This window comes from Bemisia tabaci, chromosome 5 (genome assembly GCF_918797505.1).
Source record: "Bemisia tabaci chromosome 5, PGI_BMITA_v3".
NCBI lineage: Eukaryota > Metazoa > Arthropoda > Insecta > Hemiptera > Aleyrodidae > Bemisia > Bemisia tabaci.
In genome coordinates this window covers 35,376,678-35,665,035 of record NC_092797.1, presented here as the reverse complement: position 1 = coordinate 35,665,035, position 288,358 = coordinate 35,376,678, and the positions used below count along the sequence as shown (strand labels likewise).

Sequence of the window (288,358 nt, the reverse complement as noted above, 5' to 3'; positions counted from 1 at the left end):
AACGCATTTGCCCCGGTAATGATTTGCGCACATTAGAGTTGACGTCGATTTTTTCCTGACAAAGCATGTCCAATTCTGAACTGATCGAATTATCACCATCTGTTGAAAATCCTTGATGAGACGTTGGTGAGAGCGGTTCTTCATCTGAAACCTGAATTTCTGAATCGGGTTCCTTGTCAATTTCAGAGTTCCTTGCTTCGTGACTCCTTTGCGACGATAATCTCCTCGCTCTTTTCAGCAAAACTCCTGTCTCCTTGATATCAACAGGAACTTCAAACTTTGAGATGGGTTTTTACCCCCGGTTGGCAGCCAATCAGGTGATAGCATTCATCTAGGAATGACCCAGGTCAGGCGGTGGGTTTTCAAGAGTCTTACGCCGGTGGTAAAGCCCGCGGGGGTAAAACCCGCCCTCGCGCTGACTTCAACGTCATGCATCGCATGCATCCTTATGCCCAGCTCCAAGTGGTATTTCAGCAGCTGAGATCTGTTAAACTGGTCCGGCGAAATGAGAGCAAATTAACTATTTTTGCAATTTCCTTAATCCCATTGAATCAATAAGGAAATTGAAAAAATAGGCTGAACTCTGCACACTTCAAGCTTTCTTTGTTGAGGAAGGTATAAAAATAGGTGATCTTTAAGGTGAACATCCGAATGTTGAAGGAAAGGGTTCGATTCATGGAGAAATCAGTTTTAACCGCGATTATACATTCATTCCCCTCCTTTATGCGCCCGATCAGTGGCTAACGGAAGGTATTCAGCCGCGCGTCGCGCTAGGGGCAAGCGTAGGCGCCGCGACGCGGCGGCGCGGCTTGCGGCGTCGCTGCTTTCTTATGATTCGTTCGCCGGTTACTCGTTTAACCACTCAGAATACGGCAAAATGCTTAAAATTTTCGCCCTAAAGGGCAGTAACTCGGGAAAATCTACTGAAAATGACCTTTTTTCGTCCTCTAAAATGCATTTTTAAAATTTACGCCTAAATCGCTAAGGCGGAGGGGTCTAGAGTTGACTTAGGCGCTTCAAATTTTGTATACGTTATTCTGACAAGGTAATACAACTTTTTTTCAACATGATTCATTTCCGGGGAAAAATTGCATTTTTGCGACCCGGCCTACCGGATGGTGTCTTCTACTTCTGAGGGACCCGGGCCCCACAACGGGGGTAGAGGGTGGGGAGCGGGGGTGGGGGTTGTGGCACCCCCAAGAGGACAAAGTCCGGGGGCTCTCCAGACTAAATTTTAAAAATTCTCAATCGTTACATGGAAACTTAGTAAACAAATTAGAGAAATGCTATTTGAAAATCATTAAGTTTTACACGGAGCCACCTTAATATTTACAAAATACACAATGTATTATCCTTTAATACATATCTTTTCCATCAATTTAAATGAGAACAGTCCATGCAGAGTGTGCAAGCATTTCAAAATCATGAGTTGAAAAACACTGACTCTGCGAGTTTAAATATTAGAGCCAAACAGAACGGAGCGGCGTGCAGCCAGCGCGAGAGGCTCACTGGTGCCTACAAACCTAAAGGGATACTTCACGCATTGCGCAATGTTTGAAGTATCTACTTAGGTTTGTAGGCGCAAATGCGCGTTTCGCGCTGGCCGCCCGCTCGCCGTACCGCGGCATGGCACCTCAAGCAACTATTTCACAACAGAGCGCAAAATTTATTTTCTATTTTCCCTTTTCCTCTTTTTTCTCCTCTGTTCCCTTTTTCTCCTTTCTTTTCTTAGTCCCCTTCTTCGTCTTGCGATTCGAGGGGCGAAAACTCGAGTCTAGAAGATCCAAATCGAACAGCTTACTATTAAAAGACTAAAAATCAGGAGAGAAAAAAGAAATAGGCCACGGTGTCGACGTAGAAAGTTAAAAGTTAGATTTCATTGATGGATTGTGCGTGCCCGTGCGGCACGCGATAAGTCGAAGAGCAGCACTACCGCGCTAAGGAAAAACGCCGTATGAACATACGAGAGTTGCCAAATTTCCTCCCATTAAGTGTTTATTTACGAGGGAAAATATGAGTGTTCCTCCTTGATATTTTCAGGAACTTTCGGAGAAATTGCGAACAAAATTATCTGAAAAATTGGAAGAGGAAACTTCAAAATTTTCCCAGGAAATTCATGTTTTATCAACACTGGAAAAAAATACATTGGATCTGGAGGCCAGACTCTTAAAAAAAATCGACAAAAAAAAGTACTCTTGATCCAATCAGAATCTAACTTAAATTAAGAACCAAGCCTCTTAATTTAAGCGGATTTCGTTTCGATTCAAGCAAAAATCCGATTGAATCAAGATTATTTTTTCTTGTCAATATTTTTAAGAGTCTGGACTCTAGATCCCAATGTGTTTTTTTTCCAGTGAAAGGAAATTTGGCAACGTCCGAGGGTTCATAAGGCGTTTTTCCTCAGCACGGCGGAGCATCTGCGAGCGCCGAAGGTGCACGAGCCAAAGCGACTGCGAGCGATTCCACCCCTGTTTGTTTACTTGCACCGCGCGGACGGCGAACCAGATGGCGGAAGTGGAAAACTAAGATGCGTCTGCGTCTGCGAGGAAATTCGCACGCGCGACTCCACGCAACGAACGCGCGTGTAGCCGGGATCCCTCGCGAGTGGCGAGTGGCGAGTGGGTTGTCCGCAGCACGACGAGTCGCGGCATCGTCTTCAATGAACGCATTTTCATTGAACGATTTTAAGGTCACGAGGAATATTATGCACGCCCTAAATACCCTATTTACATAAAGAGCGCTCATACGCGATACACGCACCTTCCACGTTGCCAGACATTTTAGATCACCGCGAGTGCTGCACGGAGAAAAAGAATCCTTCCTCTCACAATTCTCACAGTAGATTTTACAGGGTGTTCAGTTTTTTTCATTTTGGGAAATCCTGATTTTTCCTGAGTTTTGACTGCTAAATCCTCGTTTCCTAATTTTTCCAAATTCTGATCATATCCTGATTTTTTGCGGAGAAAAAGAAGCAAATGTAACTAAACAAAAATAGCTTGATGAAAAAAGCCGATCGGACGGTCGACTTTTCTCAAATCCTGATGGAATCGGGATTGAATCCTGATCGATCTCAAATCCTGATAGAACCGGGAAAATCGGGAAAATCCTGATGCTAGACACCCTGTTCTAAGTCCCACCTAGAGTATACGTATTAAGGGAGAGAACGGACAATACGAAAAACGGAACTCTTAGAGCCCGCAAGGGCAGCCCACCTAACACAAAAAAGTCGCTACCAATCTTCAGATTCCAACATCAAACCAAGATGACCAAAAATGTTAACGAAAGAGGGTTCTTCCGCAAAAATGAATAAATTTGGGCAAAAACTAAATTAAACACGTGCTTAACCAAAGATGAGGGTAAAAAAAGTAATAATAGATCATTCTGGAAAATTGGAATTCATAGATTGGCTGCCCTTTGGGGCCCTAAGAGCTCCATGACCTAAACTCAAAATTACCGGTAGTTAGTCTACTACTTACACCCTCCGCCTCTATTGCAAACACTTACTTCCACAAACAAGATAGCTCCAGTTTCCCTTCATCTCCATTGTCTATAGCTTTGTCTATCGATATAAATAATCAACCCACTGGCGATCCATCTCTTGTTGAAACCTGGACGGTCGGCAACGTCGAGGCAAATAGGTAAGAACAACAAGAAGATAAACATTACGCCGCGGCGCGTTAGTGCAGTTGCAGTTGCAGTCCGTGCGCTCGGGGCTTCAGCGCTTCCCATTCACGTTAAAACCTCCATTAAATCATGCGCGTGCGCTTACTCCTGTCTTTAATCGACTTCGACGATGATCCTCGCAAATCGTATAATTTTATTCTCGCAGCATCCATCGCCAGGTCCATTTAAACTCCACCGTACATAAGACAATGCGCCTGCTGTCCATGCCTGTCGACCGTCATCTTCTATGTTCGTTCTCACTGCTCCAGATTTTCAATTCCACCTCCTTGCTCTCGACAACTTGTTTTCCCCTGCGAGCGGACTTAAGTCTTCGGATAAACATGGTATTTCAGTGCTGATTTCCTCCTGGGACTGTACAATTTCACTCGGTGGCAATTTGAGAAAGTTGACAACACTGTTTTTCCTTCATTTTAATGTATAAGCAGGTATATATCCCCGAATATTAGGATATTTTTTCAGTATAGTACGTAGGTCACAGCAGTTAGAAAGCTTACCGTTCGCGGAAACAGTTTAAAATGACACTAGAACTTAAATTTTTCACAAAAAAGGTAAGTATGCTCACGTGAAAAATAAAATGAAATAAAAATACAACATTACTTTTCTTATAGTTTAAAGAATTTCGATATTACCTATATTGAACCGAGAAAATAGGTCAACAACGGTCTTCATTTTGAAAATGGATTTCGGGCACAAAAAATCGTAATTTTCTCCTATTTTATCCTAGATATTTTCGATAGAGAGATAGAGAGTGGTTTGAAAGAGAGCAGTGGAGGTTAGGAGTCGTAGAGCGCGAGGGAGTGCTGTAAAGCGACTTATATATATGTATTTTCGATAATCAATTAATTCGAGTTCTTATCGATGAAAATGCTTGGTGCTTCCTAATCTTGCAGATGTGTTATTGCAAGTGCATGTGTTATTGCAGATGTGATTATTGCTTGCCACCCTGAGGAGTTCAAGCTCTTTTAGGCGCTGACACATGGCGGGTGAACTGGCACAGCTCGAGAGTTAAAAATGACTAAAACAAGGACAAAAAACCTTCGCTTCGCAAAATAAAAACGAAACAAAATTACAGCCAACAATATACAAAGTTCAAGCCTGTTGCCGTATGAAAATAATCCATGATGAACTGACACACTTACGCTTACATCAACGTTCCAAAGTCGGAAGCTTAAATGATTGCTCCATCATTCACACATAAACGCATTCTTTGCAGGCGTTAATAATCACACATGCTGCACATGCAAAGGTAATAAAAAGACGGGATTCGTGAGGGAGTCTTGGGGAAAATAAACCTGTCAAGAAGTATACGCTGCGACGCCTAATTATATGCAACCCGCCCGGTCCTTATTAAAAGACGCAGCAGTGGATGCCCCGGGCCTGACCATTCTATTTTAAAAGAATCGTTGTCGTTCTTCGTTGCGAGGGAGCATCTGTCACAGTTATTAGCCCGGTCATAATCGTTGATCGCCTTTAGTTCCTCATCATGTCAGTCACCAAGCCTCACCAAGAATTGGAACTCCCGATGAATGAGAAAAGAAGCTGGGGGAGTTTCATTTTAATAATCATTATGAGTAGAGTCCACCCATATAGCTGCCAACAAGTATTATTGCTTTAGATAACCTACGAGAGACTCTGATAAAATGTAGCAGTATAGGAGTTTAAAAACATTTCGAGAAAATTATAGTCCTACTTCATTGACAAATTTCACTGGAAAAAAACTCTCTTGGATCCCACGTCCGGACTCTCAAAACAATTGGACGAGAAGAATTACTCTTGATGCAATCAGATTTTTGCTTGAATCAAAAACCGAGTCGTAAAATTAAAAAAAAAACACCCACGCATACGCCCACACACAAGATACTAGTGTTTAAAGAGATGACAGCATACGTCACATTAATATTACGCTTTTTTAAAGATTGTTTTTAACATCTTGTACTGCACTGGAAAAAAACACATTGGATCTAGAGTCCAGACTCTTAAAAACATCGACAAGAAAAAATACACTTAATTCAATCAGATTTAAGCTTAAATCAAGAACCAAGCCTCTTAATTTGAGCGGATTTCCTTTTGATTTAAGCTTAAATCTGATTGAATCAAGAGTCCTTCTTCTTTGCAATGTTTTCAAGAGTCTGGACTCTAGATCCAATGTGTTTCTTTTTCCAGTGTGCGTGCAGAAAAAGCTGGGAGGTTTTAGACAGCAACCCAGTATTAGGAATTTTACGGCATTGAATCGTCAAAATCAACAATACAGATCAGTCAAGTTAAGAAAGTATGGCAGTATTTTACTTTGTTGTTCTAATCGTATGCAAATTGGAGGGTTTGCTGTGCAAGGGATCTACGATCTGCCTTAATTCAATCATTCTGGATAGAATCAATGCTCAGCGAAGTTACTTGATGAACTACTTAATCTTCTTCCTTTAAAAGCGGCAGAGAAAGAGGTGTATAGAGGTGGACTTCACTGACATCAAAAGCGGGCCGGAACAAACGAGTAGGTATCGATATGCATCGTTTACGCGACCGAATGAGTGCGTGGGCAGCATTTTGAAGGTTAGATCAGATTACGGATGCATTAATAACTGTGATCAAACAATGGTTGCATCGTAAACTTGACACGATTACATGGGGAAACATTTCTGCCATCTGTTCTTCATGTTAATTCCGCTCGGTAAACATTATCATCCCGCGCCGCATAAAATTAGTTAAGAGGGAAACGCGCGTACTTCAAGGAACGGAATTTTAAGGAGGATTTTCACTCAGGAAACAATCATATTCGATCAGACACAATTCAGGGGACGGAATTTGGACCGCGTTCAGCAAAAAGGAATCAAGCCACATTAAGCTATTGCCAAATTTAACTAGGCAATTTAATTTTTTACGAGAGAACGTTAAGGACCACAGTACATTTTTCTTGAACAAAATTTTTGATATCACACATTGGACACGTTGGACGATGGAAATCTCTAAATTTCACTCATAAATGTAAAAAAACAGTGTTTTCTGTTCATATTAGTTCAAGGTTCACGCTTACAAAAATATCAACGTCTACACTGGAAAAAAAAACACATTGGATCTAGAGTCCAAACTCTTATAAACATCGACAAGAAAAAGTACTCTTGATTTAATCAGAATCTAGCTTAAATCAAGAACCAAGCCTCTTAATTTAAGCGGATTTCGTTTTGATTCAAACAAAAATCCGACCGAATCAAGAGTATTTTTTCTTGTCGATGTTTTCAAGAATCTGGACTCTAGATCCACTGTGTTTTTTTTCCGGTGTACTCGAGTCAAAGCATGCACCAAATTAAATTTTGTACGTTTTGAGTTTTTCTGTAGGGTGAATTTTCCTCGAGAAGTTCCGCAAATTAGGGGAGGGAACAATTTTGTTAAATTAAACACTGCTCAATTACCTGGTGCGGAGAGGGTTGTGAAATGGCCAATTTGACTCACGTTAATTTTGGTTTCTTTGGGAGTGACAAGTGTGCATCCGTAGAATATAATGTATGTAATAGACATCTGATTTTTCATTTCTGAGTTAATTTTTGAGGTTTTCGATACGTTCAACGTTTTCTCGAAATGGCTCTATGAAATGTATATACAAAAACAGGTATTGAGGAGGTGTAACTCTGATACTTTTTAATAGTCTATTCATTTCGTGCGGACAAAGAGCATTTTTACGCCTGAGACTGGGCTGTGAACTTTCGGGTCGTTTTGGGTAAGTGGAAAAAAGCAACCAAATAAGCTAATAATAAATCGAGGGGAGCTGATCCCTTCACTTTTACATTCCTTGCTCGAGCGTGCAACATCTCGGGAACAAAAAAGGCGCGCTTCACTCATCATTATAGGGCATGACCGCATGAAAAGTTGGAGCGCCTTCAAATGAATGTATATGCAACACGGACAACCATAGAGCACGAATAGTGGCATCCCAGCGCCGTGGTGCAATCGCCGGCTGGGACATTATTTATTGAGGAAGTCTTGCTTTTCGTGTTAGAGGAAGGCACTCAATGAGCAGTGTTATTTCTTAGTTTCGACGCAATTAATTAAAAAATTATTATAAACGCTTTTGAGGTTTAAAACACGCTTTGAGGTTGAACACTTATAAGGATTTTTTTATGCGTACAGGGAGTTTTTTACTCCTTTTTTCGTTTTAGGTCCTATAATCGTTTCCTTAATTTTATTTTTGTGATGCCGGTTTTCGTTCTTATAATTCTTGTCAATTGTATGCGTGCCGATTTGAATTTTTTTATTAATTTTGAGAAGAAAGTTATACTGACCCCATCCTTTCGTCGAAATCTTTTAAGTTACTTGTCATGTTGCAATTGAGCGTAGTTATCATTTAGTTGAAGAAAAAGTTCCTGGTGTCTTTTCACTTTCCCGTGAACAAATATTTTATTAAATTTAAAAAAAAAAGTATTTTTGAGGGGGCAGACTCTTGGTCCGCAATTGTGCATACAAGGTGCTTATGCGGTAAACTGTAGCGCTGAAGGAGAATGCATCTCGGAATTGTTGAAATTTTTCGCAGTTTAGCGTTATTTTTACTCGTATACTTAGGCGTACCGGTATGCGTCTTCAGAACAGTATATTGTAAGTATATGTTAGGAGTAAACGATTGATAAACAAATTGACAAAAATTATAAAACGTTCAGCAATTTGGCTTAAAAACCAGACCATGACCAGCACATTCTTTTAATCGCGCTCCGTCAGTTACTCTGTAGACCGTGGGTGACAAAGTAGGTTAAAAAATGTTCACTCCAAAAATACTTTCTCAAAAGCTAATTTGATAAATCCATGCTCAGCGCGTTCCAGCACAAGCCTAATAAATCCTGTGTAACAAGTGTCAAAGCTCCCTAAAAACATGCACAGCGTGTAAATAAACAAAAATCAGAAATTACCTCCATCAGACGAATCAAAGAAAACTATAAATCCAGTCAGCACACGCGACAAAAAAAGTCGTTACAAAAGTAAGTACACGAAAAATTTGGGAGGAAAAACTATTTCACAGATAAATTAAGTTCGCGTTAGTCACAGGGTACGAAACACTAAGCTTCGAGCGAAAAAAATTTAAGATCCATCCAACACATTTTGTAGTGGAAAAAAAATTGAAAAACTAGTGCCACAATTGAAAAAATTGTCACAGAAAATACACTAATCCTTAGCACAAGCGTGGGCATAGATCGTAATTCCAGTGAGCGCGAACTACACGCAAGTCTCAACGCGTACGGATGAACACAGGTGCGCATGGAGCGAGCGGCACAACAAAACTGAGGTTAGACCAGTTGCTGGCCGGGCTGGTCGTGCTGCAGTCGAATCAGCGGATCAGTGAAAAAGCTGGTCAACAGCAACCAACACCCATCGCTCAACGGTTAACTGTAAACCTGACGCTGCGGCTCTCCGCCACACTGGTCGCCGCTCGTTGAAGCAACTGTAACGTCGGCTGAATTACCATACCGTTGCAAGTTGCAACTGCTATAAAACTTAAGTCGGTGCAGCGTTCTTTAATGCAAGAGTGTGAGTTAACCCTATCGGATGACAGACTCAGGTGCATAGTGCTGCCGTGCTAAGGAGGAACGCCTTATGAGCCTTCAGACGTTGCCAAATTTTCTTTGATAAAACACGAATATCCTCGGAAAATTTTGAAATTTCGTCTTCCAATTTTTCAGATAATTTTGTTCGCAATTTCTCCTAAAGTTCCTGAAAATATCAAGGAGAAATGTTCATATTTCTTTAATGCAAGAGTGTGAGTTAACCCTATCGGATAACAGGATCGGGTGCACCGTACTGCCGTGCTAAGAAAGAACGGCGTATGAGTCTTCAGACGTTGCCAAATTTTCTTAAATAAATCAAGAATTTTCGGAAAAGTTTGCGAGCGTTTTTACTCCGGTTTTTCAGGGAATTTTGTTCGTAATTTGATCGAAAAATAAAAATTTGATGGAAAAATATTCATAAGTTTCTTCAAGAATAGATATTTTCTGAGAGGAACTTTGGCAACGTCTGAATGCTGATACGGAGATTTTCCCTAGCGCGGCAGGGTAAGAAAAAGTAACCAAAATCTTCTGTTAATATGAGAAGTAAAACACGAAGTAACACATTCTGTTGGTTGATTTTTCGTGCGCTAATTTTCCCTGTGTCACATCGCCCAAAAGCTTAGTGTTAAAAATCTATGACCTCATTAAAAATTAGACTCCAGCCGCCAAGACCGAACCTGGATCACGTCGGTGGTGAACCAATGCCCTAGCCACTCCCAAATCGTAACCTCTGAGCATGGGGAGGAAAACAAACTTCATAAGTTCGGCAGTCTTTTGCAATTTTTAGAATAGAGGTTAAAAGGGCATTGATCTGGAAATTTTTGACCTTCGAATTCATGATGGTACATCCGGTGGTTGGTGACAAAATGAAAAGTGCCTCAGTTTGGCGTCGCTGATGGAGAGGCGAAATGAAATTTTTTATAAAAAGTCCGCAGGAGGAAAATAATGAAACGACTCACCACCCTCTGTAGAATATGCGAGATATCAAGGCGGCTATGAAACAGTGGTGAAGCGTGAATGATCAATGATCGATATTTCCCCATTGAAGCTATGGTAAAGAATCGATTATGAACGCATTCCTTGCAAACACCCTGATTATCGATCCATTCCCATAGGTTTAAACGGCAGATTAATCGATATATCGCACTGCACCGCACCCCACTGCTGTAGAATATATACGAGGTGCGAGAGGAGAATCCGAGTGACCCATTCATTCCGGGTAATTTACCCGCGAACATGGGCAAAGCATACAATGTTGCAGTTCCAAGCGACGCACAGTTTATCGAGTCAATTAGAGTGGTCGGACATGAAATTTTTAAGTAAAACTGCAAATTTTGATGTTTACATTGTTACATTTTAAATTCCAAGGGGTGCTTCTTGAAGAAAATTTCACGAGAAAACCAATGAAACCACTTTGGAACATCCAAATCTTGTATTAACGGAGTTATAAGCGTTTAAAGTTTCCACACTTTGTCCGACCTCTCCTATTGACTCGATCCACCGTGCGACGCTTAATTTATTCGAATCAAAATGTTGGCGCATCATTCGAGCAGCGACCGCAGGGGCCTCGTCGGCGTGTATCGCACGTCCGGGAATATCGCCCAAAACCGTGACGTCCCGCTGGGAGGACTGAACCTACATCCGAAGCAAAGTTTCGGATTTAAAAAGTGATTTGCAAAGTGAATGACTAATTGATCAACCTAAGTGTCAGGCTTCCACCCACGAGCAAACATATTAATGAGAAAAAATATTTTTTTACAAATATTTAGCAAGATTAATGATGTGTGTATCAACGCTGGTCGACTTACACGACAACGGACGGGTCAGTCGCATTTAGCGATCAAAATTTCCGGGGAAAGTCAGGTAAGTGTCGAAAATTTGAAAGGAAAACTTAAGTAGAATTATTGGGAAAGTAATCCAGGGAGGTTCCCGACTGAGCTTCAAAGTGTGCTGTTACTGTTGTCGTTGTTGTTGTTTTATACATTTAAGGGGTTTTAGCAAAGCTAGGCCATTAACACCTGGAGCAGAGATCACAAAAAGAGAGGTACTAAAAATTGAAAGAAAGGACAAAGAAAAAAAAATAAATTAAATTTGGATATAAAGTCGTTTAAAAAAGGGAGGGATTTGATGAGAAAATTTTGGAAGTTTGGTATTTAGATCAGAAAGAGGAGGGTAATTAGTTTTGGATTTTAGATGCTGTAACCACCGTGTACGGACGCACATAAAGTGAATTTTTCAGTCAAAGTTTTTGGGAAAGTAGTTTTTAAGCGGGAATTCCCATGAAAGACCCCACTTAAATCTCACGTTGTTCGAAAAAAACGATGCAGGACCTCATCGCCCGCGTCAGTGCATAGTAGTATTTCCTCCAGAACTTTTGCGTATTATCGCTGCATTATTAATCGTGGCTAAGTTACCGACGAAGATCCTATTTATTTGTGCCAGCAAAAAATATTACTCCACCATAAAAAAAACGAAAAAAATGGTGGAAATTAGTGCCCTAGCAGGGCAATAACGTTTGGTCACAAAAAAACGAGAGAAAAAGAAGGGAAAAAATCAACTCATCAACTTTTGCGAATTTACTGGCAGTAATCAAAAGTTCCAGAACTCTCTTTTCTGTAAAAAAAAAAGTCTGCTCACTTTTGCTAGAGTGTTTTGGCGTGGAGAGCGAGAACGCAGAAAATAAAGAAGTTGGGGTTCAGCAGAGAATAAAGGGGGAAACGAGGAAAATAATGCGGTAAAATATGGGGAGAAGAGTTTGCGAAGGGTGGAGGGGGGAGTGTGACGAGAACAGATTAACGGTAGGCAAATGTACACGCTTTAAAAGCGTTAGCAAGTCTACTTACACTTAAAGATCCGCGTGACGTTTCGGTGCATCTGCCATCGTAAATAACTTAGAAAGATATTTGGTAAATCCGTCACGCAGCGGGCGTCGGGCGGTGAAAAATTATAAAAATAAAACAGAAAAATGGGAAAATTAGGACTAAAATGAAGACTGCGTGTTCGAGCGTCCGCGTCATTGGTCGCTCCTCTGACGTATCTCAATTTCCGTGTGAGCCCTGGAAGCTATAGAGTTATACGGAGGACAGGGCTCAAATGGAAATTGAGATACGCCCTTGTGTCAAAGGAGCTGCGATTGGTCGCTGACCGAGTTGGCTTCGACCGCCTTGTACTTATGTGCCATGCGACCATGCCTGCAACAGAGATGTTAAATCCCCAACGAACGCATTTACCGGATTTCAAACATGATTTAGTGCGATAAATTTTCGGTTGTGACGCTCGAATAAAAAATGGACAATTGATTAGCTCGACTGCTGGAAATTCCTGTAAGAGAACGTTCTTCATGGGTCAGTTGTGCTGGTCACAGAATCGTGTTTTGATGCTTGATTCTAGTAGATTACATAAAAATATTACGATATGTCCAATCCGCATCTTTTTACGTTCAATATCAACCGGGTATCGTCCCCTGAAAAGTCGAGTTTTTGACGTCATCCACCGCGGTGGTGACATCCTTGGTTTCTTCCACCTTGGTTTCATCATCAGGGAGACACACATTAGCACTGGTTACTCTACGTGAAACGGGGATGAAAGCAAGGTGGAAGGAACCAAGATTGTCACTACCGCGGTGCATGACGTCAAAAACCCAACTTTTCAAAGGGAGCTATCTCGGTTAATATTGAACTTGGGACGTTGCGGTTTGGACAGATCTTAATATTTTCAGCTAATCTACAAGAATCAAGCATCAAAACACAATTAAGCGACTAGCGCAAATGACCCGTTACTTAACGTTCTAGGGAAGGGGCTATGAGCATTGAGCATGCGTTACGCTGCTGTCGAGAGGGGTCAGTGCCAGCGTTACGTAACCCTCTCTATTGGTAAAAATAACATACACACTCCAAGATCATCCTCATTTCTTCGACGTTATGTCGCGCTATCATTAAAAATATTTCAAATTTAATTCATCTATATACTTAAAAGTTTCCTACGATTTTTGGGATCTTAAGAAGGGAGTCCGTAAAACGTTACGTACAAAAAGAAAGGTTCCATGGTTCCATACGAAGCGCTAAAACGGGGGAGAGAAGGTCAGAAATTCCGAAAAAGTACGTTGCGCAATTTATGAATGCTACTCCTAGGAGAACTTGGACAGCGTTAAGCAGAAAGGAACCAAGCCTCATCAGCTATGGCCAAATTTAACTGGGAATTTTTTTTTTTTTTTTTTTTTTTTTTTTTTTTTCTGCTGGTTTAATGGCTTCGTGTCTATTGCACCTTCAGCCAACTTTAGACAATGTTTAGTGTCCGTAGACATCAGGCTCCATGCTCCAGGCTTTTTTCTAATTTTCAGGGATTAGGGCCGAGGAGAATCTGTTTCAGCAGGTCTACTCGTCAATTCCGTGAAAATTAGACGCCACCACTGGGATTCGAACCCGGGACCTATTGACCTAGAGTCAGACGCGCTGACCACTAGGCCAACCTGGCCGGCGACTGGGAAATTTAATTTTTTACAAGAAAACATTGGTGCAGATTCACAGCAACGCAGGGCCTCGTAGAGTACTACGTCCCCGCGATAGATCGAAGAGGGGTTTGCAATTTGCGGGACGAATTAAGCGAAAAAAGTGAGGGACGGACGACAGGCGAGGAGACGAGTTGCAGTTGTTGCGATTCAGGTGAATTTGGCGCGAAGCCCCGGTCGACCGCGGCCTTTTGACCCTCATTAATTTGGCCCGGCTCAAATCTCCGATGCTCCGATGGAAACCCAACCGAACTGGACCACGCGACCTAGATTCGCCGCGGGGGTACGCGAATTTCACAAAAACAAAAGAACGTAACATTCGAAAATACGGTGTAGTAAAACTACAGCGCTGCCGCCTTTACCCTCTTGTCGATGTCTCCATCCGTGTTGGGTGAGAGACGATTATTCCTTCTTACTCGGGTTCTTCTGATACACGACTGGGGATTTTATGAGATGGTTCGATGCAACCATACTGTAATCTGTTTTTAAAAATCTTTAGAACACATATTTTTCAGCAAAAAATCTGTTCAGCAAGTCAAGGAATTGGTGAATTTCCAGAATTCAAGAATCTACAGAGAAAACTATATACTTGAGACCCTGTTCACGTAGAATTATTTGGATAAATCCATACTGTAAGATTTTCACAAAACCACTTGGAGGCTACATAAACTAAGAGAGCCTACTTTTTCTCAAAACTACGGCAAGACATTTAAAGATTAGTACCAAATCATGGCCTTACGTCTACCTACGTAACCTACGTAACCTAACCTAACGTGAACGATCTTCAACGTATGCGGATATCTGCGATGCTACTACTTGTAAAAGATATCAACATGAGCGCTGTCTTCATTTACTAAAAAATTCGTTTCTGAGACTATCACTGGGAAAAAAATCGCTTGGATCTAGAGTCGAGACTCTTAATAAAATTGACAATAAAAATACTCTTGATCCAATCCCATTTTTCCTTGAATCGAAGAGCCGAGCCTCCTGATTTAGGCGGATTTCCTTATTTTGATTCAAGCAAAAAGTCCGATTGAATCAAGAGTATTTTTTCTTGTCAATGTTTTTAAGAAACTGGACTCTAGATCCAAGCGACTTTTTTTTTTGGAATTTTATAGTTTCCAAAAATGGAAATTAATCGAGTCTTATTCGTTTCAAGCAGAAGTAGTATAGACACCGCAGTACAACTGACCAATGGAATTAGTCTTTCTAACTACGATAAGATCGAGATTGAAGAGATTACTCGTCCGGCATCGGTGTACGGGCTGAATGGATACACCTCAAAGCCGGAAAATGAGTTGACGGCTATATGACGAGGCAGACATAGACTACACGGCTCACATGCCAAAATGCCAATCGTCGAAATGTGTGAGAAATGACGGACGTATTTTTTTACGACGGAGCGCGGCGCGACGCTAGGCCTCCGTGCTCGCACTAATATTCGGATGCACCGTGCAACGAGAATGCCGATGCATGTTTTCGTCCGGGAAGGCTGCAGTAAATTGCACGTCCCGTAAGGCCAGGTCGGCGCCGCGCCATGACTCCGCTAATGCATTCTCTTTTAGAACATCACAGGGATCCGAACCGGAAAATATGAGGTTAAATAATTATGAGATGGTCTTTGCGCATCGGAAAAAAGGGAAGTAAAAAGCAGAAAGAAATCTGATGTGAGAAAATGCTATGAAAATTGTTACGACACTATTTATTTCAAAGACTTACTGTAGTCACACCAGGGCCGGATTAAAGGGGTGGCCACATGGGCCGCGGCCCATGGCGGCAAATCTATAGGGGGCGGCAAATTTTGCAATTTTTTTAAATGTAGGTATAAAAAAAAATCGGATTTAGAAAAAAAAAAATACAAACGAAAAAAGGCGACAAAATCTCTAATTTTCTGAGAGTATAGTAATTTCTCCTTGTGTCGTCTCTCAGTGATACAAGAGGCAGCACCTTTAATTAGTCGAGTTAAGAGAGAAACCAAACACGCAATTTTGCCTGGAACGGCGCGACTTACCTATAGAGAAATGATGACGAGGACTTGAGATGAAAAGGAGAAGCCCTCGGCGCGGCGATCGGCAGGTAACACATATTAGCGCCTACAAGACTGCACGAATACTTCACGCATTACAACAAACACGGTGCGGTCATTGCGGACAGCGTGAAACGGATAGCGCCTACAAGAATGCATGAATACCTCACGCATTGCGGCAAACACAGTGCGATCAGCGGGAGACGCATAGCGCCTAGAAGACTGCGTGAATACTTCACGCATTGCGTCAAACACAGTGCGGTCTGCGAGGCGCGGCGGCGGAAATTAAAATCATTAATCCACATTTATGTTTGTTCCTTCATAATTGTTTCGTTCATTTTTTATGAATGGAAGGCCTTGTCCACACAGAGATAGGTTTACGAAACTTAACTTTCGCACAAAGTTCAGTGAACTTTTGCTAGTAGTGTTGACAGGGCTTTCCCAAAAAATGTGTTCAACACTAGTAAACGCGTCTTATGCACCCCTCCCCCGCTAGCACGTTCATTTGATGGTTTTCATTGATGTTTCAAAACGAATGAGAAGAGGGCGGAAAAATACTAGCGGCCCATGGGCGGCAAGTAGGTAAATCCGGCCCTGAGTCACACTCAGCTATCTTTCTTTTATGTTGAATATTTTCTTTATTATGGAGGAATAAATTATGATCTACGTTAGAAGGTGTGTGTAAGGTGAAGTGATTGTTACGTATACATCACTAGGTAAAAAAGTCAATTTGACCTTTAGTCTAGACTTTTGCTTGCATCAAAACTTAAATTAAGAGGCGTGGCTCTCGATTTAAACATAAATCCGATTCAATCAGAAGCACTTTTTCCTGTAACATTTTTAAGATTCTTCTGCATGGTGCTAGGGAATACTCACAATTCCTTTACATTCTTTCCTATTCCTCTCGTCCACTTTCAGTGATCCTAAACAATAAATTAGGTAAAAAAAATGTTTTAAAAGGAAAGTAATTGAAAAATAAAATAAATAAATAGTACCTCTAGAAAATGCATCCCTTCTCGTCATCCCTTAACTTTTGCACGTTGTTCCAGCTTTTTATCATCCCTTCAATACTGTATATGTCGCAGGAAATTAGCAATCGCCGGCAATTTGCAAGCGGTTCACACGTTGTTTCAATAAATCGCAATGATGCGCATCGGCATAATGCAATTTTTGAGGGTTATGGTCTTCAAAAGTATGAGCTCGGCTTGAAGCGCCTTCATTTTTTGTGATACTCTACGTTTTGTCACGATGTTAGTTTAGTTGCCTGTCCGATCTCAATCCAACTAATGTCACAGAGTTTACTACACGCTCTTCTAAGTGTGCATATTCCTGCCATGTTTTTCAGGATGTAAATGTGTCTATTCACATTACAGGCAACATAATCAGCACTCTATTCTCGTTCTTTTATTTTTGAATTTTATGATTTCCTATATTTATCCACCACCAGCTTGTAAATTGCCGGCGATTGCGAATGGCCTGCGACATATACATCCCTCAAAAAATTGCGGAAATTTTGTTTTTAACTTTCCCTTGTATGATTGATTCAACATGAAAAATACATTTTATAAGCTCGGGATACAATTGAACTTATCCGCTTAAAAGCGGCAGCTCGGATCGTAAATACGTAGAGTAATTATTTAACGCTCGCAAAACTAATGGGTAACGCCGCATGCCGCACACTGTCGAGGCTCGCGAAAGACGAATACTGCCGTGCATAGGAGACGCACCGTATGAACATTCGAACGTTGCCAAATTTCTCTCGATCAAATATTTATATTCGAGAAAACTTACCGATATTTATTAAACTCGATATTTCCGGATACGCTGGAGTGAATTTCTGGTAAAATTCCCTTAAAATTCCAGCAGGCTGATTATTGAAATTGAAAGACGAAGCGATAGACTAAGGAGACATAGGGAGTATGAAGCGATCCTATTGGTTGAAATGGGTATGGTTCCTGTAGGCTAAGAGATAAAATGATGGACTAACTACAAGGCCTCTCGTGGGTTTCATTTAGTTAGTCTGTTTCCTACCTCCTTTGTCTATTGCAACCTCCGTTCCCACCTAGGATCCCTCCATATCGCTTTAGTATTCTTTGTCTATAGCTTTGTCTATCAATTTCAATAATCGGCCTGCTGGGGGTAGAGTCCCTTCATACTGACATATTGACAAGACAATGTGAATCCATGTCTGATTGGTTACCGTATTTTAAGCCTCCACAGTGTCACAAACGGGAATAAAGATTACATTTTCATCGATTGCAAAGATTATAATGTAGAATGGACCGGGGAATAACGGGTTGGACAAGGAACAAACGGAATGAGAGAAGGAACGGAGAAAGGAATTTGAGAATGAGCCGATCAAAGATTACGAAAAACTGTCAATTTGTGTAATCTTTATTCCCATTTGTGACTCCATGAGGAGGGTTGTCTTGACTCTCAGTATGAAGGGACTCTAGCTGGGGGGAAAACACACAAGTTATCGAGAAAATCCGAATTCATTCAGAAGAGATTTGGCAAGACGGGAATGCTCATACGGCGTTTTGCCTTGGCACGGCCGAACGAACGATGATCGTCGATCGCGAACGTTTCGCGGTTCATTGATAAAAACGCGCTGCGGAGCATGAATGAACTCGTGGATTCTGTTGACCCTTTCAAACCGGGCTCACAACGCTTGCGTTTCAAGTATTTACAAAGTGTTTAATTGAACTTGCTCCTTGGCCGTCCGTTTGCCCCCACTCGTCGAAACGGCCCACGGCCGAATTCCGCGGGGCCTCCGATGAAGAAAAAACCCGCCCTACACAGTGTTCGCCTACAATCAATTTTTTCCTCTTATTAGCTCGGCGTATCTACAATATCTTTGTCGTGAATGACGGGGCTGGGTATACACGCACCTCGATCGCTGACTGACGCCTTGCTTCGTTGCCAAGTTTCGTTGCGAAATCGGGTAAATTATTACCCTGCAGGCAAATCATACTTTACGGATAACTACTTTAGACTTGAGTCCCTTTACTGAGAGTTAAGACAATGCGAATCCATTTCTGATTGGTTTCCGTATTTTAGGACTTCACAGTGTCACAAACGGGAATAAAGATTACAGTTTCACCAATTGCAAAGATTATAAACTGGAATGGACCGGGAAATAAGAGGTACGGCAAGGAACAAATGAAACGAAAGTGGGAATGGAGACAGGAATTCGGAAATGGGTTGATCAAAGATTACAGCAAACGTCCGATTTGTGTAATCTTCATTTCCGTTTATGAAATCAACAAGTCGCGTTGTCTCAACTCTCAGTATAAGGGGACTCTAATTGCAAAATGGGGTAAATTTCTTTGCAAGCTAATCTTACGGAGAGCTACCTTAGACAGGCTAGACTTCCATCAACTTGGGAGAATTTGCACGGAAATTCTTCTTTGCGTCATCTTAGGGTGCTTTAAGAGCTGATTTTGCAGTATTTTTCATAACTTTGTTTTGGTGTGGAAAATAGTATAAAAATAGGTTCAAAAGTGAGAAAATGTACCGCATGGTGACGTCATCTGGCGGCATTTCCCATTTAAACGCGTACATTTTAGCAGATTAGATCATTTTATTATAGCTGCTCCAATAATTGTTCAACTTTTGAGCCAAAGGTATCCTCGTGTTCAATTCAATTACCAATAGATTTGACTTAGATATGAAATTCGTCAAATTTCAAACACCTGAAAATTCTCCAAATATTGATTCTCATCAAGATTCCGTGAGAGGCATTAGAACTGAATCTTACCTTGGTATTCGAGAGGCAAAAGTCTCATGCAGGATTTGAGGTATCATATGAAATTCAGTGTATCTTACCTGAAATCAAACAAGAAAATTTAAATTATTATTACTGAGAAAATGATCTAAATATTTCTTACATGCGTTCGCAAATTGTTGAGAGAAACACACAATAAAAGATAACTCTGTAAAATAAATAAAAATTTGATACGTAACATCAAATCGTGCCAAATCCGGTAGATCCTGCGCTCGGCAAAATAAAAAGGAGATATGTCACTTTCTTATGACTACTGAAGACAATGCGATTGAAAACAGTAGAACGGACAATGATTTAGTTGGCATGGCTGCCAATCGATTAAACTGAACGCATGAGCAGCAACGACTGAGAAAGTTAGTGTGACAACTACTAACTATGGCATACAGTATTGCCAACAGCTCGACGAAAAGAAAAGGTAGACATTTTTATGCCAGATTCGTCAAGCACGTCTTCATAATAACACGTGGATAAAATGTCTCGGTCAATTAAACATATGATGACGTGATGCGACATTGGAAAAATAATCTTCGAAAGCTGATAAATGTTCCATTCCAGACGAAAGAACGTAACTATATAGATTTCACGGTTGTGATGTTTCCCTCACAAACTCTATGCTTACCAAGAATCTGTGGGACACCTCTGACTGAAAATTGTATCGATTGTTCTTGTGATAAACGCAAAAATTAGCAAACTTTGGGACGACAGGAATTGAGATGTTGGGTGCAGAGAGGACATTTCTCGGTTGCGCGGTTAGAATTTTCACTGCTAATTTATATTTAAGAGAGGAAACTATTGGGAGAATTTTCTGGAATTTTTAGTGATCAGAATTGTAAAATAATAAAAAAAAAATCAGTAGAAGTTTGAACGGATTTCATGGATTTGCTTCAATCTTGGTGAATGAAACGTTATCGAGAATCCTGAGACACCGCAACCAAGAAATGCATCTCTGCTTTCACAAGTAATGCATCTCTGCTTTCACAAGAAATGCATCTCTGCTTTCACAAGCACTCTCATATTTTGGCCTTAAAACTGCATGTTTTGAGCAAATTTTGCTGCTTCAGAATAGAGTTCCGTTCTCTCGTTTGGAAAACGACAAGATGTGACTCTTTAGAAGCCACACCGTAAAGCAATTGCATTCATTGGCATCTCTGAGAACTCTTCGGTTAATTAAAATTCCTGCACTTGAATTGGCGGCAATTAGTACGGCAATTTGAAAGAAATCTCTGCAGAAAACGTAGGGAACGTCTTTAAGTCTAAGACGGAGGAAATAAAGAGAATAATCTGCCTCACGACACGTGGGAAACAGCGACGAAATCCGCTAGGGGGAGGAGATGGCGATACAAACTTCGCGGGGGTGCTAGAAAACAGCGAATAAATGAGGGAGGGTAAGAGTCGCGTGCAAGACACGGGTGAACGCGGAAATGACATCAACTTACGAAAAAAGAAGTTACTCGAGACATAAAAAGGAGAGAACAAAAATGCACGTCGGAGGGGGCGGGGCAGGGGGGGAAGGGGGGGCGCGGAGTTTGGAACGGAAGGTAGGCGTCGTCGTGGGGACATGGGACACTCATTGTGAAACGGTTTTATGCTCTCTTTAGAACGAGAATAGAAGCATCAAGGACTGAATTTAAGAGAACTGTAAAAATGCCGCGCAAGTCTGGCAAAGATTACCACACGTGGCTCTGGCATGCGTTCCCACGCGACACACCGGCGCGGCGCGGAGCGGCCGTCGGCCCCCTTTGAGGCCGGCGAAGCGCCTCCGCTAAAAGCGCTAGAAAGGTGAAAGTTCGCACAATTTGAGTCTAGCGCGAGCTCCCAAAGTACGTTTTCAACACCTCTCTTCATCCAAGGAACAAAGTAACCACAGGCGAGTGAGAAGTTCAAAGATGCACGGAGAGGAAGAGCCAACATCTAGCGGATGTACGGCCACAAAATGAGAATGGATCCACAAATTGGACCGAGATCGTCAGAAAGGAACCAACCCACATTTTCGGAAAAATTGAGTTAAGAATGTTTTTGAGCCCATTAGTCTCACATATTCCCCTGCCAAAAGCTCAAAGTCGAGAAAAAAAAGTAGTCTGTGTTAATAGTGGTGGAAAGTTTTTGAGTCCACTAGTCCAGGGTGTCTACTAAAACAGGCTGATCAAAAATAAGTACTTTTACAGTGCTTTTTCAGTGCCTCATCAAGAAATTCAGTACCTCCTCCGACAGAAAAATTCCGTACTTTTTCAGCACCTCCATTTGACGAAATTCGAAAAATTTCAAAAATCTGAAATTGCGACAAAAATGACAAAAAATTAAAAAAAATCCGGACCCTTTCGCGGAATTTCCGCACTTTTTCAGTACTTCCGGACCGCCCTTAAAAAATCAGTACTATTTCCGGACTTTCCGGAAATTCCGGACTTGTAGACACCCTGCTAGTCTCATATATTCCCCTGCCAAAAGCTAAAAGTCGAGAAAAAAAGTCCGTGTTAAAGTTTATTTTCTAAATTGAGCCTTATGCAGGAATAAAACTTTCAACCTCTTCTTCTCATTCAGTTTCAACTTAATGTGGGTTGGTTCCTCTCTGATGAACTCGGTCCAATTTTGGAGCCACTTACCCAAAATATCGTTGCTCTTTCCCATTTAACGTTTTAATACTTCATTCATATTTAAATAAAAAAATGTCGCAGCTAAAGGTAACAGTTGAAAACTAAATTTTTGAACAGTAATTTTCAAACTATCGTCGTAGGAAGGCTTCAAAATAAGAAAATTGAGCCAAACACGAGGTAAAAAACAAGAACATATTTTAAATTTTCATTTTAAAATATTTTTAAAAAAAAATAAAAAATTCGGTTGGGTATTAGTATTGAGAAAATCGAGACTGAGAGACAAGACGATAAATTGATTAAGAAAATAAACAATCAGTAAAATCGGGAACTTATAATACTATCACTGGCGTGGTAGTTTTTCCTTGGCACAGTCATAAATGTTTACTTGGATATGAACGCGGAAAAAAGCTGCGGCTTGGATATCTGAAATTCTACTAATTATTATCTTTTACAACATTTGGATATATTTAAGCGAAATATATCTAATTACAATGAATTCCCTGAGTTACTTGGCTTATTCTTTGTAAATGCGCACACATTTAAAACTCTTAAGAAAGAATGACCACCATTATCATTAAAAATAAGGGTGAGTCATTATCTGAATTGAGTAAGTGTCATCCAAAGGCATGGTAAAACTGTAGGATAAATTATCCTCGTTCAATTCAATATTCATTGAATATCGGTAACTTGTAAGCGTATGCATTACGATTCATCAGTCGTAATCTTTTCGCCGAAGAACTTAAGTGCGAGAATATATTAGGAAGTTCTTGACACCTTCGATAAAGCTCGTGTCTTTACCACGAGCGAACGAAACTCGAATACGCTTAATACTTTCCCAGGGATGAAATATTAGTAGATTTAAATTCTTTGACGGCTAACAAGATGAGCTCACAACTTGATTTGTATTCGTTGGAGGAAAACAGCGAACTGTATTCGAATGTGGGCTGCTGAAAATCACTTCATCTGAGTTGACTTGAAAAATTCAAATTTAGGAGGAGAAAAAAAGGTGGAAATGCGCAGATTTTACTTTTTTTCGTACGGATTACCATACACTCTCTCACTTTTCCCTTGTTATTAGATAGTGAACTATTTAACGTTATTTTTTTTCTCATTCGGAAAGTCTTCTCAGCATTCGAATCAACACCACCGACTCCTTCCTCGATCTCCACCTCTGATCGTTGATTTTAAAATATCGTCATTTTCACGGCTTCAGGGGCAAAACGACTTAAAATTAAGACTTGTCAGAGGAGAATTTCAGATTGCGGGGGCTTAAAACATGTCAACCACAGTATCTGAACACTTGATACAAATTTCTGATGCAGCGAAAGAAATAGGAACGGCCCTTGAAGCAATATTAAGGCCCTAGAGTCGCAAAAAATGAGCAAACATCGTGGAACGACAAGAAAATTCGTCGCCCGCGTTTAAAAGAATTAACATTTAGACTTGACGGTAAATGTTTTTCTCTGTTAGGAAGACGTTTTATATTTTGTAACTGGAAATTTTGGCGAAAATGAGTTGGCGACTTATAACCGCATTCTGTGCGTAAAATATAAAGTAACAAACTGACGTTTTTAGGATTTTCCAATTTCACATGGGAGCGCTGTAGTGACCCTGTAATGTATAAAAAATTGCAAACCCAACCTTCAAAATTACAAAAATTGCCATGTCTTTCCTTTGACCTGTAAAATCGTCAGTTTGCAGATGGGCGGTATTCTCCTTAGCCATCTGTAAGTAATATTACTCTGATTCAAAGTATAAACTGTAGTCAAGAAAATTCAGCATACTCACAAATCTTTCCGTCGTAAAAAAAAAAACACAGAAATAATCTATATAAGAGGTATATTTTAAGCAAGTAATTTTTAATTTCTTTGAGAGTAGGAAGAAAATAAAATGATGAATGAGAAAGTAGGATTGTTAAAGAGACAGCAACCCGATTTCTCATCAATGAATTGAATTTGAACAATTCCGACGTTTCAGCCATGCTCTGCGTAAAATTTTGATGAGGAAACCTGGGATTTTTATTACTTAATTCCCTACCTTGCATTGCGGTCCATTTTCACGTAAATTTATTCTATCCCATGCAGTAACGCGGTATAAAATAGGATACTAATTAATTAGATTATTCGACTCTAAAGCCTCCACACGATTTAAGCTGAGGTTTCTGAGCCTCGTCCTACCACAACACCAGATGGCGACCCCTCTTGCCTTAAAAACCTCTGAGAATATGGACACCAAATGCTGGTTGTTCATGTTCGAAACAGCGACGCAATGAAAAAATCGATGCGTCTCACGTACGGACAACGTTCAAATGACGTCATCGTGACGTGCAGAGAACCGGCGCCACCAATGAGTGGCTGACGGCACGATATGGGTCCTTCGAACTCCACACACGAGATCTGGTCGGAGACGGTGTACACACTGACAAGTGTATTGGGGAGGGGGAATACGTAAAGTTTGCCAGAATCCTATCGAATCAATGGTCCATATGAAGACAAGTTTTTTTTTTTTTTTTTTTTTTTTTAGAACCCGCACGCTATATTTCACGTGCCGTGAAATTCATATTCGTAAAAGTTAAAGATTCCTCTGACGGACCAATTCACCATCAAAACCTGAAGAACTTAAAGCATTGATTTGTGCATTAACCTGCCAGAAAAATAAATTTCACCGACGCATAAAAAACGTGTAAATTGAAAACCTGTTGAGCTCCGACGAGAGTTGTGAAGTTAGTGCAAGGAAATCATCGGCGCATAGAGGATCTAGAATTTCACTTCGTGGAATTATCATGGAAAGATTGTCTCAGCTTTTGGTCTTAATCATGGGGAAAAAGGCGTTATTATTTAGGCTCGAGGTTGGTGTTAAATAAGCGAAAGGCAGTTGCACAATCCTCGAATCACTTACGTGGCGCCGGGCAGATTTTAAATTTCCACTCTCAGATTGTAGGAGACGATAGAAAAAAATCATTCCGCGAATCACGTGGCGATCTTTCGCTAAGGTCAAACAGTAGGCCGTGATGTATAAATTCTAGTCTGACAGACTAGGGCCCTCTAGAGTCGAGTCTTAGTGATCCGAGTCGGAGGACAAAGATGAGGAGCAAGAGGAAGGACGACGTAGAAGAGAAGTAAAAGAGAATACATAAGAAGAAAGAAATATTTCTCCCTCTGTTTATTCTTTCTCTTCTTCTTCTTACCTTTTCCCTTTAGTTCCCTTTCTTTTCTTCCTTTTCCTTCTTCTACCCTTTTTCCCTGTCCTTCTTCCTCTCTTGTTTCTTTCGCCTCCTCTTTTCTTGCCCTTCCTCGCATTTATAATCTTATTGTGTTACTGTTCCACCAACTCTTCTCCTCCATTTACCATTGTTCCTTCTTGTTCTTCTAGTTTTTCTTGTTCCTCTATGTTTTTTATCTTCCTCAAATTTCTCTTCTTTCCTATTCATCTCCTCTTTTCAGTCTGTTCTTCACATTTTTCCTCCCGTTATTCCTCTTCTTCTTCCTTCTTCTTCTACCTTTTTCCTTACCCTCGTTTTCCTTCCTCTCCTTCAGCTCCTTTTTCTTTAAATTCTCTTTGTTCCGATTTCTGACGCGTCCTCATCTATAATGTAGGTCAATTATGATAGGGTCCCTAAATAACGTAACGCTCCAAGGGAGTTGGGGGTCTTTGCCAGCGTTAGGATGGGGGGGGGGGGGTATGAAGCGAAGCGTTACGTAACGAGTTTAAGTGATTTTCTTTTTCGATTTCCCATAGAATTTTTCGTCAGTTGTCTCTAGAAATTTTAAAAATCTCGAAAATATTCTCGGCAATACTTTCACTTTTCCTCGCTAAATATAAACGGACTTCCGTCCAAAAAATGTCACGTGATATTTAGATTATTTTTCATCGAAATGGGAGGAGGGGGGCCGGGCAAGCGTCACGTAATTTTGAGAGGGGCCTACCACGGCGTTATAGGGCGGGGGGGGGGGGGGGGTAAAAGGAGCGTGTGAAAAACCACAAATTTATCGTTACGTTATTAGTGGCGTGGGTTGCTTTCCGGTACATCGATCGATCTGCCATGTAAACCCATGGAAAAGGATCGCTAAACAGGGTGTTGGAACGAACACCTCAATAACCGACTCCTTACCATAGCTTCAAATTCGGAAAAATCGATACTCGATCATTCAAGCTCCGCTACTGTACGTAATTTAGGGACGGCCCATAGGACCCGAAGTCGGTGAAACTGGACCTACAACTTTGACCGCGCGATATCGGATTAACTTGGCATCAGGCTCTCGATTCCAGGAGCTCAAGTTTGCGTCAAGCGCGGTCTGGCATCTGGTGTCGATATGCTCAACAAATACAAATAAACGACTTCATCGCCGTTTAAAAAGCCTAACGATTGAATACTTCCTCGCTAAAAATCACTGACAAGCGGTCAAGATCGAATACAAGCTATGGAGAACAACGCTGCTTATGGACGGATTTCTTTGAAATTCGGGCGATTCAGCGCCAAAACATCGCCTCCGGTAGTCCAAATAAACTTCACGCGGGCGGCGGGTCGCGGGTGTGGGCCTCGAGCACGTCATGAAAATGGAATCTCGAAAAAAAAAACTAACTTTGGCCACACATCATGATGTTAACGTGATAAATGCACAACGATCGTGATGAAAGGAAAAACATCATGCCAAAAAAAGTTAGTTTTTTGTGATTCCCTGAAAATTGGAAAAAGTTAATTTGTGCATTTTGATTCTACATGCCTCATACAATGCACACATATATAAACGCGACAATAGTTTTAGGGACACTGAAGTCTGGTGTGTATTGTCATGAAACCTTTATAAATGATTCATACATATACTAACCTTACTTTACCGGACCAGGCCTAATCGTGTTTTTTTCGAAATATTCTAATTCCTCCTTTTCTAAGATAATCTAAAGTAACCTAACCTACTTCTTTATGGCGTTGTGGCCTCTAAACGCACTGGGAAAAAAAGCTGCTAGGATCTAGAGTCCAGACTCTTTAAAAATATGGACAAGAAAAAATATACTCTTGATTCAATTGGATTTTTGCTTACCTCGAGAACCATGCCTCTGATCTTAATTTAAGCGGATTTCCTTGTGATTCAAGCAAAAACCCGATTGAATCAAGAATATTTGTTCTTGTCGTTGTTTTCAAGAGTCTGGACTCCGCAACTTTTTTTCCAGTCCGTGCCGGGGAAGAGAGCGACATAAGCGCGATTCCATAACTCGTTTTTGGATGTGGGGTCAACAAGAATGGCCTTAAACCATAAAAAGGTCCCGGAACCTAGAACAGAGGCGTGTTCAGTAGCCCCACTAGTGCTGTTATAGGAGTCCACGATAGGCCCTAATAGCTGGGAGCAATGGCATACGAAAAAGAATCCAAGATTACATGGGCGCAATACTGCCGTGCTAAGGAAGAACGCCACAAGAACCTTCAGGCGTTGCCAAATTTCCGTTGGTAAATCACGAATCTTCGGGAAAATTTGTGAATATTTTTCTTCCAATTTTTCCGATAATTTTGTTCGCAATTTCACCTAAAGTTCCTGAAAATTTTAAAGAAAAAGCATTCATAACTTTTCTTAAAAATGAACATTTTACCGAGGGAAAGTTGGCAACTCTCGAATGTTCATACGGCGTTCTTCCTTAGCACGGCAGAATAGTTGTTAAATGGACGTATTTATGCCAAACGGAACTATGTGCATTATGACGTGAGCCCTGTTATGCATATATTCTCATGGGTCTCAGGGCTCATGTCTGAATACACATAATTTTGTTCGGCAGAAATATGTCCAAATGTCCTTGACGCGACCGAGATCCCCCGCCTGGACTGGATGCACTACAGGGAGACCCAGGATATGAGATCCGCGTGGGTGCTATCTCAATGCACTTACTTCATAGTCCAGAAATAATGAGCGAGATAGGTGTGTCAAGAGTAAATTTTGCACGTGCCACGGTCCACGGTCTAGGACAAAGTGCTCATGACACGGACTCGAGCCCACACTTCGTCAGTTTCTTCAACTAACGCCGCGGACATAACTTTGAGGATTCTTCATTCTGGTTCGGAGTCAGAGACGGTTGTCAAACTTACAAAATGATGGATCGTGCTCCGTGACCGCTGAATGGCGCATCTCGCTTAAAAATGGATGTATTTCTGCCAAACGGAACTATGTGCATTAAGACATGAGCCCTGAGACCCATGAGAATATATGCATAACAGGGCTCACGTCATGGTGTACATAGTTCCAAATGACACGCGGCAATTTTTTTGAGTCTTGCTCTTGGTTCTGAGAGTGACTAGTTGTGTTCACATGCATTGGGTGCTCGACACGTTAATAGAGCGTATTTGCAAGTTTCAGAAAATCGATTTTCACTCATAAGTTAAATCTTCGCTTGGCGAACTATAGCGATGGCCTTAGCTTAGTTATAAAATTGCGGTAATATTTATTAGTACTGGGTATGTTTGAGTGATAGACATTCGTGTGTAGATGGGAAATACCACACATTCAACGTCTTGAACGTCGCAGTTCTTAAACATTTTCCCCCCATTTCATTCCAACTTTCTACGCCAAGAAAAAAACTGTCAAGGATACACTATGAACTTGATCAAGTATAAGTATGAACTTAATTAATATTATAAGCAAAAATTATGTAATAATTAATATATATTATAATAATATTATAATATATGTGTAATAATAATAAGCAAAACTTATGTGCGATGCGATACAATTTTCCTACGAAAAGTCTAAACTCAAAACCGATCCAAAATAAAATAATAAAAAAAAATTCGTTTGATAACATTTTTATTTTTGCATGGGACATTTTCAAAATATTTGTCTAAGTAATATGTACGACCAAATCAAACTTTTTGAATAACATTGAAGATAACGTATTTTATATCAAGGTTTGTTGTTTTTTGTCGGTAAATTTTTGGAACAACAATTATGTCTATTTTTTCTCGAATAGGTTGAGCGTGAAAATTCCGAATTTTTTGAAGTCGGGCTAGATTTTCACAACAACAAACGGAGGGAAAACAAACAACAAACGGTAGGTCGATTGACTATTCAGATAGACAGGATCTATTTTACGAATCTACATTCTGTGGACCGCGCGAATTTTCAACATTTAGAAAGAACCTATTTCCTTTGACACGAGACGATGTAAATAGATGATTCATGTCTAGATGTTTACATCCTGGCCTGCGTTCATTCCAGCCGTCCCTCCTCTGTTATTAACGCGTTCCGCTATGGGAACACAAGTTATAAATAGGAAAAAAGGAAAATTAGGTGAGACCTATTTTCGTGAGTCGTGCTTTTAAATTTTGCCTGGTTCAGTTTCAAAACAATAATCGAACGGGGAGGATCGAGATGTTGGAGATTATTAATTATGAATGAACGTATGAGGAAAGTGATGAGTGATTGGCCGGAGTTAATTATTTGCCCAAATCGTACGAAATGAACCATTCAGATGTTTGGGATAGGGCTGAGAGTAAAAATAAGCTGTGACGTAATGCCCGGTTTCTGTAAGTAACGCGCCTTCCCGTTATGGAAAATCAAGTTTTTACTCCGTCATATTTTGTTTTTGTATCGCTCTGATTACACCTGATACCAAGTTGCCGCGTCACATTTCCGTTGAAATAATACTTGTATTTTCCACGCGCTATAATCATGGAAATGATCAGATATTCTCATCAAAAATAAAAAATAAATTTAAAAAATGAGGTAGGACACACGTCACCTTCCTTACACGAGAGATAATCAGTTCTCACTGGCTACCTGTTAAGGCTGCACTGCAACTGCAGCTTACCGGCCGATTAGTGAAATTTTAAATCAGCACGACAAGCAGGGTGTCTACTAAGACAGGCTGACCAAGAATCGGTACTTTTACAGTACTTTTTCGGTGCATTCCCAAGAAATTCAGTACCTTCTCAACAGAGAAATTCAGTACTTTTTCAGTACCTACAATTATTGACGAAATTCAAAAAATTTCAAAGATTAGAATTTCGCTCAAATTGAGACAAACATGACAAAAAAAATTGGAAAAATGCCGGACCTTCTTGTGCAGTTTCCGCACTTTTTCAGTACTTGTGGACCGCCCTTAAAAGAATCAGTACTATTTCCGGACTTTCCGGAAATTTCGGACTTGTAGACATCCTGGACAAGACATCGAAATTCTATGTATGCAATGTTAGGATAGGGATTTCATCTTGCCTTATCGTGTTGCCTTATAGTTCCAATAATTGGCCCGAAGCGCGTTAGATGCTGTGTGCATTTTGCACTAAAAAATCTCGCTGTCAGTACACTTTCCATTATTCCTCAATAATGTGGACTCATACTTCTGTTCTGTCTGAAATAGTTACTTTTTGAACACGCTAAACAAACTTTGAGCCATTATACTATGCGTAAAGCTATTGATAGACACCGTCCACTTCAGATTCTCCTTCAACTTCCTGCTTAGGCAACAATCTTACTGGGGAGCTCAAATAGTTATCTACCCGCCCCACGAACTTTGACTGCATATAACTTTTTCATAACTCCTTGTTTCCTTTCAAATAAGACAGAGACATTCTTAAAGAGAATAATTCTGATGTCTTAGCTAATTAAATCAGTACATTTTGATTTCACGGAAAAAAGAGGAAGCCATTTTTGGAAGATATAAGAATTTCCAAATGATTGTGGTGGTACCCCAATAATTCAGGCTACTAACCCAAAGGTTGCGGCACGACCCCAACTTCAGTTGCGCTACTACCACAATTGGACGTATTTATGATAAAAGGGACTATGAGCATAGGGTTTGAGTGTAACATAGTTCCTTTTAGCATAAATACGCCCAATTAATAGGGGTACTACCACAGTTCTACGGGATAACCCCTAAAACTTTTTCCCGTATAAATTAGTCGAATTTTGGGAGAAACTCGATTTCTAAAATTTCGGCGGTGCGGTGCTCTTTGATACAGCACTACGTCACTACGTGCGTGTCTGTCTTTTTGGCTCAAACCTAACACGTCAGGGCAAAATATTGCGGTGAAAAACACATTTGGCAACCAATTGTCATACGAACAATATGGTCCATCCCCCCGTGGCCGGGCCGGGCCGGTAGCAATAGAGTGTGCCGCTGCTGAAGTTGCATCTGATTAGCGATGGAAGGCCGACCGCCGCGTCAGAAAATGATGGCATTAAATTCGGAATGATTGATCTGTGCAAGCGGCTCCTTGGATCGTGCCCGAGCGTGAGGACCCGACTTCCATTTCGGCCAAGTTGATCACGAGCACTCAAGCACGCTCGCGGTTCTACGTGGTCGGCTCTAATATAAGGATCTCTGAGAGCACTCCGAAAGCAACAACCGCGAAACTTGAATGGAGACCCAACGTAGATACGCGGTTTGTAGCTAGGAGTAGCAGAGAATGACTGGCGCTTCCTCGGAAACTCCTATCCTATACTCCCGTGCTGAGGAGAAACGCCGTATCAGCATTTAGACATTGCCAGATTTACTTAAAACAGAATTTACTGGGAAAATGTTGAATATTTTTCTGGAAATTTTTCAGACAATTTCTATCGCAATTTGATCTTAAATATCTGGGGAAAATATCAATCATTATTATCAGAAATACATGTTTCATCCGGGGAAATTTGGTAACTCTCGAATGTCCATACGACGTTTTTCCTTGACACGGCAGTATAATGAGTCGCTTTTATGGTTTCGGAGATTGCAGGGAACCGCTCATGGATGTACGATCGAGATTTCAGGGAATAAAATAAGTGAAAAATCATTCGGTTTGAAATACTTCATAAATGGGGGATGTCGATGAAAAAAATGGTGTTGATTTTTTTGTTGATTTTAGAATAAGTACCGAAGTCGTACTATTCCTTAGGAGTTGAAAATCTGAAAACTGGAGAAAAAAATTCTCTGCCTCCACAAATCGTCGTCTCCCGGACGAGGGAACGTAACTCCATTCCAAAGTTGCCAAATTTACTTAAACAATTCATTTATTTTACAAAAATGTATCCGTGCAATTTTTATCCAAAACTTTTCTGATTTTGGCATGAGATCTTGGAGGAAATCAGTGCAATTTTTGGTTGGGAATGTCAAAAATTCTCCTTGTTAGTGTGCGATTTGCGGGAGAAAATTTGGCAACATTGAAACGGAGTTATGTCCTTTCGTGAGCGGAGACGACGAAATATAGGGCAATTTCACAATTTGGTCGCGACCCATGCAGTCAGGAACAATTTGCACCCCTGTGCAACAAAATTGAGAAAGGGAAGTGAGAGAACAGATGGCTCGACTAGAAAGAGTAACGAAAGGGATGGAGGGAGAGGGAAAGGGAGAGGGCGAAGGAGACGAGAAGTGCATGTAGAAGTCGGCAGGTGTGATGTGAGAGAGAAGCGAGAGCGAAGTAACAATCATAATGAGCTTATACATTGAAATACAGACGGAGAGATTCACCTTGAACTCATTCCTGCGTTGAAACCGGGTTGGATTCCGCATTGAAGTCGCCGCAAAGTGGCAAAGTGCAATAATAGTGCACCGTAACTCATTCGCTTTACCCAGGAGGAATCTTTTGATGAAAATATAAGGGTCCGACTAAACCGACAAAGTCAATTCATTTTTTTAGGAGAAACAAAAAGAAAAAGAAAAAAAATTCTTGTTAAATTTTTGTTTAAATTTTACAGAGACACGAGTCTTTCGACAGGCTTCGTGGTAGTTTTCCAAAAAAATTCAAGAATTTTTCAAGTTAACAAAGGCGAGGACTTCCGAAAAAAAAATTCAAGAAGTATAGGAACTGATGAAAAATTTTAAAGGTATTGAAAATACCATGAAAATGAAAATTCCATCTTCCTTTTTTAAAACTAACATCCGTTGGAGGTAAAGAATCATGGCGTATTGTGCGATTATGTTCTTATACAGCTGATCGAATGATAACAGCTGCTATGAGGAGTCATTTTATTGTACTCGAGAAGATTTTAAAGTAGTTTGTTTACAAACTTCCATGTAAACAACGCCCACATTAGCTTGACGTTACACGAAACTAACAATGGTTATTTGGGTAAGAATTCTCAATAGAGACAAGCATAACACGCTTACAGACGGGCGCTCTCGTCTAAAATGCGTGACAGAGGACAGACATTATTACAGAGAAAACCGAGGAAAGCACAAACAAAAGAGGAGGCAAATGGAAACAAAATAAGTTCATTATGAACGGTGGAAACACATATCACTAATATATTTAAACAGAAACTGAAATCGGTGATGCAACAACTCGAACACAAAATCGAGCACGCTTATGCTAATAGCCGCCTGTCTATTTATAGAGATGATTAAGAATCATTTCTCTCGACAGGATGAAGAAAAATAAATTCGCTCGGTTGCCGAATATTTGTTATTCTTCATATATTGTGGTAAAAGGTGAGAGGGGGAAAAAGTAAACAACTCATGAGGATCCGGTATTTTGGAACTAAATCTTGACAGCGAGTTCATGCCCACTCGAGAGGAAAACAAAGACACACTGATCCAATATACGAAAAAAATTCCGATGAAAAAAGGACACACCGAATACACCCACATTCTACAAGCCGGCCATTGCAATCCTACCGGTGGCGTGGCGTGCTTTGCGATGTATCGATAGATATGCCATTCAAAACTATGAAAAAATATCGATTATCAGGAAGTTCGCAACGAGACCATAATCGATTCTTTACCATAGCTTCGAATGGGATAATATCGATGGTCGATTATCATGCCTCGCCACTGAATCCTACACGAGGTATTGGGACACTCAAACTGTGAGGCGGGGCTAGAAAGGTAAAAACTCATGAATAGTCAAAAATGAACGAATAAAAAATAAATCTGAATATTAATAAAAATAACAAAAAAAACAAAATGTGTTGACATCGAATGCACACTCAGGCTAAGATTTTGAGCACCAAGATAATATGAGAGAGGAAAAAGAAAGTTATTTTCTTCCCACTTTCTTTCAAAGGATTGCGATAACTGTGCGGAATAAAGTAATAATCGATTGCCTCACCAAGTAACGATTATTTTACATACATTTAAATGGAAGAAAAAAAGTGTTACCACTATGATCATCGGATCGTCAGTACCCCATTATAGTAATCAGAAAGTGAAGAAATAGAAGAGGAAAAAGACAAAGATGAAAAGACAGAAGAAGAAGAAAACGAAAAAGAAGAGCTAGGCGTAAATAAAGAAATCCTCTTCTTAACCATCCTGCTGCTCTTCATTTCCTTCTCCCTTTTCCTCCCCATATTGTTCTCCTTTCCCATTTTCCCTGTTTTATTTCATTTTATTTCTCTTCTTTCTCTCTTCTTTCATTTCTTTTCCTCCCTCTTATCTTCTCTCCTGATCTTATTTTTATTTTCCTCTTTTTCTTTTTCTGCTCTTTCCTCCGATTTCTAGTGCGTTCTCACCTGGTATGTGTTGGAAGTCCTAGGGCCTAAAGCTAGTGTCAGTGGCGATGTCATAAAATGTCAATGCTATTCCCTCCCTCCCCCCTCCCCACTTCCATTTAATTACATTCTAAATATCGAATTTAGGTGAAAGAATCGATCGTTTTAGATACATTTAAATGGAGGGAAAACGAATATGCCAACTTTCAAGAATCGCCATTGGCTGGAGTTAGGTTCATTCGAACGGGAGGTCGTCCGATTCGTTGGGGACTGGCTACGCGAGACAAGGCGGATTGGGAGCGGTGTGGGGATGGACAGGTTGGAAGGATGGATTAAATTAATGTCGTAAATACATCCATCAATGAATCGAAGAGCGACGCGACATGACGTGACGTGAGATGACGTAGCCGACTCAAAATTAGACGACGACGCGGCGGGAACATAAGGAAAACGGCCCGGATACCGCCGCCGCCGCCACCAGTCTACTGCCGTGCTAAGGAAAAACGCCGTATGAACCTTCAGGCGTTGCCAAATTTCCTTTCATTAAACGCAAATTTCCTCGTAAATTTATGAATATTTTTCTTCCAATTTTTTAGAGAATTTTGTTCACATTTTGATCCAAAGTATCTGAAGATTTCAGGGAAAAATATTCATAATTTTCGTCAAAAATTAACATTTCATCAAAGGAAATTTGGCAACTCTCGAATGTTCATACGGCGTTCTTCCTTAGCACGGCAGTCTAGTCCACCGCCTCTCCTCCTGTTGCCAGCTCCGCCTCCTTCCCGTGAAAGCTCGCGGGAAACTTTGAACTTAGCGTCGAGCGCTGGCAGCCCCGGGATACCGCAATCGACGCGGTGACGCCAAAATCAATGCTAATACTTGCGATCCTCCTCTCCTCGGATCGAATTGAAACTAAGAAGATTAATGGCAGAACCGGTCCCATTCGCGAGGCTCTGAAAATGAGCGTGTTTAATCTCACTGGGATGGTTCGATTACAACTTCTGTGCGACCTGCGACAGTCAGGAGAACACGCCGGGAAGCAACGCAAGTTCGACAATGCGGAATACTGCCGTACTAAGGAAGAACGCCGTATGAGCATTCAAGAGTTACCAAATTTCCATCGATAAAATTGTCATTTTTTAGGAAAGTTATCAATGTTTTCCCTTGAAATTTTTAGGACTTTTCGGTGAAATTGCGAGAAAAATTATCTGAAAAATTGGAAGAAAAATATTCACAAGTTTTCTAGGAAATTCGTGTTTTATCAAAGTAAATTTGGCAAGCCTGAAGGTTCATACGACGTTCTTCCTTAGCACGGCAGAATAGAGAATGGGTCAGATACCCTAATCACAGAATCGTGTTCTGATGCTTGATTCTAGTAGATTAACGAAAAATAAACAAGCAGTTCCAACGCCAAAGCGTTGAAGGGCGCTTCTTTAACAACTTTAACACTGCGCATGCGAGGAACGTTTTCATACGGCCAAGCGAGAGTATTGCGGACGGACGATGTATAACAAATTGCCTACGTGAAGGTGGTCCGGCAGCAACATACCCGCCGCTAGTCTCTGGAAAACAATAGAAAATAGTAGTTGCGTACGTTGCCAGCGAGCGCGCTGCGAGCGCATCTGTTTCAATTACCTAGCATCGAGTCGGGCCTCTAACTTCCTATTCTCTCTGACATAACCTTAAACCTTCAACCCAGAGCCGCAAACAGCTGACGCTTGACGATGCTGCGCCGAGAAAATGAACCAATCACAAAATAGCACAGTAATACGTCACTAAAATGAAGAGATCACGTGACTGTTCGTGATTTTTTCGAATCAATCTGAAACTACAACCTCGAATATGAGGCATTTAAGCATAACGAAGCCCCAAAATAGTTTAACCAGGTAATACGTCCGTGCGAGATTGTTATGCTTAAAAGCAAAACATTTCACGAAAACTTTTACGAATACCAGATGCAGAAAAAAATAAAATTTTCCCGGGTGTACCAGAATGGCGTCATTACCCATAAGGCAAAACGGTATGTAGTATAGTACATGTTACATCGGGGGAGTCGAACGGTTGGAAAGGGCGCATCTGGTACCCAGAAGCGCCCAAAAGGTCTGCCTAAACGGTAAATTTCTACGTTCAATAATAACCGAGTAAACGTTACTGGACGTTTCGCTGCGGTGATCATTGAAAACACGAAAATTAAAATTGCGGTCGCTCGCCTTTCGATTGTTCCGCTAGACAAAAATGCGCGATACGACTATTCAACTCCTGAGTCGCTCGAATTGCATTCATCGAGATGCAAGGCTAAATTGATTTCTGACCACCGTTTTCAGTTATTCAGATGTTAGCGCGAGAGCGGTGATGAATTCTAATTTTTGCAACTTATCTTAATGAAAATATAAAAAAAAAAAATCTGCAGGGAGAATCACGTACAAGTTACTAGACATTTCGTTGCGCTTGTCACAAAAAACAAGAGGATTACAACGAAAGTCGCTCGTCCTTGGACACCATGCTTAACTAAAATGCGTGATACGACTATATCAACTCTTGAGCCGCTCAAATTGTATCCACTGAGTTGAAGGCGAACTGGATTTCTCACTCTCATTTTCAGTTATTCACACTTCAGCGTGACAGCGGGGTAACTTTTTAAGTTTTGTAACTTATCTCCAAGTCAATATCAAACTAATTTCCTACGGGGAGGATCAAGCAATTCTAATTTAGATTTGAAAAATTTCATTTCGTACACAGTATATTCTATGTAAACTTACAATGAAGAAAAGTATCTTAAAAATGCTTAATTTAGTGAACCGGTAAACTTTACGAGATTGATCGTTATCCTCTCGCTCTCTTAATATAGTATGCAGTGCCTTATACATTGTGTTGTAGATGATTGTACATATAGGCGAGAGACAAATGTTTGTCCCTGGATGTGTTGGACGAAACAGAACATTTTCTCTCCAGAAATGTTGGGACTTGAGTTTTAATAAAAAACATCATAAACTTCCGCTTGATTGATGGTTAAAAGATCGTGCGATGAAAAAGAATCTACAAAATTACGACAACAAAAAAATCCGCGACCTCTAACTGTTTAGCTAATTAAAAGATTGTGCAATGAGGACATTAAACAATTTTTAAAACAAAAATGGCAAAATTTTACGATTCAAGGCTCCTCTCAGTATAATGTACTTTTTCCGAAAATTCGTTCTCTCTCGTTACCTTCGTGTGGCATTGCGAATACTAACAAGATCATTACAAAGCTGTCCAAGATCATGACCAGTCCAAAACAGAAACGGGGGAAGCCAACTTGTCTCTGCTTCTTCGAAAAAATATCGACGCGAGACTGTAAAGTCTAAACTTAGCGATCATAAAAATGTAACGATTCAATTTAGACACATTCATTTGACGGAGAAAAGAAATTGAACGTCCTTGAGAGATGCATGCGGTGACAAATGGTCCGAGAAAAATACATACTCCAACAGAAACAGAGGATGGAGACGAGGAGGGGAGGGGCGAAAGATGAATAAAAAATGAAGCTAAAATTAGAAGCAAGACACAGTTTGGGATCCTTCTCCATGGTTGAACGGTTCATCTAGTAACAGGTAAACGAGTCCAGAGTGAGTTACGAAATGAGAGCAAAATGCGTGCTGGAGACGGGTTTCAAGGGTTTGCAAAAGACAAAATTTGCAATTTAGCAATTGCAGCCAAAACATTCGGATGGAGTTAATCAAAGAGGTCTGTGGTGCTGGTGGGGGTTTTGATAAAATACCTATATACGATCGTGTATCACTCCTGATACAGTTAGAAAGGGACCTAGCAAAACAAGATACTAGAAATAGGATTAAAAGTAAGAGGGCAAAGAGGTAAGAGAGGATTCAGATGAAAAGAAGGAAAATAAAGAGGACAGGAGGGAAAAAGAAGAGGAGGAAAAGAAAAAAGAAATGAAAAAGCAAGAATAAGAAAAGAAGAGAAGTTTTGCTGAAGGCGTTTCTTTTTCTTTTTCTCCTTCTTTATACTATCCCCCTTCTTCTTTTCCTCCTTCTTTTTACTATCTCCCTACTTCTTTTTATCTCTAATTCTTCTCTTCTATCCTTTAATTATTCTTTTCCATCTCCAATTCTTCCCTTCCATATCCTTTAATTCTTCTTTACCATCCTCCAATTTTTCTTCTTTCCTTCTTCTTCGTCTTTCCTTCTTCCTTCTCTTTTTCTTACTTTTCTCTAGCTCTCATCCCTCCTTTCTTTCTAATACGTAGTACGCTCCGTATGACATATGAAAACGAATTCTTTTCTCCAAAGTTCTCAAAGTAGATTTGACCCATTCGCTTAGCTCTATTCATTTTATGAAATACAACGCATTTAGGAGGAAAAAACTCGATAGACGGTTCGCGTTGAGATGCAATAATGTACGTCGGATTCCGCGTATGTTTTAGTGAGCTCCATTCGTCAGTTCAAGAGGGGCTTGTCAACGAGTCTCGGCGGGAAATTAATAACATTTGCCCGCTGAGTGAATCTTAATGAGGAAGCGTTCGAGCATTACTTGACTACTTTCCATTACTTTGCACATGCTTCGAGAGAGGGCGGTCCAAGCACACGTCATAATACGGGCGGAAACGGGCAAGTGGCGTAGCGTGCTTTGCAATATATCGATGGATCTACCATTTAAACCTACGGAAAAGGATCGATATACCGGGTGTTGGCGACAAACAATAATGATCGATCCTTTACCATAGAGTACCTATATTGAGAGAGTATGGCCACTGGGGTTACCACCTCTGATTGGCTCAGCCATCTTAGGCTGAATGGAGCCCTTAGGACCCAAAAATGGCGGACGCCATAAATTAATGTAATGCAAAATGACTCAAAATGTAGTTTTCTTTGCTTATCGTAACGAGAAATTTACTCAAATGCACTATTGCGACTTCTTTACATATTTTTAAGGCTAATCGTGTGCAATTTTTGAGAAAAATCATCTTAGATGTAGTAAGGTAGGCAGCAAGTGCGGTTGGTGATAACCGTCACAAGTTGGCAATGACCCCCCTCCCATCCACAAAAACCAAAACAAAGCACCGCCATTTTTGGGTCCTAAGCCTCTCCATGGGGCCCAGTGGCCATACTCTCTCAATATAGGTACTCTATACTTTACCATAGCTTCGAATGGGGGAAATATCAGTGGCGTGGCGTGAATTGCGATGGATCGATTGTTATGCCATTTAAACCTGAGGTTAAGAATCGATTATTAAAGTGTTCGCTGCGAACACCCTGTTTATCGATCCTTTTCCATAGGTTTAAGTGGCGGATCAATCGATTAATCGCAATTCACGCCACGACGCCACGCCACTGGGAGATATCGATAAATCGGTCATTCACGCCTCGCCACTGAAAGGGGCGGCGGGTTCGTTCTGTCAATCGGATTCATAGTTAGTAGATTTCTGATTATCGGTCACCAAGAATATCTGATAGCCAGAACTACAGTTCTGACGGTGCTCACCTCGTGGTTTGGTAAATGTGAAAAGACGCGTGATTAACATTGACAGAAATCTAGCCCTGGTCACTGAATTTCACGGCTACAGTCAAAGGAGTTACATTCGACTTTAACCATCATTCAGCGGGGAAGAGCTCAGTCATGTCAAAATTCGTTGCTTGGCTGACATAAGGGCGTAACTACGCATTGCGATGAGCCCGGAAAAACATTGAATTGTATGGAGGACAAAGTTCATTGCAGAGTGTAGTTACGCCCCTATGTCAGGTAGGCGACGAATTATTGATCTTTTAATGTTGATTAAGAAGCCAGTGATTAACCACTCCTATTATCAGCGCTAGCGTTACGTCACAAAATGATGCGGGGAAATCGAAAAAAGTAGGAAATTATAAAAAATCAATTCGAGCAAAACAAATTGAAAAAAAATGAAGCAATTTACATTTTTTACGTACAAAAATTGGCAATAGAGCTTGCGGGGAGTTGGGGACGGGAGTTATAAAGACAAGTTACGCCTACATTATGCGGGGTGTCCACGCGCCGCCCGCCGCTCACATCTTCTTGACTTCTTGAGGTAGAAATCTAATTATGCGTTTTTATGGTACATGTCGTCCTGCATTTAGAGTGAATAAATCCTTAGTTCTAGTTTTAAAAAAACGTGCGAGGGGACATAGAGGAGTAAATGTTCGGCCAAAAAACGCCATCTGTGAATAATGATTGGGTAACAGGCGATATTATTTCCAAATGACCGAATGATCGAATACCTACTGACGACACGCTGAGGATAGAAAGCGAAATTATGATTGGCCGCGAGCAGGGCTGCCGTGCTGAGGAAGAACACCGTATGAGCCTTCAGGCGTTGCCAAATCTCCGTCGAGAATTCTCGAATTTTCGGGAAAGTTTGTAAACTTTCATCCTCGAATTTTTGGAGGATTTTTTGTTCGTGATTTGATCTGAAGTTTCTGAAAATTTAAAGGAAAAATATACATAACTGTCTTCAGAAATTAATATCTTCTGAGAGGAAATTTGACAACATTCGAATGTTCATACGGCGTTTTTCCTTAGTAGGGCAGAGTGGCCTTCCTGCATGTCATTTTGTCAATCTATGATATGCACTTATGCAGGGTGCTTACTGGGATTTTGAAATAAAATTGTACGGAGTGTAAGTTCTATTAAAAAATTAAAAAAAAAAAAAATATAAAAATTTGACAAAAATAAAAATTTGCCTTTATGACGCCTCGCAACGCTTTCTTCGCGAAGATTACATAAATTATCCAGCCTAGCTGTCTCATCAGGATAAAAACGTTTGGCTCTTAAAGAAGCGTTGAATCAGAAAGCAGACATGTTTTTTTAGAAATTGCAGTACTTCCGGATCGTTTTTTTAAAATTCTACATTTTTCTGAATATTCCGTACGTGATAAAGTGGTACATGCTGTGGTAATATGATTCATTGATGATAAAAGCAGCTGTGCTCAATAGGATAATTATTTAAAATGTGTTTGTACAATGAACCACGCACACGATCATTGAGACAACGACATAGGTCGATTTCATGGTTTAGTCTCATCAAAAGTCATACTGCTTGTTTCAACAAAATATGTACCTAAGCCGGCAGCTAGATCATAACAGTTAGAAATTATGTATGTGTGTTATCTATCATACAATTTAAAAAGGCCTCAACTTGCAACTAATGGAAAATATTGTCATTATTTTATGAAAACCATGTCAGCGCAAAACAAAAGATTTTCCTGCAAACCAAAGGATAGGCAACAGATGCTACACGGCACGCATGTTGTTCACTGCGTGTAAGATAACACCACATCATTGTACCGCGACTATGCCTCTGCAGTGTATAGCGTGTTAGTTTGGTCCCTAAGATCTTTCGAAGAATAATGTTGGTTTTGACAAGGAATCACAAAAACGCTGCTTGTGACCACTTTCCTTACAATGTAATGTTTGAGGTGTACACAGAACTTCGCGTGCAATCGACTGGACGAAGTTTAACGGAATGGGATCAAGCTTCATCAAGATAGATCCAAGAGTAGAGGAAAAGAAAATAATAGAGGCTTGAGGTTTTATTCCGCCATTAGAATCAATGGAATGGGGAAAATGAGACAATTATTTTCATAATCAAAATATTTATCCTCGATTTTGAAATTTTGACAGAAAGAAATATCCGGCTTGGTCAAAATTACTCGTAACTCATTTTTCTCCCAAAACGTGACTTTATTCCTTTCTGTTTGACGTGGTCGAATTTTTACGTGATGCTTTTACAGGACTTGATGGAAGATAAAAACTAAAATTTTCCAGCCAATTTTGGCAAAAAGTTACCCTGATTTTTCCGGGGCTCTCAACCAAAATTGAGATTGTTCCCTTAATATTTCCGGAGAAGTATCTCAAAAACTTTGCCCTGAATTAGACGCGGCGGACACTTCTTCAATTTGCCAAGATCCATAATACTTGTCGATTAGTTTAGGGTTTATTTTATTACAGCCTAAAGTTCTAAATTTTACTCTCGGCGTAGCAGACATTCAAAAACACACAAATTGAAATATTGGAAAATCGATGTATAGTTTTTTCGATTCTCAGTATGTGTAAAATTCCCTGATTTTTCACAATTTTTACCAAAATGTTTCCGACTTCTCGGGTGTTGAACAGTTGCTTTCTTTTCCAAAAACAATGCACAATTTTTCAGACCGCTGGGCGCCTTGAGATAGTGGTTTGACAAAAAAAAAAAAACACAATACGAGATGCGCTAATGAGAAGTTGCACAATCTTAAATGAACCAGTATTGAATTGTGAATCATCGGCAGTCGATATTTTGCCTAAGAATCGATTATTGAGATATACCCTGATAATCGATCCTCGTCCACTAGTTCGATCGACCGATCAATCGGTTCATCGCAAACAGTGGCGTGGCGTGAATGATCGAGTATCGATATTCCTCGATTTGAACGTATGGTAAATAATAATCAATTATTAGGGTGTTAGCGATACTTTTCCCCTGTTCATCGATACTTTTCCATAGGTTTAAATGGCAGATCATTCGACATATCGCAAAGCTCGCCACGTCACTGATCGCAAAGCACGGCACGCTCCTGAAATGAACTTTCGAGGAGGACAAAAATGCAATGGAATTAAAAAACGTAAGATGCTCGCGGTCAATTAGACAGCTCCCGGAGTTGTTGGCTCCATTCAGGTCCGAGCAGCGGAGCGTCTGGCCCAAATCATGTGACGATAATCAAAACAAGGTAGCCCAAAATGCGTTTAAAACTAATTCAGCCAGCAAGAGCGGGAGACGAGAAACGCATTTCAATGACGCGACGGAGAGGGCGAGGGGCGCGGAAGGAGAGAAAGAGAGAGATGGGCGAAAGGCAGAAGCGGCGAGGAAAAAGAGGAGAGGAGGGGAAGGGGTGAGAAAAAGACAGGGGTATCGGGATATTTATTGGAGTAACCTACAAGCTATGCTATGCTGCTATGCGTTGCAATATCCCAACTTAAGTGGAGAACATTGAGTCCTAAAATAGCGTGGAGTTTGAGCCATCGAATGTTTTTCCGACCCGTGTTTGAGAGAGCAGCCCGCTTTGCGGCATTCTTCATACCTAGCGCGATCTGAACTTTCGCTTTCGACGACTCCACAACCCTTCGCAATGCTCGTTTCGCTCTCCGGCGAGAGCTTCGGGGAATGCGAACCACATGCGTTTGGAAGCCTTGCTTTGAATTGCGCTTAACTGGGTCGGTTGCAACTGGAGTACCTTCATAGGGAGAGTATGGACAACTCGAGTTAAGCAGCTCTTAGAGCCCAAAATGGCGTCGACGTGAAAAACGAAAATCACTAGAAAAGTGCCGCTCCCAATCTATGCATTTGAAAGATTGATTAATACGGTCGACAGCGCATTGTAAACAAGTGTCTGGAAGGATTAAGACTTTGAAACTGAGAAAATGTAAAAGAAATCAAAGTTTTCTACGTGCTTTTATAATTTTTGATCAGTGTGAATAGTTGAAAAGTGAAAATTAGTACCACTGGATAATTCGAGTTCATAGGTTGGCTCCCCTTTTGGGCCCCAAGAGCTACATGACCTGATCAAACCTAACCTCCAATTTTTCGAGTTGTCCATACTCTCCCTATAAAGGTACTCTATTTGTAAGCGTCGAAAAATCAATATTTGAGGAACAACATCGCCTAACTGACAATTTAGGCAAAAATGAGGTGGCAACTTTGCCGCATTCTTCAGTATAAAATACGGAAGTTGATGTTTTAAGTTTTTCCAATTCCACATGGAAGGGCTGTGATGACGCTATAGTGTATGAAAAAGATTGCTAACCTTATCTTAAATTACAAAAATGACGAACTTTTCTCTTCGTCTTATAAAATCATCAATTTGCAGATAGGCGGTATTGTTTCTTAGCCATCAATATGGAAATTGAGAAATTGTTGGTGATTGTTCGTCCATGTTGACCCGTGGTCGCAGGATAACGTAAATTTTAGACACAGAGACTACGCTGAACTTTTGAAAGCCTAAGCCGCCATAATCAACACAAAACACACCCATAGAGCCATTTTTTGCCATGAAACCTTAATGTCTGAACACAATCTAATTTGATTCACTACGAAAAAGTTCCAGTTAATCTCATGCAGAACTTTAATATCATACTTATAACACAGGATTTGCGGGTTGACATCTTTCCTCGTTTTCCAGAGGATGTAAAGTAACTCCATTCCAAGGTTGCAGAGCAGACTTAAATAGCTTAATTTTTCACGTAGGTATGACTGCGCAATTTCTGTCAAAAATGTTGCTGATTTCAGCGTGTAATCAGGACAAAAATTGGTGTTTCCAGTTGGAAAAGTGCGACACGGTATCTTGGTGAAAATACACTGAAAAAAAAATCTTAGTGTATTTACTAAGAAAAGGGTAAAATTACCAAGAATTCAGGGTTCTATTTAATCTCAGTTTTTTCTTGATAAAATTACCATTTATGGAATTGAAAATTTTACTGAGAAATCTCGGTAAAGTTATTGACTTTCTCGGTAATTTTACTGGACCCCGGTAAAAACGCCAATATTTTTTATCGATTGTGGTAGGATTACCGAGATAAAATGGCAAAGTTACCGGGAATTGATTACCAATAAAAGTGGTATTCTTATCTGAGAAAAACAGTAAAAATACCGGTTTATAGGTAAGCTTACCAGCCTGTCTTGGTAAAATTACCGATACTTGGTAAAAAAAGTGAGATGGTAAAGGTACCGACGGACCTTGGTAAAAACGCCGAGAAATTGTTTTCAGTGTAAACAATAGTGTATCTTTCCTTCGGAAAATACACTAAAAATTGGCGAGAGGACATTTTGGAACGTTGTAAATAAGCTGCAATGAACTGTCCAAGAAACGCCGACGACACTGCACCCATTGGCGAAAATGATTGAAATCTATAGAGTGTCAAGTTGTTACGACCAAAGAGCTATCGACAATAGGAAAACACGACTGATGATGCGAGATGCAAATTCCCAAGGAAACACCTAGATCCGTAGAAACATTTTGCCAAAACAAAACTGCACACGAAAAAATCGGAAGAAATTTGGAAGAGCTTAGTGAAACCAGAGAATTTTGAATGACACATTCCCTGTGTTGTTATGCTGATGCTTGATAATGAATTTTTCCTATCGGGTTGGGGGCCTTGAATACATTAGCAATTGCCCTAGGAACGGGTCCTAATTTAAGGAGCTCGAGAACTGTCGATTTAATCGGTAATGAAAGAAATAGTCGGTATTTTGTAATCGTTTGCTGATGTTAAACAGCATAGGGTCGCGAGTTGGACATCACAGGGGTATCATTGACCTCCTCAAATTCCTTTTCTCGTCAATTTTTCTCTAAACATTTCTGATTGTTCACCGCATCATTCACGGAAAAAAATAGGGTAGTCAACACAACCAGCGGCTAGTTAAAAATGCGCCGGCTACCGTTCGGTACTTACAATAACTACCGCGGTGGAGATCAGAACCAACCCGGTAGTTACATCAATAACCATGGATGTTGATGTAATTACCGGATTAGCTGGCCACGGTAGCTGGCGCATTTTTAACTAGCCGCTGGTTGTGTCGACTACCCTATTTTTTCCCGCGTTTCATTATCAAGACAGAGCACTCTTAGAAGGGTGGAAATCAGCGAAGAGGTCATGGGATGAGTCCAAAAATGCTGGAATTTTACTCGGCAGAGAAAAAAATATCCACCGAGAAAATTTTTCGCAGGATTTCCTGGGACGGAGCTCCTTTGAAATCAACTGGGGTTTTTTTTTTTGTGTGTGTGTTTTAAAGAAATTCGAGAATTTTTAATTTCTTTTTAAACAGACGGAAATTTTTTTGCAGGAAGTATACGAAGGAAGTTTCTTTGGATTCAAGAAGTTTTTCTCAGTGCAAGAAATGAGCCTCGTATCATAGAAATCTGGCAACAGTGAATGCAAGATAACTCTGTCGCGGCTGCGGCGCTCATTAATATTCATTACTTTCTCTCTCGGGCGTCATAGTTGCCACTTAGAGTAAAATAATAAGCGAAGACGAATTCTTTAGAAATCTTTTTAAGGGTTGAAGACACGGCTCTTCAGGAAAAACATTTTTATAGTTTCAATCTTCTTTCATTGTGTTTTTTCAGGAGAGGATAATGTTTGAAGCTTGATTTAAAGGAAGCCCTGTGCTTTTCTCAAGAATTTTAAGACCAAATTTCAGTGATTTTTGGGGTACACTCTAACTTTGCGTGGCATAAATTGATTTAATTTGGATTCTGAGGAACGCAAGTCTATAACAATAGGTTCCAACTCTTATCATAAAGTTTCAAAATTTTTGTATTCATGTTTTCAGAAAGATAAGAAGTAGAGAGGAAGAGGAGAAAAAGAAAGAAACGAAGGAAAGAGAAGAGGAGCGAAAGAAGGAGAATATTAATAATTTTAAAATAGGCAAGACAAAGAAAAAGAGGAAGAGAAAGAAGAGGAAACCAAATGGGAAGATGAGAAGGAAGAGGAGAGGGAAGAGGAGGAAGAGTAGAAGTAAGAATGAGGAGAGTAAAAAGAAGAGAGAGAAAGAAAAAAGAAGAAATAAGAAGAAAATAAAGGAGAGGAAAAAGAAGAAAAACGAGATAAGAGTGAAAAAAGAGGAGAAAGAAGATTTTCTTTTTCTCCCTCTTCCTCCGCTTCTTATTTTTCTTCTTCTTCTTCTTATTGGGGGTTTCCTTCCTCTGCTTCTCCTTCTTCTTTTTCCCCCTTTTTTTCTTCCTATGCTCCTTCTTTCTCCTCTTCTTCATTGTCTCCGCATCCAGATCCAGATCTAATTTACTGAAACTAGATTGAATATCTCTTTTCGAGGCACCATCTGACAAGCCCGGACGCATCTCACACCCACGAACCACGACCCGCGAATGCTGTGACGCTGCGAAGAGGTTCCCAAGCGCCCAACTCCGAAAGTTGGCAGCGCATATCTCCCAAAAATGGAATCCTCCTCCCGCACCCCCGCCCCCGCACATGGACCCGTGTAGAATCACAGCGCCGCCGCCGCCGCCACAGTCGCCGCCAAAGCGATCCGCGCTTGTAGTCTCGGCCCAGGTCCACGTCCAACTTAAAGCTCAAGTAAATCACACTACCTCCCAACGGTGAGACATCTCAATTTTACGCCCTTGAATTGTTGGAGGAAGAATTATTGTGGAAATTATGAGCGCTTGGAGACAAAAATATTTTCTGGATACCGGGTCCGACTCAAGGTAAGGGGGTCCGAATAAGACACTTCGTATCCAAAAAATGCCGGTGAATCTAGATAGGATGGGTTGCTATCTAAGGTAAGTGAAACCGCCCCTAAGCCTCTAAGCCGCCTCTTCCCGGCCCTTTCGGCCAGGCCAGAACTCGGCTTTCAGCCCCTGCCGCTAAAGCTGTGGCGCGAAATTTGAATTTCAACAACCTTGCAGTCTTGCCCGAAAACAAATATAATCGTCTGCTTTTTAAAAAAACGAAACATATAAACATTTATCATAACCTCATACAAAAAGTTTAGGATTTAAGTTGAAATAGCTGAAAATGAGAAAATTCCTAACAATTCAACTTTTCATTGCCATTTTGTACTCACAAGAATAAAAAATCTATCACAGAAAACCCGTTCTCTCAGATTTCTAAATTGACTTTTGAGGCTATGTTTACATGTTGAACCAATCGATAGCGATACAATCTCACCTGTTTGATGCATCGAATACGATCAATTGGGGGTGCGTCTTTCTTTTCCAGTTTTTTTCCTCTTCTAGTTTTTAGTATCGTTACGTAAAAAGAACAGATCGTTACGTAATTTATAGACGCCCCCCCCCCCCCCCGAATTATGCCGTGCTAAGGAAGAACGCCGTATGAGCTATCGGGCGTTGCCAAATTTCCTTCGACAAATCACTAAATTTTTAGGGATATTTCTGAATAGATCTCCTCCGATTTTTCATCAGATTATATTCGTGATTTAATCCAAAATATCAGAAAATTTCAAGGAAAAATACGCATACATTTCTTCAAAAATACATGTTTTATTCGCGTAAATTTGGCAACTCTCAAAGGTTCATACGGCGTTCTTCCTTAGCACGGCAGAATTGACGGTCACTATCAAATTGACCAACAAGCCTTGAACAGACAAGAAGGGAAAGATACCGGGAAGCTTTTCGTTACAAGACTTGAGGGAACATAATTGAAAATCCTATCAAGAAAACTCAATTAAAGCTCTGTCCAGGGGAAATGCGACAAGAGCTCTGTCGTTTGATCTTCTATATGACATCCCAGTTTCAGCATCGATTAAAAGAAGTAAAGTAGTTATGTATCCCTGCCTCTCCCTCCTGCCTTCATTCTTGCTCGCTGTTCGACGCTTGCACGCTTTGATTAACATGAAAAGGTGCATAGTCAGCCGTTTACATCGACAGACTTCAAAGCCAAATGAGATGATATTTTGGCGGGTTGAATGTGAAAACATGGCGATGTCTTCGTTGAGTACACACTTTTAACAGTCATTACACGGTCACGCGGAGGGAAAAAAGTCGTATGAGCATCAAAATGTTGACAAATTTCCTCCAATGAAATGCGTAATTCATGGAAAAGCTCGTGATTTTTTCCAGAGAATTTCATTCGCAATGGGCCTGTTGCAAACTTTTGCTAGAGCAAAAATAAGAGTTGTTTCTTCTAGATAATGCCTCAAAAATCACGATGAGCGCATCGGCAAAGTCTGAAATGCACTCATAACTTCACAGTCTGCGTAAGAAATTTGCGGTTTTTTGAGCTTCCCGCTTCAAAAGCGATACTACGGCACAGGTGAACATTTTGTAAAAGGAGTCGTTCCATCGTCGGCAATACTCTTCATGGCCGACGCCAATCCGCCAAAACACGTGTGATGGGACGAGATAATACCTGAACTGGATTAGATCAGATAACAATCGGCGTGTTTTAACGTTCATGTTTTCCACGCCCGAATTGATTGACCTTGAACTCTCCTCGAATTACGCGCGGAACTGCGCGCAAGCGTCGGCCATGATGAATATCGCCGACGATGGAGCGACTCCTCTAACAAAATGTTCACTTGTGCCGTAGTATCGTTTTTGAAGCGGGAAGCTTAAAAAAACGCAAATTTCTTACGCAGATTGTGAAGTTATGAGTGCATTTCAGACTTTGCCGATGCGCTCATCGTGATTTTTGAGGCATTATCTATAAGAAACAACTCTTATTTTTGCTCTAGCAAAAGTTTGCAACAGGCCCATTGAATCTAATGTATTTGAAAATCTAAAAGAAATATATTTGTATCTCCTCATCAAAATAGGCATTTTATCGGGAGGAATTTTGGAAAAATTTAAAAATTCATACAACGGTTTCCTTGTGCACATGGTAGTAAAGGTCTACGAGTGCAGAGAGAATGTGCTACACACTTGTCAAAAGAGAGAAAAAATCATTCGACTCTCAGTGGCAACGTCATTTTTTTTAAAAAAAAAACTGAAAAATTTGAAATAAAATGAGAGATAAAATAAAATTAATAAAACATCAATTATAAAAGTGGAGAGGACTTACATAAAAAGTAAGCACGCTGTACGGGCTGATCGAGGAATATAGATTGTACATACCTGCAACAGATACGATAAAAAATCATTAAAGAATCAACTGAAAATCACCGTACTTAGAATGGGAACTTAGAGCATCGAATATAAAACGAGCATTACGCTAACTATGATAAATTATTACAAAAAGTTATTAAGCTCGAAAAGACGGAAAGAAGTTTCAGGAATAAACGCTGTAAAGTTTCAAACCCGAACAAAAAAAAAAAAATGATTTCGGAACAGTAATAGCAAAAGGATCCTCTATCAACAAGCAAGATGCAGAGGAGTAAGCGCGAGCATAACATTCTCCTTCAATCAGCGATGATACGCAAAACCAACACCGGAGGTCGAATAGTTGCTTCCAACAGATTATTGAACCGAGCGCAGCTGGCTCCGTCAGTTATTTAGTTTTCCTTATGGAGAAACAGCAGAAGAAGAGACACACACTTATTTCCCCGTGTATTGGAACCGAGTTTTAGTTTAAAAAAAAAAAAAAATGCAGAGAGTTTTTTCTGTAGCATGAGGCAAATCTCCAAAAATATTCAACATGATTTGTAAAGTGAATTTCTGGTTTAAAAAAAAGAAAAAAGTAAGAAAAAAAAGAGAAGAAAAGAAAAAAAAACATTAAATGGTCTAATTGATCTTTTGATTTTCATTTCAGTAATACCACCCGTTGTTGCAAAGGCAACTTTTATATACTTTATTCTCAACGGCTTTTAGAGGAAACAAGATGTAACAGGAGGAGCTTTATTGCCGGTAGAGATGGATAGAATTTCGCATTAAGCTGACAAAAAAAAATTGTTTTCGCTTAACATTTTAATTTTAATAAAAATCTTTGTATTTTATTGGCAAAAAAAAAAAATCAACTGATTTTACAAGGAAATTCTCATTTTCGAGTGTTTTCATAGAGATCGCGGGATCCCACGATTTAGAGTCCCTTAATACTGAGAGTAAAGACAATGCTAATCCATTTCTGATTGGTCCCCTTATTTTAGGCCTTCACAGTGTCACAAACGGGAAGAAAGATTTCATTCTCACCAATTGCAAAGAGTATAAACTGGAATGGACCGGGGACTTGGGAATACGGCAAGGAAATGGAATGAGAGAGGGAACGGAGATAAGAATTCGGGAATGGGTTGATAAAAGATCACAAAAAACGTCCGATTAGTGTAATCTTTATTCTCGTTTGTGACATTTATGAGCAGCGTTGTCTCAACTCTCTCTATAAAGGGACTCTACCGCGATCCAACATTTTCAGGACCCCTGGGAAAAGAGATCCTGATGCGGGTCATCTCGATGAGAGTAAGATAATCAACTCCAAAACACAAACTTGAAAGGAGAGGGAACAAGATGGGCAAAGAAACGACGCGACGAAACGCCGGGCTTTGCCGTACCACAATCCGAGGTCCGTCAGTTTTGAAGCTGCCCAAGTATTAATAGTTTGAAAGACATTACGGTAATGGGCAATTCGTGATACAATAAAGTTTCGAGTTAATTGGAGATGATGCCGAACACTTCGTGATAATGCCTTATTTTTGCTCTTTTGATTACTTTGTTTCTTGCCAAATAAATGAAAACTAGCTCCGGCAGTTATAATTATTATCACCTCGCTCTTTGAAAATTACCGCTTCTTCTTGGGCGCTGCATGTTTGCCTGACCTCGTGGAAATACGCTGATTTTGGATCACGAGATATGCTTCGACAAGCTACAATAACCAGAGGCAGAGGCGGATCCAGCAATTTGGCAACACCGGATTTTCTCCAATTCAACCTATGCTAAATAATCGACTCTTGAGAGAGCACCTGGTCCTGGCCCCTCTAAGAATCGATACATTTCCATAGGTATATGTGGAGGAAAGGCAACGTTGCCATTTGCTGGATCCGCCAATGGCAGTCAGACAGGCAAAGAACGGTAGCGTGTCGAAGAAAAAAAGTAGTATCCGTGAATAATTATTGAAATACCGGTAGAAAAGAATCGTTCCTCTTAAGGTGATTCGTCAAGCTCAAGTGACGTGGTCGAACTGGCATGCGATATATCGCATCTTTTAGGTCAAAAATCTCGGCAGATTTTGAATTTTCAGCAAAAAAAAGGACGATAGCCCCTGCGCATGAGCCTGAAGAATCATTCTAAACCCAAAAATCGGCAAAATTCAGAGAAATGAAAACAGGATAGTGTTTGGAAAAAAACCTCGCATTCGATACCGAAATCGATACCTGAATCGAATGCGAGGTTTTTTTCCAAACACTATCCTGCTTTCATTTCTCTGAATTTTGCCGATTTTAAGGTTTAGAATGATTCTTTAGGCTCATGCGCAGGGGCTATCGTCCTTTTCTTTACTGAAAATTCAAAATCTGCCGAGATTTTTGACCTAAAAGATGCGATATATCGCATGCCAGTTCGACCACTTCTTTTGAGCTTGACGAATCACCTTAAAGTGTACCTATATTACGGGAAAAAAGGGATAAAACTATTCGCAGAAATAAATATGATGAAACTATTTGCAGAAATAAATATGATACCACTCGAACCTTCTATCACTTCGCACAAATGCGAGTCTGTGTTCCGCTATAGTTTTCTATGAAATCCAAAAGAAACGAGAGAACGTGATGAATCGAATGAAACCAGCCTAACATCGGATCGATTCCGGTGTGATTTGGCTGCGCTGCACTCAATCAATTTTCCTGGGGGACGGTAAGCTCCAATCACTGACGAAAAGCCGCCGTGAAAGAATGAGAGTTAAATTATAGTTAATGAGTGCCGAAAGAGAGCCAAGCAACGCAGCAAATCCAGGCGCAAAGTTGACATGTTTCATTTCCCTTTTTTCTCAACCATGTCAAAGGAGCCAATTTGGTGTTATTCTTTCCTTGACCGTTCTACCTGTTCAAGAATTTATGTCTCGACACCTCCTTTCTGTGAGGCCTCCTCCCCCGACCTATGAAATTTCAACGACCTCATCGAACTCTGAATATTCCGTAAAACACGTTGCTTGACACGTTGCTCAGCGACCAACAAAAAGGCAAATCAGAAGTTATATCGGGTACTTCGTCGCCGAAAGGCTTAAGAGAAACATCTGCGTTCCACTGGAAAAAAATTAGACACATTTTGCCAGGAGTAAGGAAAATTCTATTGTTAGTCTACTTGATTTTTGACACAGTGACGTAGGAGGGTATAGATGGCCGGACATCTGGTAGCGTGTACCATAATTTTGAGTGAATGTATATAAAAAACCTAATGGCAAATACGTTGTTTCTATTACTACTGACATGCCGCTCTTATAGCGCTTCCGTGCGCTCTGCGACACCCAACCGCCACTGATAGCACTCCTGCCAGAGCTCCTCCGGCAAATCGCATTTCCTCATTTCCTGCGTTAATCCATCATCTACGATTAGGCAAAGCGCCCTCTACGTTGTCTCTAAAATGAGCCGAAAATCGTAGTTCTTTATTGCTAAATGTACGGTCCACTTGTAATGTAGCCGCCACAGAGTGGATCAAGTCCGTATAAAAGTGGTCGGACATTTGAAAACTTTAAACGCTTATAACTCCGTTTATGTAAAATTTTGAGATTTCCTCGTAAGAAAAAAATTCTGAAAGCACCACTTGAAATTTAAAATGTGACGAAATAAACATCAAAATTTGCAGTTTTAGACAAAGACATGGTGTCTCATTTTCTTAGCAAAGCTTATTCCCTGATTATTCCCTGATTTTCAGGAGCTCATTCCCTGATGAGAAACCTAAGTTTTCTCCCACTTTCCCGGGATTTTCTAGGGGAAAAGAATATAATTTTCCAGAGTTTCAGATACAATTATCGATTTTAATTAATCTTACGGCCATTTCTTTGGCGCACGTAGTTGGAGAAGAGATTTCCGGTTTCTGGGAAAGATTCCCTGATTTTCCCGGTAAATTTTCATTCCCTGATGAGTCCCGGTTTTTAAAAGACTAGACACCATGACAAAAATTTCATGAAGGACTTCTCTAATTGACTCGCTCCATAGTGCGCCATGTTGTGACCGAGTGGCAACATGGAATCGAAGGCAATGCGAAATTGGCAAGGATGCAGAAGGAAAGGAAGTAAGGAGCAGGAGTTGAAGGAGCCGGGGCGCCAGGCGGGAAGAGGGGAGGAGGAAAGGAGATGAGGGCTGGAGATAGGGGATCGGGACGGCAAAGTGCAACGGAGGAGCGGGGAATGAGGAATGAAAAACCATGGATGCATATTTGTCTGGGAATTCGGAGAGGCGATATTAACTGCTATATGCGGCTTGTTAGCTAGTCCGACTCCATTCCAGAATTCTGCACTTCTCCCCAGAAATAGGCATGTGGATCCCGAGTGCAAGGCCCCCGAATTTAAGACTCCAGATTTCCAACCGCAGCCGCTCCAGGCTCCTTCCTTCCCTCCGCGGGCACTTGGAGCGCAGCTGAGAAACGGCACCAATTCGAGGGAAGGAAAAATGAGGGGCTTGGAGGACAAGGCGCATAAATCGACGGCGTAAGTCCGCAATCACATATCTCGTTTGCGGTGTCTGAAAATCTCCGCCTCTATGTTGTTTTTTGAAGGAGAACAAATTGACATCATTTCTTGTAGTTTTTACAGAATTTTCTTCCCACAAAAAACTGCCGTTGAGTAGTTTTCCGTACATAAAATAAAGTATGACAGGAAGTCTGCGACGTCGCAAACCGAGTTATGTGCTTGGCGACTTTACACCGTCGAAATGCAGTTTTTAAAAAATTGAAATGATTCCAAGTAAAACTAGTCTTAATGCATATTCTGTAACAAATTCGCTCGCAAATTCCAATTTTTAAGCATCAAAAAGTCGGTTTGAACTTTCTTTCCGTCATAAGGCTCCATGGAATCTCGAAACTTCAAACGCCTATTTCTCGAAATACCTAAAACTGCACACATCCGCCTTGTCCTACAAGCCCCTCAAATTGAATTACGTATGAAGGTAGCATCTTTTTCAGCTTTAAAAATTCTGATACATTCTGATCACATTAAAACCTCGATTATCCAACCTTCGAATATTCGACGATTATTCCCGAATTCATTACCACTTTCAAGAATTTGGTTTTGCCATCTTCATATTTGCCAAACTTTTAAAATCACGGCGGTGGGATACACATTTTCCACCTAGAAGCATCAAGTGAGCCATTAGTACTGCATCAGTACAATGAGCTCGGTGACCCCCTAAATTTTTATTTGACGCGACACTTCGTTTTACCGTTCTACTAAGCCGATTTTCATGATTTTTGGGACTCCTGGCAGGCGATCGTCTCTAAATTAGCCCACTCTTTTCATGGGTAGGAAATATATAAAAAAACAAAGCTGGTTCTTACATCAACATTTAAGGGGCACGTTAAACGTACTACTTAAGGTATTTTAGATACATTTTGACGAAATATTTTCGGAGATTACGGGGAGGGATTGAGAGCAATAACAATATTATAACTTTCCTTGAAAGTTCTTTATCTAAAAGCAATGATATTTTATGTCCAAAACAAACCAGTACAAATTTTGTGTGCAAGAAAAAATCATTTTAAATTGAAAATCCTTGCAGCTAAGGAAGGGGAAATTATAAAGACATTAATGAAGTTACAGAGGTTACGGAACATACGTGCAAGTGAAAATGAGTAGCCTAAATAGGTAGGAGCAGAAAGTGAGGGAGGGTGAAAGGAATGGGGGGCGTTAAACTCCAATGACTAAATGACTCTTCTCTCGTCAGTTCATTAGTCATAACGCCTTCCATAAAAACAAGCAGGGCGGCTGGCTGGCGGCCGGCGGGGTGAGGGGGGGGGGGGGGTCCGTAAAAATTCTGAGCCCCTAGAGGAGTGTTGGAGTCGGTGCGATGTTTCTGTGTCAAGATTCAGCGGAAAAAACTGGGATGTTAATCTTTTTGATTTCACGTTGGCGATAATCTCTCCGAAGACAAATGGTCGTGGATATTAGACACGTTCGCGGGGACACGAGCGCTTTTACAGGGTGTTCCACTGCGGGTTGGATAAAATCGAGAGCCGTTTTAAAAATAACTCTAAAAACAGGAAGAATGAGGGTATCGAGATTAAAAAAGTAACAACACCGCGATAAATCTTACTCCAACATTTATATTTGAGCGACTTCGGACAGGTTTAGTACATACCTCCGACGGAATGGAGCTCACTTAGGCTCTTATGAACGGAAAAATCCGAGTCGGGGAAACTTATAGTTTGGCAAGGGCGCTTTCTGGCGCAGCGTCCGCAATGCCAGGGCATAACTTTGGTCTACATTAGTATTACAATGAATTAATGTTCATGTGCATTAATTTCGCCATTCTTAAATCACTTGCACTTTCGTTACCTCCCAATAAGACGCTCGCTGGGACTTAGCCTTTCCACTCCATAACTTTGACTAGATTACACTCAATTCAATGCTCCTGCTTCAACAGTGCAACTAGGGGATCAAAAGCGTTGTAATATGGGCTCAAAGTGAATAGTCTATTGAGGTGGCAAAGAGGGGGTTTCACCAAACAGAGAAAACCAAGTTAGAAGATCAAACACATGGGTGTTGGAAAAACGCGACAAAAGACACTGAGATGTTTTCCTCCTTCTTTCCATTCTCCTTCTCCTTTCAAAGTATAATAAGTTGATCTTCAGTTACATACTGTTTTCTGCGGGTTTATTTCAAATTGTTCGAAAATATTTGATTGACATATTTTAAGACAATACAAGTACCACTCAAAACGATACGTAGAAAGCAAGGTGTGCAGGGCACTTGGAAAAAAAAAATCAAATTTAACGTCATAAGAAAGCTGAAGCTGGTGTTTGAAGAAGTATCCAGATAAGTTTAACTCGTTTAAAAATTGTGACAGGTACATATGTTCATTTCACGGCAAGGATATGGAGTTATCGATTCAGCATATCTGAGAATATTGAGGTATTTTTCCTGCAAGAAATCTTGAACCAAAAATGTTTCTTTACGTCAGGCTTTCTTAAGTCTTTTTTGGGGTGATCCTGACTGCCGACACTAAGAAAAATTGCCCGCAGACGAAGTAATTTGAAAGAGCGTGTTACAAACTACATACCCAGTGTGCGCGTAACGGAGAGGATTTCAAACTTTTCGTTGTGCCCAACGTGGTTTTCGTAAGCATTAACCTGCGCAAATTCTGTTCACTTGGCTGTATCTCTTGCACACAACAGAGCCATTGATCTCGACTTTAAGGTTGTGTTACAGCACATTGGAGAGCGATTGAATGATTGATAATCTCTGGATTTTTGGAATTTGTTTAACCCACCTACCCTCCCGTCATCCAATTGCGCTTAAGTCTTTCAGGTATTCGTTCACAAGATTTTGTCAAGAAACACGAAAAAATAACTCCAAGAGTACATTCGGAGTGAGAATTGCATATCAGTTAGTCTTTTGACTCCCAATGTTCACTTGAAACGTGCTCTTGAGGTTATTCAAACATTTTTCTTGGTCAAATCTTGTGGATCTACATCTAAAGGACAAGATTTCTCGGTTCCCGATTACTCATAGTGCGAAACCGAAAGTTGAGCTTTTAGCCGACTTTACAAATATATGCAATGATTGCGACTCAGGTCATGCTTTAGTAAAAAAAAAAAAACAACGTGCAAGAGGATGTTAATATATTTTCAATTTTACCCTCGCACAGTGATCACGCAAACTTTAGTATGTTACGAAAATATATTAACATCCTCTTGCACATTGTTTTTTTTATTAAAGCATGGTCAGAGTCGCAATCATTACATATATTTTTTCAAGTTGGCTAAAAGCTCGACTTTTGTTTTCGCATCTAAAGGACTATATCAATGTGTGACGTAGTGATGATTGACTCTCAAATCGACCTCCATATAACTTGAGATACACTTTAAAATGTCTTTGAAACAGTGTTCGAAACTCACCTTTGAGTTTTAGGAGCCATGTGGCGCATCAAGCCCGATTTTTAGGCGCCATTGAAGATTTTTTAGGGGCCAAATTGACTTTTTGCATATATATTACGGCGCATTTAGTGAAAAGCTAGACGCAAGATGTTTTCGTATAACAGAACTTGTAAGTAGCTGTAACTTGGGGAAGACAAAAGCACTAAGAATGAAATCGTTAAGAGTAGAAAAAGCTTTCACTTGTAGTGCTGAAAATTTTGAGTTTTTTTATTCAAATAGATTTGTTTTTCTTTCTTTATGTGACTTCCTATGAAAATCCAGATCTTAAGGGGGCAATTTTTAGGGGCCACGTTGGCGCAGAGCCTTCATTTTCTAGGCGCCATGGCCGGAGATCTCTAAGGATCACGAGAATTTCAAAAAGATCCCTCGAACCCCTCAGTATTGAAACGTGGGGTCTACATGGAGATCATCACCGGACCTCCAGAGGGTACCATCATGCGAGAGACGTCGATGTCGATCTCAGACGAGCACCAAAAGAATTTTAGTGTTGTTATTCTCGCAAACCTTTATAGAGAGCTTAGATGGACAGGTCTCCGTCCCGGAAGGGGGAGGTTAGGAGAGGAGAGGGGGCTTTTATAACTGAGAGACTAAATGAGTGATGAAGTTCTCCGACAGGAGGAAGGGGACAGGGTTTGACCTACTTGTCGTAAATAGAACGCGAGACAAAGCGTACAGAGTAAGGTGAGGTGACTGTTTGGTTACTTCAAAGTATTATTGTTCTAGACCATACTTACGCTCCCATCATAAAAGGACGTCTTTTTTATAATTATCATCAGTAGCATTAGCTATGCGCCGTATTTCTCCCTTGAGTCGTTCTCTATCTCTCTCCCTTTCTCTCTCGTCCAGCGGACTATATCTGTTCTTCTCTAACTTCGCGGTAAGTTTTCCTTTCTTCCGTTTCGCTTCGAGGTTTCTTCTCTTGATTTTTCTTCCACCTCTTTTTACGCGTCGCTGCTCTTGTTGGCAACGGAACGACTATTTACGGCTGTAGGTGGTTAATTTGAAAATGGACGTATTTTTTCCAAATCCATCATATGCGATCGACTCTATGGAAAAGTTAATGATCGTAATCGGTAACGTAGAAAGAGAAATAAGGGATTCCAAAAGAAAAATTGAAGGACTTAGAGGACAGGGCGCATTAGTGCAGTTTTTGAAAAAATTGAGATATTAATGGTTTCAAGTAAAACTAGTCTTAATGGATATTATGTGAAAAATTCGCTCCCTAATTCCGATTTTTAAGCATCAAAAAGTCAGTTTGAACTTGCTTCCCGCGATAAGGATGCACGTAATTTCGAAACTTCAAACACGTATTGCTCGGAAAAACAAAAACTGCGCTTATACGCCTTGTTCTCAAGGCCCCTCAATTAAACTCGACTAAGAGAAGTGCCTCCTCAGACTCCCAACCTCATGATCATCACTGGCTCTTCCATAGACAGAGGCAGACCTTATGAATTGAGCTGTGCTTTTTAAAGAGAAAAATGAAGTTTGGCAGAAAAATTTTGGAGCAAATAACACTAGACTTGGGTAAATACTAGTCGTGCGTAAAATTCCCGCACTTTGAAAAAATGAAATTTTCCAATAAAAATAATTTTGCCAGCTGTTTTTTTCAGTTTTTCAAAAAAAAAAATTCTGAAAATTTGGGGGTCAAGCTAGTCTTACGAAATTTAAAAGGGACGGAATAACATTTTCCAATAAAAATGATTTTTCCAGCTATTTTTAGGTTTTCTCGAGTATTCTCTGAAAATTTAGGGGTCAGGCTCAGGGGTCTTACAGAATTCAAAAGGGGTGGAGGGAAACGTTTACCTTATGGGTGCCTTACAAGGAAAGAGGGGGTCAAAAAGTCAGTCAAAATGCCATACACAATACTTGAACGACCCCTGAGTGCTACGTTCGACTGATCGAAAGGTTGTTCGTGTGAGGAATTCCAGCAAGAAAACATACTGCACCCGACTGAATCTAGAATATAGCTCCTCGCACTGCGAATACAGCAAACCGTGACCTAGAAAAGCAGAGAAAACTAGGGCCGTGATCGGGGGGAGAAATGGTAAACAAAGTCAGGGGTTCATTAAGTCATAAACCCGTTGGAGGCGCATTTCTCTGGACGTACAAAACAAATCGCGTCGTAAATAGTCCCTGGAGTCCGGAAGCGTAATCAAAACAAGCCATCACTCACCGTGTACAACAAACGGTCTCATTTACGATGCCTCAACTTACGACGTTAGATTACTATCGGAACGCAAGAGCGGCGGCTTAAAAATGCATGACACTGAGCCTAAAAAATTCTGTTACAATGAGGTAATCGTTAACATTCACAGGCCTAACTGCGTATTGCCAATTTACCTCCGAGCATCCGATGGGAACTGGGATCATCTTCAGTGGCGAGGCGTGAATGGTCGATTATCGACATTTCTCTATTTGAAGCTATGATAAAGAATCGATTATTAAGGTACTAGTTTCGAAAGCCTTGTTTACACATCCTTTTCCATAGGTTTCAATGACAGATCAATCAATATCGCAAAACACGCCATGCCACTGGCCCTCTTTACAAACTTTCTCTCCATCCCACCAAAAATCACCCTTGACACGGTTTCTGACAGCATTTGAAAAACAAAATAGAAAACTTCAGATAAGTCACGTAGCTTTGAGAAATTTCGGAAAAATTTCAAAGAATTTTACGGACGTACGGAATTTTTTTTTTTTTTTTTTTTAACACCGAGAGATGCCTCGAATATTGATTAGTCACTCCTCTGTACGATTCAAGCATTCTTCTTCACTACATTCAACATTTCAGGAGATTCCGCGTTGAAAGAAAATAAAAGAAAAAAATATTTTACACATGCTCACATGTCCAAAAGAACCGGGATATACCAAATTCAAGGACTTTCGCGTAGCCGGGAAAAACTTTCTCGGGCTGGATCATAGGATAACATTACATAGATTTTAGGTGGACATCAGCCCTAGATCTAACTTTCGTTGAAACTCAACTTGAAAGCTCAGTGGCATTAGGGTGTCTCCTGAGGTCCACAAAAATAAAATAAGTACTTTTGAAGTACTTTTTAGGTACTTAAGGAAAAATTTAAGTACCTCGCTTTGGAGAAAAATTAAGTACTTTTTAAGTACCTTTTCGCCACGTATCGCAATTCTTCGATTTTGACACTGCCGCGCGCTTTACTTCGGCTATTCCCGTGGCCTTTTTGGCTGTTTCCGTCAAATCGAGGGAAATGCCTTGTTCCGCTCCTCTACAACAACCGCGTTCTTACAGGCTGACATTGTACTAATACGCCTGAAGGCCAACGCAAAGAGGGTTGCATAACTATAAGGCGATCGAACTGAACGCGCAGCCCAAAATGTGAAAAATTACGGACCCTCCGCGAGATTTACGTACTTTTAAGGTACTTACGGACCGACCTTAGAAAATGCGTACTTTTTCCGGACTTTCCGGACTTTACGGACTGGTAGACACCCTGCACTGGCATGGATCATTTGTTGGCAATTCTCAGCTTGAAATCAGATTTCGTGAATCTCATCTCAAGGTTGCGGAAAAAGCCACCTCCATGTTTCACATACCCTAATACTCAATTTCAAAGAGAGGACTGCAAAACGATACGTTAAATGCGCCTCGTATGCTTTTACCTTACGTTTTACTTTCGATTTCAGAGATTACAACGAGCATAATTTGCAGCATCAAAAAATTCAATCACAATTAAGATGAAAAGACCGACTGATTACTGCAATGTCGGCCGAATCTCTCTTCATTACGCGTCTTTTCTATCAAGTTCCATTTTGTTCCATTCCACTCTTCACAGGAAAGAGTCGCGTCATTAAACTGCTCCTGATTGGTAGATAACACGGGCATTTATTTCAAGTTGGCAACACTATTTTCCCTCCATTTAAATCCCCGATAAAAATCGATCCGGCAGCCGCCAGCTCTACCTAGAATCGATTGTTCCGTATACATTTTTATGGATAGAAAACAAAGTTGACAACTTTCCAGACGCGCCACTGATCGTAAAGCACGGCGTTTTCGACCAATTAGAAACGCTAAAGTCGCAGGGCTAGACATACAACAGGGCAAGACGTCAAAAAAAAGGAGGAGGGAAGAAAAATGTAAATGAGCTTGAAAAAGTCTTGCACTTGGTGCGATATTTTACGACCATACTTTTACGAGATCTTGCACTATTTTTTATGGGTTTCTATAATAACTGGACGGTGATTAGCCATGATAGGAAGACGACCAGAGAGACCTAATTTTTAATTAGAGCACTTTCCCTCGTTGTTTATGAAGTAAACAAGGGAAACACTGTTATTATTTAATGCACTTCATTTTCGGTGGAGTGTTCAAACACTTTAATGCACAGTTTACTCTTTCGGTCGGCTAAACAAGTCATACCGAGAGAGGAAAATGGGAGCGAATGGACCAAGTTTTAAGTGCAAATTAACATTCCTTGAAGTTCAACAAACCCTCGGTAAGTTGGAAAAAATATTGAGCTAACCTAACCAAAAAAAGAGCCTAACAATCCTAACATAATAGACAAAAATATTGAGCCTAACCTAACCAAAAAAGAGCCTAACAATCCTACCAAAAAAGAGCCTAACAATCCTAACATAATAAGAAGTACATCCCAATTTAAAGAAAGCACATAATTTAAAGGTCTGCACAAATTTTGCGGCTTCATTTTCAAATTAATGTGTCCTGAAACAAGCGCTGCAAATGTTTTTTCAAAACATCTCAGAAACACATTGAAAAAGATTGAAGAGATTCATGATTAAATATTCTACCCTGAATTTGATTTTTGTTCACGAACAAATCATCTTGCGATTATTTTTGTGCAGTATAAACTCGTAATAATTTTATTCTTTAAAAACAATGAAATCTTAGGTTTTCTTTCGTGTGGAATGAGCTTAGATAAATTCACAGAACGCAACTGAAATCATTATTTTCCGGTTTCTGATCTTGGTTCCATATATAAATGAAGATAATTCACCTGATTGCAAACAGGCTACACGGTTTATACTTTCGATACCCAATGGACTAGAATGGACTACTGGTCGGTGTAAGAATGACAGCGCCAGAATATTCGATTTTAGTATATATTTTCCGAAGGAAATACACTATTTTTTAAACTACACTCACGATTCTATAAACTGTGGTTTTGAGATTAAATTTATTATACGAGAAATTGAAATTGATACGCATTCAATTCAAACATTAGACCTGAAGCCAGTTTTGTCACAAATTCACGTGGGTTCGATAGACTGCTAGACGAGGTAAGGAATAAAAGGCTGAGGTATTAAGTCTTCATGAAAATTTCTTGTCCAGACACGATAGATTCATCAACAATGTCAGGAATCACCTCATAAGCGAAAAATTAGCATGTTTTGTGTTCAATATTTTAAAAATAACATTTACCAAAAAACTGACGTCTACTTGGGGCACTAAACTAATTTTTGTTCGCTTTACGAGAAAATGATTTCTTCCAGTTGGAGAAAATTACCTTGTGATGCGCCTTGTAAGAAAGAAGGGGGGTTTGTTACGTTAGGTTGAACCAGTCATTTACCAAGCGCAAATATGTTTTAAAAAGTCGATTTGATCTATGTTGACTTAGGTTTTCGCAGGAAAGGTCTGCGTTGGCTGATTTTGATTGAGAGCGCGCTCATTTCTCTTTAATAAATTAATTTAGTATATTTTCGGCTCTTTCAAAACGTTTTGCGTGAATCTTGGATCAGGAAAATCATGTCCATTGGTCCATTTTTGTTAAGTTGGGTTGAAACCTTGGATTCAGAGTGCTCAGAGTGCTTGTTGGCCGCCTATGGTGTAGTGGTTGTAGCGCTGGCTCTATAATCAGGAGGTCCCGAATTCGATTCCCGGCTAGGCGACCCGAGTTTGCTGGTCTCAAACAACAGTTGCCTCAAGCTGGTACATGGTGGGGACGGAAGGGGAGGGGCCCTAACTGGAAGCGCAGAATTACCACTTGTGTGGTACTTGAAATAACTCTACAAAGGTCCTAGAGAGTCAATGATGAGATGTTCAGCAATTTTTGTGCAGATAGAGGGCGTTCGTTGAATTAGACGACAACATTGTGATATGGACAAGACAGACTAGAATTTTAGATGACATTTTCTTGAAATCACGTGTTTTTGGACTAGAAAATTGGCACAACTAAAACTCTGATTTCGTTCGAAATTTTTTGTGTGTTTCTTGCCAAAAGGTCTGCAGAATACCCACCTAGGCTCTGATATCAATAACTATACATTCTTAGTTTTTGTGGACTAAGGTTCCTTTTTCTGTAGACCGTACATGGACGCCGGCACAGAATTTCATTCCAAAATGATTAACAGTGCACTCTAATCACATGAGGTATACTGCCCTGCTGGGAAAAACGCCGTATGAACCTTCGTCAGTTGCCAAATTTCCTTTCGTTAAATGCGAATTTTCAGAAAAACTTAAGAGTATTTTCCGCGCAATTTTTCAGAAAATGTTTTTCGCAATGGAGAATTTGCACGCAAATTGTTATTGCTTCGTCTGAAAGTGCCTACAGAGCTGATTTTACATTATTTTTTTAAAAAAAAATTTTGGCTATGGGAAATAGTATAAAAATAGATTTAAAAGTGAAAAAATGCGCCGCCTAGTGACGTCATCTGGCGGCATTTCCCAATTAAACGCATGTATTTTAGCAGATTGGATAATTTCGTCATATTTCCTCCAATAATTGTTCAATTGATGAACCAAAGGGTATCCTCGTGTTTAGCTCACTCGGTAGCGTCCATTCAAACACGGAATTTATCAAATTTCAGACACCTGCAAATGCCCCACACTGGGAAAAAAACACATTGGATCTAGAGTCCAGACTCTTAAAAACATCGACAAGAAAAATTACTCTTGATTTAATTAGAATCTAGCTTAAATCAAGAACCAAAGCCTCTTAATTTACGCGGATTTTGTTTTGATTCAAGCAAAAATCCGATTGAATCAAGAGTATTTTTTCTTGTCAATGTTTTCAAGAGTCTGGACTCTAGATCCAATGTGTTTTTTTTTCCAGTGTTCGTCTAAACTATCTGAAAATTTTGAGATAAAATATTCAAAACTCTCCTCAAAAATAAACATTCCACCGGAGAAAATGTTTCCACTCTCGAAAGTTCATGCGGCGTGTTTCCTCAGCACGGCCATGGAGCAGTTCCACTAATTTCCGACGAATTTCTCGATATTTGATGGTTGATGCGGGCTTACCTTCACACTGTTTGCAGCGAAGGCGCTTTGCGCGAAGGAACTCAGAGGTGCCGACCGGCATGCTGGGGTACTAGGCTCTCCCATAACCAGCTGTCTCCTGCTCCCGGCACTTTCCTCATTCCCTGGGAAAAGACGGAGCCCACACCACTCTGCCCATTTACACCATTACCCAACTCGTAATCCTTCCACTCACACGCGGCACGTTAGCACGTTAATATCACAACCCTCCACTCCGTGGCACCTTCCGACGCTCCGACTCCAGTATCCGTAAATGCCATTTCGAAAACTCAGTTTCAGTCACTGAGAGCTCCGCCACACAATCACCCGAAAAACACGACGAATGACATTCAAATCCTTGTTCACTGGACCCGTTGAAAAGCGATGAGTAGGAACTATGTAAAAATATCGAGGGGTTTATGCACTTTCTTATCACTGAGGTGGACGTGGACACACGACGCGAAGAGCGGAGACGCTGTATCGGGAAAAACTGTTGATCGGCGCGGTGCGGTCGTGTAGCGGGACCGGAAACACGCGATAAAATTAGGCGCTGGCTGGTTGGAAGTTCAGCGGAACGATGAAGTCATATCCACACAGCTGAAACGTTGGATGGAAACCGGGAACCGGGGAGCTCACCAGACGCGCGATAAACAAACGCAACTTTCGGCGAGAAGCGAGTGTCCGGCGGATTTTGGTGCGTGCGAAAAACTGCGATGGGCCGGGCATGGAGCACAAACGACCGACTTATGAATAGGGGAAGAATAAAAAGAAGAAAATAATGAGCCAACCTTCGCGCAAAGGGGCGTCTAAATCGTAGACTAAAAAATTACGCTCGGCACTGCTCGGCAAACTCCGGCCAACCTCGAGACGCATTCCTTGGCTGCTTGCCTACAAGAGGGAGGCGTCTGAATCATCAACTTTATGTCCTTATTTTTCTATTATAAATGTTTGTGCGCGCGCGCGTACACACACACTAACACACACCTACGTTTATGTGTACACGCACATACGACACAAACACAGCGTCTTCACTCGGGTGTGAGCTTTGGTTCTTGTTCTTGACCGTTAATTAAAAGTATGTGATTAGAGCTCGTATTCACGGAGGATCGTAAAACGCCCCATTCGGAGGGAAAATGAAAGGACAAACAAGATTCTTTTTTCGCAAGTTTCGATGCGTTATGTCATACGAATATTTTTGGCCCTAAATGCCGCAACTATTTAAACTTTCGACGACGGTTTAACATTGTAGCAAATTATCGCTGTTGCCAAAACTACACATTTTCTTTCAAACGTGAAAGACGTTCCATAAGTTATGAGATCCTTGTCTGATGAAGGATCCCCCGAAAGAAAGTAATTGGGATATCAGCGAGGACAAATTTGAATATAGGTATACTGCAGGAGACCTCATGGGCTGAAAATATGTTTTAACTTCTATCATGGGACTAGTGGATGGGTTTTAATAACGCTTACATTTTTCTATGTGACGCTGTGAGACTTGTTTTACTCAGCTATCAGAATGATCAATACCTCGATTATGCCAAGATTATTAAAACGAGTATTGTGTCTCTGCAAGAAACACATTCAAATTTAAGATTAAAAAAATAATTTTGCTCTCTAATTTTCAAAAAAGATTCGCGTAAAACCTACAGCATAAAACAAGGAATTACTGGCTAGTGAAAGATACATATAATTTAGGGGTAGTTAACATTTTTGAAAGGTAGTGTGTTCGGCTTTAAAGTATTGATAGCAATGAGGCACCAAGAGCTGAATTTGGCTCAATAAAAATCAATCTCTCGTGAGACAAATAACGATAGTAATGCCGCACGTTTAAAATGTCAGAGCAGACATTTATTAAAATTCCAGAGTAAAGGGTCAAATGGTTCTCTTACATACAAGCGAGATCGTTATTCCTGCGAAAAATAGTTTTCCGTAACCCGCCATACACTTTAGTGCACCGCTATAGTGGCCACAGAATAATAGCTCTCGCACCGACTCTACATTCACGACTTATCAGTTATCAGCGATTGGGAATCCCACGTTTATTTTCTTGCTCTTTTCCTCTTTCCCCTACTTTCATCGTTGTCTCCACGGTCAGGCCAGTCGGTGATAGCTGTATGCCTTCGAGGCTTCCCTCCGATTCCATATCTTTTCCCCATTCTTCGGTGGCGAGGCGTGATTAATCGATTATCGATATTTCTCCATTTGAAGCCATGGTAAAGAATCGATTATTGAGGTGTAAACACCCTGTCTATCGATCTTTTTCCATACATTTATATGGGAGGTCAATCGATAATCATAAAGCACGTCGCGCCACTGACTGTAACGGTGTTGAGGGGTGTAGTGAGCCACAACGTGGACATATTGGATGAGAAATGGATCCCTTGAAAATAAAAGTTGGGTTCATGCTTAAGCGCCCGCAGTAGGTTATCTACAGCCAAGGCCAAGCTATCAAATATTAATAGCATATGACTAGATTTTTTTTTAGCTGTAACTCAAAATTTTCGCTCCTATTTTATTTTTTAAATAAATATTACAATGAAGGATGGGTGCCATTAAAGTCTGATTTGAAGTAACTTTAGCTGCTGAATCCGAAAATGGCCTTGATTTTAAATATTATGCACCGTTTTCCCAAAAAAATTGAATCAAAATTGAATTTCCCCACAAAAAACTCCATTTTTTTTTAGAAACCCCATTTTGTGGGAAGATAATGGGTCAACGCAAAAAAACCAAGGTCAATTTTGAACTCAGCAATACAAATTACATAGAAGCTTGTCAACTATCTAGTCTACCATAAAGTCCACCGTGTTCAGATTTTTTTCATTTTTGGAGACCGGTGTTTTTCTATGATCAGTGACTTTTAAGTGTCTACTATTCCTAAAATATGTAACTTACTGAGCTAATATGGGCGCTTCTTAATGCTTTAGTGTCTAAACTACAAGAATACTATATGGTAGAACGGTCAAATCTGTCCACCACCCCCCCCCTCCCCCAAGGGTGAGACTTACTTGTTTAAATCAAATCAAATGTTGCACGGTCTTAAAATGGTTCCATGTGCTAAAAAAACGCCGAAAGGATTTGGGAAAAAAAATTTAACGCGGCCCGCACAGCACCTACAGATCGTTATTTTTCCGATATTTTTGGCATTTTAACCGTCTTTTTTTTTTATAGTTTAGTTAGTGACAAAGATTTGACGCTAAATGTTAACGCCAAACATGGAGATGGATTAATGGAGGTGTTGCATGTGTGAGAAATTTGCGATTTGACTACTGATTCTTATGTAAAAGTCCGCGAGAAACACGATGGTCCCACTGATTTTCTCTGAAATCAACTCCCAAGCTCCAAAAACGGTCTCAAAGTTGAGGCTGTAATGATCCTGAGAGTTCACGTCTACGTAAAGACAAACTCTCCATGCAAAGATAGGGAGCAAATATATTAGCAGGGTAACTGAAAGCACGGCAACCCTAAGGGTTGCCGTGCTTTCGTTGCTGCTCGTGCTTTTAGAGTCCCCAAGTAAAGTGGCAGCCCTTGTCAATGTATTTGCTCCCTATCTTTGCAAGGAGAGTTTGTCTTTACGTAGAGGTGGACTCTCAGGATAGCATGGGATATTTATTCTGGATAATACTGTGGTTTCTTTTTTTATTCAAACTTTTGGTGAAATTCTCAAGCAGATCATTATCATTTAAGTGTTTTTTTATGAGTATGTTTGAAAACAAGCAATGAAAGAGAAATTGTATTATTCTTCTTAAATTACCGAAAACTTGGGAGAAAAATTGGAATGGTGAAATTAGACCTCTTAAGTAGAAACAGTAATAGCTCATGCCTCTATGCTCATAATTTCAATGTGACTAGCTTCATACCCTAGTATTCTATGCTGAACTTTCATTGAAAAACCTGAAAAATTTGGATAGGGTCTTCTACTACATGAATTCGTTGCTTATTTTGATCAAAACTAGCACTGAGCTTACTGCCAAAGCCTGAAATTCACTCCTGCTTGACTGACAAAACTTGTGTAACAATTACCACGATTTGAGTTTCCTACGAGCATTCCTTTCTTGCAGAGGGGTTCAGTCAAGTTTGGCAAAGCAGCACAAGTTTACGCTATTTTCAGGTTCAAAGTTTATTAATCGCACTGAGTAAAAATTGTAAAATTGAACGTATTGAAGTGACCGACAGACTTCTAAAATTTAAGAAAACGTAAAAAATTAAAGCCTTTAGAAGCATCCAAGCACCATTATTTCCATGAGAACCGCGTCAGGGCTGCGGTTTACACGAGCTTAAGACGTGGGTCTAAAAATCCATCCTAAAAAATAATCAGACAAGAACCTGAAAAAGTAAGAAATAACGAGTATCAACACAGCCGACGACAAGGAAGATGTGTTCGGGCCTCTTTTTTAACTTTTCTCCCGAATCTGAGCGACACCTCATTGGCAGCATACAGCAGAGCATTGAGCACTCACGCTTCGCGTCATCGCGCCTTCAATTTTTCAGATGCAGCACGGACGTCCATCAAGTACGAATAGTTGTATCTCTGCGCCGTTGTGAACGCGCACCTTTTCCCTCCCTCCACGTCCATATTGTGTTTGTTTCCGTTTGTCTCATTCGTAATCAGAGACAAGAGACCGTCCACTAGTATCTTGGCCATTGTGGAAGCTTTTACTTTTGGGACTTCAGCACTCAACTGTTGACTTACCTACATGGTTGATGTTCAACAACGTGTTGGCTGTTATGTTTTGTAAACAAGCCGAAAATGGCCGACGTTTCGGAAACTTGTTTGGCTCATGACGTCCTCCGAAGCTCATCATCGACCATGTAGGTAAGTCAACAGCCGAAACTAGGGTGATGACTGTTGCTCCCTAGTAATTGTCCATAAGGAATTGTTGAAACCCCGAAAGTAAAAGCTTCCCCCTGTCGCTAGGAGGCCAGTGGAGGGTCTCTTGTCTCTGTTCGTAATAGTGCTTCAGGCACTACGTGAATATAACACAGCCGAAGGTAGGAGAGATGTGTTCGGGCCACTTTTTAAACTTCCCTTCCGAATCTGAGCGACACCTCATTGGCAGCATATGGCACAGCATTGAGAACTCACGCTTCGCGTCATCGCGCCCTCGATTTTTCAGACGCAGCACGGACGTCCATCAAGCACGAATAGTTGTATCTCTGCGCCGTCGTAAACGCGCACCCTTTCCCTCCCTCCACTTCCATATTGTGTTTGTTTCCGTTTGTTTCATTCGTAATGGTGCTGCAAGCACTATGTGAATAACACAGCCGAAGGTAGGAGAGATGTGTTCGGGCCTCTTTTTTAACTTTTCTCCCGAATCTGAGCGACACCCCATTGGCAGCATATAGCACAGCATTGAGAACTCACGCTTCGCGTCATCACGCCTTCAATTTTCCAGACGCAGCACGGACGTCCTTCAAGCACGAATAGTTGTATCTCTGCGCCGTCGTTAACGTGCATCCTTTCCCTCCCTCTATTTTCATGTTGTGTTTGTTTCCGTTTGTCTTATTTGTAATGTTGCTTAAACTAGAGCGGGGCACTGCGAGTTCACGACTCACGCCATTGCGTCTTACATTTTTCATGTGCAATCCATCTTGCGAGAATAGTTGTATTGTTTTTAATTGCCAAATCTTCATTATTTTTTTAAACTGTCAGTTAATCGTGTCAGATATTTGAGTCAAATAAGCTATAGGGTACCAACCCCTATGAAGTTCCTTCCTTTTGGGTGCTTCAAATGCTCATCAAGGTCATCTTAACTCTTTCGGCAAGAGATATGCCACCCTCCTCTCAACATTCTCAGTATTACTTGGTTTTACAACATCTCGATTTTATTGTTGAATATTTGGCGTTTGGCCCACCGTTGACCCTGAAAAAAATAATTTTTTCTAGCTTTCTCATTATTTCCTCCTGGTTCCTAACAATTGGCGAGATGCTTTCTACCAAAGTTAACTAATATTGAGGATTTAGATTTCTTCAATACGTCTTCAAGGACAGGCGTGTCAAATATAGCGTAGAAGATTGTATTTATTTTTATTAAATTGTTTTACGATTAGGTCAAACGAAATATAGAAATCTCATATGGAGCCAGATTACAGCTTTGAAAGGCTTTGGGCTTCAACTTTTTTATTTTGTTGGTATTGATGTATTTTTGTTATACTTTGTTTCTACATTTCTGTTGACCTATGATTTTTTTTCAATGCTGTTTCATTTCTACTCCTCTACTGATGATATAAATTATTTTAATTTCAAAGGTATAAAACTTACATCTTTATTTAGGAGTTTTCTTCCTCCTGATTGATTTATTCTTTGAATTGATCACATTATTGGAAGGAACTCATTGCTTGAGACAGAAAATACATTTAATTTAAATTTAATAAAAATCTTCAATAGCATTATTTAGTACTATTCACGAAAGCTTTCGTAAGAGCAAAATATTTCATCCACAAACGACTGAAGCATTATTTACAGTTTCTTTATCTTATCAAGTTATGCCCTTATATCAAATATTTCTTTTTTTTTGGGGGGGGGGACGAGTATTAAATAAAAGGAAAGAAAATACTATGAAGATTAAACACGATTGAAACATAATATTTTTTTAATTTCGTATCATAATCAAGACAATACCTGATAAAAGGAAGTGATCTATAACAAACGACTTGTGTTACACAAGTTTTGAATATTTTGACTTTTTAAAAAGAAAGTAATATTATAAAGAAACAAAAAATCGAAGTAATTTTCAATTAGCTCAAACACAAAGGCTGGTTGCCCCCCCTCCCCTGCTTGCATGGCGCCTTACACTGGCGCCTAGATATCAGCAGGGCCAGGGCGCCAAGAGCGATGGATCTTCTGTCCTCTTCGAAATGAAATTAAACTAACCGACTGTTGACCCAGTGAAACAAGTCTTGTCTTCCGTATCAGTAAAAGTGGGCGACGGATTCGATCAGATATGACGTGTGATCGTATATTCCGGATAATCGCAATTTGATGCATGCTGCAGTGAGGGGAAACGAAGATGTGAGAGATACGGTCGGAGAAGGTGCGATATCAATGAGGGGAAAGGCTTTCTTCACTAACATGACTTCGAGCCCGGGTAATCTCCTGTGGTCAACTGAGTCATGTACGGCGGGTTACGGAAAACTATTTTTCGCAGGAATAACGATCCCGCTTGTACAAGCCTTTCTCTTACATAGCCAAATAAGTCGAATTTTTTCTCGTTCAATCGCACTAAAATCCTATTGAATAAATCAGAAATGTCTAAAACCCACTCCGAAATCCACTCTGTCCGCCAACCCGACGCGACGACACAGCGCAGCGGTCTCCGGCAAGCAGCCGAATGATTAGCCTTCATTTGAAAGGATAGGCAACATCGTTTCCTACGAGCTAGAATAGTGGTAGCACGCATCTGCGCAAGGCGCGGCATCGTCTCCTTGGATCGATCCTTGATCAGTTGATCACTATTGGACGGCGGTATAGCGCAGTCGCTTGCAAACGTGAGGTAAACAAATGAGAACTTGTTTGATGCGAAATCTATTAGCGTTTAGCTTCTTCGAGCTACTAAAAGGACAACGCATTGGTCTGCAACTCGAAATAACGAGTCAAGTCAAGTCTCTTCAGAGGGGATACAGGAATTTCTGCGACAAAAGTGACGCAAGAAAGTGTGTGAAAGTGACGTAAGCTCCATGGCTTCCTCTGATTTCGAAATATAAGTTATTAAATAAGTTTCACTGACTTAACACGGATTTTGAGCATAAATTATGTGGTGGTTCAATGTTCTCGAGACATTCTTACCCATAAAATTGTTTTTACGTAAAATTTTAAGTACAGATCTTTCAGAGATTGAAAAAATGCAATGATTTAGCTGGAGGAAAAATGTTCTGGGTTCTCCATTGAAATTTCCAGTCTTTTCCCTGACTTTCCAGAGTTAGTAATGTTCTCGAGACATGCTATCCCATAAAATTTTTTTTAAAGTAAAACTTTAAATACAGATCCTTCAGAAATTGAAAAAATGCAATGATATAGCTGGAGGAAAAATTTTCTGGCTTCTGCATTAACATTTCTGGACTTTTCCCTGACATTACAGGGTTAGGCACAATGCTTTAACTATTTCAGGTTTTCTCTGACTTTTTAAAGACTTCTCACTTTACAAGTTGGAATATTGGTTTATCTATTTCAACTTAAACCTTTCTTCATAAGATGCCTGATAAAGAGGTTGTCTGCTCCCGCATGAAGACAGAAATATCACGCTCTTATCCCAGAAAAACCGGTTTACTCCCTCTGAAAGGGGTCAACTAATTTCTGGGGGACCCGGCCTCCCCTGATTTCGCCAATGATCTTTTTGCGTGGTTTTAGAGTGGCAGCGAAGCACACTAACACAGCAAATCGTCGAGTTAGCCAGGAGCAATGACCTCTCTCACTCAAATACGTGACGTAGCGTGTCTGGGGCTTTGGCCTTCTCTCTCCCGCCGATGTTTCAGCCGGAAGGATTATTAAATTTTATAAGTTAATAAAAAGTGTCTGCAGGAGGAAGAAGAGGAAAAGTGGTGGAAGAAAAAAAGAAATAAAAGAGAGGGAGCATAAATACGAAAGAAAAAGAGGAGAGGAAAGAGAAAAAGAAGAAAAGACTGCAAAAAACGATGAAGTAGAAGAGCGAGAGGTTATTAGTACCAGTAGGGAAATACATATACTTTTATATCAGAGCAGTGCCTTGACGACTTTGACTATTCGCACCGCATGTTAAAAAAAAAAAAAACAGGGGAGTTTTCTAAGAGAGAGAGGGTTAAAAGAAAGTAACGAACAGGATTGAAAAAAATTGGATACATAAAAAAAGAGAAGAAATTCAGGTTTAGCAGAAAAATAGGAGGTTACAAAAGTATGAGAGAGAAACTTTGTTAAGCTACAGTTATAAAATTGGCAATCATGAGGCGGCAGTGATTATCGAAAAGGAGCCAAGAGGCATCACATGCTACCAAATTTCTTTAGAGAATTTGTGCTTTACTTTACTTGAGAACATTTGCACAGATTGTCTTGAAAATTTCGGGAATCTTTTCCCTAACATAAAGTAGTTACCTAACTCCGTCTGAAATCTTCGAGAGACTTGACATAACTGTTCTCTTGTAAAAAAATGAATAGTCCGCAGAAATTAGGCAACACTGTCGTGACAGTGAAGAGAGCCGTAAGCAAAAATGAAGATGAGAAAAATGGAGTAGCGTCTGAGCTGATTGAATTGAAAGCAGCCTCCGTTCTCTGTTAAATTGTTACCAATCATCCGCAGGACTCTAAGATAAAATTTGGATAAAATCATCGAAGAATTTTATTTCAACTACAATAAAAGATTATTTTTCATATTCATGTTAGGCCTCTCCACTTGAGAATCTTATGTAATACTTGAATGGTCCCCTACGACACACTGGAAAAAAAACACATTGGATCTAGAGTCCAGACTCTTGAAAAGGTTGACAAGAAAAAGGACTCTTGATTCAATCAGATTTAAGCTTAAATCAAGAACCAAGCCTCTGAATTTGAGCGGATCTCCTTTTGATTTAAGCTTAAATCTAATTGAATCAAGAGTGCTTTTTCTTGTCAATTTTTTCAAGAGTCTGGACTCTAGATCCAATGTGTTTTTTTTTCCAGTGTGGAAAATCTGGCGGGCCTGTTTGAATTTTGGCCGAGAGCTTGCGGACTACGACGTCGGGATGGACACGTAGGAAAAGCGGAGGGCGGCAAAACGGCTGGCGCGGCGGAGTGGACTATTTTCGACGATCCTCTCATTTCCTCATAAAGGAATACGCGAGTCAGCGATCACGTCATCCGTGACGTGAGCCTTAAAAACCGCCCAAGTTTAGAAAGCGCATAGCGACGTGATTGATAATGAGCAATTTGCGTTCTGCATCGGAAATCCCCATCTTCGCGCCGAGCGCCTCCGGCCAAGCCTCGTTTCCTTTTGGCGCCCCCCTCGAGCCCCCACTACGTCCCCCCTTCCCGCCCCCTTGAGCCCCTCTGCTTTCCGTCCCTGTTGGTCGGAGTAATTACATTCATTAATTAATTCAATATTTATAATTTTAATTGCTTAATGACGCCACGCGTTTCGGTCGCCCGATACCATGCACCTTCGGACCACATGGAAAAAAAGAGGTAGGGGTTAAGTCCCAACTGAGCGAATTTTATTTGAAGTTCCGAACCTCTTTGGGAAGTTTTGTCCCGATTTGCCTCATCAATCACCGACACCAGTGAACACCGTTGTTACCAGATTCGACCAATCAGATCCGTTGGTTTTCGATAGGTCGAACCTTTTTTAGAACCACCTCGCGAGATGGTACGCGCCAACGTTGCGACTCGCCAGTCACCGAATCGGATGTTCCGAACTCAAATAGAATGGCAGCTCGGAGGTTCGGGCACAAAAGTAGTGCCGAACCTTTAAATAAAATTCGCTTACTATTGGACGATATGAACACTTCCAGTTAACTGTGGTAGTACCTAAATTAATTTTGGTAGTGCCCTGATAAATTAGGTTACTGACCCGAATATTGCGGTGCTACCAAAATTAATTGGAAATGTACATATCATCCAACAAATTGGAGTAGTACTACAAGTTTGGGAAATAACTACAGCAAATAACCGTTATCGACTTTAAGGGATCTCCGGGATTCAACAGGAATAAAAAAGCAACGTATAAGTCATACATTGTCATGGAAGTTACACGATTTTTCAAACCGACCCGGCGCGGCGTTTGTAGATTTATCACCCTTTCATTTAATGACGTCGAACTCGTCTTCCTGATTTTGAGATGAAGAGGATGAGTGCGGAGTTCTGTATTCTGTGGGCGATCTAATATGATCCCACAATCCCGAACGTGTCAAAAATCTAAAAATGCAAATTCGCAGACGCGGCGTATAAATTTGAGAACCAGGAACAAGGAAAAGCAATCCGTGGAGTCAAAGACCCGAGAGGGATGCTCGGTGTATGTTAACGAATAACGAATGCGTACACACTATAGGAGGACGAAGGGGGCGCTGGAGGTGGGGTGGGGGAGGGGGGGGGTTCACCGAGAAAAACGAAATTAGAAGAGAACACGCTCGGAGTGGGAACAGAACAGAAACAGAACAAAACGCGAAAAATAGGCGGCTCCGACTTAAAAAATGATGACACTAATAGTAAAAATAACATTTAGTTTGGAAAGCAGAGCGACGCTGATGGAAGGAATTTTATAAATACAATTTTAGGAGCAGACAACATTTTTGTCTTACTCCTCTCTTTTTTCTATTTTCTTGTTTTCTCTATTTACTTAATTATTTTTGCGGCCGACGGCGCTGCATCGAGGATGGCCACTATCAACACAAGCGTCTGTTCATCAACATGTGTTATAACCTATTTTCTCGCGGCTTCCTCCTCCCTCCCCTTGTTTATCACCCAAGTATTTCCCTTTTGTCACTCGCTCTTGATTTATAATACTGGAATTTTCCATTTTCAAACTGGCACACAAATATTTTTCAGTAATAGCTGTGTAACCTCGTAAACCTCAAGAAAGAGGTTAATGGTCTAATAAATGAATGAACATCTCCCCCGTTGGATTTCCAATTTTTTTCTCTTTTTTTCATCCCTTCTTCCTTCAGTGTTTCGGCCCAGAGAAAAAACGGAGGAAATTCAAATTTGCAAAGAGCAAAAAAACTTCCAAAAAAGTTACGCTTTTCCCGGACACCCGAAAGTTTTATTAAAATTCGGTTAAATGATAAAATGAAACGTCATGAGAACAGCCTCCGTTCTACGTATAACTTTTAGTTTGAGTTCAAAGTTAATTTCAGTGAAACAGCTAAGCAAATGTTACCCTTTTAGCACTTAAAAGGGGCACTCTTCGGTGCTAAACAAGGTAAACTTTGAAATGCTATAACGCCAAAGCCAGCTCTGAATTTGAGCTCAAACATCTTCCCGAGTTTGGTCTGATCATTGGATTTCATTTTTGCCACGTTGATAAAAATTGCAGACGAGGGACAAAAAATGCCCTGTTTCTGGCAAACTGGTTTCTTACATTTCTCAGTCGATGAGTGAATTATCAAAGAAATTAATAAATCAAATGAATTATCAAACGTCACTTTCATCGCAGTCAGTCAAAGGGAACATCACGAGTTAGTGAGAGATACGAAACTTTTATTCGTTCGTAAAGTTAGAGTTTTTCCAGAAACTTAAAGTCTATATGGCACGTCAAAATGACGATGCTCTCATTCCCTAGCACATCCGAGAAAAAGATGGGGAGGGAATATTACAGACTTTGTGTTCATAATGAGACTATGATGAAAGCAATCGAACTCGGAAGGTACGAAATTAGTGTTTTAGCAGAGGCGATTCTTGAAAGTTGTCAACACTGTTACATTTAAATGTATGTAAAACAATCGATTCTTGGTGAGGCAGCTTGCTTCACTTAAAATCGATATTTTCAATGAATTTAAATGGAGAAAAAGCAGTGTTGCCGACTTGTAAAATTGCCACTGGTTTCGAGCGTGAGCGCGGTAGAAAGGACGGAGGACTGATAATCCCCATTGATTTTACTTTAGTTGCGATGTTCAAGAGCTCATGCTAAAATACATCTTTCGCGCCTATTTTCCATCCGCTATTATAAATTAATTTCTTACAACCTAATTCCTACATCAAATATTAATAAAGATATCGCCAATTAAAAAACTTAGCGCATGGCATCATCCACCACTATGGTTTATACTACGATGGCTCCTTCCGCTTTGTTTTCATCAATCGGTGTCACACACAATAGGACTTATTTATGCTAAAAAGAACTATGTACAACTGGAAAGATGGGGTGTGCTCATGGTGAGCTGGATAAGAAACAATGTAAAAGTGGATATAGCTCCTTTTGAGAAAATGGAAAAGTGGGATTTGACATTAAATCAAAAGGAACTGAGCGCTAATTCGTGAGCCGTGGGCATGTGACAAGAGTGTTATGGACAGGGCTCATGAGGTAAAGTCGAGCAAGAACGAGAATGGAGACAGCTTCGTAGCCGCTGACGTCACTGGCGTTTTAAAATCCCCTTTCATTCTTATGGCCCTCAACTAACGGTCACACCCCATCTTTCCACTTGCACATAGTTCCATGTGGCATAAATACGTCCAATTGCACTGGTCGCTCAACAAACACCATAGAGAAAAAAAAGGAGGTGTTTGCATTTCGGGCATCTTGGAATTTTTTTGATGACGTAGGTCGGAACGGCGATTTTTATCATCGATTTTCTTGGAAATGGTGTAGTTTATGGAAAAAATGCATTCTACATAAAGTGTTTGAAATGATATCATGAGTCGATTTAAACAAAAAAATCGGACGTTATGTTCTGTTTTTCATACTTCGAATTCCGGATTTTGCTGACCAGGTTGTACCGACCTATGTCACAGGGTACACAATCCTCGAGATGCAAACACCTCCTTTTTTTCTCTATGAACGAACACCAACTAAAACACGGGTGAATTAAAAAAGGAAAGGATGAAACCACGGTCTGCACTACCGAGGTGGACGATATCATACGCCCTGTTTTTCGATGAGCAATATCTCCGATATTATTGGTTGTAGAGACTTGGCGCTAGAACAGATTTGTTTTCTTCTTTTTTATTTTGGCTAATAAATGAGCTTCAACACCAAAGAAATACGATTCTGTGACTGGCACAACTGACCCAGTCACGTTCCCACGTTAAGAATCTTGGTGTGTTGGTTCATGAAACCCAGCATGTTGCACCTTGCAAAGATGCAAGGGATCGTAATGCACCCAACATCCTACTGAAGATTCAGTTTGTGACGGAGAATATTGATCAATTTCTTCAGCTCGAGACGTGCAAAACCACGAGGCAACATGACTGTCGAGTGCACAAAATGCGTCTCTCATAACTCTTGCTCGATGAGAGTTGTTGAAAGCGTTATTTATTGGTTTGTTTATCTAAAGCTCCCATGTTAATGTATTTTTAATCCACTCTGGAGCCCGTTCGGACATAGTCTTGTGCCGACTCCGTCCTGAAACGGTCTATCCGTTAGCATCCTAAAAATCTACGGTTCGATTGCGTCCCCCAAAAATTGCATCCAAAATTTACATAGCGACTTGGCAACGCTACGGAACTGAATCGCACCGAACAGTAAAACGGTTCTGAAAATTTCAGGGAAAAGTGTTCATGACTTTCATGAAAAATAAATAGTTTTACAGTAGAAATATGGCAACGTTCGATAAAAATCTTTCATAGGATTGCGTCCCCCAAATATTGCATCCAAAATTTACATAGCGACTTGGCAACGCTACGGAACTAAATCGCGCCGAACAGTGAAGGTTCTGAAAATTGCAGGGAAAAAGTTCATGACTTTCATGAAAAATGAATATTTTCACAGCAGAAAAATGGCAACGTTCATTCATTCAATAGTGTTCATACGGCGTTTTCCCTTTGCGCGGCAGTAAACCAGGCCACAGCATACCGGTGCGAAACGCGCGTACTGGCTCCTACAAACCTAAGGGGATACTTTACGCATTGCGCAATGATTGAAGTATCCACTTGGGTTTGCAGGCGTTGCGCGCTGGCCGGCCGTCCGCAGCGCCGCATCGCAATGAAGCAAGCGAGGACAAGAAAATCGAAAGTGCCTTCGACTTTCCGTGAATGCATTACGAACAACCGTTAAACACGAATAATTGCATCCAGCCGTTTTGTTAAATTTGCGACGTATTAATTGAAATAGCCAAAATTCTACTAAAGGGTTTTTTTAATCTACTTGTCCGTTTAAGGGATTTGTTCAATTCATCGACGAGGAAAATTTTTTAGAGGCTACTATAATAATTACTAATCCTTCGTGAGCGAGAAGAAAAATCGCAGTAATTTTCAAACACCTGAAATAACGTCACACTTCACAAGTAATTAAGTTATCCCTGATATGTCATCTGGCAATGCCGCGCCGTTAAGTTCGATGAAGACCCAATTTAAAGAAAAATCCACCTTATCAGAGAATAAAATTTTGTGCACACGGGGGTTAAGGATCGTGAGATTTCAAGATAGAATAACGTGTTCAACAAATCCTGACCAAAATTCGAATGGACGGGGATAAATAGTTCAAATTTTCTACATTTACACCCCCTTCCCCCCGAACGAATCCTTTTTCCGCCTGAGGAGAAGGGAATTCCTGCTAACCCCGGTGTTCGAGAGTAACAACACTTAAATTTCTTAAGATGCGAGGTACTTTCAATCCCAAAACGATGACTGACTTTCAACATTGTACATGCATCGTGTTTCGTCAGCAAAAAGTGGGGCAAACACAGGTAAATGAGCGTTTTTGACGAAAAAAGGAATACCTTACCTTGATCGAATGAGACGGCCACACGGCTACATGTTCCTGAAAAATAGAAACAAAAATTACTATTTGAAAAATGTTTCTTTTTATTTTTAGGTATTGACAAGCTATTCTATGCTTTATTGGCACATTATGAAACGTTTTAATACCTTGGTAAAGGTTGCTCGCAATGATGGCGGAACATACGACTCGAGAGAAATCATCATGGGTAGTTTGATCCAAGTTTATCCAAGATACTAGTTGCGTAATGCGTACCGAAGACCGGTGTTGATCCTCGAAAACCGGCAAAACTGGAATTGGCCCACTAAAACGCATGTAAAACACTCTATATCTCAAGTTCAGCGAACATTGTAAAACAATGTCTAAAAGGTAGTAGCACGGAATGTAACAGTAATAGGAGTGTAGCCGAGTGCTAGAAATAATGTAAAATTTTCTTTAAAAAAACTTACATTTTATTAACATTTTTTATTCATAAAATATAAGTTTTTTTAAAGAAAATTTTACATTATTTCTAGCATTCGGCTACACTCCTAATACTAACTCTATATCTATCGAAACAGGCTGCCTCGCTTGGAATCGATTATTGATAATAGATTTAAATGGAGAGGTAAGAGTGTTGCCACTTTGCAAGAATCGCATCCGTCCCAGAACCCATTTTCATGGACCAGCGCGCTTAGTAGCGCACAGTAGATAGAGTCGAAGGATAAGGCCGGACAAAATTTGGGAAATTTAAAAGCTTAAAACTCCGTTTATAAACAATTTTGAGGGTTTTGAAGTGTTCTATCGGTTTTCTCGTGAAATTTTCTTCTGGAGGCACTCTGTAAAATTTGACATGTTACGGAATTGACATTAAAATTTGGACTTTTAGTAAAAACTGTAATGGTCGACCTCTCTGATTGATTCGACCCACTGTGCGGCGCGGCGGAGCGCACTTACTGGCGACTTCGGACGTCAGGTTGGCCCCCTTAGGCCCAAACTTCGAATAGGAATAGAGCGGCGCGCAAGAAGAGGGGGTGATGGCAAACGCAGCAAAACAAAAGGACAATTAATCAAAAGGGAGAATATGATGAATTGAGTGGTGAAAAGAGGCGAAAGGGTGTTAAAGCGGTTGCAAGTGCGGAGGAGTAGAGGTGGCCCGGCAGCTTAGCACGGCCCGCGGGACTGCAGAGCGGGGGCCCACTTTCGAGTTTCGAGAGGGCATCGTTGTCAAATTAAAAGAATGCGTTTCATTCACGACGAGTTGAGCGTACAGGCGAAATAATCGAATGTATTTGGTCGACTTTTCCGATCAGATCGGCAGGGTTAAAAACCAAAGGAGAAAAACGCTCTGCTGAAGTCAAGGACTAAACTCAGTTGCTTGATGACTTTTTTAGCCGACGTTTGCATCAATCCACTATACTGCCATCTTAGGGAAAAACGCCGTATGAGCCTTCAGACATTGCCAAATTTCCTTCAATAAAAATGAAATTTACTGAGAAAATCGTGAATGTTTTTCCTCGAATTTTTCAGTCAAATCTGTTTACGATTTAATCTAAAAATTTCATGGAGGAATATGCATAAATTTCTTTTTGTAGATGGCCTTGATCCAGGACTTCCGTTGTCCGTGCTGTTGTCTCGAAACTCTGGGCGCCTTTCCGTCAAAAGATCTTTAAAATGATCCTCCAGTTTTTTAAGTGATATCGGAGAAACGATGTCGCGCTTCATGTCTCTACGTAAACCTTTAATTAACTTCCAGCTCTCAGCACTTCTTCTCCCCCCTAGGTAGGTGTTGATCCTAGAACAGTGTTACTTTCCCAAGCTTCATTCTTCTTGGGCCTTGTCTCCACGAGCCGTTTCGTGAGATTTGTCCCAGGGAAAAATCCCACTTACGAAGTTGGGAAAAATATTGAGTTAATCAATATTTTTCCCAGTACCAAGTATGGTACTTGTACCGGTGTACCCCTAGGACCCACTGAGAGAAGAAGAAGAAGTGAAAACGAATTGTGCGATATTTTATTCATTACAACATTGTTCATGTTTGTTTAGTTAAAATAATGTGTCTAATTGTCAATTGATTGCAATTATTATTTTAATCCCGGTTAAATACTCGACTTTAACTAATTTATCTTCCCGCGCAAACCAGTCGCAGGACTGAATGAGCCCCGTCCCGTGGAGACGGTAACTGTGAAAAATCCCAGAAGTTTCATTCCTGCGATTCGAACTTGGGAAAAATCCCATGAAAACGTCCCGTGGAGACAAGGCCTTCCGTGTTTAGACGGAGCTTCCCGCTCAAATTAAGACAAAAATGACAAAAAAATGAAAAAATTCCGGATCTTCTTACGGAATTCCGCACTTTTTCAGTACTTCCGGACCGCCCTTAAAAAATCAGGACTTTTTCCGTATTTTCCGGAAATTCCGGATTTGAAGACACCCTGACGACACATAAAGGCAACGCTGAAGAAGACTTTGGCGTATGGGAATCGGAAAGAAGGGACGAGGGACTGGGATTGGGTGTTTCCGAACACAGCGATGAGTATGAAAGCAATGTCAGTTAGAATTAAAAATAAGTATGACCCGCGCAACAGAGATTAAGATGAATTAACGTCGCCCTTAAACATTTAAACTGCGTGTGGTGTGGTGCACAGTGTTGCCAACTCATTTGCACGTTCCCCTGGGTTCGCGGTTCGAGGATTGGACGGAACCAAAATCTGTCTACCTACATCAGGCGTTGTCAAATTTTGTCTCATGTATTATTTTTTTACCATATACCTAAGCAACATTGTGACTTGAAATGTTGCAAATATATACTTCATAATCTGCGGAACATTTAGGGAAAGTTTAAGGGCGGTTTTTGATTACTCCTTAGGGGTTAAAAAAAGAGATATTAGAGGAAGTTAGGCAACGTTGAATGCAGTTAGGCTCATGCTGGTTAAATCCATTCAAAAGATCGATGTAAAAATCGAATATGTTCATAATCTGGTGAGTCCTAAAATAAAGGCTTTCTTATGCTGCCGTGCTAAGGGAGAACGTCGTATGACCATTCGAGAGTTACCAAATTTCCTTCGATAAAATGCTTATTACTGAGAAAAGTTATGAGTATTTTTCCTTAAAATTTTCAGGAACTTCAGGTGAAATTGCGAACAAAATTATCTGAAAAATTGGAAGAAAAATATTGCTAAGTTTATCAGGAAATGCGTGTTTTATCAAAGGAAATTTGGCAATGTCTAAAGGCTCACACGGCGTTTTTTCTTAGCACGGCAGTATAAGGTTCACTACTCAGGGCTCATCAGGAAATAGACTTGTTAGGTTTGGCAGAGACCGTTGTCATTTATTGATAATCATTGATTGCACTTCGGTTGGAGCCGATGGTTTTGATGGTTAACAGATTTTGTAGGAGCGATCAGCTGCTGGTTGCCACAACAATGAAGATGCGAAACGAACAGTATATCCACAGTAAATTGTACATGTGCATCTACTACCAAACCAGGATTGTAATATATACGGGCACTGCAATGAATTAGTGTGTTTCTCATAACATAAATCTCACAAGCATACCTACAGACCAAGATTGAAGTGCTTCAGATTTTGTTGATAACCGAGACCAAAAATGAGTTTCATGATTCAGGGTGTCTACTTTTTTTCCATTTTGGGAAATCCCGATGAAATCCTAATTTTTCCTGATTTTTGACTGCTAAATTCTGATTTCATAATTTTTCCAAATCCTGACCACATCCTGATTTTTGTGAATTTGAATTTTGGCGAATGTAATACTACGAAGACAGCTCGATAAAAAAATCCGATCGGACGGCGACTTTTCTCAAATCCTGATTTTACGACAAGTTTTTCCTCAAATCCTGATGAAATCGGGATCAAATACCGATTGACCTCAAATCCTGATAGAATGAAATCGGCAAAAATAAGGAAAATTCTAATGCTAGACACCTTGTTATTGATGGATATCATGAGTAGCCAATTTGTTATTTGGCTACATACCTGTCTCCTCGTTGACTAACTGTTGGTAGAATTTTTCATAATTTTTAAGGATTGATGCAATCTATTCACCAATAAGCGATGAGCAGGCGCATAATTTCAAGATACTATCCTTCTCTAATACTAACAGTTTCACTTTCAGGCAATCGATAAACAAAATACGCTCGTCGAGCCAGGTTTCCTGTCTGATACAGGGCTACATAATAGAATTCAGAACGGAAATTTTTTTAATTTTAGGAAAAAGACGAAAGCTGTTTAGGAAAATCGAGAAATACCCCGACCTTGCGTAACTACACACTTAGAGAATGAGCAAGAAATTCGAGGGCCTGAAGCCAGAAAATTGTTTAAATCAAAAGTGTTAGGACTTTTATTACTTTTCAATGATTACGGTCTGCAAATTTAAACAGAACGCGTCGCGACTTAACACGTCACTATCAGATGTACTAGTGCCAACTCATAAAATGATCTTAAAATTTTAACCGTTTCGAGAGAGCGGGAAAGCTACCTGCCAGTGGCGTGGCGTGAAGGATCGATTATCGATATATCGCCATTTGAAGCTATAGTAAAGAATCGATTACTAAGGTGTTCGCTGCGAACGCCCTGATAATCGATCTTTTTCCATAGGTTTAAATGGCATAACAATCGATAAATCGCAATTCACGCCACGCCACTGCTACCTGCTCATGAGAGAAATAAAATCGCACTTCATCCACCTACCATACACGTTTAACGATCATTCACAAACGAGGACACTGTCTGCAATATTTTAATGAAGTACTTGGCATTGACATTACAGGAGTGTACACATTTTAACTGACCAATGGGAATGTTAAAATCAACCTAAGTAGATCCAGTGCGGCGTTCATCACTATGCATTCCAAGTTATATGCATGTTTCAACTTGATGGCCACACCACTTTTAAATCTACCCACTAACTTACCAGTTACGTCATTTTTAATTGCTATTCATATACTTTCACTGTGCAAAATAATCAAACCTCGGCTAAGTCCTGCTTCAAGATTTTCAACTCAATGAACTACGATTTTACAGACTCTATACTATTAAAAAATTCCGAGTACTGTCTTGAGTGCAATCCACTGCACATTCTATTTTTCCCCCATGAAATCCGAGCAATTTTCACTCCGTAAAACGAGTGGATTCCGCTCAACATCCATAACACTCAAATTTTATAAAATAGTGCGTATAGAACTGAACTTGAAAGAGATTACTTTTATTTCCGAATTCCAGTTGAGATAATCTCAAGCGATAAAGACTGAAATTTTTGATTTTTCCCCTGTTGTTACTTTCTTGATCTTTCAGAATTTTTGAAGACAAATCCCGATGAAAATCTAGGATTCCTTCTCTTAATTTCTGAAGGCAAATCAATTGAATATTTAGAGTAGACTTAAAATATACTGGGTAATCTATCTTAGTTTGAGCCAGAGAACAAACTAACAGTACTGGTGATCAAAATTTCCATCCTACACATACTCCACATGATAAGCGAAAATTAACGAAGTTTTTAAAATATATACCGCTGATTTTTGTCACTTAAAAAAAACATGGTTGGACGGAAAAATTGCAACATCGCCTATTTACGAATTCAATCAATCTTCAAAGCTCGGAGAACTAACGAAAAGTCGTACTTATTACTAGGAGCGGTAGCGACCCCGTCAAGCCTATAGAGATCTCCAATCGAGAATGGGGAGCCGCCACTGTATCTTGAGCGATAGCAGGTATCTTAAGCTACTAGTAATTACTTAAAATGCAATAATTTTTATTACTGTAGAAGGAAATAACCGTTGATGTAGAGAAATTATTGTTTGGTTCAGAGTGTGTAAACGCCCGGAGTCAATGTCCGGGTTCTTATCCATGGTTGGAAATTCTCGAACGCAAGCGCGTACTCGCGTAGCCCGGCACATCGCACCACGGCGCAATGAGCAACTATTCGTGCTCTTGTGCGTGCGAGGTTGTATCTTCCATAATTGAAGGAGAAAATTCCCGAAGAACATTCGCAGCGTCGCGTCGCAGCTCTTTCGCCTTCACTAGTTCACTCCCGTCGTTTCGCGGTCGTTGCCCGTAATAAGACGAAATCCTTGCCTATCAAAGTTACATTGTAATCTTGCAACACAGTTAATTAAAACCACATCCCCTACTAGCAACGGCTGTTGAAATTTTTTTGTAAAAAAACTCTTTAGAAAACTGTAGACATTTACAAAGGAAACCCTTCTTGGGATTCTTATTACGTGACTTTGAAAAGAAGCACAATTTAAGTAAAAAAGTGTTTAAAAACTCTGTAAAAGACGTGATTTTTTTAAACAATTTCTTAAAATAAGATTTTTGTTAAAAAGGTGTTAAAAACCAATGTGTTGTTTTTAGAGTATTCTAAGAGTATTTAAAGAGTTTCTTTTTTTTAAAAAACAAATATTGTACTTCAATTTGACCTCTCGTAATTTTACGTAAAAAAATCCTAATAGGGGTTTCATTTTTCGTTAATTTTAACAGTTTTGTTAAGATTTTTTTGATTAAAATTTACAAGATTTTTGCGAGATTTTTAGCAGTCCCTGCTTCTAAGGACTGTCAGGCAGACGCTATTGTACATGTATTCACATGCTCCTTTGTCGTTTTCCCTTGTTTACTGAACTTTCTGTCATGCTTGATTGATTTAGAAAAGTTGCGGTGTTACAGTTTCGAGAAAAACTCAGATTTACATTAGATAAGCACAGCCCATAAATTCGTCTTTCCTTGGCTTTCGTTTTACCCCAGGCTAGAGAAAACCGAGCTGTATCGAACTGGATCGTTCATTCGCAGGATCAATTCGGGTAATGAGAGTGTTACAAGCGTTGGGACTTGGGGAATCGTCGGCGTGGTTGGCGATGCCCAACCGTATGAGAAATGACTGTTGACTGTTGCGAGCCAAAGAAAGTCGGAGTATGAGCATCTCAAAACTCGGGGTGTCCCTAGGGCTGAAGATTTTTTCGAAAAAATCGATCAATCGAATCGATTTTCTTCAAGAATCCGATTTTGTCGATCTAAAGATCTAAACCGTGACAATAAATCATTAATCCGAAAAATCAAATTTGAAAACATGGAAAAAACGAAGGTTCAAAATTTGCATTTTTCAATCCCCCTCCCCCCCCCAAAAAAAAAATTAAATGAAAATATCCGGGAAGTTAGCTGACATTTTGGTCGAAAATCAGCATGTGCCGGTTTAATACATTCGGGTGGCAAAATTTGGAATTTTCGATTGTGAGGGAAAAAGCGATTTGTGCGTATACTGGAACCCAATAAAATGGATGCGATATAATCCATTGATTCGGTTAAAAAATCGATTTTTCAAGAAAATCGAGTAAAAATTCCCAACACTACCCACGTATAGCGGGGAAAGCTGTAGAGATTCGCTTCTTGAGGCTAAAATCATTTAAAAAGTTAAAAACTCAATGAAACTTTTGGAGACCTGCGCTAGAAAATGATTGATAAAATACATAATTTATTGGAATTGCTATTGGAATTGGAATTGCTAATTTATTGGAAATATTAGATAGAAGAAAGGGAAGGAATTTAGAGTTGAAATATAATGATGCTAGGGATGTGGATAGTATGCTATTCTTTAAGGGAATGAGAGATTATACTTTATTTGGTTGTGAGAAATGGGAGGAACTGAAATTGGGAGCTTTTAGAAATAGGGTATGGAATGAATTAATGAAATTTCAGAGAGATAACTGGGGGGAGGGTGAGCTTCTACCGAGATGTTACAGGTGGAAGGAGTTTGGTCTATAGGGACTGGTAGGGGAAAGGTTAAATATAAAAATAGGTTAGGGATTGGCTCAAACTGGTTCATGAGCAGATGGGATTAGCCCTTGAGGGCTAGTTAAATAAAAAAAAAAAAAAAAAAAAAAAAAAAAAATAAAAACTCATTTCCACGTAATATTTTTACTTATTTGATTTTATTTAACAATATTGCGCGCAAGTGAGTTTTTAAGTTTTTGAGAATTTTTTTGAAGTTAAATATTTTTGAGCTGATGACAATCCCTCATGATATTTTTAAACGCTATGAACCCCCCGCCCCCCCCATAATTTTGGTTAAGCGGATGAGGAAACACAAGGTTAGGTGCTTGGAGGATAACACGCATAAATGCAGTTTTAATCATTTCCAGAAATACATGTTTTCAATTATCATCTCTTGATGGCAGGTAGGAAACATTTCCAACAACACGTTTAAGGAGCTAACTCAAAACTGTTAAAAATCGAGATACGGACTAGTTTCACCATCGATGAGGCTCGTGTTTGACAAGTGCCCTTGGTACCTACTTGCCAAATGTCAACTGCAGGATAGATTTTAACATTGTCCAGGCTGAGGAATGTGTTTATCATTATAAATCTTGGGGCAGGGGTGCAGAATGTTCTCGATCACAAGATCATGATCGTATGGCCACTGGCGTGAAAATTGGGGAAGGCTGTAAAAATTTGTAAAAATTGGGGAAGACTCCCCCCCCCCCTTGTTATGGGGGAAAAACAAGGAGGCGTATTGTTATTTGTGCTACGTGTCTATCAAGCGTGCTGCTTTTGGGGAAGGAAAATATCAAGCAAGTTAAATTATTTGCTGGAGGTCTTGCAAGTGCCCTGTTATTGGGAAAAGATACTTCTTAGCTCGCTGCTTTCAGGGAAGGAAACTTGTAAGCGCGTTGCTTTTGGGGAAAGAAGTTGCTAAGCGCGTTGCTTGATGCAGAGGTGCAATTATAGCAAGACAGAAAATTTTGGGGAATGCGAATTACAAATTGGGGAGGGCTAAGAACTTTCTGCACCCCTGTCTTTTGGCGCTAGGAAAACTTGTAAAAAGGGCAAATAATAGCACTCTAAAATCAGGGTCAAAATATTTTCAGGATACTTAATATGATCAGGGTCAAAGTTTGCACAAGGCCTCTGTCAATTACTCAATGAGCCGCACATGGCACCACCTGAATAGCAAGGTGTCCAATTCATAAACCCCACTCAGCAACACAGGCACTCCTTCATGTCTGGCCCATGAACCTGACATGCATTGCATGAAGCATGTCAGCAGGAGGCAACTCTGGGTATTGAAGGAATGCATAGACCAAATTTTTTGATATCTACAAGCTGAGAGATGCTGCAACCTTCAGTCTTTTTACACAGCCACCATTGATCACAGAAGTTAAGAATGAGAAACAGCCGACCCAAGCACAATCTTTGTCGTAAATTAGTTCAGAAGCAATCCAATTGTGCTTCCAGACCTATTATCAAGACACAACTAATCAATTTCTAAGATGACATGTACCTTCCTTTCATTCCTTACGCAGATAGCACACAAATAGTTTTACTTTGCCATTTGATGGCCACTTCAAAAAGAATCGTCAGTTAAGGAGGCAAATAATTATGTGCCAAAAGCAAGACTTGGTTCCGACTCCAATACGCCTAGAACACAGAGCACTTAAGGTCAGAAAGCCACTTACCTAGATTTTCAAAGCCTGGGAAGAGTTAATTGCAGAGGAGAGTAGTCTTCTTCTGCCAGTTAGGAAAATGGTGTAGAATTTATGTATGGATTGTTGTTGGTACATAAAATCCAGGATCAAACTTTCGTGGGTAAAACTAATGTCTGTAGATTAGTAGGCTATGATGACTGAAGGTGTTGAAATGGATTGACACTTTAGAGTCACAAAACTTGTGTACTGATTAGATCAGTAAGTTCCGAGTGTAAAAAGAGACACAGAATACCCCTCATTAGAATAAAACTTAATTTATTCTCTCAAAATGTATCTACATACTTATCTACGTGGGTGCGGCCACTTTAGAATGCTTTAGATTAACAGAAATCTATAACCTTCAATTAGTTAGTAACACCAAAAATTCTTGAAAATAATACATAACAGACACTATGAAACGAAATTGTAAAACGAAGCAAATTGAAAACGGAGACTACGTTCACTATGTACGCAAATAATTTGTCGTAAAGTCGCGTATCCTCTTGAATTTTCAGAATTTTCCTCGGAATCACAATAAAAACAAGACATTTGTACCGGGGGCAGATAAAACGCAAACCAGGTAAAACGCAAACCCCGAAAAAAACCGGCATCTGTTGGGTGTTGACAGGATAAATTGCTAACTCGGTGTTGTCGTCCATCTGTCAAACTGGTGGCTAGTCAAATCGAGTTTATGTTCCATGTTTTCGGAACGGGTAGTCTTCAGAAAGATCCGGAAACAGCATAAAATACCGAAACAGTAAATGGGTGGGGTAGGGAGGGGAGGGGGGAGGGGGAGGGGAGGGGTGGGGAGGGGAGGGGAGGGGAGGGGAGGGGAGGGGGGGAGGGGAGGGGAGGGGAGGGGAGGGGGAGGGGAGGGGAGGGGAGGGGAGGGGAGGGGGAGGGGAGGGGGAGGGGAGGGGGAGGGGGAGGGGGGGGGGGGGGAGGGGAGGGGAGGGGAGGGGGAGGGGAGGGGGAGGGGAGGGGGAGGGGGGGAGGGGAGGGGGGGAGGGGAGGGGGGAGGGGAGGGGGGGGGGAGGGGAGGGGGGGAGGGGAGGGGGGGAGGGGAGGGGGGGAGGGGAGGGGAGGGGGAGGGAGGGAGGGGGAGGGGGGAGGGGAGGGGAGGGGGAGGGAGGGAGGGGAGGGGAGGGGAGGGGAGGGGAGGGGAGGGAGGGGAGGGGAGGGGAGGGGTGGGGAGGGGAGGGGAGGGGAGGGGAGGGGAGGGGAGGGGAGGGGAGAGGGGAGGGGAGGGGAGGGGAGGGGAGGGGAGGGGGGGAGGGGGGGTGGGGGGAGGGGAGGGGAGGGGAGGGGGGGGGGGGGGGGGGGAGGGGAGGGGTTGTCAATTTTTTGAGAAGAAAAATTGACAAACAGTTTAATGGGATGTAAGATGTCAGCAATTTCAACACTTTTTTCAATTAATGAGGTTTGATTTGAACAACATAATGAGCAAGAAGTTGAATGTATTGCATAAAATGACAAATAGTTCGTGAATACTCGCATTTAGGCAATAATATTGTCAAGAGGAATATGTTGAATAAACGCCAGAAGATAGAAATAAAAATCTAATAAAATTCAACTTATCATAACTTTATTGTGGTAATCAAACATTGGTTTCACTTGTAGCGTTCATTACAATACGAGGTAAATTGGGCAAATCAGCCTTAGAATACAAGAAAAATATTCTTACCAAGTGAGAAACTAGTATTGAAAAAAGTTTGTATGTGAATGAGAACCAAGGTGTTGTGTTTATTTTTCTCTTTTACAGTAATTCATCAGTCTGTTTGACAGTTGTATTTTATATTTTATATTATATTTATGTATATTGTAAACTATGTAATAAACTTAATCAAACAATTAAAAAAAATAAATTAAAAAAAAAAAAACCCTGATCAGTTCAACCGTGTCGAAAAATTACGAATGTTTTCCCTTTTTGTCAGGATTTATTTTTTCCTATAGGTACGTCATGCTTATATTCCTCTTTCAATAATTGTGCTTTCTGATAGCACAGCTGAGAGTACGCAAAATCAAACAGCTTTAATAGTACTCAACATTGTTTTTGTAGACTGAAGTAAAATTGTTCAGCCCCTTTTGAAGATGTGAATTATTTGAAAATTTTCTAAATTAATTTTGATATTTTTAATTCAATGTGCCATGCGTATGTCGTATATCGATCGTTTGTCAAGTTTTACAATCCTTCAATTTATTTCGTGAAGTAGGTACTTATAATCAGCTCGGGAGCTTACCTCAATTCTTTGATTTCCACCTGTTAAATTCATTAATTGACTCACTATCATTTGTATATGACAAAAATCATTTGAACGCCGTTGTTTTTGATTTTGTTATACCTGAGAATCAGTTCTTAATCTGAGCGTCCATAAAACTCATAGTGTGCAGCACTCAGGACATTAATACCTAACAAGTAAATTCTTAATCTTAATTCGGTTGGTTGTTCATTAAACGACCAATTCTGCAAAGACTGATTCACTACTTTTGACAGGTACACTTTCATTTCGATGTTCCAAAAATTTGAAGTTCAGACTAGTTTTGCCCTTTGATTATGATTTTTTTAAGTTCTTGGAGAGAACCAATCTTAAATTATCCGTAGAGTTCAGTAATGTTGCATTTCTCTTAATTCGTCTTTTTCTTCGGATATCCATAGAACGTTCTATGAATAACCGTGTGCCATCTGGGCCCAATCAAATGCGTTTTTCAAGAAATGATCGATCCCCATTATTGCCTCATCTCCACATATTTATTGATGTGCAAGTGATGGCACACTCCGGTAACAAGGTTCTGTCTGTGACAAAATCATTTTTGTCTTGAGAGTCTCCTACATGTATATACATGAGGCCTTGTCTCCACGGGACGTTTTCATGGGATTTATCCCAAGTTCGAATCGCAGGAATGAAACTTCTGGGATTTTTCCCAGTTACCGTCTCCACGGGACGGGGCTCATACAGTCCTGCGACTAGTTTGCGCGGGAAGATAAATTAGTTAAGGTGATTCCAAGTGATCTAGGGACAGCTCGTATCCGCGCAGAGAGCACCACTAGTCGTTTTTCTGAAGCGACCAGTAAATCGTCTATTACTTCAAATTCCCTGCGAAGATTTCCAAAATCGGATCCATAACTTATAGCTAATTTTTTGTATTATTTTTTGATGTATTTTTCATCGAGATTGGTTCAGTTTACGAGGTGAAAGTACGGTAACAGATTTTGAGGTGAGGAAAAGCGGCCGTGAGAAAAGTGACCGCCATGATTGTTGTTGTTTTGTTTACCTAACTTTAGGTTATGTCTTCTGTTTACCTGCACAATATACAATGTTCAAATTGTTTATCTGATAAAGACTCTACCGCCTTTACGTATAAGGAATAGAATTTCCCGTTTTTTTCTTGCTTGTTATTCTAATGCCATCATTGTGGAAAAATCGCGAGTGGAACTTGTGTTTAACAAGATTTTGGGACGGAATCGAGTGCACTGGACCTGCTCACCGCACTGTAACTTAGGTAAGTTCTTACACTCTATTTACTTCTTCAAACGCAACCCCTATTATTCCAGTAGGCGCAAATACTTTAGAGGAACAAGCAAAATATACGGAGACTGGGGTGAACACTATATTTGCGCCAACAATTCTCATTAGTTGGTAAATGAAAGCGCGTATGTTCCGAGTATGTTTATGCACTCTCAGAGACGAACCAAAGACCCTGTATCTTGAATCATGAATTAAAACCAATGAGCAAAGACAGCTAGATTTCCGACCCCACACCTCAAAAGGCTGAAATCTTTTGACAAGGATTCCAGCGAAGCAATAGCGCGACACTGACTATGTTGTAAGGGGACGGTGGCTGACCCAAAAATTCAAAGGGGAAGTTTTATGCATTTTTAAAAAATATATGTGTGTTCAGTGAATTTTTCCTGTTGCTTATCTAACTTTCAGTGTCTCTGGAATATTAAGTCAATTGTAATTGGACTGCGTTAAACAGAAAGGAACCAAGCCACATCAGCTATTCCCAAATTTAATCGGGCAATTTAAATTTTTACATGAAAACGGTTGTGCGGATTTTTGTGCAAATTTCAGTGGATTTTCTCCAGAGTACGAAGCTAATTCCTTAAAAATTTCAAAGGAATCCACACAAACGTCCTCTCGTAAAAAACTAAATGGCCCGGTTAACTTTGGCAATAGCTGATGTGGCTTGGTTCCTTTCTGTTTAACGCGGTCCAATTGAAGTATGCTCTGACCGAACTTTGATTTGGTTCATTGAATGAGAGGATGGACACGATAATAGAAATTACTTTAACGGTAAGTAATTTTAGAAAGGAAATGAATGCTTGAACAGGTAAGAGGTACCTTCAATTTCTGGATAATATGAGCTTTGCAGTTGAAGGAGGGACGATCGAGTAGATTATTAAGAGTGCCTACTTAGGTACTTGGCTTATTTTACAGAAATTTTCTATACAATGTTCTGCTCTGAAAAACCATCCTTTGCCATTCATTTCATCAGGAATGCATGTTTCTTTTCCAGGAGGTGTCCAAGTGTCAAGTCAAAGGATCATACTGATGCAGCATTAATTTTAGTGAATCCTGTCACTCTCTACTGGGATTCTCTGTAAGGATATTGCCAGAACCGGACGTTTAACTCAATGAACACCAATTCTTGTGATCTGATCCAACCAGAGTGGGCACCAGTGACCTTTGGACCTTTGGAGATAGAGGGTGCTCTCCAGAAAAGGTAAGGGATTTTGCAAAATATCTACGCGATATTTTTGTATTCTGCAAAATTTTATCAACATTTTTTATGTGAAATCAAAGAATGTAGAAGATCTCTCCTTGAAGCTGTAGGTGTTCCCCACTACCCCAGGTGGGTGCCTTCCCTTGCTCACTGACCCTCCTTGATGCAAGTGCACTGCGACCCCCTACCTCCCTCAGAAAGAAAATTCATAATTCGCCTCATGCCAACTCTGAAATTGGTGAACTCTCTCCAAGGAGGTAAGGAAAGAAAAAATTAGCTAATCAGTGAATCCACGTTCATTAATCACAGAGACTATATGAGTAGCTCAGATCTAGAGGGTCGTAACACACTGTATTGAGAAATTTAGCTAAGTACACGGGTCTATTCAAAATAAGTTCAAGAAGAGTTCTGTACGGTAGAAATTGTTTGTGCACCTCCAAATGCAATGTGCTTATACCTCCGCTCATGCTTTATTAATTTTTTAAGGAATACATGAACCAACAGTTTTCCTTAAAATATTCTGTATAATTTCTAACACAATCGTAAATATTTTCATAACAATTTGAATCATATATTTTCGTCAGTTTCTTTTTCAGAAGAACAAAAAATATAATAGAAGGCTTTTGAAACGGTTCAATGGAAGGATATTTTTCGGCCTTAGCCATTGCACTCTGTTCTCTATTGTCCTTTTCTACCAAGAATTCTCATGAGAGGCGAAGAATCAGTGAATTATTGTTGGGAATCCCCTCCCTTCTCCTGGGAGGTTCCTGTGATTTTCATTCCCCTCCTCCCCTGTAACTTCCGGATGTGGCAATCAAATCGGATTGTCTTGTTGGCTACCTTCCATGTCTTTGTGCTCGTCAAATGCTACTTAACAATAATCATTTTCTAAACTGTTTAGTTTTTAATTTTGATGAAATGCCTTATGTTCTTTTGCAGAGAGACCACCCCAGTCATATGAATCAGACAATCCTGTGCTCCCATATTCCAGAACTGGAACTGGACTTAGAGTAAATGCAGGGTCTATCTTGTCGCTATCGGTGAAATTTTCCACATCTCAGTAGGGACTGACTGGCTTCAAATTTTCTTCAGACGCCACAAGGAGCATCGTTTTCCCCCTTAGTCTTACCTATCTTACTTTCTTTAGTTCTAGAAATTACTCTTTAAATTTAATCGCTAAAACTCAAACGTTACATGTAGGTATCCTAAAGGGTTAGAAATCAGAGTATCATAGTATTTGAAGTTAGAATAAATAAGTCATAGTTAGAATGGTCTGGCAGCGTCTCTCTTAATGTGTGTAAATTTTCTCTCATTATCTTAATAAATTTTTTATTTTCTTTATTAGATAAGTTTTGCTGGTTTTCATTCATTCACACTTTTAAAGATTTTGGTAAGCTTTATTGAAAACAACTATGGACCTCTGCAGTGGCAGGGCGTGCTTTGCGATATATCCATTGATCGACCCTTTAAACCTATGGAAATGAGTCAATAAACAGGGTGTTAGCAACGAATACTTTAATAAGCGATTCATTACCATAGCTTCAAATCTGGAGATATCGGTAACCGATCATTCACGCCTCGCCACTGGACCTCTGAGAATAAACAGGATAAAACCATCCAGTTTTGCGCAACTTAAAAAAGTTATATATTTTCTGAGTTCCATTCTTACAGTAACCTGTTTGCTGCGATCATCTAGTTTAACTTGAGCTTTTCTCCATAATAATTGTAAACGATTTGACAAACGTTTTCCCTCATGAGAAAAATTAAAAGCAAGAAAAATATGAATCTTAGATGGAATGAAATTTCTTCTGTTTGCAGGGATCATATGAATTTAAAAATAAAAAATGTAAATGATTAAAAATAGTTAAAAGTACTAATTTTGAAATTAAAACGTCATTACTTTCTCAAGGTTTTTTTTTTATCAATTTCAAAAATATAAATGTATGCATAAAATTTTCCTGTCAAGTCCAGAGCAAGGAGGGGGAAGTCTGGAATATGTTGGAACGTTAATATGCATTGTAGGTATGTTTTTCTTCGAGGGTTTCCTTGTATTGTTAAACCAAGTAGCCTGGAACTTATAGGTATAGGAAATTTCTTGCTTTGATCCACAATCTTCCCTGTGAGAGAAGGAAGTGAGGGAAATGCTCCCTTTTGCTTCTAGAATGTGAAGTACATCTCTGCCGTGCCAAGGAAAAACGTCCTATGAACATTCGAGAGTTACCAGATTTCCTCCTACAAAATGTTTATTTTGGAGGAAAGATATGAATATTCTCCCTTGAAATTTTCAGGGGCTTTAGGTTAAATTGTGAACAAAATTATCTGAAAAATTGGAAGGAAGATATTCATAAGTTTACCAGGAAATTTGTATTTTATCAAAGGAAATTTGGCAACGCCTGAAGGTCCATACAGCATTTTTCCTTAGCACGGCAGACCTCATCTCAAGCTTCTTATCTTCAGAATCCGCCAACTGAAATGTTAAAAGTATGTATGTTGCTTTAATTGAACGTCTGAGAACCCTTATACTTAACTTCCAAAAGAAAATTTAAGAAATTCAAGAACAGAAAGTTTGAAGCATAAAAGAGGATAAAACATTTTATGAGATTTAAAAGGAATCTAATCTGAAGCAGTTTCTAAGGTATAATTTTAATTCAAATTTTCACAGACAGGATTTATTCAGGTCTCTTGAATTGATTTATTGACCTATGATTTTGTAAAAATAGAATTTATGCAAGCCAACATCTGAAGGAAAGAAATTCAAAACTTTATAGCGCTTCTGTTGTTACTATGCTTGTGCAACTGTTCCTCTCATTCAACAGAAATTTGGTAACCTAAACGTAACAGTTCTGTAGGGAAAAGTGCCCATTACTAAGTTGACGAAACGAAGGTATTTTGAAATCTTTAAACGGAACCGGCAGGGAGAGATCGATCAAATTTAATTTGAGATTGGACCAATAACAGAACTTGTCTTGAACTAGTGACCTGCGTGATTCAAATAGTTATTGAGACAAAATTTAGTGGAAGTGAATTTACGATTGATAGTGAGGAGTAAGTACACTTAGCGACATGAATTATTTTAAGTTAAGTCAATACTGAAAAAAGTAAAATTAAATACTTACTTCGGTATTTTCAATTCTGATTGAATTTTGATGTCTTGTGATTTCTTACCTCCAGTAGCTGCTTAGCATTAAATGCTTTTTAAAAGTTATGGTTTTGATGAGTGAAAGTAATGCCAGCAGGCCTTTCCAAAATCAAGTTCTTCTCATTGAGAGGACACGAACTGACCTTTGGAAAGACCCCAAAACACTCTTGATCACATGATGTTGAGGACAGAACAGGACAGACCAATGTGTTCTTCTGAGCTTTATCATACCTAATACTAATTTCACATTGCTAGATCAGTGGATCATCCCAACACTACACTCCTATCTCTTATGGCAAGAAACATGAATTCTGTCACAGAGCTGTCTCCACTTTTCCTTTCGCGACACCTGTGATCACTAAGTGTCATCACACATACACATAAAATCCACTCCTGTCATTTCACTCTGCAATTATAAGGTCTTTCAGTTAGAATGGTAGATCAGCAGCCTGATTATTTACATTTATGTCGGCACAACAAGAATCGGGAATCGATATATTACGCAGCGCAGATGGGGCAATATCTTGTCTTATCTTGCTGACTTAGCCAGTTAAAGTTTCAACAATCGGGCTACTTGAGTAAGTTAGTTGTCAGGCATTCAACATGGGAAGGAGGATTTTCCATCCTCGTTCTTACAATTACTTTCAAGGTCTAATGGATGGAATAATTCTTCCGCACTCAATAGGTTGGCCAACTATTTGGACGTTCTACGACCATTATGAGGAAGATCACAGTCGGGATGGAAGTTTGAAGCAGGCACTCTATGAAACATTCAGAGGCTTGTAAAGGCATCTACGAAAGATAGAATTGGGGAGGAGAAAGAGGGTTGAATCAAAGACTGCGTAACTTTCTTTGTTAGGTTTTCAGTGCTGTAACGAAACCATTGGCAAAGTATCATCGATACACCTGAATTCGAAACAACAAGGTAGTGGGAGGCTGTATTACCTGACATCACAATTTTGTAATGGTTCACTGCTTTTGCAGTGTCAAACATCCGATGTAAAAAATATTGTTATGTATCTACATCAAGGGGCAAAGGAACTGTTCATTGCTAACCTCTAAACTTGTATGGAAACAAACATGAAACAAATAATGAATTTACATAATTTATGGTATTAGCACAAATCTGGTTCAAACTTGTCGCGAAAACGATAGTTGACACATTTTACGACACATCTTACACGGATGAATATTTCCACTATTGCATTTCTAATACGATAGTCAGCAGTCTAATTATTCGCAGAGTGAGAACTCAGAAAACGAAATCAAAACAATCAGGGGATCCACGGGGCAACCCAAAAGTAGGAATTGGGCAACCGCAACGGCAACCATGCAGCATGCAGCTGACATCGGCATATCGCTATCTCTCTCTTACTCATTACGATACCCTATGTAAAATCCGTTCCCGTACTTTCGGGTATATTTTTGCAATAATTCTTGACAAATTTGGTATCATTGTGCTCAGAATTTATGCGGCTACACGTTATGGATCGATTTCCTTCATAAAAATCAAAGTGGCGACGACAATTCCTTCCTGAAGACTCACTTACGTAGCAGCGCTACGTGGTGGCGGTTGCCTTCCCTAGATCACTTGGAATCACCTTAAAGTCGAGTATTTAACCGGGATTAAAATAATAAATGCACTGAATTGACAATTAGACCCATTATTTTAACTAAACAAACATTAACAATGTAGTAATGAATAAAATATCGCACAATTCGTTTTCACTTCTTCTTCTTCTCTCAGTGGGTCCGAGGAGTACAAGTACCATACTTGGTACTGGGAAAAATATTGGTTAACTCAATATTTTTCCCAACTTCGTAAGTGGGATTTTTCCCTGGGACAAATCTCGCGAAACGGCTCGTGGAGACAAGGCCTTAGTGATCAAATGTCCAACTAATCAGAGAAATGGCTCGCGTAGCGAGTGACCGGGGGTCCAGGGGGCGCAGCCCCTTGGATAGCCGCCACGGCAATCCCTATTTTTGAAAATTAGTGTCGAAACGGATGATTGGATGGACTCTCCCCCTCTTGCATCCATCCACCCTTCCCCATCATTCATTAGCCATTCCCATTCCCACACCCCTCCGCATCAATCTTCGTTCTCTTGCCTCCTCCCCGCCCTTCCTCTCCGCATCCCTTTATAATCTCTGTCCAACTTGTGACCTCCAAGGACCTCTGCTCGCCCCCTTTGTGCTACTCCTCTTACTCATCTTTAAACGTTTTCCAGCTATTCAAATTTTGGAGAACTCCAAATTGGTAGTTTCAAGTGCGAGAATGATTCCGCAACGAATTCCGCTATTCTATGCTGTTTCCGGATCTTTCTGAAGACTACCCGTTCCGAAAACATGGAACATAAACTCGATTTGACTAGCCACCAGTTTGACAGATGGACGACAACGCCGAGTTAGCAATTTATCCTGTCACCATCCAACAGTTGCCGGTTTTTTTCGGGGTTTGCGTTTTACCTGGTTTGCGTTTTATACTAACTCATTTGTACCCTTGGCTGGCAGTTGGTCACCGAACTTGAATCATTCATCGGCAAGGGCGACCCCGCACTCATCTATGCGTTTTCTTGAGCGGGAAGTTTGAATTCACGCGTCAAGAAACATCAAATATCTTATTGTTAGATGGGAGTTAATTTCAGTAATTTTCGTTGCACGAATCGTGTTCTCTATTAAAATTTGATTAAGAAACATTCATCAGAATGCTTAACTTCGTACCTTTTTCAGTGGTCCATTGTGAAGAGAAAAATTTTTAAGACTGAAAATATGGATTTTGAAAAAAGTCATGGCAAAAAGTCTTAGTACGATTAGCGACCTTCGTTCTCGCTTTTCTTCAACACTGTCGATTTCAAAGGAAAATTTCAAAACCTTATTTAAAGGACGTGCAATAGACAGATTTTTCAATCCGAAAATAAGCGTCGAACAGCGCCGAATTTAGGGGCGGCACTTTTTAAAATGACTCTACTTAGTTGAAACTTAAAAAAGGCATCGAGAAGTCTTGAATAATTTTAACTATGCCGTAGATATAAACTGTTTACATTCAAATTGTTTGCTTACATAATGAGAGGAAAAGGGAGCTGAATGTGGGGGGGGGGGGATGACCTGACTACATTCTTGCATGAAGGGGGTTGATTCTGAATCATTTTTTGCAAATCACAAAAACCATAAATAACATCAGAAACTGACTTTTCAAGATCATTTCTTCGTTTGATACCGAAAAGATTTAATTTTAAGAAAAAAGCAGTTAAAGTTTTTAGAGACCTGTTGCTCTCATGAAAAATTTTGCATCTCATTTAAAGTCCCCTTTTCCTCAGGTGCATCACATTTTTTTTTAAATAACACGTTGTCAAGTAAAAGAAGAAGAACAATGTTTAAAAATTTGGAAACTTAGTCATTTCTTGCATTGTGTCTACACAATTTTCTTTGATATTTTGATAAAATAGGACTCAATGGTTCTCTCTTATGGCAAACAGTGCATGAAGAGTTCATTCATATTTTTGAGGATGTAGGAGCAGAGAAGGACTAAAAATACCTATTTAAACATGTATTAGGGTTAAACTCAAAAATACAGAGAGATGGGAGACAATGGTGACATTATCAAACCACGGCTCTTAATATTGTCGTGTTAGAAACTTTCCGCTTTGTATTCCATATTCAACACAGGATGCTGCTGGACACTTTTGTGCAAACTTTTCAGGGAATATCATTGAAAGAACAAATCAAACAAAATTTTGTGCAAAAACGGTAATCATCAGGTTTCTTTCAAAAAGTAAAAAAAATTAGGCAATTTGCAATGTCACAAACTGAGATACAAAATTTGGTGGTTTCCCCATCAAAATATGAAAAATACACACAGTAGAACTAATACTAAAATATATTAATTTGACTGTTAAAAGCTTTTAAATCTTTTAGCAAATTTCAGTAATGTCAAATTCAAAACCCTAAAGGCAATTAACAATAGATATTGGAATGTTTACATGCTTGACTGCAACATGTTTATGATAAGAAAGGTTTTACAAAACTACAGAATTTGAAGATTTTAACTTTCAGGATACATTTTGCATAAGAAAGAAAAATGAAAGCAATTTGCAAATAAATTTGTCTTAGTTTTAGTTATAGGCCGTGAGCTAGCCTAATACTGAACTGATACAGTGTTAATAAAAAAACAAAAAAATCCTGCAGTAGGTAACAAAATGTAATGTTTGTGAAAAAATACTTTTACAATAGGTAAAATGTGATGTCATTTTGCAAATGCACCATTTAAAACATAATTACTCAAGTAGTATGATGTTTCAAAATCGATACATTTATTTCTGATAAAAGACTAAAGAATTTTCGTTTTAATTTGAGTTTGAAATTCATTTTTTTAAAAGGCACTTCAAACTATTGAAAATATCTCTTGTCATTCATTTGTTGGGCAGGATCACTTCTGTCCCTGGAATTTTACCGGAAGAAATGTTTGATCCTCAAGTTATATGTTTCCACTGAAAAAAAAACACCTACACTAGGGAAGAGAGCCATGACCACAGTACAACCACATCTTGCTCTGTTCCTTTGTACTTAATCATGACTTGCTCGGGAGCTGAGCAGAATGTAGCAATGGGTATTCTACCCAGAGTTTCTAATTAGGCACACATAGTTTATGAATGATTGAATCTTCTCAATAAAAGAATTCTAGAAAAACAATGTTGTGAGAGGAGACAAGAATTTTTTCACCAATATTTTTTTACGTTTTAGCCATCTCTAGATTTTTTGGGAATATGCTACTTTACATTCGAGAATCTTGATTGAGGAGAGTTCCGTGTGAGCAAAGAAAAAATTACCTAAAAATCTAAAAATAGCTAAAAAAAAGAAAAAATATTAGTCCAACAATATGATGCCATAAAGTAAATTTACTCTTACTAAAAAGGACTGTTCACATAATATTATGCATATTACAATTGCTTGGTGTTCAATGTCAACGATTGTAAATGCATGTTCAATCAGAATGCATGCTTTCAAATGCATGTTCAATCAGAGCCGAGACTCTCAATAAAAATTATCTGAACCTTTTTTTTAGATCGATTACGTATCCATCGTTTATGAACAGAGTTTATAACAGGTAGATTTTAATTGAAAAATACACGCCTTAAATGTAACAGTTGAATTAAAAATGTCTTTTCCAAAAAATATTTTACTATGAGCCATAAATGAGTGAGGGTACTTTTTTCCTTTAAGAGCCTGCTGAGATATTTCCTGTGGGAAAAATACGCACTAACAGACAAAAGGCGGGGAAGAAACTGTCCTCGTGAGCATTTACAGAAAATTTAAAATAGGTGTCTCAATGCCATGAGGAAAAATGTCCTTTTCTTGTATGCATGAAATGCATTTTCTACTAGCAAGAGCTGCGCCTAAATTGAAAACTACTCTTATTTGACTTGTTACAATCTTCTGGTGAATGCACTTCTGTCTTTCCTTTTATCCTACAACTTTCTGAGGATTTCATTTTATAAATACTTTTTAGTTTTAGTTTAGATAGCATGAAGACTTTTAGCTGTGCCATTACACTCATACACTATAAGAGACCTTATGGTGATTAAGCTTGTAACGGCACAAAAGCTTCAAAGGCATACTACAAGGAAATTCATGGGAGTGGGGGGAGGTCAACTTTTAAATTGGTTTCTAATTCAACCACAATTTTTATCGAGTTTTTTGGAAAATTTAACAAACTTGAACTGGCTTACATTATAAATTCAGGGAGAATTTGTATGCTAATTTGCAAGTAATGAGAGGGTATCTTTTAGTAGGCTTCAAATTTTTTGTTATAAAGACAAAGTTCCATTTTCTGCAGTACATCAACAACGCCGAAGAAAAGTTGACAACTCTATCTGAAACCAGGGTCTTTGATGGCATTTTTTGGATTACAGGTGAACGAAATGGTTGCTGCATACCTTGAACCACCTGTGACACGTTCAACATGATGAGGGTTTTCCCAGCCTGATGTAAACCCTGACAAGCGAGCTGAAAATTTTTCAAAAATTAAATTTGTGAGAGAAAATAAAGATAAATGAAATTACTGCACTCCATTTCTGATTACTTGATCAGTCAAGCCAGTCTAATCATTGTATACGAAACCATCATAAGCCGAAATCTGGTCAAATGAGGGAATTGATTGAAACCGCTTGGTCCCTACACTTACTCATAAAATTTTATTCTATTTCAAATCTATGGTTGGTTACTGGGTAAACAAGGTGAGATAAACAATTTCAGGAACAGTGCATACCTTTCTTGGGCTCAAGTATAGTTGAGTAATTAGCAAGTTCATCAAAAATAAATCGACCACCAGTAAAATCTTTCCCATAATTGTTCAAGTACAGCAGTGATGTGTAATGAAAAGATTTGTACGTTTCCTGAGGACATAAACAAAAAATTAAATTACCCTCGGAGAAGTGAAGACTATTAAAAATACTCCAAGCAATTACAAATATGTGCTAAAAATGCTCTGGCTTTGAAAGTTGTAGGAAGATTTAATACTACTGGGAGGAGACACCAAATTTTCCCATCTGTAAATATAATTTCATAAGTTGGCAACATTGGGATGATCCATTGACTTCAGGCAAGAAATGCTGACACCAAGGCTTACTGCGCCTGTGCATCAAAGAACTCGCGCATTTCAAAGCCAGGCCACTGGCTTCGATCTGCTGGAAAAATCAGTTCTGCATTCAGTCTGTCTTTTTCTTATTGTGTCAGTCTTCAATGAGTGGCTTTGGCCATAAGCTCACACATGTAGACGTAGATGTTCAAGTTTAATACCCGTCATGTCAAAGCAATGGTGCACAGTTCTTTTGACCATTTCCATAGGAGATGTCTCTACGCTAGATCAAGCGCTCTAACCCAGGGACTACTAGTGAGCGTCAGGGTTGATGCCTGCAGGATCTTGCCCACTTATCACTCATCGTCCGGATGCAACTCTGGCCATTCAAGTTGGTCAATCGAAAGTACACTCATTTAGCATATTACATTACAGTTTAAATTTGAGAAATTAATGCAGAAAAATACAAATCCACTATTGCTGAATAATAAAATGAATTTACCTTATCAACATGTGTGTGCCAGTATTCATCATGAACAGTGGCTGCATCCTTGTTGGTGAGAAATGAGAAAAATGTAGGATGGGTTAAATACAATGCCGACTCGGAGATATTAAATGCACTTGCAAGAAGGTTTTGAATTTTCCTCCGGACGGATCTGCAAACAAATTGCACACGTGTAGTCAAGGTTCTGAAAGCTATGAGCTAAAAAATGTAGCAATGATCACTCCTGGTTTATACGTTGGTTCAAAAAGCACTGTTCTCTTAGTGATTTCACTTCGTATAATAATGTCTCTTATTGAATCTAGAATAATTATAACATTGAGCGGAAGTCTTATGAAAGGTTTTATTGGGGTTACGCTGCTAAAAAAAAAAAACAAACAAAAACAGAGCCGTAAAGTACTTGGAAAAGCTTTAAAATCAAGCACATCACAATATCACACAAAAGCGTTTATAGTTTGAATGTTGAGGTAAAGAACTGAGCTCTTTCATTCACTTCTTTGACAAGTGTACTCTAAGATAAGTTTTACTTAAAATGACAAATCTAATTCTCAATCTTGTTCTCGACTTTTTAAATTCAAATGAAGAGTCTTCATGATCCATAGAAAGTTTAAGCTAGTGTTGTCAAGCTGAAAGTTGAGTTTTGTGGGTTTATTTTTTGGCAAAGGCTACTTTAAAACAAGTTCTGTTCAAAATCACCAGAGCTCAGCTTTTTCTTCAAAAAACATATCTTCAATTTCTGATTCACAAAGGGCTTTAATTTAGTTTAAACTATAACAAAAATTAAAAGGAAGTCTCAGAGTGAAATTCAAAGCAGCTCACCTGTAGGTTGTAATATCTTCCTCATGAAATAATTCGGAGGCTTTTATAAGGCTATAAATATTTACAAATTTTTTTCCTTTTGATAGAGCACCAGAATGAAAATCAAGAATAGATGCACCACCATCAGATTCACCATAGGCAAAACCGCGCTTGGCCAAATTTAGAAGTATCTCAGCTTCTGCTGAAGTTATCACATTGTCAGCAACAACCCTACCACATTGAGCGGGAATGCAACCTGTTGAATAAAACAATAATTACGATAAATTTTGAATCTTTCCTTTGGCAAAACAACATCTTCATACATTCCCCCACTTCTTTGACAAATATATATTTTCACACTTCATAATCGCACTGGAATCTGTTTCTCTTCTCAGCATTGCATATGTCTTTGGCTTGTGTCTTGAATCCTAACTAGATTCAATAGAAGAAGATTTTTACTCTCATTAGATTCGAGACAAGAATAGAGAAAACTAAGTTTGTCAGTAAGCTACGACACTCATATTCAGATGCTTTACTTGACACTTATTTTGCAGCAGAAAATAAAACTGTAACATATGTACTAAAAGGGGGAAAAAAAGGGATGCACTTCATCCCTCCCAAAAATCTTTCCAATTTTACTGGCTCAGTTGTGATGAAACTTTTCCTTTTCGTAGATTTTGATAGATTCTCTAAAGCTGAGAAAATTACTCTGAGAATTGCATAGGAGTCATACCACTAAAAGCTTGTATATCTTCTAAATAACTTGACGAACAGGGAACAACTGCCTGTTTTGTAGGGATTATATCATTCGAAGATGCCCATGTTAGATCATTATTGCTTTCTTCAAAGAGTTTGAACAACTTCAGCAGGTAAGCACATTGAAGTCCAAATACAGCCATCAAAATGAGAGTGATTTTCTGTGCTCCTTTGTGCATTTCGATGAACTTCTTCATGCGTACTAATCTACAAACAAAATTAAGGTAAGTAAGTACGTATTCGGTAAAAATGTCTAGACAAAAAATATGAACACGGTTGTATTCCTTATGATGGCAAAATTATGCTGAAATACTCATCATTTGTGTTAATATTTAAAACATATATTTAGTTAATTTCAAATTTAATATTCAATACTTGGATATTCTTCCATGGCAAAATGGTTACAAATGTTTGAAAGGTTGAAAATTAATTTCCTTTGAAATGATATTTCTCTTCTATATCCTGAAATACCAAGTACATAAAGAGAGCTTATTTAATGTTTTCGACATTTGTTACAAAATCATATAATATCTCTGAGAGGATGTGGCGGTTCTACAAGTGAACCTATTCTGCAACCCTGGCTGCAGCTATGCAATAGTTGCAGCGATAACCTTTTCTTAAAATGTTTGCAAATCTAAAAAACGCTTGTCGGATAACTTTTCAGTTCAAAGGCCATTCAATTTCCTTCCTGATAATGAAATATTGCTTCAATGGATACCTACTCCAAGAGTCACAGCTTGAATGTGTAGGATTCAGAGGTTGTAGGCCCGCTAAATAAACCGTTCAGAACTTGCTGCAATTATTCGGTGGGATCATCGATAGTGAAATGTCCAAATTTGATACTTTTGCTGTCTAGTTGCTTTCAATTTTTCATTCTCTCATTTCTTCACCCACCTTTCAATACCCAAGTAGCAGTTATCGCGATAAATAGCAATTATATCAGTTGATTATCGCGATTATATCGGTGGCAATTTATCGCAATATTATCGAATGAAAAATTGCGATTTAAGGCAATTCAATCACTATGCATTGCAATTTTCTGTTCAATGAGATTGCGGTCAATTTTCGCCGATAAAATCAAGATTAAATCGCCATATATTGCGATTCTTGTTGCGATAATATCACGATAAATTGCCGGGCGATTTTGATGCAACAAGATCGGGGATAGTCGCTCAGATGTTGATAATCTTAGCAATTTTATCAACGACAAAATCACAACAACTAGCGATTTTTCCATTGACAAATGCAACTTGGGTAAGTCTTTACTTTCAAAAGTTGAGTAAAATGGAGTGTATGCGTAAAAAATAATCTCTAGAAAAGAAAAAATTTATACTGCAAAATACTTACATTACTTAATCTTAAAAAAAGTAAACCAATTGCATCACTTGCCTGCTTGGTACTTCTACCGCATTCCTTTCCTTTTTCTTGACCTTCTTTGGATTAGTAGGTTTTGAAACACGTTGCGAAGATCGAGTGCCCATGCCTGAGGCAAGATGTTTACATACTAAAATTGGATAATTTTACTATGGTTGGTTCGAACAAACTTACTTAGTTCATCGAGTAGGGTTAAAAACTAATGCCATTTGGAATTGAAATTCTGTGAATTAAAGACATGCCTGTTCAAACCTTGCACACCTTGACGCTGCTACAAGTGAGATTTGAGGGATCAAAACAAATAAAACTTGGATTCAGAAAAGCTGTAAACCTAATGTGCAGCAGGACAATACAATCCAAATGATTACAATGATTACTTTGTGAGAGATATTTTGATTATAATCAAGTTAAAATCGTAAAACGTGCTTATCATGCGGTTAGCGGTATTATCAATCTCCGTGCGTCGTGTCTTATCACTATTGTAATCAAAACAAAGCAGACTTACGAAATCAAAGATTATACTTTTATTATCATCGCATACGTACTTTATATAATCTTTCCTCCGACATTTTTTCAAAATGGCGCAAACCCTCACGCCAACAGCCAATCAGGGTTCATTATGTGTTGTCAGTGTTGTGATAATCCTGGACTTGCGAGCTTTTTGTGATAAGTTCGTGTTGACGTTGTTGTTCCTTCCTCCCTTTAACTGAGCATGATGACTTTACCGTTTTATTTTACTGTAGTGTGTTCATTTTGTGCGTTTTTTGAGGAGGCAAACCTATTATGACTGCAATTTCACGGTGCTTCAGTTGCCGTTTCGAGGTTTAAAGTCACTTATTAGGTAAGTGTTCATTTCTCCTTCTCAATTCTATCTCCTACCCCCAGCAGTTTTAGCACCCAACTCAAGAAATTCACTCACTCTTCCTCGAGAGCCTAGCCTATCAGGTTCCTCACATCCACTTTCATTGTATTTCAACTTTTTTTTATTCACAGATATTCCTCTGCTCGGAACATTGTGCTCCTAATTTGTAGCAGCGTTGCTTCAGATAGGTAGCTTAGTTTGATAGCGTGCTCCAGAGAATGTCTCTTTGTCAAGTGCGCAGGGATGTTTCTCAGTACCACCTTAGGTCCAACAAGTTGTCTGTGCTTTCGGTCTCATGAAGTTGTTTCAGAACCTTTTGAACATATCTCCAAGTGGGTTTACACAGCGTTTCCAAGCCATCATCAAATTATCACGAATCTAGCGCTCCGAGGAATTCTCTCGATCAAGTGTTGCATCAAAGTATTCTTGAGGGATGTGAAGGTTAACATGTTCCTTTGTTATGTACTTATTGCAGAATATTGGGGCATTTCTTTATTATCACCTACAACTTGCATTACGATGCGGTGCTTTCTCTTCCTAACCCTACTCCTTGCTAATCAGTATTGGCAGGAAGTTTAAGATTCATATTTGCTAATTTCAGTGTCGAAATTGGACCTAGTTTAACCGTCCGATTGCTGTGACATCTTTGATACTTGTTTAATAATGGCACCCACTTCCATTACAAAGGTGTTATTGCTGTATGTAACACTGTAGGTTGTTCTCATAATTACTTAAGGCAGACCTATGAGAGATATTACTATGTTTCGATCCTCTAAAATCACTCAAAGGTTTGTCTTAAGCATGGAATTGATGAATGAAATGTACTTAATCAATAATATTTGTTTTCTGTCGAATCCTATGCCGAATGGTCCAGATTTTTACATCCCTCAGATTCAAACCGATCAGGGTCAAATGAACATTTTATCGTGATCAAAATCAACTAATGACATCCTAATGTTTAACTTCATTTCTCTCTGATAACTGTTTCAGCCATGGCAACTTACACTGTATCCTGCAAACATTCTACCAGTGTCAATTTGATACAATCTGATCTAGAAAAAATAAAACGCGTAAGTTCATTAACTCAAATTTAATTTTTTCAATATTTCTTTTGACTGAGGATTGCTTAACTCATTTGGTCGTAAGAAAAGTTATTTCATGTAAGGCATGATAACCAAGTGGGTCAGAAAACTTAAAGAACAGCCTGTTGTTCACTACTAGGCTCTCAGGGCACTAGGTGCCCCTACATTTTTAACATTGCTTGAAATACTCGTGAATTCACTTCATAACGAATATGCGATAGGGATGTCGATACTCAGGGAAGTATCGATACCGGTATCGATACTGGTATCGACTCTAAGCATCGATACCGGTATCGATCATCGAGCTGAAGTATCGATACTTATGAGGTATCGATACCATCGATACTATTTCTGAATTATGCCGTGATTCTGAGTGTGCATATGTCTGTCGGCCGTTAAATTCCGCCAGATTTACGCCTCTCTCGAAAAAGCCCTGTTCGCGTCCTTAGTCAACTATTTTGAGCCCTTAACTACAGTTATCGAACTGAGCTTTTACCATTTTTATTGAAGTATAATCATCTTGAGAAACTTGATTACTCCGTCGTTTGTCACAGTGCATCATGAAGATGAAATAGCGGGGAGAGAATTTTTTAAAAAAGAAAAAGAGGCCTTCTTCATGGCCAAATCAGATTAAGTATCGATACCGTCGATACTGGGGTCTTGGCATCGATACTGCATGGTATCGATATCGTGGAGTATCGATGCCGAGTATCGTTAAGTATCGATCGAAAGTATCGATACTTTGCAAGTATCGGATAAGTATCGACATCCCTAATATGCGATGTAAGAGACTTTCTGATTTAAAAAATAGAAGATGATTCTACAACAGATGAAAATGAATGAGATAGAGGAGATTCATCATGAGGTAGCAGATTGTAAACTTCCCCTAAAATTTGTTTTAAATTTCATAACGATTCTTTTTTTGACTTGTGCCCTTTTACCTGGGAAACAACCCCAAAAGATCCTCTGTTTTTTTTTTTTTTTTTTAATTAAAATAGCCTAAGACTGCATGTCAGAAGAGAATAAATTTCTGAAAGCGGGCCCAGTAAATCCTCCTTCCCCCTAGTCTATCACCTCTCTGACACTGGTGATCTAAAAGGTGTTCTTCTACCTTTTCCCTTATAATGTATTCAATAATCTTTACCCAATTTTTGCAGAGTAACCGTGCCGAATGCAGTGTTTGTGGACGATTTCCAACAGATCAGAATGCGTATTTATGGGTCTGTCTACATGATGATTGTCTGAAAACATTGTGTTGCTTTGAAGATGATGAACGCTTAGATCATGGAATTGCCCATTTTCAGGTCAGTTTAAGTAGACATTATAATTCTCTTTTTCTCTCTAAAATCTATCAATCCCAATGATTCACATTTTTAAGTTGAATAAACAGATCCCAGGTAGAATTTCTGGATTATTTGATCATAGAAAAGTGAACCCTCACTTGCAAAAATCATCCTCTTCGGGTAATACAACCGAATCTTGCGTCAGAACTGAAGTTTCATTTGAATTTAGTCAGCGAAATATTTGGTTTTATGAATTACAGAGTTTGGTCCTTGCAACAGAGGTGTCAGTCCTCTGAATTTACCAGCAGCAACTGGACTCCATCTGTCTTTTTTATTACTTGGTTTTTTCCAAGAATTATTTGTTCTATGCCAAGGAGTCTGAAGTTTTGAAGCATGGATCAGGGTGATTGCGTGCCACGGTAATAGAAAATCAGACTTCTTCCCATATTCTGTCTCTTTATTCAAGATAATTTTAAGTTCCACAAGTACAATCTTTACGTATCGCTGTAAGCCCTCTCTAAATAGAGCAGTGGCGTGTCGATAGATCGATTGATCTGCCATTTAAACATATGGGAAAGGATTAATTATCAGAGTAGTTACCACAAGCGCTTTATTAATCAACTCTCTTTCATAGCTTCAAATAGGAAAATATCAATAGTTGATTATTTACGCTTGCCTCCGGGAAAGAAAATACTAACAGGCAGATATATTATCTCAGATTGGTCATCAGCTGTGGAGTTTTTTCACACAAAAAGATTTGATTACAGAAAGACCCTTTAATTTATAGACATATGTCCTGAAGGCTAATAACGATGAGAATGATAATGGATGATCCTACCTTCCTGCCTTTGGTGCCTACGAAATAATTAACATCAAATTAATTTTTCAGGCCAACCCAGTTCATTCTGTTCATCTGCAAATGCCTCAATCTCGAGCATGGTGTTACCTTTGTAAAAGTGAGGTGTCATTGGTAACGACAGAAAGAAAAAATATCAAGCATCGTGTGTTTAGGAATAATAGCTACAATGACTTACCAGAGGATGACAGTGATGATGATGTCTATTCCTCATCTGAAGATCCCAAACCAACAGGTAAGGGAATATTAGAATATTATAGGCAAGTATGTAAGTTAAATTAGTATGTTTAATTAAAAAACACAAACTGAAATGAATTTATAAGTTGATTTTGAACTCAAGCCACTTTAAAGTTCCTATTCAATTGGTATTAATAATGGCTTCAGTAATCCAATTAATCAGATTTAAACCAAGTTTGTTCCTTTATTTTGTTCTTTAAGTATATGTTCAAGTTGTCGATCTGATTAAACCAATTAATCAGATCAACTAAAAGAATTCTCCTAGAAGTCTTATGAAAAGTGTGATTCTGTGGTCGATAAGTGACTTACAAGGAAAACTAGCTTCCTATGCTTCTTCCTGATTTTGAAGGGTCTAAGGAATGATCAGCCTTGCTGTTGACAAAATGAAATCTACCCACACTACTGGGCCAACAAAAAACCGCAAATATATAATTTTTAGGTTGCTCCCTTTTAATTATTAGTCCTTTTCTGAATGGAAAGGACGTTTTGACTCTGATTTTTATGTGATCAAATTATTTCCAGATCTTTAATCTCATCGTTTCCCTTTTTTTCAGGATTGACAGGGCTACAAAACATAGGGAATACTTGCTACATGAATGCTGCCCTTCAAGCCTTGTCCAACACACCACCTTTGACAGAGTTTTTTCTAGATTTTGCTCTTGAAGTGCTTACTGCTCAAGATCCTCCCTCCACTGAGCAAGCAACACCTCTGCTGTTATCTCGCTCTTATCATCGATTAATTCGTGATATATGGCATAAAAAACGTCCTGGCTATGTTGCACCTACTGGCATTCTCTTTGGTATTCGGAATGTGAGTAAAAAATTGATTTTATCCTGTCTTGAATAACAATGTTTATCAATCAAGCATTTCTGTCTTTGGTTTTATAGAAGGGCCATTTTGAACGTCAGATCATATATTTTTTTCTTTTTCCAAATAGCGTAGAACTGAAATTTTGTCTCGGGAAGTTGAATGTCTGCTAGCTTTTTTGACTTGAAATCGTGAGCTCTTTGCCATTTTACAAAATTTCATAAACTGTCGAAGTAAAGCTATCTGCCTAGGCGCTGGATAAATTGCCTTATTTGACTAATCGCCTGCAATATATGTAATGCCAAGTTTCCTTTCAGCACCAGTACTGAAGATTTTTATTATCATTTACTTCGACATTGAAGGGATTATTTATCTAAAATGGACTCATACAGAGACACAAGCTCATCCCTCTCAAATTTCCCAATTATGGGTATCTTTAAATTTCATTTTTTCCATCCAAACATTTTTAAATGGCACATGTTATATTTCTGCTACCTTCAATAATAGAGATTTTGTTGAATCACTCAGACAGAAATATTTCAAGTCTTGGAAAACGCCTAAAACAAGTTCAAGACCAAAGCCTAAAAATTAAATAAAAGCTGCCACCTTAAATTTCTTTTCTATCACCTCTAAATCCTCAAAAAATTGAACTATGCCGGGTCTAAAAAAGTGAATCAGCTATGCACCTATTCTTACTGGGAGGATCTTTTACTTTTTATTATTTTTGCATTTTTTTCATCAATTTCATCCATCTTATCTTTTTCTGTTCCTCTCTCATGTTTTTTTCTTGTTTTATTTAAGGTACATCCCATGTTTCGGGGATACCATCAACATGACACCCAAGAATTCCTCAGATGTTTCATGGATCAGCTGCATGAGGAGTTGAAGGTTCCTGTTTCTGAATCATCGATTGACCACAAACCAAAATCTCGTAAGTTCATAAATTTTAAAATAAATATAGCCCTTAAGCAATGATAGGTATAAATGAATAAAAACTGTGCCTTGAAAACTTAACTATCACCTAATTTTATTCACATTATAAGAAATTATTGCCAGGGTTTCTGCCCCACTCCAGTTCACCCTCATCAGTGCTGAGTTTTCTTGCGAATGAAAGTAAATAAGTTTTTTAGATGACAACGTGAATATTTTTAATTCATAAGATTGTTGTTAACTCAAAGGTGAGTACAAAAACAACAATAAAGTTCATTCAAAGAATTGCTATCTTGTCATTTCCATTTTAAAAATGAATCCATAGTTTATGATGATAGTTAAGTTCTATCGATTTGATGAACATATTGCATTTGTTTTGGACAGCTCGAAAATTTGAGGTTGATGATGATTTATCTGGCAACGATGGTGATAATGAAGAAGAAAATCCACGAGGCTTTGACGGAGCAAGCAGTATAGCAAGCTTATCCAGCCAATCGGATGGAGATGAGTATGAAACCTGTGATTCTGGTGTCAGTGAGCGCAGTTCATTGAGTGATGAAACAGATAGGAGAACTAAACCTATGTAAGTCTTAGTCCATTGGCTTTATATCCTTTATTATTTTACTCGTTAACTTGCAAATGCTCTTTTAGCCATTCATAAAGTGTTAAAGCAAATGATGGAAATTGGCCTCTTATTCATTCTATGTGATGCTCATTACATACTCAGCACAATGATTTCCAAGCCTCCAACACTCTAATTCCATTTTGGAGTAATGAAGTGAATTTACGGCCGTTTTATGCATTTTTTGGTTGAAATTTTGTATAGCTATTAAATTAATGATCAAGAAAAAATTCTCGCATTTTTTTCTGCAGGAGATAAGGCTAATGCCTCGAGCTTTTGGTTCTTAGATCTCTATCTCATGTCTTAGCATGAAAACTCATTTGAAAGTTAACAGAGCTATCTGGCCACTGTATTCAGTGATCAAATCGTGAAAAAACCACAGCATTACTGCAATACGCAGTCTGCGTTCACCTGCGGAAGATTTTCAAATGAATTGTGAAGCAAGTCACTGTAGTAAATTGCTTGTCAGTTTTATATATATATAAAGTCGCTTTACAATGCACTCTGGCGTTCTACAACACCCAAACGCCACATATGCCTGTCTTCCCAGAGGTTATCGGGCAACTGATACCGCAACGACTCTTCGTCAACGCCCTGCCGCCAACCCTTTATGGGACGTCCCTGTCGCCTCTTCCCAGGTGGTACCCAATCCAAAACTTGTTTGGGCAACCTCTCCTCCGACATTCTTTGCACATGTCCATACCAGCATAACTGCCTGGACATGACGTCGTGCACGATATCTTTCTCAACCTTCATTACCTGGCGAATTCTCTCATTACGGACACGGTCCCGTCTTGAAATGCCGGCAGATCGCCGCCAAAAATCCATTTCAGTTGCCCTCAACATTTCTTGCATTCTTTTTGTCAAAGGCCACACTTCACTACCATAGAGCACGATACTTTTAACGATGGCGTCATATATCCGGTGCTTGTTCGCCTTTGAAATGCTCTCATCCCAGAGCACCCCGATCAGCATCGCAATGGCTCTCCTGCCCTGGATGATCCTGTCCTTAATTGCTCTATCCATCCTTCCATCCTGATCAAGCCAGACACCGAGATACTTGTACTCATCACACTCTTCGATGCGCCGGCCATCCTCAAGCTCTATGCTTTGCCGTTGATGCGCTGCAAAGCATAGAGCTCGTCAGTTTTAACCATCCAAAAATTTTAGATGAACACTACTAATTAGACTCTGAACTCCTCATTGTGATAAAGTCCTATCGAAGCATCATTTTTTTTCGTAATTTTAGCATGCCAAGTTTTCATGTCATTTTTTATTGAGGGGCCAATATTTGATTAAATTAGCTCATATTATTTGTTCTTATCAGGCTCCAGAATGCTGAAGAAAGGTGCAGGTCCAAATCAATTTCATCCAGACGTCAGAACAGTAAGTATAACTTCTTCCTCTCTTTAAATTTTGTAATAAAATGAAGTATTATTCAATAAATCACCCTGCTTCTTGAAGAAATGAATCATTGTTGGATCCAGGGCCGGAGAAAGGGCATATGCAGGGCGTGCGGCGCACTCAGGCGCCAGCCCTTGGGGGCGCTATGAAAGGAGAGGAGAGAAAAAAAGAAAAAGGAAAGAGAAGTAGAAAAGTAAAAAGAGTTGAAAAGATTAAAAGGAGGAGCAGTAAAAGCAAGAAAGAAGGGGCGAAGTGGAAGAAAAAAAAAAAGGAGGAAAACAGGGGAATAGGGTTTAAAAAGGAGGAAAGGAAATTGAAAACAGAGTCCGGGGAGAAAAGGGGGGCATAAAAATACACCAATAACAAAATTTAAGAAAGAATTAAATTGCTGTCTAATAGGTAAATTTAGGACAAAACCTCCACCTGGTCCGTAGGCAGTCTGGCGCCCTCTTACCCTGCATTTGCACCTATACAGAAATACAAGAGTAGGCCTGTAGTAAAGGGTGCTGTTAACTATGCACTGTTTTATCCAGCTACTGAGTCCTCCCCCCCTCCCCCAATTGCCACGTTTTCGGTTTTCCAAGAGTTAGTGAACGCCAGCCACCTCCCCATAGGCGTCTCAGTCTCATCAGACAACTTTCCGTTACCGTCTAATGATTTTTTTCATTATATTTTTGTGTCCTTCAAAGAGTTATTGCCCTAACGTTACTTCAATATCCCCCTAGTCTGAACAATGTACGGATAGGATATGTTGTAGCAACGTTACTTACCTATGAGACATAGGACAATACTTTTGAGGGATATTGTATTAATATTGCAGGTATGTACCAGTAAATAATATCGCTCATGGTTTTTTTTTGCCTAAATATTAATTTCCCTGGTTTTCCGATCACTTGCATAGTATTTTTTTTGGTCAGTATTGTTCAGCAATATTGTATCAATATCTCTTAGAAATTGCATCTGACAATATTGATGGCAATGTTGCTACTATCTCCTATAAATATCCCATTCTATCTCATACGTAAAGCCTCAACAAAGTCTCAGTGTCAAGAGACCAACAATACCCAGCAATAACCCTTGCAATATTACATAAACCTATATATTTTCGAAATGTTCTGGAGGATATACTCCCTGCGGTCCCTCGGCGAAAGTTTGGTTAGATACCTCCGTAAAGGGTATGCCTGGTTCACACTTGCACTTGGGCGTCAAATGTCTAGCTCCGGCACTGGTTGGATCCAGATGACATTTTATTAAAATTCTTAGTGAAATTAAATTTTAAGCTCTATCAGATGGACCAAAAATAGATGTTAATTTTTTTAAAGCATCCTCTTTTTTAAATGAGATTATGACTTTGTTTATTTTCAAGGAAAATTCACTCATCTGTCAAAATTTAATTACTTTTTTTACTTTCAGGTGTCACAAGGTATCGAAATAGAAATAAGTTAGTTAAGTACAGAAGCATAATATCGGACATCTTCAATGGAAAACTTCTGAGTACAGTTCAGTGTTTAACATGTCAAAGGGTAAGAATCTTTCAACCTTTGACTTTCATTTTATTCAAAATTACAGGTTTCGTTCTCCTTCTTTAGCATTTTTAATTCCTGGATATTAGTATAAAAAAAAGTGAAGAACAATCTAGCCTTCCTTTATACGACCAGGAAGCAGACTCCCTCTGACAGAAATTGAAATGCAATGGTATTTTTACGCTCATGCAACAGGATTCGCCTTGCAGCTGAAAGGCGAACTCTAAATGTTATTCACCTCATCTTTAAGCGCCTGCTTGATTCCCTTACAGATGTGTTAAAATGAAGAAAATGTTTGCTCTCTAGGCTGTAACCAGCCAATGTCACTGAGACTTAACTTTTCACAAACTTTTAACATCTGTGATCTCTAGGCCATCTTTCCTTACAGAAAATGGTATATCTGGAAAAAAATCGAAAGGACCTCTCTTTTTCGTATTTCTAAGATTCATCGAGTGATGTATATCTGAATCAAATTGGCTGATTCCTTGATAAAACGTCCTATCCTATCCTCCACCCACCTACACAATTCTGGAACAACTCATGAATTTATCAATCAGCCCTTCAAACTTTGGGAATCACCCTAATTTGACTGAAATGAAAAATTCCTGTATCAAAAATTACAGCGTATCAAATAAACGTTCATCTAGCTTCGTGTGTCCCTAGTTGGTTGAATATTAATTAAGTAGTACACCTTATTTGTATTCGTCTTTTCGTTGATCTTAATCAGTAGTTTTATTGCCCTCAGAGATCCGACACAGTGGAAACTTTCCAAGACTTGTCATTACCAATACCAAATAGAGATCATCTAACTCTACTGCATCAAACCTCAGCAGTTGGCAATAACAGCAGCACCTTAGCCAAATGCACTAAACTTTACGCTATGGATCAGGTACCGGTCTTATTGATTTCTCTACATTTTTATCCTATATACCAATTAATAAAGTGTTTTCTAGCCCAGTGAATCCCTCCTGAGGCATTGGATCCTAATGTTTGTTGCTTAAGTACAAAAGTTTTGAATAAAATGGGTCAACCAGTTTTTTTGCACAGAAATTTAAAGTTTGTGTCTGAACCTTGTTAAAATTTCCTTTGTCATTTATAAAGTAGCAGTAAGAGTAGTAGAAGTAGTATTAGCAGAGCCGGGCTGACTGGAAAGACAGCCTCTAAAGCCCAGAAACAGGCAGTATCCTGTCGTTGTGCACTTTGCAATTGGACAAAACGAAAGTAGACGAAAAAATAACCTTTGGTATATCTTCAGGTCCGATCTTTGTGACCTCGTTTATCTTAAAAATGTACTTTCTGGACTTCGTAATCATTAAGAGTCTATGTTACCCCCCATACTTGATATCATTAAGTTGTCTAAGCGCTATCATAAAGTTTAAATCCTTCTTTGTCATTATTTTTTACAGCAGGGTTGGTTTGTGTGGTTTTGGGAGTGGCTATGTTCCTGGTTTTGGGGACCAACTGTAGGACTTCATGATTGTTTAGCTGCTTTTTTTAGTGCGGATGAGCTTAAAGGAGATAATATGTACAGGTAACTTCTTTTTCATCGTAAGCAGCTCATTATCTTAAAATAGAGAATTTTTTTTGTCAATTTAACATGTTTTTACATTAATTTAAATTTAGTTTTGAAACATTTTTTAAAATGTATTACCTGGAAAAAGAACTCTCACTGTCTTAAATATCCAGTAGGAAATCTATGCATTTACTTTTTGATGGCCCACTCGCATAAAAGATCAGAGATATCTGGACAGGCCCGCCACATCTCATCTTGGGCCCTGGTACCAATTTTCTGGCCCGGGCCCCTAGCACAGGGGGGGGGGGGGGTCCGGGGGGCCTCCCCCGGGAAATTTTTGAAATTTTAAATCTATTTGGACGCATTATGAAGCTCTTATGATGGAGATTTTCCATCAATTTCTGCAGAATAATTACGCCTTTTTGTTTACTTTCAGCACCAAAAACTTTCGAATTGTTGCATTCAAAACATCTGTAAATTTTTTTTTGAGGGGGCAGATGATAATTTTCAATTCTATGGGGAGCCGGGCCCCCCTGGACTCCCCTTTCGTACGTCTATGGCAAAGGAGTTAAGCCATTGAAGTCGAGGATGCCCAGAAAGGAGCCTCTTAGCATCCTACAACGGAAGAAAATGAAACACAGTTACTAAAAATATCATTCTACATATACTCAAAATCTTGAAAATCTCTAAAAAAGTAAGAAAAATTTTATAGTGCCCTAGCGTGTTTTTGAAACTTTATTCACCTTTTGCGGAATTTTAGGGTAATTTTTTCACTTTTCCCTACGAGACAAGGGTTACACATGAATTCGTAGTGGTTTGTCACCTGCGTCACGGGCCCCGGTACCAAGGACCCAGTATCCCCCCCCTTGTGGCGGGCCTGTATCTGGATGCAAGAATTCTCATAGGAATATTTTGCAAAGGTAGATAAATAATGAGCAGCCAGTAGTTATTTCTGAATATGCTCATATTCGCTACTAGCGTTGCCAATTTTGTCTCCAAACATCTCAGCATTTTTTTCTTTGTTACGTCACCGAGCAGTGAGTTTGCAATAGTGACCAGTCAATCAGGTGCATTTTAAGCACGCCTGCAAGGCCAGCGATCAAAGGACCTATGTTTATTTCAATCTAATACCGGTAACCATAATGAGTTTTAAACAAATATTGCCAGGGTTGTCATATTTGAAAGACTTTTTAAAAGCAGAGAAGAATCGACTTTAAAATTGCGTTCTGTTCTAAAAATGAAGTTGGCAAAATTTGAGTCATATAATCTCTAGTTGGTTGTTCACCAGCTACCTTGTGCTCTTGTGAGTTCTTTTAATTTTTTTTGTTTGTTTTTGCATGACCAGCTGAATAAATTGTCGCTTTCTTTTTATTTTAACCAGCTAACCATACTTTTTATTAATCATTCCACAAACTCAATAAAGATTCAAATTCCATCATAATCTGATTCCGCCACAATTTGAATTAATCTAATTTTTTTTCAATTTGTTTCAGTTGTGAAAAATGTAAAAAATTAAGAAATGGTATGAAATTTTCGAAAGTGTTGGAGTTACCCGAAGTTCTTTGTATTCATCTGAAAAGATTTAGGCATGAAATAATGTTTTCATCCAAAATAAGCAGTTATGTCAATTTCCCTCTTGAAGGTCTAGACATGCGACCGTTCCTTCACAAAGGTATGTCATTTATGACAGGTTTTTGTCCATTGATTTAGTTTTTGAAACTGTCACCTGCTCAAACTTCGCGCAGAAGTCTTCACTTTCTTATCAGTTTAAAATTGTTCTTACCAAAATTTTAAGCATTGTGAGGAGTTAACAATTCAAAGCCTCACAATATTCTGTTGACAAGAAAGCAAGGGAAAGAAGAATAATTTTTTCTGTCAAAATAAGTAAGGTAGGTAGAAACTCATCAATTAAGTCAAAAATCATAAAAACATCTGGAACATTTAATAGCTTAAATAATTCAATCATAGCAAGCTGCAAACACACAAGTTTTTTTATGCATTTGCATAATATGGGTAAGGAAAACCCAATCTTGCCTTCAACTTTCTCTTTTGTAGTCAGACTCTTTTTAACAAGCCATGAATTGTTTGACAAAGAATTGTTGTGCAAGAAATTGGGCAGGTGACATATTGTTCTCATCAGAAATCAGCCCCGATTAATTGTCAGGACACCATTTTTAAAGGTTTTGATGGTTTTGGTCGCTTAATTTTCCTCTTTTTGCCTTAGACAACCTTTTTGTTACTACAAACAGAAAGATAATAAAAATGAACTTCTTGTCAGAAAACATGTCCAACGATATCAATGAGTTAAACAAATTTTTAAAAAAAGGCATTGTGGGAAGCAATAGGTCATGGCCAAGCATTAATTTTAAAGGTCGTTTTCCCTGAATTTAAAGACAAGCCAGGGCCTAAAAGATGTTGAGTTAAGTTGCTTGAAGATTGGTCAATGGATGATTGCTATGGAGTAAGAACTTATTTTCTCCATAATTTTAACTATTTTATGTTCTCTATTGGAAATAATGAGAACTCATTTCACAATGTATTCATCTGTTTTCAGACTGCAAAGACGAAGTCACAAGCTTTGACCTATTTTCCGTTATTTGTCATCATGGTAATGCTGGCAGTGGAGGGCACTACATTGCATATTGTTTGCATGCTACATCAGGCGAATGGTATGAATTTGATGATCAGTGTGTCACTCGTGTCTCAGCGGAAACTGTCAACTCTTGTGAAGCCTACGTTCTCTTTTATAGGTACCTGTACTATTATTCACAAATTTGCACTCTTTGTTCAATTTCTTGCTTTTATTGTATCCTTAATTTATTTATTTACCTCTATTTTAAAAAAGGTGCTATTTAGAGTTGGGCTGAAATGAATTTTTCTCGTTACCGGATAGAGATATTGATTTTTTGTATAAGGCCGGAGCCGGATACTGGATAGTTCTTGGAAGTATCCGACCGGAACAGGATAATACCGGATCCGGATGGTACTTTTTTGCATGAGAAAATTCTCCTGATTTCGCGATGATGGTTGCTTTGCGAGTAGGAAGTTCCAATTTACTGTTCATTATTCAATCACAAGTTGCCTTTTTATGATATTGTAATTTTGAATGTCATTTAGGATATTTTGCATCCAAAGTATTGTTTATACCATTTATGCTGGAGACAGTTAGAATTTGTTTTTCTTTTTTTTTCATTTCTTTCTTAAATTTGATCCTTCTTTGTTTCAGGAAAAGCAATGCAAGAATAAATCAATTAAGATGTCAAGTGGTAGATTTCCTCAAAGAGCCTTTTTTGAGTTCGACCGACCTCTACTATATTTCAAAGCAATGGATGTTACGGTTTAATACTTTTGCAGAACCTGGTCCAATTAATAATTCAGATTTTCTTTGTAGCCATGGCTCTCTTATTCCTTCCAAAGAGCAGTATCTTAACCAGCTAGCTGAGCCCATTCCAAAGTCTCTTTGGGATTTCTTTCATTCCAAGTAAGTATGATCAAAGTCAGTTTTATCGGCAAAATTCAATTTTCGCGATCAATCACTTTGCCCTCCCCTTCCCTCTCCCTCTAAAGTAATTTAGCTGATATTAGCTTGTATCTTCTACAGTTTTTTTTTCATTCTTTTATTTAATCTGTTCAGGTTTTTATAATGTGAAATTTTGATCGGGTATTTTTAATTATTAGACACCCCTCTGAAATTCTGTTGCTTTGATGTCAAAGGCAGCACTAATAATTTCTAAGAATAATACATTAAAATCGATCATCGTGATACTTTTTTTAAAAAAAAAAAAATCAAGGTTTACACTGCAAATAATTTGATATGAGTGCTTTGGCGCACTGAAGAGACCTCCAGATCATGAATTTCCAGTGCTTTCACTGAAATTTGTGTGGGAGTCATAGTATATGTCTATCTAAGACCTCAAGTCAATATTCGAAGGTTGGTTCTGAAGCTTCCTTGACCTAACAACACATTTAACTCGCATCTTTTACAGACACGCTCTTTTGGTATGCTAATTACCATGCGTAAATTTCTTCATTTTTCCTGCCGTGACTTATATCTATTGTCAGTAGTTTTTAAATATTCTCATGCTGGGTATCCTAAGAATCAAAATCAAATTTCAAGAATAGCAACTCTAAAGAGAGATGATTTCGACTGAGTAACTTGGCATTATTCTCTTTTTCAGTTTTGGTGGCGGACCTGTTTGTAAAGTTAAGCACTTAAATGTGTGTCCATACGAGCAGAATATAGCTTTATTACAACGAGCAAAATTAGAATATAAAAACTTCTCCAGGCTAAAACCTTTACCTGTTTCAGCGGTAAGAGTCTCTCCTTTTTCCACTATTCTAATACATTTCAAAGTTGGTACTCGTAGCATTTCATTATTACACAGAAAACGGCGTTTGCTGACTTACCGAACTCAGCTTTAGGCTTCGCCTATCTACATCAATTCGACTTTCGACTTATGATCGGTTGGATTTTGAATAGCTTTTTCTCCCCTTAGAAGTGCTTTTTGGAAGTTTTTTAGGTTTTTCACAAAATTTTATGTAGGAAAAACTACACTATAAACCCTGTAAAAATTCCTTGCCACTGCCCCACTTGTAAATGGTCTTTGAAGGTGTGGGAAACCCAGCCTTTAACAATATTGAGGAAATTTTAAAGCTGGCACACATGTAGAGAATGATTGTCATGAATAATCCTAGTACCTGTGCCAATTTTTAATCCTGTGATTAAAGTGAACCAGCAGTTGGGTTTGAAGTACTCTTTGCTGCATACCTGCTATTTTCACAAAACTTTTTGTGGAAGCAATGAATGTTATTTTCATCCACATGCTTCACACCAAGCAGTGAGCATTCAGAGGGATGAGCCCCAGTTATAATATCTACATCTACTTATTTTTCAAAATTACCCTGTTCTTGCTTGAGATTAATAATTGTCAAATGATGTCAGTTGATGCTTAACTTTAAACTGCACAGTTGTAGTTTATAATATGATTCATTTATTATGTATGTTTAACTAGTGGCATAGCTTAAATGATCGATTATTGATATCTTTCCTTTTGAAACTATGTTAAATAATCGATTATTAAGGTGTTCGTCACAAACACCCTGTTTATCGATCTTTTTCCATAGGTTTAAATGGCAGATTAATCGATATATCGCAAAGCACGCCCAGCCACTGATTTTAACATCTTTTATGTGATTGCTACTGATCGCTTCATCATTTATGTGTTTTTCCAACCTGTATTTTGAATTGCACTATAATCCTAGATGAAGAAGGGTTCTTGTGAACAAAATGAAAAACTAAGTTTGAAGAATGGGAATGTACATGTGTTATCGGTATGTGTCTGTTTTATTTTTACCTTCAGGGAGGTGAATGCTTGTCTCAACCTTTATTCGCTGTATCAGCATCGTGGTTCAAACAGTGGGAACAATTCGTCAGAGGAGAGGTTTTGACTCCTCCTGGTCCAATTGATAATTCACCCTTGGTCAGCTCTGGACCTCAGAATAATCATCGTAAGTATAACAACAGTTAGAAAAATTGAACATGCTCTTCAAAAATCAATTGAATATGCCAAAACCCGTGGAAAAAACAACTAGAATGAAATGATTCTGCAGAATTAAAATAAATTTTGACAAGGCTGCTTGAAGTTGTATCATGTTGGCCTAGCCTAACCTAGCCTAGGCCTTCCTTAATTTCCTTTAAAGAGGCTTACCCTTACTTTTACTGAAGCAATCTTTGCAATACCTAATACTGAGAATTGCCTCGTGGAAATAGAATATTCTTACATTTCCAGCCCTCAAGTCTGAAACTATTCTTTTGTTATTTTATTCTACTTTATTTATTTTTTTTTTTTTTTTCAACAGGTGAGGATTCGTTTTGCCCATTATCAAGAGAACAGTGGAATTACTTGGAAAATATTTATGGAGGTGGACCAGAGATAGAAATTCTTCTTCAAGGACAGCATTCTTTGAGGGATAGTTGGTATGTGGTCTGATTTTCAGTGAAACCTTGTTATAACGACTCTTAGCAGACCAGAACTACCAGAAGGATTCGTTAACAAAGGATCTTGATCTCATGGTCTGATACCGGGCATCAGTCGATGCTCGGTTTCAGGCTAGTGGTCCGAGACTGCCAAAAATCATCGTGGGAGACCAGCACCTCGAGCTCGAGTCTGTCCGTGGCCCGCCTGCCGACCTCATTCTCCGAGACTGAGCTTGAATCTGAGTCTACAAGCTCAACTTGCGAGATCTTTAAAATCCCTGGCTCACAGGTCCTCAATCTGACAAGGATATTATTAGAGAAAAAGCTAGTAGTCTGTTCACCAAATGAAGATGGCCTAGAAAATTTTAAAACTTCATGAGCTGTTACTTTTATAAATATCATTGAAGCGGACACAAAATTCGTGCGTGAGGGCATTTCTGCCAAGCAAAATCTCCGTAGTAGGGGCAGAATAATGTCCAGGTAAACTTTGAGGTGAGGTTCAAATGGAGGTTTGGTCCTGACCCAAAATGTGCAATTCTTATGCAAGCTGCCAGAGCTGGATATTGCTCCTCTCAGTTTTGGGCTGGTACTCATTAAGCTCAAAATTTTTGACTTTAAAAGAAATTTTTGAGCTTTTTGGCCTTGTTTACCCCGCCAAATAGTGTGAACCCAGAGATATTTTACCACCTCTGGGAATTCATTCATCCTTTTAGCGGCCTCTGAGTCAACCATCCGACTTTTTCTTTGGACGACTAATAAAGCATGTGCATATATGGGCTGTTTTTTGAAGCTTAAGGTGACACTTTATTTTATTGCAGAGTAGTATCATTTCAGTCACCAAGCTTTTGTCCCAGTTAATAAGCACAACAAGCGAGTTTAAGACTCTGAGGGCAGGATAGTTCTGTCACAAGAATCTTCCCTGTGTTCTTGACTGATGACCTGTTCTTCCCATGTTTATTAGCCATAATAATGAATAAGTATTTTAGGTATCGTTAGAATTTATCCTTACCATCCCTTCTTTTGTTTCTGTTTTGATTCCAGTATAAAATCAGTCCGATCGTTGGATTTTGAACCTCACACTTTTACCAACCAATGTGAATGTATTAAACTTAATGTAAATGCTGCTAACGGTGAGTCTCAATTTTATTTTAACCTCTTCTGTACTCGCATCTGGTAACATTGATAGTGAATAGAATATTCAGATGTGACTTTATTATGATCCTTTCCTGTATATTTGGTATTCAATTGTAAATTAATTCGTTTAAGCCGACTAATTGGTGCTGTATGCCAAATATAATTAAAAATTTGCTATTGGCCCTAAAATGTGGAAGCTAATGATCTAAAGCAACTTTTAAAAAATGTTCATGATCCAAGTCAATTTTTCTAAAAAAATTTAACCTTTTCAGCCGCCTTATCTGTCGGTTGTTCATGATTAGTAACTGATATCCATTGAAGTAAATACATGATTTCAAAGGCTCTCTGCCTATATTTATCTCGGTGGTGGAGCTACTAGATATTGAAATAAGTGCGTGACTCCTCACCTTATAATTCTTGATTATAAGTTTACGCAATGGGTCAATTGCGCTAGTCACAGAATCTTGTTTTGATGCTTGATTCTTGTAGATAAGCTAAAAATATTGAGATCCGTCCGAACAGCAATTTTTTTACATTCAAGATTAACTGAGATATCAGGCTTTGAAAAACTGCGTTTTTGATGTCATTCACTGTGGTAGTGACACTCTGGGTTTCTTCTACCTCGGATTCATCAATCAGTAATAAACACATATGCACTGGTTGTTTGACTGGAAACACCAGTAAAACCAAGGTGGCAGAAATCAAGGGTGTCACTACCGTGGTGGATGACATCAGAACCCGAGTTTTTCAAAGGGCGATACCTTGTTTAATATTGGACGTAGGAAGTTGCTGTTTGGACAGATCTTATTTTTTATTTTTAGCTAATCTATAAGAATAATGCATCAAAACACGATTCTGTGACCAGCGCAACTGGCTCATTAATTTTGATTGCTCTGAAGTGTTGCTGCTCTTCTTTAATCAATTTTCCCTCTCTTTTTTTTAGAATTTGAACTGAAAAAGTTTGATGAGTCTGAAACAGACTTTGATCCATTATAAAAAACTGCTGTCCATTCAGCCCTCTTAAAATGTCTAACAGAATCAAAGACAGTACAGAGAATGCCAGAGTATGCAGTAATCACTTGGTAGCTGAAGTGCATCTGGAGCTGTATCAAACTGCACTGTATGTTTCATCTATCGGCCTCTCAAGTGTGAGTAATGATGTACCTCCATTGCAAACTTTTAAGTGATCTTGTTGATCCCTATGTAAACTACATGCTTGCTGCTACTGAACAATTAAAAGCCTTGACTGTCAGCAACATTTTATGTCAAATTGGACAACTACTTTTTAGACAGGAGTCTGACAAGGCTAATGATTTGCTTCTTCTCTGTCCAAATATGAAGTGCTGTGGAAAGTTTGTCTGTATATTTTTGACTTTGAATCCAGTCACGAGTATTCAGAACTTTAATTTCAGTTACTTTTTTTCCAAAAATATATCCTTACCATGGCTGTCTTGAAGGTTTTGAATTGACTGATTTAATATAAACTACAAATACTTGCAGATTTCTTGTCTATGCATGAGATGGTTTTGAAATTTTCCAATCGGTCGACCAGATGAAATTTTTTTTGAAAGGTTTCTTGCGCTGATTTAACTTTTACTCTGTCCAATTATCTATTGTTTAATCTAAGGTGTATTCAAGCAATCCTGTCAAAGTTTTCTGCAAGATACGCTGTATTACACGCTTTCCATATTTCCTAGATCGGGGAACTGTCCGTAAGGATTACAATTATTTTATCAAGGATCATTTAAGAATAATTAACAGTAATTCAGTGAAAAATTTTCAACTAAATAAGTACACATTGCAACAGACTCATTGCTATTCATACTTATTTTTTTCATTATTATTATTATTAAGTCAGATGTCTTGATATGAACATAAATTATAAGGGTGTTGGCATTAGTGTGTATTACCGCTCCAATATGGGTTGATTTTGGGGGAAATTCGTATCCTAGCACCAAGAACTTTTCTTTTTGGTACCTATTTTTCAGCAATGTAAGAACCTAGAGCTTTTTAATCGATTTAGATGGTCTTGTAAATCATCATTGCTTAAATCCATTGTCCTTCGCGATTTTAAATTACGTTTGTGGTCTACCAAACCCTCAAGAAGTACTTTTCTAAAACAAGGAAAAGAAACGCTTCTAGAGGTATGTCGTCATTAGCATGCATTAGGTGAACTGTCAGAGTGATTAAATCCACTAAAGAAAAGATTTTAAGGAAGAATATTTTGTCTACGAATTTGTTATTGCATTTTTTATCACTGCAGAACTTTATCATGCCTTCAATGACTTGTTTTTGTTTTTGTTTCTTTTTTTGGTTAGAAAATATATTTTTCTCTTGGAACTTTTCTTTTGTTTTTATTTTCAACAAATGTATTTAGGTATTCTTTCCCATTTCACTCTGCAAATAGTAGAAGTTGTATGCCAGTACCAATCGCAGCCAGGTTGCTTCAATGGCACCAAGTCCGCTAAGTATGTTAGGGTATTTATTCTAATTTCCTAAAATACCACATGAGTCAAGTCTATTGCTAGCCTTACTTCAACAAACTTCAATCCATTCCTGCTGGTTAAACTTTAAAACGTGGTACTGTCTTGAAGCACCTGTAACTTTTGCAGATTTTAAATTAATTAGCATTCCACTTCACAAAATATGATCTAAAGTTTTAGGACGCATATTAGTTGCTCTTAGGATGGTCACATCAAGTTGATGGAAGTTTAAGCCCCTCAAAAATTCGAAGATGTTTCTTACTTTTTGAAAAACCTCTCTTATTTCTACCCGGTTTTCATGAAAGAAGTTAATTCCTGTATTTCTTTACATCAGCATCTCTCAAGAGGGAAGACCGAAATTTTTAAACAATTCAGGGTTGTATATTCTTCTTTTTACTATCATGATTTTTTACTCGATAGCCCTCTCTTATGCTCTACTGATTTACTTAATGAAATGATTAACCTTTGCTGATCATATTTTACAAAACAATTTTTCTTACACATCGATGTGCATATTTTGACTGATTAGAGGAGGTCATAATGGCTCTGTTTTGGATTTTGGGTTAGAGAAACAACTATGAAAATGTAATACTGATATAAGATAAAAGAATTGCAAATAGGTCAAGCCAAGCATTGAACCCACGACCCTTAAAACCCCAACTCAGAGCACTAGCCACCAGACTTTTTGTCATTAATATGTGACATAGTAGCCTTTAGAGAGTTAATCAGTGTGTGGTGCATCGCACATTGATTACCGTCCAAAATACGGGACCTTTGGGGGCTTCTGCTTCCCAGAGGCTCATCGGTTAAATCACCGAAACATGCCAACTTCCGTTTTACAAAAGCTTTCATTTAAAATAAATGGAATTATTATATATTTAAATAAATTAGATTTTAATTATTTTTATCATTAAAATCCAAGGCAGAGCCACTGTGACCTCTGTATATCCCTGATTAAAAGTTAGCTTCATGCTTCATGTCATTCAATTAAAATAGTGTGTGAATGAGCCATCGAATTCATGTTGATTTTCATCATTTTATTCCCCATCCTCATCACGTATGAGCAAAGAAGAATTACCTATAAGTGAATTTTTCAGTAATTGAATTGAGCATTGAAAGTTATTTTGCAAAAAGTTTTTCCTGTTAGACAAAAAAACCAAGGTGTCCTAGAACACTAGCACTTAATGGAACATGGATGTACATGTCCTTCCATTAAGACTTTAAATTGTGTCAGCTTCTTTGTTTTCTCCATAGCTTGTCTACTCCTTTATTTTCTTGCCCAACTTCTTTGTAACCACAAATTAAAGCTCTGAAGCTTTGTTGCCCATTTTAAGTACCTTTAAGTTCTTGTGATTTTTTTAACTATGTTTCTTTGAGTAATTTTTGAATACCGTTTTTGTGCATGTTCTGATGTCTCTTTCAATTATGTTATTGGGATATTGTGGGGTAATGTTAATGTTTGCCTTTTTACATTTCTCTATTTAATATTTATTATCTTTATGTTGTTATACTTCTGTGTATTTTTGTAATTATTGTTTGATAAAGAATTTTATTGTACCAAAGATTAATAAAATCAAATTGTTATTTATTTATTTTGTTCTATTTTTAACTAAAGTGATCATGAGAGCTAAAAAAGCATTGTTCACTCACTCATCTTCATTTAGAAAGTCAGTTTCAAACCAACCTAAAGGAATTGAAATATAATACATTATTTTATTTTATTCTTTTCTTTGCGCAAGTAATATCTTTGATAACAGTGCTACAAACAATTTATTTACGGAAAAATTATCATTTACCTCTAAATTTTCCGGAACCTTATGCTGGTAAGAATTTGTGCCTGGTGGAAAAATAATTTAAGATGTAGTCAAAGATAGCTCAGCAGAATTTAGTAAATTTAAATCAGGTTGTTAATTTAAACTTAGGAGAGAAAACAACTTTGTAGTAACAAATTGAATTTATTTACAAACAAAATAACAAAAAAAGTAGTAAAAAAGTAGTTTCACAGTCAACTTATATAAAAAAGAACAAAATCTATACACTAGGAACAGTATGAGTTCTACTCAAAGCTGCAAGTAGCCTTTTAAGTTTGGTTGATCGTTTTTTTCTAGGTTTTGTTCGGAATTTAAAATACCTAAAAGCAAGAACTAGAATGACAAGAGCGACGATTATAAATACTACCCTAGATAATGAAACTATGTCATAGTCATTTGATGGTAAACTAACTTTTTCACTCCAAACATAATCATTTTCAACGTCCAGGAGCGTGTCTTCATTATGAACCCATGTTGGAAGTTGTGCATCAAGATTAATGGAAAGTAGCTTTTGAGATTTGTACAAATTCCTGAAAAAATATAAATTACAATTTTAAAAAAAAAAAACTGTTTACTCATTAGATAATTAACAGACACTACACACAGTTTAAACTAATAAAAAGCATCAATGGCTGAAAAAAGTTGGCACTTACTGTGAAAAAATAGGAACTTGAGAAAGTTAGAGAAATGTAAAATATGAAAAAAAAAATAAAAAATAGTCAAAACCAACACAGAAACTTAATTTATTCACTGAGCAACCCTTTTAGACCACTTTTTTGAGCTCTTGCTTTCTTCAAATCACTTTTGTATGTTTCTAAGATTAAAAGTATACCTGACAGGGACCATCTATGGACAGGTATGTTGCATGATACTTGATTGCACACAAGGTAAATAATCAACTATTTGTATTGTCATAAAACAGTTGTTATTGATTGCTTAAGTTTGAGTGTTTGGCTGCAGGAGTTTTATCGGCTGATGAATTGGATTAGATTTTGTTCAAGTGAATTGAAAAAAAAAAGTTCAAGCATTGGAAAACAGAAATAGAGTAGACAGAAAATTTGAATATGCTAATCATCTTGAGAAACTTACGAAGGAGCAGACTGATTAAGTGGAATTGGCTGAGACCAAACTAAATGTGGGCAAGGCGGCAGAGGTCTCGTTTGAAGTCCACTCATATGATTTTCCAAGACTTTGGAATACCTGTTCGGAAGAGAGACAACGATTAAACTGTTAATATATTACTGGAATTTTAGGCAAAGTGAAAACAAAAAGAACCACATCGTATTTTAAGTTATACTTTGCAAAAAGAGCGTTCTTTTGTAATGCTGCTACCATGGCAGTGACCCATTCAGAAAAGTTTGCCACATTTGTAAAACTAACATTGTAGAGAGAATGGGTCAGTAACTAGTCACAGAATTGAGTATTAAAGGTTTAAACTTATAGATTGGTGAAGGATAATAAGATCCAACCAGACGCATAATTTCTAATTTCAATATTAATGAAAATATTGCCCTTTGAAAAAAAGTTATACATCATCCACCACGGCAGTACATCCCATGATTTCTTCCACCTTGGATTCATGTGATACTTACATGAATTGCTTGACTTACAAACCACCAGTAAAGCTAAGATGGAACGAACCATGGTCCGCACCACCATGGTGGATGATGTCATATATTGTGTTTTTCTAATTATGGTACATATCTTCGTTGATATTAGGCGTAAAAACTTCTTATTCGGACGGATCTTAATTTTTCTGTTCATCTATGATCTTAAATCATCACGACAAGATTCTGTGAATAGCCCAACTAACCCATTCAAAGAACGGATGGGAAAATAGTAATTTCATCAGAGAGTTGAAGAGTGTATAAGACATCTACAAGAAACGAAACTAATGCTCTTTAATACTAATGCAGTCAGCAAGCTGGTTGTGGTTGGATTCGAAGGAACAATTCATTTGTTAACAATTGTTAATGGGCTGAGTTCATTTAATCGAAAATTTTCAAATTTTTGACGATTTAATTACAAGAACAGAGGCTAAGAGAGACAGTAAGAAAGATGGTTGGACAAAGAGGAGGACCAAACTGGAAAAGGTAAGAGCCGTTATGTATTTCATTGGGCTGAACTTCAATTTAATGATTGATTTTTGTTATTCTTGGGCTTTCCATCTTTGAACCTGCATAGGGAGGAAGTTGGTAAAATCCACTTCCCAGAAAAATACTGTTCGATAAGAACCTAAATCAAAATTGATCAAAAATCAATAAGATGGGTGAGGTTGCAACTCAGTATAAAACAACGAACAAAAGCTGCTTCTAGCTGCAGTAGCATAGAAGAGCAAAACTAATCAAATTTTATATCATCATAGTTGCAACACTCGACCCGAAAAAAACTAAAGACATTGGGTTCAGATGCCGCAACAAGGCAGTCTGACTAAACTTCAAAACAAGCGCGAATTTTCCTCCCCCAGACTAAGACGAAATAAGAACTCAAAATAAGTGCCAGAAACCGCAACAAGGCTATCTGGACTTTAGCTCTCTTCTTAGCAGCTCAATACAAAAAATCGGCTATAGGTGACCGCAACGTGGTTCACCTGTTAACACTCGCGAGAATTCGCGAGCATTCACAAAGGGGGGGTTTTAGCCGCACTTGAGGTGATCCCTTATAGGTTCAAGACCTTAGGCGCAACAAGCCTTTTTAGTCTTGTCTTAAGGGTCTCTCGAAGATTGACTCAACAAAAGATCACACCGAGGAGTTGGCTCATAGATTCAAAACCATAGGCTCAACATGCCTTTTTAGCTTTGGCTTGAGGACTCCAAGGTTGATCACAAAAAATCTGACGAAACACGGAGCACGTGCTCAGGCAACAGTGTCCGGTCCGGGCCTCTCTTCAAAAGAGGTGACAATAGCTAAATAGACGCAACTTGTCTGTAATCTAGCTATCGCCGGGTTGGGATTCTCGCTCTACGTAACTCGTCCCAGAGACACTGATTAGGAGGAATCAGTGGCCGGGCAACCAAAAACTAAAGCTCGCCAATTCTCGCGAATAAAATGAACAACTTAGTGCTAACAATACAATACACAATAAATCAAAGGCTACTTAATCAAAAATGCTAACAATCTATCTAGCAAGTAGCAAGGTTCAGGAAAGAGGACTTCAATTGAGCAACATCAATGAGGAAAAAGGTACAAAATTATTAGCTCTCAGGCCGGCGATCTCAACGCGATCTATCGGCTGAAAGCTAAACTACTTGCTCTCAATTTCAGCTGCAATGCTATAATCAAAAATATAGCCAATACGGAACAAATACAAGACCAATTAGTTTAAGTTTTTATAGCTTTTTGAAAAGCAGAAGATACAAGGAAAAAAGATCATTTTTCCGGTTTGGAATATTCTCATTATTATAAAGAACTGACAAGGTAACCTTCCTCTAAAAAACCCCTCATTTTATCATTAAAAAATTGAAGAGAGAAGGAGGAATCCTTTTTTTGAACATTCAAACAATCTTTTGAGGATACACCACTGGAGATGGCACTGAAATGGAAAAAAAAATCATACCTGTATAAATGATTTCCTTCCATTCTTTGAGGCAGTTCATGAGATATAGTTGAGAAAGATTTTACTTTGTTTGCACTGAATACTGATGGCATATTTCCTATTGATGAAAATTCTAATATTGCATCTAACATCCAAAAGCAGTCTGAAAGAATGACAAAATATCATTAACAAATCTTCACAAACTAGAGGCCTCATTGTAGAACCTATTATTACTCAAACAAGAGGTCAGACTTTGCCTAGCAGTCCATCCTGCCTCACAAGCAGAGAAAGTTTTTTGACAAGACTCTGACAACATCTTGCCACTGATTGCAAGATATCGAAAACCTATCATTGAATGCATTGACATGAATAGAAACTATGACACTACATGTAAAAGAAGTTTTTGAAGACAAGCGTTTCTATTTTATTTATTTGTTCTTTTTGCTAGTTCAAATTTTCACAATATGATTTGACACAGCATCAAGAAACAGGCGCAAAATTAACCCTTCGGTGGGCGCGTCACGGTATCTGGACCGCAATTTTAAATTTTCCCTCTCCATGAGTTGAAGAACTGCAAGGATTCGGAAAAGGCTTCCGTTATTCCTTAATGACACTCTGAGAGACACGAATCGCACAATTTGAGATTTTCTTCATCTCTGGAATTTCTGGAGAAAAGGCTCGAATTCGAGGGTGTCAGTATTTGCAGTCCGATTGCCACAGTGCGCCCTGTCACGTTGCCGATATCAAACTCACACATCTTATTCTTCTTTTATCACAAATTTAACCAAGAAAGTATAGCATTTCATTTTCGAAAATATTGTTTCTCAATGATTCCATAATTACATTTATTTAGAACAAAGACACATTTTGACTGGAAAAAATTTATTCTTGAAAAGGCTTCATTTAAATGATAGAAATTTTAGAAGCCAGCCTGTGATTTTTACATCATTTTAGTGGTACTCTCTTTTAAGAAATAAACTATTCATTTTTATGATTACCAACAATTCTAAAATACAAACTTAAAACATCTTGGAATAAAATACCTTTTTGTAAATGACTATTGTCAAGGCAGTTTGAGTCACCATACACTGTAATTCTCCCACTTTTGTTTACAGCTGTATTCTGCAGGAGACCAAGGATAGCTGCTGGTTCAGGTTCAGATTTCACTTGATCAAGGATCATTTTTCCTGACAAAATTAAAACAACAAAAAATTAAAAGATGAATGATATGTACGAGATTAATGAATGATGGTTTAATATTAAAAAGATAAGTAATAAGTTCTAAATTTTCTGGCAGAGGACTCGCCTACTTTACTGAGACAACTACTGTTTTTTTTTTTCTTAAAGAAAATATTCTCCAAAAAGCAGATAATACAGGGTCCTCCTCTCTAATTGTAAAGCACATTTTTTCCTTTGATATCTTGCTAAACAGACAAGACAGCTAGCAATCAAAATTGACGTTATTTGAGGGGCTAAGAAGGGCACTTAAGCCCCTCTTCAAGTATCCAGTTGGCCTTCAACTGGAAATTAATGTTTTTCTGAATACAAAATTTGGTTTATCAGTCCCCTTTAAGAAAATAAGAGGAGTCAACTGTACAAAAATTTTCTCTTATGCTGCTTTGATAAAAATCAAATTATGGTCATGAATGACAGTTTGCTGGTAATAGAGAGCGCCTAACCTTGATCTTTCAGTAAAACAGAGATAACTGTTCCCGATGCAGGAAATTGAGCAATGTGGGTTCCCGATGAATACATCATTGAGTGCTCTCCGAGATGAAATTCACCATCAAATATCTTTTCACCTAAAGCAATCCCCCATGGAGACAATAGGTCGTTCAGGGCAGGAACATTTGAGCCTCCAGTGTCCGGCATCCACCATTGTCTACATTAGAACAAAAAACAATACCAATTTGAAAAAAAAAAATCTTACCTTATTTTTTATTAAGAGGGATTTACTTTCCTTCAAATTGGGAAGACTTGGAGAGGGCTTTGATGAAACAAAGGGTCAGTCTCACATATCACAGAATTTTAATTAAATAGTAGAAAATTTTGAACAAAAAAAAAAAATGATTAAGAACCGTACAAATGCCAAGTTCCGAGATAAAAATTGAGGCCCCCGCAACACCATAGGAACTATAATTTTCTTAAAAGCATTATGGTTGGACAAAAACCAAACATGGAAGTTATTTTAAGTGAGGGTAGAGGCAAAAAATCCCAACTAAAGACAGACATATTAACCCTCATTTGGGGATTGAGAGATGGAAGGCTAGGAATATTTTAACTTAACAGCATTAACGGAAAAGTCTTACCTTGTATTTTCATCAAAAAATTTGACTTTTTTCATCACAGACACATTGTACCAATCAGCAAAAACAATGACAGATAGTCCGTTGTCAACATCTCTCTTAAGTTTAGCTATTTCCTCTGGGAAGAACTCCTCTTCAGGATCTACAACTAGTAAAGCACCATATTGTGTTGCATCAAAACATGTATAGGGAGAGCCCAAAACCTCTACATAGTATCCAGCGTTTCGTACATGTTGATACATATCCTGGAAAAAAGGTAATGATATCAAATTAGATAACTGATAACTGAACAATCATTTGTTATCTCCAACAGATTAAAATAATTTTAGAGGTTTAAAAAGCCCAAGTAATGAGATACATAATATACAAAAGACCATATTTACCTTAAAATTAGTATGTATATGATCTCCATTCCAGTCTAAGGGATCATTTTTCATTCTCAAATTGTCTCTTGGAAAATAACCGGGCGGATATCGCAAATTGTGATACTGATCCCACAACAGTCGCTTGCTGAAAAATAGCAAAAAACACTGAATAATGAATGGATCATACAAAGAAGAGGGGAAGGTGAAGAGCTCTGACAGCTAAATATTACAGAGGAGTTCAGACGTCAATACATTATAAAAACAAACAAACATAAATTTCTTTGCTTCTGAGAGTGCGAGGGTCATTCATACAGTTTGGCACATTTTAATCTAATTTGATAATTATTCAAGATATATTAAAGCTCAATCTAGAAATGGTTCAGATAGCAGCTACTTATTTCTTGTGATTGGCAATCGATATATTGAGGTAGAAACTACGTACTGTCTTGGAGGTGTTGGTATGATGCTAGCCTTCAAGGCCAGTTTCACTGTTGACCGACGAACACTAGTTTCTCCTTCCTCAGGAGGGGATTCAACCGTCACTTCAATGTGACCTTGGGCAATCCCTGTCCATGTAGCAGCACTTCTTGCGACAGACAAACTAACAGCAAGCCAGCCAGACCAAGGCCATAAAACCTCAGAATATGTCAAGCACACCTGATGAGAACACAAACACAGAAATTATTCAAAAACCATGCAAAAATTGGAAGCAAAATAAATAACTGTGAAGCAGCAGAGTCTTTGGTACTTTACCCCTGAATAGCCGCTTAAGACGAAGAAGCATTTTTGTGTGAGCTAGTAAATGGCATTATTTCTTTACTAGACAAACTACGCAGCTGCTTACACACTTGGGACAATAAGACTTAAATAAAAATAATTTAATTTACGAATATTTGAACTTGGATGAAGAAAATTGCGACTAACATAGATGAAAAATAATTAGAGAACTCAAAAGTCATTCACATGATGACTCTGAACCAATGAACTATCCATCTTAACCCCAAAATCAAAGAGACCAAGCAAATAGTTTACAGCATGAAAAAGCTAGTAATCTGATATTGATTGCATTAAATAGAGCCTGAGTCATCTAAGTTCATCGAGTGCAAGATGCAAATTTTGATTTTTAGTTTTATGTAATATTCTTGAACATCCTTCAATTATTCATACATCTTACCTCTAGTGCAAGTCCATCATGAGGCAAGTAAGGATACCAACGAGGTTTACCAACAATTTTTCCTGAAACTCCAAGTCCATTAAGTATAGTTACATTCACAATAGTTGGCATAGCTCCATAATATAGTGGCTGTGTACAATACGGCCACATGTACTGACACTCGCTCAAATCAATATAACTGGAAACAAAAACAGACAATCGTGAGAGACAAACGTAACCCTGATAAGATTATTATGAAGAAGAGGATTGTGCAACTCTGGAAATGAGAATGTCAATCATAAAAAATATCAATTGAGGTTTTTTTTCTTTTTACCACCATGAACAAAGCTGGTTAGAACTCACATTGAATAAGTTAAGTTGGCAGATTGTTTACTTTGGGCTATGATGCATGATAAAACATTTGACATATTTGTGCAATTGGGTATATAGCAGCATTATTGCATTCAGCAGTCCTAAATCACTATTGGGCGGCAGCAGCGCTGCGTCACTTACAAATAGAAATAAATAACTACCAACTTATCTGATGTGAGCTCCAGATATGCAGTCACTAAATATTGTAGACTATTTTCTCATTTCAAATTCTAACTCCTATTGATGACATATTTGATAAATAGGAGTCTAATTATTAGGGTCTTAAGTTATGGATGTTTTCTTACAATTAATTGAGGTATCACAATTCTCTGAAGTGCAACATCCTCTCACATGTGTGAGGAAGGCAGTGCCTTCACCTTAGCATTCTGTTTCTATCCCTTTCTATGCTTACTTACATGCCTAATCTTGTGTTATCTCTTCGTGCAAGAGAAATACGAAACACAGTCACCATATGGACATATTAGATTTTCAGATTTTTTTTTAGATTACTATTGTCCTGGTAATTCTTTATAAACCCACAGCATTTAAGAGCTTAAGAGAAGAAATAATTTCTTAGATCAAGAATTCATTCTATACCTTGGACTGAAACTTGCTTGAGGCTTGTAGCTATTTAATACTTGGTAGGCTTTTAAGAGATCTAATTTGCCATGACCTTGTTCGAACATATTGACTCCAGGAAGACGTCGCGCTGAAGCCATCAAAGCTTGCTTCATACTTGCAGGATTGATAGCATTGCCTCTGTGTAGGACACCACTATAAAAGTTGACAAAGTTATAAACATTTAGTAACTTCGTACATGAAAAATTTCTGAAAACACACATCTTTCAAAATAATAATTGGGCTCTAATAACAGATGCAAGACCAATCTCTACAGGTCAGTCATTGCACATCTTTTCCAAATTCACTCCCCCGCCCGACCATAACTCGGCTGCCAGATGCAAGGAATCAGCACTCAAAAACCAATTTTGTCTGTTTTCAGTGAATTTGTAAAGTATTTCAATAGTTCAGATGAGTGCTCTAAAGCTAGCGCAAAAATTGGCAAAACTCATAGAAATGTAAACAAAAGAATATCCACACCCTATGTCATAACCAGCAGCCGTTTGGAGAAAGAGGGGAAAACAAAAGAGAATGGTGTCTGTGGCAAATATGTGTGTGCAAAATCATACTCACTCTTTCTGACTGGCTTAGCTACTGTACTGAGTGCTGAATTGCTAGAACATGTCACTCCTAGATATCGTTAAGTCCCTTGTATCCACTAGACTTTTAACTTATTAGATAAGTATTTGATCTCTTTTGGGATAAAACTACAATGGGCAGTTTCAAAAATAAATATAGCTAGCACTTGATGCATCAAGCAAAGTAAATCCAAATTTCATCAATAATTGCACTTTAAACTCCATGTCTAAAAAATTCCCTAAAAATTATCCCACCTTGTATCACAAACTCATACAAATAAAGTTAAGGGGGTGGGGGAGAAGATTCCAAAGGGTCTTCAACCTAACAACCTTATTTCTACAAACCTTGCAAGGAGAGTAACCGCTCCTGCAACTACAGGCGATGCAACGCTGGTGCCGGAAAGTGTTCGACAGCTGCCTTTGATGCTAGAGCCTCGCACAGTAGAGCCATATGTTACTATGTCAGGCTTTACACGGCCGTACCTACAATATAATACAAATTAACAATGTATGATTTCCTTCAAAGTAAACAAGCAACAAAGACTGTCAACAAATACCGATGCGTGGTAATTCTTTATCTTTCTTGGATCAGGCACGCTAATTCTGCTTATGCAGAAACTTCGTGATAAAAAAGTGAAAGGGCTGCAAAATGGTAAAACAAGTGATAAAAAGTGAAAAATTTACTTCCTTCTTTAAAAAAAAAAAGAAGAAAAATGCATGTTTTTGCAAAAAAAAATTGCTTGTGGTTCTAAATGTTGTGGCACATTAGATGTGAAGAGAAAAAAAAGTAAAGAACAAAAAATAGGTCATTCGTTTAAAAGTTTTAGCAAAGAAAGGTTTTATAATGAGATGACCAATTTAGAAAGAAATGCTTGCATTCCTACTCTCCACTTTCTGACGCTGCCAACAAACTTTAGGGAGCAGAAATAGACTGGGCATTAGAATGAATAGACTGTTCAACAGAGGAATGCATAATTCACAACTTACCCTTGTGGTAGTTCCCATGTTGACATACCACGTGACGAAAATTTTGCAATTTGATCTTCAAAGTTGATTCCACCAACACCAATTACATCCATTTGATCTGCTGGGTTGTTCAAAGTTCTGCAAAACAATATTGGCTATTTAATAAGAAACTGTTTACATTGATTGATTTATTTCTGAAAAATTAAGCATTCATTATAGCACTTAATTCTAGGGAACTGATCATGAGATATATGGTGATGCCATTACAGGCAGCCATGGCCTGATTCTTGTGATGAGGCAGATGTGGTCACAATTGAAGACTTTGCTTCTGCTCGGATTCTTAAACATTCAGACACACATTGACTGCCGAGGGCCCAACACTCTGGGTTCCCGCAGCACCATGTTGCGGACGTTTGCTTGATGTTTTGGGTTTGAGTAGTTTTTGTGTTTTGTCAGTTTCCATACATCCGAGCATAAGGCCAGTGACAAATGCCACTGCGTTAGCGCAATTTTTGCAAAGCATCCATTGCTGGGTCTGTTTCGCAGGCACAGAGCTCATCTAAACTTGGGTACATGTAACGCCACAATTTCTGTGCTGCGAGAGGCTTCAAACGCTAGTCATTACAGCCGACATCTCAAGTAATATGGAGGGTGCTATGTGTTAGTGAGGACATGAACTACATTTTTCGACAACTGAACATTTTTTGACAAAACCTCTGAATTATTTTAAAACTCTTATTCTTAATCTAGCTCAACAGGTACAGACAACAAACTCTTGACTCAGTTTGACTGAAAAGGTTAGCTTCTGACCCCAAGACTTCTGCAAATTTGTATTTTTTTCCATTAAGTGTAAAATTTTCACAGATGGCAGTTTGAGGGAGGAGGGAAGGCAAGATAATTTTAAAAAACTATTTAATATTGATAATTCGATACTTTCATGTGTACATTATCATTTGAGCACACACAAATGAAAAGATTACTTACCCATACAATGGTCCATCGTTTCCAATTGCAGATATCATGATGACGCCATTAGCAGTCAGTTCCCAAACTTTATCAACAAATGGATGATCCATGAAGTCTGGTCCTCCAATACTGAGATTCAATACATTGATTTTCTTCAGTATTGCATAATTAAAGGCATCCAGGAACCAAGAGGTGTAAGAAACCTACAAAATAAAAAGAAAATAGCTTGATTTATAAATCTGAACAAAAATTAAAGAGAATCTACAGGCAAAAACACTTGTCAAGCAGATACAAGCTGTAAACTACCATACCACCGTTTTTCAGGTATAGACCTGAAGGTTTTTTTTTTCATGGGATGGAGTGTTCCCAAATTCCCTTCATCTTGTTGGAGAGTTGCTGATTAACTTTGATATAATTGTACTGTTTTTTTAAATATATTTTAACTCATCAAAACTTTGATGAAATTTCTGCCTCAGCAAACTGAAACATGTCTTTGAGGTGTCAATTGATTCCTTATTCAGCGCTCAATTCCTTCCGAAAAAATTCTTAATTCCTAGAGAAATTGTTACCCTGCTGATGATTTTGGCAAGTTCAGTATTACCTGATTATTGGTGAATACTCTGAAAACATGGAGTTCAGCATCAGGAGCGAAGCCAAGGCATTCTTTGCTTGATGCTATCACCCCAGCAACGAATGTTCCATGACCTAAGCCATCTTCCAAAGTCCGTTCGTTCGTCCAATCAGTACGCTCTTTGATTCTCTTGAAATGAGGATGGGTTTTCGACAGGCCTGTATCAAATACTGCTACCTTCACTCCCGTGCCTAGGAAAATTCAACAATTTATGGATAAATATTCAAACTGAAAATTCAACAATTTATGGATAAATATTCAAACTCAAAATTAAAAGAGGTAATCTCATACACATTAAAGAAACCAGCACAACATTATGAAGGTATTTTTTCAACTGCTCAAGTGGTGGCTGCTCGGACTCACAGAATACATACATATTCCTATTCAGTAAAATATTGATGAGTTGGTAATTCAACAGAGTTTGTTTTTCACGGGTCTCATTAATTTTTCCTCTTACATCATAGTAACTACTTTTGCAATGGATAAGAATTTTGGATTTAGCATGATTCAGAAATTTACTCCATCATTGCAATCTTCTGAAAAAAGTCAGAAAAAGGCATGTGGTTACTGAAAGTGAAACAAATTGTCAGAGTTGAGACAATCCAGCTATCCAAATTGTACTTTCATAATATCTTCAGGATACGTACCATCCTTCTTTTTACCATTTCTTATATTCAAAGGAAACGGTGGCATTCATTCTCGCAATGAATGACAACACCATCTTTTTCATGTCTGTAAATAGCGAAAATAGAAACAGGAAAGTTGGACAGAAACTTCGTATCTTTCGCTGCACTCCAATCTTAGCCTGAATTGCAACCATAAAAAGACAATTCTGGGACTATCGCAACTTACCTATTATGCCACAGTGTACATGACAACCTTTCACCAATTCATTTGACATTACTCTGACTTGGGATCAGGAAATACTTGATTAGTGATTAGCACCAACCGTTATGTACTTCTTACTCAACCTTCAAATTAAACAGGTGAAGAAACAAAATGATGACTTACCTACTATTCCCATACCCCATAATGCATCTGCTTGCATGATTGTGGTGATCTGCCTGGGAATAGCACGTAGGAGCCGACGGCTAGAATGCTTACCAGTCGCATGCCAAAACTGATTGAACTAGAATTGAAAACATAAAATTATCATTAATATCAATAACACACTGCTGACTTGTTGGGAGGAGATGAACTATTTATACCCACTGAATGACTTTCTTTCTGACATTCAAGACAACTTTCTTCTCAGAATATTTTCTAAGAGAGCAGCAGGACCCTAAACTTCTTTTTGCTGCTAAATAGTCTATTTTGTTTTTCATAAAGAGTGATCAACCAAAAGATAAAGGACCTGAATCCACAAAGGTAGAGTATTTCGTGAAACGATTTTTTTCTCGGGGAGTCCAGAAATTGGATTTTAAGATTTTGAAGAAAAGTCCTTGCCTAAGTCTTAAAGAATAAACTGCGTGAAGTCTTAATTTTGCCCTTTTAAACCAAAAGAGGGCATAAAGCAGCATCATAATCTAGCTTTTTTGCACCCTCCACATGGCATGTTGGAATTTTAAAGGTATTTTCTCGAAACTACATTTTTTAACTATTTATGCCTAGGGCTGTGCGAGCCTGGTTTTTTGGATTCGAGCCGAGTTCGAGTATTTTTTCACTAAGTCGAGCCGAGTTCGAGCTTTGAAAATGACCCTCAAGCCGAGTCGAGTTCGAGTAATTTCGAGTTTTAAAACGTGATTTAATCTGCAGCGTACATCAAAGGAACTTCGGGCGGGACAAGTGAAGGCTTTAGAGCCCATTTATGCACGCAATTCGTGTCGCCGTGTCGCCGGCGGCAGTTGTCGCCGCGACGTTTTTTGGAATCGCGCGATCCATATTTTTGTAGCCACAGCACCTTTTTTCTGCCGCCGCGACACCGTTTATCTGGAGCGCAAAAGGTCCAAAACACGTGCTCACTTTCAGTCTTCCAAGCGGCGGTCGCCGCCGCAGGTTGAAATTGGTCGCGCGCATAAATGCGCTCATATGACTCCGTGTATTTACAAACTGCGGGCGGCAGGAAATCGCCGGGCGGTAGCGTGTTGGCGCTGCGGATAATAGAAATTTGCCGACGAGACTCTGATGTTATTCAATCGTAAAATGATGGCAAAACTAACGTTAGTTGAAGTATGATTGAAATATTTGGAAGTTGGACTCTTTCGGCGTTTCTGGCTCAAAAAAACTCGAAATATACTCGAAAAAACTCGTGTTGTTGACACTGTGCACGGGATGGAAAGGATGGGATTGAGAGCTCCGACTAGGGCGCGACGAGGGCAAAGTCGAGAGCGTCTGATTTCACCAGAGAACTGGCCGAACCCCTATCTTTTCAAAACATAGAAAAAACAAGGGAACGGGCATGTAAATGAGACCCCGAACTCTGGTGGTCAGGGATGAAAAGCTGGAGGGATCCCTCTCGTCGGCGCACAGTCGGTTCCCTGCGCGGGGGCGGAGAAAGCGCGCGGTTGAGGCGTGGACGGTGGAACAAGGGAGAGCCACAGTGGGCTCGAACAGACACTCGAGCCGAGTTCGAGTACTCGCTCGAACCTAACCTAACTTTCGAGCCGAGTCGAGTACTCGATACTCGGCTCGACTCGACTCGAAATTCGAGTACTCGCACAGCCCTAATTTATGCCCATTGAATAACCATCACCACTTTGGCTTAGTTTGATATTTCTGCATGTTTCTTACCCAAAATGTATGCAGACCTCCCCTCCATGCTTCGTTACCAATTACAAATTCTGAGTTTTATTGGACTAAGGTCTCTTTTCCTATGGATAGTCACAAATGAGTAAAATATGAACAAGAATTCACTGCTCTGTTCACTCCCTTTGGCTTGATGACCTGGTGTATTCAACCCTTTTGGCAGCAGGAGCTTACCAAAGCTCTAAATAAATTTTTGACTCCAAATTCGATTATTTATCTCTACTCACATTGTAAAAAGTGTGAAGAAGACGTATCAGATAAAGGGCCACTCTTTTGTGAGTTCTGGCTGCAGGATACCGTGGAATGGTTTTTAAGTCATTTTCAGGGAGGTTTCAAGTTATCAGAGTTTAAGAGTGCCTTTAAAATGTTAAAATTGGTTCTTCCACTTATCATGTTGAAATAGATACTTGATTCTTCTTTCCTCGTTTCTTTGTTACAAAATGAAAAAAAGGGTAGGTAATGCTTGGCATTGATTCATACCATAAGCGTACCATACAATCTAGACCGCGCATTAGGAGATTTCGGCGAGACGATAGGCAACCGGATTGCAAAGGGTGCCCAGACAATAGAAATGCCAGTCTTACCTGTGCCATTGCCTGGCACCCTTCATATATCCGGTTGTATCGACTAAGCTGAAGGCGGTTCTTCACCTGCACGCCCTGGTTTTGCACCCCTAGCTGTCTTACCTCCCCCGCCTAAAGTTGGGCCTGGTGCATGGTCTAGATTGTGTTACAAGTCAATGATTCATACTTACATTTTTCCCTGTGAATTCTTTAGGCTGGTGTGACCATGTCTCATTTTTGTCTGTTATATTAACAAATTTAAGAGATCTATGAACAATATGCTGAGGAGTTACACGGCGAATGAGAGGATGCTTATTTAATGCATCAAGTCCACTGGTGCCGTTCTGCTCTTCCAACTACAAAATAAGAAAAAATATTAAGGTAAGTTATAATGAATTTTGAAGTGATAAAGGTGATGATTAAATACTGGCAGAGAAATAAGACTTGATTTATTATTAGCTCTTGAATGGATACCTTACAAACTGTCTATTTACGGAAAAAATTGAGAATTTGCTTCAGGAAATTATCTTTTAAGAGAATTTTTTGGGAACTTCTTTCAAATATCAGACATTCACATAATTATCCATTTTGATGAATCACGGGGCTCTTCGACAGTTTTCCACACTGTCTGAAAGTTATATTAGATAGTTATTACGGCTTCTGATTGTTTAGAACTTAATTGCACTGTATTTTTGGTGAGCAAAAAATTTAGGAACTAATAATAAGATTGAAAAAAAAGTGAGAAACAGGAGAAAAAAAGATTACCAAAACAACGTCAAAATCACTGGGAAAGTCTTGGGCTGGATTGTTTCTCTTTAAAATTTCCCACTTCACTACACCACAGACATTTAATGCTGCTGATATATATTTCTCTCTTGCTTTTGTTCGGTAGTATCCTTTAAATCCGACAATGTATTCTAGAAAAACAAAAAAGGCTATAAGTAATACACCTGAATAGAAAAAACTATAACTATGAAACACAATAAAAAGGGCTTGTTTATAGTATGTTAAAACTCAGGTCTCAGATGGTGAGATTATCTTCTTCCTGAAACATGTAATAATGATATCAAATATTAAAAGGGTACTTTTATGCAGATTGGTTCCCCTCCCTCCCTGCAACCAGTCCCAGGCAACCATTGCTTGAGACCATCAAACTCGAGTCGCCTGGCCGGGAATCAAACCCGGGGCCTCCCGATCATAGAGCTAGCGCTACAACCACTACACCATCGGAGGCTGACAGGAGGATTTGACCCATATGACGCCTCTCAATTTTTGTTCTCTCTAGGATTTGGCTGATACAATGTCTCTTAGTTCGTTGCCTATCTTAGTGTGGAATTTTTCACCACAGCAAGTCCATGCCTCCATGGATAAGAATGGAGTCATTATACTATCCGTGTACAACTGTGAATTTTGATTGATTAAAATTGTTCGCCGATTCAGATTTGTGTCTAGGTGCGTAAAATTTAGGATAAAGGAAATTCTCTTCGCTTAGTACTGTAGGCTTCTAAGCAAATTCTAGTGCTAAATAAGTATGTAGTTCTTGATTGACTACCAACATCCAAAAGTTACGGCTCTGCCATATGAATTTCGAACAAGTCCACTTTCTTTTTACTTGATTAGTGGTGGTGCTAAGTGTTGTAAGTTGATCGCTTAAGTATTAAATCAGTCTTTCCTAAGTAATGAAAGAAGACAAGCTAGAGCTCTTAGTCCTACTTTCTCTGACTATTAACCAAGCTTACTTTTCATACTGTATCTTGCAGTTGCAGTCCACTTTAGCACCTGATTTCTAATGTGACAAGATTTGATTTCACTGATGTTATTGAGTATTGCAGGATCCATCCAGCACCACAGGCAGAAAAACATAATTTTTCTACAACAAAGGAGCTGTCATTCTATAACATTACATATTAGAAATACCTTCGTGAGAATCTGCACAAAGCCTCTTTGACACTCTAATCATAAGGTATAGGATAAGACGGACAGAAGTGCTGATCCCTTGATATTGATAAGTGATAGTATGATCTAGAAATTCAAAAGCGAAAGAGGACTGCCGGGTCGCACATATTTTGTTTGTCTGCGTTACTTACCATTTTTTACAGTTTGGCTGTCAAATTTGATGTCAACAAATTGAGGGCCGTCACAAACACTCATGCAGCAACAAGGAGTTATAAAACTGGGATTAAAGAAAAATAAAATCAGTAGAAAAGGTGAAAAGAACTTTAAGCATAACCTAAACTTAAGTTTCATGATGATGGAGGATTGAAACCTCCTCATAAAAATTACATTTTGTAAAACTAAAAGGAAGTCATAATGTCAGCAATTGGACACTCATCACTAGTGAAAAGAAATAGATAAAATAAAACAGCAAGAAAACTGATTCATTATCAATCGTGATAGCACACAAAACACAAGATCACAGGAACACCGAGCGCCATGAAAGCTTCAAAACAAAGCAGGAAAAAGTTCAAAAACCAAAGATTATCATTGGCTAGAATCGGTGAATAATCTTTGCTTTATGGCGACGTCAGGGACGAGTTCTATAGGACGCCGTTCTGTTGTGAGCGGGTGATTGCAGCGCATTCTCGCGTAGGATCCTAGTCAACTCAGAGGATCCTTCCCCCCGAACCTCGACTCATCCATCGCCCGCTCCAAAAGTGAGGTTAAGCCGGAGATTGAAAAATAACACATAAGGCGGCTGAATTCTTGAAAAATAAATATATTTTTGGCGTTTTTCGACCCCTTTCGACAAGGAGGTGCCCGCCGCATGTTATAGTAAGACGAAAAATTCGATTTTTCGCAGTTATACGCGATCCTACGGATTTTAATGAAGTCCAACAACTGATAACAGCAGTGAGTTGCGAGGATCCTACGCGCGATAGCAGCACTAGTACCTGCTCACGAATTTTTACATTGACTCTTACGGGAGTCCAGGGTCCTATAGAACTGGTCCCTGGCGACGTAAACAATCAGCATTAGGTTATGTTATTGCTGAACATCCGACTTCTGCATACCGCTGTGGACTATAATTATTTTCGGTGCATTTTACATTCAATTTCGAGTTATAATTCTTACAGTAATTAGCTTATTCACTTTCTCAAAATGTGGTCAGCATCTGAATCAGTTTCATGTTTTTGTAGATTTAAACTGAGCGCTCTCACAGTAACATAGATCGGCCATTGGTTCGGTGTGCTTTTTAAGCGGTGATCATCTTTTGGAGTTTTATCAGTTCATTTAATCTTCAAAATGGGTCGAAGATCAATTAATACCACCAAGAGTGGTAAATACATGAACCCTACTGATCAAGCAAGTAAGTATTGCAGTACAATACAGCTTAGTTTTATTCCAACTCATTGGGCACATTGGTTTTCTCCCATGAAAATACAGCTTCGTAATATTGCACTGAAAGTAGTGACAGATTCATTTCTGCGCCAAGCTGTGTTGCTCAGACGCTGTTGTGATCATGACTTAGAGTTCTGTCAAAACCACCTACTATTTGAGGATGTGCTACCCGATGCAACATTCAGGTTTCACTGGACTCCAAATGTACAGAAAATAGACTCCAAGCCCTTTAAGGAACCCACGTCAACTATTTCAGCAGCTATTTACTTTCCAATTGGAAGCGACTGGGCTATGGTCATCCCATTGCAATCGAGTATTGACAAAACATTGTTGCACATTTATAGTATAAACCAATACGTACCTTCCTCTGAGAAGATATTGTAAAAGTTAATTACATGTGACAGAATAAAGAACTGCCAACTTATTTGATATGAGCTCTGAGAGTTTTTGTGCAGGGTCAGATTTAGAGACTTTCTTTTGTTTTTCTCTGGTTCAAATGGCAGGTTAGCAGCTAATTAGACTGTATTGACGGTAGTAGAAAGTTCTATCCTGCAACTTGAAAGTCTGTGAAGCAACAGTTGACAAAACTGATTTTTTGTAGTAATGGATATACTAAATTGGAGAGAAAGGAAAAAAATCATGTTGAAGTATTCATTCTTAACACAAGAAAACTAACATCAAAGCTCGTTTTAAAAACCAGGTAGTTTGAAGGCATCTTTAAGTCGTCGTCGTGTCTTAAATCAATGTAATCAAGCATACTTTTTCAAAAATTTCAACAAAAAAATTACAGTAACCTCATTGAATCTTTTAATTTTTAATGCATATCATGTAATGTTTGTTTCCAGGAAAAGAGGCAAGAAAGAAAGAACTTAAGAAGAACAAACGCCAGAGACAATTGGTCCGAACGGCTGTTCTGAAAGGGAAAGATCCTCTGCAACTCATCAATGAAATGGAAAAAATTGATCAAATGGGTATGTGACTAAAATGAAGAACTAAGTCGCTAACTTTATTTTACTTTTCTCAAATGCAAAATCATCAGCCCTTGTACCATGTGAATAACACAAAAGTATGCTATTAGCCATAAATAGCAGGAAGCTGACTTTCTCCTCAAAATAAATTATTTTCTTCTCAAATAATGAAATGAAACCAACCCTTCAATTTTTGTTAGATAGATAGATAAGGTTTATTGTCAAAAAATTACTATTAAAATTTTTGACGGCGTCCTAGATACAGCTGCCAAGCAAGCAACAAATATCAACAATAAATAACAACAACAATAATTATAGAAGTTCATTCCTAAGGAAACATGTCTAGAAAATTTACCGACATTATAGTTGGCCTTGCTCCTCAGGAAGTGTTTTAAGACATGTTTAAATAAAAAAAATTTCATACCAAGAAAGAGCCTCTTCCTCTTACCACATATTTGAGGATACCAAATTTCTTTGTTCTCCTTGTTTCAATCATTCAAAAAAATAAAATTGGCTCATTCTTTGGAATCTCTTGTATTTTAACATTCAAATTAACTCTATATCCTCCGATGGTAATTTTTATGCCACAAATTGTGTACTCTGCAGCAATTCTCCTATTTGGTTGCTAATTTATCAAAACTTTGCCTTTTTAAAGTGCCAAAAGTAATATTTTCTCATATTTTTTTCCCCATCAGAATTCAATGTTCTACAACCATCACCCTTAAATGAAAAAGTGCTGAAAGAAAAACGAAAAAAATTGAGAGATACCCTTGACCGAGTGATGAAGATGTATGTAAGTATCTTTTTGTGCTATCATCACAGCTATGCCAGCTGTTGCCAGCTTAATTGTCTGTCGTGTTAATCAGTCACAGCTTAATGCATAAACAATGCCCCTAATTTCTCTCCATAACATCAAGATCGTTAGATCAATTTTTTTTTTATTTCAGTTTTAAATAACAGAATGGTAAATAGTGCTAAGTCCACACTGCTAAATTTGGACCACGTTAAACAGAAGGAAACCAAGCCACATCAGCTATTGCCAAATTTAATTTGGCAATTTAATTTTTTACAAGAAAACAGTTGTGTGGATTTTCAAGCAAATTTCAGTGAATTTTCTCCATAGTATGAAGCAAATTCCTCTAAATATTCAAAAGAATCCATACACGTGTTCTCTTGTAAAAAAATTAAATTACTCGGTTAAATTTGGCAATAGCTGATGTGGCTTGGTTCCTTTCTGTTAAACGCAATCCATTTAAGCCAGAAAAAGCAACAAATCAAAAGTAAGAATTGAAATGAACTCTTTTGAGTGTAAGACTGAGGAGAGAGAGCGTTCAACATAGTCAGTTGCACTCAAGGTGCTTTGCTGAGGTCCTATTGAGAGGCAGATACCAGCTTGGCTCTCATTAGAACGTTACAGCTAGACACATCCAATCACCTTCCAGCCGAGCCTTCTTTCAAATCTGAGACAGCACTAAACGCTAGCCTGGATAAGACGCAAGGCAGAGAACCATAGTGAGATCCTCACGTCATCTTCACGATCACCCGTTTGAAGCTTTTACTGTAACATATTTGTGATATAATTTTAATTAAAAGTTATTTGCAACTTTGAGATAGCAGTTGAGACTGCTATGACTCTAATTGAAGAACGAAGAAAAATTAATCAACTCTAAGGCTTGGAGGAAAGGTAAATTAGCTCAATATTATAAACCTATTGAAGAACCAAAAATACCTAAAATGTCCAAAGTGACACAACAATTATCAGTTTGAATCTCTAATGTGACTTGCATGGAACTTTTCTGATTGTAATTTCAGATCAAGGATGACCCTGACCGGTGGGAAGAGTTGAAAAGGGCAGAACATGATTACGAAAAACGCAGGAGCACTTTGCTGGCCCATTATGATTCTGTGAAACATGCCCAACAAGTTATTGTTGATGATATTCCTCTTCCACAATTGGGGACTGATTCTTTGGCTAATTTTGCCGGAGGTATACCGTCACAAATTCCTTTACCACCTATGATGACATCACTTCCAGAAATTGGACTCCCTCCACCCCCGCCTGCTACGGGGATTCTAAGGAAGCGCTCTGTTTACAGGTTTGCATCACAAATTGTACTTTCACATCTTTTGTCTGTGTACTAATTTTCATCTTTATTTACATCTCACTGAAACCTATGCTCCTCAAACTGAATTTGATTTTATCTTTTTGTGTACATACATATACTTTGATAAAGGTGGACTAAAATTAAAACATTTGATGGTTGTAAAATTTATTCAAATCTTTCGGAATCATGCAGTTAACTCTGAAGCATGCAGTAAATTTATCTCGTAGAAAAATCTTTACTTTTGAATATTTTCGCATTGTTCAGGACCTAGAGAAAACTTCAATTACAGTGTCTGCCTTATAAATTGAACATTGTTACTCTTCTATTGTTTCACAATTTTTATCATTTATTTTCTATATCCTACAAAAAGTGTCTGCGTTCTTTTGTAAATATGTATTAATTTTTCTGCTTGCATTGTTTTCAACATAAAGTTTAATTGAAGTTTACCTTTCTTTGTCCTTCAGCCCTCCTCATCCAACGAGGTCCAAATCACCTCCAGGTGTTCCTCCTGGACCTCCACCAGATTTTAGCGATGATGAGATAATTGATGCTAGTGCACAAGATGAACCAAATCTGAATAAAGGTGAAGATAACACAATTTTTGTCTCCTGTCTTAAGTCCTCTTATTTTTGTCATTGTCTGTTTACTTGAAGATCTTACCCTCTATACACACTCTAATGTTCGTACTTCAAAAAAATTTGAAAATTGCTTTATTCTTTTTTTTAATAAACATACTTGTGTCTGCAGTAGCCTTATCTTATTAAGAGAAAATTTAAAATTTGTCGATCCATTTGAATCTGTACAACCATTCAAGATAAAATTCCTCTTAATGATGTCTAAAAGTTCAATAAAAGTTTGTATCCCATCAGTTTGAAAAAGAAAAGAGAGAAAAGTGGAATTAAAACCGGTGAAATTCTGATTATAATTATGTTAATTAATTATTTACGAATCGCCTGTTATTCTTCATTAAATTAAGACAAGTCACAACAAAGTAGAATCACTGGAAAGTAATTTTAGATTAAATTTATCAATTTAAGTTACCGAACATTTTCACTTCAACATTTTTTTTCTGATTTACTTTACAGATACCAAGAAAATCAAAATGAGACGAAAAATAAGGTTTGCAGGAAATAACGATGAATCCGACTCAGAGGATGCTGATGAGTCAGATGAAGAGAGAAATGAAAACGAAGATGATTCCAATAGATTGAGGCCCACAAGTTTGCAGCAAAAAATGTTAGCTATGGCTGGTCAAGATATTGATTCTTTTATGAAAGAGGTATGGTTCTTGTCATTGTGATATTTTCCTTTAGAGTATGTGACTGAAAAAATACGAGTACAGTGGCAGTATTGCCTCTTGAGTCATTGTTGCCCTCGCAGTTTTATTTTAAGTATGGCACTAATAAAAGGTTGTCTAAAACAGAATTTATGTAGATGAGAACCTGTTGTAGTATATTGTTCAGGAGGTATATTTCTGCTGAATTGGAAAAATAGTCCCCGAGACCTTCCCATGTTTTCAAGAAAATTAATTGTATTCCGGTGAAAAGGGAAATTGTACACAAAATGAAACAATTCAGTACTGGCCGAGTTTTGCTATTCTTTTTTTTTTTTGTATATACATACCTATATTATACATTTAATTGCCAATTTTGGCCGGCTAAGCTGTATAGAACATAGTAATTGATTAAAAAATCGAGCTACAAGCCAAAATAAACAAGTAATATTTCAGACTTCATGTAGATGAGAAAATATATAAAACTTACAAGAAACTCATCTGTATGTAGTTTGAAATATTTCCTGTTTATTTTGGTTTGTAGCTTGATTTTTTAATCAATTACTATGTTATATACTTTATGATGGTCTGAAAGACGATGGAAAATCTATCCTCCTAAGTATGTTAACTTTTTAAAACAAACTTATTATGTGCTGGTCACAAGAAAATCAGAGCTTAAAAGACAATTTTTCAGTGTTTTTAGACTGTAATTTTTTCATGGAGATGTTGCGCTGATGTTTTGTTGATTCTCAAAGAAGCCTTTGATCAAAAGTTGACAACAGGCCAAGCCAGCCACTGTTGTCACTCATGAGAATTTTGGTTCTTATCAAGCAAACTATTAGTAGAGTATAGTATTTTCTAAAGTAATCCAAAAATAAGATTTAGCATAAGTGATTGCTGAAGTTGAAAGCACCAAAAACCATATGTAATGTTAAAAAAATTAATCAGAGATCACATATTGTAAAAGCTGAATCTAACACGAAATGGTTGGCAGTGGAATTTACTCTCATCAGCGTAGACAATACGCACTTAACTTAACGCACTAAGATTGTTCTCACTTTTGAGTGAGGAGCTGATAAAGGAAATTCGAAAGAACTCAAGGCCAAGCAATGTTTTTTCTCTCTCTCTCTTTTCCTTGACCATGTATGAGCAATTTTATACGTAATATTTGATTTGCTTTGTGAGCTGTAACATTATTTTCTTTTTTCAGATTGAAGAGGTCCACAAAAGTAGATCATCTGGTAATGAAAACTCAGATCAACTAGATTCACAAGATCCATTCTTGTTCCCTCCAACTGGTCTACTGCCACCAGGATTACCTCCAGGTAAGTAACTATGGGCGAAATACGTTGAAACGACAAATTATAAGGTTGGATTTTGAAGAGGGTCTATATTTCATTCTCCAAAAACCACTAATGCTAGAAAGCAAACCAAAAGAACACTGAATCAAGGATACTCTCAGTTTTCCATAAACCACGAATTTTAAAATTGGCCCAAGAGCTGACCAGCAACAAATTACAGACTTCACAAACCCCTATCATTGTCAAATGTGCCCATAATTTTTACTGCACCAGTTTATTGTAGAGAACAGTGGTGTCAGATGGAGCTATGAAAATGAAAATCTCTACACTTATTTTTGCGATGCATTGACCAAAGTTTCAAAAATCTAGCTTGTTGAAAACTTTAAAATACATACGTTTATTTTTAAGGAGATGTAATTTACTACTCTTAAATATTTTTTAATCCGGTCTTTTATGATGCCAAGAGTGGGCGTTTTTAAAAATTCCTTTGTCAATGGAAAGTCCAGTGTATGCTTGTTTCAGTGCTTCTTTGGTCTTTCTTTTTTTACGTCTTTTAAGTCTTTTTTTACGATAGGATTATTAAAGTTTCCTGTTAAAACTTATTTATCAATTTAGTCCAAAAAATTGACTTAAGAGTGGAGTTTTTAATATGTTTTTGTCTCTTTTACTCTCAAAAATTGTTCCCGTGTTGGGTTAATACTTTATCATTGGTGAGGTGAGCATTCTCTCGACTTTCCAAAAAGCCGTAGTTTTTAAATTTTGACTAGCAGCCTGGGAATGCATCTGATGCAAACTTAAGCAACAGTAATAAAATGATCAACTCCTTCAGAATATAGCTCTTAAGTCACATTGAGTGACTCGGCAGTGTCTGAAATTGATTCATTTTTCCAAAAGACCCAAAAATTATATTTTTCTCCAGACTTTTTACCAAGATCTATGGCCAGATCCCAATCAGATATTTTGCGAAGGGAAAACTTCTCCATTTGAATCTTTTAACATGAGGATAACATGTTAATACAATCGTTGCACTATAGACGTATTTTGTTTGGCGTAACAATCGAAACTGTTTCGCATCAGTGTGTAACATTCGTATTTTGTTTGAGTGTTACCGGAAATGAGGGGGCGTGGCTTATTTAATTGGATTTTTTTTGCACAACATGGCAACGCTGTCGTAACATTTTGATGCGAAACACTTGGAACGTGCTCCGGAGCAGATTGCAGAATTGTTACGAGGTTTCTAACCTCACTTCTAGCTGCTTTGCTCTCATTGGTTGTGAAAAAGTGACGCAAATAACACAAAATCGGTAGCAGGAAACACTTGTTGCGGCAAACAAAATACGTCTTATTTAACTTTCTCTAATCTACTAATATGACTCTTCAATCTCATTTTTCAGCCCCTCCACTAGTAGTTCCACCACCTTTGATAGGTGGAATGATAAGATTACCACCAGGCCCACCGCCAGGACGGCCTCCTACCATGCCGCCAGGACCACCTCCTGGTTTACCTCCCTCCAGATTAATGAACATTCGATTACCACCTGGACCACCACCAGGTAAGTTACAACTTGGAGTCATAATTGAAAAAAAACTATTGATGAACAGCTGATTGTGCTTGTCATAATCTTCAAAGACTCCACTCCCAGTTCTGCTCTTGTAGAATCAAATCAAAGGTCTCGGAGTAAAAGAATTCTGTAGTACTCAAAAGTCTTGACCATTCAGTCGAAGTCAAGAACCAAAAACCAATTTTTTCTGCTTGATTTTCCCTCCAACACATGCACGGTCTTTTTTGTATTGGCCAGTCATTTTTCTCTCTTTTAATGGCATATGATATGAGCAATTTTCACCCTCTCGTAAATTAGCAGAAATTGAGTGCTGTTTTCAACACAATCCTCAATGTACGTATGTGTGCAAGATACCACTGGTTCTGCTGCAATCATTGATTATTCTATGCAAAGAAAAACCAGCTAATTTAGCAACAGCTGTTTTCCTGCTTTAGAAAATGAAAAAGCTAACTACATAAACTGAAAACATAATCACTCTTGTGTTTTAAATCTACCAAAATAGCTTTAAAAAATCTCTGCATCACTTAAAGTTATTGCCAGACCGTTAAATGAAGTGCAATTGCTGTTTTTTCGCAAACTTTGTTGCATCTAGATGTAGAATGGTAATTATTAGCAAAGAAAGCTCAATCAGTTATAAACCCAAATAATTGGTTGCTTTACTTGAAACAGGATTTTCATCCTCAAATTTTTACCTCCAACAATAGAGAATTTGCAGATGTCTTAAAGTTAGTGAATTTCATCTTTAAAATGATACCACAAGGATATCCTTGGTTTCAAAATTGGACAATTATTAGAGAAAATATGACAAGATAACCTAATTTGCTAAAATGCATGTGTTTAATTGGAAAATGCCGCCAAATGACATCATAAGGCAGCACATATTCTCACATTTATTCCCTTTTTTATTTTCCTCCAATTTCTCATGTCAGAGAAAAATTATGAAAAATACTGCGAACTCAGCTCATTAGGCACTCTCAGATGAAGCAATACAATTTTTGTGTGCGAATTCTCCATTTTTATTTTTATTTTCAGGAATGCCTCCAAGGATGATAAGATTTCCCACCGGTATTCCTCTGCCACCCATGGCTGGGCCTCCTCCGTTGTTCCCCATGAACTCGGTCGGATCTGCATCGACAGCAACTCCTAACGTTCTGTCAGCGGCTCCGCAGCTCATTAACAGATCCTCTGAAAGTACCGCAACAAGTAAATCTGGCACAACTATTGAAGCTAAAGCTCAAATAAGGTATGATTTCTTTATCCAAATGAACAACCATGCAAGCATATTTCTCAGAAATTATTCATGTACTGCAATTTCTTCAGAGATCTCTTTTCGGCACTCACGCAAAGTCTACATTGTTCCGTGCCATAATTTTCAATCGAACAAGACTATTGCCTATCAGAAAAGTGAGTTAATAACTAGCCTCAAGGGAGTTTGTAGCAGTTGCTCGCTGTTGCAACCTAATACCTGCCTATGTGAGAGTGCATGTAATTCCTGTCCATTTTTAGGCTATGGAAGTATGACCATACGCAAGCAGCAGAAGGCATTAAACATAAAATATTAATAAACGAAAAAAAAGGAGAGATAAGTAAAGTAAAGTAATCATAGTTTCCTTTTTCTTTATTCATAAACTGTCTAAATTTGTCGACTAGAGATAATTAGAATTACTCTCGAGTTGTTTTTTAATGCCCAAAAATTACTAATTGTCCTCTTCAAGAGGTAATCTCCCGCAGAGATTCGAGCAGATTGAAATCATTTTTAATGTACACACTGACCATAATCTGCGTCATAAAAACTAGTGGCTGAGGAGAGGAGTCAGATGAGTGACATAATCTATTTTTTAAGGATTGATTGACTTCAGGGAACAGGGCTCCTTTGAATATGCCAATATACCCGTGTTTCTACCCTTCAACAATACTTCTACCTTTAGTCTCTAATTCCGCCCCTCAGCAGGGGGGCTTTTTACGCCTTATACTTACATTGTTGAAACTGCTTGATGACCAAATTGAAAAGGGAAAGATCAAAATGTACGATATTTTGTGTGGTAACTCCTGAAAATAATTTCTTATGGTGCTTTAATTTTTACCGTCTAATGGTCCATCGCATTTTACCAAAAACATTAACAAAGTTTGAAACCACCAGCAACATTCTCAAAGCCATATCCATATCTCTGTCTTTGAGGCCTCCTGAACTATGAGCGCAGGAAGACTTATCATCAATAACTGAGGAAATTGAGTTAGGTGTGGCATTTTATTTTAAGCACCAAGGGCAACTTGCAGAATAACGGGCTGAGTGCCACCAACATTAGACTTATGCGCATAGCCTGCAAAAGGTAGTGTTAGTCGTGTGTACTAAAACTAGTGTACTAAACTCAGAACTAAAAACACCATTAACTTCAAATTATTTTTTTGGCACTTTGAGCATCATTATTGTTTTAAATTGTCATACATGGGCTTTGTCAACGTTAAGTATTGAGTATGGTCCAAGTTATCCTGTAACCTTTAAATTTTTAAGTTCTTGTGCGAACCTGAACATCATCGTTATATTTTACCCTCTAACGATTGGGACTATTGTACAACATTAACTCTCTATTTGCTTTCTTTTCAGAAATCTAAGTGCTGATGTAACAAGATTTGTACCAACTGCTTTGCGAGTGAAGAAAGATGATATCAAGTCTAATGCCAAGACCAAAACAACGGAAAAATCGAATGTTAGCAGTGTGCTCCAGTCAACAGAAGCCAAGTTTGAAAAAGCAATACCTAGTCAGAATGCAGGCAAAAACACTCAACAGACGAAGGATGATGCTTACATGCAGTTCATGAAAGAAATGCAAGGTCTATTGTAAATTATGTATCTCAGCGATTCAAACTAAAGCTCCCTCGTTTGAGTGTGTGACTCTTTAGAGAGATTTAATTCAAAAAGTGAGAATCTTGGGAAGGAGGCACTTTAGAAACATCGAAAGCATTAACAGTGGATCAATAACTCATAGATCATTCAAGATTGAGATTCTCTGCAAGGCCTTTTTGATGATTCCTTTATGTAAATGAAGAAAAGCGGTATCGTTCTTTCATAACACTGAGTTTTGACTAATCCTTGAAAAATTCATCCATTCAATAAAATGCAAATTGATGTTTTCATTATGTACACATTTTGTAAATTCACAATTCAAGGAAACTTGTTCTCGTCTTATCTTGTAAATTAATTGTAATCGATGAATTGTATTAAAGTTTTATCTTCGAGATTCTGAAGAATTAGACAAAGACGGATCAGTAGCAGGAACAGAAAAGGCATTATGATTTTTCCGAGGATTCTTGGAGGGGAATTATGATGTTGCCACTCCTTAGTCACCATTGCAAGGCTCCCACGAGACCCAAAACTCAAAAGGCTGGCCAATAAATCCTAAGATAACTCTCTGAAGACCAGAAGATGAGCGGAAAGTATTAAAAAAACATCAAGCTGTTGATAAAATTAGCTCAACTGAAGTGACTGAGCCAAACCTGCGGCTTCATTTATATTCTGTTGTACCTTTAATTCTATTCCCCACTCAACTGTTCATTTGCTGAATCTATAGCACTTTCTCTTTTGCACAAATACTACCTGCCCGTTGATCCTGTGACTCAATGGTTCAGAAATCTCACTGGTCTCCTTAAATTTTAGGTATAAACAGGAATCGTGATCTTGAAATTTTAATTTTTAATTGATTCCATCTTTTGTGAAAGGACGAATTTTTGACAAAAATCAACTGTCATTGTCCTTTTTCAATTGAAAAGTACATAAAAATGCTTAGTATATTCAGAACTAGTGCCTCCCCTAAAGATTTTATTTCATGTGATTTTCACATTGACTTAGGTACCTAAACATCCTCCTAGATAACGCGTTGTCTCATTTTTAAGAAAATAAGTAAAACATTATTTTAAAAGTTGTTCTATTGAAAATCTTATAGAATGCCTGATTCATGATTACAAATTCCTTTGTCTTTTGACTGTTCAAATCCTTGTTTGTTTTCTTTTATTTAAATGCATACAAGCCATCACACACTAGCACCATACCATGTGGTGCTGGTGTGTTGCTGAGGTCATTTTTTGTCCCACATTCTCGAGACGATTGTGCAATGAATGACATTAGCACTCCCTAGGAAGTTCGGTCTCCACTAGAAAGTACATCTGTGTTATGATTTCTAGGCCTCAGTTTATGCAATTTTCAGAAGCTCTGAAGATCTGCTTTTCAAGATCTGACTTCAGTGGTACACCAGTACTATTGTGACTGCTGTGTGTTTTATGTTGTGAACCTTCTTTAGGACCTTCTGTCCATGATGAAGACAGGGAAAACAGGACTTTTTGTAATTATCAAGGAGTTTTTAACCCAACCATACTTTCCAAAATGTTTTCAAATTTTAAGTTTTTGCAGCAGCGAACAGAGCAAAAACAGTTCCTGTAGGCTGTAAAAATATTATTATGTCAAATTCAACTGCTTCATTTCAATCCCCCTATCCCTGGCCCATCCCATTTTTACCATCTCAGCACTAGGTTAAAGAATTCAATAAAAATGATAAAAAATCCAAAAATTGGGTTTATTCTTGTACATAAATTTCACAATAAATATTTCATCCAAGAATTTTGCCAAAGATTCTTGACATGCAACTGATTTGTTGGTTTATGAACATTTTGCACCACTAAAGGAAAGCATCCTAGGTGTAGACTGACTTTCGGTGGAAGAACAAACTCACGATGAGGAAAATATTTGTTGTAGAGCATTTCGTTTTCTTCAAAAAAATGTGTGGTATTTCTGATATAAACTAACCTCAGTGAATTTTTCCGGATAAGCTTGAAACCCTTAGTCGTATAACCTTGTTCAGAAGTATTACTTGGAACAAAAGTGTAAGTTAAAGTAACTAGCGGTGTAGTCAGCTAAGTTAGCAGCTGTTTCCTTTTGGTTTGATGAATTTAAGTCTCTGCGCTCAGCGGCGATGTTGCTCGCGATCAAACCGCTGTCAATTCTCGATCACCATTAGAAAACTGTATCGCAGTTATTTGCACACAGAAAGTGAACAACTACCAAATTATCAGACAACACCCCTATTTACTTTTGTCTGATGTGACTTTAGAAAAGCCACCAGTTCTTTAATCAAGGAGGGAACAATAAACTCCTTTGAACCGAATCATCATGTTCATAAAATTATCTGTCAAGAAGGCACTATTCGGTAATCCTTTATCTCGTTCTGAAGCCACTGTTTCCAGTCCAAATCAACAGGGCGGACCATTGTAACTTCTTGAAATACTTCACTTTTTGATTCCTAAAAATTAAAAGAAAACTGATAAATTTTGTGGAATTTGCCATCTAAAAAGGTCACACAATTGGAAATGACAACCATGCACTGAAATTTAAAAAAATTATTTTTAATACAAAGAGGATGGAAATTTAGAAAGACGTAATTCTTGGTCTCAAGCCATTTAGATACTGAGACAGTGTATTATTCATCTATCATTTCATTTTTCTGGGCTTTTGTAGTCAATCAAGTGACATCAAATTGGCATTTGCGTACTTGAATAATGGGTCAGAGGCGATTATCTTTTTAAATTCATCTTCTTAAAGTAAGTACTCAATGAGTTGAGCTATCAGTAATTTCTTGAATGTTTTTGACTCGAAAAGATAGAAATAATCGATTTTGTCAGGCTGTAAGTAGGCGAAGGAGTCTACATTAGTCGATGAGTTGAAGCTCAACTAAAGACATGGCTTAGTTGAATCATCAGGACTGTCGGCAACAAGTTGGTCAGATTTTAATCCACTTTTTTTCTTCTTTTCCTCTCCACTTTTTAATGAACCTTTTGGTTTTTTCTACAATTTTACAAGGCAGTTAACTGTCAGGTATTCTGCAGAGACGTTATGCCACTGACCCATTGAAGGAAAAAAGTCTCTAAAACAGAAGCTATCATGATACAGATCATCTTACCTCTGTAAACCTCATTTTTGTAAAGAATCTGATACTGACTGAATTGGAGGTCGAAATTTTTACAATATACTTCTTTATTCCTAGAGCATCAATCCCTGAAAATGAACAAAAACTTATAAATGATCGATTCTACATAAAACGTTTTAATTATGTTTTCAAGTTCTGTCACAAAAGTAGCTGTCGATCCAACCTTCCAGAACACAACTCAAAGTTTCAGTTGAGTGAAAGGTTTTGGTAAAAGAGCCATTGGTCTCATTTAAAAATATTCCTGAGTCACCTCCCTAGAACAACCATCAAGGGAATTTTTCTCCTTTCTGATAAAAAAGAGCAAATCTGAACGTCATTTTTTTAAAGCTGCGACAGCTTTCAAATTGGACCACAGATTTAGATTTGGAAATTCTCAGCTTTATTTTGCAAAGTTTACATGCAAATTTGCGGCCCCATGGGTATGCACAACCAATTTGTTAGAAATAGGATGTGTGACTTTTAATGCCTATATATACCTAAAAATGAAACAATTTTCACTTTACATGATGAAAAAATCAGTGAGACTTGACTAACCTCCAACACTGTTTTTGCATAGGATGTATTTCTTTGAGTATTCAAAAACTCATTTAGAATGATAATAAAACTTGCTTTTTTGTCTCATTCCTCTTAACCCTATCAGAAAAATACACTCACCATGCCATTTATGGAAAACGGCATTATGGTTACATTTCCATCTATTCTATGGGTACATTTAGCTTTGTTGTTATCTCAGGTAACTTGCTATGAAAAACTGAATAACTCAATGTGGACTTTTTCGAAGCATTTAGATGTAGAGAGCTTTGAGCCCATGGTAAAATTGGAAGTTTGAAAATTATTTAAGTACATATCAAGGCTTCAAAAGCTTTCACTGGAATCAAACATCAACAAAAGTGCTCTGGTAAAACACCAAAAATTAGCGTTCAAATGAAATGCCTGTCAATTTTATTTCACTATATAAATAAGTGCATTCAAGTTATTTAAAACTAGACAAATGATTGCTCAAGAGGATATACATTACCATAGTTTAGCATTAGGAGCATTGCTTCCCAGCCGAAACCTTTACTTCGATAATTGGGATCAGCAATCATCACAGCAGCCTCTGCTGTCTTTTCTTTCAAGTCTTTCTCAATGATGTACAGATTTGTGTCTCCTATCATTGATGCTTTAAAAAAAAAAAAAAAAGAGATAAAACATTAAAAATAAAAACTTGCACTTTCCGCAGCTCGTGCGGCTTTGTCAGCTGCACAAATCATGTCAAGCATTTCTTACATACGGATGAATTCATGAGGTTCATGATTCAAATGCAATCTTTATTTCAGATTTTAATAATGTAAGCTTTACAAGTGTCGAATCATTGTCAGCGTTTTTTCATGTAAAAAATAAAGTATGACAGGAAGTCTATAGTATGGCAGACCAAGATATGCATTTCTGCAGTATTGCTGTCAACTTATCATTTATAAACAGATCCAATTAAATTTTTGAAGTGAGAGATTAATGTGAAAACGTAAAATAGTACATACTGCTGAAGTTTAGCTCAAGAAAGTAATTTTGTTATCAGGTTGTTGACTTAGACATAAATTCCACAGTACGGCGTAATCCAAACAGAGATCTGGCGTCGGGCTGAGGAATGTGGTTAATGGACATAAATTCCAAACTCGGGAATATGGCACTTCGGAGTAAAAACAGCATACGGTTTGTTATGGAATCTCAGGAATAGACATAAATTCTACAGTCAGGGCATCCGAAACCGGGAGCCTGCGGCTGGCTGAGGAGTGTTGGCGATAGAGATGAATTCCACACTTGGGAGTTCTGGCATTTCAGCGTAGAAACAGCATACAGGTTCTTACGGAAATTCGGCTTTAGACATAAATTCCACAGCAGGGCATGCGTAATCTGAACAGGGAACCTGCGTCAGGCTGAGGAATGTTTGCGATATTACTGATGCAAGAACCTAATCAGGAATTTTGATCGCCATAAAAACAGCTTGCAAAGAACTACCGAGAGTTATTTCTTCAAAAACTTGATCAACTTCTTCTCATCTTTTAATTCATTGGCTTCATTCAAAGAATCTAACCATTATTGAAGGTGACTTAGTAGCCTCACCTCGTCATTAGAACTGATACAGGCAGTTGGCATGTTAATGCATAATGCTAAACTGAGTTTTACATCCCTGCCTCTTTGCCTACTTTGGCAAATACTGTGTTAAGAACCAATACCAAAAATGATTCTCAGAGATATATTTGTAAAATATACCTATTTTAAAAGAAAGTTCAATGCAGTATGTAAAATTGGAATCTCTTGATTACTTACCAACCTCATCCTGAGATTCTTTATGTTTTGCAGAGTCCAGAACTATGAAAGTGCATTCTAAAACAATATTGAAGAAGAAAGAACGTCATGAGATCTAGATTTTGAAATGATTGAAGTTTTGGACCATGAGAGAGTGATGAAACTAAGATTCAGTAAAATATAGAGTTCGAGGAATGAATTTCACGTGAAAATATGAAGTGTCAAGCTCTTCATCCTCATCTCTATCATCAAACATTATAAGAGCAAATAAATCAAATTTAAAGAGCATTCAATTCCTAACAGAGATCCGTACTCGACTTCCGATTCTCTGATATTTTTGCATAATGTAGTGAAGAGCCCCAAGCTGTATTTATAGTTGTTCCTTGAATAGGTCCTTTCCTACTAGGTTTATGATTATGTGAATAAGAAAATTTTGAAAAGACTCTTAATATAGTATCATAAACGAGACAATTTTAACGAATCTTGAGTAAAATTCAACAAAGCAGTACCTTCATAAATATACCCTTAGAAGGGCTTATAATGATTTGATTCAACATACCTAAAATAAATAAAAAAATTGAAAAAAAATTTTTTCAGGTTTTGAAAATTTTAAGGTAGGTATCTGAAATTGTACTTAAGTACCTAGGTATCTTTAAGTTCATCAAAATTATCAAATTATTTTCCTCTGTACTTCTTATTTTTGAAAGTGGCAAATGAATGTTTCTTCCTTGCTAGGTAGGTATGGTAAATTTCCTGAGTGATTCTGTTGAATTTGACACAAAATTTGTCAACACTTTGTTTTCTATGATTCTGTGTTAAAGATTGCTCCTTAAACCTTCCTTGAACACATTGTAAACCATGTGGAGCCTCTTAAGAAAAGGAGCTGTTTATGGAATGCCTATGAAAACCATCTGTATTGTACTTTTCGAAACAGGAAAAGGATGATAGCATTGATGCGTTACCTGGTCCCTCAACCATCTTACCAGTATTGTACTTATTTTCCTACATCCATTTAGTCTTCAGCGTAATTTCAGATTTTCTTATTTAGGTATGGTCTGCAGAATCATTTGTGCTCAGACTTACAGTATATTACATAATAGATATAGGAATAAAACATTCATACTCACTATCTTCATCTTCGGCCCATGATTCCTGCATCTCGTACTCATCTTGAAGAGTGAGAGGTTCCGATGCTGTCAATTTCTGCAGCTCTGCAGACTGCATAAATTGATTGTACCTAAGAAAATTGATCAATTTACATCAATCATTCCGAATGTGACAAAGAAAGCTTTTTGATTTTTTATCCTGATAGTGTAATAAATTTTTGAATCCCTTCCTTCTGTAGTTTTCTTTTAAAAAAAAGAAACTATAGTTTCTTTTTTTTACTATAGTTTCTTTTTTTTTTCTTTTTTTAGGTACTATAGTACCTAATTAGGGGAAGCTTAGTGATGAGATATTAGGAAGTGCACGGTAGGGCACAAATCGTTGAAAAATCTTCTCTCTTCCTGATAACATTTTGTTTTTCTAATGTGGGTACCTATTGAGGTATAAGTAGGTTGAAACTCTACAGAGCTGGGAAAGATTGCTAAAATCAAGAAAAATTTTGTGGAATTCTTAGAACGCACAAGATAAAATATTAAAATTAAATTTTACCCAATTACTTAATATGACACATACTTTCACATTCAAAATATTTTTTCTAGACATCAAATTTTTTGCTGGCAAAAATGCGCTTCTAGCTAAGCGCAAAACTACTCGGATGAACCCTTTTTTCCCAAAATGTAACTCTGCTCCTTTTTGATTGGTTCAGTCCAGTTAAAACTGATCATAATATATATCATGAAGATCATGGAGTTTAAAAATTTAGGAGGGATGAAGATTGCATTAAACACCTCTCATTTCGACGGTGTAAGTCGGCAATCACATAACTCGTTTGCGGTGTCTGAAAATCTCCGCCTCTATGTTAATTTTTTAAAGGAGAACAAATTGACATCATTCCTTGAAGTTTATGCAGAATTTTCTTTGCACAGGGAAGAAAAATCCCGGCAGTTTTAAAGAATTGCCGTTGAGTAGTTTTCCGTTTAAAAAATAAAGTATGACAGGAAGTCTGCGACGTCGCAAACCGAGTTATATGATTGCCAACTTACACCGTCGATTTGCTTTTACTCATAGTATGCATGCCCTTTTGGCGTACGTATGAGAGTCTAGTTGTACACGGTCGTACATTGAAACCTGGAAAGTTTAAACTCCTTCAAAATACCTACTTCGGTACATGAATCTTCTTGTAAGGAACCAGCGAAACAAGTGAACCAACCAATGATATGTTCTGATTTATTTTCATTCTTCACCTGAAAATAAAAATTTTATAATGTACTCTTAAAATGTAATATTTGGTAATAAATTAAATGCTAAAAGAGACCTTATTCATCATGAGCATGATATATTATTTGATTTGGCTGTATTACGTAAAACAAAAAAAAAATCATTACTTAGGTACCTAGTGAGATTTTTATAATATTTCCATTTTCCCTCTCACAGAGACTGGACTTCGGCCTGGCACTGGATTATTCCCTACACAGAAAGGGAAAATCAGGGAAGTTTCACAGAGGTGACAGTGAGTATTTTGTAATTTTAAAAAAAAAAATAAAGTATGATAGGTAAAGAGTACTTTAACAGTGTAAACTAAATTTTGCCTGCAGTTTTACCGTTGATATGTGTCTCTAATGAGATCGTACAAAAAATGGTGAACTTCATCGAAGGAAAAGTGGTATATACCTGTACTTGAGAAGCTCTAAAGGGTGGTTACCTGTGACTGTTCATGCTATTACAGACGATTCATCACAATCCATTGCATGGTCATCAGGACTCATACTTTCGGTAAGTATGAATTTAAGTTTCCTCTTTATTTTACTCAAGTTATTTTGGAATGACCGGTTTAAAAGAGGAGTGAAAAGAGATAGATAGATAGATAGATGGATAAATACACTTTATTCAGAGAAAACAAATTACCCAAGATGTTGCTGAACACATGGATCCAGTTCTGAGTGAATGCACATGCACTTGGAAAGAATGGAAAGCTGAAAAAACACTCAACTCCTGAAGGATCCGAATGTTTTGATTGCTAAAACTATCCTCTATTTTTGTGAAACCAGCTTACCGTAATGCTGCTATTCTCAGTGATTTTAAATTAGTACTTAGATTAGGAAGAAAAGCGCCGTGGACAAAACTGTCACCCTACTTGCTGATAAGAGATAAGACGGATCGTGTTCGTGTTGTTACTGTTGTTGTTGGTCGTTCATTGAGGTTATGTTGTGAAGAACGCAACAAAAAGTGGTCAGAGAAGTGATAAGTAGTCAAAAGTCTTAGTGCTCACAAGAAAACGAATAAACCTAAGAATTATCAATTTACAGTCAGACTTCAACATGCAATCGAGTCTTCGTAAAGTGTTCAGGACATTTGTAAGTGGAGTCTTGCTTTTAAATTATCTGATTGTTTCTAGGTTTTAACCTTCAACGCAATGGGCCATTAAAGTTTGCTCTCCGTCTTTCTTTTAATTTTTGCAACCTTCTTAAATCTTTAAATCACACTGAAATTTCTATATTTTCTAATATTACAATCATGACTCCAAATTCAGCGGCTCCACTGTAAATGCTACGTCAGCACAACAAGACAAGACAACGACATTTACTATGTAATATACTGCATTTCGATGTCTTATTGGGCTGCCTTAAGACATCAATAATCAGCCCGCAGGTTAAGTTCTATTTCAGACACCCCACCTGTATTGAAAGACCTCTCTTTTGTGGTCTGAGCAACACTGGAGCGTCAACTCCCTACAAGGATCAAGCCTTGAAGTAACAACCTCAAAATGGCAAATGCTGGATTTTAGGGGAGGCATTGTGACATGTGACAAAATTGCCTATTTCATCCTATTGTCAATCAACACACTTATACCTAAATATTTGCCACCGTAAACTGCTGTCATTCATGAATCTCCCTAAACTGCAAGCCATTATGGGCTTACATGGAAGCTGAAATTTACATGAAGCTGAGACTGCGACGCACAGGTGGTGATGAAAATAGTTTCTCTTGTCTCTCAATCTCATTTAGCATCGTAGAAGTTTTTGTTTTATTTGTTTTATTTTGAGAAACTGGCACCATGCAAGGATATACCTGTAGGACCCAAAAAATTAGGCGAAGTATTCAGGACCATTATGTAGTTATTTTGTTGTATGCTTTTTTTTAATTTTCACTTTGAGCGTCAGTCAATGTTTTTTCTTTTATTGTATTTTTCAGGTATGTCCTACCAGAGGTTTCAAGAGTTCACCGGCTAGTTGTCACGATAGCTTATTTGTGGTAAGTATCTTTTCATCATATCTTCAGTGGGTGCAAGTCATGTCTAAAGGTACCTAGAGTCCGCATCAAACAAGTTTTTGCATTTGTAGGTAAATTGATACAAAATTTTTGCCCTCTCAATTTTAGAATTTTTTTTTCAATGGTAAACTGATGACAGCTGATCTTCTATCGCTCTCCGTAAGTGCGTCAACTTCTTTGACGTAGACTTTACTAAGGCAATTATTGACAGCTTATTTCACTGGATCAGTATGTATCTAAAATGTACTTTTTAGACTCCTTATTCATGTACCACAGGTTGCAAACCTTGTGTAATTAATATAAATTGTTCGAAGTATGGTGAAAGCAAAATATTCCTAAAATTTCTCACCTAGACAACTGGAACAGGTAACTCAGTGAAATGCTGCTACGAATCTTGAGTTTATTTCACAGTATCTAATTTGCTTATATCTTTGAGTTAAAGTAGTATTTTTGTTTGGAGAAGCTGGATTAGTCAACCTATGTGAACTTAGTAATGAGGTTCGCCAAACCTTTCAGCAGTCTTTGCCACTCTTTTTGAGGCTTTAACTTCAAAGATTTTCTGCAGATAAATATACCTAAATTGAGATACAACCAAGAAGTATAGAAAGATTCTGAATCTTTCTGGTTGACTAACAGTTTCTTTTTTAAGCCCCAAACTGAAAGTGGAAAGTTTTCAGTCATTAAAAAGTAATTTTGATTTATGGTGTTTAACTGCAATCATATCTACATTGGTGCGTAAAATCATTTTGAGGTTTCCAAAAATTAGAAAAAGTAAAGTTGCATTTTAAATCAGAAACTTAATTTTTTTATTTAGTTCTTAATTTTTTTTTTTTTTTTTCAGCATCGAGATTCAAAGGAGGACAATTTAGATGTCAACTTTGAATTCACACCTGAAAATAGAAAGGTGAGTCAATTACTTTAAGTTTATTTTAGTCACTGCACCGCAAAAAAGAGAAAAAAAGGTTTTGGTGAAATTACGAATTCATTTTGTACAAAGTGGGAGCAGTGACTTAGTTTCGTAAAATTTACAGACTGATTGCAAATTTTACGTAAGGTGTTTTTCAGGTTTGCAGATCATGAAAATTTTTGGAAGAAAAAATGTCACCATTTTTATAAAACAAATTTATAATTTAACAAAACCTTTCTCTCAGTGTATGTACTTGCTGCTGATCAACTTCTTGTCGTCTGAAAAAGAATAGTTAGGAGGAGCAAGGTCAAAAATGTTGTCAAAGCTATTCTCTAGTAAGTTACACTGCATGGACTTTTTCTGAAAATCTGACAGATATTAGGGTAGGTAAAACATTTTCGAAGAAATTCAGTAAAATGATGAATTTTTGATGAAATAAATCTGATAAGATCTAGTTGAGTTAAGAGCTTTTGCAGACATGTAGAATGTTCTCAAGCCTGCCAGACAAATCTCGCAAAGGAAAGGAGATAATCTGCTGAAGATTATACTCTTTTCTCAGCAGGTGCTGTCCAAGAATTTTGCAAATAATTCTGAAAATACTGGGCTCAAAGCATATCTAAGCTGGCATAGGCACTTCTTGTCATGAACACCGGCCTCATTAAGTTAGCTCCGATATGCCCAGGACAGTTCATTTTACTGTACTACATCAGCAAGTGGCACAATCTCAAGTCTAGAAAATTAAGTATATGGACAGTCAAAAAAATCTATGAAGCAGGTACGGTTTTGAAAAAGAATAACCCGATGTACAATGGTCTATGTTGTTTGATTCCATTTGATTTACCTCAACTACACTCCTACGAGCAACCATTACTTTATTTTTTCATATTTTATCTACAATTTTGACAGAAATTATTAATCAAATGACAAATCTGAGAACAAAAAAATGCCTTTACTTCAGAATGGCTGAATGAAGTTGAAGAAAGGAAAATAAAAATAGATGATTATATATTCCAGTTTAGTAAGAGCAGCATAGTGAAATGAATGCAGCAAGAGGACATTAAATCAAAACTAACTGCAAAAGATTGGTAACAAAAAAAGTACCTTATATGCTCGACTAGTGCCATTACTTAAGCCCAACAACCAACAATGATTCATTGTCTTAACTAAATTTATTTCTTCTAAGGGAAGATATTACATTCTTTCACTATTTTAACAACTCCTTCTTTCCTCTTGCAGAGAGCTGATGCAATTATCTCAATCTATCCAGAAGGTCACCAAAGAGCAGCCGTAATTCCGCTCTTGGACTTAGCTCAAAGACAATATGGTTGGCTCCCGATTTCTGCCATGCACCATGTTGCTGATCTTCTCAACATGCCTAAAATGAGAGTCTATGAAGTAGCTACCTTTTATACAATGTTCATAAGGTACGTTTTACGTGAAACAGTGAAGACTATCACTTTTCAATTTTGAATAAATTTTTTAACCTTGTTCTTAACTTATTACCTTCCCTGAATACAATTTAAAATTATGATACATAAGAATGTTTGGAAAGTATACCCCTCCTTGCGTGAAATTCTATATTCATACTACAAATGATATTTTGGAAGGCCAAAGGAAAGGGAAAGTTGAGGGTGGCGTTTCCAGAAGGAGGGGGGGGGGGGGGGGTTACACCAGACCGTTCGTGATAACTGAAAATCACCTTGAATTCAACCACACTTAAACTATTTTTCACTTTAAACTGCACTAAAGTGAATGGTGGCTGTTTCTAAGCCTTCCCTTTCTGATGATAGTCAATTTTTCCTTTGTTCTCATGTCAACCTCTTGTGGTGTTGTGATTGTAGTGCCTTAGTCCTATGATCAAGACGTCCTGGGTTTGATTCTTGGGAGGATTGCTGAACCTAAAGCTTGAAATGAACACATTTCTGGGGAAAAGGGTTATAGGCATGAAACGAGTTTTCAGAAAATGGCGTTTGAAAGGTTATTTTGTTTCTACAGACACTCAAGTGATAAAATCATGCAACCTAAGGTCGATTTCAAAGTTGAAAATGTTAGAGTTTGAAATAGTCATAACGTTTAAATGACAATACGAACATGTGTTCCTGATGCGATTGTGTTATGTCTTCTTTCTCCCAGCAAACAAATTTTAGAAGCGGACAATGATGAATTCTTCAGGTTGAGATCAAATAAAGTAGCAGCTACCTAATTGGATTCTATTTTTTTCAGAAGTTGCCCGTTTATTTTTACCTCATCCTATGTTTTGCCTTCTTTTCATTTTTTTAAAACCAGTAATTGGAAGATGAGCCTCTTTTTGTTACCTTTTATGAGAAAATCCCACTTTCTTTTTTCATGACATCAGAAAACCAATTGGAAAGTTCCATGTTCAAGTTTGCACAACAACACCTTGTTGGCTTCGCGGCTCCGATGAAATTGTAGACTGCATTAGAAAGAAGATAGGTGCTGATGTTGGTGGAACAAGCAAAGATGGTCTTTTCACTTTGTCTGAAGTTGAATGCCTTGGAGCTTGTGTCAATGCCCCAATGGTTCAGATCAACGATGATTATTATGTAAGTATTTTAATAACTTAATGAAGTTTCCATAACAGTTAAAAGTCATTTCTATCTCCTCGTGTAGTGTTTGTCCTGTAACCTGTCACCAATTTTAATGAAGAGAAGTCAATACTGCTGGTAAAGTGAAGAAGTTCTTTGAGGGCTGTTGCTGAGCTGGCCATCTGTATTGACAGCACTGGGAGAAAAGGTGTTGTCTATATTTAAGTAAAATTTGAAAAAGATGTATCAATACAATCAGTTGATTGAAGTTTCAAAGTTGGATTTAGTATACTTGCATGCAAGAACATTTCCCAATATTAATGCTCGGAATTCAAAATATGTCTTTAGCGTTTTTCTCAGAAAATGTTCGTACATTCAAAAATTGATTAAGTACATCTTTTACTGAAGAGTTAAAAAGTGAAATTATTTAAGGTGTGTGATAAATGCTAGACGTGATCCGGTTTCACGTTATCATTGACACACCTTTAATTAGTGAGTGAATATTGCGCACAAATTAAACAATTTGAACTGTACTTTGTGAAGAAAATTTCTCAGCTCCATACAGCTAATACTTTTCTTTCATTTCTTTCTCCTTTTAGGAAGATTTGACTGTGCAAGACACGGAAGAAATCCTTGATGATTTGAAGAATGGCAAAAAGCCGAGGGCAGGACCCAGGTATATATCTATGAGAGTCATCTAGAAATGAAGATTTTCCCTAGTATTTTTCAAAAACACATGTATGCAAGAAAAAGTCAATTAAAATTACCCTCACTGGTGTGCAAGGTTCTTTAAGCAAAAAGTATTCAAAATTCAGTAGTAGAATGGGTCTGTTGTATGCAAGAGATACAGCCAATTAAATATACTCTTCACAGGTACAATCGCCCAAAAATCACGCTTTGCACATCAAAAAAGTCTAAAATTCATTTACCACGCAATCTGCGCAGTTGAAAACACACTTTTCAAGTTCTCTGCGTGTGTGGGTAGTTTTTCTCTGTCACCTCTGACCAGGTTTGCACTGGCAGAGGAGTAAAAAGCTAATCTGACAGTGAGTAAACAAACGATTTCACTAAATTTTTCTATCATATGATTTCAATCGTTTATTGCCTTTTACTTCCTTTGTTTTGCAAAAAAAAAGCTGTGAATCAATTGAAATCTTTTTATCACAGCTTGTGAGATTGTTTGTTTATTTACGTTAGGTCTCTCTCCTGGCAAACCTGATTGCTCGCTATCAAGAAAATCTCCCCACACGTGGTAAATTTGAAATAGTGTGTCACAAACTATACAGATTGCGTGCTAAAGAGTGGATTTCAGACTTTTTTGATGTACCCATTGTGATTTTTGAGCCAATTTACTCTATGAACATGTGTTTAGTCGGCTGTATCTATTGGGTGTCAGGTGTAGTAGTAGCTATTGGGAATCCACCAAAGTTGAGTTCATAGGCACCAACCTGAGCAAGCAAGAAGTAGCATTGCCGCATTGTTGCAATAGCACTGCTGTCTCAAAGCCAAAGGCCAAATTTTTGAATGAATTTGAATGCACTCACACCAAGTATTAGATACTAAACTTTACTTAGGATTTTCGGCTTCTGGCTGATTTTGAAAAGTTAAGCTCAAACATGCGAGTCTGATGTTTATTCATCTCTAGTCAAGAGATTTTTAAAAAATTCATAACATTTGTTCTAAGGCAATTTGAAGTATGCATCAGCCGTAACATGACAAAGATTACCATTTCAGACGAAACTCTACTTTTGGTCTCCATGATCAGGAGCAATTTTAATCATCACTAGCCTATCCCTGCCTCTAGTATCAAGCCGATCAAGTTTCTCTATGATCATGCCGTTCAGTTCAAAATAACACTAAAGCTGACTGTCTCTTGAGGAGTTGTCACTCAACCCAGAAATTGATTTTTTAAAATTTCTTCGTCTTTATTTTCTTTACAGAAGTGGAAGGTATGCAGCAGAACCTGCTGGAGGTCTGACATCATTGACAGGAGAACCCACCGGTCCAGGTTTCAAAGTCCGCCCAGATTTGTAACTTTGTTATTAGAGTAGCTGATAGTTCACTGTTATTTCTTCTTAAGTTTTACTTGTTATCATAAATTATTGTAACAGTCATGCCGTTTTCTGCGTATGAGCTCCTACTCCTCTTGGGTTTTAACATTTCTGCAGACATCAGAACTGTAACTAAAGCTCTGCAATTTATGGCACAATGCAAAAGAGTTTCACAGTTTTTTCCCTGGTCTCTGGTCAGTGACATCCTCCTTTTTATTTTTTTCTTTTGCAAAATGTACAATTGAAAAAATCATCTGATTTTTTTTTTTATATATATTTATTTGAATTTCAATCAAGTACATAACGATAAGTAACTTCAACAGTTTTACAGTGACATTGTTTGTCGCAGACTGTCATCTCAATTTGTTAGGCAGGATATGATGTTAAATTACATTGATAATCAAATCCGTAAAACAATTAGAGTTGCAAACTTTTATCGAATCACTGCTCCAGAAAAAAAGTTCCCAATAAACCAATCATGACAGAAAGACCAAATTTGTTTTTGACCTTATCCTACCCAAATGTAAGTATCTACAGTAGAAGATGACTCTCCAATTCTTTGAAAATAGGACCTAGCTGGTTGAGCTTGGTGAGAAAACACTCTGGAAAATGTTCTTAATGCATTTCACTTTTTGAACAAAGTTGATGGGTTTTGCAGCTTTGCCTAACCATCTACTGGCATTGATAACAAAAATTCCAAAATTTTCCCATCTCTATCTGAAGTACTGACTCCTGAGGATGAGTAGATAGTGCTCCCCTGTACAAAATACCATGTCGCTTATTGATCTAGAGGCTTGAATAAACCATATTGTTTGAGGTAATTATCCTTAAAGAATACGAATTTGTTGGTCCCATGGCGCTTTAAGATTTCACTGATGATGTACAGGAGGATCCTAAACTTGTAAAATAAAAAAAATTCAAGGTTTCCCTGTACTTTATTTGTGAAGTTAAAAATGGCCTTGAGACCATCAAGTAGACGTATTTCTGTTAAACGGAATTAAGCGCCAAATTGAGTTCCTTTTGAGGATTTTAGAATCCCGGCGCGTTCTCTCAAATAGAACTAAGCGCCATGGAAAAACGTTGCGAGTATAGGACGGAACGAGCATCGCGTTCCGCGACACTCGCCAATCCAAGCCCCCCTCTCCCTTCCTCGATGGCGCTTAGTTCCGTTTAATAGAAATATGTCCAAGTATTCCTTAGGGCCGATTACAAAGAAAAACTTTTTTTTTTCAAGCTAATACGTCCATTCATCAACCTGGTATTTTGTAGAGAGCGGTACTGCTGATTCCCACAATTGAGTTAAAATTTTCTGTACTTTCTGATGTGACTGGAATAATTTCGAAACTTTTCCTGGAACCCTGACCTTCAAATCAGGGTCATGGGTCACCCTCTTACCTCTTTTCTGTCTTCCCCTCATTGAAGGAACTCAGGTAGGGCTTTGGGGATATGTAATTTAAATTTCTTGGGAGGGGGGGGGGGGAGGATTCAATATTTGTTCCTGCGCTCCCCGACTTTGTCTACCCAAATATAACTGAGAAAAAAGCCTGCTAGGTGGTTTTGATCACCCTGTATAAATGCTATTTTTTTAAATTTGAGGGAATGAAGTTTACAGAGATTGCAACAAAATAATTTTATTGAATAAAATTTAGAAATTTATAATAAAAAACAAGGTGTTAACAAAGACAATGTGCTAATATTAACTTGTCACTTCAACCAATGAACATACACAATGAAGTATCAGTTCAAAATTTGCATCACCCATACAATTTTGGGACTAAAGGTCTCCCAAAGACTATATTCAAATTTTGAATTTTCAGTCTATCAATAGAATTGAGTTAATGGGTGCAGCACAGCCCTTTCTTAGAAAATTATCTTATAGATCACAAGAAAAGACTTTGATTTTTGTTCCGGTTGATACCTTCAGCTAGAGTCTTCTGGATTGTTTTTGTTCATCAGAATGTAGACTTAAGAGATATAACAATGAGCAAAATTATAATTTTAAATAATTTATCACTTACCTACTAATAAATGAACAAAGGTGGAAGTGTGCTGATCTGACACAGATCAAGAAATTATTTGCTGGGTGCCCAGCAATGTAAGTGCCAAAAAAGAAGTGAGAAAAGTGACTTAATTTGCAAAAATGAGAGAAATTCTAGATAGAAGTGAGAAAGTACAACTTCCCCGAAAAATGTTCCGCTGCGACTGATGGACTCATTATAAAAATGCAGGGGTCGCAGCATTGCAACTACATGTTCTGTGCGTTGGTTGGTAGGGGAAACGTAGAGGGGGGGGGGGGGGAGGTGCAATTGACTCGAAATTTGGCAGTTATAAATAGGAGTCAACGAACAAACTATTGATAACTAAAGCCATGACCTCAATTTTTTTCCAAAATGGTTGCTGGTGGTAGGTATACTGGAATTCGACAATTGGCAAGTTTACATGAAAATGCGCAAATCGCATACGCAATCGATATGAAAACTAAGTGGCTGGGGGGAGGGGAGGGTTACATATGCTTGGTTATTTGATTTTACTCAAATTAGGGTCGAGGATTTTTTTCCTTCCTAGAACTTAATTCTATCATGGTTGGATAAATATCTGCGAGGGATACCCCAATGTGCAGACATTATTACAGTGGGAGTTTGAAAAGTAGACACCTTTAAATCACTCAATTATTAAAGAGAGGAAGGTAATTGAATTTTTCTGTGTATCCTTCAGAAAGAGTGAGATTTTTAAAAAAAAGTGGGTGAAAGTGAGTTTTAAGAGAAGGTGAAAATTTTCACCCTCTCTCTTTCTACTCATTGTTAACAATGAGTAGAAAGAGATGATGGGTGCCCTGTGCAGCCCGTCTAGGGCGGAGCACAGTGCTAGAGATGAATACTCTTTAAGAAAAATCGACTTAAATGTTGACTTGATTACATGGCTTCTTGTGGACCCCCCTTATTTTTACCTCATTTCATTTAACCTTGCTTTCACACTTAGCTATACTTCAATTTCTTTCATATTGTTGTGCCTTTATTTGCGGACCATGTCTTTCCTTCGAATACTGTGCTCATTCTTTGCAGAGAAGCATATATGTACAGACTAGTCAATTTTACTCAGCAAGAAGTTTCTTTCCGCTGTGTAAGACAGGACCAACTGGTATCGTTAACAAATCAGTATCTCTTCTACGTTCTGGTTAACAAGATTGAAACTAATCAGGAGAATAAAAAATGTAAAAAAAGTGGAAGCCCAAGCTCCTGATGAAAGATGACCTCCCATAGCTGGTCACAGTTTCTTAACGAATACCTAAATAGGTTAACAGTTTTTTTTTTTCTTTGCTATTTAACTTTAATTTTCGGCAAGCTATTAGACCAAGTCCTTCTGTGGAGGCGCTACCTCATGCAAACTTTCATCATCATATCAACAAAGTAAATTTTTATGGTGTCCTCCGAACATCTGGGCACCAAAAATTTTTTTAAATACAAAATTTACTTTAAAAACAAAAAAATGAATAAATTAAATGGAATGGAGTATTTCTTTGATGGAATGTAGCTTTTCAAATCATTCGCATTTCATCCGCTCAATGGAAAATTCATAATGTGGAAGTTGCTATTAGTTCTTCAGACTTCTTCGGAATCATCCTGCAAAAAAAAAAACCAAAACTGAATTAATTCTAAATTGAGAAAAATATATTAATTTTAAATCATTAGGCCATCAATACAAATTGAAATAGGCAGTGGGGCAAGGGCAAAAGTGAATTTTTTTAAAATTTATGTGCACTTACTTTTGAAGGCATGGCACTGCTCATATGGTGGATCCATCAAACCTGGCAGCCATGTGACTATTACGCCTCGTTAGAATTCTAGTTCTTTTTGGTTGAGAGGTACAAGAATTTGAGGGCTTTTTCTTACCTTACTAGATAGGTAGCTATGAAAGGTGAGCTCTTTTTCATCGCCAATCAAAGTAATGCGGCAACATTTACACTGGAACATAATATTCCAGGGTGCTGAAAAATGCACATTTCAGCCCTGCTTTCCTCAAAGTTGGAGGAGGTTTGACTATAAAAGGCTACTGACTCAGCATGCCAAAAATAACATAGAATGAAAAATAACAAAATTCAGCCATGTAGTGCAACTTCGATAAAAGTGACAGATCGACACTAATTTCACCAATGAAAAATTGGTTATTTACCTGTGGGATTTTTACTTCGAATCTCTCCTTAAAGTTCTTCTTTCTGACTGCCAATGATATCCTCTAGACGAGGGCGATCACCTCCAGAATCTCTGATTTCTTCGACTCCATCACAGTACGGTAACACAGAAGAGCAAAAACTACTCTCGTCTAATTCGTCCGAAGGCGTCCTTTTCAAACTTTCAATTATTTCTTCATCGTATTCATTTGTAATTTCTTGACAGTAGTGCCCAAGGCTTTTATTCAGATCATCATCAAGGATCGGATCAACATCACCGATAAGAGGATTCATAGCACCACCAGGAAGCACCAAGGGTATGAGCATTAATTTGTCATCAGATTTCCTTCTTACACGCACATAGTCTTTCATTTTTTCACAGATATTGTCCAATACTTCATTTAAGAAAACGTCAGAGTGTTGATACGGGATTTCTCGCTGGTTTGTGTTTCCCTTATCATCGAGGTGATAACCACCCACTGCAATCTTTTTTCCTTTCACCTCTGGTTTGTTTATTTCAAGTTTAACTTCTTCGACAATTTTTTCGCAAACTAAGCATTTCAAAAATTCGTGGTTTTTACCTTGAGCAATCACATCAGAGGAACAAATTAGGAAAAACAGAAAAGTCAGAGAGGAAACTACAAATTTTTGCATATCTCTGGATTGACTTCTGAAAAGAGGGAAGCAGTTGTAAAATGGGTCTCAACCAAAGTTATGACTGCACTTGAAAACTGTCACGGTAAAATGTAAAGCACTGATTTTATAATTAGAGGTGATTCATTCAAAAATACTTCCACATCCTCACAGATTAAATTCGAAATTTTGAGTTAGTTGTCGCCTCGACATTCGGCGATATCGGAAAGTAAACAAAAGAACGCTACGTCAGCTGTAAATACAACAACATTGAAAAAGATTATTGAATAGCCAGGTGCCAAGGCACTAAAAAATGTAATCTTTTCCGTGTTGACGTTTTTGTTATCAAATATGTGAATCACGTTATCAATGTGTTATCAGTAAGTTCAGGTATTCATTCATTTCATTCATTGGAATGATACTGGTTTTTTGCTCTGTAATTATTATTAGAGATTAGACACTCAAGCTCAACATAATCCTTCTCTGGTCTTTAATTAAAGTTTAGAAATTATCACTCTAATTATTAAGTTAAGTTCACCTATTATCGGTTTGATGGTGGTCGTGTATTATTCTTTTTTTCCTTGTGTCAACTATTCATGGTCCCAGGCATTTAATTTGTATCCGCATCCATAGAAAATTTCATTGCATAGGCTAATTCTGACTGTTTGGAATTCTTTTCTCCCTCAATATAAATCATATCGAATGATCAGTATGTGTAAGAAAGGTAAGGACTTGATTCTACTTTTAGTGATTAAAGGTTCACAAGACTCTGGAACTCTACAGACTGAATCATTCAAAGACGAAGCTCAGTATACTTACTAAGGAAAGTCCCCGCCAAATAAGTCTATGCACTTTCAGACTATGAGAGAAGATTGTCTGATGTCAGTCAAGCATTGAAGTAAATGCAAGATTGAAGGTGGTGGATCTCCTGTCGCAGTCTGAAAGTGCGTCAACTTCTTGGGCATGGACTATAAAGTTATCCAATCATTGACCTGGTGTAAATTGTGCCAAATTATGTGAGCCGATTGCTTTGGCAAGTTAGGATCTAAATTAAGCTGAATTCATATGTAGGATAATTTAGAATTTTTCTCCATCAATTTGAAGAAGCGGCGAGCGAGGCATGGGTGACATGACTTTTTGCACAGTCGCTTCTTATGACTACTTAGAATGTCCTTAAGATGTGATTGCAAAGACTTCGTCTCTTTAGGCAGTTTTCATGAAACTGTAGTATATCAAATCGCACTGATTCAATAAAAAAATCTTGGCAAATTTTGACTTTTTAGCAAAAAAAGACAATAGCCTTTGCACATGAGTTGAAAGAATCATTCCCATTAAGTAAAATTTCAAAATTCGGAGAGTAATGAAAATAGGATTTAGCCTCAAAGATAACGTTGCACTTGCCACATAGGTTCATCACTATACCTATAGAACGCATTTTTTTTTTTTTTTTTTTTTTTTTTTTTTTTTTTTCCCCCAGCCAAATCCTGTTTTCTTTTTCTAATCATTGCAACTTTTTGTAATAAAAACCTAAATGTTGTAAAAACCACAATTTTTTTTATTAAGAATATTTTCTTATGCTCATGCGCAGGGACTTATGTCCTTTTTTTGGCCTAAAAGTAAAAAGCTGAGAAGACTTTTTACTCAATCGATGTGATACATTGCATACCTGCAGTTTGACGATATCAAGAGTCTGGGACTTATCATTTTAAGATAATGGAGAGAGTTACCTGTGCTCTCGAAACTTTTTACTAACTGAAGAGCATGTACACTTTCATTTAAAGTTTTTAATGCTTTGACAGTCTGAACTTGTCCAAGACATTATTTATTTTACAAAGGAGCTTCTTATAATTGTCATCTTTTTGATTGCAGGTTTACGTTTGGGCCTGATACAATTGAGTGTTGGTGCTAACAAAGCTAATAATGTTCAGAATGCTTTAAAGTTTGTGAAGAAAGCAAAAGAAGGTGGCTCTAACATCATAGTTCTCCCAGAATGTTTCAATGCTCCATATGGAACAAGTAAGTTATTTTCGCAAGAGAAAAATCCTATGCTCAGACTCTCCCAAAATGTTCCCCCTCAATTGTGAATGAAATTCATATCAATGGTAGAGGGCTGTTTCTGACTGCTAAATCTAGTGTTGGTTTTGTAATTATAATCGTTCATAGGTGACATTGCCAATTTTATGAGTCAAAATATATTTGCGTAGTTCGTAACTTTTGAACAATACAAGTTTTGAAAAGCAGTAAAAAGAGCATAAAGGAAGCCATTATTTCAGAGTCTGTATTTTGCAAACTGAGATAACGTTCTTGCAGTTTCACCATCGATGTCATTGCCAATCACTTAATAGAACTATGAAAGATCATCAGGTTGCATCCAAGTCTAGCGCTGGTTTTGTGGACAGTTCCTCCAAGAGCGGTGTTTCAAATTCAATGCTAAAAATACTCAACATCATTTCTTGAAAACGTCCCTGATTTTGTTTTTCCCTGCGCAAAGAATATTCTATGTAAATTTCAAGCAGTAGCGTTGGTTTGTTCTCCTTTGATAAAATAAAGTAGGAGTGGAGATTTTGGAAAAGTTTAAACAAGATACAAGTTCTTGCAGTCCCACTGTTGATATGTGAATTAATGTCAACACAGAACTCGCAAGACGATATTATCCCCACTCTTGAAAATATTTCTACTATTTTTTTAATGCGTTCATTCACAAGAATTGAACCCCCATGAAATGGAAACCAAATGTAGCAGGTCACATCCTATTGCATGATTCTGTCCATATAATGATCCAATAAACAGATGCATTTCTTTGCCTATTTCCAGAGTATTTCCCCGAGTATGCAGAAAGCATTCCAGATGGTGAGACAAGCAGGGCTTTATCTGCAGCTGCAAAGGAGGTTAAGGCATACATTGTTGGTGGCTCTATCCCAGAGAGAGATGGCTCCAAGCTGTATAATACTTCGACTGTTTGGTCCCCAGATGGGCAATTAGTAGCAAAACACAGAAAGGTAAGTACTTTTGTCTGTATGTCCACACCATCAACTATGTTACAGTCAGGCAAAAATAATAAGGTGTTTAGAATGCCGGTCTTCTAAACACCTGGAGTCAGGTTCTCTCTAAAATTGGGACCTTAGCACGCAATACCTCACAAAAATTGCACAAAACAAAAATGGCTTGTTCTGAAACCGAACTGGTTTTGTGCCATTTATTAATCCCATTTTTAATGAATATTGTTGGTTTAGCCAAAGAAAAAAAGAGGCATTTTCCATTTTCCTCTCTGAATCTGGGTTTTTCAACATAATTGTCTTATTTTTTATTTGGTTTTCAGATGCACTTATTTGATATAGACATCCCAGGAGGAATAACATTCAAAGAATCAGAGGTATTATCGCCTGGCAATACACCTTGCATTTTTGATACGGAATACTGTAAAATAGGAATCGGCATATGCTATGATATTCGCTTTTTTGAATTAGCTGCCCTGTACCGTAAAGCAGGTAAATATGTGATGAAATACTCCCTGTTCTATTTGTTGGTTTATTTATTTAATTTTTTTTTATCAGTAAACACTTGTCAGTGCAAGCACAAATGAGTTGGTCTTGAATAAGGTAGTAAATATAATTTTTTTCTTAGAAAGTGATTTCATCATTTGATCATTTGACTAATTCTGTTAGGCCCCTTAGTAAGAGTAATTAGTAAGACTAGTAATGGTCAGATCTATGTGTTGTCCAGACTAGTTTTGGCAATAGTAAGTAAATAAATTATTCTAGACCTTAAATGTTTTTGTACATAGAAAAAAAAATTACATCAAATTTTCAGGGTCAGTTCATAACTGGACTTGATTCCTCAAAATTGTTTAAAAATCAACCTCAGTTTCACCTCCTGGTGAAAAATTGAAAACAACAAGCCATTTTAGCCAAATTTTAGTCCAAATTTTGTAAGTTTTGATGACGTAATCGCAGAGATTTTACATCCTTTAAGTCTCAAAAGTTGAGGAAATAAATTTTTAAAAAAAAAAATTATTGATGTTCTCATCTTAAATAGTAAATGAGAGGTTGCGTAGCTTCAACTGGTGGGTGCAATGAATAAAGCAAGAAACATGAGGGAAAAGAGAATAAGTAGTAGAGATTATTTGAGTTTCAGCTGTGTAGCAAAAATTTACATCTCATACTGCCTTCTCTTGATAATTTTGTCTGACACCGAAAAAATTTCATAAAACTTATCAGTCTTAAATTGCAAATCCCAAGATATTGCTTGAATTAAGTCAATGAAGTTGGACAAAGGTTCAACTTTGCTCCTACATTTGGTAAAATCACGTACAAATAAATAGAAAAAACTCACCCCTTATTCTTCTCTCATTCATGTGAACAAGGGATCCAGATTTAGTTCAGAAGAAATCAATTTTTGGAACAATCACTTTTTGCAACTGATTAACTATTGAATCAAATCTATTCTCTGAAAAAATCAAGTTGATTTCAAGAAAATTCGGATCAGTACTTCATTGGCTATGACAAATTAGGAAGGTAACTTAGGACACAATCTGCGTCTAATTGGATCCACTATTAGCATAACACAGGCTCTTAATTTATCGCTTTTGCTTGAACAGGCTCTTGAAAAATTCGCAGGGATTTGGTGAGCTACCCTAACGCAAAGCTGAAGTGTGAGCCATGCATAGAAAAATTTATCAAAAAATAGAGCTCTGGAAAAGTAAAATTATTTTATTTTACAGCAGAAATTATAGTTAGATTTTCGTGATCAAAACTGAACGATTAATCAAAGTTTTGCCAATCATACTAAACAAAAGTCAATATATCCCTTCATTGAGCTTCCATTTTAATGGTGAAAACCCAGCTTTTAAGATGGTTAAACACACCTCATCACTTTAATTCAACACATAGCAGTCCTCAGAGTACATGAAATCAGATATTGTACTTTACTCCGTAAAATTTACATAAAGTAAAACAAAGTATCATTTCTTACTTTCAGGTTGCGATATTTTAATCTATCCGGGAGCGTTTAACATGACAACCGGGCCACTGCATTGGGACCTACTTGCACGAGCAAGGGCAGTTGATAATCAAGTGTTTGTGGCGGCAGTGTCTCCTGCACGAGATGAGAAAGCTGACTACATCGCATACGGCCATACATGTGCTGTTGATCCTTGGGGTAAAACTCTTGCTCAAGCTGGGGCTGAAGAGGAATTGCTCTTTGCTGACATTGGTAAGATGACAACGTTATTATTCTTTAATTTTTAATATGTATTTTAAGCACTCAATTTGTGAGTGAAGAAAGAATTTGTTACCATCCAAATGATTTGAATTGCCAATTTCAATATTATTTGACAGATCTCGCACAGTATGTATGTGTCATTGATGTATCAATTTAAAAATATACAAAACTTTGGCTGGGGAATATGTACATACTATTTCGGCTTTGATTTCCCGGCGGAATAGTGTGGACTAAGCCTTATTTTACCATCCTGTCATAAAAGTTTATTCAGATACAATTTATGTAAGACCGACGGTTCACATCTAGTCATCTGTGCATTTAAAATGCTTGGACACTGAAACTTTTTTTTTTAATCTTGGATAATATTGAACCAATTTATGTAGGATTGTTTTTGTAATGGAAGTTCTTAATCTGTAGATGTATTTGCATTCTTTGGTTTCCCGATTTTTGTATCTGTTGTCGCAAAATTTCTTTCAAATCAATGACGCATTTCTGACTCGCTCTGCTTGAAATTTTTTTACAGTATTTTGCCATTCAAACTGCATGAAAATTGAAGTCACTTCTAACTCTTCTTTTCAGTTGGATTTCTGAGCTGGCTGAAGGACTGGCATTAAACATGTCTACAAATTAAATTTATGTCTTCTTTTTCTTCTTTCAGACTTTGAAACTATGAAAAATATACGGCAGCAAATCCCAGTCAGCCATCAGAAGCGCAACGATGTATATGATTTAGTCGTGAAAAGCAACTTATAATAATTTTCATTCCATCGTTATCAAGAATTTTATGCTTTTAAGCATGATGCAAGATTCCTCACTGTGTGCTTGAGTTCTTTTCCTACCAATTAAGAATAATGTTGTTGCCTTCCAGGATTATGATACATAAGAACTTAAGTTCTTCCTTCCTTATTATTTTTATACGAATAAAGATTTTTATGGTTGTTATTATTGTTAGCTCTTTTCTTTTGTCTCCAAGAATTATTTATTAAATATGCAACAGTTGGCGAGTTTGATCATTTTTTCTGTGCTAATCTCTAGCCTCTAAAATATTTGCACATTGCAGAGCTTGCTATACAAGTACATTTTCACATTTTTGGGCCGCAACACTAATAATTCGTTCAATAATGAAAAATATAAGTTTTGAATCATTCATACCTAACTTTCCGACTTAATTTCTACCTTGTTTAACACCTTATGCATACCATGGCAGCAGTATGTGTATTCCATCTTCAAAACAATTGCTCATCTTGTCGTTGCGATCATTTTTTCAGAGCCTCTTACAATTCTGCATTGGTTTAGAAATTTGGGTCATACAAGCCCTTCTTTAGCTCAGGAGCTAAATTAAAGATGCTTAGTGCTTGAAGTAAGGTCCGATGAATAGAATTTGAGAGGAAAAACTCAGCAATATTTCTTGAACATCTTCCTTATGGTGAGGAAAAGTATCGTCTGAAGTTGAGAAGTCTGACGAGCTCCACAGCACACAAATGCTAAGGCAAGCGGCAGTGAGGTGGGTGCAGAAAAAATGACGTCACTTGCAAAGGAGTGAACCTTTAAGAAACAAGGGCTTCTTGGTGAGCTAGGACTATAACAAAAGAAGATTTGTTTACTGATCCCTATTATTTCTTTTCCAGTTCTCTGATCTTCATCAGTTTTACAGATGATAAAAATTCACCGACAGTGAAACTCCCATTCCACGTATCTCGATTTGCAACATTCTAGACTTCCTGTCATACTTAATTTAAATTAAAAACTACTCATTATTAATTCCTAAAAACTTCCGAGATATTTCTTCTCAATGCAAAGAAACCCATGTGAAAACTTCAAGGAATGATGATGATTTGTTCTCATTTACTTAAACCAAATAAAATGGAAGCACACATTTTCAAATATCGCAGACGAGATACGTGGTTTGATAGCTGCACTGTCGATATATTTACTTCACAAATGCCAGTCGCAATTCTACTAGGACAGAGATAACTTACTCATTAGACGATTCTTGTGCAAATTTGACTACCAACATCATCTCACCAAAAACCTTAAGTGCATTATGTTTGGTTTCATCTAGAGTGGAAATAAAAGTAAAATGAAGTATTTTTTGAATAAAATTTCTATACTTGCAGTACTTCCTGTACTTGGAATGCACTGGATCAAAAATTTACAAACTAGAGAAATGAAGACTTAACAAATTTACAAAGAGATGGAAATAAATAAATTAAATTTATAGTTATGAACACAAATATTTACATTTAGAATATTCCATTAGTAGAAAAATAAATTCCATCAACTGGTAGAAGAAATCTTTGACAAAAAATTGCCCGACTAATACTTTTTAATTGTTTTCCGAATGAGAGCCATTCTTTGCCTATGGGCATCAGTGACAGGCGCTCTTTTGTAGGGCCGCAGTTCATCAGTCCCGAATCCTGGTATCCACATATTCCAGTTGCGCTCTGAAAAACAAAAGTCAAATATTGAGGATGAGTTCATTTCTAAGTTCCATTAATCATTCGAAACTCATGGTAATCACATTAATCAGCCGCAACGTTAATAATCAATCAGGCTTGTGATTTTTACATGCATTTCCGTAATCTGAGGCATTGAAGAAAAATAATTTCGATTTTGATGTTACTTTTTTGCGTTAATTCATAGTAACACTCCATGAAAAGGAGATCTGCATTTACATATAAGGACTGCAAAAGTGAGGAAATTACCAACTTTCTCTTTCCTTTCTTTTCTGCCAATAAATAGCGGCAGAAAAGAAAGGAAAATCCCTAGGAGCTAACCCTTAATTAATGACTCTTGCTTGAGACCTTTAAGCTCAGGTCAAAACTCAGTTTGGATTTTTGATGACTCTGAAAGTCATTTTCCCAACTAAAATTTGATCAAATGAAACAGAAAAATGCAGCCATTCACGTTTTTTAAAATTCATTTTTTTAAAAATTTTGAAAAACACATTCTATAAACCATGTTTCCCTCTTTTACTCCATTCATTATTTCTTTTTTTAAAACTGCATTAAAAAAAGACATGTGCAACAGCCTCTTTTAGGAAAATCAACGATTGCATATGATACTGTTTTTTAAGCTTTTTCTGAATCTTGGGGTGGAGCAGTACTTATGGTACCTACGGTATACCAAACAGAATTGTAAATTCAGGTTAAAGCTTTGAGAGCCATTTTGATGGGTAACATACATTCTTAGAAACAATTGTTTCTTTTCTAACGAGATATGAAAAATTGAACGTCCATTTTTGAGCTGATGATCATACATCAACAATATGATTGTATTCAGACATTTCCTGACCAATGTCCCATGTGAAGACCGAATGCAATGCCTCCATTTAGAGAGTAAAGACTAAAAACTTATCGCTCAACTAAAAACTCAGGGCTATCAACTATGAAAAATAATTGGCACCCCCAGCCACCAAATTCAAATTTTGAGTTGCAAATAAGCAGAGCATTGCTACACGAAGCTTTCAGGTTTTTATTTCAAGTGGAAACCGTAGGTGTTTTTGTTTTATGAAAAAGTAAGTGCTCATTTTTCAACTTACCAAGATGTAATTGTACATCCTTAACATCAACCGTAGATGCATGTCTGTGCTTGGCTAAGAGGCAAGCAGAATTGATAGCTGATTCGACAAAATCATCTGCTAACTGAAGCATTAGCTCTTCCACTTCTTCATCCAACTGCTCTGTGGGATCAACTTCTCTCACTAGCTCCTGAAGACGTGGTTTCGTAAGGATCTGGAAAATTTTAAAAAACATAAAGTTATGTAATTTTAATCTTTAAAGTATTTTCTAGGAGCAAAGTACTTGTCTTGATACACCTTAAAAATAGGAATTACTTAAATGTTTGTAAATTTAGAGAGTTTATTTTTTGCCCCTATTTTTTGAAAAAAAAAAACCCATTGTCCGACCTAATCTGTGACTTGTGAAATAAAAAGTTATTTTTGAATTGGAATTTTTGGAATAGTCTTTTTTCCTCTTAAAAGGAAGTTAATTACACACATACACGCACACATCAACCTGCCCTAAAACAAATTATACAAGTTCTGTTCATTGACTCCATACATGTTTGAGTGATCATTTTTTATACAATGGTCATTCAAAAAGTAGGTAAGTCTCATTTTTTTCTCTTACGAGCTACTGAAATCAATTTTTTTTAAAATGCCTCAAACTTACTTTTGTAGCTTATTAAAAGTAGTCTTATCTATTGGTATTCATTTTTCAACCAGAATATCACTTGAAAAATCATGAAAACAACAATAGTACTGAAGAGGTAATATTTGTAACTTTTGAAGCAGCTACCATTTTAGAAAAAAGAAAAAGTAAAATAGATTTAAAACATTACCAGGTTGAAAAGTTGAATTTTCACAGTGAAAAAAAATTGATAAATATGAACATTTAACTGTCAAATATAGAGCACTAAGAAGTAAAAATGAGTGAGATTCACAATAGATGCGTTTGTGATAAGACAACGGAGATTATTTCGGTGAATTACCCGCAGAGTTACCCATTATCCAACTGAGGCCTCAGTACTGTGTCGTGACTTTGTTTACCTCCTCAACGCTCAATGCTTCATTCACCAGCCGCAAAATGTGCTGATCTGTTGCAGTGAGCGTTCAATCGCCATGACACTTCATCCGGTAAAAAGCGTTGAACAACAGAGGTTCAAGAACGATCGTCAAACTCGCAACACCCTCACCGGGTAATTTCCGTTGAGGCCCGTTGTCTATCACGAACGCACCTAATGCAAGATATCAGGTACCTGGTTTGGATGGTCTGTTGAAGATTTTGCTTGAGACATGGATGGAAGATGAGATGAAGAGGCTGACTGCTGAAATGTTGACTGAGTTGTTGTTCCTTGAGGCACTGTGCTTTGGAGTGGTGCAGATGTTGATACTGTAGTTTGCATCGGAGACGGACTCGGTGCAGATGGCAATTGGCTTGCTGCCTGATTCAGGGGACTTTGCACGTGTGTGATTGGACTCTGAGTTTGTAGAATTGCATTAGGAGTCACGAGAGATGAGCTGGCTACGGCAGCTGGGACTTGCGTGTTGACTATTGATGGATGAGGTCCTGTTGTGTTGCTTGTGGTATTCATATTATTTAAGACTACTTGAAGGGAAGGACTATTGTTGACATTTGGATTGTTAAGCACAACTTGTAAGTTACTCAGAGCTGGAGGAGCTGAAATTCCTTCCACTGCTTGCTGCAAAATGAGTTAAGAACGGAAAAAAGAATTAATAACACAGTAAAATATGCATTTAATAATGGTCAAACGGACAAAGTAAGAGATGAAACACCTTAAGATATAATTCATAATTATGATCAGTTTACGGCAGCGACTCGTAAGTCAGAAATTATCATTCAAGATCTGGTATTGGTATCGACTGACTCAATCTTGCCGCTTGCAAAAAAAAACCAGTGTAACGATGATCTGTCATTAAGAATTAATGTAAACAGTTGGATAATTACATGAGTCCAGTTGCAGAACTTTTCTCTTACTACTTCAGAGACACAGTGCTTATGCACATGCAGAGCTGGATGAAGGAGAAATGATTCCGAACTAATGATACCAAAGCACTGGGTAGCAATTTTTTTTATTTTATTTGATTTTTATAGAGAAAACGCAAGAAAAAAAGGAGGGTAAAAAACTACTGATAGGATTTGAAATAGACCAAAAGCAGCAGCGCAGTGCTGCCATCCGCTTCAAATGTTTTGGATCTTGAGGTATGTCTTCAGATGCATTCCTAAACTTGGGAAAGAGGTCACAGCCATATTCCGGTGCAGGGGAGCAGACTCTTCCAAGCTTCCACATTTTTTTTCTTCGGTTTTTCCACAAAATTTCCCACCAATTTAGAAATAACGACCTTTTTTCCTGTTTTACGCTGACTTTTAGCAGTTGACCCTTCAAAATTGTCCCTCCTTCCACAATTAGGGGGCTTTCCCACATTTTCATGCGCCTATCCAGGCATGTTATCGGGCATTTCCTGCACCCCTGTCCTGGTGATGTCAATTACTGGTCTGCTCACCTAGTCTCTGATCTTTCGAGATTGGAGGGGTAATGAACAGACTGGTGACTGACATCACTGAGTATGGTGGCGAACTCACAGGCGAGTTTAGGAACTCTTCTACAGGTAAAAACCCAGAGCAAAATGGAGAAAATAATGACAATGAAAGAAGTAAAATATTCTTTCACAGAACAGAGAACGGTGACCCTGTAAATGAACCCTCTGTGGAGCGCAATGCCCGCCTTTATAGTCCCTACGTGTCAGAAATGTACTTAGTCTTGTCGCAATACCACAATGCGTAGCATAGACTGAGGTATTTCTGGTAGGGATGGAGGAAAGTACTTTTCGGGAGGAGGTGGTGGCAGCGAGAGGTGATTAAAGGAAAAAACACTGATTTTCCTTTAGATGAACGAACAGATCACCCTTGAGAGGGAGAAAAATCAGGGCGAAGACGCAGGCGAAACCACAGCTCCCTTCCGTCACGAATTTCCGAAACACTCTGTCCGAACTCTCTCGACCCCGAATCTTCGCTAGTACACGCATGCGATGTTCATGGTGTGTATTAGCAAAAAAAGACGGAGAGTAGTAATGTCAAATATCCTCTTAAAATCGAAAGATTTTACGACGGATTTTCGGAAACGAATACTTCTCCGGCACTTCAACTTCAGCAAATTGGGATGAGGATGTAGACCATTGGAATAAGAGCTAAATAGGAATTCAATGATTTGGATACCTGAGGTAATGAAGGGCTTGTTTCCATTGGCGTTGGCAGAGGTGTTAGGTTCATGGTATCCATGGGTATTCCACCGGAGGTAACATTTGAGGCTGGATTCATTTTCTATGATATACTTTAAATTGATGTTCTTCCTGAAAAAGATGTTAAAAATGAAACACGTGATGTGTGTTTATGAGAGCAAGGGTTGGAGAATCTTGGAGTACAATGTGATTTTTTTTTTTTTTCTGGGGTTCTTGGAAGATACAATCTGCCTAGGTAGGCTTAATTATCTTTTTGATTATTTTGCTTCGCCTCACTGGATCATTAGCTCGAGTATGACAATGTGATTTGCTACCAGATCACAAAAAATCAAGAGGGGGTTTGAAAACTTCCCACGTTTCATAAACTGTCATTATCCGGCTCACTTCACAATTGGATTGGTCAATCTGACCAACAATACATACTCCCAGTCATAGACGGGTCATATATTCCATGAAACAGCACCGCGTTTTACATGGCTCAGTCGCTAGCCCTTGTACCATCAACGCCAAATAGGCTTGGGCACTTCTAGAGTGAAACAAAGGAGCCGTCAACTGAAGTCTTGCGAAAAGTATCAGGAAAGGATTGGAAAAGGCAGATCCCTTGTTGCTCTCAAAAAATGTTCAAATTTATTTGATGTTGTCTCTACTCTTCAAATTTTCATTCCTAAGGACTGATGGAACGGATGGAGGAAATAAAGTATCATTCTTACCAAACTTCACTGATGATCTGCAATCATGAGCATGACATTCAGACCGATAGAAAATTATTAGAGGAAAAAAGAAAATATTTATAATCAGTAACAGTTACTTTTCTTGCAGTTTTTTCACGGAACTGCTAGCTAAACCAGGCTAAACAGAGCGGACAGGACAAGGCTTTTTAGGTTATGTTTACATCGGTGTTAAGAGGAAAGATTCAACGTTGCCAAAAGTCTAAAATTATAAATGTAATGGCCTGACAAAGTTTTATTTCAGAAGTCTAACTTCGCAACAATGCTCGCCAGAGGAGACATTCTGTAATTGAGGTTAGAAACTTGAGAAATATTGATAAGCTTGATAAGTATTGCTAATTGATCTGTGATTCCTATGATATTACACGGATTTTTCTTGTTCCTATTATTTTGATTGATAGTGAGTGTTAGAAAGATTATTGTGATCATGCATTTCGCTCAATCTCACAGCCTGCTTCGCTGTAAATGTCAACAATTTTTTCCTTCTTGTAGAAATTTTTTGAAAACTCGGTACGTATGTCCATAACTTCTCTTTTTTTTCTCTTCGTAAATCTCAAATTTAAGTCAATTCGAAGATGATTTTCCGTGCTCTGATTAAAGTCCTTAAAAATGAGAAAGTGGCATCTCAGCTATTCTTTTTACTCCGGATCTCTAGAAATTATTCTTTGGAATTTGTCGCAAGTTTTTTCTACCATCTAATTACGTATTTTCTTCATAGTTGGAAAAAATTTGTCCTTTCGTTCCGTAAAAATTTAAAATTGAATTGGAACTCAGTTCCATGTTTACTCAGTTCCATTTTTCAACTAACAATTCAACCAGTTCTACGCTCTTACCAATCAAATGAGAAAGTGAACAAGCGAACGCACTTTAATCTTTTGCTAACTCCAAGTTTAAAATTAATCTCAATCAGTTCAGTGGAAAATTCCTGCCATCCAGCCAATACTCAGACGATTTAAGCATTTTTGCCACACATGTTTCCAGTCACTTATTCTGGAATGATCCAAACTTTTCAGGATGATTATGGAAAACAATGTACCTACTTTCATTAAAATTCTCATCAGCAAGCACAGCAATTAGAAAATACAATTAAGTCCTATACTTTTGGTTCATCATCTGAATCTGTTTTTTATTTTGTCTTGTGTTTGTTGCAGAATTTTTGATAAAAATAACTCTTTTGCCAATGTTACCGAAGGACTCAAACATCTGTACAAAACAAAATTGTTACCACTGGAGGAGAAATATTTCTTTCACGATTTTTATCTCCCTAAAATCACAGATCAAGATTTTGATGCTAAGCCTATGATTTTGTTAATGGGACAGTATTCCACCGGTAAAACTACACTTATCAAATATCTCATCAATGGGGATTTTCCCGGAATGAGGATTGGCCCAGAGCCCACCACTGATAAATTCATCGTTGTCATGCATGGAGAGAAAGAAGGTTATATCCCCGGCAATGCTTTAGTCGCAGATTCATCAAAACCTTTCACACCATTGTCCAGTTTTGGAAATAGTTTTCTTAATAGATTGCAATGCTCTTTATCAAGTTCGCCGAGACTTGGTGAAATTTCATTCATCGATACACCTGGTATTTTGTCTGGAGAAAAGCAACGCATTGACAGGGGCTATGATTTTACCGGAGTCCTGGAATGGTTTGCAGAGCGAGTTGATCGTATCATCCTTTTATTTGATGCAAATAAATTAGATATATCCGATGAATTTCGACGATCAATTGAAATTTTAAAAGTGCATGATGAGAAGATAAGAATTGTTTTAAACAAAGCAGATAGAATTGGTCATCAAGAACTGCTGCGAGTGTATGGAGCGTTGATGTGGTCCCTTGGAAAAGTACTAAGAACTCCTGAAGTATCACGAGTCTACGTCGGTTCATTCTGGGATCAGCCTCTGCAGAATGATATGTTCAGAAAGTAAGTAGGCATTCTGGATGCATCAGTAATACCAAGAATGGGTCAAATGAGATTTTTATAGTGAGCCAATAACAGCCATGTCTCAATAGTTGTCAAAAGTACCAGTGGAATGAGAATAAAACCTCTGGACTTAAGTCCTCCAAAGTCCTCCATTTTCATCCTGAAGATGGAAGTTTGAATTTGTGAGGGCTGCATTTTCCAATTTTTCTTGTTTTTTCAAAATCAAATTGCTTTTGGCATCCGCGATAGGGTAAAAAATTTCACTAACCAAGGTATTCGCATATATTGCATCAGCGAATCGATCTTTGCCAATAAAAAATTGATTTATTGCAGTTAAGTAATATTTTAAAAAACCAGATGATTAATTAATCTTTTTTATTATAATTTGCAGGTCAGTGATCATAAAATCTTTCCTTTAAAGAGGAGAATGTAACAAGCCTTCATCTCAACTTTGTACAACTTTATTAAACTTTTGCCTTTCAGGTTGTTTGAGGATGAAGAAATGGATCTCATGAAAGATATTCAGTCGCTACCTAGAAATAACACCTTACGAAAACTAAATGACATAAGTAAACGAGCAAGGCTTGCCAAAGTGAGTTTTTACCCCTAAATCCTCCAATAATTAACTTATGCATTTTTCAGGTAAGGTTGTACAATGCCTCATAGCCGTTTTACTTAAGCTGAGAATTCTTGAAGCTAATGATTTCACCTTCCTTTAATAACATATGTGATCAGTCAAGAGACACCTAGAAGACTTTAAGTTAAAAAAGATGACAAATCAGTCATCGCTAGCACTGCCTGGAGTATTTTCTGAAAGAAAATTCACTATACTTAAAGTTAACATGATTTGAAGTTTACAGTTCTAAGTACAAAGTTTTGAGAATAAAGGAACCAAAGTTATGATTTAGCATATTCCTGAATGGAGAATGTCATCATCAGCCAATGCAGAAGTTTGTGAAAAAACTGGATGTAATCTAGTTTATTTGCCTCAACTTTTTGCAAGGAATAGGTCTCAAAGTTAACTAAAAATAATGTACTCCTAAAATATATAAAGACTTTCTCATGGAAAAGTAAACTAGAGAAGGAAACTAATTTTTTCCTAGACCTGAACATCAGGAAAATTTCTTAAAACAACGTAACATAGAGTGACATAAGAGGTTATAACAAAAAAAGTAATTAAAAAGAATCCTTCTATGATGCTATGGAAATATTCCCTACGAAGTCTTTCAATTTTGGATGTCTCTGGAGGAACAAAAAAATGCTCCCCTTCTAAGCTTTACTCTACCTCTAAGATTTGTTCAAACCTGTTGAATGATTGAACCTGATTTGCTCATGATTTCTTGATGCCTGCCTGTTTGTTTGTAGACTCAGGCTTATTTAATTGCAGAATTGGGTGGACAAATGCCAACCTTCAACATTTTCTCGAATAAAGCCGCAATTCAAGAAAATTTAATCGACAATTTGGCAAGTATGTTCCAAACAATTCAAGGTCGATATCGTCTGTCACCAGGTGATTTTCCTCAATTAGAAAAAGCTCAGGTAAAGTTGGTTTTCCTTGCCCTCATTTTATTTACCTCTTCTTGGCTGCTAGTGCTGATTTTTTCTCTAAATCATGTTGGATGCTCTTATTGTTGGAGCTAAAAAATAGGTAACTAGCTTTAGTTATCAATGAATGCAATACGTTATGCATTTACCCTGCATCTTTCCCTTCTCGCAGGTTACCACTCGCTGACGTCTTTGGAAAGGGACTGAAGAGTTCATACGTAGCTAGCTGTTTTTGGAATTTTATCAAAACTTTGCTAAGTCACAATTCATGCATAATTTTAAATGCAGTCATATTGACTTTTTTCAAGCATATACAGTATTCATGCGATTTAGAGCAATTAGTTAATGACTGGAGATGGAAATATGGAATCCTAAAGTATCTTATACCCTTTCAGACAACATGCATGAAGAGGCAAAGCGCTTTAAAAACTGTGTGTGCACGTATTTCCATTGATGCACTTGTGTTGAATCCTTAACAGTATGACGGGCAGAGAGCCAAAAATTTTAACTTCAAGGGGTCATCTAATAATTTATAGTTGCAGTTAGCGAATGGTATCAGTTGAATTATAGCACTCAGGAAAAGATTCGCACAAAATACTGTAACCGTCAAAAAGTATCAAGAACCTGAGAGAATACTGTATTAGTCTACCTTCTATTATCATTTTTCAACTCAAGCACTTAAAACCACTTATCTTTTTTAGGAGAAGTTGAGAGCATATGATTTTTCCAAGTTTCCGTCCCTTAATGAAGATCTCATCAATGCTGTTGATGAAATGATGGTGAAAGATCTACCTCAAATCATGTCCAACATACCTGCTGAGGAAAGCAAACAAAGTATTATTACCTTATCACTTTTCTCTATTCTCTCTTTTTCTGCACTCTTCATTCTTTTCTCTCAATCCTTGTGGGCGAGATAGCATTTGCATCTTCTAGGGTTTCATCCGCTGCTTTCCTAAAGCTTATTGCCATGTTACTCGGGGAGCTCAATGCCTGTAATTACTGTCTCCGGAAAGCAGGCAAAGATCACTCCTCCAAACAGGTGTAACCCATTTATAGTGTGGTTTTCACCGGAGCTATTCTCGTAAGTTCTAGAAACTTGTGAGCTTGATGGTATGAGGTTAATTTTTTTGTTCCCTTAATTGGAAACATTCAGATTTCGTCAAGTAGTCATCTACTTTGCCTCTGCCTTCACACCAAAAACAAGCCCATTTATCCACAAAAAACAGGAGCTTGCTGTGCATTGCAGTGATAGATTGTACTTGCGCTTAAAATTATAGTTTGTATACCCAGCTTTGGTACTGCACCCAGTTTCTGATCTGAAAATTCTTAAATTTTATGTCAAGTGGATTGAGAAACTAACTTAAGTCGCAAGGCAGGACTAGGAATCTACTTCAATATTTGGGTAATGTAGTTTTGAAGTAAAATGTTAAAGTTAAATGCAAAAAGCAAAACAAACTACCTATTGCTAGACAGCCAACTAGAATCAGTCTGGCTGCATTCTACACTACCTAATTTCCTCTTATGTTTTATTTTTCAACAGAAAACTTTAAGGCTTCATGAATATTTGGGTATTTTCTTTGTTTTTTACGGGAAATGCACCTGAAATTTCAAGGCATTATGTTATCTGGTTTGTGATTGAAAAAATATAACATGAAAGGAACTTAGGAAGCTGAATCCAGTCTGTTGGTCTTGTTGAAGTGATGCAAATGTAGGTAATAATTGGACTACATTTTGCAATTTGGAACTATAAATTGTAGCCTGGTTTAAAAACAACGTATGTACCATTAGTTGCCTTATGCACATAATTGTTTTTCCAGAAGAGTCAGAATTTATAGTTCCAAATTGCAAAATGCAGTCCAATTCACCTTAATTATTATCTAAGAGGGCAACCTGCCAAATCTCCTTAAAATGACTGTCACATTTATCATCGTTTTCTTACACTGAATGATTTATTTTCATTCTATGCCATTCATGAGCAATGTGTCATTTCTCTCTAGTTTTTAAGAAAATAATGTTCTTTTATGAATATTTTTTTTTACTCTGTTTAGATGAGTTCCTAACAAGTGCTGGTCTAGAAAATACACCTTTTGGTTATGATCAAGGCGTTGGTATCAATGAAGGCAAAAGCGAACGTGGATGGGTCGTCGAAAAATATAGACAAAAATATGACAGTATTTATGACTCTTTAGCTCACAATGATAACAAGATTGTTGTATCAGGTACTTTATTTTCCTACCTTATTTTATTTTTTATTTGTAGTTAACTTTAGGCCAACTATCATTATTTTGCCCTTTTTTCATGAGACTTTGGCAAAGTGTTTACACTTTGCGAGACCAAATCTTGATTTATAAAAATCTCTCATTGTTTTTCAGGAACAAAATGTAGAAACTCCTCTCTAGACTTTTTTCATTTTTAGCGAGACCTCTACTGGGTGTTTTTGATAATGCACATTCAGGCAAATCCTCAAAAATACTTGAGAATAGTTTATCTGTTCCAATTTTTAAATGAAAAGATCAGGGTAAAAAGCAATATTGGCCTTGCCCTAAAATGTCAGCTCCTTTAAGTGTTACAAGTCGAATCTACACATTTTGCAATAACTACGAATATTTCTTGCCTAAAACACATGTCAGGGAGCTTTAATTTGACAGTTGCCCAAGTATGGATCTGCAGGTGAGCCAAGCAGGAATTCAAAGATGTGCAGAATGATGAGGAAAATGTTGATGAGTTCCCAGTAATATCTTACTTTTGAAACCCTCCCAAAATTTTTGCTCCCCTGATCTTTCTGCCAGAAATATCTTTTTTATCTTGTCCATATCAAAAGTTCGTGCAAGTGACCTACAGCAAGAACTGTAATTGCTCCTACTGTGTTGCCTAAAACCTGATTGTCTCAAGAAGGTCTGGTGCGCATCAAATTGAAAAAAATGTTCCCAGGGGTTTAAACGTTCCAAACTTAGTTAATATAAGTGCAAAGCTCAGCTGACAAGTCAAAAAAAAAGGTCACTCCTTTTAAAACTGAAGTGAAATTTTTTGAAAGGCCACCTGAAAAAGCCAAAGGGGTGAGATCACGGAAGGCAAGGAACTCTCTGCACCCAAGTGCAAAATTGCGCAACATATTTTAAGCCTATAGTTACTTTCTTTGTGTAGAGAATAGACATGGTGTTAAGCTAAACACCCAATTTCTTGTGAAAAGTTGTTTTCGAATCCACACAACAAGCTATATACCAAGCAATATTTTAAAAAAACAAATGTTCATACATGAAAGGTTGGGAAGAGGGGAGGATTTCTGGGACTTTTCACTAGGTATGACAATTTCTGCGAAGTTAGGAGGTCCAGCTAGCAGCACTACTAATAAACTTTCCATGTCTCAGGATCAGTCCTAAATAAAAAACCATCATCATTCAACAATCGTTCTGGGTTTGGGGCTTCTCATACTATGTAACTCTACGTTGGGATTTTTTGATCCCTCATTATGCTTTTATAACACACAACACAGGTCTTCATCCTGTAACATAATACTCTCTCAACCACCCCCCTCCTTTTCATAGCATGATGTATTTTATGAACAGCCTTTGGGCTAATTGCTGCTTTTATTCTAAACTTTGCCGTGTCAAACATACCTTTGGGCGCACTATTGATTCTATTTATTTCAGCTTCTAAAGCACAGTTTATGTTTGCTGTGGGATTCGAAGCATACGTCAATGAAAAACTAATTCCAATTTTTCTTCATTTTTCTGCATTATAGTTGCACGTGAAGAAATGATGAAATCAAAACTACCAAGCAATGTCCTGGGCAAAATTTGGAATTTGGCTGATGTTGACGGAGATGGTGTTCTTGATAGGGATGAATTTGCCTTGTCAATGCATTTAATAGACATCAAATTGAAAGGTCATGAGCTGCCTGACAAGCTTCCAGAGCATCTAATACCACCGTCAAAGAAGAACCATGCTCCAAGTAGACCCTAGGAAAGTTTGGACTAACACCCAAAGTACAGAACAAAATCCAAGTATGATAGTTTATCAGTGCTCCAAGTACAATCCAAAACTGTAACTACTTATTTTATTTCTAATGGGTCTTTTATCAGCTGTTCCATTATCTTTTGTAATAATAGCAGCAAACAGTTCAGGCAAACTAGTCTTTCCTCCTCATCTACCAAGTGATCTACTGAAATTCAATATGTATTAGCACATGCATAGAGAGGTATAAAGATAAGTTTTCTGCGTCTATCCTCCAAATGGTTAAAAGGACAACCATTGCACCTTAAAAAGGTTTTTACTCAAATGAAGATTTTAACATTTTTATTTACCTTTTTCATCTTTGGAAAAAAAATAATGATAATAGTGTAAGTGCCCATGGTAGCTACACTAAAAAATTCAACTCAACCTTTTAACTTTGTGTCCTTTGTGGTTAAGTTTGAATCGTTTTTGAAGAATGTTTATGATAGTATTATGAGGCTGCATTTCCAAATAATTTTAATTACATAAAATGAATACATTTTAGCTATTCAAGAATTTTTTAAAAAAATTTTAGGTCAAAATCTAAAAGTAATTTCCAATATTTTTTTTCAAATTTCTGTGGAGATATTCTCAAGTGCAATGTAATGTAATCAGACTTAGTCTCCAATATTTTTGCCTCTCCTTGCTTTATCTCTCTTCTCATTATTTTTCCTGCAATTTTCTCTGTAATCTTATAAAACTTAAAATTTAAAGAAGAACTATAAAAAAATTCTGGGTATATTTCTTCTGTACATGGTATTTTTCCATGTAACCAGATATTGTTTTGCATAATTATTAAATTATGTTTGTTATTTTCAAAATGTTATTAGTTTGTATAAGGGTCACTCCATATCATTCAATTGCGTTGAGACTCGCCATCTCAGAATGCTTCACATTGTTATGAAACTTTATTTCCAAGAAGTTAAACAGGATGTATCTGTGTGTATTGAGAAATCTGTAAAAATTCCATCTGCCCAATAATTTGAATTAAAATTTGGAAACATTACCATCAAAACGCTTAAATTTTGGAAAAAAATATTTTCCAAGGCTCTACCGCCTTTCTACGGAAACAAATGTCTTGTAAATCATCATAATTTTTTCAGAATATTCATTGAAAAATCGATTTCCAGCGTGCTTCTCAAAGCAGTGCCCTAATTTGAGATTTTCATACAAGAAATTGTTACCTGGGTTTGTCAATGAAAATTTTGTCTGTCTCCCTCATGAAACGATGGGAAAAATAAAAAAAAAGAAACTTGGAGATAAGTCAAACAAAATGTAGACATTTTAAATAACAGTCGGTTCAGGTTCACATCGTCCTAGAAAAAACAGAGCAATGGTCAGATTCTAAGATCTTCAATTATTCATCTATTGCGGCCTCTAAATTTTTTAAGTCTGGGTCATTGAAGGCTTCGGGGTTGCAGGGCTTGGCGGCTTCCGAGGAGAGATGAGCAATTTTGCCACAGGAACAGAACTATTTTGCAATGCGCAGGTCCAATCTTTCTGAGGGCTGGTATTTCCTTACAGGCATTCTGAGGGTTATTCCACTTTTTCAGGTTTGGGAGAAATTAAATTAAAAAGTTAAAAAACCTAGATTCTAACCTGAGTCCTGGTTTTTGTAGCTTGATGCAAACCTGAACCGATGGTTATGAAAACCTCTAAATTTTGTTACATTTTGGAGTTCCTAATTTTTTCATAGCTTTATAATAGAAATCAACAAATTCTGAGTGTTTTAGATTCCATACTCAGGTGAATTATTATATTTTGATGGTGACGTTCGTAAATCGTCTTCCAAATTGCTCGAATTTCGAACTCACCAATTTTTTAAAGCGGGAAGTCCCTCCCCATTTTGCCTCAAGTTTTAAAATTTTATTATCTGCATTATCGGAGCATTCCATGTTTCAGAACGACTTCTGCTCAACTTGTGGCTGCTAAAGAGAAGCAGAAGAGTTGAACGAAACCGAGAGCATCTGATCTTAAAAATTTTTAGAACCAACAATATGAACAGAACGCTTTGTCAAAAAATTTAAAAAGTGAAATCGCAAGAAATCATTGAGTTTTGAGAAAGTGATCGCGTGCTTGGTTGGAATGGTCATGAGTAATCCCTGAAATTATTGATTTTCGAAAAACAATGATAATATTTTGTACAAATAAATTTGTTTTGTCAAATAAAATATGTTATAATTTTTTTACAAAAATGAATGTCGCGTAGCATTTGAGGTGTCGAAAGAAAAAAAAATCAGATGATGTCATTCTAATAACGTTTATGAACACTTCTAAAAGTCTTTGACAAATAGAGCCATCGTACACACCACGAGATAGATGAAGAGCTGTAAAAAAAGTATTGAAGTCAGTAGAAGTATAAATTCCGTTTTAAATTTTGATGGTCCATGTAGGGCTGTTCAATCGGTTGTCGGTAAGCCACCGAAACAGTTCCGTTAAGAAAAAGTTACGATATGAGCGCTCTTGTCGATAGCGATCAGAGTTTTCGGAGCCGGCGAAAATAAGCTGTTGCCATTTGTACATCTATTTTACGCGCCGCCGCGCCAGGTAATCTGATAAACCGACACGCGGGGCAACAATGCAATGAGTGCGAGCTCTCAAAAATCCGATAAGGCCGGTTGTTGTCGATATCATCGCCACTGTCGGTACTGCTGCCAGTTTCAATAAGAGACGATATCGATAGCGTTCCGGCAAGAATTCGTTTGAACACCCCTAGGTCCATGTGTCGCAGGCAATTAGCAGTCGCCGGAAATTTGCAAGCGGTTCAAACGCTGTTTCAATAAATCGCAATAATGCACATCGGCATAATGCAATTTTTAAGGGTTAAGGTCTTCAAAATTATGATCTCGGCTTGAAGCGCCTTCATTCTTTGTGATACTCTACGCTTTGTCACGATGTTAGTTTAGTTGCCTGTCCGATCTCAACCCAACTAATGTCGCGAAGTTCAATGCACGCTCCTCTGAGTGTGCATATTTCTGTCATGTTTTCGAAGATGGTAAAGTGTCTATTCACATTACAGGCAACACAATCAGCACTCTAATCTTATTCTTTTATTTTTGAATTCTATGATTTTCTATATTTATTCACCACTGGCTTGCAAATTGCCGGCGACACATGCAAAATTTAGAAGAGTTATTCGAAATTGACTTCGTTGCCTGTTCATGGATCCTAATGTAAGTTTGATGTATTTTCTTAGCACAAAACATGTTGTTTCTCTGGAGATGAAGATCAGAAATTTTTTGTCTCTTAAAGTGACAGAGGTGTCAAATTGAGAACTATCACGTTTCCCGGCCAAGCCAGCCTTTAAACTATGGTAAATGAAATTGCAATTTGGACAATTTTTTATTATTATTATTATCAAAGTCACACTTGGTATTTTTATAATAATTCTTACATACCTCAGTACACGAGATGGAAAGAGAAATTTCAAAGAACTTGAATAAATTTCACAAAATTTGAAATTTATTAATCTTTTTTGGAATTAATAATTGAACCTTCGGAGATTTGGAAGCGTTTCAAATGGTCTTCGTGTTGGCAGTATTATACTACCTTACTTAAATGCTACACACGAAGGGGCGGCGAGGGGGGGGGGGGGGGCGGCACAAAGAGGAGTTCAGAGAGAAAAGCCCCAACCTAACCTTCGAACCAAACTATAACATTTGCATGGTTTAGGCTTGGGGTGAAAATTTCAAAATCTAGAATCACTGTTTTTAGGCGTTCCTTGGCCTCCTAAATGCATCCCCAAGAGTCTCACAAAATTTCGTGAAATTTCTTGTAAATAACTTTCATGAATTTAGAATTTTTTCCATCCCTGCTCATTATAATTCTTATTTTAAATTGGTTTTAAAAAAATCCTCAAAAATGTTCTGACGCTTCCTTAATAATTTGGGAGGGAAAAATGAAAAACAAAATTCTGATCAATGTTTTATTGCAACTGGTATAGTTAAAAATGTAACATATCTCAGGAAGGCCCCATGGACAGGCCGAAATTGATGCTTTGAACAACTCTTTTTGACAGGGTTGTTTCTTAAATGACCAAGCATGAAAGAAAATCAAAGAAACTTCATAATCATGCAAAATCTCACCCTGAAATATTCAGGACAAATTGATTCCAATCAAGGATGCAGAAAGTTCCAAGCTTTCTCCTACGTAGAATTGGCTTTCCTCATTTTTACCCAAATTTCCAAATACTTTCCCCTAAAAACTAGACAAAAAAATTTCAACTCAAAAACATTGTCAAACAAAAATTTAAGAAAATGCAACAACCTTCCCCAATTTTATCCCATTACCACAGGTTAACCCCATTTCACATGACCGGGCCATTTGCATGGTTGGAAAGTTTCTGCACCCCTAATCCGAGTGAAGCCTATTGGATAACACCACTAAAAATTGACGTATTTAGTCAGCAAAAAATTGCAGGTTGAAATAGTTTTTATTTAAATGGTAATGACTTTTCTTTGCAGATTGATGATATTGATTTTTTGCAGAGAAGCAGGATGAACTAAAAAAATAAACATTACATCAGTACATAAAATAACTTCTGAAACTTAACACAGAGTTGGGCTTTTGTAAAACAACATTATCAAAGCAACAATTCTTTCAAAATGATAATTACAGATTTACAAATAAAATGAACATCAAAAGCGATTAAAACAATGATTTTTTAAAATTATTTTGTTCATTCTCTTCTTCCTTGATGCCTTTAAAAGATGAAAAAATTCAGTTCTTATCCAATTGAGATCAAAAAGAAACGTGATACTAAGATTGTGAACAATTACATAGTAAAAAATATAAAACACTAGAAAGTCACTGTGATTGAAAATAATCTGAACAGATCAGCTTTTAAAAGAAAAAGTAAAGCACTATCTTTACGAGAAAGTAAAAGGCTTTACAAAAAAATATTGCATAATAGGTACAGAAGCATATTTCATGCCAGCAAACACAACTCTTCGGTCAAGATTACTTTTGACTGGATGGACTTGCGTTTAAAGAAAAACAAATCACCTGAGTGAGAATGGTTTATAACTTCATACCACATTTACAATATAAGAACTGTCAGGGTCATACATGAATTATGTAACGCAAAATTTAAATTTTCTTGACACTTGCTTAAACTCTGAAATGCGCTGAAAGCAGTAGACTAAATACCCTTCTACAGATTAGGCAAAATTGGCTCTAGTCCCCTTCAAATGCCAGGAAAAATTTTAAAATAATCAGGTATTTAGGTTGGCTATGAGTAATGACTGTGAAAAAATAGTCTTATCGCATTAGATGAATGAGTCTCCAACATTTTAGATACTGTCTTTACTTGTAAGAGGGTATGTCCAGAAGTAAGTTTCCCTATTTTATTTCTCAAAAAGTATCGTTGATGAAGCAAATCTGCGAATAAAATTCTATTGCCCATACTTGCAGCTTTAGTTAAAAAGTAGAGCTAAAGTTTTTTAAGTTCAGTCCACGGATTGCTGAGATTTTCAACTATTTCTGAGGGCCTCTCCTGTTGCCGTGGGTTCGATTGAGTCCACTCCTGAATAAGTGCATTGAAGCTAAGTGCTCGTCCCTCTCCTTTTGAGCAAGGGTATCCGATATCTAAACCTATTATGGATAAGGTGCATGCCTTCCTGCATGGTGAATTTTCTGATAAGAAGAGATTATTAGAGAGATTAATGCCCAAATCATCGTGATTGGAAAATTCACTTGCATCTTTGTTTGAAATTCAACCAGGGTTGGTATTCCCATGAGATCTTTAATCAAGGGATTACAACCCAACGATCCTTCCCAAATCCCCCTCAATCGTGGCAGTGGAGAGAGGTCTAATGTTTCTCCTGTTCTGATGATGTATTTCTGTGTTCTACGTAGAAAAGTGAACTTAAGCATCTTTAAACATAACCAGCATTAAAATTGATTGACGATACATGTGAAATGCATTACAACTACGCTTCAGAATCGGACCCACAGCTACACCTATCAATCAAAAATCGCAGTGAGAGGGGGGAGGGGCTTGGGAAAAGTTAGCTACCTCAGTAACACATGCACCAAATGTTAAAAACTGTAGCTCATTAGAAAGCTGAAAGTATGGTCACAGAATTTTAATTACTAATTTGATTTGTCTATGATACTTTTTATGAAATAAAATAGGGAAACTTACGTTTGGGTTACGTAAAAAAGATTTCATGAAATTTGAGAAAATTCTTGTCAGTCTTGTAGATTCCTGAAAATAACCCTGCAGGGATTAATGTTGGAATTAAAAGTGGAGATTCTCCTCAATGGCGTTACGTAATTCATGCGTACAGCCCCTTACAGGTACACTCAATGAAAATAAAAGGTCAACCAATCTTCCATACTTAGCTGCTGGAAAACGAATAAAACTTCAGTAACTGAAAAATTAGTTCTAGATAAAAAAATTAATTAAAGGTCAAAACCTCGAACAAAATACAAATAAAACTCTATCAAGAAAAATGATTGTAGCTCTGCAGCACCCCATGGACTTTGAAATTAGATGTTTGAAGCACCCACAGCTCTTGCTGAAGTCTTTTAGAGAGTAAAAAATGATGCACAAAGAACACTTTTCGAATATTACAATTTTAAAAAGAGAACGGACCATCAAGAATAACTGATTCTTCCCCAATAATAATAATAATTAAAAAAAAAAAAAAATAAAGAAAACAAGGAAACCAAAATATTGCATCATGCCTTTTTTAAATTTACTAATATGTATTTTCTTTCTCTTTAAATCAGGAAGAAGCTCACAGGTATTTTGACTAGTAATCTCATACTTAAAAGAACCTACAAGTAGGATTTTACTGAGCAGCAAACACAACCTTGTAATTATTAAAACTTATAACAAAAGAGAGAGAAAATTGGCACTTCAGTTCAAAACAAAAAATTGATTAAAAAGTTCTGTAATTTTTTTTCAATCAAATCTTTGTTTACATCAAATCGATAAAATTTTATGTGCGTGACCTTTTTCAAACATCCACAAAATGATGGATGAATTCAGTTCATTCAGCTCATTTGTTTGCAAGACCTTTTTCAAATAATCACAAAATAGTTGATGATTGATGAATCCAAATTCTTTCATCCATATAGCCTGATTGAAGGAGAATAGATTCAATATTTTCGGCGCAAAGTTGGTGCTTCATTCACACTAAACATACCTGCATAGTAAATTTCAAGCTATTCACATTTGGCACGAATTGATTAGTAAAATTTAACCAAAGAAAAAAGTCGAAGAAAAGGAGGATTGCTGCTCATGATACCGATGAGATAGGATTGTGCGGTGAGCCCATTTGTGTGAGAACCTTGTCCAGCCATTGTAACGGGCCATGTAAGTGAATCTCTATCCAACAAGGTGTCGATGTCACATCTTGTCGGTGATATTCAGCTCCCCAGCCTTTCACAAATGACATCCTGAAATAAAAGACCCATTCAAGTTAGAGGAGGTATGGAAATTGATAAGAAATTAAATATCTTGAAATACAGTAAGATCTCAATTTATCAGATTTCACAGGACCAGAGGACGAATCCATTAAATCATGATAAAGGGTCCCGCTGAAAGAACCGCAGGATTGATCTGTTAAATAGCGGAATCCGTTAAATCGCAATCCAATTATTCGAGGTCTTACTGTAGTAGAGATGAACATGAAAAATGGATCTTGTCTCAAAACATACTGAGCCCTAAATAAAACACTACACACAACTTAAAAGGATTTGGTGGCTTTAGTGCTTTTTATCCTCTCACTAAATTATGAAGAATTCAAAACTTGAATTATCTTTCCTCCACTGCTCAAAGTAGAGGTGACAAAATTTTTTCGAACTTGAGCTCTTGACCTTAGAAAAAAAAGAAAAAAAGAATTAATCATAAATATGTTCATTATGCATGCTTCTTATGATCAGGAGCTAGGCTTTTCAACTTGAACTTTTGGCGCCAAAGTTAAGAATGCTGAATACTGAAATCTGAAATGATTAAATTTTAACATTAAATATTAAGCAATCAGTTGAAAATCATAGAGAGAAAAACTTAAGAAGCGGCGAAAAAGAAGGAAACTAAAAGGTGCTTTGGAATATAAATACCTTATGGTACACATTTTTGTCAGCTCATATACAGCTTCAAAGCCATGAATTACTGATTGCGACAAAAGTTGGGCAAATTCTTGATTGTTGAAAATTTTTAGAGAACATCCAGCAGGAATTTTACAAACAGTTGAAGGATGAAAACCATGATGATGATTACAATTGCGAGATTGCACAAAAATTGCTGAATCAGACAAACATTCAGCATAAACTTCCCCACCAACATAATAAAGGTGAACTCCTGTTGAGAAAAAAAAAGTAAATTCATCAATCATGCTACCTAGGTATTAATTAAAAAAATAGCGGATTTTGGATGTACATATCAACGCTGAAACTACCAGACCACATATCTGGGTTTGCAACGACTTCTTGTCGTACTTATTTTTTGGGTGGGAAACTTCTGATCGTCAGCTCTTGAAAACTTCTGTGATTTTCCTTTCCAGTGCAAAGAAAACTTTGTGAAAACTTCGAGGATTAATATTGATTTTTTCTCCTTTAAAAATACATACTCATATACATACATATTTGAGACTCAACCTCATTTTACAAAAATTTACAGTGCAAACGCCTATTTTTCAGGCAATTCCTGGATATTGCAACAGCTCTGTTGTTAATTGATGCTTCACGCCTTACACCGCTAGAAATTTAAACAAATAAAAGTCCAAAAAGAGCAATAGAAAAAGAATAATATTTAAACGTGGTTTTAGGCTAGTTATCAAGTTATTGAAAGAACAAGTTGACTGCGTTGTCATAAGGTGCACATTGTAAGCCATGCAATGTGCAATGCTCCAATTAACAACTGAGGTCAGCGCTTATGATGTGTTCAAAGAAAATCAAACGGCCAAGCACTTGAGGCATGAACGTTGGCTCCAAAAGGTTCACACCAATCATCAGCTCCAATTTGATGATCAACTTGTGCGGCCTCATCTTTGGTACCACACACTGTGCAACTTAAGCGCTGTAATTATGATAACTGAAAGATTACTCACCTTTGCCAATATGTCGTCTGGTATTTTCAATAGTGGAATTTCTGTTGACATTTGAAAGTTGTCCTAAACAAAACCTGTTCATATTGTTACTAGGATTTGTGAAACCATCGACAATAATGGAGTGAGGTTGACAGTGAAACACTTCTCCAACACGACAGTTCAATTCATAGTATGCAATACTTGCCCAATAAGGTTGCTCCTAAAATCAACCATTTTCCAATTAGTAAATTAAAGTCAGATACATTAATTTTGATTGCCAAGTTTAAAAGTTGTATGATAGAGGTAAACACAGTTTGGCGGACCTAGAAAAGCAAATAAAAGAATGCTGAAGCTTTTTTGCAACTCTCAATACTTTTACCCATATTGCCAAATTGTCTCTGATCAACACAGCTGCCACCATGATGATTTTTACAACCTGCTCTTCTTATAAGTGTTTTGAGAAAATAAGCTTGCGGCATGTATGATATATAACTCTTGGGTAGCTCCAGATATTTGTAAGATAATTTAAAGGTAATTTAATTTAGTGGTTCAGTAGTGGTTAGAAATCAGGAATTTCTGATAAAACTTTAGATTTATTACAACAATGCAAAATATTTCCCGTATAACAATAATTTTTATAGAATAATCTTGATGAGTTGAATTATTTATAGTATATTCCAAAATTTAAAAAACAATTAACAACGGGAAATTTAGGATGTTGGACAAAATTTCCTGTCCTATGAATTAGTGTAGACTGATACTGATTTTATCTTATGACATCTGTAAATAAATCTGGGAGTACGAATTGACATATTTGAGAATAAACCTCATTTCACAGATAAACTACAATTAAAATGGATGATTCAAGGACTGACTGTCCTTGACTTTATGGCCGACTTTTCGGTGAGAGATTGTTTGGTGGTTTGTACCTTTTGACTTATAAACTTAATGTGCTGAAGGAGAAAGGACTATTTTTTTCATGCATGACTAAATCTCAATCTTAAATTATTTTTCAGAAATTCCAAGGGAGTCAAAAATAATCTTCTTTTTGGGAACTTTTTGACAAATTTTTATGATGGCTTTTCGAGCGTTCATTTTCGAAAATATGATTTTTGATTGACAATCCCACATTTAGAAACAGGTGCAAGGGTAAAAAAATTATTAAATCTACCTGGTAAGCCACCGGAGCAACTTCAGTCATATTGTTTCCAGTATCCATATTTTCTTGTTCATGATCTGATTGTGGTGAGCGACCCGCATTGTGTTTTGGATCATCTGGTGCACTATATGCAGGAGGAGGTGTTTCTATGACAATTAAAATAGCAAAATAGAAAACATTTCTTTTCTGATACAAAAGGATATGCAAAACAATCTAATTTGTAAACAGTTTGAATTTTGGCAAATGATTAACACTAGAGATTTCCTACTAAATTTCAAAACTCAGAAAAAATTTTAAAGTATGAGGGAAGGCATAAAGTCAGAACTTTGGATAGCTTCATTTATTCAATACTAAGTGCATCAAGCTGCAATTTGCTAGCAGATATGAAAAATAACTTGTGCTTTAAGAAAATGAGGTCTGGGCTACTTAACTCCATTACTTTGAGAATTCTTTCATTTTTAATTCATGCAAAAATGACAAGAAAAATCCATGTTTTAACATTCATGAAGCTCAGATAAGTAGTAATAAGATAGAACTTAATTATCTAGAACAAGTAGAATTATAATACATCTCCATGGCGAAATATTTCAAATATGAAATCTAAAAGAACTGCCCTTTAAGTCATCAAGAGATGTGCTAAATTTGAAGCACTGCATGCATAGAGTCTGTAATAAACATCAGCTTTTACATAGCTATTTTTTTTCTTTTTATGGACCACCAGACTGCTAATTTGAGACTGTTAATTTCATTTTGACAACGTTGTTGCGATGGCAAACATATTGCATGACAGCAAACTTTGTGGCAACATTGATATCATATCTCAGGAATACAAACAATTTGCTTGTTTAAACAATGTTGGGCTTTTTTTGATAGGTAGAAGTGCAAAATAACAGAAGGAGGAAAAAACATACCGGCAAGACTACTGGATTGGTATGGACTGTGGGGATTTGAGTTGGCCGAGCTTACTGGTGAGGTAGGTTGACTGAATCCAGCAGCAGAATAGCAAACATTGTGCGGCATGCTTGGCTCAGATAACTGTTGATACGGAAGCAATGAATGTCCAGGTGCAAATTCACTATGTCTTGGTACAAGCACTGGAGGCAGAACTGGAGAAAAAAGAAGAGAGGGTTATCTAGCAAAAGACAAAAGACTATGTGTGTCAGCAGTAAGATAGTACCCTTGCCTTGATAATTCTGGCTTGGATTTTTATTAAATCCCAGATTAAGGTAAAATAATCTTCTAATTCATGTCCAGAGCTTCAGCTTTTCTTTAAGTGTAAGCTGATATTATGAGCGGCTCCTTAACTTGGAATATCCTTTATATTCCATTGTAAAATGGATTTTTATACATACATATTAGGAACTCTCAAGGAGGTTTCAAGTCAAGGAAATTTCAAGGGGTATCTTGAAATTCTGGTCTTACTTGCAAAACTATTTTCAATTTTTAAAAAAGTCAGCATTCTCTGATCTGTAGGATTTTCAACATTTTAGGAGACTTTTTTGCTACAGTTACTGGAATCTGGACATACTACTTAAATTTCCTTTGCAAAAACTGTCTCAACTGAAAAATAGATTCTTATCTATCCTTCTCATTTATAGATGAATTCCCATTTGCACTAATAGACATTTCAAATTAATCACATTCGTTTTTTAATTGTTTCATAAAAAATGGAAAAGTTTACCTGGACTTTCAACACGTTTATAATGATACGGATTGATGCACACTTCCTTTTGCTTAGCTGAAAATGGGTACTGACAATGTTCAAGAGGTTTTAGCTCATGATGAGATTGCAAATCAGGCCACCGCCAGACGCGACAGTAAATAACATGAGGCAATCCCTTACGATGAGAGACCTAGGAAAAGAAACCAAGCAATTTAAATGTATGGATTGTGACAGAGTCTGAGGAAAGAAGTAACAAATTGGAAAGAGAAGAATGTATAAGACTACCAGAATGTTTACTTCCATTTGAAAACTACGAGGAAAAAACACATATGGTTGATTTTTTTTTTACTTCAAATACCCTCAAGGGCTAATCCCATTCAGTTCCTACCTACCATCTCTTCTATCCTAAAAACTGAATTCATTCCACCTGTAGCACCTGGGCAGCAATCCTCCATCTCCCCAATTCGCTTCCTGAACCTGTGCCTTTCCCTGACGACCGTTTTCTTATAACGGTTGATGTCCAGATGTTCCTGCCTGTTACATTCAAACATCAAGTAATCCCTCATTCCTTTGAAAAGTAGCACCCTATTGACTATGTAATCATCACTAAACTTAACCTCCATTCGCCTTTCTACTCGCCTATCCATAATTTGTATAATATCCTTATCCACCAGATTAATCATTCCCTCCCGCATCTTGTGAGGTACCTAATTCAAAATTATTATATAGAATTATAGTAGTTTTAGTAGTAAGTATATTATTAGTAGTTTTAATTATGTAGTATAAGAGACCTTTGGATGGTGTTACCGAATGTTCCTTATTTCTGGCCTTCCTCTTGCACTCATACCTTTCCAATTTCGTACACCTTAGATATTTGAGAAGAATGTACATTTAATATTTAAAATGATTATTTGCATCCCTATTGCTGATAGGCTACCAGTCCTAAACTATCACTCATACTTAGATCTTCTTCAAAAATCTCAATGCAAAAGTGACGGACTTGCTTATGATTACCCAGTTACTTATTTCAAGAATCATACCTGAAGCCTTCCATCTAAGCTTCGAGGAATAGTTACGCATTTGCTTGGCTCGCCAGGACAGCTTAATGCTTTCTCTAGAGCCTCAATTGCACCTTTACTCTTCTTTAACTTCTTCACAAGAGAATCAACAGCTTTTTCTGCCCATTTTTCTTCTTCGTCTCCTTGTTTCCAACCCAATAATTTCTTTACAGCAGGACTTGTAAACGAGAACAAAGAATTCAGAGTTGACATGGGTCCTCCACTTGTGCTCTCTGATTCTTCATCCATGATAAAATTGATACAAATCCTACCCTGAAAATTACACAGAAAAATAGATTAGGACAAACTAAATTCATAAAAAAAGCAAAGTAGCCTTGGAAAAAAATACTTCAGGCACATAATTTTTGAGAAGGGAGGACACATTCCCTTAAGCCATTCAAATCTGAACCTTTATCGTCCAACTTCATCGATGCAGTTAGGTATTACCAAAAAGTCAGTCAAATAAACGATTATGAATTATTAGACTTGTGTTGAAACAGAAGGATATTAAAACAAATTTTCAGTAGAATCATTCGGCGTTAGGATGCATTATTATTTATCAGATGTGGTGTTCTGTCATTAACTCAATTCCAAAAAATTTGTTATTCATGCCCTCCTTCTGGGAGCACTACTTAATTTGTAGACTGAATCTACTGGTAGAATACTGAGCCAACGCTGTTCCATTCAGACGGTAACTCAAAATTTTAAAAAGATGTAGTCATTGAGGAAATTTGGCCCGTTGCCTACGAGAATGGAGAGGCTGTAACTACGTTTTTGTGACGTCACACTAGTAGATGAAACTCAGCCACGATTTAACATGTGTTCTGATGGGAGAACGCCTGACGTGTGTTTCTTTCGTGCCGATATCTTCTCGGGGGTTGATCTGATGCAACAATTCATAAGGACCTTTTCAAAAGAAGATGAAATTTCACTTCAGAAAACTAACTAACCCATATGTGACATTGTCTAAGAATTGGGGAAATACTGAAAATCACTATTCCTCTCAGATTCAAACGTGCCACTCATCGCCTATCGAGGGCTACTCTGATTGGTCCACGCAGCGACTACCTCACTCATCAATGCACCAATGACCCAGAGATGCTTGTTGTTTTTGGTAAATATCTACTGGCTTGATGTCACAAAACTGAGTAGTTACGGCCTCTCTATTCTCATAGGCAACGCATGGCCATTAAGTGAGCCTTTGACATGAAGCAAAGCTGTGCGTATTTCTTCTGATCAAAAGATGGACAAAGACAGTCGCTTAGTTCCAAGAGAGCAACTGCGAGAAGTGATCATCATGCAGTACCTTAAAACGAGACATCCATGATGCTGAGAGGCGCTTATCATAAGAGACAAGACTGAAACGCTACAAATACAAGGAAGACAGGGAAAATTATTTGATGTGGAGCTGAGTGAGACGATAGGGATGAATTGAAATGAGCGGCGGACAGCCAGCACAAGGAGCCGGAATTCTTAGAAAAGTTCTATAAGATATGTATATCATCATTATTTAACCTAAAAAATGGATCACCATTTCAATCACTTGTGGAGGAAAATCCGAAAGTAACACACAAGAGCTAACCTTGGATTAAAATGACGCTGAATAATGTGGCACGGTTGAGGAAAAATTCAGGAAAAAACTCGCATGTGAAAGGAATAATTTTTTGCACGTTATTGTTGTGGATATTAGGGTACTATTACTAATTCACAAATGTTTACTATTTACATCTGCTGTGGACAGGAGGGGGGTGGAAGATGCTATGACGGCCATGTGCTGACTGTGCGTAAGAAAAGTACAACTGATGACGTCATCACTACCGACGTAAAATGCGGGATTCTAGATCTCGAGCCTCTCATTGGACGTAAATGGGTTCAGTCAGTCCGGGGAGGGGGGGGGGGGGGATCGTTCATATAGGTGGTTCCTGTGCACAAAATTTGTGACTTTTTCTTATGACCGACATTATTTTACAGCCGCCACCCCCCCCCCCCCCTACCACTCCTTCTCTACAAATAAACACAACTGATAATTTTTGGGGGAAAATAGGTAGCTGGCTTCAAAATTAAGGCAATTTAAATAAATTCTCCAACACTCTTACAGCCCTGCAAATTCAGGGGGGTTTGATTTTTTGACCAAATTTTAAGGAACGCCATCTTTTGAGACGTTTACTAAAATCATTCCAAGTTTTTGACTGCAATCTGTATTAAGTTAGTACAGTAGAACGTAGGTAAGTTTAGATTCTAGCTTACGAGTAGTTTTTTTTTTTTTTTTGGTGTGAAAACTTGACAATTTTTCTCAAGCGCAATTTTTGACAGACGCTGAAAGCAATAATGATCAAAGATGGATTCCTGTAATAAAAGTCAACGCAAGGCATTCAAAATTTTAGGAGCTGCAATACTTGTAGAGACTACACAGTTGGGCACTGTAGTAATTTCAAGTAAAAAATTCTTGAATTGTCAACCAGGATCAGGATGCATGGAAAAAATGAAATTGCTGGTTTAAGAATTTTGTAGTTAAAAATGTGTCAAACTTGCTTCAAAGTAGATTTTACAATTAAAAAATGCTAGTGAAGCTACCCCTGTAGTTAAATTAGCTTTCCACTGGTGTAAAATGTACATTTGATACAAGTCCGATACTTATTTTTTATCCATTTAATCATTAAATCAGCAATCCATTTTCTCCGTGTGATGCCCGTTCTCTCTCCAGAGAAGTGCAGAAAAAAAGTAATCCCCCCCCCCCCTTCCTTCAACAGTTTGTCGCTGGGTCCGTGCACTGTGCTAGCCAACGTTTTACTTATATTTTCAAAAATATATTTTTATACAGATTTTTTTTTCTTTTGCTAATGTAATGCGTGAAAGTACAGCAATTACGAAACACCTGTCACATAGTACGTGCAAAATTAAAGTTTTGGGGATAAAAATTTACTGCCCCCTTGGTAAAAGGGCGCCAATTAATTAGGAAGGGGTACTACGTCATAGCCCGGGATTTTTTCCCACAATCCCCTGTAGCCTGCAGTGCGAGTCGCGACCGTATCATATCGTTAGGGACGAGTTCTATGAGGATGCCGAACTGTGGTGAGCGCTGCGTTCAGCGCATTCTCGCGTAGGACCTTCGTAAACTCAGAGGATCCTTCCCCCCGAACCTCGACTCATCCATCGCGAACATGATTAAAAAATAATTAATCAGACGGCTGAATTCTTGAAAAATAAGTATATTTATGCTATTTTCCGAACCTTTTCGTCCTCAACCTTGAATGGTGCAAAATTCGATTTTTGGCAGTTATGGCAGTTATACAGGCTGATCCTACCGATTTTTGTGAAGTCCAACGCTCGATAAAAGTAATAAGTTGCAGGGGTCCTACGCGAGATCGCAGCACTAGTGATTGCTCACGGATTTTTACATTGGCTCTTACGGGAGTCTAGGGTCCAACAGTACTGGTGCCTGATGTCGTCCCCTGATTCATCGCCATCTTGGTTATCCTCTTGAACTTGTTATCGTCTCTCGTCCAGGGGTTTCCCAACTCTAAAAGTGTTTATGATTTATATTTACTGTTTTAAATTTCGTCCGGTCGCAGATGGCTTGTCTCAATACTTTGAAGCAAGAAATTAAGACTCTAGAAGCTGCATTCCCCAAAAATCATGAAAGATTTCAGATAGTGAACGCGAGTGTAGACGAGTTGAATTGTAGATTCGTGGGCAAAAATGGCAAGAAATACGAGATACACGCCAACATTACTGTAAGTAGGGTTTATTTTACCACTACTTTCCTTCTGGAATATTCTGTTTCACCTTTCGTCGTACTTACTTCACCTTTCTCGCCTGACTCTGAACCATTTTGTCTCACGACCTGGTTCATATTTCGGGTACCCTTTCGAGTTTACCTGCAGAAGCACTTGACTTCCTTTGTTCTCAGCATGCACCCTTGTATGATCAAGTCCGGAATCGTATCTTCTATCCTTTTTCTGGATTCTTTCCACTTTATTACCTTCAAAATTTATACAATTTGATCAACTTAGGTGCAGGTGGCTCTTCGTTTTTAACCTGTTTCAGAAAAATTATTCTCTCCTTCTAGCATGAGCTCCTGAGGAGCTGCTTACTTTTATATCAACACCCTGAAGCAGGTTGAAGTGTTTTCAGAAGTTCAAGTTGCAATCAAATTATTAGTTTACAGTCTTATGGTCCCATCAAATAATCGGAATGAACTTTTTTAATTTTGGTAACATGTGACTCTATATTGTTAGGGTGTAGTAAGATCTCAGGCTTCGTCTATCGTTGTGCTGGGACGCTGTTTATAATCACATTATATCCATCGGCACTTAGCATTTAGATTTCTGACATGAATTTCTGCGATCCCTGGTCTGAAGACCTTTCCACCTATCTTTAGCAAATAAATTCTCCCATGTGCTGAAATTTTATAGGTATTAAATTTATGTTGAATGTCTAGGTACACAGATGAAGTCAATTGCGCAGGCAATATTTCTATTTTGATCGTAGGAGAATGAGGCCAAACCCACACAAATTTCTCCCTATTCAAGATTATGTTCTAATAATAATACAACTCAAAGATCTATTATTTACACATTTTTTGTATAGCATGTCTCGTAACTACAGTGAAAGATAATGGTCTCCTTATGCCCCAAGGTCTTGCCATTCTTTAGCAGATTGTCATGATTATAATTATTATGAACGCCTTAAAGAGCTTGTTTGCCAATCGTAGGTGACAAGTTTGCTTTAGACCTTTCTGAATGTGGAATGGGATTCATCAGGGTATCTTGGCAAGAGAATAACATAGTTGAAAGCAGGAAATTAAAGGCCTTAGCGGAAGTGCTAACGGAGAAATCAGCCCCATAAGTTTTCTAGCGCAATTGCATGACGGAGTGTAAAGTCTCTCCGTGTGAAACGCAACTAGAAGCACATTGTCTTACCCACAATAAATTACGGATTTAAATATCCATGCAACAATGCATTGTGTAGAACAGAAATGTGATCAAGGAAATCATCATCTGTGACTTGCCATTTTTCTTCTTCGTAATTTGTTAAAGCCTTGTCACAAGCCATGTGTTATTAAGTTCCTGAACTCAAACCTATTCTTTTTTTCAGGAAACCTATCCTGGAACACCGCCTGTATGGTTTGCTGATTGTGATGATACCAGTGTAACCAATGCAGTGCAAATTCTTAGCAACACGACTGGTTTGGATAATCATGTAAGTATTTGAAAATGATGCTAAAAGGTCAAATGTTTTCACATCAACTTTATGAGACCAAATACTCCTAGAACGATCGTCTGTTGTGAGAACATTTACGTATCAGCATTCCACAGGGTATAGAATATGAAGCATCGTAGATTTCCTGCCTCATTTCTGGGTCATTCTATATCATGCAAGATCCATGAAATTAACAGATCCTACCAGAATACGATGGAATTTGACACTTGTTTCCCTTCCTAGAGGTGGTCTAAAGCTGCTCTAAAAAAATTTGTCCGACTATCCCTTACCAAATTTGTAAGGTTAAAGTTGTGTAATTTTTGCGGAGATCTGCACATTTCTTGCCAAAATCGTGCGATATCTTGGGTACTATGTACTCCACAGCAACCGCTATGGTGCTGCCTAAAATTTCTTGATATCTACTTTCTAGCCATGCGCAACTAATAAACAAGTAATCTAAAAAAGAGTTCTAGTATTCATTTGAAAATCTATGGCTCTCTTCAAGCGGTCTGTGGCCTTTCTTCTGGCGACACTGATAGGTTGGCAAATCCTCGTAATCGATCTTCGTTGTTAGAAAAACATTCCTTCAAATTTCACTCGTTAATGTCCAGTAACACTATTTCAATAGAGAGAAGCAAGGATAAAAAATTTAAAAGAGCTGCAATCAGGCTAAAAGTTTTTATAGTATCCCAGTCACAGTGTTGTTGAAAAGCACCCTTTAAACGTCTGTATTGCCGCTCACTCAGTCGTGTATAGTTGAACTAACTTTGGAAACTAATTTTTCAAATAAATCATCTATCTTATCTAATTGCTGGTTTTTTACTTTGTTGCAGGTCATAAATCAAGTACCAATTTTAGTGCGAGAATTATGTCGACTCCATATGGTGCAAGAGCCCTCGAATCTGGACACAGTAAGAACAGGAATGCTTACCCCACCCCCGGACGTTTCCATGGACGAAGACGATAACGATGATGAGGATGATGAAGACAATGAAACAGAAGATGAACTCCATTTAGAAATGGACGAGAGCGAAATAGTGTCCAAAAATAAGGTAGCATTTTCACTTAAGTAGATTTTCCATTTGCTCTCACAGACATTTCGGTTTCAATGATAAAACCACCTTGAGCCCTAAGAAAAACTAGCAAACTTTCTGAATCTCCTTGAAAGGATTTGTGCTCTAGGAAAGTATGCATTTTGCATAGTTCACCTGCTCAGAAACCGAATCTAATTTTTAATCTTTGCATACTTCTGACCTCTCAGTAAAATTTCCCAAAAATTAGAGAAAGTGAAGAAGGAAAATTTGAGGATCTTGGGTGAAGTACTTACTCACAGAAGGAACATTTTTTTTTATTTTCCATTCCCGTTAAGTATTACCTGAAGATAGCCTTGAAAGATAGGTATCCGAGTTTGCTAATAGAAGAATAAAAAGTCCAGAAAAAATCTAAGTTACCACAGTGGCAAGTTTTTTAGACTATCAGCCGTTCAGTGTATTCTCTGCATACTTTATGCACCTGGTTAGAAAACTGAATCTTAAAGGCTTTTTTTACTTGCATCGTAATTGCACTATTTCACTCCTCTTAAGTGTTTCATGGAACTCTCAGAGAAGTGTTTTACAAATCAAACAATAAGATGCTGTCTGTTGGAAGGCCCAGTACTCCAGAGCCCTGTTGTGTTGAAAAAAAGAGACAGATTTAGAATCTCATGAATGTATTTCATTGACAATAATTGCAATTCCTCTTTTTTTTTCCAGGCTGATGAAATGGACATGGAACATTTAGCCACCCTCGAAAGATTGCGCCAAAATCAGCGAGAGGACTATCTCAAAGGATCTGTGTCAGGATCTGTCCAAGCTACAGATCGTCTTATGAAAGAACTTAGAGACATATATAGATCTGATAGTTTCAAGAAAGGTATAGTACAATCGATAGTTTCAGTAGTAAGGTAGAGTTCAATTGTCTAGTTAATGTTGTTAAATATAATGTTTACCTCTATCTCATCATTCAACTCCAGCCAACTGTACCATTCAGCGAGTAGTAAGGTTTGGTTTCCGAAGTAAAAACCAAAATACATGGCATCATACAGAGAACTGTTGAAACAGGAGAGTATTTGAAACAAAAATTACGCGTAAAAATTTAAACACAAGTTTACCTAAAGACGCGTACTTTACTATGAAAGACTTAAAACATAATGATTACGTAAAATGGTAATAAAGCTTCAATTCAATATAAGCTGGCCCAAGTGAGTAAATCTGATTTTGATTTAGACTTTGAAATTGAATTTACTTTAACTTGCCTTAAGACTGGCATTGCAGACAATCATTCACCAAAAAAAAAACTCTCACTCACTTACCTCAACTTGGGCTGAGTATTTTCAGGAAATTACCTGGATTTTCTGGATATTGCTTTGGTTTGAATGTTTGGCGAATAATCTTTAATTTCACCAGATGAACCTAACCTTGCAGCTCACTTGTTGGCTGTGAAAGGTATAGTCACACAGTGTTGCTTTATTGCTGAAGAGGTCAAGTATGATCAATGTAAATTTTCCAAACAGTTAAGAACGATCATCATAATCCTATCAATTTAATATTTGTATTATGGGCACTCAAATCCCAATGCATCATTATTTGATATCCTTTTAATGGAAACCAGACGTCATATGCTAGGATGTCTCCTCTTTCCTCCATAAAAAGGAAAAAGAATGATGTTTTTGTAGAAGGTCATGAAGGAAGCAAATCTCAGTTCCAAGTACTCAGTGTGTTGAATTTAATGTCACAACCGTGTTGAGTAATTTAATTAATTTATGTTTCCAGGTATATACAGTATAGAACTTGTAAGTGATAGCCTTTATGAGTGGAATATTCGACTGAAGTGTGTTGATCCAGACTCGCCACTCCACCATGACCTATTAGTTCTCAAAGAAAAAGAGGGCAAAGATTCCATCTTATTGAGCATGTTGTTCAAGGAAACTTTCCCCTTTGAGCCTCCCTTTGTTCGAGTGGTCCATCCAATTATCTCAGGAGGTATTTTTCCATCATTCACTTCATTCTAATTTTAAAGATCCATCAGAAGTAAAACAAAAAAAACAAGTGTTAATCCTATTCTCATTAAGCGAAGGTGTTTAGCTACAATCCATCCTGATGTAACTGCTAGAAGTGCTCTAACAAGGGTAGAACGCTGGCGGTTAAGTCCAAGGGACCGTAGCACCGTAACTGTCACCTTGTCCTGAAATGAAGTCGAGGAGAAACAGAGATAGCTTAAACTGCACTTAAAAATTTTGCTCAAAAATATAAAGCATCTTAAGTTCACTTATAGGAAGAGATGTCTTGACTGTGGCACTCATTAAATAGTCCACCAGTTTTAGGCCGCCTAGGGGTTCTCAGGGCAAAACTTAAAATAACCTGATCCACAGAAGTGAATAGTTCTTGATGAAGAATTGCATGATACCTACAGGACAAGTTGAACTCTCAAAATTATCTGTTGAAGTTTCTTTAGAATCAATTTCTAAAATTGAGAACATGATATTAATTTATGATTCATATTTTCTTTCACTACCAGTTTTATTATTTTTTTTCTGTTTAATTGTATTTCAGGCTACGTATTGGTTGGAGGCGCTATTTGCATGGAATTATTAACAAAGCAGGGCTGGAGTGGTGCATACACAATAGAGGCTGTTATAATGCAGATAGCTGCCACTCTTGTAAAAGGGAAAGCACGAATTCAGTTTGGTACTTCCAAAGTAGTTAATCAGGTAATTAATTATTAATTGAGACTCATTTCTATCATTTTTGTTTTTTAATATCCTCTATATACATACAGTAAGACCTCAATTTATCGGATTTCACAGGACCGGAGGCCGAATCTGTTAAATCGCAGAATCCGTTAAATCACGCTAGTGGATCCTGCTGAAGGGACCGTAGAATCGATCTGTTAAATTGTGGAATCCGTTAAATCGCGATCGAATAATTCCAGGTCTTACTGTACACATGAGCTGCTTTCACAGCATTCTGCTGTGCCTTGCGGCATCTAACCGCCACAGTTCTCTGTCCTCCTTCAATCCCTCAGGAAATTTTCACTTTCTCAAGTAATTCACAACCCTCTGTTGCCGCCCTTTCACTGAGCGTCCCTTTCATCTCTTCCCAGGAGGAACCCAATCAAGCATTTTCTTTGGCAGCCTCTCTTCCATCCTCCCGTTAACATGACCTTGCTAGACGAGCTGTTTGGTCATGACGTTGAATATGATAACATTCTTGACATCCATGATATGACGCTCTCTATCATTACCCCATCAAATTCCCACTGACCCCCACCAAAAATCCATCTCTAATGTTTAATTGTTTTAGTATATGTATTATTTAAAGCCGCTTTTATAGCGCTCTAGCTCTCTGTGATACCTAGGCGCCAAGGTCCCAAAGCCCAGGGAGTTTGCACACCCTCATTTCTTCTAAAACTCCCTGTCGCCACCCTTTCACTGGGTGTCCCCTTTGTCTCCTCCTAGGACGAACCCAATCAAGCATCTTCTTGGCAGTCTTTCATCTGCCATTCTATTGACATAACCATACCAGACAAGCTGTCTGGACATGACGTCGAATACGATGTCATTTTCGTCCCCCATGATCTGGCGCACTCTTTCATTGCAGACCTGATCTCTCCTAAACATCTATCTGTTGCTCTCAGCATCCCCTCTGTTCGTTCTTTCAGTTGCCAAACTTCACATCCATTTGTAAGAATACTTTTGACTACAACACTGAAAACTCTCCTCTTGTTGTCTCCTCTAATTGTTTTAGTTTTTTTCTAATACTTTAATTTCTTCTTCCTAAGTGCAAGCTGAAATGGGCAGAACACTTGAAACATATTGTCAAGCCTGTAAACAATAGCAAAATAAAGGTCTGAGCAAGCATTAAGCTTCTCTCGAGAGGCTGTGCAACTGGCAAAAATGCCCCATGTCCAATGTCCTTTTGGACTGGTCTCAGTAGTTTTCTCATTCTTTTAAAAAAATTTATGTGCATTAGTTACTCTAGAGAAGAATTTTCTTCTGCTTTACATCCGGTTGTTATCTTTGTAGTGACACCTGTTTTTGTCAGAGGCTAACAGGGAGAAAATATTTTTCCATAAACAGCTACTTACATGAGGAGGATCATTTATGTACCAGCCCTGGAGGGCATGCTAGCCTGGCTTATTCCAAAAGTTTCCACAAGTCATTCCTCAAGTCATTTCCAAAAGTCTAAGAATATAAAAAGTTCCTGAAAAAGGAAGGGAACGGGCCTCAACTTACCAATCCGTCACTCGACAAAAATCAGAGAGAGTTCTGAAAAGTTGCAGGAAAACAATCGTCGGTCCGGTCGCCTGTTGTCAACTTCTGAAAGCCAGGGAAAACTCCAAAAAGTTCTAGTGATATGCTGGGGGGAGTCAGGAGCCTCCTTAACATACCGCTGCTGTGCTTGTAGAATGCAGAAAGTGACGGGAGGAATTGGAGGAACCAAGACCAGTCCGCACAGGTCAGGCATTCCCAAGGACTAATTGTAGAGTACTAGTAAGGTGTGGAACCAATAAGAAGTGCAAGTTGTAGCGGAAAAATATTTTAGTGAAGTTGTTTTCGTCAGTTGATATTGGTTAACCTTTGTTCTTTTTTTTTTGTTTCAGGGTGCGTACAGTTTAGCTAGAGCGCAACAGAGTTTCAAATCTTTAGTTCAAATCCACGAACAGAAAGGTGAGGACTATTTTCTTATCAGGTATTTTTCGCCAGGGTTGTGGGGCTTCAAAGTGTAACATGCTCATCCCAGTTGGTTCCACATGCATGCGCCGATTTAGTCCCGTAAATACTGAGAAAATTCAAGACATTCATTGACAAGGTCTCGCAAGAATTTCTTGTTTAAGAACACCAATATAACACTGATTAAATGTGTAGTAAATTGAAATTGGAGGTCTGGCACTGCTGTATTGGAATTACCAGAAAAGAGATGCATTTACATGCTACTGATTTGCTGAGCTTACTAGCACCTAGAAGTAATGTGCACTCGGTGGATTCTGTGTTTTCATTGTCTTGAGATGGAGTCATGTTCTTTTCAGCAGTCAAAAATCACTGCTCACCTCACACATAGGGTGGCCTCGAAGCTCTGCAAAAATTGTTCTGTATCCAGCTTTTCTGGTGAATTTTAGAAGTGTGCAAAGTCCTGCACAAATTCTTATAACTAGAAGTCCCCCATTTTCCCAAACAGAATCAGCCATATTGTCAAGCATTACATCTCCTTGAAGAGGTCATTTTGAAAAGAAACAAAAACTGGCCCATGAAAATTATGAGTCGAACCATCATTGAGCGGGGTTAAAACATAAGCCTGCATTAAAATCTCTGAAAAATATTGATGGTAATTATCCATTTTTTCACTGGGAAAGTGTGATAAAATTATCTGGCATTAACTCAAATGATGAACCCAGTATATAAATAACTTAACTCTGAATGAACCAGAATCTTAGCAAAGAGGAATTTGTAGGCTTTATTCTACTGTATCCCAAAGTGCCATCCATTTTCTACCAACACTCAAGGATTAGCAGAAAAATCAAAGCTTCCCTGGGGAAACTGGATTTTCTGGAGAAGATACAATTCTCTAAATTTGATTTGCATGCCAGGATGGAACAGATGTTACTTATGGGCGCAGCAACCAGTTAAACATAGTAATATGCGCATTGCATGCCGAAGGACTTTTCCCAATAAGAAATTTTCCTTGGTTCGACTGTTCCATTTTTAGATCCTCGTTAGAATTCCTTATAAAACGTGCCTCTCTCTTTAATGTAATGCCCAGAGAGTATGGAGGGTTAGAGGCCTGACTCAATGATAGAAAATGAAACAGAAGTTGCATACGTTGACACGAAAGTGTGCAAGCGTCTACAGCTCCTTCATTGGTCAGTGATGACCTAACTATTGCAGACCTATTATAAATGAGTTGCAGATGCTACCGCGCTTTTGCTTCAACGTACGCAACTTCTTGCTTTCACGGTAAACTTGTGTCTCAGGATTTCCTTATCCAGTCAGGCATCTAACCTTCTATACTCTCTGATAACGCCCCAAAGCATCTCAAAGATTGCCTGTTCCCTCCCTCTGTACATTCCAACCCACTTGTTGAAAATGAACCCCATTCACTCAGAGGTCCACAGTAAAAGGGAATATACAGTCGCTGAAACTCACTTGGGCAGTAAATGAAAAATGTGGCAAGTTTCAAACATTTCAACAAGATGCCTGGATTCTCTGAATGTTCGTGCTTGAGATTTTCAGCTCTGAAAGTTGCAATGAGCTGTGGGAACTGATGGTAGTGGTGATTTATATTACAGTCTGTCTTATTTTACCTAAATGACCATCAAAAATCACAAATAGAATGAGTTTGAATCAGTTTTGTAGTCTGCGTCATTGTCTCTGTTCTTTTTTGACTGTTGTTTTTCTTTTTTCTCTCCAGGTTGGTACACACCTCCCAAAGAAGACGGGTAGATCATATGAAGAAGTAACATTTTCTTATCCAAACGTGACTTTCAAACGCAACTTAGGTTGGTTTGATGGAATTATCGCAAATAATAGACAATTTTTGTGGTTTTTTTCTTTTTTTTCATTTTTTAATAAAATCGGTTTTGATGATATCTCATTAAAGGTCAATTAAATATATTCGTATATTTGAATGGTGTCAAAATGTTCTGATTTGAATGTAAATGAAACTCGAAAAGCATTCTATTCCTTCGTGTAAATTTATTCGTTATTTTAAGTGAAATCGAAACTTATTTCAATGTTTTTGAATTAGTGAATTTTTATTGTTTGAGCGCGTATGATAGTTTTGTGTAAACTTAATTTTGTATCGGATTATTATTTTTATTTTATCGTCTAGGCTCTTCATGCTGAAGAGCTTATACTTTATCGTAAACTATTCCACCTCTTATGTTCCCAGTTCATTATATTTATTTCTTTAGTTAAGTTCTGTTACATAGCGATTATTTTGTAATTTTTATCTTTTTTTCTAAGGCCCATTTGGTCCAAATTTCTCCTCTACTGATTCTTGCAACTTCACTTACCTCTTGTATTCAGATTTTTATTTTATTTTTTTTTTTTATTTTGACAGGTCTCTGAATTTAACTAAATATTTTCTAATTGGCATTTTATTCATCTGTTTTCCTCATCTTAAATTTTAAAGAATTCAGAAACTGTTCTCACACCGTGATTCCTCAAGGAGAGATTTTTCTTGTATAATTCTCTCCCCCCTTTCCTATCTTCCTGGTTTTTCAGTAAATGAAATTAAAAATATGGAAGATGTTGGTAGTTAGGAATATGAAAAAATTATAATCTCCCTATTTCTAAAAAAATAAATACGGAAATGTAATTATATTCTTTTTATATTGAATGGCACCTTTTTGATAGAGAAGTGTGTGATGTAAATGAACATCAGGTATTTTTTGAAAGTTTTGGGAAGTTTACCCAAATTAAATTTTTATGTACATGGTTCAACAGTTTCTATTTCTCCTAAAAGCTCCAATTAAAAGAAACTATTTTTCACTAGATGTGGAGATGGCCAGTTGAAATTTTAATGATACACACGCACAGTTATTCCTTTTTTCGTCATGTACATCAAATCAATGTTCAAGTCTCCAAGTCAACCTTGTTTTTAAAAAGTATGATTAAAAATGATAATTTGTTTTTAACATATTGTTACATAAATGTCTCGTACTTTACCCCATCAAATTTTTTTGAGAGGGTATAAAAGCATTCATAAATTTCTCAACACTTCGGGTGGTCTCATGTAATTATTCTTTTTAATCATAATTGTCTGGTTTTCCCCTTGGGTTTTTTGTTTATTATTTTTTTAAAATTATTTTTCCTTCGCCACACTTTCCTCTTTACATTTCCTTTTATCATTTTAGCTTGATTCAGTCTTATTAATGAATTGATACATCATTTTTTTCTCATTTTTCCCCCTTTTTTCCTGGAAACGGAAAGCGCTCCTTTTTTGGAGTTTCCTTTAAGAATCTTTTGAGGTTAATATCTTTATAACCCTGGGAATCTTTTTGCACCATTCCAACGTTTTTAAATCAGATTCCAGTTTTCGCTGGAAAGAATTTGATGTGCAAAATCGTAATAATACATTTTAGATTGTACATACTTTTCCTGTCATAATCCATTCTTGAAACTAATGTTGGAATATCAACTTTACTCCTAAAATGTTATTTTAGAACTAAAGGAACAGAGAAAACAGTAGAAAAACTTCTTTTGTTTTTTCCCTTTAACCACTGTTTGATCCTGCCAGTTATTGTTTGTTTTTCTCTTTGTTTAAAATTTGTAAAACTTGTGCAATTTGATTGAATAGAGAACCATGCCACACAACACAACCATGTTTACAATATTAACCATTCAGTTACAGCCTTTTGTCTCTGTAAAATAAAACTATCTAATTTTAAAGGAATTTAGTTGTTGATGTTTTTCCCTTTTACAGTCAGAAATAAGTAATTTTCATGTAATTATTCCGTGAATAATGCGTTTTCTAAACACTGATTAATTGTATCGTAAATTCAGAAAATAAGACATCAATTTATCAGATTGCTTTTTTAAGGATCCATCTCTCGGTTGCTTGCCAATTAGCTAATTAATCCATTGACTCTGTATCAATTTGTCAGTCCTGTGAAAGCTGGTCAATTAAGGCGTTACTGTATTAAATTTGGTGTAAAGCTCATGAATTAATTACACTAGGGTGGGGGAGCGAAAGAAGGGGGGGGACTAATGTTGCTGGTCAAAATCCAAAAACCCTAACTTTCTTTATCAAAAGCTGGTACCTCAAGAGGAAAAGCAAGGTCATTTTCGAACTCAGCACCCAAAATACGGAGTATGGCTCACTTGTAGCATGTCTGAGAATTTTCCCTGCTTCCTCTGCTGGGAAAGTTCCTTCTGTTTGACGGCTTTATTTGCCCATTTACCTCCGCTTAAAACTTTCCCATCATGTCATGGGATGTAATATCAGTTCGTAATCTTTACATCATAAGGGTAAAAGTGCAAAAGCGAGCATCAAATAACACTGATTGTCGCAGTCAGTTTTTTTTTTGGCACTTTTTCTACTCTTCGGGTCGTTTACTTCATGGGCCACAAAGTTTTGGATCCCCTTTGATAGTTCAAAGGTACCTATTCACTTACTACTCTTGCTCCTTTTTTAGCGAAAGTATATAAACGGACTTGAATGAAATAATTGGTATTGATATTTTTCATCATTTCTCGGAAAAATATCGGCAGATTTTAGAGTGCTCATTCATTGGTTTAAGTACTTAAAGTAGGCAGTGAAAATCTCGCAAATTGAGGCATGAATGTTCATTTTCCTCAATGTCGATGATGAGCAAATGTGTCACCGCGCCAGAGTGTTTCAGCGGAAATCTTGATCATCATCTCCTGCCACCCAGTCGAGGCGATTTTCTCGAAGGCGCTCTGAGCAACTATTCCGCCACAGGAGTATTGCACAGTATCAGATGAAAATGAAGGCGCACAAACGTATGCAAATTGAGTGGTATCGTTTACCACTGTGTAGAATCCTGCTGATCCTACGATTTGCGGCTCCTGTCTGATCGATTTCTATGAAACTTGGTGTCTGGGGTTATGTTTTGACGGGAAACTTAAATTTCAACTCGAATTTTCGAAAATCCAAGATGGTGGACGTAGCCTAAAATGCTGTCTTGACGCCTTCGAAAATTCGAAATCATTCAACTTTGCAATCGAGGTATCTATTCTTTTTCTACCTATAGGTTTTCGGTCCAAAATCAATGTAGGTATTCTCAACTAATTTAGATCTCGGTATATCGGCGCCGTCTTCAACTTTTTTGTCTCGAAACTGCTTTCTTACTTATTAGTGTATTGATTTTTTTATTTTTATTTTCTCACACTTGATTCATCGGAGGATTACAGTGAAAGTTCAAAGTCTTTATATATCATCAAGCTAAAAGCGCAAAAGCGAGCTGATAATTACGCTGATTGTCAGTCATTTTTTTTTCTCGGCGCTTTCTCAACTCTTCGGACCTGTTTAATCCATGGGCTATGAAGTTTTGGATCTGCTTATGATAGTCCGAATGTTCCTTTCATAACAAAAGCATACAAATAGACTTGAATGGAACATAAACATTATAATTATTATAACTTCTCGGGAAAATATCAGCAGATTTTCAAGTGCTAATGTTTGTTTACGCACTTAAAATAGGCTGTGAAAAACTTGCAACATCGCAAATTGAGGTATGAATGATTTTAATATGGACGTCAATAATGAGAAAATTTACCCTGGTAAAAATTGGCGATAGGAGCTGCGTTTCAAAATACCATAGGAATTCTTATAGCCGGCTAAAGAGGGCAATAGAAAATCATATAGCTGGCTGTAGAAAGCGGAGCAAATCATATAGCCGGGCTATACGAAGCGATTAAAAAGTATGCAGCTGGGCTATAGCTCCTATCGCCGGGCTTTACACTTTATCGCCATCGGCTATAAAAGGCTATAAGAAATTTGGTAGAAATTCGTGTGCTTTGGAAATCATTAAGTTTGATACGGAGCCAACATAATATTCACAAAACACACATTATATTTTCCTTTAATACATATTTTTTTCATCAATTAAAATGAGAATAATCCATACAGGATGTGCAAACATTTCAAAATCATAAGTTGAAAAACGCTGACTCCGCAAGATTAGGTATATTGGAGCATAACACAGAGCGGAGCCGGCGTGCTGCCAGCGATAAGCGCGCACCAGCGCCTACAAACCTAACTGGGATACTTCACGCATGGCGCAATGCGTGAAGTATCCCTGTTAGGTTTGTAGGCGCTTTTCGCGCTGGCTGCCCGCCCGCCGCGCCGCAGCGTGCCACGGCGCTTGAAGCAACTATTTCACACCAGAGGTATTGCACAGTATCATACGAAATTGGAGGCGCTCCAACATATTAGGAATGGCAGGCATCCTTCAAAAGTACGGAGCTTTCCGCGCAAAATAAATCAAGATACTACGGCCCAAAAATAGAGCGGTAGTCCAAAAACTCACTAATAAGTCCTAGCATCCGTAAGTAACATGTAGCATACACTTTATCGCCTGGCTGTTGCTTAATCGCCATCGGCTATGAAAGGCTATAAGAAATTGTGCAGCCGGCTATAGAAGCTATTGAAAATCTTACAGCCGGCTTTAGGTCTATGGTATTTTGGAACACAGATTCTACTGCCAATTTTTACCAGGGTAAGTACTTATCACTGCACACGTGCCAGAATGTAATTTAGGTGGAAATCGCGATATGCCATCAAGTCGAGGCGACGCGATACTCTCGAGGACGCTCTGAGCAACTATTCCGTCATAGAAGTATTACACAGTATCCGACAAAAATGAAGGCGCTTTAACGTATGCAAATTGATTGGTATGCCCAAAAATGCAATGGTGCAAACAGTTCATGATAGATCATGGAAGAGAAACCTTTCAAAGAATTTCAAGAGACTTACAATTAATTTTAAAATAGGATACTTAGCTTTTTTTTTCTCTTCAGAAGATTTTTTTTCGTCTGCATGTTCGGACAAATTTGAAGCACTCAGGATCCGCGAGGAATGTAAAAGAGGGTTTTCTAGGAGGGCAGGGTGGCAAGCAAAAGTTCCATACAAAATAGTGGATATTTTTAAAATACCTATCTATCATCGAAAAGATTTAAAATACGTAAAGATGTAGCCTTTTTAGAAAAACCATATTAAAAAAATGAAACAATAAAAATAAGTATGCGTGAGGAGAAAAATACTTGAATTACAAAGTACCTACTTGTAAAGTATTTTAATATGCTCTCGACCAGAGGTGGATGATTTAATCAAATTTATTCGAATGAAATTTCACGAAATTTCATGAAATATATTGAAACTTCTGGGAATACATTCAGGAGGCTAAGAAACGCCTAGAAACAATGATATTAAATTTTGAATTTTTTTTTCCCCGCAAGCCTAAAACATTCGCGCGTTGCAAATGTTTTCATTCAATTTAGAGGTTACGTTGGGGTTTTTCTCTCTAAACTCCCCTTTTTGCCCCCTCTATGTGTCTGGCGCCTTCAGTAGAGTAAAACATGACACCGCAGCATCAACAGAAAGACCATCTGAAACGCTTTAAGATCTTCAGAGGTTTAATCAATAATAATTGAAATAGCCTCCATACACGCTGGGCTTGTGGATTTCCTTTGACATTTTTGCAGTGGTGAATGCATAGCTGAAAAGTGGTATTTTAAATTGTTAGTCTACATCGCTGCCAACCTTTTTTCTCATCAAAACATCAATTTTACGTTTTCCTTTACAAAATTCTCACGATGGTTATCATAGCCCCGGTCTCCCCTAGTGTGCTCCAGCTAGAATTGTATTTAGCAAATGGGTGGTTTTTATACGAGGATTAAAAATAAACACGTGGTAGGAAATAAACATAATAATAAGAACTTTGCAAAACGATAATCCGAGTATCGGGACTTGGCTGTTTCAAAACGCCTTCAAATGCGGCGTGATACCTCACGCATTCCGGAGAGTTCAAATAGTTGTATCATTGCGCCGTAAGAATGTGACGGAAGATTAAAATGGAAATAGCTTCCATGCACGCTAGTCTTTTCGATTTCCTTTGACATTTTAGTAGTCGTGAATGCATAGCTAAAATGCGCTCCAGCCAGAAGTGTATTCAGCAAATGAGTCGTATTTTTAGGAGGATTGAAAACAAACAAATGGTATAGGAAATAAAACATAATAATAAGAACTTTGCAAAACAATAATCCGGGTATCGGAACTTGGCTGTCTTGAAAACGCCTTCAAATACGGCGTGATACCTTACGCGTTCCGGAGAGTTCAAATAGTTGTATCATTGCGCCGTAAGAATGTGACGGAAGATTAGGTACAATTGAAAAGGCCTCCATTACCGCTGGACTTGTCGAATTCCTTTGACATTTTTGCAGTGGTGAATGCATAGCTGAAGTGCGCTCCAGCCATAATTGTATTTAGCAAATGGGTGGTTTTTATACGAGGATTAAAAATAAACAAGTGGTACGGAACAAAACAAAAGAATATGAACTATATAATGGACCGTAGGTTGATTTAAATTTCTGACCGAACTGTTTTCTAACGCTTCAGTCAAATAAAACACAAATTTATTGAGTAGCATTAGCTCGTAAAATCAGTCATTCTATTGATTTTGTGCTCCAATTTCTTGCGAAACTACAAACCTGATATCGGGACTTAGCTGTTTTGAAAACGCCTTTGAATGCGGCGTGATACCTCACGCATTCGGGAGAGTTCAAAATAATTGTACATTGCGCCCTAGAAATGTGACGGCAGATTACAATTGAAATAGCCTTCATACAGTCTAGTCTTGTTGAGTTCCTTTGACATTTTAGTAGTCGTGAAAGCATAGCTAAAATGCGCTCCAGCCAGAAGTGTATTCAGCAAATGAGTAGTTTTGATAGGAGGATTGAAAACAAACAAATGGTAGGAAATAAAACATAATAATAAGAACCTTGCAAAACGATAATCCGGGTATCGGAACTTGGCTGCTTTGAAAACGCCTTCAAATGCGGCGTGATACCTCACGCATTCCGGAGAGCTTAAATAGTTGTATCATTGCGCCGTGAGAATGTGACGGAAGATTACAATTTATTCTAAAAAAAAATTAATAAATTTCAACTTTTGTGATATTTATTCGAGCCTCATGAAATTTCATGTGAAATTTCACTTTCCATCTCTGCTCTCAACAACTCTGCAACCTTTTTCTATGATAAAAAGACCAATCCACAGTGTAAGTTCGCAACCACGTAGGTATCTCGTTTTGTGACGTTTCAGATTTCCTGTCTTACTTTATTTGTAAATGGAAAACTACCCGATTTTCTGTGCGAAGAAAATTCTGCGAAACCCTCTGGGAATGATGTCGATTTGTTCTCCTACTTTGCAGCTTACAAGACTGCATGAATACTTTCACACATTGCGCCAAACACAGACAGTGCGGTCAGGAGCGGTTCGCGTGAAACGCATAGCGCCTACAAGACTGCAGGAATATTTCACGCATTGCGCCAAACACGGTGTGATCAGAGCGCGCGGCGCAGCGCAGCGGCGGAAGTTAAAATTATTGAACCACATTCATGTTTGTTCTTTCAAAATTTTTTGGTTCATTTCTTATAAATGGAGGACCTTGTCCACAGAGATAGGTTTACGGAACTTAACTTTCGCGCAAAGTTCCGTGACATTTTGCTAGTAGTGTTGACAGGAGTTTCGCAAAAAATGTATCCAGCAAGTAATCGCGTCTTATGCACCCCCCCCCCCTCCGGCACGTTTATTTGATGGTTTTTATTGATGTTTCAAAACGAACGAGGAGGGGGCAGCAAAATACAGGCGGCCCATTGGCGGCAAGTAGGTAAATCCGGCCCTGTCGCACGTATTTGAGTGACGCTTTTCCAAGTAAGTATTTTGCTATCAGCAATTTTCCTTTTTTGCCTGTTGAATCTCTTGATTTCTATGCTATGGCGCTAATGTGGATGATCAATATCCATTAGTTCACAGTGGTCTTAAAAGGGAAAAATGCGACACAAATGTACCGACAAACGGTTTGCAGGGGGGGGGGGGGGGGATCCATAATCTATATCACGTATAGACTTAAAATCGCGGAAAATCAAAATCATTTGATTTTCCGCGATCTTAAGATTCAAGATCAAGATTTTGATTTTTTGCGATTTCAAGTTCTCACGTACCATAGATTCACCCACTGCAACCCATTTTTGGATACATTTTTGTCGCATTTTGTTTTTTGTTTCAAGACCACATTGAGGCATTGCGATAATTAACGCAGACTCACGCATAATTTCAAGGAATGGATGTTTCTCTAACTATATCTATGGGTTAAAAATCAGTATCTACACGATGGGACAATCAAAATAAAGGACTGTCGTTCCATTATCTTCGAATCTTTTCAGAATCTACAAATGGCGAGAAAAGTAATAGTTTGGCCGGACCTTCATTAGCTCTTGATTAGGGGAAGAAACAAGGGCGTAGGTATCAGGGCCAGATTCGTAATCATTTTAACGAAGGATTATACTAACGTATAATACAAAAACTAATGAACATTGTAACATCGGTAAAAATGCGTAAAAATTTGAATAATATTTTAAAAAAAATATTTACTTGATAAGTACACTCACGTAATGAATGAAACGTATTAAAAAAATATAAATTAAAGGACAAAAGGGCAAAAAAACCAATTTTTGTTTATTGTAACGAATATATCAACACATTTACTAAATTAATCAAATTTAATTAATAAAATAAATGCAAAAAATAGGCTGTGATAAAAATGACAAGTAAGAATGTTTTGATTTTGCGGCAATATTAAGCTGAGTGTTTTTAGAATATGGTGGCAAATTGATAACATAGGTATGCAAATATTCACCATACCGCTCGCTAAGATCTGTAATTAAGTAAAGACTGAGGTCTTTCAAGGCTCATGCCTCGATCACAAAATTCAACTGTATGGCACTAAAATTGTTTATTTTTTCAATGAAAGATAGTAAAAATCCATTTAACTCCGATTGTGACGTTGCTTATCTCCACTCGTGTTTTATTATTTTGAAAGGGTTTTTCTTCAAATTTCCCGGGAGTTTTTTTCTTTAATTCAAAAAATATCTACCAAGAAATCCAAGGAGATATTTCGGTCGGTAGGTATCCTCGTAAAAAATTGAACATAATTGGAGATTTTTTAAACGTTAAAAAAAAGGAATGCACCCTTTTAGACTTTGGCTATCGAAATTTAAACACCAGCTCCCTTCCTAGGGGTAGGTAGACTCTGTTTTTTGGCATAGTGCCAGGAACAAGTTGGGATTGCGCTGGACTGCGTTCTTCCTCAGCACGGCAGAATAGGTTTAACCCTCAAATTTACGTAATAGGAGACATTAGACAAGCCAATGTATTCGCATTGATTACAACTAAGCATTAAATCCAACTTCAGACACACTGTCAACTTTTACTGATAGTTTTGCACCATCCGCAACACTCGTACATGCAGAAGTGAACCTGAAAAATAAGGAGAATTTTAAAAAGCTGCCTCGATGCAGAATGATTTGACACAGAAAGGTATACATAATACTATCCTAAGTTGTAGTTTAACAATAAAAACACTAAAATCCAAAACAAAAAACAAAAAACAAATGGGTATACAAGGCTAGAGGAGACATAAAACAACCAGGACGTTTCGGGTCAATTACATGCCCATTCTCCATGCCCATTCGTTGTAGTTTACTTATATAATTTTTCTAATCACCCTAATGAGAATTTTGCCTGATTCAATCGCAAATTGTTTATGGCTTCAGAATAAGTGAAGAAAAAGGTGAATGAGTGAGGAGAAGAGTGAGAATTGAACATATATTTATGCTAGAAGGAACTTTTTCCATAAAAATTGCTTGCAACATAGTTCCTTTTAGCATAAATACGTTCAATTGGGACTGGGCACGGGAAAAGGGAACTTAGAGTGAATAAAATAAAATTTGAGATAAGTATATCGCTGCTCAGAGGGAACAATTCCATACCATTTCCTGGAAAAGCCACCCAAAAATTCCACAAATTGACTTTTGTAGAACGATTCACAATTTGAGGTCGAAAAATTGCGATTTCGAGAAAAAGAAATAAAAAACAGCCAAGATGCGGAGCCGACGTGCTGTTTTCAACGTCTAACTTTATTCTTTTCACACGCTTACAACTTCAACATAGTAATGCAAATTTTACATTGTAATATAGACATAATATTCTGAGAGTATGTATTGGACACTGATTTTTTTATAACAACCGAAAATCGACAATCTCAACCCAAATCGCGTTTTTTTTGCTCTCCTGGAAGATTTTCCTTTCGCTTAAGGTCCTATTTTCTTATGCTCGGTCACAATTTTTTTACATACAAGTTTCCATTCTCCCATGAAACTCCAACGTCCTTACGTTCAAAATTTCCACTCATTAATTTTTCGTGTAAATTTAATCTCTGATTATTTACGACCGTTTGTCTATACGATGTAAAATTACCAATATTACACTTTTTGAAAAAAAAAATATTTTGAAAAACTGTGAAAAACTACGAAACTGTGCGTTATGAGAGACAGTAAATTTTTAGGGATTTCCGAAAAATGTCTTAAACTTTGGAAATTATCAAGAAATTCCTAAGCTTTTGCACTCACATTAAGGCGGACTGTGACAAAGTATAGTGTAAAGATGTAGGAGAAACATAGATTATTCCCCAAGTAACTCACCGGCACATATGTTTATGATCAGGTACAGCAGTAAAGTAGGCACATTATGCTTGAATCCTCAACATCTTCTATTTAACGACGCGTTTTCACCGCTCATGCGAAGTTGATGTTACCTCATTCTGAAACGAATACTCTCAATTAGGAACTCGCATGGAAGAAATTCGAAATTTGCAGTTATCTCAATTGATTGCAACATTTTAGTTGACCAACAAAATGAGTTCTATGCATGATGAAGGAACAACTCGCAATTCAAAAAAAAAATTGCAACATATTAATTTAACTTCAATTTTATTGCGATAAAATTCAATGAAAGGCGCCTCTTCAAATAGTAAAAAGGCAACATACACAACACTCCGATTCAGTCGTAATATTTTAGCATAACATCGTTCTTAATTACAACCTGTACTACTAGGCGGAAATTTTTCCGCAGTAAAGTTTTTTAGGTAGCATATTTTTGTGCCCGAAAGAACGTTTACAGAAGTGGCGCATCTTAAATTTTGAGAAACGCAAAAACAAGAAATAGCTTGAAAGACTGCTGCGCCGTAAGAAATCCGTTACTAGATTTGTACCTATGTATTTTCTGCTGTAATTCAGGTGTTATTGATGTAAAATGACGCATTGGCGGGTGAGTGTAACTGAAAAGTTGGTAAAGGGATAAAAAGAATGGATAAATAAAACGTACATCGTACCTCTTGCGAGTGCTTGCGTTTTTGTAAGGGCATTATGGAGAAACATCTTAACACAAGCCTCATAACGGTTATGCGTCAACTGGTCTCTTCGTGAACTCGTATCACATGTTGAGATTCAGACACATCATTACCTATACAGAAACAAAATGAGATTCGGGGCTATTAAACATGTAAGTAAATAATGGTGGAATAAACATCATATTGTTACAGCATATCGATGGTGGAACTGCAGAGGTGTGTATCTCGGAAAACAAGATTTTTCAGGAGAGCAAAAAAACTGTGTGCTCCTCCTTTTCGTCAATAAAAGGGAAATAATCCTTGAGGATAGCAAGAATTACAATACTGTAAGCTCTAATACTTCCTAAAATTAAATATTTGGTAACGCTTAATTCCAGTGTTTTACGTGGCCGATTTTCATGATTTTTGCGGTTATCGACAAGCAATGGTCTCTAGATGAGTCCGCTATATACATATTTTGAAAATATGATACAGATTTTTTTATATTACTTGGTACAGTTGCGGATTCTCCCATTTAAACAATGTATAAATTTGTATTCTTGTCACAGTTCGTTTGAGCGTTCTACTGAGCCGATTTCCATGACTTTTGTGGTTATCGACAGGTGATAGTCCTTAGACAAGCCCGTTGTAATCAGAATTTGAAAATAGGACCCAGGTTTTTTTTATATATAAGAGTAGACCAGGGAGCTTAGGACCATGAGCCGACCTGCGCCGCGCCGTTCGCAGCGCGCATGGCGCACGACCCGCCTTTCATTATTACACTTCATCTAGCATTGGGAGTTCACTTATTACTTCACACGACCAGTGTGTAATTTTTATAGTCGAAAATTGATAAAAAATTAAAAAAAAAAAATTACACGATACACGAGTTTCTCTGCCAGAGAGCTCGTCCCGCTGGAAATCGGTCACTATCTACCTGCCGGGAGAGCCGCGGCGCGGCGTGCTGCCAACGCGAGCACTAACGCCTACAAACCTATGGGGATACTTCACGCATTGCGCAATGCTTGAAGTATCCCCTTAGGTTTGTAGGCGTTAGTGCGCGTTTCGAGCTGGCGGCACGTCGCGTCGCAGCGTGCCATTAACTTGCCCACAGTTTATCGGTCAGGGTGTTAAAATGTGGGCAATTTGACATCAAATTCGAAATTAGCGACTCAAAAAACATCTGTTACGAAAGTATGGAACCATAGGAGGAAATATATTTCCTCCTATTCTTGAGTTTTGGACCATAGTGCGCAGCGGGTGGGGGACGGCTCGTGAAATTCTCTCCTATTCTCAACCGGGCAGCTTAGGGTGAGGGGCAAAATTTAAGTTAGGGTTGTTTTTCAGTAGGTATATTTCTATATAATAGAAAAGTATTGTGGAAATAGAATTTTAAGCTGATGCTTTTTAAGTACATACAAGTAGGTTGAAGTTGTTGCAGTTCGACGACTTGCTCGGATCCGTTCTCAGGCTCGATAGGCTCATCCACCTCGTTGATTCGTGGTAGTTCGACATCGACGCTCAGCTCGGCCACTCTGCCGGAACCCCGCTCTCGATCTCTTCGTCTCGACGTCGGCAGAAGCTCCATCGATCTCAACGCTTTGCGATCCGTGTACACTTTCCGTATTGCAGTCTTGACCTGCGCTCGAGGAAAGTTGCACTTTTAGCTTTTAAATTAAAGATTATCAAAGTAAAATAACCATTAATTAAGTACCATTCTGACGTGCTAAAGAAAAACGCCGGATGAACATTCGAGAGTTGCCAAATTTCTCTTCTTGATGACACATGTATTTTTGACAATGTGTAATGTGTATGCATATTATTCCTGGAAATTCTCAGATATTTTAGATTAAATTGCGGGAAAATATATATTTTCCCCCAAAAAATGTTTTTCGGTTTTTATTTATTTTCGGTTATTCGGTTTTCGGTTCATATTTAGGTTTCCCCCAAATTCGGTTTTTATCAAAGGAAATTCGGCAACGTCTGAAGGCTCATACGGCGTTCTTCCTTAGCACAGCAGCATTGAGAGGACCGTTAAGTTTTCATGGTATTTTCTTAAATCAGAGGTTAAACAAACAGGGTCTCGACCTTAGTCAACAGTTAGAAGAAGAAGAAGAAGAAGAAGAAGAAGAAGAAGAAGAAGAAGGAGGAGGAGGAGGAAGAGAAGGAGTAGGAGAAGGAGAAGGAGAAGAAGAAGAAGAATAAGCGGGAGAAGGGGATGAAGAAGAAAGAGGGAGAGAAAGGAGAAGAAAGAAAACTATGTTGCGTGATATCCCCAGGTATTTCAAAAACACAGAACGCTGAAATTCAGATTTTTCGAATTTGACGGGAACGTACTCCGCGTCGCATTTTGGAATAAAAATGAGTTGGAAACAATTTTGAATTCAACCAGAGTCGCAAATCTTCTGACACAATTCAATGTTGAGCAAAAATATTTTGAAAGTAAAAACAGTCGAGTCTGAGGGACAATTCAAAACTTCAAAACTTCTTTCTCAATTCAAACTCGATGTGACTTGGTGCGTTTCTGTGAGGGTTAAATTCTAAAAGCGCAAACCCCCATAGCGCAAATGAAGATTTGCGCAATTTTGACAAAATAACGAATGTGGAAAATTAAAGGGAAAAGGTTCATTTACTTACGCAATCATGCAAGAAGGGATGAGAAAAGAAACGAGAAGTATATTATTAATGGCATACCTCTCCATTGGTGAAGCAGTAGATGATGGCGACGAAGAACCCCTGGAAGGCGCAAAGAGGGTGAATTGTGTACGCCCAAAGCCCGAATAGCCAAACAGGACCATCGAGAGGAGGCCGTAATATAATTAACAGGTTGGGTATTCCCAGTAATGGCAGTAATACAAAAGCTGCTCTCAGTGCTTTCCTGGACAAATGAAATGCAAACCTCAGAGAATAGATTTATCAAATATCTGTGTTTCTAGGCCTGGGTGCAAATAAGGGGCTTGGAGGACAAGGCGTATAAGTGCAGTTTTTGAGAAAACTGAGATATTAATGATTTTAAGTAAAACTAGTCTTAATGCACATTCTGTGAAGAGTCGCTCTAAAATTCCAATTTTTATGCATAAAAAAGCTAATTTGAATTATCTTTCCGCCATAAGGATCCATGTAATTTAGAAACTTCAAATACGTATTTCGCGAAAAAGAAAAAACTGCACTTATGCGCCTTGTCCTCCAAACCCCTCTAATCTGGTCGTGCCAAAGAACTGAAGACGCTTTGTAATTTTGGATCATCGTAGTGCAGCTCGTCGTTTAGTGCCTGAAAAGTCAAAACGCCTTCACATTCGTGGGTATGCAACATGGACATCCGTGGAGCCCGAATAGTTGCATCCAGGCGTTATGAAGTAATTCGTTGAATGTTTGTCGCATGCTATACGAACTGAGGACGCTTAGCTTGTTTTTAATTCCAGCGTTTCTATTGTGCTCTATTACAGATTCGTACCGTGACTTCGTCATTTTTTTTAAAAATGTTTTCATTGTTTAAGAACGACAAATACGGCAACGTCTTTTCGTGGACACTTCAGAAAAAAGTACATCCCACCCATTATATTGACGGGGTGAAACTTCCAAACCACGAATCTAGTTTGCGGTGTTTAAAAATCTCCGCTTCTATTTCATTTTTTTTAAGGAGAATAAACTAACATCATTTTTTGACATTTTTTCTGCAGAATTTGCTTCGGAGAAGAAAAATAAATCACAGAAATTCTTAAGAATTGACGTTAAGTATTTTTCCATTCATAAGAAAAAATATGACAAAAAGTCTGAAACGTCGCAAAACCAAGATACGTGGTTTGAAAGTTTCGCCGTAGAAACGTTGTTTGTTATAAAAAAAATTTCCACTGAAAAAAAAAGTTCAGTCGCGTGTACCAATATTCCATATCATCCCAACTAATTTGGTTCGTCAAACATAATTTTCGGTTTGTGTAACCAAACTTGTGCGGTAAAGAGAACTGGCGAACTAAGTTTGATCGTATGTGCCTAACGTTTGGTTACACGAACCGAAAGTTCAGTTTGACAAATCAAATATTTGAGATGATATGGAACACCGATCGTTCGATTCACATGACCGATTTTTTTTTTCAGTGTGGAAGTTTTCGAAATGTTCACCATGTTCTGCCATGTGCGTGATATTTTGATGAGGTAATATATACGGGTCGACCTCAATTACATACTTTGTCTAGAGGTCCATTACAAGCTCGCAGTTAGCCTGCATTCGTTTCAAACCCCAAATTTATCATTTCATCAGCTGTACAGAAATGCTCTTCTTGGATGTGCCAAATACATCTGACTAGTCTTCTTTACTTAAATACTTAAATTTCGTAGAGTACTTACCAAAGAAGCGCAGTTGTTGAATTAGGCCTTAGTTTTAACACTAATATGTACATTATGCGAAGTAAGTAGAAAAAATTTAGCTGGAACAGAATAATTCATTTTTGATGTATTGGAAGCAAATAAAAGTTATGTTAAACGCGTATAAGAAAGATTCTATACATGAGGGACAATTCATCAGGGCCAAAGGTAGGATTGAAAACGAGAGTAAGAAACAAAATTGGGGAGAAGGAGGGGCGAATGCCTTTAAACATCGAGTATAAAGATAGGGGGTGAATGGTTAGAAAATCTACACAGAGAAAATTGAATTATAGGGTGAACAACATTTTGTGCGGCATTACTTTTTGTTATAAAATGTTTAATATCTACATTTTTCAAAAAAATCTGATGGAAGTAACCATTGTCGCAAAAAAATATATACATAGGGCTTATGCCTCCTGACCGCTTCGCAGTCCAACCCCCAAGGTGCTTCTCGCCCCCGGAACTCATGCGTTCGACGTTACTATTATGGTTTTATAATGTATGCTAAGGAGAGAGATGAAGGAGATAAAGGAGTATAAAGTTTGTTACTCCTGGTAAGAAAAAAGAGTTCAAAGTTGCAACATATTAACAGCATTTCATCGCAAAGAGGCAAATATTGCAGTATTAAAGTCATATCGGATTGGTGAAATATTAATGACTCATGTACAAAATGTGTTACTCCGATTGCAACGTTGCTAGTTTCCGCTGATGTTTTATTTTTTTAAATAGAACTGAAAAAGATCGTCTTGCATTTTAAAATCGTCCTCTCCAAAAATGTTCACAGAAAATTTCACGAAAATATTTTAGTTAGATTTCCAAGATGGAATAAAATATAATCCGAGCTTTTGTAACGTCACAATGGAAATACACGGCTCTCAATTTTAACCATCAATAAACTTGCTCGATTAGAAGAGGAAAAAAGAAATAAAAAAAGAAAGGAAAGCGTTCTTAGGTATGAACTCTACTTACGACAACAACCCCGAGCCTTGGACCTTCGAGAATCCAGAAGTACGGTGCAGAATTATATCCCCACCAACAAAAAGCTGGTTCATAGTGCGAAACCATGAGGGCTCCCCAACCGAACGTCAAAATTATCGGAAAGCCCCATCCTATGAGCTTGTACGTTCTGTAAGGTGAATTTCCTTGGAATATTGTCACTGAAACAAAATCATTCAAAAATCGTCAAAATTCAAAAGGAAAACATCGCCAAAACCAACGTAGCTTAAAATTTTATTGAAATGATGAAAATTACACTAAAATTCCTGAAATATCTAGTGCCGATCTTAATCAAAAGAGGGGGGGGGGGAGGGAAGAAGAGGAGAGGGAGAAGCATGTCGGACAGCCCGATGGAAAGTAATCACAAACACTACGAAACCTCGAGCGAGCTTTAGTGCAAAGCCCATGCAGAACAATCTGTTATTCACTATATACAGCTAGTATTTTCAGCAAACCCACCGCATGGCACTGAGCTTTACATCCAAGTGTCCTAAAAACGGAAGCCCAATCTTGTCGTATGAGTTCCAGAGGGGACACACAAGCACAACGCACAAGCACAACGCACAAGCACAACCGAAAAAAATAGCGAGTAAACCGAAAAAGTTAGTTGAGTTAATCTGTATCATGCTCGTGCAGCTATAATTGAGGCAAAAAATTGAGAGGGAGGTTTCTTCAGGAATCGACTAATGTAAGGTATTTTAGGCCCTTTAATACATTTCTTCTTCTTCTTCTAATTATTTTACTTTTTTTTTCTTCCTCTTCTTCTTCTACTTCTCTCCTCTTTCTTGCGTTAATTTATGCGATTCTTTTTTTTCGATTTAGTGCCAGGGCCGAATTTAGGGGGTGGCCACATGGGCCCCGGCCCATGGCGGCAAAATTAAGGAGGCGACAACTTTTGCAATTTTTTTAAATGTAGGTATAAAAAAAATCGGATTCAGAAAAAAAATTATTAAGAGAGAAGACGACAAAATCTCTCATTTCCTGAAAGTATAGCAATTTCTAAATTTGCGGTCTTTTAGCGATGCAAGAAGCAGCACCTTTAATTAGTGGAGTTAAGAGAGAAACCAAACACCCAATTTGGCCTGGAACGGCGCGGCGCTGAGAGCAATGATGACGAGGACTTGAGATGAAAAGGAGAAGCCCTCGGCGTGGCGGTCAGCGTGTGACACATATTAGCGCCTACACGACTGCATGAATACTTCACGCATTGCGTCAAACACTGTGCGGTCAGCAGCGGTCGGCGGGAGACGCATAGCGCCTACAAGACTGCATGAATACTTCACGCATTGCGCCAAATACAGTGCGGTCAGCGCGGCGCGGCGGCGGAAGTTAAAATTATTAAATCACATTTATGTTCGTTCTTTCATAATTTTTTCGCTCAGTACTTAGAAATGGAAGGCCTTGTCCTCACAGAGATAGGTTTACGGTACTTAACTTTCGCGCAAAGTTCCGTGAACTTTTGCTAGTAGTGTTGACAGGGCTTTTGCAAAAAATGTGTCCAACACGAGTAAATGTGTCTTATGCACCCAGTCCCTCTCCGGCACGTTTACTTGATGGTTTTTTATTGAAGTTTCAGAACGAATGAGAAGGGAGCAGCAAAATACAGGCGGCCCGTGGGCGGCAAGTAGGTAAATCCGGCTCTGTTTAGTTGCAATTATTTTTTTTTTTTTTTACCGCGCAAACGAGACATTCATGTTCACGTCTATACAACTTCACTGCTGTAACATACCTGTGAGAGTACTTCGCAGATAGTGACCTTCAATAAACATCCACATGAACATAGTTGATCGTGCGTATTCTAATAGTATGTACGCTGTTTCACAAAGTATTGGCTGTAACAGAGAAAAGAGGGCACGTTAATTTCAATCCCGTTTGAATCCAAAGTCATGTTGACAGCCCTCTGAAAGATCTTAAAGAGGAAATCAATGTTTAAGCCTTTTAATATTAACTCAACTTTCAAACTGATTCTCGTGAGACTGCCTCGATGGATCCCTGCCTGCTTACGGAACACTTATTATTTATTTAGAGATTGAATGTGATTCGTGGAGCTCAAGTCTAAGGATAACAACGTTGTCATTCGTCTCTTGTTTGTATTGTACCATTCGTTTTATATTCAATCGAAGGTCTCTGAGATGAACACACACAAAAAAAATGCTGAAGTTAGAGGACGCTTAATAGCACCTATTAACCACTTGTGCAAGCAGAGACAATCGTGAGACTTCAAAGTCCGGTGCGTAAAAATTGAATAGATGATTTAATCAACCTCATCTGAGAATATAAAGTTTTTTAAGTTACTTTGGCATTTTATCGATTATTCTTGTTCATGGGTATAAAGATAGCTCAGCAAATCTAGTCAACAATCAGTTAATTTTTTTATAAGAGCATGGCTGCATTTTTTATCCAAAATTTGGCTGATTAGCAGCGAGTTTAATCGGTAGGAAAATAAGTTAAATTTTCGAATAGAGACGATCAACGGTTTCCTCGTGAAAATAATATTTACAAGGGGACATTTTGCAATGGCAAAAAGAAGTCTCATTCTTACACCTAATGAACTACGAAATATGCGCGCAGTATTAGACAATTGTGGTAGAGATATCTAACTAAGTAATCCTGATGTCATCAATGTCGTTTCCTCTGAGTAGGATTAGAGTAAAGTGAAAAAAGCTTGGCATGGAAGGAAAATCGGTAAGAGAAATGAAAGAGGACGCAACGAAACTGCTAACTCTCACTCCACCGCGCTACGACAGTAGGCTGTAAGAACCTTGTAGCGTTGCCAACATTTTCTTAAGTAAAATATGAATTTTCTGGGGAAGTTATAAATAATTTTCTGCTGGGTATGTGGTTAATATTGTTTGCAATTTTGTCTGAAGTATCTGAGAATTTGAAAGAAATATATTCATAGGCAACTTTTCTCAACAGTAAATATTTTATTGAGGGAAATTTGGCAACGGCCGAATGTTCATACGGCGCTTTGTCTGAGTCGAGTCCCTCAATTACTGGACTACGCTCTCTCGCTCATCGATACAAACGCGTATATGCCCGAGAAAGCTAATGGAAGTTATTTTGTTTTTAAAATGAGTCAGAAATCGTAAATCCAAATTTCAAAATGTAGTCTGATTGTGATATGCATACGTTCCAGTGGCGAATTAAAGCTATGGTAAAGGGTCGATTATTAAAGTGTTTTTTTGCGGACACACAGTTTATCGATCCTTTTCCATAGGTTTACATAGCATATCAATCGATATATCGCAAAGCAAATCACGCCTCCGATACGTTCCAATTCTAGCTCCGCCGGTTTCGCCTATATTGTTGCCAAAATCCTCTCAAACTAAACTCACAACCAATCTGAATATGATTTGTCTCAGGTCCAAGGCATATAGTCAGACTAGCGATCCACATATAGCATCGCTCCAGTAAAAAAGTTTGGCAAATTTAGCCAAACTCCGTTTCTTTTGCCCTCAGCCATCCTCTAATTTTTCATTCATCGCAAAAGATTTTCCAAACTCATGTTCAGGGGAAATGGTGTTTTTTTTTTTTTTTTTTTTAATCTCGGCTAAAGGGTCAACATGTGCCAAGATTATTTCTATAAGTTAAAAGATACATCGTATATTACCTCGACCACACCCGTGACAAATCAGCATAAAGCATCATTTAGAGGGAAATTTGGTGACAATGCTGGTCTAGCACCTATCAAACCGATCTCAAAATCGCTTCTCGACTTCGCTGCTGTGCCAATATGCAACCACCTAACTCCAATGTGAACCCTACGCAGATACGCTGTTTTTGCTGAGTGCGACACAACTCCTCTCAAGGCCCGAACCGCGACGCGACCCCCCGATTGGTCAAGTGAAGTGCAAAAATCAAAGTCATCTTTCCTTTTATCCCTTCGTCCTTTTCTCCAGAAGTTTAATAATCGTGCGAGGACAAGACGTTGGAAAATACTGTCTAGTGCCTTTCTCCTGCTCATTGTCAGCTACAAAATTTCGTCCGTGCTTTCCCTATCATTCACTGTCCTCGCCTTTTTTCCATCATAATGTCCTCGTTACTGGCAATATTTGACTTGCTGCTGAGTTTTGGTTTCTTCAACGATCGGAGGCTCCCATTTTCTTTCCTTCGGCATTTATTCCTCTGCTTCAACTGCACTGAGAAAGAATACTTCGATCCATATGTAGCACTAAATTTTGCTTGGACCTGATAACCGAAGTTTTTGATCATAGGAACCGAATTTTTGGAGACCGAAAGCCTCAGGTATCTGAAACGAAAAGTTTGGTGTTCAATTGTGCCGAAATTTTGTTCTTAGAGTGCATATGAGGCCTTATCTGTAACAATGGCGGATGTAAAAAATTACCTTTTCGAAACACGCTTAAAAAACTGTTTTGGTCACACAAAAATTTAATATGTTTGCCTCTGGCGTAATGTACAGATCTCGACGCTCCTATCACAAGTATTTTCTCAAAATTTTCTTGGTGCCAAAACAGTTTTTTGAACGTGGTTCAAAAAGGTAATTTTTCACATCCGCTATTGTTACATATGTATAAGTCTTCATATGTGTGAACCATGAAATGCATAAGGGTATGCACTGCAATCAGTGTGTGGTATAGGGTCAAACAGCCAAACAGCAGGGCGTGCTGTATTGGCTAAAATATGTTTTTCACCTCCGTAAGGTTTTTCTGAAACCACCACCATTCAGAACTTTGGGATGTCAATAAGGTAAATCATCGTATTTTTAAAATTTTGGCTACGGTTATTGACCAAGCCTCATAAAAAATGTCTGCTCCCTGTAATCCTTGGTAAAAATTGGCAGTAGAATCTGTGTTCCAAAATACCATAGACCTACAGCCGGCTGTAAGATTTCCAATAGCTTCTATAGCCGGCTACACAATTTCTTATAGCATTTTATAGCCGATGGCTACTAAGCAACAGCCAGGCGATAAAGTGTACGCTAAACGTTACTAATTACGGAAGCTAGGACTTAGTGAGTTTTTGGAATACTGCTCTCTTTTTGGGCCGTAGTATCTTGATTTATTTTGCGAGGAAAGCTCCGTACTTTTGATGGATGCCTGCCATTACTAATATATTAGAGCGCCTTCAGTTTCGTATGATACTGTGCAATACCTCTGGTGTGAAATAGTTGCTTCAAGCGCCGTGGCACGCTGCGGCGCGGCAGGCGGGCAGCCAGCGCGAAACGCGCATTGGCGCCTACAAACCTAACAGGGATACTTCACGCGTTGCGCAATGCGTGAAGTATCCCTGTTAGGTTTGTAGGCGCTAGTGCGCCGCTGCTCCGCTTTGTGTTAGGCTCTAATATTTAATCCGGCGGAGCCAGCGTTATTCAACTCATGATTTTGAAATGTTTGCACATCCTGTATGGATTATTCTCATTTTAATTGATGAAAAAAAAAATATGTATTAAAGGAAAATATAATGTGCGTTTTGTAAATATTAAGGTGGTTCCGTATCAAACTTAATGATTTCCAAAGCACACGAATTTCTACACAATTTCTTATAGCCTTTTATAATCCATGGCGAAAAAGCAACAGCCAGGCGATAAAGTGTAAAGCCCGGCGATAGGAACTATAGCCCGGCTGCATAATTTTTTATCGCTTCGTATAGCCCGGCCGTATGATTTTCTCCGCATTCTACAGCCAGCTATATGATTTTCTGTAGCCTTCTTTAGCCGGCTATAAGAATTCCTATGGTATTTTGAAACGCAGCTCTTATCGCCAATTTTTACAAGGGATGTCTACCGGTGAATAAATATGGCCACATAAACATCAAAATCTCAGGTTAAAGCGGGATTTCAGCGGGTCTTATGTCTAGTAAACTAGGGCCCTTTGGGACACATAAAATACCTCTTCAAGTTATGACTTCAATGGTTATTAAATTATGAAGGGGTCTGCGCTAAAATTAAGGGGAACATCTTTAATGGTAATTTTTAATAAACAATCGTTGCCAAAATTTAAAAGAAAAAACCCGGATTTGTTGATAGTTACAGCTCTTACGGAGAGGAGAAGAGACGACTTCATATTGAGGTGCGAGACAAAAATATTGGCAGAAAAGGGAATCGTTTCGCACAAGACAGCAGTTAGTGCAACTTTCTTGCGTTACAATACGTCTGATAGATTTTAAAGTGATATTTTATTGGAAATGACATAGCTGTTGTCGCTCTACGACAACAATCGTGTTTATTAAGGTAGTGTGAATTTATCCCCGTTTTAGTGGGATCATTCATTTGAGTTATATCAGATTGGTAAAGTAGTGGAAAAAACTCTATTTTGAAAATGAATCGATCTCTGTTAGATCTAAATGGGCGTAAGTAAGTCCAAATAACCTCATGAGCCCTGGCTCTCGTTAATTACACCAGACGCTAGGGTTCATGCGTTTTTGGAGTTACGCCTGTCTAACAGAAACCGATTCAAATTTGGTCGTTACTGCTCTCTTCAGTCGTACGGCGGAATCACTCTCCATTTTTAAGCTGTGACGCAACTCTTTTGATCTCGGATCCAATTTTCATTTCACGCCTGTCGACACTGAGATGAAGACGAATATCGTTTGTTACCCAACGTTTGTTTTCCAAACCCAATCCAGAAGGAATGAATGCAAAAGAAGGAATGAAAAACGACGTTAAATTATTATTGTGTCTTGACAATATTTTCCTCGCGAAAAAGCTCGCAATATTTCAATGTAATAACAGCAATGACTTCTCGGTAGCACTTGGTGAGGACACTCTATTTTGCATCGGAACCTTTTCGTATCTCCTTCGAAAGAAGGGATTGGATTAGTTCAATGTTACTTTTAAGTTATGTGTATGCGAATGGTTGCAATGGTTGAGAAAGTAAATCTTTCGACAATGAAGGGAGTTCTCGTTATGCGCAACGCATCATATCCACGCTTCGAATGGAAGACCAGCGAAAAAGAGCGGAGCAGTGAGATGTACCATTTTCTAATCTTACCGTATTGTAAATACCATTTGTCATGTTGCTAACGTTGTTGTCCGACAGGTTTTTCTGATCGTAAAAGATGAGTAAGCGGAGAGAGCACTGCAGTAGCATTGCCTTGAACAAGTTGAAGTGTATTTTGGTGCGCTCATTGCGAAGAATTCTGGAAAAAAAGAGAGACAAAAGTATTCTTATTAGTTCAGTATCGAAATTTATTTTACCCAGTAATGCATGAAACTTAATAAGAATAAAGATATTCTAAGACTTAAACAATGGTATTCATTTCATGGTTCTCGATGAGAGAAGAAAAGAAATACTAGTTTCATCAAGTTCTCTACGGTTGTCAGACTAAATATGAGTTTGTAAAAGGAAAGTATACTTATTGAATTCTAAATTTCAAATATGGATCGCCAGGGGGAGAAAACTAACTTTCAAAATTTTACAAAATTACATTGATCATAAACGTACATGAGAATTTGATAAATTTTCTACAAGAGGAAATTGGAAATTGCCTTTTACTCAGAAACTATGTCAAATCTTCATACTTCTCTCCCGTAAATGCGTCCAATTCAATGCTGAGGATGAGTCATATGACTCACGGAAATGTTTATTAGCAAAATAGGACTTGGTCCATGCTGCCGAGAGAACAAATGCCGTATGAGCCTTCAGACCTTGCCATAGTTCTGTCAATTAAAACTGAATTTACAGGACAAATTGTGAATATTTTTTTCAATTCTTTCCAGAAAATGCATGTTTTAAAATTTCACGGAAAAATCAGCATGATTTTCCTCCAAAATACATATTTGATCGGAGGAAATTTGGCGACTCTCGAATGCTCATGCGACGTTCTTCCTTAGCACGGCAGCATAGAGACAAAACACTGCAGTAAAAAGGCCTCAACTACTGACCATAGAAATAAATTAATCAGGACGATGTCTTTGGCAACAGCGGTCGTTAAGATGACATTTCCAGCCTTGGATATAGTCAAGTTAGTTTTATCCACGCACAAGCTCTTTCCATTATACCTTTCGTGTCACAGTCTTTGTACTAGAACATCTGCTCGGCTTTCACCTTCAAACAGCTCAAGATGATCTAATTTCATGAGTTTAAGCTGGAGAATTCCGCCACTATCCTTTGCGGAACGTATATTACCTACTCCTGGTGACGACGTGTTTCAATTGGACCGAGTTTAACAGAAAGGAACCAAGCCACATCAGCTGTTGCCAAGTTTAACTGGGCAATTAATTTTTTTACGAGAGAACGCTTGTTCGGATTTCTTTGAAAATTTTTAGGAATTTGCTTCGCACCATGGAGAATTTTCACTGAAATTTGCACGAAAATCCGCACAACCGTTTTCATGTAAAAAATTAAATTGCCCAATTAAATTTGGCAATAGCTGATGTGGCTTGGTTCCTTTCTGTTTAATGCGGTCCAATTATACCCTAGACTTGAGGTACAATACCGGTAATGCTAGCAGTAGGCATGGACGTTTCATTCTAGAGAGGAGGTAAAATTGAGTCTCAAATCTTTCGAGCGTAAAACATGATTTTGGATGATATGGAATTTGTCAGGCCAGGTTAGGCTAAAAATGTGTGCTGCTGTAAGCCTCCTTGAAATTTGCTAGTGAATTCATCCCACGCTTCAAAATGTTCATTCAACGGGAGACAAAAAACATAACATATTAATTGGACTCTACGCGGTTTAATTGTATATAGACTGTTAATATTTACGTTCTATTTTTACAGTTATATTGAAAACTTACCTAAAAAACATGAAAACAAGGCAGGAAACAAGTAATGTCATGAATGACATTGAAAAGCCAGCAATTTCAATAAACCGAACGTTTTTCGCGATACTGATTTTTGCCTGGAAAAAAGAACTTCCGATCAGGTAAAGTTAAATGTCACGCAATACTCGCATACACATATTCCTGTTTGATCTTATTCTATTCGTTCCTTGATTTGAAGGGCTAGTGCGTGAATGCAGTGAGTGAGCTTTTGTAATTTTGAGAGAAGGAGGTTTTTACAATGACGTTTCATCTTTTACACGGGTAATTTTGAGTCTTAGCTTTGTCACCGAAATAATCAACGCCGTAATCTATCTACTTTCCAAAAATGTCTCTTAACATGGTCATGCACCGGGTCAGGGCCATTACTACAGACCTCTTGCTAGTAACTGGTGCTGTGCAATCAATAGGAAAATTGTGTCTGTTTGAGTTCCAAGCACAAAATTCTATTTTCTATTACTTTCTGCGATTCCTCTACTTCCAGCTGAATTTTTACATTCCTAATTCAACATAAATAAGTTGCAACACTACCTAATCATTGAAAGACCTCCGTGACCACAGATTAGAGAAAAACATTCTCTTTCCTTGATTGTAGAACTTCAAAATCTTAATTAGAAGTGTTTCCTCTGATCCCCAACTAAATATAAAGTCTTTAATGAATGTTTGTATTTTATGTTTTTTGTATTTTTATTTCTGTTGAACATGGCATGTGGTCAACCGAGGTTTCTCGGTTCTTTTGCCTTCCATTTCAGTCTTGTTTTCCGTTATCGCAATTTTATTTCCATCTGCTTTTATCGTGCGTACCTATACCTTATACAATCATCCGGCTGTGCGAAATAAAAAAATCTAGAGGGAAAATACTTCTTTACATAAAAGAAGAAAACCAGTTGCATTTCTCACCTTAGCAGAATCGATGCCCCCCGCATGTAATTGCTTGATAAGGAGATCCATTTCAGGCGATAAACAAAGAGAGTAGTTTGTCCAACCGTTGGGATTTTCATAGGTTCCCGGTTTTTCGCTTTCCCATTTTCCATCTTTTGAACAGGTACGAAAGAAGACATCTGCAACATAATATAATTATTTAAAGAAATTTTTTTAGATTCATCAGAGTTCGTCATTTTATCCGCCGTTTTTTCCTCCTGATTTCCGAAAATTAATAAAACCAAGTTAAATTTTGATTATGCACGTTTCGGAAGTCATTGTCCCCCATCAGTAAATCATAAATGTTAAAATACCACCAGATCGAATGTGCCATTGCGCACAGTAAAAAATAAAGAACAATTTAAAGAACTAAAATAAACCAACTAAAACACATTTATAAACAAAATGGGAACAAATGTGACGGGAAATGAAATTTCCAGTTAAGAGCGCTATCTCGAAATAATTAAAGACTCAAAAAGTGAAATTACATCCTGGCAAAAATCAATGATCAAGGACTGGATCAACACGCGCACGAGTGAAAAATATGACTTTCTCATCGTCTCACGAGTTGACAAGACCTTTAAACGCAGCAGTGAATGAGGGGGAAATACTTTATTCTTTTATTCTGAAGCTAAGGTCCCTTAATCGCAACGACTATTGACTCTCCAGCAATACACGACGCCACACTAAAAGCCTCGATAGGGTTTAAATTCGAGGGGAGATCAATGTTTTCTTAAACGAGGGTGAGTTTTAAAAGAGATTCTGAACACCAGGAAGACGGATCTGGCTCCTGTGCTCTCCAATCTCAAATATTCCAGTTCTTTTTCAGCAAAAGTCTCTAACGAAGGAGAAAAATGAGCATCAATGGTAACCCTTGTCTCGGCAGCGTATTTTTGAGTGAAACACTTTCTCTTATTGACGTATGATTGAGCGGTCAACTCCTTCTCGATATCCGATCGGTTTTTCAGGTTGCCGATTCTGAACGCAACTTATTCATGTCTTGGTGGTGTTACCTCTGTTACTTATATACGCATATCTCCGTTGATTCTTTTTAATATCATACCGCCAGTAAATCCAGGTCTCTTGTTCAGTAGGTGGTAAAAACGAACAAGGGTCCACCGGTCAATCAGTTGTCAAAATATAGCACGAGGATCAGACGCGAGGAAGGTCGTTTTTGTATGCTGCTCTGCTGAGAAAGAGCACGGAGTCGATGAAGAATACTGCCGTGCTAAACAAGAATGTCGTATGAACCTTCAGCCATTGCCAAATTTCCTTTGATAAAACACAAATTTCCTAGTAAACTTATGAATATTTTCCTCCCCATTTTTCAGGTAATTGTGTTCGCAATTTCACCTAAACTTCCTAAAAATTTCGAGAAAAAACATACATAACTTTCCTCAAAAATATAAAATTTATTGAAGGAAATATGGCAACTCTCGAATGTTCATACGGCGTTCTTCCTTAGCCAGACAATATAGGTATTTAGAGAAAATCGACTGTGCCCTTGACCCGATTACATGACGTCTTGTGGATCGATCTCATTTTTCCGAAACAAGGGGCTCCTTTTTGCGATTGTTTGGGGATTTTTTTTCACTTTATTTTTTTAATTATTTTATATATTAGTATTTTTACAACGTCCATCGGTTAAAATGACTAAAAATGACATCTAAGAGAAGAAAGAAGAAAAGACTTACTTGTGGGATCAATCCCAGGAAATGAACGATGTAAAATTCCACAAGATTTAATGACTGTCGTCCCTGCAGGTACTGGTGGCCAACAAAGTTCTCCATCGAAAGCAATTTTGCACCAAACGGCTATGAAAGGAGATGAAAAATTCCATTGCAATTAAAATAATTTCTCTTGAAAAAAAATAAGGCTCAGGAAAGGAGGAAAATTAATTTCATCGGGTTTTACGTGCGTCATCAATATAGCCATTCGTGAGGCCATGCAAAACTTGTATTTTCTTGTCCTAGTCGATAAACGATCGCTATCAAGTAATACCACTTATATCGAAATGCGACGTTGAAAATTGTTCAAAATATTGGTTTGAATGCGAAACCACGTATCTCCATTACTCAGTTTCAAAATTTCCACTATATACTATGTTATTTTTTCAAGAGAAACGTGGTAACTTTATAGCTTGAAATTTATACAGGATATTCTGTCAATGGAGAAGAAAAATCAAGGAAGTTTTCAAGATATTATGTTGACTAGTTTTCCATAGAAAAAAACAAGTATATGACAGGAAGTCTGCAACGTCGCAAATTGAGATACACGGATTCGTACTTTAGTCTTCGATATGTGACAGTCCACGAGGAATTAAGAACACTAGTTTATGAGAGCTGTTCTGCCGTGCAACGCAAAAACCCCGTAAATGCCCTTTTAAATTTTTTGGAGACAATGATGTATCACAGCAGAAAAACTTGTGTATGTTGAGACAATGTTTCTACATAGAATTCAATCGAAAATACTATCAAGAACTTTACCTGAAAATTTGAGCTGCATGGGTAAAACAGTTTTTATTCTACAAAGAGTTAAGTTCCAAAAAACGAGAGAAAATCTTGATGGATTTACGGCGTTCTTACTAAGCACTATAGGGCCGGATTTAGGGGATGGCCGTACATGGGCCGCGACCCATGGCGGCAAATTTAGGGGGCGGCTTTTGCATTTTTTTTAAATGTCGGTATAAAAAAATTCGGATTCAGAAAAAAAATTACAAACGAGAAAAGGTGACAGAATCTCTCATTTCTTGAGAGTAAAGTAATTTCTAATTTTGCCGTCTTCCGGTGATAAAAGAGACAGCACCTTTAATTAGTCGAGTTAAGACAGGAACCAAACACGCAATTTGGCTTGGAACGACGCGGCGCAGAGAGCAATGATGACGAGGACTTGAGATGAAAAGGAGAAGCCCTCGGCGTGGCGGTCAGCGTGTGACACATATTAGCGCCTACACGACTGCATGAATACTTCACGCATTGCGTCAAACACAGTGCGGTCAGCGGAGGTCGGCGTGAAACGCAAAGCGCCTACAAGACTGTAGGAATACTTCACGCATTGCGCAAAATACAGTGCGGTCAGCGCGGCACGGCGGCAGCTGAAATTATTAAATCACATTTACGTTTGTTCTTTCATAATTTTTTCGCTCATTACTTAAAAATGGAAGGCCTTGTTCCCACAGAGATAGGTATACGAAACTTAACTTTTGCGCAAAGTTCTGTAAACTTATGCTCGTAGGGAAGATCAGATTTCTTTGAAATGAGTGAGAAAGCGTGAGTGTGAGAGTCATATTTTGTCTGAGTGACGCGCCGCCACGCGGCGGTTTTTATCCCTATATTAAAAGAGGATTTATTTTAAGCGTAGGAGGATGTAGTAAAGAGGCTCTTAACTCTTATTATCCGGAGACGTTGCCTACACGTGGATTATGCTGCCGTGGTAAGTAAAAACGCTGTATCAGCCTCCAGACGTTGCCAAATCTCCTCTGATGAAACAAAAATTTTCAAGGAAACTTGCGGATATTTTTCTTCAATTCTTCAGAGAATTGCAATTTAAACTACCGCGGTATCTAAAAATTTCAAGGAAAAATATTCACACAAAATTAATGTTTTTTTGAAGAGAAATTTGGCAACATCCGCGTGTTCATACGGCTTTTTTCCTTAGCACGGCACTATGGGAGGGTGCTTTTCGTTTCCAAGTCGTAAAGATTCGTGTTATCTCACCCCCTAACTTAGCGTTGAGAGTTGTTTCATTACCAACTCAAGAGTGCTGTTGATCTCTCCCTCTTTCTTTTTCTTGTCAAGCTGAATGAGCAATTGAAGAATGTCACCTGATTTGGGGGTGATGACTTCATAATAAAAAAAACGAAGTATTCTCGATCTTGTCCCCCTCTACCGAATTGGAAAAATATGGGTGTATCGGTACGTTACCCTCTTGTGCTGCCGTTTCAATTACAGACGTGGGTGGGGATTTAAGAATAATGAAGGAACAAGCCAAATTTAGATTGAAAAGAAATAAATCACTACGTGATTATACAAGAGCAGTGAACGATATATGTTCAATATTTGGACCGCGTTTAGCAGAAAGGAACCAAGCCACATCAGCTACTGCCAACTTTAATCGGGAAATTTAATTTTTACAAGAGAACATGTGCGAATTCCTTTGACAATTTTAAGGTATTTGTTTTGTACTATGCAGAAAATCCACTAAAATTTGCAAAAAAATCCGCGCAACCGTTTTCAAGTAAAAATTAAATTGCCAAATTTCATTTTCAAATTACATTTGGCAATAGCTGATGTAGCTTGGTACCTTTCTGCATAAGGCGGTTCATTTATGGCTTGACATTATAGCGTTCGGGCCTGGAGCTAGTGGTGCATCCATGTGGATAACCCCAGAGTAGAAATGTGTTTGGGGGCACCCCTCCCCAAACATTTTTGTAAAAAGAACTCCGCCGACATCGAATTTGAAGCAGTTATGGTTCAAAATAGATAAATATTAAAAAATTAATGAATTTTATCTCTTTCGTTGCAATTCTATTTTCTCTTTTAGGATTTATGAAATCATCTGGAGTGTCAAGTTTTACAAAACATCCATAACCTTCGTCCCAAAAAATAAAATAAGGTCAGGTATTAGTCTGGTCTTAAAACGATTGTAGTAATATTTCAGGGATGACAATTTTGATACCCTCCTCCTCTTGCTTTTCGCTTTTTCATGCCTTTTTTTGGGGCCCGAGCGTCAGATAAATCAGTATTATTTCGCACCTGTTAAGATTCTCAGGATTTCCTCCTTTTATGAGATTTTCAATTAGAGGAATTATGATCAGTTATTTTTAATGTTTTAATTTTTAATGTCATCGTGCCCTCCCTCTTCTCTTTCTCCCTACGGGGCTCCATCGCTCTGCCGTGATAGCGAAGAGAGTAGTGAGTGTCAATTTCGAACTCGAGTTTCCTTCAAAATTCGTCTAAACTCTTTTAGATGAAATTACTGAAATAGCTGAAACAGCGAAATAAATCTTAATTGTATCGAAACGAGAAATATGAGAAAGCCGTAAGTGCGCAAAAAATGACGTAGTTTTAGGCAAGACAACAATAAGTGACAATATTTCTCCAGAGAGCCAATAAAAACAATGCTTTCAAGTAAAAAGCCGCCCTTCTCTGCGACTTTAAAACCTGGAAAAGTGTTTGTTGTGTGTCCAAAACGCATAACCACGAAAGCATGCAGAAGATAACACTCACGGTTTTCTTGCCTAATAATAACCTATCATGAAAATTAAGAATACCCTTTTTACACAATGGAAATAAAATCAGTCGATTTTTAATCATCCGAACGATTTCTAGCAGTCTTTTGGGCGATTAGTGGCTATTTGACAAAGAACGGTGGCTTCTTCCAATAAAATTTTCCGGTCAGAGGCTTCTGAGCCCGTTTTCTCAAAACTTCATTTTTGCACTTACTGCTCTCTTCGCTATCACGGCAGCGCTGACTGAGCTTTTTGTTTTGTTTGGATAATTTTTTAGATCCTGGTGCAGTCGATGCAAGCAGAACAAAGCCGGGGATGCACTCGCATGTAGGTCGGGAACCCAATTTCGCCGCGAAATCAGTGCTCTATTTGCCAGTTAAGGCTGGCGAAAGTCGATATCCTTTGAGCGGCGAGAGTTCAAGGGATAAAAGTGTTAATTCGGAGCGGAAACCCGCTCTGACAGCTTGATTAAAACGAGATATGTGAAAGCAATGTAGCTGCTCCACAGATCTCCCGCCTCTCGACCGCGCTTCATGTCGGACGGATGTGGAGCTTTCCCATCGATAATATAATGGCGATTATCCCCTCTCTAGCTCCTGAAAGTAGTATTCTTTACCTGTCTTACACTTCTGCGCCACTCTAACGGGGTTTCTCCGAAGGAAACTAAAGGACAGGTGCCTGTTAGAGCCTTTTTTGGCCCTAAAATTCGACTAAATTTCTACCTTAGGACAATGGACTACTGTTGGAACTAATATTTCTGCCTCATTCACTAAAAACACTTATCTGCCAAGGGAAACTATTGGCACATGTCGACTGCAAAAGCGCGTAACTCGATTTGCGACGTTACAGACTTCGTATCATAATCGATTTCCTCAATGGAACGATACTCAAGGTCATCGCTTGAAAACTACTCTCAATTTTTTTATCCATGTAAATGATATCCGGTGAAAATTTCAAGCAATATTAAAGCTAAAAAAGGCTATCAGAAAAATGTCATGGCCGACAGCATATCTGTTATGGTCAGGTCATGTCAATACAATGACAGACGAAATGCTGCTGAGGAAGATGATGATTGGGATCCTCGTGGGAGGAGACGAAGGAGACGCCCAGTGAAAGGGTGGCGACAGGGGGCTTTAGAAGAAATGAGGGTTTGCCAACTCCCTGAGGGGCTTTGGGAGGATTGGGTACTTGGGCGGCTAGGTGTCGCGGAGCGCCAGAGAGCGCTATAAAAGCGACTTTATATTAAGTACGTAAAAAGCTATTATTGAATACCCGTCTTTCTCCGAAAAAACGTATTTATAAAACGAGGAGTGTTTAACGATCATTTCGGGACAAAAATGTCCGAAACTGTCGAACCGAACTGGAGTAATAGTGGGTTGAAGTTAGCAGAAAAACATAGTTTCAAGGAGAAGCTTTTTGAAAATCTCACCTGTCATGTTCAAGGAACAAAATTGCTGAATTACAATGCAACTTTTCTACTATTGGTATGAAATGAGCATTACCGCACGAAATTTGGTCTTAGTGACACGCAAGAGGGTTTCCCGTCGAAATCTTAAAATCCGAATTTTCAATCCATCTCGACAAAAATCGGTCCACTCTCACTGAACATTTTGCGTCAGTGGACTGAGGTCCCTTTTCCGCTCGATGGGATGATGGCCACACCCGTGAAGAGTATTTATCCGACTATATATACAATTCTTAGTATAACATAGCTATGCAAACCCTCTCTTCGAAAACCGGGTAGGTGACTGCTCAAGTTAGTAATGGTTTCTATTTCGAGGACACTGGATACATCTGGGCTGTTAAGAGGAACAGGGAAATCTATAGCTCAAGGTCAAGCAGTATGCACTGTCAAGGGGTTGAATTTGGAAAATATCCGAACATTTGCGACGAATCAATTTTAGATTTCCTCTAAACCACAAGAACTTCCGATGAGTTTCTCTCAGTGAGTCATCTTCATCATTCTTATCAATTCGAGCGTGTCTCTGTCCACTCATAAGTTGATTTTCATTGTGCGAACCTAATTATTCTTTCATTTTCCCTTTCGCATCAACATTTCCTTATGCTTGTCCTCGATTTGATCTTCTTAACCTTGATTTGGCAGTAAGCTGAATGGGGCTTTAAATGGGAGTATACTAGGGGCTGTGGCTTGCAGGATCTTCTACATCGACGGTGTAAGTCGGTATAATCACATAACTCGGTTTGCGAGGTTGCAGACTTCTTGTCATATTTCATTTTTCAAACGGAAAACTACTCAACGGCAATTCTTTAAAACTGCCGTGGTTTTTCTCCTCTGTGCGAAGAAAATTCTGCATAAACTTCAAGGAATGATGTCAATTTGTTCTCCTCTAAAAAAAAATAACACAGAGCCGGAGATTTTCAGACACCGCAAACGAGATATTTGATTACGGACTTACGCCGTCGGTATGTATGAATTGTAAGAAGGATGAAGCGAGGAGGTCTTATTAAGTGGGGAAACATATTCGCGATCCTTTGAAAATTGAAATTCAGAAATATGTGATAAGAAAACAAGTATAAAAGTCAAAGCTTCGCGGTGTAATTATGATGGTTTTATAGACAACAATGACGTTACTGTGAATACCATGCCGTCAAAAATTATGATAAATGCATGAAAAATATGACCAAACACACGGAAAGGGACTTGAGTACTTTTTTTAAGGTATTTATATCTTCAAGATTATATTGGGTTTTTTTTAAATTAAATTTTTGTTTTGATTTTAATATCTTAGGATGTGCGCTTCGCATCTTCAAAACTACCTCACAAAAACTACTCTGAAAAAGAGTTGAGTGTGGAGCCTTGATGCAACTATTCGTGTTCTACGGACGAGCGTGTTGCATATTCAAAAATTGAAGGCTCTCCCGCTGTTCTCACTTAATCAGAGGTACACGGGACTCGTCTCAGTTATAGCACCCAAGTAAAAGAGTGCATATACAGGGTAATATAAAAATTCATTTTATCCCTTCCAACTTTTCACCTAATTGAAGTAAAATTTTTAAACTTGGAGGACGTCCCCAGGTCAATGAGAGCTACTTTTTGACCACCCAATAATAGAACTGCCGTGATTAGAAAGACCGCCGGCCGTGAATCCATCAAGATTTTCCCTCGTTTTTTTGGAACTTAACACTATTTATAAAATAATGTATAAACCGTTTTACCCGCATGCACATCAAATTTTCAGTATAGATTTTTGATAGTATTTGCGAAACACGGAAAAAACGAGACTAGTGTTGAGCACTACTGGCCGTTTAGTGGGGAGTAGTTGAGGGCTGGCGTCTAAGCGCTGTACAGCTCAACGCCGGAAGGCAGTTCAGGTGGGCACTGAACATCAGTAGTGCCAATCAGATGCCGCGAGACTCAGTTGCGCTTAACAGGTGTAAATTCACGCATTAAACGTCGGAGTCTCGATAGCCTGGTGGTAACGCGCTGGTCTTCCACCGACACAACCCGAGACCGATACTAGGCGGAGGCGTTTAATATTTTACGCTCGCTCCAAAGTCACTTTAGGGCTTGACACTACTTTTTCCTTAGTGACCCAGCCTCGAGCTGTTTAGTGCCCAGCACTCCTCTGACTTGCTGGCTCCATTTGACCTAACCCTCGTTAGTGCCCAGCACTAACATGTAGGTCCCAACCCTAAGCTCGTTTTTTCCGTGAAGAATTTTAAAAAAATATTATCCTAGGGTACACAAGTTTTTCTGCTATGGTCCATTGTTTCCAAAAAATTACATTTTTTTACAAAAAGCGTTTTTGCGTTGCACGGCAGAGCAGGCCTTGTGTCTAAATTAAGAGGTAAGATAGAAATAAGAAAACAGAAGAGATTCTTTTAAAACTTACTCCCTTCTTTCGGTTTAAAGTTGTCGATTAGTGCCAAACACTGGTTTTCAGGTAACATATGATACTGATCATCAGAGACGATGACATTTGAGCTCATACTGCCGGTTCCGGCGTGGCATTCATAATGGTGACGCGAGTCAGTCTAGCTTCATCCACCATCAAAGCAGCTTTGTCATAAATTGTCAATGAAAGTATTTTAGGCACTCGCCGGCCTCCTCATTAAACACCAACACTCCCTCTCATCATGCGGCAACTTCGCGTCAAAAGAATACTTTGCTCCCTCAGCAGGACACTGTCCCTATATATTTATGCTCTCGACCCGATTAAACTCTCCATTCACATCTCCGGTCTTTTGTTCGCTCATTCCTTTCAATTTGCTTCACGTCCAATCCATTTGTTTTTTGCCTTGACTTAACGCCCCTCTACCCGTGGTCCAACGGCACCATCGTCGAGCTTGCTGTCCATTCAAATGAGCTGGATGGCGGTGGGTTGAGGTTATGGAATCAATTTTTGGCCAAGATCTGGAACAAACAAAGAAAAACACTTCATAGGCAAATTGTTGCAGAGTTTTATCTTATTTATGAATGAAAGGCACTTGGCTTAGAGAACAAGGCACATGAGTGCAGTTTTTGCTAATTTGAGAAATACGTGTTTGAAGTTTCGAAATTACATGGATCCTTATGGCGCAGAGAAAGTTCAAACTGACTTTTCGATGCTTGAAAATTGGAATTTGGGGACGAACTTCTCTAAGAATTTACATAAAGACTAGTTTCACTTGAAATCATTATTATATCTCAATTTTTTCAAAAACTTCACTTATACGCCTTGTCCTCCAAGCCCTTTAAATGAGGACTCCACCATCACCATCCATCAACATGAGTATTACATAAGGGATAATTGACTGATTTATTTATTTATTCACAAAATTTCCGGAAAAATCTCAATATCATATTCACAATACATAACTAGGCTTATTTAATCGAGATCTGTCAAAAAAGAAGTATTAAGATACCTAACACCAAGAAGAGAGAAACATTCTGCAGAAATTTTTTGCAGGAGTATTAAAGTATTCATATATATTGAGACTCATCCCAACAAAATTAATCATACCTAAAATATATGTATTACTTCAGCGTAATATTTGGATTATTCAATTTTAAATTTTCTCCCAGTTCGGGCGCCACTTTGTAACGAGGCAAATCCCGTTTCATCAGAGGCACATACGTCCTTCTGGAATAAGATAAGCCAACGTTACTGTAGTTGCCGGAATGAGCTCGCCGGGATCCTGGATTCGGGCGCCAATTTTAAAAAATGCGAGAGTTTGAAAGAGGGGAAGAATGATCAAACTCTTGTGTCTCAAATTTACAAAAAGAATGTCCGTTTATTAGCTAAATTTGTGAGGATCCTACTCGACCTACACTCGAAATGTTGATAATAATTTAGCCGAAATGCCACTCACTAACGTGCACCTCAAGGCTTATACGTTAGGAAATACTTTACAATCGACGATAAAATCCTAAAAATGAAATAAAAATAAAACGGAAGCCGAAATGCTACTCACTAACGTGCACCTCTAGGCTTATGCGTTAGGAAATATTTTACAAATGACGATAAAATCCTGGAAATGAAATCAAAATAAAAGGAAAGCCGAAATGCTACTCACTAACGTGCACCTCTAGGCTTATACGTTAGGAAATATTTTACAAATTAAATTAAAATGAAAGGGAAGCCGAAATGCTACTCACTAACGTGCACCTCTAGGCTTTAGATTCCAGGAGTACAGGATACAGGATCGAAGTGAGAGGGGAGGAAGAGTGAAACTGGGCGAGATGCGACTCACTAGCGTGCACCTCAGCTCAGGAGAAGAAAAAAGAGGAAAATGAAGTGGACAGTTCGCTCGGCGAGATGCGACTCACTAACGTGCACCTCAGCCGAAAAGATGTAGAATAGAAGAGAGAGGAGAGAGGAGGATCGAGGAAGATGTAGGATCACATTTTGACTCATAAGCCCACCAAATCGCTTCCAAGTTCTTGGAACGCGATCTTCACATTTGTACTGAAAATTTTGATACATGAAATTTAAAGTTTGACCTGATATTTACATAGTTCAGCTTGGGAAAATTTTGCCCAGGCGTTCAAATATTTAAAATTTGGAAAAATGCCCTTTTTCATAGTAAAACGTACAATTTTGGAAAGTTCAAAAACAGGGAATTTGTGTATGTGTGTGTGAGTTACGACAAGAGAGGAGAGGCAATTTGTTTTTTGAATTTTATTTACCGCCATCAGCTGATCGCGCCGGGCGCCGCTCGGTCTCGGCCCGACTCCGCCGCCGCGCTCTGCATGACTCACTCCTTCCTTCGCGTGAAACAAACAGCTGTTCATTTTTTAAAAAAAAACTTAAAACGGAGAATTTGATTCTTCGTTACAGGTCACTTCCTCCTCGGAAATGAGGAAACTCCGAAAAATTCTTTAGTTCGGCTCGCAAAAATTTGTTGAATTCTGCCCATTCATCGGAAGGAAACGGATGTTTGCGCTTTTCCTCCATTTCCGGCGGAAGTTGAGGATCTTTAGCTTGCATTTCCGCTGTAGCGCAAATCCCACCAGGGTCCCATGGCTCATGTTTGAAGATCAATGACTTCGTAGCGGGATCGATCAAAATATCCAAAGTGTTTAGGGAATCCATACCGATGAGAATCATTTCATTGAGATTTTCAATAAGATACATTTTTAAAAATCTTTTGCGACCGTTGACTCGACATTTTACTTCATAAGTTTCTGTAGAGGAGTGCCTGCTCCCATCCGCAACGAGAAAATCCAGTCTTGGCCCAAAAGTCGGCGAACGGCCAGTTTTCCGTAAGATTTCGGCCATTTCAAAATTCAAAAACGTATGAGTCGAGCCTGTGTCAACTAAGCCAGGGAAAGATTCTCCATCGATGTTCACTGCCACTCTATCCAAATATTATCCAAAAATTTGAAATTTTATCGGAATAATTTTCCTGCGTAAACAGTAAGGTCTATACGGAAACTCAAGCACTATACCATACACACGATCAATTTTTATACATAGGTATTATCGAGGACAATAAAATGAAACCGTGCAATTTAATTTCTCTGCACTGACAAGCTGAACTAGAGCTGAACCAGTGCTTCCATTCCATGTCCGTCAAAAAATCCGGAATTCGGAACTTTTTTGTTCCAATTTCTCCCTCTCCCTTACCGTCAAAAGCCCCGGGATTCTCTTCAGATTTTTTCAAAAGTTCCGAGAGAATTCCGGACGATGCAAAAGATCCGGAACATATCTGAAATTTCAAAAGTTTCGGGAAAAATCTCAAAAGTTCCGGGATTCGGAACTTTTTTGTTCCAATTTTTCCCACTCCCCTACCGTCAAAAGCCCCGGGATTCTTTTCAGATTTTTTCAAAAGTTCCGAAAAAATTCCGGATGATGCAAAAGATCCGGAACATATCGGGAATTTCAATAATTTTGGGGAAAAATTCAGAAAAATCTAACAAATTCCGGAATGTGGAAATGGGAGCACTGAGCTGAACATCCTTGCTGAATTCATAAAATTGAGACCTACTGAATAATGCACTTGGTACCGAATTATGTCATTCTCTGCCTGCCGTGCAGCCCGAAATATAGACAGACCTATCTGAAATATTCACGGGTCACGGTTGAACACGTGATGTAATGTCCTCATAAATTTTTGAACACGTGCGTGTGTTCTTTTGAGCGTGCGGTTTGGGAAGGGCGAATCGGGGGAGCTGCAATAGCCTGTCTGCCTATGTCAGTTTAGGGCCATCGTCATTGATCATTTGAAATTGACAAGGCTTCTTGGTTCTTGCTCACTCCCGATCGGAGTTAACTCGAAACCGAGTCGTTACCCTCACGAAAGGACGTAACTCCATTTCAACGTTGCCAAATTTCCTCTCGCAAATTGCATATATTAACAGGAAAATCTTGGGAATTTCTGCACGGAAAAAAATAGGGAGGTCGACACAACCAGCGGCTGGTTAAAAATGCGCCAGCTACCGTGCCGTAGTTACGATAACTACCGCGGTGGAGGTCACAACTAACCCGGTAGTTAGACCAACAACCACGGATGTTGATGTAACTACCGGGTTAGTTGTGACCTCCACCGCGGTAGTTATCGTAACTACCGCAAGGTAGTTGGCGCATTTTTATCCAGCCGCTGGTTGTGTCGACTACCCTATTTTTTTCCGTGTAAATGGAAAGGAGGGACATCGATAAGGGCCTTTTTTGGCCCCCTAGAGCATATCATCTGACTAAAACCAAACTAGGGTTAAAATATGTCCTAAAGGACTCTTTGATAACATATCAAAAGCTCGCTTTAGTTGGACGATGTGCTGGGTGTCAAGCAGCCTCGGAGTGATAGATTAACACGCATTTTTCGCTAAAATGCGCCTGCAGACCTATTTTCAAGCAACCTTTAAACACGTATTTAGTGGCCTATGGACCAAATCATGATTATTTGCGTAATCTACATTGAGTCAACCTTGGAGAACCCGCATACATTTCCAGATTCTAGGGGGGGGGGGGGGGGAGGCCCTTATCGATACCCCTCGTCCTTTTGCTACTTTTTCCTCAGATACCATTAAAAAATCACAGCATTTTGGATGAGAATGATACAAGAACATTTTTGTAAAATAAATAACCATGTAAAATTAATGCAATTTGTACCATGTAAAATTAATGCAATCTGACCATGTAAAATTAATGCAATTTGTAACCATGTAAAATTAATGCAATTTGTACCATGTAAAATTAATGAAATTTGTATACCATGTAAAAATAATGCAATTTGTTTAGTTTTAGTTTTAAGCCACGTAGATAGATACAAGGAAATACTTGTAGTAGTTACGTTATATTTAAATAAAATTCTTTCAAAAAAAATAATGAATAAATCGATTGATTGAGTCAATTGGGCAACCTTGGAATGGAGTTCGGTTCCTTCGTCCGAGAGACGACGAGTGTGGGTGGATCTTTGGAGAGGGAGAACAGGAATTCTGTCCGGGCGGGAGCAAAGTAAGCCCTCGAAAGTCGAATTTTCTAATTGCACATTGGCATGGGACCAAAATGAGATTGGAGAGAATGCGCAAAGGTCGCTGGAAGGGGGTGAGAGTGGGAGGGAAGGGTCATTCAAACGCTAGCGCAACTGTGAAAAGTATCCACTTAAAGAAAGTGGTGATCCACTTTTAGCCAGGAGGCACAAAAATGCATTTAATCTGACTGAAACTAATTCGAATAATAAAGCGAGTTATTTTTGTTGGGTTCACATTTTTTTTCAACTCGGCTCTGAAATGCCCATTGTTATCTACCTCCTTTTGTTCAAAATACCCATTATACATCGCGTAATCAAAATATAGTGCTACGGTTTATTCAAAATTAGAAGCTACGTTCAATTTCAATTTTAATTGTCAGTATGTGTACTTGTAGATTTTTATTTACGCCATTGGATATTATTTTAGAGCATTCTTTAAGGTTTAAAATATAATCGATGCGAGTTTAAATGTGAAAAGAGTTTTAAAAAAAATCTCTTATAAGATACTGTCATTTTTTAATGCCTGATATTTTTGAACGAAAAGTTAAAAAAAAATTTCAAACAAGTGTAACCTTATGGAGAATGGACCACTAGACAGGGTACGAATTTTAGCATTCTAATACATGTTCCTGAACCAAAATTTCACGTAGAACACGATTCGTGCAACAAAAGTTACTGAAACAAACTCTTAGCGAAGATATTTACGTTTTTATTTCACATCAGTTACGAGGAATTTAAACTGGCCGCTCACAGGAAACTCAAAGCTCTACGTGAGTCAAATCGCGCACTACAATGGTTTCAGCAAGCTTCTCAATCGAGTAATGTTCATTTCCCACCATAAGTTGTTCAAACTATAAGCAATTTGCTATAGCTGAGCCAAAGCGTCAAGACTGAGGTTGCCAGATTTTTATATCGCTGAGACGTTTATGATAACGTTTAGCGCGCGATGTGAATCACGTAGATCATTGAGTTTTCATAAGCGGGTGGTTTGAATTCACGCATCAAGAATCATTAAATATCTTCATAAGGAGTTGATTTAGGTATTTTTCGTTGTGCGTATCGTGTTTTACGTGAAATTTTGGTCAGGAAACATGTATCAGAATGCTGAAATTCGTACCTTCTCTAGTGATCCATTGTTTTACTTTACATTTTAATCAAAGATATACCTTAAGTACTGTCATAGATTTTAACATTTTTTCACAAGTTTTAGTGAGAGGTAAAGTCCATCCTACCTACTGGGGTTGCTTCTACACATAAATTGCTAACCATGTCTAATTTTTCAATCCATTCGTTGCCATATTTAATCATGCATGATCAAAAAATTTTCTGTAGGGTCCGTGGAGTCACAACACAGCAAATGTGGTAAAAACTCAGCTACTTTATACACTACAGGCAGCTAAAATTAGAGAAAGATCCAACTTTTGACGCCAACCCTGGTTAAAATTGGCGATAGGAGCTGCGTTTCAAAATACCATAGGAGTTCTTATAGCCGACTGAAGAAGGCGATAGAAAATCATATAGCTGGCTATAGAAAGTGGATAAAATCATACGGCCGGGCTGCACGAAGCGATAAAAAATTATACAGCCGGGCTATAGTTCCTATCGGCGGGCTTCACACTTTATCGCCTGGCTGTTGCTTTTTCGCTATCGGCTATAAAAGGCTATAAGAAATTGTGTAGAAATTCGTGTGCATTGTAAATCCTTAAGTTTGTACGGAATCACCTTAATATTTACAAAACGCACATTATATTTTCCTTCACTACATATTTTTTTTCATCAATTAAAATGAGAATAATTCATACAGAGTGTGCAAACATTTCAAAGTCATGAGTTGGAAAACGATGACTCCACGAGATTAAATACGTATTAGAGCCTAACACAAAGCGGAGCAGCGGCGCACTAGCGCCTACAAACCTAACAGGGATACTTCACGCATTGCGCAACGCGTGAAGTATCCCTGTCAGGTTTGTAGGCGCCAATGCGCGTTTCGCGCTGGCTGCCCGCCTGCCGCGCCGCAGCGTGCCACGGCGCTTGAAGCAACTATTTCACACCAGAGGTATTGTACAGTATCATACGAAATTGAAGGCGCTCCAACATATTAGGAATGACAGGCATTCTTCTAAAGTACGGAGCTTTCCTCGCAAAATAAATCAAGATACTACGGTCAAAAAAGAGAGCGGTAGTCCAAAAACTCACTAAGTCTTAGCATCCGTAATTAGTAACGTTTAGCATACACTATATCGCCAGGCTGTTGCTTAATCGCGTCGGCTATAAAAGGATATAAGAAATTGTGTTGCCGGCTATAGAAGCTATTGTAAATCTTACAGCCGGCTGTAGGTCTATGGTAATTTGAAACACAGATTCTACTGCCAATTTTTACCAGGGAAACACTACCTCTGCCAAAGTGATTTAAAGTCAGAACTTAGCAGAGTCTAAAATTAATTCACAAAAGAAGTAATATATTTTCACGTGCCCATTTTGAGCACTTTTAATTTTACAGCGAAAAAAGGCCATGATGAGCATCTGCCCTACATTTTAAAATATTAAAGTTTTAAAATTTCAGTAAATTTTTTTTTCAAAAAGTGACGCCAGTGAGCATATTCGCAACTAGGGGGCTACGCCCCCTGGCCGCTACGCGGCCCAACCCCCTGAAGGCGCTCCGCGCCATCAATGGGCCGCTTCGCGGCCCCTTTTTTTACTCTCCTATCAGCGTTAGTTTTATTTTTCCCCTAAAAAATTACGACATGAGGTATATTTTACTTTTTAGAATGAAATGATTTTTCTTTTTTATAAATGAAGAAGAAAAAAATGAGAAGGCAAGAAGATGCGATTCTCAATGATTTCTTAATGCTCCATTGCAGTAAAACAACGATCCGGGACGGACAGTTATTTTCATGGTAATGCAGAAGCGGGATTCGAACCCCCATTATATCATCAGTAATCGTATTGAAACCGACGTCTTAGACGACTCGGCCACGTAGATAAGTATAGAGCTGATGCGCAGGCTACCCAGCTACTGCGCAACCTCCTCGACCACTGCGCATCCACCCGCGCATAGCGGTAGCAGTCCCGGAGCATTCCGTCAATTCATTCAATTTTATAACTTGATTTTAAAAAAACCTGGGTCCCATTTCCAAAATCTGATTAGAGCGGGCTCATCTAGGTCCTATTACCTGTCGATTTACGCAAAAATCATGGAAATCGGCCCGGTAGAACGCTCAAACGAACTATGACAAAAAGTATAAATTTACATTGTTTAAATGGGAGAATTCGCAACTTTACCACTTAATATAAAAAAAACCTGGGCCATATTTTGAAAATCTGAAAAGAGTTGGCTTATCTAGAGACAATTGCCCGTCGTTAGCCGAAAAAATCATGAAAATCGGCCCCGTAGAACGCTGAAACTAAGCGTTACCAGTTACGCAAAATTAGGAGGTCTCGGAGCTTATAGTATAGATAGCAAGGGGAACACATAATGTTGATCGTGGTAGAACCATTTGCCTAATCCACGACAGGAAGCTTAATTGTGGTGGCTCATCAGTAAGGAGTGCCAAAAGTTTCTTTGTTGAGGAGAGAAGGCCGATGAAAAATTAATGGTAGTTACAACAATTAGACCGGACTTAGATTTCGCATGAATCGTGCTCCCTACTCGAAAATCACTCGGCATCAATCCTATATTCATTCAGTCCAAACGTCGATTTCTTTTTTAATAATATATGACAAAGGTAAGAAAACTCCTGAAAAAAACGAGTGCAAATATTGTTACTTTTTTATTTACTCTAAGTATTCTGACCGAAATGTACGGGATCAAAAAGTATCATGCCTACTCAGGTCGCCGAGTGCGATGTTTTCGTCGTGAGAGGGAATACACAGCAAACAGTGCCGTGGCGTGCTTTGCGATGTATCGGTCGTGTGCCATTCGAACCTATGAAAAAAGATCGATTACCAGGGCGTCCGCAACGAACACCACAATAATCGATTCTTTACCATGGCTTTAAATTGGATAGTATCGATAGTCGATTATCGCGCCTCGCCACTGACAGCGACGTAATCTCACCGCGAGCTCAGCAGCCTCCAACTCCTCTGAGACCATAAGAAAATCAGAGCTTTCAACTCTTAAGCTTACGCTTGAACTCCTTTTGATACCGAACGTGCTATTACATGTATTAGGTACACTTTCTCTACCTCTATTGTTAGTTATTTCACTCCATTCGACGGGTTTCCAAATAACCATTTTTAAAAATTTCCGCGCACGGAAGACGGCGCGCGAGGCGTTCGCTCGCTCGCTCATTTTGAATAAAATATTAGACCATTCAAAATAAAAAGGAAGTACAATGACTGGCCGGCAGTTCATTCACAAGTCGGCGTGGGAACTCTGCCGCGCCAAGGAAAAACACCGTATGAACCTTTAGACGTTGCCAAACTTCCTTGGATAAAACACGAATTTCCCGGTGAACCTACGAATATTTTCCTTCCAATTTTTCAGGTAATTCTGTTCGCCATTTTACCTAAAGCGCCTGAAAATCTCTAGGAAATATACTCATAACTTTCCTAAAAAATAAATATTTTATCGAAGGAAATCTGGCAACTCTCGCATGTTCATACGGCGTTTTTCCTTAGTACGGCAGAACTGCCCGGGTTCGAAAGCGGGCCTTTTTAAAGATCTCCGGAGTTTCTCGAGGTGGAGGGAAACGCCTCGGCCGCCTTCCCCTTTTGTAAGATGACGCTCTGAAGGGAAAGCATGAAAAACGAAACCTCGAATTTTTCCGCGAAAGCTCATTAGTTTGATTTGTCTTCCGCTCCTTCTTCAAATAACCTCTTGTAATGGATGGGAATTAAAACCTCATCCGCGCTCCGAGTGTCCGTCGAAGTGCCATCCGAGGCCCACTCAGAAAAGTTATTCAAAGATTTGGGGAAGGGCCATCCCCGAATCCGAGAACAACAACCGCCCGACTCGAATGGAAAAGCGTATGCCGTTACGCGGTTCTTACTGAGAACAGCAGCATACCTGACAAGCAAGTGAATGAAAACCAGTGGCGTGGCGTGAATTGCGATATATCGATTGTAATGTCATTTAAACCCATTTCAAAGAATCGATTATTAAGGTGTTCGCTGTGAACACCCTGTTTATCGATCCTTTTCCATAGGTTTAAATGGCCGATCAATCGCTATATCGCAAAGCACGCCACGCCACTGATGAAAACCCCGGAAAACTGAGGATGCGACCTGAATAGCTGATGCGAGTGTCTCAAGAGCACCGTTTGTGGGTGGGTCCAAGTTCCGAACATCAACATGAAACCGACATTTAGCTACGGTACGCTCGGTAACCTACAGTCCAATCAGTCAACCCAAAGGGATACTCAAAGAGTCGAACTCCCTTTACTAAGTGTGCCCTGAAAGAAAAGTTTGGTCTCGTCCGGAACGTCCGATGTTCCGGATCATCCCAACTGTTCGATTTGTCAAACCGAACTTTCGGTTCGTGTTACTGAACTTCGATGACGACGTGAATCGGCGAATAGGGTTCGATCATGTGGACCGAAAGTTCGGTTTCACGGAATGAAAGTTTTGTTTGAAAACTACAAACTTTGAAGTTGGGGTGATATGGAACACCGAACGTTCGATTCATTTGACCGAATTTTTTTTCAGTGACGTAACAGGTGCCGGTGACGTAAAATGCCTTAAGGTAAAGTGCCTTAAGGCAGGAAATAAAACGAGGAAGACCATATCTCAGATTTCAAAGTTTAATTTTGCATCTTTGATGCAAAAAACACCTATAAATTCCGTAAATTGATTTGGCAGCAATTCAAAGTTTAAGGACAAAAAATAGAAAATTCGAGCAAACTACTGTTAAAGTTTATCTTTACTACTATCAGTATCTAACTGCTATTAAAGAATTACAAATTAAAAAATGAGGCACGATTACGTCTCTTCAATCTTCGGCTGTGTAGCTCATGTACACCTGGAGGCACCATCATAAATAAGACAAACGAAACCAACACAACATGGATATAGAGCAAGGGAAAAGATGCACGTTGATGACGGCGCAGAGATACAACTATTCGTACTTGATGGATGTCCGTGTTGCGTGTGCAAAATTGAAGGCGCGATGGCGAGAGGCGTGCACTCGCAATGCCCCGCTCCACATGCTGCCAATGGACTATCACTCAGATTCAGGAGAAAAGTTTTAAAAAAAACGAGACCCAAATACGTCTCTCCTATCTTCGGCCGTGCTGATACTCGATTTTCTTTTATTTTTTTCAATTTGACGTCTGAGCTCGTATGTACCGACCCCACCTGCAGTACAGATGGTCGGATCATTCTGGTGCTTTTGTTTGGACTTGTCCAGCAGACGAAGAATTTTCTGAGAAATCTAGTTTTGACCCGTAAATGGAAGATTTTCGGATTACAAATTCAAATTGTAAAGAATTTCTACATCAGCCAAATCCATTGCACTCTCTCTCTCTCTCTCTCCCTCCCCCTCTCTCCCCCTCCCCCTCCTCTCTCCCCCTCTCCCTCTCTCTCTTCCTTACATAGTTGTCAGATTTTTCTCCAGCTACAGTGAACAACCCCGACGGACCTTTACAATATACTTTCTAACTTTGCAATCATGACTAGACGGTCTTTTCCGAATCAACCAACTCTGGTTACACCCTTCAAGACAAGTTTCAATTAACGTCAAGTCAACACAGCACTTTGTTTAATTTCATGGAGTAATTATTATCCCTCCCTCTCTAACGGTGCTTTTTAGTACATTTCGCGCGGTTTGAACTTCCGCGGTTTTTCGTGTTTGTAGGGAAATGGTCGATGGACAAAGGTTCCCCCTCCCCTACCCTTACATTAACTTAAACTCTCATCGAAGATTGCGCTGAACTTTTCTCTATTGGGCCGATTTTCCACACACAACAAAGAAAGGGGAAGAGGGATGCGAGAAGGAGTGGAAACGAGTTCGGCAAACTCTCCGTGAGTATTGTATCCATGGTTAAAGTCAAGAAACGCTCACCACCGATTGCGACATTGCAAATGTCTCTTTACAATGTTTTCTTTTTTGTTTTGAAAAGAGAAAAGTAAAAAATAACACAATCAACAACAACAGTACCACAAACCCACAGCTTTTACTGTGTTTTTCTTAGTGCCTTTTTCATTCACTCGTAAATTATTTTTAAAATACATATCGATCAGTTTTGTCTCAAAAAACAACACGTACCTAACCGGAGGGTTTTAAACGTTGCGTCAAGATAAGCATGTTTCGACTTTAGCCATCGACATGAAAATGCGCCTATACGTAACTGCCCTATCATCAGAGGCGGATCCAGCAATTTGGCAACACCGGATTCTCTCCATTTAAACCTATGCTAAGTAATCGATCCTTGTCGGAGCACCCGGCCCCTCCAAGAATCGATAAATTTCCATAGATTTAAATAGAGAAAAGGCATTGTTGCCAATTTGCTGGATCCGCCAATGCCCATCATTTTCACTCTGCCACCATTGGCTGTTTATTCACTCACCGTGTGGGGTCCACGTTTCTTTTAGAAGGTTAGTCGAGACTAGGGGGCTACGCCCCCTGGCCGCTACGCGGCCCAACCCCCTGAAGGCGCTCCGCGCCATCAATGGGCCGCTTCGCGGCCCTATTTTTACCCTCCTATCAGTGTTAGTTTTATTTTTCCCCTAAACAATTACGATATGAGGTATACTTTAATTTTAAACTTTACTTAAAATTACTTTAAAATTAAAAGGACGCGTTTTAGAATGACTGCTTGATGAAATATTGCAGTAAAACAATGAACAATGATAGTCAAGTAATAATTAAGATTTCATAAGTCAGGGATCGAACCTACACCGAGTTCAAAGAGGACGCATTCGACGTCTTAGACGACTCGGTCATCGCTCGCCGTGGGGGTTTTGGTGCGAATCTTGTGTAGATAAGTGTAGAGCTGATGCGCAGGCTACCCAGCTACTGCGCAACCTCCTCGACCATTGCGCATCCTCCCGCGCATAACGGTAGCAGTACCGGAGCATTCTGTAAACTCACTCACTTTTATAACGTGATTTTAAAAAAACCTGGGTCCTGTTTCCAAAATCTGATTGCAGCGGGCTCATTTAGGGCCTATTACCTGTCGATTTACGCAAAAATCATGGAAATCGGCCCGGTAGAACGCTCAAACGAACTATGACAAAAAGTATAAATTTACATTGTTTAAATGGGAGAATTCGCAACTTTACCACTTAATATAAAAAAACCTGGGCCATATTTTGAAAATTTGAAAAGAGTTGGCTTATTTAGAGACAATTGCCCGTCGATAACCGCAAAAATCATGAAAATCGACCCGGTAGAACGCTGGAACTAAGCGTTACCAGTTTCGCAAAATTAGGAGGTCTTGGAGCTTATAGTATAGATGATTAATGAGAGGTAGAGATTATTTATTTAAGTTCTGTTCCCTGATTCCCAACACTAAATTCCGTTTGCCTGAATGCAGTCGGGGAAAATACTTGCAATGTAATACAGAAATTGAGTTTGTATTTTGTATACACACAAATCTTCACTCCAGTTATCTTAGTTGTGACTGTGAGAACATACACAGCTTCAAATCGAAGAAGAATGGCAATGAGGTTGTCACAAACAAGTGCTCACATGCTCAAGACATGGGTCGCGCAAATCTAATTTCAGAGAAAAAACACCAGATTAGAAAAAAAAAATCCTTCTAACACGCTTTCATCGCTGATATTTCACCCTGCCCTCTGTACCTTTTTCAACAACCGCGAAGAATTACAGAGAGGTCGGAGTGGCGGTTTTCCTGCGAATAAAATTATACGCTCTCGCCGTATCAATGATATAGTATCATGTATTTATTTCATGCTCCTCGAAGCTTTTTATAAAGGTAAACATTTTCATTCCTGATGCTGACAAGATTCGACAAAAATCCACCCGGATGCATGTTATGGGGAGTTTCAAAGGATTAATTCCATTATATTTTCCAGCCCTGCTCCATGCGCGCTGCTCATCTTCAATTCCCTCCTCAACCTCGGCCACATTTTTGTTTGCCCCCAGCTTCAACAGTGATACGAGCAGCTGTTGTGGTAGCTTGCACGGCGAGCCATTATACTTGCAAAAGATTTTTCCGCTTTTCCATCTCCTCGAATTTAAGAGGTCATGGTTCATTGCTTCATTGTGCAATCCCGCACATTGCCGTAGGTTCCCTCGCGGCAAATGCCGCGACAGGCTCGCTACCTATACAAAAATAATTTAACTCATTGATAAATATATTCCGAATTGATAATAACTTCTGCCTCTCCTGGCTTAATTTTATTTTGCGCTAATTTATTTTGCTCTTTGATGGTTGAATATCTTTCGTGTTTATCTTTTTACAAATAACCGTTCAGATATGTAATAAATGTATGTTTTATCTAATTTCATACGTACCTGGCGCGGCAATGGCTAAACTAACAGAGATTACACGCTGATCATGGGTGGAAGATGGGGGGGGGGTATCTTTTTAATACTATTTCTTAATTGCTGGAATTAGCGTCACAGTTGGCTTTTAATATTAACATATTTAAAGATACATGAAAAAAAAAGTAACAGTGAGCACCTCTTTCGAAAATATATTGTTGCGACTTATGTTTTAGTAGCGGAAATTTTGGAACACCGCGAGAAAGAAACGTTGTTTAGCACTCTGGCCATTGATCTATTAATGCTGAAAGGAACTACGTTGAAATTAATTAAAACGAGGAGATAATAAACTAGCTATAAAGTTTGCATATCCTAAATTCATCCAACATGAGTTCATTTTGCTTCAATTGATCCGCAAATCGCTGGTGAAACTGTAGAAATTCGTATCTCTGTTTGCGGCGTTGCGAACTTCCTGTTATACTTCATTTTCAACATCGAAAACTACTAAACTTCATTTCTAGAATGACCTCTCTAGAATATTCATCTCCGGTGATTTTTTCCCTCTATGTAACGAATATTCCGTCAAAATGTCAAGGCATGATTTATGTTCGGTCTCCTTTGAAAAATAAAATAGGAGCGGAGATTTTAAAACATTGCAACCGAGATACGCTTTTTTGCAGTTTCGTCGTCGAAATTTTTTTAGCATAAAAATATTCATAACTGGGTGGTGATAAGTAGGATACAAATTAAGAAATACCTAAGTAATTTTCAAAGTTTAACATTAGTTGTATGAATGCGTCCAAAGCATTTTTGGCGAGTCGAGAAAAACACGTGATTCTATTCAAGAAATCTGAAAGGCGAAATGGCAACACCGAGACTAACAATTTTCTTAATTACAGACGAGGTGTTGATCGGACACCAGATTCACCGAAGAGAAAGCAAAGAATGTCTAATTCTCGAGCGAAAGATCAGCCTTTTGTCCGCCAAAGGCTGCAGCGCTGCGGGGATCAGGTCGTGGCGCGGAAAGTTGGCAAGTTAAAAAGTTTGGAATTCCTTCGCAATTTCAGGATGATTTCTCACGACTGGCTCATTCAAGCGACTGATGATGCGCCCTTTGAATTCAGGGCTCGAAACAACGGGGAAATGAATTTACGGGACACTGATGAATGGAGATCCTCCGTGTTGTCCGAATTCAACTCCTGCTCCCTTCAAGACCCAGTCCCTCGGGCGGACGCTTCTCAAGTTTCTTCTCCTCTCCTCTCCTTTGATTTCGTTTTATTTCAGTTCGATTCTTCTCTCTATTGCGCCCAAAAAAAAATTACAGCTCCATCAATTTTCAATCGGACAGATTCGGATTTCCAACATGTCAAAAGTTCGTTCCTTATACTAAGAGTTCGTCGTTTCCCCGACAACCCAAGTAGCATTTCTCAACGGAAAAATAGCTATATATTGCGATTCTATCGGCGATAAAATCGCCAGGCTCATCAACATCTGAGCGATTATCCTCGATCTTAGCGCGCCGACAATTTATCGCGATATTTTCGAAATAAAAATCGCAATAAATGGCGATTTAATCACGATTTAATCGAACCAATAGTTGCAATTTGTAGCGCTTTAATCGCCTTATATCGCAATTTTTAATGCGATAATATCTCTATGTATTGCCACCGATAAAATCGCTATGTATGGTGATCACAGCTACTTAGGAAAGGAACGTAACTCAATTCTAAGAATGCAAAATTGACCCTAAGAATTCAGTTTTTTAGAATAATGTACCTGTAAAATAGTTATCCAAAACTTTTCTGATTTTGGCAAGAGATCAGAAGAAAAATAGGTAAAATTTTCAGTGAGATATGCCCAAGATTTTCCCGGCAAAAATGCAATTCGCGAGGGAAAATTTGGCAACATTGAGGAGTAGTTATGCTCTTTCGTGAGAGAAACAAGGAGTTGCAGTCTTGTTTGAATAGTTCCAGTGGCGTGGCGTGCTTTGCGATGTATCGATTTATTTGCCTTTTAAACCTATGGAAAAGGGTCGATAAACAGGGTGTTCGCAACGAACACCTTAACAATCGATTATTTACCATAGCTTTAAATAGGAAAATATCTACAATCGAACTCGACAGGCACCCATCTGCTCAAACGTAAAGCAAAGACACTTTTTTCAATTATTGGTAAAGTTTGAACTATTTTATTTCATGTATTAAAGATACGTATATCAATATGAAAAATTTGATGATGGAATAGCTTAATGTAGCATCGAAAGTCCAGTCAAATCGGAAGTGAGGAGGTACAGAAACATCAAGTTTCGTAGACAACACCTCGTAATTTTATAAAATGAGGAATTTTCGGTAAAACGACCTATGAAGCTTACAATGCTCCTGAGATTGTGCAATTTTTTATAGGCAGATAAATTGCATTCACGGTCGACCTTCTTCCGTTCAATAGTGAGGAAAAACTCGTAGCGGATTCAGGGGAAAATTCATGGCAGAAGTGTCTGATAAGTTACTTACAACTAGAGCCCTACGTTGCACAATCTTAGCAGCACTAGAAGTCTTATATGCCCTTTTACCGCAAAATACCTAAAATGTCCATTTCATGTAATGAAATGTGAAATTTTCGTGTGGAATTTATACAATGTCATCAAAGAGGTACAGACCATCAGCTCACTTAAGAGAGTTACCCCAACATCAAAATTCTAAATTACATATCCCTGCAGTAGATGAAACAAGGCACTTACTACCAAGCTGCGAGCGTGGAACGGCGGAAGTTATAAATAATTTCATTTAATCAAAGTCGCCTCCCGCTATTAAATGCTCGCTGTCGTATGTTCACTGTTCAGTACTTGCAGAACGAGAGGTTTTATCGATTTTTATCGTTAGTAATTGGAATAAGTACTTTCTCCGGGTTTTGTTCACTGTTTCTAACGAGGGATGCGAACTGAAGTTAACTGAAGTTTAAAGCCCTCTTTTAAAGAAAAGCAGTGATGACGTTTCAGATCAGGTTGCATAGTTCTCGCATCAAAACGGACGAGAACGGTCCTCTACGACGTAACTTTCGTCGTTAGTTTACGTCGTAAAATATAATTATCTAAACGTTGATTTCTTAGAACTAAACCGGCAAAGAACAAATTGGGCAATGGTTAGCAATACTCAATTATGCTACCGTTCTACTTGGCGACGTCAAATTGGGATTAAAAAACCACATCACGGTTTTTTTCTTTTGCAAAATAGCTGAGTATTTCCTGCCAACTTTGAAATTTTGCATATTTCAAAAAACTTGTCTAAAATACTGGCACAAAATTGCTCCTTGAGCGTTTCCTCAGACTCCACACTCACGACCTGATGTAAACTAGTGCTTCGGAATTATCTATTTTCTGTTACAGACAGTAGCTGCGCGGAAATCAAACTTGCGAGACCAAACAATGATGCCTGTATCCTATAACTACATTCGAAATAGGCGCAAAGAAATAGCTTTCCGATCAAGCTGAACGCCAGAGCGTCGGACTATAAGAAAATAGGCCTCGTATTGAGCCGCAGAAGTGTTTGCAAATCCAATACTCATGGAACTACCGAGTGGGTTTGCCAAAATAAATTCTTCCCGACTTCCAACCTTGAAACTTTAAAAGCCTAGGCATGTAAAATAACCTTTGTTCCCCACAGAAAGAAAATGTAGCGCTGTAATTGGTTCCTAATGAAATAAATGTCGATAAACTACACTGACAGAGATGTAGGAAAGGGGAGGGAGCGGAGAAAGAAAAAAAAGGGATGAGAGAGTCTCTCATCCCTTTTTTTTCTTTCTCCGCTCCCAGAGAGAGGGGAAGGCTCGGGCTGGGGAGGAGAGACAGGAGAAAAGAAAGAGAGGGAAAAACTTCCATTACCCTAAACTCTGCGTTTTTAGATAGACTATGCAGTGGTTTTATGACGAGAAAAGAGAGAAAGAGAGGTTTCAACCGAGGGTAAGGGAGAACAAACTCATTTCAATCATTTAGTGAAAAAGGTCTAAATAATTCGGAAGATCGTATCGGTTATTATCAGTAGCACTTATCAGTGCCAACGCTAAATTCGCAACGTTAATTATGAGGTGTTTTCGCCTGTCCGATCCGCTGTAGTCTAAGTTGAAACTGGTGAATCGATGGTAAAGTGTGAGGAATAAACCATTATCCATCAAAGTCTGCATTTTCTGGGTCTGTAATTACTAGCGATGATAGTTAGACATTTTTGTCGATCAAGAGTTCCGCCAGAATAACGAAACCCTCATTAACCTCTCAGAAAATTTCACTTTTTTTTTTCTATAAAACTCAATTTATCTGCATAAATGGGGTTCTTGCAGCGGTGATACTCTGCTTTAAGATTCATTTCTTTGTAAAATATTTCAAGGAACACACTGGCTTCACTTATTTTCTCTGAAATCATATCCTAAGCTAAAAATTAACTCCTTAAGTTGAGACCAGGATTAAGGAGCACCCACCCTCACTTGCTCCCCTAGTTACCCCCGATTGCAAACTTGCTAACTTACTTAGCCCTCCGCAATGGAGAGTTTGACTGATGAAGATTGATTTTCTTACGGTGCAGGAGTAATTTTTCATCACAGCCTTAGCTGTAATAGTTTTCTCGAACTCGAGAGTTTATTAAAGAAATAATCTGTGGCACCAGCATTTTTCTTACGAAATTTTACTTTTATAATGTGTTCGCACACGATTTAAATCGGTGACAACAGTTGCGCGAATACCCCTTGAATAAACCCTTCCGCTTTGCCGATCATATTGCTAATATGTATCCATATATTTGTAAAAGTACTAAATCAGATTCAAAAGAATTTAAAATGCGGAATTTCCTGTAAAAAAAATTTATTCAAACGTGTATGCAATAAGCAAGGCGAAATATAAATGAAATAAATTAGAAAAGCCATTACCTTGCAAATAATATAATTGACGAAAACTTACATCACAGCCGCTAAATACAGGTGTCTCTAGCTGTAAAGTAAGTTTTTGTTAATTATATAATTTGCAAGGTTATTGCGTTTTAGATTTATTTTATTTCACTATTTTATTTATATGTTTATATAATATTTTATCAGTTATTTATTAAACGATGTCCAGAGGAGATGAAGTCAACTAATCAGCTATCCCAAGAGGAAAAATTGAAGGCGCCATAGCTTCCAGAAACTTACCGCCTAGGATGCGACTATTCGTGCTCTAAGGATGTCCGTGTTGCATAAACGAAAAATTGCAGGCGCTCTGAATTTCTTGATCAGAAAACTTGAATGCAACTACAATCCATGCTCAAGAAATTCCCGTATTTTATACACAATCGAAATGACCAGGGCAAACCTCAGATTTTAGGTGAGGCGTGTATCATCGTTTTAGGTAACTTTGTCAAATTGTGCAATTTTCAAAATGATATCATCATACGGGAACTTTACCTGTGAAAAATGATGCAGGAATGGTGTGCAACCCAAAATTCTACTTTGGATTAAACGATTAAAGCGAGAATCCTCGCTGCATTCAATTATGCTCCATCTACCGGAGACCGGAAACGAGTTTTCGCGGAAAACCACCGGCCAGGGTTGCCAAGTCAGTAATTGAAATAATAACACGATAGCAACAACATCAACGGCGTAAGTCCGCAATCACATATCTCGTTTGCGGTGTCTGAAAATCTCCGCCTCTATGTTATTTTTTTAAAGGTGAGCAAATATACATCATTCCTTGACGTTTGTGCAGAATTTGCTTCGCACAGAGGGAAAAAATCACGGCAGTTTTGAAGAATTGCCGTTGAGTAGTTTCTCTTTTAAAAATTAAAGTATGGTAGGAAGTCTGCGACGTCGCAAACCGAGTTATGTGATTGCCGACTTGCACCGTCGATGTGTGTTTTATACATTGAAATTTGATAAAATATAGACACCAACCAACTTCTTATCTGTGTAGATACGAGAACAATTGGACTGAGTTAAGCAGAAAGGAACCAACCCACATTTTGGAAAAAATTGAGTTATAAGTGGTTTTGAACTCAACCACTGCTCTACTATCTATCGCCAAAAATTCAAAGTTTTCGTTGGAGCAAATTTTGCAGAAATTGAACTTGAAGTTTATTTTTTACATTGAGTCTTATGCAGGAGCCAAACTTTAAACCTCTTTTTCTCCGTTCGGTCCCGATGTGGCTTGGTTCCTTTCTGTTTAACTCCGTCCAATTGAAGACCTTGCCATCTTAAAACACTTTCTACATCGCATATCTGTTTAAGTAAATCGTACTTTCCAAAGGTCCTCGGAGATCCTCCAAAACCTGCTCTGTCCTCGTGATAAATATTTAAGCCCTCTCGCGTATCCCTAATAGCCGAGATAGCGATGAATTTCAATTTAACCGGAGAATATATCGACGGCGATTTATGCAATATTATTGATAGAAAAATCGTGATACATTAGAATAAAATTGCAATTATATGAACGGAGTTTTATAGAGATAAAATTGAGACGAGATCGAGAATAATCGCTCAAATGTTGATGCTCCTCCTAGCAATTCTTTCGCCAAAAAATCTTAAAAAATCCCATTTCAATATAAGAATATCGCGATACTTGGGAAATGGTATTGCTTTGATTAGAGGCCTTCAAACTGTAATTATGAATTCCACATGGTGAATGAATCATTTTTCAATCATGAATTTTTTTACAGTAGCACTTAGTAAAAAAAGACAGCAATTCCAGTACACCTGAATCACATAAAACTACAATTAAAACCACTTTAATCAGGAGAGTGAGGAGAACAAAGAACCCTTTGATGTGTTGCAGAATGTGAATTTTGAAAGATCTCCTAGGGATATCACCTAGTTCCTGATCGAATTCCAAGTTTTGATAGGGCTGCGAAGTTGCCGCTGGCCTATTGATTAGTCCTCCTAAGTTCAATGAAATCCAACTTCAAAGAGGTGATCTGCAACTGTTGCGTGATACAGTTTGATTTTGTCTGCGGTAGTTGGAGCTAATTTTGACCTGCATCTCGTGAATTATTAATACTCATACGAGGTGGGACGTGTCCTCACCGAGAAAATTGAGCATATGAAGTCATGAGTCAGTCGATCCGTGAAGTCTATCGAGTGGCATTGCAATTATTGTAATTGCAGTGGATCGCTTTACTTATTGTTAAAGCCTTTGTTCACTTAAGAATTGCATTACATAGAATATTAGAATAATGGGCCTGTTGCAAACTTTTGCTAGAGCAAAAATAAGAGTTGTTTCTTATAGATAATGCCTCAAAAATCACGATGAGCGCATCGGCAAAGTCTGAAATGCACTCATAACTTCACAGTCTGCGTAAGAAATTTGCGATTTTTTGAGCTTCCCGCTTCAAAAGCGATACTACGGCACAGGTGAACATTTTGTAAAAGGAGTCGTTCCATCGTCGGCAATACTCATCATGGCCGACGCCAATCCGCCAAAACACGTGTGATGGGACGAGATAATACCTGAACTGGATTAGACCAGATAGCAATCGGCGTGTTTTAACGTTCATGTTTTCCACGCCCGAATTGATTGACCTTGAACTCTCCTTGAATCACGCGCGGAACTGCGCGCAAGCGTCGGCCATGATGAATATCGCCGACGATGGAGCAACTCCTCTAACAAAATGTTCACCTGTGCCGTAGCATCGTTTTTGAAGCGGGAAGCTTAAAAAAACGCAAATTTCTTACGCAGATTGTGAAGTTATGAGTGCATTTCAGACTTTGCCGATGCGCTCATCGTGATTTTTGAGGCATTATCTGTAAGAAACAACTCTTATTTTTGCTCTAGCAAAAGTTTGCAACAGGCCCATTGAGGGGCTTTGACAAGGCGCATATGTGCAGTTTTTGCCATTTCGAGAAATACGTGTTTGAAGTTTCGAAATTACATGGATCCTTATGGCGGAACGAAAGTTCAATCTGACTTTTTGATGGCTAATCAATGGAATTTGGGAGGGAATTTTCCATAGAATATGCGCTAAGACCAGTTCTACTTGAAATCATTAACATCTCAATTTTTTTCAAAAAGCGCACCCATGCGCCTTGTCCTCCAAGCCCCTCAATGCCACTCTGCCTTTGTGACTATAATAACTTGAAGTATTTTTTATGAAGAATATAATTCATTCATGATAAATTATTACTATAGGTCAAATACTTATGACGAGTACAAGAAAATGAGGGACGTGTCTGCCTACGCATGAACACACTCACTGGATAGTAGCGCTATTACCCTGGTAAAAATTGGCGATAGGAGCTGCGTTTCAAAATACCATAAGAGTTCTTATAGCCGACTAAAGAAGGCTATTGAAAATCATATAGCTGGCTGTAGAAAGTGGAGCAAATCATATAGCCGGGCTATACGAAGCTATGAAAAAGTATACAGAAGGCCTATAGTTCCTATCGCCGGGCTTTACACTTTATCGCCATCGGCTATAAAAGGCTATAAGAAATTGTGTAGAAATTCGTGTGCTTAGGAAATCATTAAGTTTGATACGGAACTACCTTTATATTTACAAAACACACATTATATTTTCCTTTAAAACATTTTTTTTTTTTTCATCAATTAAAATGAGAATAGTAATGAGAAGAATTCGCCAGGTGATGAAGGTTGAGAAAGATATCGTGCACGACGTCATGTCCAGGCAGTTATGCTGGTATGGACATGTGCAAAGAATGTCGGAGGAGAGGTTGCCCAAACAAGTTTTGGATTGGGTACCACCTGGGAAGAGGCGACGGGGACGTCCCGTAAAGGGTTGGCGGCAGGGCGTTGACGAAGAGATGTTGCGGTGTCAGTTGCCCGATAACCTCTGGGAAGACAGGCATATGTGGCGTTTGGGTGTCGTAGAACGCCAGAGTGCGTTATAAAGCGACTTTATATATAAAATGAGAATAGTCCATACAGAGTGTGCAAACATTTCAAAATCATGAGTTGAAAAACGCTGACTCCGCGAGATTAAATATCAGAGCCTAACACAAAGCGGAGCGGCGATGCACTGGCGCCTACAAACCTAATAGGGATACTTCACGCATTGCGCAATGCGTGAGGTATCCCTGTTAGGTTTGTAGGCGCCAATGCGCGTTTCGCGCTCTCTGCCCGCCCGCCGCGCCGCAGCGTGCCACGGCGTCGGAAGCAACTATTTCACACCAGAGGTATTGCACAGTATCATAGGAAATTGAAGGTTCTCCAACATATTAAGAATGACAGGCATCCTTCAAAAGTACGAAGCTTTCCTCGCAAAATAAATCAAGATACTACGGCACAAAAAGAGAGCGGTAGTTCAAAAACTAAGTAAGTCCTAGTATCCGTATTTAGTAACGTTTAGCATAAACTTTATCGTCTGGCTGTTGCTTAATCGCCATCGGCTATAAAAGGCTATAAGAAATTGTACAGCCGGCTGCAGAAGCTATTGGAAATCTTACAGCCGGCTTTCGCTTTAGGTCTATAGTATTTTGGAACACACATTCTACTGCCAATTTTTACCAGGGTATTCTTTGTTTCTGAACTGATAATCATTTCACTATTTTACGAGATTTTGCCCAGCGTGTTTAAGATGACATCTTCTTCTGATTATTTGGTTTTTACTCGAATCCGGCCATGTTACTTCGTCCGAGGAAAACAATATTCAGATTTGTCCCAGTAAATTCGGTTTTCATCGGAGGAAATTTGGCAACTCTCGAAGGTTCATACAGCGTTCTTCCTTAGCACGGCAGTGTAGCTGGAGCGTATGTATAAATGAGTGATTCGAGCATAGACTTTGAAACAGTGCCTATCAAAAAATCTCTCCCTACACTTTTTTATTGCCTTGCTGATCAAATCTGACAACTAGACTCAATTTTAAAATTTAGAAACAACAATTTCGGGCTCAGTTTTAGAAAAACGTATGTGCCATCAGTTTCCCTATTCACATAAGTGTTTTTACGGATGAGCCAGAAATAGTAGTTTCTATGTGCAGAATGACGTTCAATTTTCCATATTACCCGTCAACTATGGTCAGCACGATAGAAAGTGCAGCTATAAAAGAGGTGGAACACGAGGTAACCTGAGCTGAGGTCGATATCTCTGTAATTATTGAGATACAATAATAGCCCAACGAGGACAACCTGAAATTATCAACGGTTAGTGTCACTTGGTGTATTACTTCCCATATATTGATCGGAGCAACGTTAATAATTATCATTAACAAGCAACTGCACCGTACTTTGTCCATCCTTTTTACCGTCAAATGACCGTCATTCTTTTGAAAAATCATATTGACAAAGTAATTTATAGACGCATTTAGATATTCGGCAGGTAAAAAATTCTATCTGAAAAAAATTAATTGTAAATAATAAAAACAGAATCACAACTTCCTGCTCTGAACAGCGGTATTTGCTGCATTAAAACTAATGGGGCACCGAAACAGCTGCGAGAATAAAACGGGTTTTAGGGGTGCCGGAACATTCAAGCACATAAAAATGAAATGAATTTTGCTGAGTCACGGGGTAAGATACGGGTACTGCCACCATGTGCTCCCATCCTCTTTCAGTGGTGGAAAATTGTGATCGAATGTGACCGCCCAGCACCACCAGACTCCCGTATAATCCTTTGTCCCTTGCAAAAATCTCTGTGCACATTCATGCTATGCAATTTCCCTCTGAATTATTCGTTTCCCACTGCTGCCCATTGTGTCCCACGGTCTCCACACCTAAATTACGGCAACTTCTTCAACAAGTTTTTTTTTTTTTTTTTTTTTTTAATTAATTAGGATTCACTCGACTCGCAGTTTTAGGTTTAAACAGACAAAATTAAACTTCATGATTATCGTTAGAGAGTAATCGTTAGAAAAACGCATTTCTGTGTCAAACATCTGCGGGAAAAATTTCAAGCCCAGTTTTTCACTTGTTGATAATTTATTTACTCAATTGGATCAACTAATTTCTAGATGATAACCTGAACAAACCTATGATCACCCACAAGCGGAGGAGACACCGAAACTCAAAAGTGAGGAATTGGTGCATCTGCTTTGAGGAGCGTTCGCAAACATTTGATATCTAAAATTGCTTAAAATCTTCAAACCACGAAACGGAGTTCTGGCGGTTTGAAGTTTGCGGTTCAGGAAATGTGGTTTTCAGATAAAGCCACTTAAAGGTGTACTTAACTTTGGCTGCCGTGTTAAAATTTAACTCCACTCCCTTTAACAGCCAAAAAGTTTACTAATAAGTTTGCATACTTTCTTCAACTATTTTTAATGTTAGATTAGAGACTATTGAGTCTTCCGCTCAAAACTAAAACACCAATTTTCCGACTCAATCTGACGAAAAGTTCATTGACGTATTTTGCTTTATGGACAGGACAGCCACATATAAATAAACAATATCTCCATAAGTCTCACTTATATTACTGAAACAATTAATGCTCATTTTTTTTAAAACAAATTTCATTTATTTAACGGCCTCCTCGGTACGTAAAAAAACATTAGCTCGTTGGATAAAACAGTATGATTAAACAATTCAGTTAAGACGGTTACGTGTGATTAGTAAAAACATTGTCTTAAAATTGCCAATTTTTGCAAGTAAATTAAGCACGCGTAACACGAAAATCAGGCGATTTGAATGAAATCATTAAGGAATATCGTTATTTAAATCTTGAATAAAAATTATGACGAAATATAAACAAAATATTGAAAAAATACTAAGTTACAGATGCTACAATACTTTCAATGTTAATATTGACTATACGTATACAAAATTCAAAAAAAATAATAAATAAATAAATATTTATTAAAACCTATCATATCATTGTTAAAAAATTCGGTTGGACCGAGTTAGTTAGAATGATATGGAACCAGGGTTTGTTCATCACTTACAGCCGAATTATTCGGTCTGTTCAACCAAACTGTTCGGTTTGTGTGCCTGAACTAGAACTATTACAAATTCCTATAGTTCGGTTCAGCAGACCGAATAATCCAGTTGTAAGTACCGAACAAATCCTGGTTCCATACCATTCTAATTAGTTCGGTTTAACCGATCTTTTTTTCAGTATAGTGGGTTAATGTTTTTCCTCTAGCGCTCGCTCAATATTGACCCAAAATCAAGCCAAGTTTAAGACTTTTACGGAAAAATTGACGCATGGAGCAATGACGCATTGACGCAATGGAGAATTTGCGCACGAAAATTGTATTGCTTTATCTAAGAGACCTTAATGACCTAAGTTCGCAGTATTTTTCATAATTTTTCTCCGAATTGGGAAATGCACCGCCTTGTAACGTCATCTGGCGGCATTTCCCATTTAAACACATGTATTTTAGAAAATTTGGTTATCTCGTCACATTTCTTCCAATAATTTTTCAATTTAGATATCAAGGATATCCTTGTGCTCACTTATCTGAGCAGTTTTATTTGAATTTTGAAATTTACAAAATTTCAGACATCTGCAAATTCTCCATTTAGTCATAACAAATACCCTACCCTATCCACACTATAATAAACCGATTCAAGTCTCATGAGATAAAATCATTGACTAACCTGGTTAATGAAGTATTATCCGATTCAGCTTTTCGTCACAACTATTGCCGCATTCAAAAACTCAAGAAGAACTTGGGTTATGAAAGGAAAAAAATAAATACAATAATAAGTGAGTAATCCAATGTCCGCGAACCTTGGATGAAAATGTTTTAAAAAAAAATTCAGGTAGGCACGCAAGAGCCACAATTGAGACGTACTCGCCGCGCACAAAATTCCCAAGGTGTTAAAGCTATGGACGCAAATCCACCGAACGCCAAGGGGAGAAGCGAAAAATCGGGTTCGTTTAAGTTCTCAAATAAACCGAATCAGGTTGGGAGAATTCGCGGTAATTGAAAGAAAATGACAGAGGTAAAGGCGGAGCCTCTGAGCTTTTAATTAGGCGCCGCCGAGGGAGGAGGGATGTAAACAAGAGAGGAGGCGGAGGGGCGGGGGGAGGAGGGAGAGGAGTCGGCAATTGTCAACTGCCGCGAAAAATCGTGTCGCGCGAAACCGAGACCTCGCGGAAGCGGAATTCAAGGAGCGAGAGTAGCCGGCGGGGAGCGATGCTCGACTGAGTCAAAAGCTCGCCTCGCTGATGACAGAACCGGAGTCGGAGATAGAGCTTTCGGTGGAAAAGCAGGAGGGATCGACGCGATTCGAAGCTCATGGCTCGGGGAGGGAACTCGGAGACAGCGTCGGCTCCGGACGGACAGACCTCATCTTCAAAGCGAGGCGTGAACGGTCGAATATCGATATTTTTCCATTTGAAGCTATGGTAAAGAATCGATTATTAAGGCCTACCCTGTTTATCGATCCTTTTCCATGGGTTTAAATGAGAGAAAAATCGATCGGAGACGGTGTCGGCTCCGGACAGACAGACCTCATCTTCAAATGCAAGGCGTGAACGATCGAATATCGATAATTCCCCATTTGAAGCTATAATAAAGAATCGATTATTAGGGTTTACCCTGTTTATCGATCCTTTTCCATAGGTTTACATGAGAGGAAAATCGATGTATCGCAAAGCACGCCACAAAACTCCTCCAAGACTTCCCGCGTCTCCGACATTCCCCACATTTCCTCCGCTGTGCCGTCGAGCTTTGATTACTCTCACACCTGCGTCCAAATTACTGTCGGCAGGTCCTCGTTTCATCGCTTACCCCACGAAAGAACGCAACTACCTTCTAATTTTGACAAATTTCCCCTCGTAAATTGCACTTTTCCGGGGAAAATCTTGGGCTATTCGAACTGAAAATTTCCCTAATTTTTCTTCTGATCTCGAGCAAAAATCAGAAAAATTTTGAGAAAAATTGCACAAGTACATTGTAATAAAAAGTTGAATTGTTTGAGTCAATTTTACAGCGTTGGAGTGGAGGTAGGTCTCTTCGTGCGAGAGGTGACGGTTTCTAGTCGCTCTGCAGCACATACACACGTTCATCGAATCATTATTGCCAGGTGGTGAAT

The 288,358-nt window shown here is 38.2% G+C and overlaps 14 protein-coding genes and 1 long non-coding RNA gene across 19 annotated transcripts in view; 7 read left to right on the top strand and 8 right to left on the bottom strand.

The window, feature by feature from the left end:
* Window positions 1-90,521, bottom strand: part of LOC109040804 (Myocardin-related transcription factor) — a 158,972-nt gene extending 68,451 nt beyond the window's left edge. Inside the window, exons 1-2 of one of the 3 annotated variants that reach the window (XM_019056876.2) lie at window positions 89,957-90,521; window positions 80,523-80,558 (exon numbers count right to left, since the gene is read on the bottom strand). Coding sequence is in view for 1 of the 3 variants with exons in the window: in XM_019056875.2 (XP_018912420.2) it covers window positions 65,209-65,269 (61 nt within the window). In the remaining 2 variants the exon portion in view is untranslated. Of the gene's footprint in view, window positions 1-8,573; window positions 9,381-65,208; window positions 66,104-80,522; window positions 80,559-89,956 lie in introns of those variants that run through there. The other 2 variants (XM_019056875.2, XM_019056877.2) reach the window with 2 other exon arrangements.
* A 2,470-nt stretch (window positions 90,522-92,991) lies between these two features.
* On the top strand, window positions 92,992-96,039 carry LOC140224632 (uncharacterized). The gene is made up of 3 exons (XR_011899902.1): window positions 92,992-93,466; window positions 94,484-94,690; window positions 95,630-96,039. It is a non-coding gene; the product is annotated as an uncharacterized lncRNA (long non-coding RNA).
* Window positions 96,040-101,561: 5,522 nt separating this feature from the next.
* On the bottom strand, window positions 101,562-108,324 carry LOC109040857 (2-oxoglutarate and iron-dependent oxygenase domain-containing protein 3). The gene is made up of 6 exons (XM_019056945.2): window positions 107,849-108,324; window positions 106,437-106,666; window positions 105,725-105,959; window positions 104,906-105,059; window positions 104,095-104,221; window positions 101,562-103,832 (listed from the first exon to the last, which is right to left on the bottom strand). Exons 1-6 carry the CDS (start codon window positions 107,938-107,940, stop codon window positions 103,696-103,698), a joined length of 975 nt encoding a protein of 324 aa, XP_018912490.2. The 5' UTR covers window positions 107,941-108,324; the 3' UTR covers window positions 101,562-103,695.
* A 164-nt stretch (window positions 108,325-108,488) lies between these two features.
* Window positions 108,489-128,404, top strand: Usp20-33 (Ubiquitin specific protease 20/33). The gene is made up of 19 exons (XM_019056912.2): window positions 108,489-108,674; window positions 109,686-109,765; window positions 110,935-111,081; window positions 111,950-112,151; window positions 112,708-112,964; window positions 113,763-113,892; window positions 114,276-114,474; window positions 115,841-115,899; window positions 117,331-117,440; window positions 118,186-118,329; window positions 118,847-118,971; window positions 120,447-120,625; window positions 121,508-121,703; window positions 122,180-122,434; window positions 123,132-123,264; window positions 124,314-124,461; window positions 124,813-124,930; window positions 125,972-126,060; window positions 127,008-128,404. Exons 2-19 carry the CDS (start codon window positions 109,688-109,690, stop codon window positions 127,058-127,060), a joined length of 2,622 nt encoding a protein of 873 aa, XP_018912457.2. The 5' UTR covers window positions 108,489-108,674; window positions 109,686-109,687; the 3' UTR covers window positions 127,061-128,404.
* A 2,078-nt stretch (window positions 128,405-130,482) lies between these two features.
* Window positions 130,483-147,607, bottom strand: S1P (membrane-bound transcription factor site-1 protease). Its single transcript, XM_019056790.2, has 18 exons — window positions 147,244-147,607; window positions 145,922-146,073; window positions 145,348-145,512; window positions 142,860-142,977; window positions 141,819-142,039; window positions 141,236-141,420; window positions 140,273-140,389; window positions 139,631-139,768; window positions 138,687-138,863; window positions 137,739-137,916; window positions 137,007-137,221; window positions 136,583-136,709; window positions 136,203-136,444; window positions 135,573-135,775; window positions 134,937-135,080; window positions 133,915-134,056; window positions 131,448-131,558; window positions 130,483-130,888 (listed from the first exon to the last, which is right to left on the bottom strand). The coding sequence occupies exons 1-18, from the start codon at window positions 147,428-147,430 to the stop codon at window positions 130,579-130,581; spliced, it is 3,132 nt and encodes a 1,043-aa protein (XP_018912335.1). The 5' UTR covers window positions 147,431-147,607; the 3' UTR covers window positions 130,483-130,578.
* Window positions 147,608-148,113: 506 nt separating this feature from the next.
* Window positions 148,114-159,693, top strand: LOC109040753 (uncharacterized). Its single transcript, XM_019056791.2, has 10 exons — window positions 148,114-148,463; window positions 149,341-149,466; window positions 150,159-150,256; window positions 151,276-151,559; window positions 152,033-152,151; window positions 152,654-152,847; window positions 154,052-154,166; window positions 155,537-155,695; window positions 156,737-156,947; window positions 158,310-159,693. Exons 1-10 carry the CDS (start codon window positions 148,400-148,402, stop codon window positions 158,545-158,547), a joined length of 1,608 nt encoding a protein of 535 aa, XP_018912336.1. The 5' UTR covers window positions 148,114-148,399; the 3' UTR covers window positions 158,548-159,693.
* A 555-nt stretch (window positions 159,694-160,248) lies between these two features.
* On the bottom strand, window positions 160,249-167,238 carry Mnat9 (microtubule-associated Nat9). Of its 2 annotated transcripts, none has more exons than XM_019056800.2 (7): window positions 167,126-167,238; window positions 166,233-166,316; window positions 165,096-165,205; window positions 163,990-164,046; window positions 162,698-162,841; window positions 161,653-161,747; window positions 160,249-160,995 (listed from the first exon to the last, which is right to left on the bottom strand). In XM_019056800.2, the coding sequence occupies exons 2-7, from the start codon at window positions 166,307-166,309 to the stop codon at window positions 160,885-160,887; spliced, it is 594 nt and encodes a 197-aa protein (XP_018912345.1). In that variant the 5' UTR covers window positions 166,310-166,316; window positions 167,126-167,238; the 3' UTR covers window positions 160,249-160,884. The 2 variants fall into 2 exon arrangements, with proteins under 2 accessions (XP_018912345.1, XP_018912344.1); XM_019056799.2 differs by having other exon boundaries at window positions 166,978-167,189.
* Window positions 167,239-167,248: 10 nt separating this feature from the next.
* On the top strand, window positions 167,249-173,909 carry ND-24 (NADH dehydrogenase ubiquinone). Its single transcript, XM_019056796.2, has 7 exons — window positions 167,249-167,426; window positions 168,265-168,324; window positions 169,184-169,246; window positions 170,486-170,673; window positions 171,606-171,813; window positions 172,395-172,471; window positions 173,736-173,909. The coding sequence occupies exons 1-7, from the start codon at window positions 167,391-167,393 to the stop codon at window positions 173,827-173,829; spliced, it is 726 nt and encodes a 241-aa protein (XP_018912341.1). The 5' UTR covers window positions 167,249-167,390; the 3' UTR covers window positions 173,830-173,909.
* A 1,552-nt stretch (window positions 173,910-175,461) lies between these two features.
* sel (canopy family protein seele) lies at window positions 175,462-178,900 on the bottom strand. The gene is made up of 2 exons (XM_019056797.2): window positions 178,017-178,900; window positions 175,462-177,466 (listed from the first exon to the last, which is right to left on the bottom strand). Exon 1 carries the CDS (start codon window positions 178,666-178,668, stop codon window positions 178,045-178,047), a length of 624 nt encoding a protein of 207 aa, XP_018912342.2. The 5' UTR covers window positions 178,669-178,900; the 3' UTR covers window positions 175,462-177,466; window positions 178,017-178,044.
* A 145-nt stretch (window positions 178,901-179,045) lies between these two features.
* Window positions 179,046-184,809, top strand: LOC109040755 (omega-amidase NIT2). The gene is made up of 6 exons (XM_019056794.2): window positions 179,046-179,371; window positions 180,517-180,663; window positions 181,462-181,646; window positions 181,967-182,135; window positions 183,625-183,858; window positions 184,526-184,809. The coding sequence occupies exons 1-6, from the start codon at window positions 179,350-179,352 to the stop codon at window positions 184,618-184,620; spliced, it is 852 nt and encodes a 283-aa protein (XP_018912339.2). The 5' UTR covers window positions 179,046-179,349; the 3' UTR covers window positions 184,621-184,809.
* Window positions 184,810-185,953: 1,144 nt separating this feature from the next.
* On the bottom strand, window positions 185,954-191,492 carry Taf12 (TATA-box binding protein associated factor 12). Its single transcript, XM_019056792.2, has 5 exons — window positions 191,338-191,492; window positions 190,605-190,738; window positions 188,626-189,069; window positions 187,409-187,601; window positions 185,954-186,311 (listed from the first exon to the last, which is right to left on the bottom strand). Exons 2-5 carry the CDS (start codon window positions 190,704-190,706, stop codon window positions 186,184-186,186), a joined length of 867 nt encoding a protein of 288 aa, XP_018912337.1. The 5' UTR covers window positions 190,707-190,738; window positions 191,338-191,492; the 3' UTR covers window positions 185,954-186,183.
* A 151-nt stretch (window positions 191,493-191,643) lies between these two features.
* Window positions 191,644-200,991, top strand: LOC109040805 (EH domain-containing protein 1). The gene is made up of 7 exons (XM_019056878.2): window positions 191,644-191,865; window positions 192,507-193,283; window positions 193,767-193,875; window positions 194,649-194,822; window positions 195,530-195,662; window positions 196,877-197,047; window positions 198,571-200,991. The coding sequence occupies exons 1-7, from the start codon at window positions 191,783-191,785 to the stop codon at window positions 198,789-198,791; spliced, it is 1,668 nt and encodes a 555-aa protein (XP_018912423.2). The 5' UTR covers window positions 191,644-191,782; the 3' UTR covers window positions 198,792-200,991.
* Window positions 200,992-202,732: 1,741 nt separating this feature from the next.
* LOC109040806 (protein mothers against dpp) lies at window positions 202,733-213,491 on the bottom strand. The gene is made up of 8 exons (XM_019056879.2): window positions 213,322-213,491; window positions 211,722-212,012; window positions 210,700-210,871; window positions 209,930-210,124; window positions 209,031-209,164; window positions 207,881-208,079; window positions 206,892-207,132; window positions 202,733-206,228 (listed from the first exon to the last, which is right to left on the bottom strand). Exons 2-8 carry the CDS (start codon window positions 211,986-211,988, stop codon window positions 206,069-206,071), a joined length of 1,368 nt encoding a protein of 455 aa, XP_018912424.1. The 5' UTR covers window positions 211,989-212,012; window positions 213,322-213,491; the 3' UTR covers window positions 202,733-206,068.
* A 1,699-nt stretch (window positions 213,492-215,190) lies between these two features.
* On the top strand, window positions 215,191-226,372 carry LOC109040837 (ubiquitin-conjugating enzyme E2 Q2). Its single transcript, XM_019056921.2, has 8 exons — window positions 215,191-215,473; window positions 216,837-216,941; window positions 217,775-217,993; window positions 218,693-218,852; window positions 219,752-219,961; window positions 220,532-220,689; window positions 222,582-222,648; window positions 224,387-226,372. Exons 1-8 carry the CDS (start codon window positions 215,312-215,314, stop codon window positions 224,416-224,418), a joined length of 1,113 nt encoding a protein of 370 aa, XP_018912466.1. The 5' UTR covers window positions 215,191-215,311; the 3' UTR covers window positions 224,419-226,372.
* Window positions 226,373-233,161: 6,789 nt separating this feature from the next.
* On the bottom strand, window positions 233,162-287,512 carry Pdfr (Pigment-dispersing factor receptor). Of its 2 annotated transcripts, none has more exons than XM_019056948.2 (14): window positions 286,916-287,512; window positions 259,977-260,497; window positions 252,587-252,706; window positions 250,872-251,032; window positions 249,948-250,051; window positions 248,201-248,348; window positions 242,977-243,079; window positions 241,221-241,408; window positions 240,234-240,313; window positions 238,584-238,767; window positions 237,309-237,528; window positions 235,886-236,023; window positions 235,204-235,322; window positions 233,162-233,980 (listed from the first exon to the last, which is right to left on the bottom strand). In XM_019056948.2, the coding sequence occupies exons 2-12, from the start codon at window positions 260,071-260,073 to the stop codon at window positions 235,968-235,970; spliced, it is 1,461 nt and encodes a 486-aa protein (XP_018912493.1). In that variant the 5' UTR covers window positions 260,074-260,497; window positions 286,916-287,512; the 3' UTR covers window positions 233,162-233,980; window positions 235,204-235,322; window positions 235,886-235,967. The 2 variants fall into 2 exon arrangements, with proteins under 2 accessions (XP_018912493.1, XP_018912492.1); XM_019056947.2 differs by having other exon boundaries at window positions 235,893-236,023.
* Between the last annotated feature and the right edge of the window lie 846 nt (window positions 287,513-288,358).

What these genes read in the sequence shown, in the direction of transcription:
- LOC109040857 (XM_019056945.2), bottom strand. Translation starts at nt 107,940, where the DNA reads ATGGGCACTCGATCTTCGCAACGTGTTTCAAAACCTACTAATCCAAAG. An exon ending in GCGGTAGAAGTACCAAGCAG is followed by an intron (nt 106,667 to 107,848) that starts GCAAGTGATGCA and finishes TTTTGTTTGTAG; the next exon opens with ATTAGTACGCATGAAGAAGT. An exon ending in AGATATACAAGCTTTTAGTG is followed by an intron (nt 105,960 to 106,436) that starts GTATGACTCCTA and finishes TTTATTCAACAG; the next exon opens with GTTGCATTCCCGCTCAATGT.
- Usp20-33 (XM_019056912.2), top strand. Translation starts at nt 109,688, where the DNA reads ATGGCAACTTACACTGTATCCTGCAAACATTCTACCAGTGTCAATTTG. An exon ending in AACTTTACGCTATGGATCAG is followed by an intron (nt 118,330 to 118,846) that starts GTACCGGTCTTA and finishes TATTTTTTACAG; the next exon opens with CAGGGTTGGTTTGTGTGGTT. An exon ending in TAATGTAAATGCTGCTAACG is followed by an intron (nt 126,061 to 127,007) that starts GTGAGTCTCAAT and finishes TCTTTTTTTTAG; the next exon opens with AATTTGAACTGAAAAAGTTT.
- S1P (XM_019056790.2), bottom strand. Translation starts at nt 147,430, where the DNA reads ATGAGGAGGTTTCAATCCTCCATCATCATGAAACTTAAGTTTAGGTTA. An exon ending in GAGTATTCACCAATAATCAG is followed by an intron (nt 141,421 to 141,818) that starts GTAATACTGAAC and finishes TTTATTTTGTAG; the next exon opens with GTTTCTTACACCTCTTGGTT. An exon ending in TTTTTTGATGAAAATACAAG is followed by an intron (nt 135,776 to 136,202) that starts GTAAGACTTTTC and finishes GTTCTAATGTAG; the next exon opens with ACAATGGTGGATGCCGGACA.
- LOC109040753 (XM_019056791.2), top strand. Translation starts at nt 148,400, where the DNA reads ATGGGTCGAAGATCAATTAATACCACCAAGAGTGGTAAATACATGAAC. An exon ending in AGGAAGCGCTCTGTTTACAG is followed by an intron (nt 151,560 to 152,032) that starts GTTTGCATCACA and finishes TTTGTCCTTCAG; the next exon opens with CCCTCCTCATCCAACGAGGT. An exon ending in GAAGCTAAAGCTCAAATAAG is followed by an intron (nt 156,948 to 158,309) that starts GTATGATTTCTT and finishes CTTTCTTTTCAG; the next exon opens with AAATCTAAGTGCTGATGTAA.
- Mnat9 (XM_019056800.2), bottom strand. Translation starts at nt 166,309, where the DNA reads ATGAAAATAAATCAGAACATATCATTGGTTGGTTCACTTGTTTCGCTG. An exon ending in ATGGGCCGAAGATGAAGATA is followed by an intron (nt 164,047 to 165,095) that starts GTGAGTATGAAT and finishes ATATTGTTTTAG; the next exon opens with AATGCACTTTCATAGTTCTG. An exon ending in AGAATCTCAGGATGAGGTTG is followed by an intron (nt 162,842 to 163,989) that starts GTAAGTAATCAA and finishes TTTTTTTTAAAG; the next exon opens with CATCAATGATAGGAGACACA.
- ND-24 (XM_019056796.2), top strand. Translation starts at nt 167,391, where the DNA reads ATGCAATCGAGTCTTCGTAAAGTGTTCAGGACATTT. An exon ending in TTTTATACAATGTTCATAAG is followed by an intron (nt 170,674 to 171,605) that starts GTACGTTTTACG and finishes TCATGACATCAG; the next exon opens with AAAACCAATTGGAAAGTTCC. An exon ending in AGATCAACGATGATTATTAT is followed by an intron (nt 171,814 to 172,394) that starts GTAAGTATTTTA and finishes TTCTCCTTTTAG; the next exon opens with GAAGATTTGACTGTGCAAGA.
- sel (XM_019056797.2), bottom strand. Translation starts at nt 178,668, where the DNA reads ATGCAAAAATTTGTAGTTTCCTCTCTGACTTTTCTGTTTTTCCTAATT.
- LOC109040755 (XM_019056794.2), top strand. Translation starts at nt 179,350, where the DNA reads ATGATCAGTATGTGTAAGAAAG. An exon ending in GATCAGTATGTGTAAGAAAG is followed by an intron (nt 179,372 to 180,516) that starts GTAAGGACTTGA and finishes TTTTGATTGCAG; the next exon opens with GTTTACGTTTGGGCCTGATA. An exon ending in TGCCCTGTACCGTAAAGCAG is followed by an intron (nt 182,136 to 183,624) that starts GTAAATATGTGA and finishes TCTTACTTTCAG; the next exon opens with GTTGCGATATTTTAATCTAT.
- Taf12 (XM_019056792.2), bottom strand. Translation starts at nt 190,706, where the DNA reads ATGAATCCAGCCTCAAATGTTACCTCCGGTGGAATACCCATGGATACC. An exon ending in CAACAGACCATCCAAACCAG is followed by an intron (nt 187,602 to 188,625) that starts GTACCTGATATC and finishes AAAATTTTCCAG; the next exon opens with ATCCTTACGAAACCACGTCT. An exon ending in GGATGTACAATTACATCTTG is followed by an intron (nt 186,312 to 187,408) that starts GTAAGTTGAAAA and finishes TTTGTTTTTCAG; the next exon opens with AGCGCAACTGGAATATGTGG.
- LOC109040805 (XM_019056878.2), top strand. Translation starts at nt 191,783, where the DNA reads ATGCATTTCGCTCAATCTCACAGCCTGCTTCGCTGTAAATGTCAACAA. An exon ending in CAGAATGATATGTTCAGAAA is followed by an intron (nt 193,284 to 193,766) that starts GTAAGTAGGCAT and finishes TTTGCCTTTCAG; the next exon opens with GTTGTTTGAGGATGAAGAAA. An exon ending in AACGAGCAAGGCTTGCCAAA is followed by an intron (nt 193,876 to 194,648) that starts GTGAGTTTTTAC and finishes GTTTGTTTGTAG; the next exon opens with ACTCAGGCTTATTTAATTGC.
- LOC109040806 (XM_019056879.2), bottom strand. Translation starts at nt 211,988, where the DNA reads ATGGATGAAGAATCAGAGAGCACAAGTGGAGGACCCATGTCAACTCTG. An exon ending in TAAACGTGTTGAAAGTCCAG is followed by an intron (nt 210,125 to 210,699) that starts GTAAACTTTTCC and finishes TTTTTTCTCCAG; the next exon opens with TTCTGCCTCCAGTGCTTGTA. An exon ending in TTGCTCCGGTGGCTTACCAG is followed by an intron (nt 208,080 to 209,030) that starts GTAGATTTAATA and finishes GGTTGATTTTAG; the next exon opens with GAGCAACCTTATTGGGCAAG.
- LOC109040837 (XM_019056921.2), top strand. Translation starts at nt 215,312, where the DNA reads ATGGCTTGTCTCAATACTTTGAAGCAAGAAATTAAGACTCTAGAAGCT. An exon ending in AGATACACGCCAACATTACT is followed by an intron (nt 215,474 to 216,836) that starts GTAAGTAGGGTT and finishes TCTTTTTTTCAG; the next exon opens with GAAACCTATCCTGGAACACC. An exon ending in CTTCCAAAGTAGTTAATCAG is followed by an intron (nt 220,690 to 222,581) that starts GTAATTAATTAT and finishes TTTTTGTTTCAG; the next exon opens with GGTGCGTACAGTTTAGCTAG.
- Pdfr (XM_019056948.2), bottom strand. Translation starts at nt 260,073, where the DNA reads ATGAGCTCAAATGTCATCGTCTCTGATGATCAGTATCATATGTTACCT. An exon ending in CAAGGCTCGGGGTTGTTGTC is followed by an intron (nt 240,314 to 241,220) that starts GTAAGTAGAGTT and finishes ATTCTGTTCCAG; the next exon opens with CTAAATTTTTTCTACTTACT. An exon ending in TCAACAACTGCGCTTCTTTG is followed by an intron (nt 238,768 to 240,233) that starts GTAAGTACTCTA and finishes TCATTTGTCCAG; the next exon opens with GAAAGCACTGAGAGCAGCTT.